General features: G+C 29.2%; 14 protein-coding genes and 1 long non-coding RNA gene across 21 annotated transcripts; 10 read left to right on the top strand and 5 right to left on the bottom strand.

The window, feature by feature from the left end:
* Window positions 1-2,166: 2,166 nt before the first annotated feature.
* Window positions 2,167-2,924, top strand: LOC119684461 (succinate dehydrogenase assembly factor 4, mitochondrial-like). Its single transcript, XM_038098506.1, has 2 exons — window positions 2,167-2,397; window positions 2,475-2,924. The coding sequence occupies exons 1-2, from the start codon at window positions 2,331-2,333 to the stop codon at window positions 2,759-2,761; spliced, it is 354 nt and encodes a 117-aa protein (XP_037954434.1). The 5' UTR covers window positions 2,167-2,330; the 3' UTR covers window positions 2,762-2,924.
* A 4,132-nt stretch (window positions 2,925-7,056) lies between these two features.
* LOC119684460 (mitochondrial 2-oxoglutarate/malate carrier protein-like) lies at window positions 7,057-8,241 on the bottom strand. The gene has a single exon (XM_038098505.1). The coding sequence runs from the start codon at window positions 8,127-8,129 to the stop codon at window positions 7,188-7,190; it is 942 nt and encodes a 313-aa protein (XP_037954433.1). The 5' UTR covers window positions 8,130-8,241; the 3' UTR covers window positions 7,057-7,187.
* A 65,510-nt stretch (window positions 8,242-73,751) lies between these two features.
* Window positions 73,752-84,052, bottom strand: LOC119679439. 2 transcript variants are annotated; one of them, XR_005252400.1, is made up of 4 exons: window positions 83,955-84,052; window positions 75,861-76,576; window positions 75,469-75,791; window positions 73,752-73,984 (listed from the first exon to the last, which is right to left on the bottom strand). It is a non-coding gene; the product is annotated as an uncharacterized LOC119679439 (long non-coding RNA). The 2 variants fall into 2 exon arrangements; XR_005252399.1 differs by lacking the exon at window positions 83,955-84,052 and having other exon boundaries at window positions 75,861-76,700.
* LOC119679438 (transportin-3-like) lies at window positions 79,363-82,449 on the top strand. Its single transcript, XM_038091790.1, has one exon. The coding sequence runs from the start codon at window positions 79,458-79,460 to the stop codon at window positions 82,245-82,247; it is 2,790 nt and encodes a 929-aa protein (XP_037947718.1). The 5' UTR covers window positions 79,363-79,457; the 3' UTR covers window positions 82,248-82,449.
* Window positions 84,053-84,152: 100 nt separating the features above from the next.
* On the bottom strand, window positions 84,153-85,090 carry LOC119679437 (calmodulin-like). 2 transcript variants are annotated; one of them, XM_038091788.1, is made up of 2 exons: window positions 84,732-85,090; window positions 84,153-84,683 (listed from the first exon to the last, which is right to left on the bottom strand). In XM_038091788.1, exons 1-2 carry the CDS (start codon window positions 84,880-84,882, stop codon window positions 84,460-84,462), a joined length of 375 nt encoding a protein of 124 aa, XP_037947716.1. In that variant the 5' UTR covers window positions 84,883-85,090; the 3' UTR covers window positions 84,153-84,459. The 2 variants fall into 2 exon arrangements, with proteins under 2 accessions (XP_037947716.1, XP_037947717.1); XM_038091789.1 differs by having other exon boundaries at window positions 84,153-84,672.
* Window positions 85,091-116,265: 31,175 nt separating this feature from the next.
* LOC119681396 lies at window positions 116,266-116,832 on the top strand. The gene is made up of 2 exons (XM_038094574.1): window positions 116,266-116,292; window positions 116,399-116,832. Exons 1-2 carry the CDS (start codon window positions 116,290-116,292, stop codon window positions 116,819-116,821), a joined length of 426 nt encoding a protein of 141 aa, XP_037950502.1. The 5' UTR covers window positions 116,266-116,289; the 3' UTR covers window positions 116,822-116,832.
* A 2,838-nt stretch (window positions 116,833-119,670) lies between these two features.
* LOC119675919 lies at window positions 119,671-120,461 on the top strand. The gene is made up of 2 exons (XM_038087134.1): window positions 119,671-119,736; window positions 119,910-120,461. Exons 1-2 carry the CDS (start codon window positions 119,671-119,673, stop codon window positions 120,459-120,461), a joined length of 618 nt encoding a protein of 205 aa, XP_037943062.1.
* Window positions 120,462-122,022: 1,561 nt separating this feature from the next.
* On the top strand, window positions 122,023-127,353 carry LOC119675918. The gene is made up of 2 exons (XM_038087133.1): window positions 122,023-122,037; window positions 125,311-127,353. Exons 1-2 carry the CDS (start codon window positions 122,023-122,025, stop codon window positions 127,345-127,347), a joined length of 2,052 nt encoding a protein of 683 aa, XP_037943061.1. The 3' UTR covers window positions 127,348-127,353.
* A 4,025-nt stretch (window positions 127,354-131,378) lies between these two features.
* On the top strand, window positions 131,379-145,503 carry LOC119677181 (glycogen [starch] synthase). 4 transcript variants are annotated; one of them, XM_038088451.1, is made up of 9 exons: window positions 131,379-131,513; window positions 131,872-131,950; window positions 138,836-139,262; window positions 139,337-139,410; window positions 139,471-139,943; window positions 140,010-140,412; window positions 140,472-140,936; window positions 144,696-144,831; window positions 144,902-144,993. In XM_038088451.1, exons 3-9 carry the CDS (start codon window positions 138,836-138,838, stop codon window positions 144,991-144,993), a joined length of 2,070 nt encoding a protein of 689 aa, XP_037944379.1. In that variant the 5' UTR covers window positions 131,379-131,513; window positions 131,872-131,950. The 4 variants fall into 4 exon arrangements, with proteins under 4 accessions (XP_037944379.1, XP_037944380.1, XP_037944381.1 ...); XM_038088452.1 differs by lacking the exon at window positions 131,379-131,513 and having other exon boundaries at window positions 131,712-131,950; XM_038088453.1 differs by lacking the exons at window positions 131,379-131,513; window positions 131,872-131,950 and adding an exon at window positions 138,393-138,475.
* LOC119677182 lies at window positions 145,229-147,929 on the bottom strand. The gene is made up of 2 exons (XM_038088454.1): window positions 147,821-147,929; window positions 145,229-146,985 (listed from the first exon to the last, which is right to left on the bottom strand). Exons 1-2 carry the CDS (start codon window positions 147,830-147,832, stop codon window positions 145,681-145,683), a joined length of 1,317 nt encoding a protein of 438 aa, XP_037944382.1. The 5' UTR covers window positions 147,833-147,929; the 3' UTR covers window positions 145,229-145,680.
* Window positions 147,930-151,648: 3,719 nt separating this feature from the next.
* Window positions 151,649-155,049, bottom strand: LOC119675917 (vegetative cell wall protein gp1). Its single transcript, XM_038087132.1, has 4 exons — window positions 155,023-155,049; window positions 153,836-153,947; window positions 151,973-153,772; window positions 151,649-151,908 (listed from the first exon to the last, which is right to left on the bottom strand). Exons 1-4 carry the CDS (start codon window positions 155,047-155,049, stop codon window positions 151,721-151,723), a joined length of 2,127 nt encoding a protein of 708 aa, XP_037943060.1. The 3' UTR covers window positions 151,649-151,720.
* Window positions 155,050-155,120: 71 nt separating this feature from the next.
* Window positions 155,121-156,378, top strand: LOC119684251. The gene is made up of 3 exons (XM_038098257.1): window positions 155,121-155,303; window positions 155,383-156,061; window positions 156,123-156,378. Exons 1-3 carry the CDS (start codon window positions 155,208-155,210, stop codon window positions 156,317-156,319), a joined length of 972 nt encoding a protein of 323 aa, XP_037954185.1. The 5' UTR covers window positions 155,121-155,207; the 3' UTR covers window positions 156,320-156,378.
* Window positions 156,379-159,076: 2,698 nt separating this feature from the next.
* On the top strand, window positions 159,077-210,064 carry LOC119686158. Its single transcript, XM_038100656.1, has 12 exons — window positions 159,077-159,283; window positions 197,138-197,584; window positions 202,384-202,500; window positions 202,557-202,737; window positions 202,800-203,051; window positions 204,254-204,370; window positions 204,481-204,612; window positions 204,684-204,943; window positions 205,021-205,165; window positions 205,221-205,370; window positions 205,634-205,811; window positions 205,866-210,064. The coding sequence occupies exons 2-12, from the start codon at window positions 197,151-197,153 to the stop codon at window positions 208,799-208,801; spliced, it is 4,902 nt and encodes a 1,633-aa protein (XP_037956584.1). The 5' UTR covers window positions 159,077-159,283; window positions 197,138-197,150; the 3' UTR covers window positions 208,802-210,064.
* A 5,477-nt stretch (window positions 210,065-215,541) lies between these two features.
* On the top strand, window positions 215,542-250,802 carry LOC119677849 (protein fem-1 homolog CG6966). The gene is made up of 6 exons (XM_038089405.1): window positions 215,542-215,729; window positions 246,919-247,279; window positions 247,341-247,941; window positions 248,818-249,071; window positions 249,140-249,591; window positions 249,651-250,802. The coding sequence occupies exons 1-6, from the start codon at window positions 215,670-215,672 to the stop codon at window positions 249,834-249,836; spliced, it is 1,914 nt and encodes a 637-aa protein (XP_037945333.1). The 5' UTR covers window positions 215,542-215,669; the 3' UTR covers window positions 249,837-250,802.
* A 9,293-nt stretch (window positions 250,803-260,095) lies between these two features.
* On the top strand, window positions 260,096-287,783 carry LOC119683465. 2 transcript variants are annotated; one of them, XM_038097150.1, is made up of 8 exons: window positions 260,096-260,207; window positions 260,524-260,642; window positions 273,751-274,430; window positions 276,258-276,808; window positions 282,680-282,902; window positions 283,011-283,138; window positions 285,407-285,575; window positions 287,189-287,435. In XM_038097150.1, exons 3-8 carry the CDS (start codon window positions 274,148-274,150, stop codon window positions 287,353-287,355), a joined length of 1,521 nt encoding a protein of 506 aa, XP_037953078.1. In that variant the 5' UTR covers window positions 260,096-260,207; window positions 260,524-260,642; window positions 273,751-274,147; the 3' UTR covers window positions 287,356-287,435. The 2 variants fall into 2 exon arrangements, with proteins under 2 accessions (XP_037953078.1, XP_037953077.1); XM_038097149.1 differs by lacking the exon at window positions 260,524-260,642 and having other exon boundaries at window positions 287,167-287,783.
* Window positions 287,784-288,358: the final 575 nt, after the last annotated feature.

The following is a 288,358-nucleotide window of genomic DNA, read 5'->3' as shown; positions in this document are numbered from 1 at the left end:
GGTATTGATATTACCAGGTATTACCTAAGTCAGTTAACTATATCATTGGCTATACTCTTTATTTCCAATGAGGTGGGTTGAAAAGGCAGCCTTGTGGTCATTGCCTACTTGAGCTCAAAAAATAGCCTATTGGAGTCACAATAATCAGTGTATGAACAACAGTATATGGCAATATATCTCAATAATGTGAGGTATATTCTCTTAGAGATATAAGTATAATCATGCCATTTGTATCGTAAGTCACTATGGCATTTAAATCTCTAAAAAAATAACTGTGTTTTATTTTGTGTGCTCTCTCACTAAAAAAAAATCACTCTATTAATTATTTTGCGATCATTACTACTATTTGTAAGAAAACATATATATTAAAACTAAACAGAGACAACAATTTAAGCTATGGAAGGAATTATAATACCAGTATCAGTTCAGAGTCAAAAACTTAAAATTTATCTGCAAAGTATTGGCGATGTATTCGAACAAAGCATACCAAATTTACACCCCACAATCGGCAAAGAATTTCAATTTCGAAAACTTGAAATTGCAAATAAATATTTCAATAATGTTACACCAATGAGTAGAGCGAACGTGTGGTAAGGAGGCCACTGTCAGCCAAATGAAAAAATAACGCCATACACTATGCCGAAAATTGTTGAAAATCCTTTAGCGGAAAAATTTATAATCGAACGGCAATAAATTGCTTTTCCCCAAAAACAAGAACGGAAAAAACTAGCAACTAACATAGCAGGCAGCGCATCCTGCGGCGGAGGAGCAATGGAGAATTTCGTGCTTAGTCGAAAACAAATGTGCAAAAGTTTTAATTACCCATAAAGATGCTGCAACAATAGTGCGGCATGAAGCAGTGCCATAAGAAAAAAGCCAACTAAACAGGAAACGGAAGCTAGCTTACAAAGCGCATTGCTATGTTAAATGGCAATAGAAATTACAAAGTTGTATAGACAATCATACTCGACGCTCCATATATCGTATAACCAACATACATGGAGCACAACACATTCATTACAGCCAATATCAACGTGCATTGTAGAGAAGCAACGCTAATACAAATAGCAATAATATCAACAAAAATGTAATCAGCAGAAAAACAATTTACAATATCGTTAGCTACCACATAAGCCAACAATATTGGAATGTGATTATATTGGTCATTTGCCACAAAAATATCTCGACAGCAAAACGCTGCTGAAAGCCACCAGCAGCACCAATAGCATCAACAGCACCAGTACCAGCACTAGCACCAGCAGCACATTGCCATCAGAAACCAGCAAATACTATCAGCAAAAATTTCCTGCTTATTTTTTAAATAAATTCTCTCATTTTGCTTTATTCGCCTTGTTTCACCATTGCTTTGAGGTATTTAAACGCCTAAGTGTATGCTACACAAAATGTATGTTTTCAAAAGCAGGTGATGTTTGAAAGTATTTTTAAAACAAAATTAAATAGAAAAATAAAACAAACAAAACATCAACATCGAAATGCCAAAGGGGATTTTTAGGAAAATAGTCACGCAAATTAAATAAACAGTTAAGCGAAAAGTGGAAATTTAAAAGAGAGTAAATTTAAAGGATAAAGGATAACAGAGATAAAAGGAGTACGAATTTCCCAATAGCATACTTTAAGCCCTCGAAACTTATTGCTAAAATTGTAAACAAAAAATAATAGCTTCCAGAGCGGCATTAAATACTTTTTTAATTTCATAAATTTTCTTCCAGACTGAAAGCCTTAGAATTTCGATTGATAATGGTTGCAGCTTCTAAATATTGCCTAAATAAATTTTTTTATATAAAGTAATCTTCTAAATTTAAACGACTAAGCTAGGTATTTGGCAAATGAAGTTTAGAGTAAATACTAATGAACGTCTTCTTTATTCATATTTTTAATACAAAACGTAGCGGATCAAAAGGATTCTCAATGCACTATGCTATTCAATATGAACAGCAGTATTCAATATCTATCATAGATATCTAAGATAGACTTTTGTTCATGACCAAAAAGACCGTTCATTACCGTGACCTTTCGTCTGTCAATGTAACATGGTCCTATATAATCTATTTTCAAATCATATCAAAATTTAAATGCAACTCTGTGACATTAAAAAAATATATCAACTTTTGACATTCAAACAAAAAAAATCTATATTGAAATTTTACTTTCATTATATATTTGTTACCATTCAACTCAAAATCAGAATAAAGACAAGACGTTGAAATTGTACAATTTATTTGGTGAAAAAAATTATTAACTTTTTTAATAATTACAATTGAAGCCAAATTCTGCGAATATCAATTGAAATATTCGAGTATTACTGCATAATGGATGCTTTAGTAAATCTCATTAAACAAAAGAAGATTCTTACTTTGGGAAAATCTGCTCACCAAGGTACAAATACCAGAAATTTGCACTTTCTATTGTATATTTATAAATAGTTTTAAATGCGCTCTACATTTTTATTTTAGTTAAGTGCTTTATGTGTACCTCAAACAATGCTAATCCTGATTCCGCTTCCAAAGGTGAGGGTAAAACACCTTCTAAACGTGTACTTGAATTCCAGAAGAAGTTACGTGCTGAAAACCCAGATGACGAAACTGATCAATTATCGCTTCAATCTTTTATGGAGCAAGATATCATCAAGCCGTGGCCAAATAATACTAATCCACATACCGGCGAAGTTGGCGGACCTTCTGGACCCGAACCTACACGTTATGGTGACTGGGAACGTAAAGGTCGTGTAACCGATTTCTAGTCAGAGCATTTTTCGTAGTGGTTATAGGTTTATAGGACCTAACACGTTTATGGATAGGCGCTAATTAAGATAATTTGTGATTTCTCAATATTCTGTATGTAAATTGATAGTTAATGTTATTTAAATGAAATAAACTCCATCAGGCTTCTAAAATTTAAATAAACTATAAGTTTTCATTATTTTTAACAAAGCATTGAAAAAGAGGGTTTATTTTTAAAATATGTTAAAACTTAGGCAGATAATAATTAGTCACCAAATATTTAAAATTAAGAGAAAAAATCATATTATTCAATTATTCAAACTTTCACATTGATTAAGAGAATTGTATTTTTAAATTTTCTAAACCACTTGTTCACACGGTTCCAATAATTTCAGACTTATTGTCTCTTTCCAAGACAATATATTTGTCTTATGCTGGTTGTATTATTACTTTAAGTTTCAAGCAAGATATCTTTGTATTGATATTTAAAATACTATAGTTAATTTTCTTTGACTGAAACCTATTATCCAAAAATTGTATTAAATCTTTTTCTTTAAGATGCCTCTGTGCTTTAAGAACAAATGTCTCTATAAACTCCAATATGTCTTATCCAATATCTCACTGGAACACTCATGCCAACAATTGTTAATTGTTAATTTATGGTTAAAAATGATACCAATTTTAATTTTAATTCATATTATTATATTCATATTATACATATGTATGGAATCAAGGCAATATTACTTTATAAAAAGGTCACAAGAAATTACTTAACCGAATTTATTTAATTTATTTATTGATTTAACATTTAGGATTTGTTTTTTTAAGCTATATTTTAATGACCATAGCTATAGAAACCATAAGTAAATTAGTTAGCTATAACTACGTTTAGTACTACAATATATTTTTAAACTTGCATATATGGAACAATATATGACTAACCTTCAAAGAAGTACTATATCTACATTAAATAAAAATTCTTTAAGAAATACTTATGCTATACATTCTATATTTAACTTATAAGAGTATAATTCCACTGACAATTACTAAAACCAAAGTAAATGAGAATTATAAATGTGTAAATAAATAGCCACATAATTTAGGAAGATACTTCTTTGACAGTTCATCAGACTGTTTATCGGTAAAGATAAAGGATCTATTTAATTATCTAAAGTCGACGGGATAGATTTAGACAACACTCTTCTATCTTAGGGGTTTTCGCGAATAATGTGGTGTCAAATAAGCGAAAAATCACTAATTGTAATTAAAATTACAGAAAAGTTATCTAATGGACTGCCACTGCAACCAACCAACCAACTCCATTAAATTTAAGACACTCTCGCTCTCGTACACTACTCGAATATGTTAATGAATTAATAATCCATTTATTACGATAAATGGGTTAGTGAGTGTTTATATAGTCTAATCTGGAAAAATTGTACAACTTGACCAAGTAATTTGAGTTAAAGACGTTTGTTTTGTATTGCATGCTTTTTTATAAGTTAAAAAAGAAAGAAAAAGAAAACGATTTTTACATTTAATTTTTCACATATATTAACAATTATAACTTACAACGTTTTACAGACATCACACTATCGTTATTTGTTCTGGAAAGCCAAATTGGGACCAATGGGCTTAGCTATCCACGTCTCTTAGTGGAAATTTTGAAACGATAACATTTACAACATGTCAAAAATATTGAAGTAATGACTATCAAGCACCAAAAATTCATATATGTGTCTCAAACTCGTTCAGTAAGCTGAACTAGTTTGATTTCCAACAACAATAACATGGTATAGAAGCGCATGTTAATAATTATTTCTATTTATTTCAAGTCTCTTACGACTGCAGAATAAAATCGAATCATTCTATTTAATTGAATTTAGTTGTTTATGATTATTTATTAAAAAACTCCTAACACTAAATAAAGTATCTCATGATACCCTTATTAAAATCACACATGAATTAAAAACTAGCTTCACAATTAACTTATCAACTAATTAAGTAAAAATAGAAAGAAAAATAGAATAGCAATAATTCTTACCGATTTGGTCTGACAAAATAGCTTAAGTCGGTGGAAATAAGTAATTTATTACGTTGACCAGCAAGACTAGAAACATTAGAAGGAAGAAAAGAAAGGCGCAATTCGAAATAGTGGAGTTTCTGTTGGAGAAATTATTTTTCACTTGAACTTGAAATGGACTTGAAATGGTGCTTTCATGTTGTATGCATAACCTTGTGCAAGTACATTGCCATCCATATTATTTCACGAATTGACTTCGATTGCCGGGATGAGTCAAAAGCTTGCTGTGTGCACTCTAGTACTTTTTCAAACTCAATTGACCAGAAAATCAAGATTATTATAGCATGAAAGATATAAAAGAGTAGTGTAAATATTTTATTTGGTAAATACCTAAAAAAAATTTTTTTTTTAACTTTCGAATCCATGTGTAGTGTAATATTTATAAAATGTTGTATAACAGAGTTGAAATTTTTTCAAGAAATTTATGCAAGCAACTTATACGTTAAATAAATCAAATAACTGTTTTTTTGTAAAGAGCAATATTGAGTCTGAAGAATTTCTTTCGTTAAAACACATTAAAAATGAAACTAGTTCCAATACGCACTTCAGTGCAATAACATTGCTTTTGAAACTCAAACTAGTTTACTAACCATGTTCTAAACACAGAGATGCATTTAGAAGTAACATAGAGTTTTTTCTGTTTGACAATCAGAACATCAGAACTGCGGTACACTAGTTTACGTACTCGTACTATATCCTTTTCGAGAAGAATTTCAGCGGTAGTATATGATCTAGCAAGTTTATCTGCCATGTATTTATTTTAAATACACAGTCTACTGGCACCCATACTAGGAGTTGTCCCACTACGTAAAAGAGCTCCTCGGGAATTTATGGCAATTTAGAACTTAGTGCTATTAAAAACAGAGCACTAATTCGGTCTTAGTTCCGTGCTTTTTATGTATATGCTTTCCCTTCGGAACACTTGACATATTTTAGTATACTGTCTTTTAATAGCAAGGCATTCCGCTTGGTATATCGTGCGTGGATCGGGCAGTCGGAAGGATTTCTCTATATTCAGACTATGAAAGTAGATTCCTCTCCGCACCTTGTTGTTTAGTCTGGATCTATTCTTAAATATAGGATAGTGACTTTCTTTATATAATTCTCTTTCAAGGGGGAAAATGTGTTAGGAATTTCTGTTTCATATTGAAACTTACAACACAATTATCTGAATGTGCTAAAATGGATGCAAAAATAAAATATGACTACAGAAAATAACATTTAAATTTTTTTATTTGGTGTAATTATACGAACAGAACAGGAATAAGAACTTGTTTTGTTTAGCCAACCACTCATAAAAATCCATTTGCTGTACATATAGCTTTTAGTGATCTTTACCAAATAATTAATTCACAATATCTTCAAATAGGTTGTTTGAATAATTAAAGAAATCTAAATTAATTTGATTTTGTATTTATTATTATTATAATTATGCGAGTTTTAACATTGGCTGTTGACACTGACACTGGGCCAATCGTTCTACAATAGTCTTTTACTGTATATATATCCACGAAGGGATTTCATTTACTTTAGCTGCAACCAAAAAAGTCTTAATCTATTCCCGATCGAGTTATTGATCAACTATATACGAAAAACTGTTCTATTATACTAGGGCTCTACCCGGTTACACCACTTGTGAATGGTTATGCTAGTTAAATCCAGTTTAACTAGGTTTCTAAAAATGTTCTATGTTATTTTCAGATTTGAAATAAAAATCGTTCCACATTCTAAATCACATATATAACGGCAGCTTTACGTTATAATAAAACGTTCTATCTATACATATATTGGATTCACCGAATGTTTGCAGTACTATCGTTAAAGAATCCAGATTAATACTAATCATATGGATAGAAATATCTCCACAATTTTAGTTGTGCCTTAAAAAGCTAAAGAAAAACGCTAGCAAATATATCTCAGAAAGCAATATTAAAGCACTAAAATTATTATACTTTAGAAATTATTTGAAAGATTTCTTGCTATTATCTACTTATCCATTCAAAACGGAATTTTTCTATTATAATTAAAACTTTTTAATCATTGCTATTATCCACAACAATGTTATCGATGGATTTTCTTCCATATTAGCAAGCACAAAATATATCTTAGTTTCAGTGGCAGCAGTGCTTTCTTGGCTGTCCAAATGGCATAGGTATAAGCACCACTCCGTTACCACAAACTCGGTTATGAAAATCTATGACAATGAAAACGAATGATATTTGTTTTTAATTTTTTTATATATATTTATAACACCTAAAAATTTGACTAAAATATATCCACAATTATTCACAAAAAATTTAATAACAATTTCTAAAACGTAGTATTCACAATAATTGCCGAAACATGCAAACCGAACAATTTTGTTATATACCAGATCCCTTACTATCGTTACCGAGTATATGAACTGAATAAAATTGAGTAAATTGTTCCAAAAACACGAACGTAAGCACGGTATGAGGACCGAGTCGAAAGAAGTATGGCAACATGCCCTTCCAAAGTGAAAGGACACCTTCCTGCTTCGCAACTTTCATCAGCACGTCAAGTGTACCGCTGTATTCGTTATTCTTCATATTTTGTATACGAGTTTTGGCCATATCAAGGGGCATGGAGGCTAATGTTGTAAGGAATCCGGACATCATACTTGCACTTATATGTAATGGAATACCTTCTTTCAAGCCTAATGAATTAAAAAGTAACTTAAATTGTGAATATGAAGCCAATTGCGTCATATTCACGACGGCACCTCGTGCAGTTGTCGGTATACATCCTCTATATAATGCCATTACATTTTCCTCCTTCACAATACGTATTAAAGCATTGAAGACATTTTTATAATTTCTGCGCTCAGCTGGGGGTAAGCGCCCATCTGCTTGCATTCTAATCAAAGCCACCTCTGCTGGTGTTCCTACAAATGCTCCAATCGAACCAGCGATTACGCCCATACCCATACTCGCCAATACTGTGGGCTTAGGTGCAACATGTGCGCTATAAAGGCCGTTCAAATAACTGTACATACCCAATCGGGCTGTGGAATAGGTAGCTTGGCGAAGTAAACCAGCACTAAGACCTTTATATAAGCCAGGTATGCCTTGGTCCTTGAAGATTGATGAAGCAACTTGCAAGGAACTATCTTTTTGACCACCAGAAGAACTGGATACCTGCATACGTGTTTTGATGACATCGAAAGGTTGTACAAAACATGTTGCACACATTCCTGCTAATCCACCTAACGTAAATTTCATTGCGTTCGGTATTGGTTTCTGTGGCCTCGGTGCCGATGCCTTGGGATCTTTGGTATCTGCCATTTTTCAAATTTTATTTTAATTTTAAACTTAGAATTTTGACAAAGACTTCGAAAGAAATGAATAATTTGGCCCTACGCTAACCGAAAAATTTACACATATTTAGTTTAAAAAATTTGTTTTGATTATTGTAATCAAATTGTTTGGTTTTGACAATTAATTTATTGTATGTTAGATGGAAAATTCTATTTCCTATAATTGGAACTAGAAAATGTTTTTTTTTCAATATTAATCCATGCATCGCAGCATGGATTTAAGACTCGATAAGTTTAAAATATATCTTCAGTATGCATTATCAGTAATAGGTATTGGCGTTTAAACAGATAATAACAGAAATAATAAAACGTGGTTAGTACTTCCTTAAATTGTTCACTGCAGTGGAGATATTACATACACTTTCCTTCCAACTGCCGTTTCAAATAACTAGAGCTTTGCTAGAGCTTTGTCAGCTCCTTTTGTCTACCGAAAATTTACAGTGGTATTCAATCTTTCAGTGATAGCGTCCATGTTTCTATGGAGGTAAAAAATTAGCAATACTTAACCCAGCTGACATTCTTGCTTTCTTGGGGGCAACGAAACTAGATTAGAATTTTTAGGTTTACTCTATAGAAATAGTTGGAATTTCCAGATCGCAATACCATTCTCCGCAATAATACTTTATATATTTTACTATTACTTTAATAATCGAAATTAAAGTTTATAACTAGTATTGATTCTACAGAGTATCTCGAATAGATACTTTCGCCATTTGTTTAGATGGTGGCTCCTGACTTACCTGCTACAAATTCCATTCCCAGCTTTTTTTAAAAAATATATCTTATAATTTTAAGTTTGGCATTTTTTAGATATGGTCCTTCTCAATCCGCTTAATCTGGAATATTCATAAGACATTTCTCGAAATATATCTCATTGTTTCAAGTTTAGTTCGTCTTAAATTTGTTTTTCTTAATAATGGGGAATATTCATAAGACCTTTTTGAAATTAAATCTTACAATTTCAAAAATTAAGTATCTTTTTGAATTGTCTTTCTCAACCTCAGTTCGTTGATCTCATAAAAACTTGCGTTTTGGCAATTTAATCGTAATTTTATTCCAGAATTTTCTTAATTTATTTTTTTTGTATTTAAAGTTTCTTATGCAATTACGAAATGTATTCATGCATTTTTTTGTTAAATTAATTGAAATTGCTTCTGCCATATATTAAAACTTTGAAAACTTCTTAACTTTTAAACGTGATTCGTTTCTTATGCCACATAATGGCCAAAATATCTCATTTGCCAAAATCATTTGTCTGTCTATGTAAAATATTAATAAAATTCTTGAACATAAGAGCTTCCAATACCAATACCAATCACCCTAGACAATTAACAATAAGGTCCCCAGCTGCTCTACGCTTCCTTCCTTCCTTCCTGCTAGCGCATGTACGAGAATATACATTGTATCTATTCCACTTGAAATTCGTCCCTAGCTGCATTACATTAGCTCGGCATTATTGTCTTTTGTAAGCAACCACTCCAAATGTGGCATGTGATACTGGGTATTGGAATAAATGAAAATTGATTGAATTCCATTAGGAAACATTTGGGTAAAGGCAGCACCGAACATGAGCACAATACCATAAGGATATGCCACTGGCCACAGTGGCAAGCAAAGTTATATGCCGCCGCAAAATTAGGGATTAATGAACTGCATGCCGCACATTAAGTTATTTTAACTACTTTTTAACTATCATAGAAACAAATTGGTTAATTTGAAATAAGAAAAGTTTACTGTCTAAACGAAGTTTGTGAAGAACTTTAAAAGACAATGGAAAGAGTTAGAGGAGTTGGAGGAGTTGAAGAAAAACGTAATGTACTTACTAAAATTAAAGTCATTTTTCAAGCTATAATAAGCTACAATATTTAAATTGAAAATAATATTTTTGACAAAAAATAGCATTTTGGAAATAAATTGCTTTAATAATCTTTTTGTTTATTTTCTGCAAAAATTTCAAAAAATGTTTACACATCAAAATTTATTACATGTTTTTCATCAGACAGGCAGAGAAAAATCACTGCAGTTGACATATGAGTTGAAAAATAAACAAATTTTTTATTTTCATTTACTTGCTTTCTGGATTTTTAAATTATGCTCATTTCTTTATTTACTCATACCACTTTGCACGGACCTCGCCCCTAACAGCTCTGCTAAATGTTAACAACTCTGAAGGAGACAAATTGTATTTCTGTTTACTGGCATAATCCCCACATTAAAAGCTTACGAACAAACAAATTTCGCACCTATTCTGTCATTTTTCATTTCAAAATTTTTAAAATTTTTTTAAATTTTTTCAAAATTTGTCCTTTCTGCTCATTGCCACACATAAACCACGTGTATTGCCTTCAAGACCCCCGAATTTCAATTTCATACACAACTCACTTCCACCTTCACTCCACTTTATCATGCACCGTAAAGTTGTTAGCATTGTAAAATTAAACTCTCGAATTGTTAGTGTACAAATCACCAGCAATCAATTGTATTCCTTCGGAAAGCTTTACGCTTCGGGGCTGCTGTGTGGCAGGGAAGTTCGTCCATTACGCCACTTGTGCATTTAACAGGTAGCAGGCGAAGTTTGTGTGGAAACGGTGGCAGGTAGAGTTCATTGTATACGATATGTTCTGGCAAGGCTGGAATTACTTACGTGCCTTGTCATCGTCGACGTCGACACCTATTTTACAACCTACAATTCGATCCACTCGGCAAAACAATGAATGTTTGCTTGTAATGGGAAAATGATTGAATTTGTCAATGACTACCACTACCACTGTCACCGCTACCACCACTGCCACCAATGCCATCAATGCCACTGTGAATACCGCAGCCACATCACTTTTGTTGCTACCAGCAAATCATTGAAATACACAAAAATAATCACTAAGTTGAAATAAAATACATCGAATAATAATGGCTACGGGCGAACTGCAGGCTTCAAGGAAATTCGCCTAGAGTTCCTTTCAAACTTGTTTGCAATATCGTCCTTGGTGCGTTCACATTCAGTTTCGCATCCTCTCCATCAACATCATCCTCATCACTGTTTTTGTCATTGTCGTTGGCTTTATTATTATTATACTTAATATTATTGTGATATTATTTGTAGGTGTGTTCACTGGTGGCGCCAGAGAAGCGTGCCTCGCTTTAGCTATTGTGAATGCCTTTGTTGGTGTTGCAAAAAGTAATTTATTTGCGAAATTAGTTAATTTTCTTCTCAAACAAATCATAGATTACAACACTGAGAAGATTTTAAATAGTTTCTGCATTGATTTTTAATAGCAAACAGACATCTTAGCTATAATAGAAGAACATTTTTTAATTGTATATAAACAAGAATGAGAGAAAATCCTTAACATTTATTGCAGTAATTAAACTAGACTTAACAAATTATATTTTTAGAAAGTTATCCCATTGCAATTATTATTATTTTCATATTTCAATGAAACACAACTACTTAAGTGCACTTAAACATAATGAGACCCTGTACTCCACTAGGAAAAGAGGAATGCAGTAAGTAAGTAAGTAAACATAATGAAACTAATTGAAAAATAAATATCCAACTTTCAAATGACAGTGAACAATATTTAAAATAAGAAAAGGAATTTCAGACTGTACATCCTCAACTAGCTCAATAAGTACATAGCTAATGTCCGATATTAATCGGATATCACAATGAATACAATGGACACACCAGGTTAAAAAAGGTTTAGATGACACTGTACTTAGTTACTTACTGTTATCCTTCTAGCATAGGAGCTCTTGCTAAATAATTTTTTGAGTCTGCAAGTACCAAGAGTTGAACTAGTACCATGCCAAATTAGAAGCTGAGAGTCAAATTAACAAAACTCCAAGTGTGAACATATAAATCAAGACAAATTCTGAGCTTCAAATTTGACAGGGTATTAGTTCAACACTTGGTCTTTACAGTCTCAAAAAATTATTTACGAAAAATGAAATTTAATAAAGAATTCCAAGACCACTAATGATGAGTATTTAGCAGTACTCGAAACAGCTGTTTGGTCAGCCAAAAATTCACTTAATAAAATAAAATATATATAGAATTTTTGTTGTTGTAATTCACTATTTGTTCTAAACCTCTCTGCCAGATAAACTAGATAAACTAAATTAAGTAAAATAGTCTTTTCCTTCATAAATGACTAAACAAAAACTTTATAAGAGTCGTAAAATGGTTCCATAAGCAAGACCATTTAAATCTCCAGTTAAACAGTCGTACCATAATAGACCAATGGGGCTTAGGTTACGTAACAACTAACTGCAACTAAATGAACAACTGCCGAAGTAACAATTAGCAAAACTTAAATATAAGAATAAGACTCTAAGAGCCACAAAATGTTACCATAAATAAGACCTAATAATAATAACAATAAAATATTAAGCAATGATATTATAATATACCCTTAGGGACTAAAAAAGTCCAACTAACTGCACTTAAGCTTAAGAAAACAAATTAAAAAATTAATAAGCAACCACTGAAAACACATATTGAAAATTTTTACAAGAACTTTAAAATGGAAACAGTTAAAGTCCCATCTTTGACAAAGCTGTCACAACAAACCTATAAGGCCTATGACAGTTGATCAACTAGACTGATTCTCACAATAACTTGCACAAAGAATAAGATATAAGAAAAAATAAAGTGCTACCAAAATGCACTAAAAACACAAAATAAAACAAATTCGGAAAAATAGTGTCGCCATTTACCACACGGAATAAAAATAGGACATATTTTCCAAAGAAACGTTTGATCATCAGTTTTAATGTTAATGAAAATTTGAAAGAATTAAGTACCTACATTATTACTTTACCGAGATCAAAAAAAGATTAAAAATAACGCATTCTATTAATTGGGTCAAAAACATCCCTTCCATTATGTTGCCATTTCATAAATACCTGCTTTGTTCTCTTTGGGAAATCAAAAAGGGACTTCGATAGTTTCCGAAGAACTTATTAGAACTCACAAATTTTAATATTGATTTTATTATCACTAACAGTGTTTCTTACATGATAGCAACGATTATTTGCACTTCATTCAGTGAATTTGACACAATAAAATTTTATAAAAATTAAGTAAATGTACGTATAACCCAGAGGTGCTTTAAAATTCTGCATGACATCGAATTTGTCATTTCCTAGTGTAACAAATTTCTTTAAGACGACTTTCCTCTTACGGATTTATTATTATTTATATTTTTCAGTTCATATTTGCCCTTCGTAAATAAGTATTTGGGGAAATTGTGAGGGGTGTGCATGAGTACATCAGTAGTACATCATCAATGTAAATCACGGAACGGCGCTATTTGCGACGTTAAGTCAGAAGTGATTTGTTGACAAAGAAATTTTAATAATTTATGAAACTGATGAAGCAATTTTCTGCTTTATGCCAAAAATAAATTGAAATTTCAGTTTGTTGCCTTCCGAGCTGGATGGGTACCGCACGCAGCTAAGATCCAAAAAATATGTTACACGCCAAAAGCGGCTGTTGCTCCTTGATGTATCACAAGCGTTTGACTCAACTTTATTAAATAGCATTTTTAAAATAATTTCATTTTGTTTTAGAAGAATTTAATATGCAACAGTTTAAGGATACGAGTACGTATCGTTGATATGCACTGAACCAATCCAATACAGCAATTGCTGCTGCCGCATACTCGCATACTCGTATACCCGCATACGCATATAATATAATTTAACGCAATTCTCTGCATCCTTTTGAGAGGTCCTTTCATTGCAAAATCGTTTTCGACTACACAAAAATTTAATTTGCCACAAAACTCATTTCATTTCATGCTATTTTTATTTTATATTTCCTTTTTGTTGAATTTATACTGTTTCGCTACTTTTTCTTCTGGCCAAAAACCAACCTGATGAGGAATTTTGCGAGGACTTCTCTAAACTGGAAAAGGAAAAAAGTTATTGAAAATACCTTCCTTTTATGATGAAATGTTCACATATGGAAGTACTGGAAATAGTTGTAAAGTCGATTTATTGTCGATATTTCTATATATTCACGCGCTACCTTTTTGAATGGTATACTTATTTTCATACCATTTGTAATTTTCGGAGAAAATAGACCGTGGAGAAGAACCATCGAAAGTGAACTAGCTTAAGCACGATATACATGAAACGACATCTACAGAGTAGCACCAAAAAAGGTCAGATTTAGACGAATTATTCCGGCCCTATATCACACTGGTTGAAGTGGATAATAGTAGTAGAATGCTTATTTTCATATAATAATTTTATATATTTAAACTGAAAGAATATCTCCAATAATTATTTATTCAATACACAATTTTTTTTTTGAGATAGGTGGAAAGCATCAACAAAGACAGTGTGAGACTTGAACCTACTAAAACTACCTATAAAAAACGAGTTGAGAAAACTTCGGCCATTAGACTGTGAAAGACAAAGGACTGAGGTAGCATTCCAATAATCAAGGCGTAAAAATATTAGAAGCGTAGTATTTGGGTATCAGTTAGAAGAAGAGAAATAATTGTTTATATTCTCAAATACTGATTCTGTGCCCATAATAAACCAAATTAATATGATGAAGGTGTGACACAAATCTTTAATTCGGATCGACACAATCCAAGATTTAAAACCTTTCTAAATCAAATCTAAAACGGTTCGAAAACAATCATCTGTCAAGTTATGGACGAGCTCCTTTTAGTAATGTAATAACAAGTTATTGAAAACTATCTTAAAAAGTTTCTGTACTATAAGATGTTCCGTGGAGGAAATTTGAATGATATTGTATTTAACACTTAGTCCAAATAATATGTATGTTGAAATAAAAATTTGGTCCAAATCAACTAATTATGTTTTATTCACATTTACTTCTAAACCCTTGAAATGTGTAACCGTTAATATTAACTAAAGACTTTGTAAATCGAAAGAATATAACATAGTTAACCATAAAATACAACTTTATGAACTCTTGATGCGCCAGACTATTTATATGTTATGGCGCAAAGGTGCGAACTGTAAAAGGAGCTGATAGGTGCTTTTAAACACAAAATAATATAACGTACTTTCTACCAAATAAGTGAAAGTGATTAGATTTAGATTACTTATGATTTAGATAAGTCATATTTTCAAGGAAAATTCTGTAAATAAAGTTGAAACCAGCATTAAACCAAAAATTGAGAGATCCCATAACAAATGATTTCAAAATTGCACAAGAGTCATGTGTCAGAGATTAAAGTATAGTATCAAGAGAAGACGATAAGAAAAATGTTATTAGGATATAAAAATTAGATTGAGGACTACTTTGTAAAGATACACTATTAACTACTATAAAAACAGTCCTGATGATAGATAGTACAACATCTGAGTCAGTTGAGAAATTTATTTAATTATCAACACTTTATATACAAATCGTTCACTCTTTACTCCAAAAAAAAGTAAACCAGAAAAAAAGTACAGAGTGAGGTTATTTTATTTGTTATATTCCTTTAAATTAATATTATCAAACTCAAATGGCTTTAAAAATTAGTCTTATGGCGTATTCGATTGATAAATCTGGATTCAATCTAGATCCGCGATCTGTCAACTTTTGTTGCTTAATCGAACGTTTTTAGAATAATCTAACATTTTTGTTGTTGTGTTAGTACACATTTATATTTTTTATAAAAGCATTTGTTGAATGAAATCACATTTTACCTGTCAAGTCATATAAAACAGCTGTTGATTTGAGAATAATCACATTACTCTGACAATCGAAATGCCAAAGGATGCTCTAGATATACCAATCGAAAATGGAAATTGCATTAGAAGTGAATCAATTTTAAAAAAGTTATATCAGATTTACGAATCGAAAACATTACTAGTTTCTGAATACAACAATATTTCTTTTATATTAAATAAATAAAAAAAATCAACATTTATGACTGAAGGAAATGTGGAACATTCGTCCATCTTATCTGCACTTCACCTACAATTGCCAGTTAATGGGTCCTGCACATAATTATGACTTTCATTGATCCGAATGAAGTTTGTGGTCTTAAAGTAAGAGGTATAATAAGATTTATCTATCGTTTAAATTTGTACAAATTAACTTTGGAAATTTTCATTCTCTGTTCTAATAATAATAATAGTCTAGAATAAAAATAGTCTAATAATAATGAAAATCTAAAAACCCCAATATGTGTATATTACTGATCGTAGAATCTTTCTGTATTGACTTCATTTTTAGTTTCCATTTCACATTATTTGATGGCATTTGCGTTGAAAATGCATGTAAAACCCTTTCAGTGAATGATGTACCAATGCATTTATTTAAGCTTTAAGTAGAATAAAAATAATACAAAATAAATAAATAAAAATCTACTCTCTTTCACTTTTCTTATATTTTCTATATTTTGTGGTGGAAAATACATTTCTTCAACTAAAGTCTAAAGTAGTGAAGTAAAAATACTTTGACAGTTTGGTTTTTGCATCAAATATACATTATCTTCGTACTATTGTTCATTGAAGCATTATGCATTACTTTGCTACTCCATGTATTTCACAATGGAAAACGTTGCATACATCGAGCCATGTTGTCTTCCTGAGTCCTAAACTGATGTTTCGAATAAATGCGCAACTCAACTTAAGAAGACAAAGCAAAGGTAAATACATTACATCAAATACGATAAGACTTATTTGATGTAAAAATTATTTCAGCAAATATTAAATTAACATGAATATTAAATTTAACCAAATATTTTCATATACCTACGTTCACGAAAAATTATTGTCTAGACTAAGAAAAAATATAAAGTAATTCCAATTCACTGAACAGAAATTTAACATAGTCTTCGTATGTCTCAATAAAATAATGCTGAAATAATAGTTTGAGAATATAAAATATATATTAAAATTAATATAATTTAAAAAGAAGCTTTTATAGATGAATATTTCATTCGAATATACATTCGAAATAATTATATGGCTACGATATCACCACAGACTAATAGTCAAGTTGGACATATAAATCGGGTTATCAAGAATATTTTTGAAAAGTCAACTGAGCCCGTATACAGGCTCGAATTCAACCTTTATAAAGAGAATAAAGGTTGAATTCGTTATTAATAATCTTGTTCTTAGCTGTGACAAAATAGTACATTGCTGTCCGAAGTGGAACAATTGATGAATTGACTAAGTACAGTACCAATATTAAAAATTGGCCAAATCTCAATAAACTTATAATTATTCGCAACAAAATAATACACATGATTATAAGGCTGAATACTTCTCAAGATTTAGCAAACCAGCTAAAGAGTTTTTCGAAAATGTTGAAAATGTTCGAAATGTTTTTCGTCTTAAGAAATGTTGGTATTACGATAAGGATAAATCAAAAATTTGAGTTAAGGGTCATATATACATAGTACACTATACAACACTTAACCAATGATAGAAACGTGTTTAGAGATATGAACTACTGATAGCTGACACAATTGCTATACGATGGCATAGTGAAAAACGATAGTATTCATAAATGGATCATGCCGAATGGGGAAGCTGTCATCTTTTGTATAACACTACATTTAAAAAAAACAAACTGAAGAAATAAAGAAAAAAAGTAAAAAGGTAAAAGGAATACCAGTTTAAAATTGACTACTACTAAACGTACAAACCGAATGAAAGGGTATTCATATATATTAAAGTTTATAACAAATATTTCAAATAAATACAGCAATATTACATAGAGGAATTGCAACTATATATACGTACTGCACGAATTTTATACAAATTAAAAAAGTGTTACAATAAAACAGAAAGATTATTTATTCAAGTACTTTTAATTAATTAAATAAATGTGCACAGATAAAAGTATGTGCAAAAAACAAAAACATAATTTGTAAGAAAAGTTTAATGTAAATTGCATTATTTTAATACATTTTGTTCCTAAAATTTTTAGTTAAGTATTATATTTCCGATAGTGCTGAAAATTAATTATTCTAATTACATTAGTTACTCTAATTATATTTTTTATGATCAAGTCTAATCTATTTTAATGTAATTAACATCATATTTTTTCCTTTTTACACTTTACATTATTTTATAAAACAAGAAGTACGGAAATATGAAATATGAATACGTTACTCATATACGCAGTTAATAATTGATTTAATAGTAATATATAGTATACCATCATCGCTTTTAATTTGACTGGCACGAGTTCCAAGCCTGGCACTTGCAGTCCAAACAAATATTATATGGACTATAAACTAATTAAAAAATTCGAATATTTCCTAATATCACTGATGATAAGTGCTTAGTAATACTCGAAACAGCGTTATATAGTCAGCGAAATTTTATAAAACTACCTAAAAATTTGGTTGTTCTCTTTACATACCTTTCAAGACCTCTTATACTACACTGTTCCTTCATATTCACAGTGGCTGTGGACACACGCTTTTACATTCTGAGTATTAACTTCGATAGATTGATTTTTACTTAAGGTCGCTCTAGACAAAAATTCGAAGACAAATTTTGTTGATTGTTCTTGAATACAAAAAAGTATATAAAAACAAACATATATATACAGATCGAAGTTATTAGAGTAATAACTTTTTCAATAACCTCAAAACACGATTGGAAATTTCAATACTAAAAACTGATTAACGTGTTTAAATAATGTTAGAACTAATTCCAATCATAAGAATTAAACTAGTTTGTTTAGGCAAAATAGTATGAACGGCATAAAAATGTGATTTAGTTCAATTCATAAAAACAATAAAAAAAATTTATATAAAATTATCGTAATATTTTTTGTTATTATGAATCATATGTTAAGTTCAGCAAATTTTTAAATGTTTCAAGTTGTGATAATTATAAATAAATAAAGAAAAAAATTATAATATGAAACAATTATTTTATAATTACATTATAAAACTGCAGCAATTATTCAAATTTAATAATACGAGTATTTTAATTTTATTTTATTATTTGTGTCATATAACTAGTGATCATCAAAACAAAAATATTATGTATATGTTATTGATATATACGAATATATCTATAGTAGATACACAAAATATTTATTTACTCATGACCTTAACATCTTAACAGTTGCTGAGGAAATTGAAAGACAGATGGAAATTCATTCTAAACGGCTCATTCGAAGATCCTAGCAGGCGTCTCATTACCAAAACCCTGTTCTCTGATGACTTCATAGAAATAAGTCACATTATTGAAATTATCATTTAACTGAAGGTGGGGGTTTTAATAATCTCTTAGTAAATATATATGATGGCATAAAAGGCAAACTCATTAGCTTTTTTTTTGTTTTGTTATTTTTTTAGCTATTTGTGATGTTAACAAACATTGTTATATACCTACATACTTTTTATAATATAGTTGTTTAGTATATTGATTGTTGCATTTAATCAATATACTCTACTAAGTACTATGTTTACATTTGCATTTACTAAACATTTACAATTTTAAAATAAAATCTATAAAATTGAAATAAAAAAAATTTTTTCGTGCTCTGCCATCACCATAACCTAACTTCACTTGACTTAATTAATGCAATATAAAGGAAAATACTAGCCGAAATATTTGCAGGAGAAAAGTAAAAAATAAAAACAAAAATATCATTCACATTAATTACTTGCACAAGTTCTGCTGACGTCGACTGAAGACTTTGATTTAATGCTGCAAATCAGTTGCCTAACTTACTCTGCTGGCGTAGATTGAAAGATTTCATTGTATACAACTACGGTCTTTTATCAAAGCTTGAGCATATTTGTTGTTTTGTTTTTAACAGTTATTTTTCCACAATAATTGAAATTTATTTAATTTTAAAATAAAACGCACTCGTTTTTTATATATTTTAAATATAATTTACAATAATTAATACATAGTATTTTGTACAAATTCTTAATAACACTAAATTTACTAATACTCAAATTAGTTTAACTACATACCTATATACACTTTAATAATTTACCATCAAAACAATTCACAATATTGTAATATTAGCATAACTAAATCAACTTTAAACTTTCGTTTTTTTTATTAAATACACTTTATTTATATTCATTTGAAACAATTATTTATTACAGAATTGATTTTTAATAAACATAACTTAAAATTTCATTAAATTTACATTTAATTATTTTATTTTAATAAATTTAAATAAACTTCCTAAAAAAGCACTCCATCAGTGTTGAGAAAACATCGCCACTTTTTATACTAACGTCAAGCAAAACTAATAAATAATATTCACCAAAAATACTCACTATTTTTGCTATGACAAAAAAAAACAGCTTAAAAGAGAGCAGCTTAAGGCAAAAACACATATTGGTGCTGATATTAAAGCTTTAAAGAGTATAAAAAAGTTTTTTAAAAAAACAGAAACAATTATATTTTCTTTGATCAAAGGTTGCTGTGGAGTAATTCCCTGTGAAGCATTAACTTTAGTATTTAAGTTGGTGCCAATAATTATGCACTTATTTATTCCATTGATTCTGCACTTTATTCTATTGTTTTTGTTTTAGCGAGTAAATAAAAAATAAACAACAAAAACAATTATTCATTAGTCTGATATATTAACAGTGTATGTGCATGTGCTATTAAGTATTTCATTAAGACTAACTTAACATTAAAACAACAACAAAATTCAATTCAATTGATTAGCTTTATTGGACGCAAAGTTAAAATATAGTGTACTAGTACTTTGCATATAAGTAAGTGATGCTTAAAATATTTTGTTTTTCCAAACATAATAAATGATTAAAATAATATTTTAATTTAATTATATTACGAATTTATATTATTTAAAGATTTTTTATGATCAACATTCTGTGAATATTTTTCAGGTTGCAACTCAGGTGAGCTTCATTTATCTTTCACTTTAAATTACATAGCAAGTATATAATGTAATTATAACAGTTGTAATTATTTAAATTTTATTTAAAATACTGCCAAAAATATAAATAACATTTGTAGTCAATATATTATATAGATATAACATATACAACATATATATATAATATTATATTACAATATAACATATTTATTTTGTCAAATAAACAATTCATTAAATAGCCAAATAATAAAGAGGAAAGCTTAATATTTGATTTAATAAAGTCCAAAATAATCCGCAACTATTTTGCCTTTATATGGCAACAAAGTCCACAAAGTATATTTATTTGCGATCGTATTTACTCTGAAAACATAGAGCATAGAATATTTTAAAACTTTCTGTTATAATATATTAGTAATGTTTTTTAATTTATTTCCATTAAGTTACTATTACAAATAGTTAGTAATAATAAATTAATATAATTAAGAAGACATAACTTTAGTTTAAAATTAACAATATGTTAACTCTCTACTCTAATTATTTTCAAGAATAAATAATAATATTTAAGTACACAAATATATTAAATATATTAAATAATATATATATTATATTATATATATAATACATGTTAAATAATATATTTAATTATACAAATTACAAATATAGACTGTAAAAATATGTAAGGGAAGAGAAAAAATGGATTTTAAGCAGTATTATTACCAAAAATTCTTTTAATTTTGCGGATAACGTGTTCGAAACATATATGTTATAAGATAATATAAATGGTCCGATTATGTATAAGTGGCAATTTCTATATAATACCTAATAAACCCAGTGGTATTCATTTAAAAGCGGACAACAATTAGATTCAACAACTGAATACGGTTAGTATATAAAAACACAATTCTGGGGCAGCCCCAGAGGCAGCCGTGGCTGTTGCTCTTTGGGCTTGCTCCTTGCGGTTGCATTTGGAGGTCGCTTGCTCTTTACGTTTGGTCTTTATGGTTATTTTCTGCAATTGTTCTTTGCAATTGTTCTTTACGATTGTTTGTTCTTTGCAATTACTTTTCTCGATAACTTCTTACGGGTGCACTTTGAGGTTGTTTTTTGCAGTTGTTGTCATTTAAGCGGAATACACAAACCTATAGTATTTTCTCTAGAATAAGAGATCTTATTAATTTATATTGTAATTTTTGTATGTCTTATTATGGAGCGATTCGCATCACTTAAACCAATTTATTTTCTTTGTGAATTAATTAGGTTTCTGGTAGCATAAAGGATCCTTGAATTTCAAATTAATAAGTAAAAAAATGTATAAAAAAATTCGGGATACCAAATTAATTAAATGTTGAATTTAAAAATATAAGTTTTCGTAAATTCAATTTATGTAAAGAATATACTTTTAAAGAGGTGATTCTAAAAATATACAGTCTTGAGATAAGCACACATACTATATCTTAAATCTAGTAGTCTCAGTATTTGGCTAGGTGATTGACTATTTGGTCTGTACATTTTTGTAATAGTTATATATTTTATTTTGCTGATAGTTGAATTAACATATATAAATAAAATATATGTAAATGAAATTTCTTATGTGAATAAAAGTAATAGTTAAGAGTAATTCAAATTTGATTAGCAACTATTTTCTGCATCTTCAATCACTTCGCTAAGTTTCATTTTACAATTTTTCTTGTTTGTTACTTAAGTATTATTAATTAAATACACACACAAATAAATAATTGTTTTAATTATTTACAACAATTTTTTAAATAAATATTTTTTTGAAGTAGAAAAATTATCTTGACCAATCGATTTCCATCTCTATATCAATTTCTAATAATATGCTATCCAATTTGTTTTATAATTTTTTAATATGCTTATTTTTTTTTATTTTAGGAATTTATTATTTCTTAATAGCCTATATCAAATATCACTGATATAGTCTATTTTTCTTTTACTGCATATTTTGATGGTACGTTATTGTCCTTCTCTCCTGAAATTCATTAAATCACTGTTTTTTTAACTTATGTATTTCGGTTTTATTTCTATGGGTACATATCTTATATTTGATATATTAAAATAGATAATTACTTCTGTTGAATTGAAACTAACCTATATATATACTATATATACTATATATACTATATATATACTATATATTATATATACTATACTATATACTATATATACTATACTATATATATATATATTGATACAATATATATATTATACATTTTCCATGTCCAATATTTATAAGAGTAAGATAACAATTTATTTAGGTTTTCGGGATGATAGGTTTTTGGGAATACTCGAAACAACTGTATGGCCAACCAAAAATACAATTAATTAAAAATAATAAAAAAATGTTTGTTGTTGCAATTCCACTACTGTTCGATAAAAAACCTCTCTTTTGAAAACAATTGTTGATATTATAAATTCAGTTTTCTTCTTCAAAATGGATGTTAAAAATCAATTTAACGCAACCTTTATGTATATTTAATAACAATAAATTAATCTAATAAAAGAAAATATATGTGTATATATATATATCTAAAATAACAAATAAATCTAACACTAATTGAATAGACAAAGTTATTACTAAGAGTGAATTTTTTATTCATTTGCACCTCAAAAATTGTATCAGTGAAGTAATCTATTACCTTGTTGTTGGATCTGCCTCAGAGTATTTCTCACTAACATACAAAGTGAAAGTATGCCTTAGGGACAAATTAAAATGTTTTAGATTTTCCACCAGTTTTCTAAATTATTTACTTCTAAATCGTTTTTTAAATAAACATTAGACACTGAAGTGGATCCTAACATTGCAGTTCCATTTGAAGTTCACTTCTCTCTTTGAAAAGTGAAGGGGCCAGAAAAAAAACGAACAGAATGCATTTCCGCTTCTGTTACTTTATAGACAAGAAAGTAAAATTCTCAGAGGAAAAAAGACATAAAAAATTGAACAAAACAAAAAGTAAATTTTTTAATGAAAAATTAAAAAAGAAAACCCATTTTGCTTATTTGTTGCCATTTTTATTAGCAAATTTTTTAGATTTTACGCTTAACAATTAACGCTCGTTGAAATGTTGCAAAAATAGAAGAGTAGTTGCAAGCACTATTTCCGGTTTACTACTTTCCACCACCAGCCTTTCGCCTTCCAACTCTTCCATTATTTATTCGGCACTTTGCAGTTGGTGGTCTCGCAACTGGCAACTAGCAACTCGCAACTCACAAAATGAAAAATTAACTTTTCGCAGAAAATATTTTGTTAAGTTTATTTTCGTTTATGGCATTTGTTGGAATCGTAGATGCGACCGCACCGAATACAATTGCGGCTGGAAGAAGTAATTTTTACGTAGCAATGAAACCAGAATGAAAAAAACAAAAACTGAAAATTATAAAATTTAATTACCCAACGTTAATGCATAGCGTAATTGCTCACAAAGGACTTAGACTTGTAGTTCCTTCCAAATGGTTCCACACTCTACGATGAGCGTGCGTTTATGAACCGACCTGGTCGGGCCGCTGTGTAAATGTTGCAAGATAGGTAACGCAGTTGCCACATAGTAACTTTTGCTGCTCTTGAACGGCTAACAAAATTGCATCGCGCACAAATTCATTTGGTCATGTTTATCATAAATTAAAAGGTCCTCTTTGTGAAGTAACTAAAATGCTTCTAAATTAATTTAAAAGTAAATTGTTGACTTCGCTAAGTTAATAAAGTTTTCATTTTTCCCTAAACTAAAATTGGTAATATGCATTTTTTCTGCAATATGGATAGGGAACCATAGAATAGAATAGAAGAATAATTGTAGATATTAAAATCGATTTTACTTAATACTGATTAGATTACTTAGATTACTTAATACTGCGATGAATGACAAACTAGTAATAAATATTTCGACAATTATTTTGTAAAACTATTTTGTTATTTTATTACTAGGTAAAATTGTAGAGCTTCCACGGTTTATTAAGAACTACGCAGAATTGAAAATTATTCCAAATGTCGGCTATACTAAAGTTTTTATTATTTAAGGCCACTACCGACCGAGGCATTAGTGCCATCTTTCGATAATTCAAAGATCGAAAAGTATAAAGATACTTTACATTTCAAAAAAAAAAAAAATTAAAACTACAAGATTCAAATATTGTATTTAGTTAAAAATTATCCACACTGTTTGTCTTAAATGTGTGGGAATAATGAAAACAATAATCTGTAAATAAGGACTATATGGCGAATGATCCAGTCTTTGACGTGTGGGAACAAGAAGAAATAATTAAGCTGCAAATCCGGACTATATGTTGGATGATCTATTCATTCACTTATTTAACTCGAATGGTTGGCATTGCCATGGTGGAAATTTATCCGTTTTAAAATAACCATAATCTCAAGTACTGTTATCATCACACAATCTTCTGAACTTTGCTGGAATAACAAAATTTTGCCACATTTCCTTACTATATATTATATATATAAATAATTTAATCATTCAAGCGTATTTCCATTTACGCTTGAGGTTTCATAATTTCTCAAATTTGCAATCGTTTTAATTATTTCATTCTCACTATAGCTTGGAATTCCTTTTCTAATACTCTCTAATATTTGGCCGTTATTATTGTCCTCGGCATCGCTAATAGCGTCATAGTTGTTTCTTAAAAAAACTACCTGCTTCCCATTGGATGTTAATGAATTAGTATATATGATTATTATCTATATGGCCTGCCAAATCATAAGCTGTTCCTTTATATCAGGTGATGTTGATAAGAATTCATACTTTTTAGTATATACTATATTGGCCATTATTATTTATGATCTATTGTCGTTTTTTGGATAACTTCATAATTCCATTGGTGATTTCCTTTTGTGATTTATCAGCGTAAACCAAGTGATTTTTGGTAGCACATTAGTTGGACCATTTTTTGCTATTAAGAGAGTTTTGCAGAGACTAAAAAATTTGGTAGTCAGATTGTGCAAAATCCATTCTATACGGTGGATACATTAAAAATTTCCAAGTCCGACACATCAAAGGTATGTGCGGTTTCTCATTGTCAGGATGAAAGAAAAATCCATTTCTGGTTGCTCATTCTATATGCGGTTTCTTGGTTGTTGTGTTCAAAACGTTCGAGTTGAGAATAGTAGAAGAACGAGATAACCGTTGCACCAAACTTAAGGTGTAAGTGCACTTTTGAAAACTTAAAACGAATATATATTTTAATAAACAGTATGATTGTAGTAAAGTAGTTTATATTAAGTAGTATCTTAAATTGATGTTTGTATCTAAGAGTAATCTACTCTTTGCTATGGGTTTTACCAAATACATCTTATAGCTCTGAAGATGACTGATATTATACATTTGACTTTGCAGCAGTTAAGCAACGCTCATGAAGCGCTTATGAAACGCTTATGACGTGCTTATACAACTTCCTTCAATCCTTATGTGCACATATACATCGCTTATAGAACATAATCTTAAGTTAAAATGTATAGATTACACAATATGTGCAACGTATTGATTTGAACTCATCATAATACTTCAGTTCTCAGTTAATTAGTGTTTTATGCAAGTTGATAATTGATAACTCTGTGTTTAACCAAAAACCATTTTCAATTTCGTTTATATATATTTGATTTTTTTTTAAGCATAAGTTCAGCAACTTTTCTTTGCACCTGAAACTCACTTACTTAAATTCTCAACTTTTACTATTGGCAAATGTTTTAGTTTGAGCAAAAACTTTTTAATGAAATGGTCTTAAAACTAAAATCTTATGAATTTCTAGTTGAAATGAAAAGAACTTGTAAGTCCTTTTTTGCTGGTAAACCGTTTTTGCCGGTCTTATGCGAGTGTATACCTTTTATTTAAGAATTTTATTATTCTCATTTCGTTTCTTACCTCACTTTCCTGCAATTTTTTTGTATTCGCACTTTTACCAGAGTTGTTTTTTTATGGCCAAAACACTTTTGGAGCATAAATGTACCATACCTGCTGCTGCTACAGCTTTGCCAAGTAAAATTGCTCTAATTGACTTGTTCAAGATGGGTTGTTGTTGTTGCTGTTGCCGTTGTTGCTCTTACTGCCAGTGCTGTTGTTATTACCAGTGTTGTTGATGTTGCTGATGTTGCTTGTGTTGTTGATGCTGTATTTGATGACTTCAAGAAGATGCTTAACAACAACTAAACGAGTTTTAACCACAAAAAGCAGTAAACAAGTGTTGTTTACATAAAAGCTACATACGTTAAAATCACCTCAAGCAGTACTGGCATCAGTAGCAACAAATTCCGTAATAGTAGTAGCAACCAACAATAACAACAGCAACTACAACTACAACTACAACAAAAATTGCCAACATGCCAAGCATGGTTATTCAAATTGTATCTTAACAATTTTGATAACTTAATCCGAAACGAGTAGCACATACTCAAAAAGAAAACCGCAACTTAAGTCAACGCAGAGCACAGCTCCGAGACAAAGCCAATTTTCGACTTACGACTCGTTGCATATGAGTGCGTGCAGCATCCATCGACAATATCAGCAGTTAGCAGGTGTTAAGATGAGCAGCACATAAAGTTCATTACAGTTTTGTATGGGCAGAATTTTATGAAATTAAAATTCATTTCAGTATGCACTCAATTATCTTTTATTGAAACCACAACAAACAAAATTGGGTGGTCAGCAAAATGGCAGGTCCACACAACTATAGGTTGGGATGAGGGGAGAGACCATTGAACATTGAACTGTTCAAAGTAAATGAAAGTAATTCAGAAGTGGAGAATTGCTTACTTGCGAATTTAGTAGGCGTTTTCCAGCGAACATCAAATGATGTGCAATGCAGCATGCAAAGTCCTGTAATAAATATTTATATATTACCGCATAGCAGTTACAGTGAGACCAGCAACAATTTTACCTTGAACTGCAACAGCAATTGCAACAGTACCAATAAACACAACAACAACTAAAACAGTCAATTGCGTTGGCAATAAAAATTTTTATTTAACTTAAACCTACGCGTCTGCAGGCAGGCGTACTTGCACAAGTGCATGCATGTATGGACGTGTAAGGACATGTATGCACGATTGTCTGTTTGCCAGAGAAAAATATTGTAGGACATAACTAGTAGCAGCAGTTGTTGTTGTTGTTGTTGTTGTTTTTATTGCTGTTGCAATTGTCCACGCAATGTCGCTAATGCGTGTTGATATTACCTCTTTGCCGTTTATAGCAGGTCTATATTGTGTGTGGGGTGTTGCCTGCATTCATGTTGCATTTGCATGAAAAGGCAATCATAGTTGCGGCAAGCAACACAAACTTTGACTTTGTTTTTGTACGAATGCGCTGCAGTTCGTACGTTCATTCCGCACATCATAGAACATTTATAGGTTCATGCATGTTTTATGCTTGTGCATGTGTATGCTTGCGGCATAAAACTCGCGCCTTTTGTTATCACACTGACCGTGACACTTTTACTGCAGTTCCACCTATTTTCTCCTCCCACTAAAACGACATAAACGAGTACCTGATACGCAGGCATTGCAACCAGTAACCAAGGTTGAAATTGCAATTTCAAGTTTAATTAAAAAATAATAAACAATTTTAATTTCAATTTATTTCCTTAAATCTAAATAAAACAAAATTTCATCCTCTCCTCTCGATGCCCACTCAAATTATTTACTTTACGTTGCACAAATCTGATTATAAAAATTTTTCACGCTTTAAATTTGTTGTCCAGGATTTGATTTTATCCGTTCTACGTTAGAAAAATAAAACAAAATTGACTGGTCGGCACTGAGTCGATGATATCCTACATAATAATGTCTCCAAGAAGTAAGTAAATAGAGAATAAAGGATATTATAATTATTAATTCAGACTAGTGGACTAATGGAAAATTGAATCCACTAATGGAATTAAAGGAGATATTATATATTCATATGTATAGATAATGTATATATATATAAATCGATTTTGCCACTGAAAATGTTTAACGTATCATTGTCTACTAAATTATATATTTTTCAAATGTTCGCTAGTAACTATTGTAATAATGTAATCTATGTATTTTTTTTTGTTTTCTTTTTGTGTGTGAAGAGGTGAAAAGCTTTATGCCGACCATCACCGGTTCGACTCCTACTGTGTAGTATACGAACTATAACACTTCTATTTTTTCTTCGAGACTTCTCCCCCTCGCACCGCTTTCGCATTACTTTGGGGAGGATCCCAAATAAGTTGCCTATCCATGTCATATGCCTTTTGTAGAACCTACGTTCAAGCACCCACTCCTGATCCGAATTGAAAAGTTTCCAGAATGCTTTTCCGGGTCTTTCTTTTTTTCCGGAGCACGTTGAAACTACGTCGCTTGAAAACTACATTAAAGACTGAACGCAAAAATTGTTTGTTCTCTCATAAAATAAATACTTCTTCAGGAAGAGATTCTAGACTTCAAACTATATACCATATCTAAAAAATCACCTGAATATTTTATTGTTATATTTTAGGGGAACACTAATTACATTGGATCACCCAAGTGAGCACAGACACTATTAAGTAAAAGTGCTGTAGAGACTAACTCGCATTCGATTAAGCAAACGGATTAAAGAATTTTAGTTAAGTCTGTTTATTTTCAAATATTTACTTAAAATATTAAATAGCATTGTAGTTTCATACTCTTCATATGAATAGTTTCACAACTTTATTTAGGTTAGGTTAGGTTATACCGGCGATCCTTGTTGGATCCATTTAGGCCTATTGGCCCATTGTGTTACCGTATATGTCGGAAAATCTCAGACAACTTTATTTACTAATCCATAAAAATTGTAGGGTGCAGAAAGTATATATCTTCTCAAGTGACTTGAATAAATTAAAATACAGAAGACAAGAAAGTGAAAAGAATTTATTTACGTAAAAAGTGTTAGCCTAGAAAAAGCAGGAGTAAAGGAAATTATCACAAGAATAATAAGCAAAGTTAGAAAGAAAAGGTTTTTTAAAAAGGAAAAAAAAATCAGACAAAAAGAAAAACAATTGGTACCTCAATTTCTTTTTTATATATCCGCATTTGTTCAAAAAACACATAAAGAGTGGAAATTTGTATATCGTAAAAAAAGATGATAAAAGTTTGAAGTGCAAATTTGATTTAAATTTGATAAAAACATCAAACAATGGCATTAACCAAAAGGATTTGTTTATTTAGTTACCACAATCAAATCAAAATTAAAATCCAAATTTTAATTGAATCCTTTTCGTTGCTGTAGCAAACTGAAATCTGCATAACAGAAATTCTGTTTCCTTTTCAACAAATTTCAATTTCCTTTCGAAGGCTCTGCTAATTTCCTAACTGCTTGAATGGACTTTCAAGGGAAAGTTTTATATATTTTTATATTTTATTTTGGCTTTTACACCATGGCCGAGCTTAGTACTTGCAAATTCTTAACAACTGCAAACTAATTGCCAATAAGCTTAGACACGTTCCAATACAAATGAGAATAGAAAGTAATAGAAGAATCGAAAGGAACTAACGGAAATAATGTTTACATTTCGTCCACACTGCTGCACATTTGAGCGCCAATCTGAGGCTCTTCACATAAATACCGGCTAAATACATAACTACATACTTCCCTACTATGCATAGTTTTCCGTGTGTGTTGAGAAACCCTGTCTAGAGCGCTGACAATTTACTTTCAACTTCTTTTGTTTCCATGTCCTGATATTCCACTTCATTTCACTTGTCAAACCTTTTTCTGCTACTTTGAAAATTATTATTGAAGAAGTATTTAGTATAAAAGTATAGAAGGGAATATGTGTGAATGTGAAAAGTTTATTTAACTTGCAGAAAACTTTCATTTAATGATGTCTCAAAAAATTGTTGCCACAATCATTTTCCTGTTTCAATAACACTTTTTTCTGTTCTTTTCAGTCGTATTTTTTTTTTTGTATTTATACCCTCCAAACTAGAGGTTAGGTATATTTAGCTTATGTGATTTTTGGATATATTCCTTGGAATCTATATATACGAATAATAAACGACACTTTCAAATCACACATGGCTACAAAATAGTATACAATAACTTCTTCTTATTCCAGTTAATATATTTTTTGTTCAAGTAGATTAAAAAAGCACTTCAAAATCTACTTTACACAATTAACGATTTGTACCGCATTTATCACTTAAGAGATTATTGGGGTCTTTGATTCACAAATCTGAATTCAGCCAAGTTTTACTCTCGATCTGTCAAATTTTATTGCCCCATCGAACATTTTTAAAGTAATCTTACATTTTTGTAGTTGTATTAGTAGACATTTATATTTTTCACAACTACCTACATATATCGAATCAACTCACTGTTCATCTGTTAAATCTTATAAAACAGCTGTTAATTTCATCGTAATTTTGCTACTCTTGTCTAGAGTGTTATAAACTAATCTAGAGTGTTGTACATTCTGTCCTAAATTCACCCATTAAGAACGAAAATTGCACTAAAACTGAATCTCGATTGAAAAAGTTACCCACATTTTCAAATCGAAAGTGACACGTCTTCATATATTAAATATGACTCACCATTGCACACCATTATCTAGTATAAATCAGATATAAATTAAAAGTTATTTATTGTATTGCGATTATAACACATTGTACTATAACTACTAAAGTAATACGAAGAAAAACTGATATTCAAGAATTTTTATTCTTAAATCATTCTTAATATCGTACTACTTACTACATAAGAATAGATTTATAAGCACTCTTAGATTATTGCACTGGAATAGAGAACCAGTTCAACCTGCAGTGAACTGATTAATTTACTGCCATAGTGCTGAACTACAGACCTATTTTATAACGTCAATCGCAAAACAACAAAATATTATGTATCACGTATATAATGTACATTTGTCTGATACAAGCATTATCAACTCTATTAACTGACACCTAAAGCACAAGTTCGATTGGAGTATTACTTAATAAATGTAATCCCCTCACCAGAAGATGAGAATCTTGATAATCTAATCTTGTAACCTAATTTGAAGAAATTAGATTACACACAGAACTATACCAGCTGTCACTATAAAAACTGTATCGTCGTCGTTCCCTAAGTGACTGTTTGTCGACGTGATTTTTTGATGTTTTGTAAACCATATTTTTGAACTTTACTTTAATCTTTGGAGTCTGGCGAGACGCAAATGACTTTTTTTGCCTTAGAAATACTTTTTCGATTTCAACACTTTTTTCGTCAAAAAGAAAAATTCTTTAAATATTTATGTTTTTTTAGTTCAACAGATTGATTTGAAGAAAAATCCCTCTCTGAGAAAAAAAAAAATTACGAAAAGAGGTCTTATATAAAAATTCTAATCTGTTTATTCATAGTGAAGTTACTGAATATGCTAACGAAATTTTTTAAACTTCAACCCCTTTTTGCTAGAAACCTAGATGTCTCGGAAAAAATGGGTGATAGATTTATGCTCACAAGAACCAAATTAATCTAAAAACCATAGAAAAATCAAAAAAGAGAATTTAATTACATATAGTGCTTTTAATCTTTTACTAAGTCATAGCTAGACATTGAAACATTGTGTGAAGCACAGTTTTCTTCTCCTTTGCAGAGACACAGGTACGTGAAAAGTCATTATAGTATAGATCAAATCCAATTCTAAGACATTTTAACATGCAATAACCTCTAGTTAAAGCAATTGGACTTAAAATTCGTATAACAATGCCAATATTTAGGTACATTATTTTTGAGATGTAAAGGTTCGTAAAATCTTCCTTACGGATAGTGTGTCTTTAACACCACAGTTTTGATAATGAAGTTTCTAATTAAACAATATTAAAATTGTAGCTAAACGACTACATAGTTGATTTATGTAATAGAATCACTAAACAGTATAATTTTGTCTGACGCAATTTCATTCTCTTGTTTATACTAACTCTATTAATTTTTAGAATATCTGTCACTTAACCAACTATCATTTTTCTTAATGGTTTTCAAAAATATCAACAAAATGAATAAAAACTGACATAAAGCAAAGTTTCATTAATTTACCTACGTGTCCATCTAAGACTTGACCAGTTCATTTTAGCAATTTACCATAAGATGAAGTCAAAAGGTTGAAACGGAATTTGTCTTAATTTAGGATTTTATTACTTTTGCCCTCTTAACAATTTCACATTGTTGGGAAAAACTTCAGAAATAGTTGACATGATATTCCTAGTCATTTTACTAACACAAGGACTGCAAATAAAAGCTTTACATATTCAGCAGTGGGGTTGGTATAAGTGTGACGTCTGAGATGTAAACGGAGTGGTATGAGCGAGAAAGTGTTACTTCTAGTTAAATTAAAGCTACTTTCATTTAAACAACTTCGTTCCTAAGAACCCCAATAAGTCGGTAAAGATCTTTTGAGGAAATATGGGTAAAATGACATGCAGGCAGACGGAAACAGTCTCAAGTATTGTTGGTTTTCCATTCCCAAGCATATCATATATATACTGTAAAATATGCTTAAGGAGTCCACAATGATAAAGCAAACCTTGACTAAAAAAAAATTAAACATTTTGCTGGCAGAAGAGTGAAAAGTGTAAGAAAAATAAAAATAAATTCTGTTAAACCAAAGTCGAATAGCAAAGGTTAAAATGCGAAAATGTTGTGGCAGTGCATTCTGTTCTGGCTGTCATTTAATCAAAGTTGCAAATTTTTTGACATAAACTTTTGTTTAATTTGTGTGACAAGGGTTTTACAGCTCATACAGCAGATAATTTAAATATTCTCACTAAAAACGCCCACACAAATTAAAATTTTACTAATGCGATATCCTTAAAACTGAAAGCTCAGAGCAACTCATTATACTTCATGTAAAAATATGCAGATTATGTCAACTAGGAGGGAGGTCAAGTTTTTTAAGAATCAGTTTGCTCCATTAAACGGAGTAGTTTTAACGAAACCATTTTAAGGTCATAAAGTCATAATGGAAAAAATAATGATTAAATTTGATTTTAAAATAACGTTACTGAATCATATTATGTTATATATTAAAATATATTTTTTTATTATTAATTATTCTGGAAATACTCAATAGCTGTATGGTCAGACAAAAATACAATTAATTAATGGAATAATAAAATTTTGTTGTTGTTATTTATTACTGTTCGAATCACTTCTCTATTGAAAACAATAGTTTATATTAAGAATTTAGTTTCTTTCGTCAAAACGGTCGATAAAAATCAATTTTAAAAGTATTTGTTAGTTTTATAAGTCCATAAATAATTTATTGGACTATAAATGTTGATTAAATCGTTTTCTGCAAAACTGATCACTAATCTACAAAATAATTGAATATCAATTCTTTTGCAGTTTCTAAACTTAAAACCGAAAAAATCTTTATTGAAAAAATCTGATGAATCTGATGAGTTATTAAAATAATATTCAAAAAGTTATCAAACGATAACTATGGTATTTTCTTTCCTTTTAAAGAAATTTTACGATGTTAAAAATATATCCGACCATATCTTGAATTCAAATAAATCGTGATCCTGAGATTCATTCAGAGTTTTGTATTCAGTATATATAGGTTAAAATCGAAAAGGGCCATACTGTATGAAGTAAAATTATCTATTCACATGACAACATGTGACCAGCTGTTGTGATGAAAAGTGTTGTACATGTTGAGCATTATATGTTAAGCATTATATATAATATACATTATATAAATTAGGGCAAGTTATAGCCATATGGTAAATGGACACGGCAATTTTATGCTATTTCCAGTCATGATCAAAAGCAACATTATGTATGTAGAAAGAGTCATACTACGATTGTCAATTTCTTGCTTTTACTACTATTTTTTACTTTTTTTTTGCCTTAAATTAATAGATATTTAATTTTGTATTAATATGTTTACATCTACACACAAAAATTCTTATATTTACTTCTAATTCGAGCATTTTCTAAAATTCAATACCGAGCAACACTACTTCAACCAATACAGATACAGTGTTGCAAAAGACATAAAAAGCCTCGTCACCTTCACCAATTTTAGATTGAAATATTTCTTCTTCTAACACTCTCAGTTTTTTAATTTACATTAAAAACAAAATCAATTTCATATTTAATGTGACATGGTTCAAATCGAACTTCAAAATAATAAATAGATCATTAAGATCTTAGGAACTCATGGAAGTGGGATAATCAGTATCAAAATTCTCTTATTAATTTATACATGCAATAATAATTTTAGAGTTAATCATTTTAAACGAGAGTCAAATTGATATATATTTTTGATAAAAATTAAGGAAATCATGAAATATATATAAATCTAAAATTTGAGAGCTTAGATACTCTGTCAATGCTCGTTTCACTTGCTAGTTCTGTCAGAATAGAAACGGTAATGAGGTAAAGGGTTCCATTATCAAACAATATATACTCAACAAATTTGATTACATCATTTTTCGATAATCAATACTTAGCGTATACCACTTACATTGCTAAAAAGCCTCGTTTTACAATAAACTTTTAATTGTTATTAACAGCATTTTTTAAACAGCCATACGTATTGCCATTACATCTTCAAGAATTTCTTCTTCAGTTAACATATTCATTACGTATGGACCAGTCAAAGTAATTTTATTTTTTCCTGCCTGTTTAGATTTAAAGTTCATGAACAAATTATTAGTCTCAATGCGCTCTTTGAAAAGTTCACGTTTTTGTCTTAATAGTTTGTTACGGATTTGATGATATAGAATTTTTTTTTTCTAACCTTGCAGTTATCAAAATTTATCGTTTACCATCAAGTAAAAATAGAAATCAAAGATTATACTTCAAAATCTTGTTCCGCTGCTTGTACCTCAGCCAGATACTTTTTTTAATACATTGTAGCTTGTATTGCTTGGTACTATTAGCAATCTTAAAGCGATTATCCCGTTCGTTTTTTAGCATGGAAATGCCAATAGGTTTCATAAGCTCAAGCGTGTAAGTCAGACTCTTGCTTATTAATTTATGTAATACGTATCCTATGCAATTTCTCATTTAAAATTGATAACTGCAATCTCAATACTCCTATGCAAATGTCAACAGAGGCAAATTGTTAAAAAATGTTTGTCATTTTTCAAAATAATATTATTATTTCAAAATAATATTGCGATTTTTTTTTTATAATTTTTTATATTTTTGAATGCATAATTTTGTAGTAGCTCAAGTGATTCATACCAATCTTGTTAATTTCGCTGGTATAACATGATTTTAAAGTGCATACATTATTATTTCTCTAATAAGAGCATCGATGTCCTTTTAAAATGGATCAACAGAATGGAACAGAATGAATCAGAGAACTGACTCTTGGGAGGCTCCAACCAAAACTTTGTATAGTTTATGTCGGAGTTCAATATCGCATATAAATAATTTTAACAATAACTGTAAATTCTGAATTTCACCAGGGAGTACAAAATACTACTCCATGTCGCTATATTAAAAACATTTTTAAACTTTTTTATAACAACTGTGCAATGTTATCAAATTTATGTAATTAACTTGATAAATGCATATATGGTTTTATAAATATCTGCAACTAAATAATTTATTGTAAATTTTTTGGTTATTAAGTCACTTTAAGAAACTAGATCAGTCATGGTTCTTCATGAAGTATTTTTCTGCCATTAAATAAAATCAATTATATGGAAGATAAATCCTTCAATGAACAAAGTGAATCATTATCTTAGTTCGATCATATTTAAGAACAAAGCCCTTAGTATTTAAGGGTTCTTGTAGTTTAAGAGATTTGGTCTTCTTGCTAATGAAGCTCAATGCTGGTAATGACATTTTTGATATTGAAGAATGTATTCTAAGTTGAGACGTACTCTCTTCCGTTAGAAAAAAATTTAATTATATTATATTTACGCTACTGAAATATTATTTGTACATTTCTTTATTTTATATCAAAAACGTAATTAATTAATGCAAAATAGATAAAATTTAAATAAAAGTTTAAAAATATTTTAATGGAATATCTAAATATTTGTTTATGGATGCATATCTCTATTATTTTTAATTTATTATTTTCGCTTCATACATTTCGTATTTCATAAATAATGAAGTTATCAGCAAACAAGCATGAGAAAGAATAAAAAAAATATGGACCACACCAAAAAATTAACCCAATTTATATTTTAACTAACCGCACCACGAATACAACCACGAGCACACGCACACACTTGTATATATAATCGTACCGGAAGTATAAAACTACTACAAATAAGTGTACATGAATTAAGGCAGACATGTTTATTAAGCTTTTTTGGCTTTCCAAATTTTTTTTTCTGTTATTCGTCGTACCATTTTTTATATATTTTTATTTGTTTTTATGTTGACCAAATGTTGATTACCCGCCAACAAACCAAAAATCAACCAAACCATTTTGATAAAACCCAAAAACGTAGTATCCAAGTAATAACAAAATTGAGCGTGACGTTAACAGTTCTATTAGCCCTCACTCAACCCACTAAATTAGTAAACGAAACGGCTGGAATTGTGTGACAATTTATTAAGTCATGTTTAGTTAAACATTTATTAGGTTTGTTGCACAACTGACCCCAGTAAGACCGACTCGATATGCCTGTCATTGGTTCATTTCCTGCTGCACGCTTTAAGAGGAAATTACATTAAAAGTGTAGGCCGTGTTAAATGTTGTTACTTCATTAAAAGTGACCGAAAAGTATGCCAACATTTCTTGCTTGCATGCTTGGTAGCTGAACTTCCTTTTGACCGACCCACCGACCAACCGACCGACCGAACGGCCACTTTTGACATAATTATAACGTAAATATGGTTAAATGTGTTAGGAAGCGCTGCATATTTTAAGACCAAAAGCCACACACAATTGACACTGTGACACTGTTTTTCGTGTTTGCGCCTAATTTACTTAAACAGGAGACAATTTTCTGCTACTTCATGTTTTACAAGCATATTTTCAGGCTAACACACAACTTGCTAACTAACTGAATATGAGTGCTTAAACGTTTGTAGCTATTAGTATATTTTAACACAATCTTTATCGGAAATGACCAACATGGTTATTGTCGCTGTGGTTGTTGTTGTTGCTGTTGTTGTTGTTGTTGTCGTATCTGGTATTGTCGTTTATGGAGTTTTTTGTGAGTTGCTGGCGTTCTTAACGAATTGCAGGCTTAACCAAGGAGCGACAGACACAAATTAGCGGCGGCAATATGATATCATTTACAGAATATGAGGGCAATTTATGCTTACACTGCAATTTTATCTTATATATCGAACTAAATATGTGTTTATGCTTCTGGTTTCTTCCTTAATTTTATTTATTTTTTTTTTCATTTTTTTCATTTTTGCTGTATTCACAAATATTTTATTATTTTGCTGCTCGAGTCAGTCAAAGGTGATATTCGAGGTGAGTTGTAAAATTTTCGGGCGTGTTTTTCGGAAATTAGCACAACATTAATTTACAAGATTGATGCAAAGATAACAATTGTTTACACAAAAATGTCACGTCATATGAATTATGTGTAGTCATAAAAAAAACACAAATAAAAAATATGTTTATGACTTTGCTTTATGCTCATATTTTAGGCTTATCTATGAAAATATGAAACATAAATACAACAACACAAAAAATTTATATAATAAAAGTGATTATTTATTTACAAAAAAAACGTGCCTTAATTTCAATGCAACAAATCATAAATTTCGCTATTTTAATATTTACAGCATAAATAATACAGCGAACCCATTTTTAAATCAACTACCAGAGCTCACCTGTCCTTTGCAGAAATACTTAGTCAAAAAAGAAAAAAGAAAAAAAAATTATCTCGTAAAAAATAGTAAAAAATCTTATGTGCCCAAAATCAATTTAAGCAATTTCCTCAAAGCCAAATGCGGGTACTGTCCATTCATACCTTCCCTCCAAAATTTTGTATATAAATTTATCTACTCGCAACGAATCTGTGCATGTATAGAGAAGGATATTTCGTCTGCATACGATTTTTGCCTTATGCCAAAGAAATCCTTTGAAAATGCGATTTGTTGTAGTGTTGAAAAAAAAACCGAGAAAAAATCGAAAAAAAATCGAGAAAAAATCAAAAAAAAATCGAGAAAAAATCGAGGAATAATCGGAAAAAAAATTGAGAAAAAATGTGTAAAAAATGTGAAAAAAAATTTAAAATGAATGAATGAAATCGCTTAAGTGATTTATGTTTTTGAAGATGTTTTTGCTATGCGCAGAGCTTGGACAGATTTCAGACGCATTGATCCGAAGTTGAAAGAAATTTTAAGGCATACAAATTGTTTGAATGAATTATTGTTGATGAATGCAATGAATCCTGTTACCGATTTGCAGAGATTTGATAAATTGTATTTACTCATTTCTACCCAATAGCAATTTGCAATTAAATTTTTAATAAAAACTGGAACTCTTGATTGAAACGATATGAAAAGAAAGAAAATATTAAAAATTTTCGGTAAAGATAGGGAACTAAAAATCTTCCACATAATGTGTAAAAGCATTTATGTTAATATATATGTGATGCTACGTTATATTATATATTTATATTTAATATATATATGTTTACTCACGTAGTTGGCCATTACAGACGTGAGTCATCCTTAACCGCGTCGAGTAGCTTCCGCCAGCCAGCCCGATTAGTTGATGCTGTCCGAGCACCACCACAAAAAAAAAAATACATAAAAATATATATAATAAATATGTGAAATATATAAATAAATATATTATATCCATATATATATAAATATACATTACATATGTCGCACTTAGCTTAAATTGACTTACGAAATGAAATACATATCAATTAAAAGACAGGAACTCTCAACTTTTTCAGACACGCAGCCAGTATTCCAAACTACCAGTTAATAGCAAAAATGTGAAAAAAATAAGAAATGCGTACTGATAGCACCAAATAAGTATTCACTAATTTTTTAATAATAGAGATGGAAGAATAATTGCAATGAACATTTATATTACCATTTTTAATATTAAACAATTTTTATAGTCATATCCTTGCTATGAATATAATGTCTTTTCAAATCCATCTGTATTACTCTACTGCTATAGACTATTCAACTTAGTTTAAAGAAATTTCTTCGAAAAAAGCTTTCAGTTGAGCTTATGGTAGCATAATTTTCTTATCACAATATTTCTCGAATATAATCGGAAATTTGACGTTTTGAAACTATAACAAAACAGCTCAATACTACACCACCAATTTAATTTTCGGGTCAACTATGGCTCAAAGTGAAATCTTAAGTCCAAGAATTACCATATTACAATAAAATCAACCAGTCTCGATTAAGTGAAGGAGTTCAGCCAAATCTCTTAATATAGCAATTCATAGAAAAAAAAAGAATGGACTTTATTTACCAAATAGATCGGGTAAATATTTTTACATTCAATGCAACGATTTGATTCAAGAAATCAAACACCACCGTCTTTTATGGTTAATGCAATTGTGATAGTTGATCATCACTCTACGGTGCTTCTGGTACGGTGAACTATGTTGTAAGCACAAAATAAATCGAGCATCACCGTTTATGTTGGCATAGGCGACCCTTAATGAATAATAATCACTCTCCATTGCTTTTTTCGATTATAACGTAAGTACATCAAATCATACACCACTATTAGTGATGATTTAGGTGTATAGTGCTGTTTTTAAGCTGTGACAACTATGGACCTAGCAAAGAAGAAACATATGTAACAATCCCCCATCTACGTCTTTCCAAAAGTGTACCCGAAGTGATTTTTTTGTAATATTTTGAAATGAAAAAGTAACAAATAAGCACAGACCAACAATAACTGAAAAACAACGTTTTATACTTCTTGAGAATGTTGTTATGGCTATCACAGTTATCAAACACAAGCCCAAAAACTTTACAGAACGAAATATTTTGTAGGCCAAGGTAGACGACTAAAATATCTGATAAAAAAAATGACTTTTTTGTGAATGGATGAAGTTCTGCAGATTGAGAACAATTTAATGAAATAGATCACGTTAAATGTAATATTTTGCAGGTCAAGATCAACACCTAAAAATACTAGCACCATAGTTCTGGACTGGTCTTAAAAGTTATACTTCATGAATAGATAAAAGTTTTATAGTACAACTGACAGTTCGTTTGCTGATTTTTGCTTGTAATTAAATTGTCGACCAACTCAGAGATATTGATCGCTCTAAATGTGACCATATATTAGATTTGAAATGAGTTCTATAAATGTAATTGTGTTTTAACTTTTTTTTTATGTTAATAAATTGCAATTTCATATAAAATTTACAGCGTTTTTAAAAGTTGAAGTTCAACTAACCCGTTTCCGTAGCTTTAAGTACAGATGCAACACATACTAAAGGCACAGATCTCAGTTCTTTTAAGAAAAACTTTTTGATTTATTAATGCTATTAAAATAAAAATTTGGTTGTTTGGTAACTAAGTCAAATATAACTTACAGCTCTCTTAAAATACTTTTTCGTTTGTCCCTGCAGCTTTAGTTGATGTAAGAAAATAGATTGTTTAGATGTTGAAATAAAAGTAAAAAAATTTCTTACTAATCCTTGAAATTTCTGGACAGAAATTCAATTGTTGCCACATAAATTTCCATTCACCAGCTGACTGCCATTCTAACTTAGAGAACTGAAAATAAATAATCAAATGCTATGACGTTGCCAAACGTGTAACTTCGCTAAATTGAAAATGGTGGCAAATCTAATCATAAATGTCTGCACTTATCCGTGCTGAGCCCGCCCGCTGGGAGCATCATATTCGCTTATTTAAACATATAATTTCCGCAGCATGTAATCTGAAACAATTGCGCCAATTTGTAGTATTTTTAAAATGAATTCAGCTAACGTGCCATATGACACAGTTCCGAAATCCTGCCAGTAACTAAAAGTTTTCAAAATTAAATTTACGTACTACAAATTATAATTGTTGCAAGAATGGCTCCTGCAACATTTGCAGCACCGAATAATTCATACGAAAATAACAAATTATGTGCGCAGACACACACTTTCATTATGGAATTACACAATCCCATCCACGCCAAGCCGTAGAGGCAGCGGATTTTTGGTTCAAGTTATGATTTCTAGAAATTTAGTTTGTCCTTTAGCCACAATTTTATTGCATATACGAACATGCCTTCCAATGAGAGTGTGTGTGTGTGCAGTTGTGCTGTGGTGTCTTCTAAGAATTACAAATTTCGTCTAATTAAAGTTAAGCTGCTCCAGTTTAGCACCAGCACAGCACTACTCTCGCCACATATGATTTTCTAGTTTATTTACTGCAAAATGCCTGGCAACTACAATTAACGGCAGGAAAATAAAAATTAATAATAGCAACAATAACAATAATAATAAGTATTGTAGTAAAAATTGTGGCACGTAGCACATGTGGAAAGAGTAGTGAAAATCCGCAAAGTTAATAAACAACACAAATGCCAAGTGTGTCAGAGTTGCGTATGTGCTGCACTGTTATCCTTACACTTTGCCTTACGCTGCGCCGCGCTGCGCTGCGGCTGCAATTAATGTTGATATTTTTAATTAAGTGGATCGTCCCTGTGCTTGGAGCCTTGCGCTTAAATAAACTCAAAAGTGGCACAAACACAAACTTTGCTTTCATATGCGAACTTATTTGTGAGCTGAGGAGGGAAATGTTAACTGCATTTAAAAGGAATAAAATTATTTTTGTCTGCTGGCTTCATAAAAAGGATGTCGCTAAAAATTAAGGTTAAAATCCAGAGAGTGATAGTTAGCAAAAGGACAATTTTATATAAGATTAAACAATAAGGAATACTTTTAACGAAATGCTTTCATGTAATGAAGATTAAAGAAGATAATGGGATTCATATACATACTTACTTATGTGTAATATTTTTTAAAATCTACGAAGAAATGAATTTAATGATACACTATTAACTTAATAATGTTGAACCTTTTCCGAGTTACTGCATCTGGGCACTTTTACTCTTTGATAGTTGGGGGTCTCATCTCACTGACTAATTTGTGTATTCCTCATAAGCTTCGTGATTATTCAATGATTGATCTAAAATCTGCGTACCGTCCCGTGCGGTTAGTGATTACTCTGAGATTAAATAGTGCTAAGTAGGGCAGCCTTTCGGTTTTCGCATGTAGCTTCAGGGCTCTGTCTCTTATGTATTTTTTGACCGAATCTATTCTAAGGTCTCTTAGCATATCGTGCGGATGTACCATGGCACTTTGAAGAGTCTTCGGAGAGCCTGACTTTGAGCAACTTGTACCTTCTGGATAGTAGAGTCGGTAGCTGTGCTATACGCGACACACCCATAAAGTAATGCTAGTCTAATTATCTGGATGTAGATCAGCTTTCTGTTCTTCGCACAAGGGTTGTTGTCTGAAAAGTGATTGTAACTATTGCATTAAATGACATAAAAACTATTTAACTTTTTTGGAGCATTTTTGAATAAATGTACCAAAAAGTTTTATAATTCTATTGGTATAGAACTTCAATGATTTATCGGAGAACAACGTGGCCAAGTAAATTTTTTCAGTTACACTTCGGTTGCCCAGTTTTTCATAATTATGAGAGACCGAAAGTGTTCATTTCCTCCCAATTATCAAAAAAGTACGTGGCCTGGCATTATCATAATGAAACACAAATGATGTGTACTTGATAAAAGTCGAAACAGCGTTGAATGGTCAGCCAACTTCAATGTATTAACTAATATTTTTGTTGTAGACTTTTTATTTCTATTCGAACCTCTCTTACTTTTAAATAAATCGTTTTCTTTTGAAATGTTCTTGTTGCTTTTCTTAATTGTCTAAGCAGTAGCAGTAGAAGTCTGTGAAGCAGTTAATGCAACTGCTTCACAGACTGGAAAAGAGCGTCATACACAATTCCACCAAACAATCCCATCAAACATCAATATAACCCTGATTATATCACTGACTTTGAAATTTCCGAAACGGAAACAATTTTCAGGCCAGTATCCTTAACGTAAACTGCACTAATTTTTCGACAGGCTTTTGCAGTATTTTCACATTTTTTTAGAGTAATAAAATATTACATTTTATTACGAATTTTTTCAAATATATCACTCATTTTAAAAGCGATATAGTTTTTAATGTTATTGCAGGCTGATTCTAGACATACTATCAAGTACGAACCCGTTCTTCAGAAATTCCGCTGGGATTCTGTCGTCAGGCCTTTTCTCATTGATTCTATATTGAAAAATGTAGTATAATTAATCCAATTTTTTTTTAATCAGATCAAAGATTTCTTTTTTTTAAAAGCCTGAAAATAGTAACCAATGGATGTATTAAAGCTCTAAATGGAAAATAAAATGCCCAATATTATTTGCACTTCTGATAAACATTTACTAAAATTGCACTGTTTTCTGAAAGTTATTGTACATATAGTTACTTGAATACTTGAAAGTGTTTTTCTTTTCCATCTATGACTTACAGGTGTTAACTCAAGGTGTTATCAATACTCACTCGTTGACTAATAAAGTTATATTTCACCACATCGCAAAATCTATATTTAATGGAATAAAATAGACTGCAGAATCGCATCTAAAAATCTGTTATAACCATGTATTTTATTTTATAAATAAATTTTATTTCATAGATAAATATGTTATACTAAGTATCAATTCTTGTCTATGGGCTGCTATAGTAATGTCTTGAAATTGCCTATACCTTATCGAAAGTTTTTTTAAAAACCATTATAACTTTATCAGTTATATCGCTCTATATTTCTTATTTCGATAGATTAATATATAAAAAGATATTATACTTTATTCACTCTTTCTTGTTCTGTGACACTAATTTGATATCTGTCTGCACTGCTTTTTTCAAGCTCATAGGCACGGTTGCCAGCAACATCTTAATCCGATTATTTTCGGTGTCATATTCCACACTTTTAGTAATTGTTTTTATACGGAAACAAAATAAAAGTATTAATAAACTAGCAAAGACTAAATACTTACTATGACTTAGTAAACCTTTGTCTGCCGATCACAGCGTTTGCATGGTATTGTGGATATAATTCTATCACTACTATATCTTTATATGAGAACATATATATAAAATTGAATTATACTAAAACCTGCTTATGTAGCGTCTTTGAAAGTAAACTGTTTCCCGTCAACTAATCACTTTATAGTAATTGTGTGATTTAATGAACAAAATTTTGCGTGTTATCCAAACTCTCCAAGTCCCAACTTAATTATTGAAGAGGTAAAAAGGCTTTTCTCATTTAATAAAAGAATATTTTTACTTTAATACTTTTTTAACACCTTTACACTCCATCAAATTCACACTTAAGTGGAAAAGAAAATTGTGATGAAAATAATAAACGGTTGAAGTTGACATAAGAGATACCTTACAATTGATTATAAATGCATTCTACCTATTTAATCCAATATTCTTGAAGTATGGGATAGATCTGAATCGTTATTAGATTTTCTAAAATAATAATGATAATATACAACATACATAAAATATAAAAGTAATTGTTATTGAAAGCTGTTTATTGCTGTTATTTCGTAATTATCAACTAAAGTTAGTACTTAATTATATTAATAATTAACTATTTATTCAATTTAATTAATTATTTAATAAACGAAATTAATAAATAATTATTTAATTCATTAAAATAATAATTAAGTATTTGATTAATTAAATTAACAATTATTTCTTTAATTATATAAAGAAATTAATAATTAATTATTTAACTAATTAAATTAATATTTTATTAATTAATTTTATTAATAATAAAATAATAATTATTTAATTATTATCTTAAAAGATTCTAAATACATATAGGTTTACTAAAATATGTATCGTGCTACATAAAGATAGTGTTTTTCTTCTTTATTGTCTTCGTCGGTGGATAGAATTGAAATTTATTTAAAACCTATCCAAATTTTGATTGTAAAAAGGACGAAAACGCAACACAAAATAAATACTATAATATAATGTTTGCTGAATAAATATTAGTCCAATGACAGTGAAGGATTTCAAGCGGTTACTGACGGGACTGACTGAATTAAATAACTATCTGGTAAAAAGAACATACTCAATATATTGTAAATTTTGTAAACTTTAGACTAAAAACATTGCATGGTTAAAAGTGATGCCAATTTAATAGAGTTTTCACTCCACTATAATAAATTAATAAATTTAAAAAATTAATTTAAAAAGTTATAAATTATAAATTTATATTTAAATACAAGAAATATTTCTAGAAGACCAGTGAAATATTCAAATAATAAAACATTGTTGTTGTGTAATTTACTACTATTTAAAATATTTCTCTATTAAATAGTTTTTATCAAGAAATATGGTTTCTTTTGTCATAATTGTCTTCAAAAATCAAATTTAATAGATATTTTTTTTTGCAGTCTACTATCTTATTTGATTTACACACTATAATTACACTATAATCCTTTGATAATTACTGTTTAATTAAACATTATGTTCACTGTTTTTACAATGCTTATGAAAATCATTTGGATGTTTTTGCCTTTAGAGATATACTATTAGTATATAGCAAACGGTAATAGTTATTAAAGGACGTTCCATATAAAGTGCGTAGTGAACTATAATTTAAAATCAAAAACGTTCCAAAAATACGCACAAATGCATAACAAAAAAGGCCAAAAATACAGACACAAAAATGACAGAACTATCAGGGGACTTCAATCTGAAAGTATAAAAACAAGTGGAAAATTCTTATGTAGTGCTGTCTGTGGCACAAATTATTTTTTTACTGTTCCTACAAAGAAAACAATTCTGTTGTCAGTTTTTAAATAAAACAGCTGCAAGAACTCAGTATTAAGATGGAAAAAACCTTTTACAACACACTTCACACTATGCAGTACACAAAATTCCAGTGAAGTGATTTTACACAAATCGTCGGTGGTGAGAATTCCCCAAACAAAGGCAAACAAAATCATCCATTCACATATAAAAGAAGCCAGCAAACGCATTACAAATGTTCAAAATTACTTAAGGTGCCTGCCTGTACCACAGCACGAGTATCTATCAAATGCAAAGATACAAAATAACTACGCTCAGGCACAACATTCCATTGCAAGTAATTCAAGCAAAACATGTTCTGTGCCATGTCGTATGAGTAACATTTGCTGTGTTAGTGAAATAAACAAAACTAAAAAGTAAACAAAAAACCATCTCATGAAACACAAAACTTAAATTCAAAAATTTACTTTTTGCAGCCACTGATGTGAAATCCATACGAAATATAAATGCTTGCTTCTTCCTAGAATTAGAACTGCAAGGAAAAAACTGCAACTACAGACACAATACGAAAAGGAACGTACGCATGCAATAGTGCAAATGCATTCATATTTTGAATATTTTAAGTCCTGAGTCTTCTCTTAGCCCACAAAATATTCCGAAAAAAGTGGTATTTACTTATTTTATTTGCTTGTTTTCTTTGCAATATTCAAAAAGGTTTTTAGAAGGAAGCAAGTTAAAATATTTAACAAAATTTTAACTTTTAATCCTTTAACAAAGTAAGCTTGAGGAATATGGGACACCTCCTCTATACGAATATTTAAAATGTATTAAAATTGCACTAACACAATTTATCTTGGATGTTCGAATGTGATGCATCTTATTTTATGCAAGTATTTTCTTAAAAAATATTTAATAAATTCTCGAAAAAGCGGTAAATTTTTAAAATGTAAACCCACTTAGTTTTAGCAGCAGAACATATTAGTATTTTTATGTTTATGTAAATTTAAATAAATTAATTTAATAGAAAACATAACACTCAATCATTCTTTAGCAATGAAAACGTATGTTTCCTCATTATACCCAAATGAATCTGTACTGACTGTTAGAGCCATCCATTCACATATAGCAATGATCACGACAATTGTACAGATTTTTTGGTCATGACCAAATGGCATGTTATACGGCAAATCATATCGCCATTGTCAATTTTCTACCTTCATTACTATTTTGGTACATTTTTTGGTGACTAAATACAAAAGGTGACTACTTTTACACATTTCTACACATATTTATTCATAACAGGCGCAAATTCTGGAAGTTATTACTTAGCAACAGTATTTTGACCAATGTGACGAGGGGCAAAAAACCTTGTCACCGTGACCACATTTGATTCCGAATTTCAATCTTTTTACATTAAAATACAACAACAATTTTACATTTGATGTGAATATGACTATATACATTATTATTATTGTTAGGTGATGTGGCACTGCGACCGTCTGGTTTATTGTGCAACCTTCTGGGTTTAGAATAGGTGTCTAAGCCCTGTTGCGTTAATTGAATATGTATATTTCATAATATCAATTAACTCTTTAATAATATTGGGTCATAAAAATTAGAAAAAGTATGAACTCTCCCTCAACCATTTAGGAAGAATTTTTTTTCTCTTGTTCATTCAGAAAGATGAGTGCCAACAGAGAATGCAATATCGAAGCAATCTATTGCAGTTATCACATTAAAAAGCATTTCATTTCAAACAAATTTTATTTAAAGTTTCTGTGTATCTAAGTAAAAACAACTTGAGAGTTTTTACCAAAATTTGTGAACATATATAAGTTACTCATGAGGACATTGAAAGCTTAATCTAGTAAAACTCGTCGAAGGTTTAAAAGACAATGATACCAAGAAACGTATGCTACAAGCTTGTCTTATATTGACGTAGACTTCTTATATCTTATGACAAAAAAAGACTTAGCAAAAGGAAATACATTTAGAGTCTATATTAAAGAAAATGGACTCAGAGAAAGAATCCATTAAAAGGATCAATACATTTCAACACATCTCTTAATCTATTATTCTTAAAGGCAAAAGTTAAATTTAAAGTTTATTATATGAATAAGCAAATACAATTTATTTTTAATTTGAAAGCTTTATATTATTTATTTATTATTATATTTAATTTATATATATATTTCTAATTGTATATATTTTTATATATGTATTTCCATATATTTTTATTTGGATATGTATATTTTTGTTTATAATATATATTTATTTATTGTCAATTTCAAAACGTTATATATATTTCTTTCGATAGTCATTTAATCAAAATATACAAAACGAAAAATTTTGATTTTTTCTCCTTGTTCTATTATTACATAAATCAATAGTTTAATTGCTTTCATAAAAACAATATTTTCTCCCTTATTACCTTTATTTTATTGGAAGCCATAGGATAACCCATAAATCAACAACTTTCTAACAGAATTCAACCTTATGCATGAACTTAGTCTCCTTTAAGAGTAATAGTCGTATAATCATTTCTGTGCTTCTCTAACATATTGATAACTCTCTTGTAGGATGATATATCTTTGGCTTTAAAATATACGTCAGTTCCGGTAATGGCTTTAGTAATTGCTGGAGCTAAATCTGCAGAATACGCCTAGTGCGGAAACAATTTAAATTGTAATAAATGTAATTTTGCAATGAGATGACCCACGACTTGAGATACGAAACATTGTCTTGGTGAAATAGTATATTTTTTTTCTTCCGTTGTCTCGCGATTCTCTCTTTCAAACTCACCAGTTAGGTCATGTAGTTATCGCTATTGATAGTTTGGCCATTTTCAAAGCAGTCGATGAACATAATTCCACTTCCACCTCAAAATACGGATGTCATAACATTGGCAGTTGTCTATGGCATTTTTGGCTAATTTAAACCGGTGGTTGCTGTCCACTCAACTGATTCAAGTTTGGTATGAAATGGTGTATCCAAGTTTCATCCATAGTTACATACCTACGCAAAATGCCCTTTTTATCTCTATTTAACAATTCTAAACAGCTCTTAAAATCATCGACTCGTTGTTGTTTTTGGTCAACTATTAGCAAACACGGCACTCAATTCGAAACAAATGAATGTAGCTTTCTCATAGACAAATTTTATGTAGAATGCAGCCGACACATTCTTTGAAATCTTTAAGGTATCGGATATATTCTGCAGATTCACTTTACGATTTGAAAAAACCATTTTACTTTGACTTTTCTGATGTTTTCCGGTGTCACCATATCTTTAAGGCGATGATTGGTATCATCGAATCAGCATCATCGGTGTTTGTAGGATCGTATTAAAAGTCAACAAACTACTTCTCTTCCATTTGTCTCGATGTAGCAGAGTTTGGATAGCACTTATCAACCCAACCCTTTGCTGTTACGTTGTTTCTTCCTATCGAAAAGCGATGATGAATTAAGACATAAAATTGTTTAGTGTATATTGTGGGACGTTTGACAGCGTACCGTCAAACAAGTGGCCCCATTGAAATTAAGGATTAGACGAAGTAGACCACGAAAGGACTTGGGTCATTTTTCGTCCTTTGATTCTCGTCTGTTGTTATTGAGTTAAAACTAGAGTAGCTTCCGTTCACATAACTACATCTCTTGTTACTGCAAGCAGCTCATTTAGATTGAGGTTGCCTGCCAAGTCATCACCAATCCAATAGTGTCCCAAGACAGTCATCCTGTTGCTTGCCAGTGCTGCACATTAGCACAATATATACACCGCTGTCTCCTTTTCTTCTAGACATAGTCTGCAAGTGTTCTTCCTCAACAAGAGTTATCTTTTTGAGCTGATACTTTAAGTTTCCATGACCAGCAATCAATGAGGTCAGCCATTGGTTTTTAAAAAAAATTATATAGATTTTTTTTAGTGTAGCTGTTAGTAAGTCGTCCTACGGACTTGTTAGCCGATGTGTTATATCTAAATGCACGAAACAGAGCACGAAAATATATAGATGAGAAGCTTTTAATTATAAAATGTATATTTTGTTTTAAGGATATTTGGTTTTTTTAATTTGCAATTACTTTATGGTGCATTACTTTTTTCAATACCTGGTCCACTTGCACATATTTTAATATGTATGATATTATATTTTTAGCAACTGAAGCTTGAATTAATATTTATTAACTTATTTAAATATTAAGTGTGTTTTTTTAATGTTTTAAATGTATTACAAGTGATATAATATGCAAAAAACGTGAATAACAATTCATAAATGGAAAATATTAACAAAATTCAGTGTTTTTCATGCGAGTTCCGCTGAAATAAAAGGAAAATGGTCAAGAAAAACAACGGCGGCCACAAAAACTGTTTGCCATTTTTTCCTACGTCATCAATTGAATTCGTTAGTGAACATAAAAATAAATTTCATTTTTATTATAGTTTTTATATTTTTAAAATGTTTTTTAAGCTTGTATTTTTCTTATTTTTATGATATACTTTTTAACTATGCAGTTTGGTACACTTTCGGCATAGATGAACACTGGCTGTCTGTCCCACATATTGCAGCCATATTTTTGTGCGTTCAGCTGTGTGTGAGAGTATGTGAGTGCATGAGTGTGCATTGTGCGACTGTGTGTAGCCGATATTGTAGTTTTTCAATTACCTTCACCAATTTCTATTTTTTCAAGCTACTGCGGTTTTTTTTTGTTTGTTTTGTGTGTTTGGCGTTTCGCTAAAACCAAAATTCATAACCGCAGAAAAAACAAAAAAGCGAAAAAAATAAATGAAGAAGAAAAAAAGTTGTAAAAATGAAAAAAAAAAATACACGCGGCATGCGAATGAGAAAAGTAACGCAAAAGTGTTAGTATTAGTCTGCATGAATGTGTTGGTGTGCGTGTGTGTGTGTGTTGGCGAAAATGAAAACAATTTCCGTTTTAATCCGTGCGGCGAAAAAATCAAACGTTACCACATTTGACGTGTGGCTTTTGAGTTTTACTTTCGAATTTTATTTTCGTTATATAGTTTTTTTACTCTCCCAATTTTCTATTCGCAACTTTTAAATCAAGAAAAATAAGGCAGAACGGATTTGTTTCTGAATAGCATAAAAAGTTAATCAACTCTCAGTTAGCGTGTAGCAAGCACCAATAAGGCAAGCAGGCAGGCAGGCAGGCAAGCAGGCAGGAAACCTGTTATTTTAGTCGCATGCAAATTTATACAAAATTTAAATTATTGCACATAAAAGTGGAACATAAAATGGAAACAGTGCTGCCAAAGCACAAATATTGCAAAGGTACACACGTAAAAATTTGATTACACTAATTCGTATTTATATTCCGCACCTATAAAATACACACATTTTATATGTGAGTATTTCAATATTTCTCCAGTTGCCTTTGCATTTATGCCTTTTATATGCGCGCTACTCAATCTCGGTGAATTTATCGCAAACGGACATGATAAACATAATTTAGGCCAAAGATGCTTAAAATGTTGTATAGAGCATGTAAATTCGAACGGGTAACACATGGGAATTATACATGCAAAGCAGTTAATGCGAATGAGCATGTATACGGATGCATATGTGTACACACATTACCATACATACATTTATATGCATAAGTGTTGGCTTTGTTTGAGTTACGATTTAAACATTTTTGAAGTCAATCAAAGTGAAATTCCCTTGAGTGCTTGGTTTGAACACGTACAAAGGCTACTTATAACCTCAGCACACACGAAAACGGAAACTGAAATACTAAAAGAGAAGACCAAATAGATTTTGGGTTAGTCAAGATTGAAACTCGAAACCCTTATACTCACACCACGAATACATATAAGTATTCGCATGATTTTAAAGGTATTACTTACGAAATAATATCAAACCAAGAAATAGTTACTTATCTTTTCATCTTCTCTTGTAACTTAACTGACCCAGTGTAGTAAACTAATACTGTTCCTATTAGAATATTTCGAATAAGATATGAATATTTGAATATGATCAAATAGTTCGAATAGTTTCAATAGTCCGAACTATACAAAAAGTATACATAATTATCAAGCTAAAATGCACAAAATAGTTTCCGATTTTTGCTTCTTTTTTATTTTCATTCACGATTTGATTATATAGTAATAATAATTATTATATAATAGGCTATAAGTGCTTCCCAACTTAAAAGATCTATGCTGGGGGCTTAATTTTACCTATTTGATTTGGGATCAAGATCTAGTGTCCAAGGTAATTAAGTCGCTGAGCAGAGCAGAACGTCTTGCCGCCGCTGAGCAGTTGTATAGAATTTGTTTTGATGTTTCCTTCTCCTTATAACAGAGTCGACAGGAGTCACTTTGTGTCGTACCTATGTTCTTCCTATGGCATAGAACTGTGGTGTTCAGCGTGTAACACAAACATAGAAAAAAAGCACAGAAGTTAAAATAAAACTCCCCGATAAGCGCTCCGTGGTATGTCAAAGACATAAACCTTCAAAAAGATCTAAATCTACCAACTGTTAAAGAAATTATTTACCAGACAGACTTAAGTCGCAAACAATTTGTCATGGTCGACATTAATCTTCTGCAATTGCACTAAATCGCCTTAAAAGAAAATCATTGATAAATATGAATACCCTAGATCAATAGCATACATGTTAGTTTTTTACGATTCGCAAAACTACTGTCATTTCTTTTTAGAAAGATTCAATAAATTTAACAATGGAAAAACAAAAACCAAACCTATATTCTTCAAATGATAATAGAATCTGCAATGTCCTATAAAAAGTTCAGTATAGAGTTTAATATCGTTTCTATTAAGTTTAAGATAGCGTCAACTTTGATGAATTCAGAATCAATTAATTTTCTTGACTACCACATGCTTGTTTGCGCTCTCCAATATTCAAGTAAATTTCGTTTCTACCGTTCACATATTAATTTAAGATGCAATTTATTATCCCGCAGAAGCGCTCTGGACCAATGAAAGCAATACATGTACCTTTCTTTGCTAGAGGGTCTGCTATTTCATTGTCCTTTATGTTCCATATAGCAATAGTTTTTGGTTATGTACAATATGTTAACCTCCCAATAATGGTTATCACTAATAAGCATCCTCTCTCATTAGTGATGCATATATCCCTCTATTACGCTAAATAACCAATAATTAGTTTTACAGCTCTCTGTTAATATTATAGAATGAACTTTTGGTAAAGATATGCAACTCAAATTAACAAATTAGTGAAATTGATTGACTAAATTATATACTGTTCATACAATATATGATACGATACTCATATCTTTATATAACGGATTTATTCAACTTAATTTCAAAATATCTAAACAGATTAAAAACAGTAACGTCGTAAGAAAATAATCAATAATTGTTTTTATAAGATCTGTCCATGTGAAAATCATTGAATCCTTAAATGTCAAACCAAAATTGTCTTCCCCGATTTCTTTTTTTTTTTGTTGTTACAATATTAAACAGATTATATTAGAACGCTTTAAAAACTTGTCCTTTATATTGATTAATAATATTTAATAGAAATGTCTACAATATAATTACACAAGGCCTTTATTCGAAAAACTTGTGTTAAACATAATTCATAATTAATATAATTCAAACTAACATAATTCAAACTATTATTCTCATAATGAAGGATATATCTGTTTATATTTTCTCTATTAACATATAATTAAATAAAGGAACTATACATAATGTATATAATGTACTAAATACTTGAGTGTATATAATTACTCGCATAATATGATACTTTTGATATTATTTTATAATATTTTCAATACAAAATTAATAGATATATATAAAAACTACTTAAGAGAATAATTTGGAAGCGGCTATATTTATATAAAAATCTCTACAGATTATTGCAAATTTTATTTATATAATTAATGTTACATAGTGCATCTTGAACTTAATATACCAAAATTTTTAATTGTATGGAATGTATAAAAGAAAAAATTATTTCCCTTCATGAGCTTCTTAAAATTAAACATAAAACCAAAAAGCATTTTATTGCACTGAAATATTAATTCCATTTAAACATAATCAGCTTCGAATTTTTTGGAGTTTTTTTCCATAAGTGGAAGTAACTTACTCGGAAATGGGTTAGTGTGCAATTTGTTAAATCTTCGCATGATTACATCAAATCAGCAAATAATCAAACAACATACTTCCAAAGTCTCTACGAAACATTGAACTTCAGATAGCAATTTTTACCCACAATCCTGCGAGCATAAACACTCGCAGGAGGTAGCTCCTCTTCAACTTGACCACACAATTATCGATAAATGGGTTTCAATTTCACTTCGTTTACTTTGTGCCAAGAACAAAAAAGGAAAGAATAAGAAACACAAAAAAAATGTCTAAGTGAAAAGGTAATATGGCAAAGATTCGTTTGGAGTAATATTCAAAGGCAAATAGAAGAGAAAAAACAGAAATCGCATTTTAACAGAAGTGGCTCACTAGACTGTTTACACTCCATTGATTTACTCTTGTGAGGATAGGTTCTTTTTCTGGGAATAAAGTAGTAGTACTAAGGGGTTCATATGTGGTTATAGTAATTTATGTATAATTGTATTAGTATATTTACAAAACTTAAAACATATGTACTTTTATTAATTTCTTGATATTCCTGATGATTACATCATCAGGAAAATGATACTTTAAATTTAATTATTTAATTTTAACTTTTTATTTGGCATTTACCCTCCATTGCTCTTCTATCCACTATTGTGAATCTGAGGAAATATTATATAAACTTCAACTTGAAAATATGCCACATAAGAGTATTGTATAATCTGTTCAAATAGATCTACTAATCTGTATGTATATATAATATATACCTAAGCTAAGTATTATTGCTGAAAATATTGGTTTCTATTGATCTAATACCATCATTTATAATTTATAATCTACACTCACTAAAATATAAAATGTATTTACACCTTTCTCTTCAATTTATTTCATTAAAAGGTTTTGTTTAAATTTTTATATTCATTTTCGAAAACATTTTTAATTTAGTGGTACTTTTAAGATTAAAAAGATCTAAAAAAATAGATCTAAAAGATCTTTTGTGCAAAAAAAATTTATATACATATATTATATTCTCTTCGAATTATTGCTTCAAAATTTTACTTATATTTAATTAAAATTAAAATTTATTTAAATTTTTAATTAGAACAGACTTTTTGAAAACATTTATCTGATATATGAACATGAAAGTCATGACAGACGCGAAGATAATGAAGGTCGAAACCGTACCAAAAGAAGTGAAGACAATCTATACAAATAACTGAATTCACGATTGCAAGCAAAATAACCAACAGGCAGAATTAAATGATAATCAATCTTAAACGACTTAATGAGAAAACTAAACATCAGCAGAAAATATGGTATATAAAAATCTGCATTAAAGACAGATCACTATAAATTTGAATATCATCAAAAATAAATAATCAGTTTCAATTATTAAATAATTTATTAAACAACTTCCTGTGCACTCAATCATAAAGATTAAGAAACAGTAGAGTACAAAGTAACATAAGTAAATGTTCTCATATGTGATTAGAGTTAGAGCGAATTATATAGGGTCTTCGATTTTCTATTCGAAAAACATAGATAGAATTATAACTACTGCAGTTGTTAGATCTCTTAACAGTCTTGGACAGGACAGATGTTAATAGAATATTGTACAAAAAATTTCCTTCATTTTGTTGGATTTTTTAATAGTCTAAAAGAAGACTGATTTAAACAGAATACTGTACAAAAAAGATCTATTTATACAGTACTGCACACATATGCAGTTGTATGTAGAATTTGTAAATCTGGGGTAATTTTTTAAACCGTTATTAATTCTTATGCAATTTTAGTTTTCGATTGGTAACTCACGAGCGATATGTATAACACTTGAGATTAATTTATAATACCAGAGTAACAAAATTAGCAAAATTAACAGCTTGACAGCTAAAGTGTGATTTGATTCAACATATTATATATAATATATAAATACCTACTAACACTTCCACAAATACGTTAGATTACTCTAAAAACGTTCGTTTGGGCAACAAAATTTGACAGATAAAGAGTAAATTAAAATTGAATCCGGATTTACCAATCGAAAGCGCCAATAGCCTAAATTATAACAAAATAAATACATAATTATAACAACAGAACACGTAGTCAGGTTTTCTGTAATTTTTGTTGAAAAACCTCAATTAATTTGCCAGTCATAGTTATCCAACTCCATAACATTTTTACTTTCTTTCATAAGCTGTTATGAAAATAATATATGTTTCCCTCCTCTAAACTACCGCACCTTGGCATCAAATGTTCATTTTAGCATGCTAGACATATAGACAAATAAAATGTTGAAACACATAATTTGTATTATTTTATCAATTTTTATAATTACTGCAAATTTCATTTTAATTAGTTTAACATAATAGGTAGCTATCGCTTTACTAACTTAATTTGTATTGGTTTTTTCATGACCCAACAATTTTCACACCAAAGTAAATACCATAACCATAATTCGTCGGACTACTTTAGTGTAATGCAATACTAATTTCTATTATTCGATTAGTGTCAAAATTAATTTATTTTAATGGCACATCCTTCATATAACAAAATATTGACCAACGGGCCCATTAAAATGCACCGTCAATATTGGATTTATGTTTGCAGTCGAAGTCGAAGCGTACAAATTAATGCATATTGCGTGCCATCGACAAGTTAATTAAAACTGCTAACAATAAGGCAAAGCCGTCATAAACAATAGCACCAACGAATAATGTAATTATTATTATTTTTATATTGGCAAAGTGTTTGATGTGTATGGCAACAGCCAATAAGATAGCCAGTAAAGTTGCAGCATAACGAACATGTTTCGGAAATAAAAAGAAATAAACAATAAAACTGAAAGGAATTTATGGTCATCATCAGCGCCTAGAAATATGTTACTTACTCTTTATGCGCTCGCCACTCAGAAACATGCAGTCAAATTTGATGAAAATGTAAAAAGTTAATCATAAAGTCACGTTTACTATAAATAATAAGGAAATGTCATAAAAATACAACAGCACTCACAATCACACTTGCCTCTGCAATCAGACTCACAATCACAATCGCACTCGGAAAATGTTAAGGGCGGTATTTTAACAGAACGTCTTTGCGGTACAATTTCAGACAGTCTTATGGATTTATTGAAGGGTAATAACTAGAAAATACAAACAAAAAAATGACACTGGACTTATCATACACTAAAAAGAATCTGAAAAGATAAGCTAAAAACTACATTAAAATGAAGTCCCTAAACATGAGGACAGCAAGAACTCTCAAAAAATGTACATTGTTCAAAATGAGCTACATAAGTACATCCTAAAGGCACAAAATCTTAATTACTATTAAAAACTGATCACATTGGAAAAGTCGCATTGAAGATCTTTGCTACATTAAAAAGTAACGAAAAATAAAATATGTGTTTGCTGGGTTTTTTAGTGGTAAAGTAAAGATATTACCGGAATTTTTACAAAAAATCTTCTCTCGTCAAATCTTTTACCAATTAATTTGAATTAAAATAATATACATATGTATAATGGACTCGTTCACAACTAGATATAATTAACTGCATTTTTAAAATGCGTTGGATAATAGAGAAAAGGTAATAGATAGATAGAAATAATAGATCATTGAAAAGGTTGATATGTGTCATTATATCAAGTTATATTATATTACAAGTACTAAGAATATTTATCTATACCTAAGCAAAGTAGAATTTTATAATTGCAAAGAAAGAAAATGACAAATTTTTTTGTTATATAAAAATTTGAAAAGAGATAACACTACTGCTAATTTATATAGAATGTATAACATCATAAAAAAAACTCCTGTAATATCTTCTTACTAATTTGAGTAATCAATTAAATATCATTTCATTTTACTAATTTTCAATTTGTAAGACCACATCAATCAACATCTAGAATAGCCACAATTTCACAATAGTTATGAAATAGTTAAACCATTAGAAATAGACAAATAGATACATATCAACAAAATTGTTAAATCTAACAATATACTAGAAAAATTTATAACGACAATCTTCACTGCTCTAAATCACAGTGTACCATCCTTCCTTATAATAATCTTCACTGTAGCGAAGTGTGAAAACTATAAAAGCGGACAAAATAGAGCAGCAGGTCTCCATAATACCCAGATTCAAACTAACTATTCCAACGCGAATGGGAAAAGTTTAATAGGTAAAAAAATATTCTCTTCAAAGCTATGCTATAGAATGCCGCAATTTATATAAGGAGGTTCAGTATGCAAGTTTTATTATAGTATATTATAAAAAAAATATTTCTAATCTTAGAGAACTAAATCATAGTTCATCAGAAGCTTTTAAATCTTATATACGTGTTGCATACTACGAATCTTAAGTTCATCTCGTGACCAGGTATACTCGTCTGTATATCTGGTCACAAGAGATGTGAAATTAGTAATACGGCTGACAATTTTATTAAGAAGATTGCTTCAGTTCCTTCATCAAGACTGGATAAATAAATAAATCTGTGACAAGTAGCATAAACATTGTAATGATTAAGGAAATATTATTAACACAGCTGAAAGTAACTAAAAAGAAAAGTGGTATTTGCCTAATCATTTATTTTGATTTCTACAACTATGTACCTATTTGTTGACTATATCTCTTATACTTGCCAGTACTTATTCAAATAAGTCCATCAATACTTTCAATAATCAAATAAATAGATTGTTTTTCATTAAAAAAATAACATTTAAGAACACTAATATTTAAAGTAGTAAAAAAAAGTTATTGTAATTTCCCCCCCATTTAATAGCTATCAAACAAAAGGAAGGTTCTACCAAGAATTTATAAACTATTAAGTACAGTTTTTAAGTAAGCCCACATAAAGATTACTTTATGGCTCCACCCATCTACTAAGACCTTAACTAATATTTTTTTTAAGTGTTTAATGTTAGCTGGCAGATATTGAATTTAAGTGTTATGTGAATGGCACTAAAACTGATTGCAATGTGCTGCCTTACAGATTTTATTGCAGAGCCTATCCTTTACGTGCATGACTGATTGCAGGACTTGAACGAATTGTCCATAAACTTACAAGAAGGGTGTGGTGTATTTGACACGTGATTGATTCTAATATCTTTTTTGAGTCTACAGTCAATAAGTGTCTTATGTTTCAAAAATAGACAAAACTCTTTTTTAGGTGTTTAAAGGGAAAAGGTTAAACGTTTAGTTTTCTTTTAAATCTAAAAAGCAAGTAACTGACATTAGAAATCAATATGTTAGTTAAAAATTTATTATTTACGATATTAAAATAAAATTTAAGGAGTGAAAAGGCATTTGAGTATTTATTGTTAAAAAAAGTCTGCAAACACAGTGTATATAATTATGAATCATAATTAACTAGAATTTTAAACATTGTTCCTCCTTCTACGTGTGGCTTTAATCGGGATAATACAAGTGCAGATAGTGAACGGAAGTTTTTTAAATTATTATTATTTTCCTTCAGTTTTTATAAAAAATATTGATCAAAATCTAAATTAGGTTTCTTTACAAAATTATTGAGGAATATAAATGCCAAAATTAAGGTGTCGAATAGATTTATAGACGGTATATGCCAAATATTGAGACGATTCTAAAACAATGACATCGTGCAAGACTTATTTCTTTTGTTTGATTATGATTAATTGACAAAATTATTATTTAAACATATATTTTTAAGCTTTAATTATACTTGTTAACAACTTGGTAATAACTTTTTCAGGAAACAAGAAATCAGTAACCGTGGGCTGCCTTTTAAGTCTGTTACATAACAATGAAAACACACCGGTTAATCAGTGAAAATGGTTTTAGTGTTTTTCGAAGTATTCTCCATTGTGATCAACACATTTTTCGATTTGATTAAACCAATTTTCGAAACTGTTTTGCAACTCTGAAGTTAATATCTCCGAAACCAGGGTTTTGAATGTCTCAACAGCCCGTTCGGTAGTAGAAAAACGCTCCCCACAAATTTCTTTTCTTGATGTTTGTGGAACAAAAAGAAGGAATGACCTAACAATTCAACGGTTTGAGTGATCGAAAACTCTTGTTTGAACTGATTTATGGGAGCTGGCATTGCCGTAGTGGAGGTTAATCTTCCACGATCAATTTCTTTTACTCAATTCTCAGAGGATTACCGGCAAACAAATTGTTGTGTATTACTCATAATTGTACGTTCTACCTTATTTAAGTTGTACAGTGTCGACATAAAATAATTCTTCTTTTAAAGGATTGTCAAATTATGAGCAATCCAACGGAAGTAAATCTTTCTGACAGCTAAATGTATATGTAAAATTGAAAGTATACTGGTCACACTAACGCACAGAGCCGACTCTATCTCCCGGTATGTATCTTAGCCATCTCAAACAGTTCTCGCAATGCATTGATGTTTTCTGGTACAACAACTGCTCTTGGACGATCGTCACGAATTTCGCCGTACTACTATGTTTGAACTCATTGAACTACCGATTTACAGTCGCTAGATGTGCAGTTTCATCAACAAATCTTGAAATAAGTTGATCGATGCATCTTTTTTGGTTAATCTGAGACGAAAATCGTAAAAATGATTTTATTCAATTTTTTGTGGAGACACAATTTCGAATTAATGTAAGCAATACAATAAACCTTTTTGAACTAAAACGTGAAACAACATATCAAACTATCGAATAGAAATTCAACTGATTATACTTAATGTTGCCTTTTCGTAAGACGTAAGAGCAGCCTACGTATAACCATTTTAAGAACAATTATTTTTTGAAATTGTGTATTTTTTCAAAATATATTTTTCAAAATCTATTTGAACTAACTCTAAATTTAAATATTTTTCTTATGAAATCTTTAACAACGTCTAATTCCAGACCTGACATCTGTCTGTGAACACTCTATATAATCACTTAATTTATTTTAAAAAAATTAATAAAATTAAAAGAACTTAATAATTCTTAAATAATTCAGTAAGCTATATATTTTATTAATTATAACTCAGGAATTAAAATCTGAAAATAAAATCATATACTATTTTCACTCCAATGCACTACCTACGACGACTCCCTTTAAAATTTTAATTTTTTTTTTTCTATTGAATTAATTAAACTGCACTCGATAAATCGAATTAAAAAAATGTATCTCTTGGAGAAAACTGATTGGCATGAAGTCCTTTAAGTTAAAATAAGTTAAATTGACCATTTTCCATGCAAGAGTAAACAAAAGTGTGGTCGGAGTATCAATAAAAAATCAAGTTGAGTCAATGGTGCAGACATAGTGAACTACGATATCAACCGAAACGGTGGTGTGCAGCGTATAACCGAGAAACAAGGAAAAAAGTCAGAAATCATGCAATTCTTTGCTTCTTTGCGGTGTGCTGATGCACGTATATTGGTGAAGTAGCTCGGCAACTGTTTTAAGACTAAAACGATATAACGGTTTATTTGTGAAGCTGTTGCTGTGTGAACATGACATGCACTGATAAACGCATACACATACAACACTCGAGCCCGTAAGCCAACAAGCCAGGATATTAGTGGAAAACCATAGAAAGGATTTAGTCAGTCAGCTATAAAAGTTGGTTGCTAGTAGCTGGTTGCTGGTTGCCGGTTGCTGGGTATTGGCTGCTGCTTTTGTGGCCGGATATGGACGCTTTCAATTTTCAGCTTCAATTCATTGCAACATGACAGACCAATAAATGCACAGCATCGCCCTTCTCATATCGAACACAATTGATCGTGCTGCTTAGGCTAACAGCTAAAGGCAACAAATTCCAAATTTCCAAAAACTCATACGGAATACCGAGCAGAGACTGCCGAGGCATCGAAAGTTGGAAAATCTTGTGGCATATTGTGACAAAACGGAATATAATGCAATGCAAACTTCGATACTTATTTATGTGGGATAGTATTGCCAATTACGAATTGTTAAAACTGCAGCCATTGTTGTTTTTAACGTTATTATTGTTGTACATTTTTCTATTGCAATTGTTGTTGCTAAGTTCCATGGACGAGAGGAAAAATTTACCCACAAAATGAAAACAGTTTGGTATTGGCACTTAACAAACTTTTTGAGTTAAAACTTTATGCACAGATACTTCAGCTGTATTCGCTGCTCCATAAGGAGTATTTTGCAGTACGTGTAGCTTCTTTTAGATCTCATACTGGAAGGCATATACTTTGGAAGACCATTGATACTTTACCAATACTTTTGTACTTCACTTCAATTTTGTTTCGTTTACTTTGGCTAAATATGATTTCATGTTTGGTTTCAATTTGGTTTGGTTTAGTTTAAATTCATAACCAAATCAATTGTTGTTAGATGCCATAAGCCTTTTCATATTGATAGAAAGAGGATGTTTTAGTTGTCATTATTGATATTTTTAATTATTTAATGCAGCGCCAACAAATATATAAATATTCAGAAAAATTATTACTTTTGCAAAGCTATCAAAAATGCCTAGGATTGTAATAGAATAGCCTTCATATCTGCAATTGAGGAAAAACGCATTGAATTTACTAAATTAGAAATGACAACTGAATTGATATTAATCATTATATGTATTCCATATGAAACCCTTGTTCTAAGAGGCTTGATATAATCCGATAACGCTGGGTCATTGGAAAACCTTACTTCACAAACAAAGTTTTTCAAAGGAACCTTGATTAGTTATTTATTTCTCTAAAATATTGGCATTTAAAAGTTCATAAAATTAATTAGCAAACAGTAGTCTATCAATAACTCTAACAGCAATATTGTTCGTGATCTTGAAAATATAAAAGATACTAATTCAAATGAAAATAGTATGATTTTAGATTTATTTTCGAGACATTGATTTAAAAACTGTTAACATAATGACAATATTTTCATAAAAGAAAATTATGTATAATTTTAATAATTACAATAAACACAATATTTTGTAATTTGAAATATATGCGGTCTAAAAATTGATTGGGGTATGACCTTGAAATACCTGCAATGTAGACACTCCGACTTAATTAAGATAATATCGGTCTTAACGAAGCACTGGACTATAGGTCAGCATGGAACTAAAGCTAGGTTGAGTCTGGATTGAGCCCTGCTATAATGTTTGTAGTACATGTCTACCGGCGTTTAAGCAGGAAATACCATAACTCCTGCTGTGTCTACATCCAAGTTTATCCCGAACCGAGCTTTTGGGCGACCGAAACTTTAATTCACCCAACGATATTTCCTACTTGATTAGTTAGATGCATGCATTAATCAATACGTCCGGTTGGCTCTAATATGCCAAACAATGTTTTCTGCTATTTCTTTTTTTAATTGTTTTCCCTTTTTAAAGAAATCTTCAATCGATCACTTTTAATACATTTTTAGAATTATATAGATAATCTATAATAAATTATATACCTAAGCTTACGAAAAAAAAACATTTGTGCTCACCATACTTACGTTTTTAAATGCTTGGATTTACGAATATCTTGAAATAAAACAATTATACGAAATAAATATAGCAAATAAACCATACTTGAAAAGGAAAATCAATTAAAATCAATAAAAGCATAATTCATGTATATTTAATATTTATTTGATTTCTATAAAAAAATAATTAGGACTTATTACCCGCTAATATTCAAACGTACAGTCTAAAGAAGTTAATTACACAACTTAATAGTCACCAAAATTTAACTGTATGAATTTTGAAAGAAATGTATCTTGTTTAATAGATATACTAATAATAACTACGTGTATTAGTTTATTAGTTTAATTTCCTTTCCAGAGTCCTACTGGATAAGGATTGAGAAAAGCAACTCTGGCTTCTGCTAACCAAACCAAAAATAAAAACAATTATGAGATACAATTCAACATTACCCTAATCTAAGTTCCTGTGCATAGGAACATTTTTGGCACTTGCAAAGCAGACGAGCTAGCCAGATGAGATGTTTCAGGAAATCTCTTGGAATATCTAAACAATCTGGGCATTAACAATATATAAACTATTATTGAGTTATTTTTGCACTGCACTTCTTAAAAAAAGATAGGAAGACTCAGTGATATATAGGCATCTGTATGCAAGTTGGTCATGTTTCATTAAAAGAATAGCTAATACTCTCATTGAGATGCCTCAATGAGGTTGAGATGCCTCGCACGTTATTGCAGATTTGGAAAAAATGGTAGAAGATTAAATCTTCCTTTCAATTATATCTGTCGCAGTTGTGGAATGGGCGATGAAAGTGCATCTTATCTGCTTTGTTCATGTCCAGAACACGCGTAGTGCCGTCTTACTACTCTAGGGGTCTCCGTTTTTGGGGATCTTGGTCAACTTTAAGACTTTTGTTAAATAACATTTTAAGGTCGGTTTTGTTAATTTTTAAGCTTTACCAAAGGTTTATGAAGTACTTCTTTTTATAATATATATTCTTTTAAATTTTTAAATCTCTAAGCATTTGTGATAACATCATAATTATAAAGCGTTTATAAGATTCCAACAATTTTTGATATAATATAATCATTACCAGGAGCTGCTAAGTCTTGCAAGTTCTTAAAATTACAATATATGTACGAGTATGAGAAATTGGTATTATTGCCATTTGTATTATTGCGCACGAAAACTAAGAAAAGAAGAATACACTTGTCTAAAACATGTATCCATCCAACTTTAACAATTATGCTCTAAAACATATTCCCAAATCAGACGCTGTTGTTGTGTCCATATATAGTATGATGCTTTCAATAAGATGCTTAGTGCGTCAATGCACTAAATAAATAATTAATCACCCTAGCACCGTGAACTGCAAGGTCACTTCCTATACTCGAGCCTTTACAATGACACAAACATCTAGTACCAATGAGCAGCAGAGTTAAATAAGGTATTTTATTAATTATGAAGCGACTTTCGCTACGCACTGACATCTTAACTCAGTATAAGTTTAGTAAATCTAAAGCTTATAGCATATCTTTGCGAGAGAAAAGTTTTTCGTAAGATCCTTGGTCCGCTACGTGTTGGCAATAACCACCGCATCCGCATGAACCACGAGCTATACGAGTCTTATCACGACACTGATTTAATTCAGCGAATTTATATCCAACGGCTTCGCTGGCTTGGTCATGTCGTAAGAATGGTTGTGGATGTACAAGCGAAAAAGGTATTTGATGCAGTAGTTGGAAAAAGAAGGTGTAGAAGCAGTCCGTGTCTACGGTATAGTGATCAAGTAGAGTCAACACTAACCGGACTTTCTGTACGAGATAAAGTGCGCGCCCGCGGCTGAGGCATCTGGATAGACATGCTGCGTCTGGCCAAAATCTAGTAAAGGGTGGTTGTGACCAAATAAGTAAGTCAGTAGCATATCTAAGCTCTCAGTTATAGAAACATACGCTTATTTCATATCAACCTACATACATTATTCATATCAAACATACTCGCACATTTATTTGTAATTTGTTATATCAAGAACAGTTGTCCTAAGTAAAAATCATATATTACTGAAAAGTGAAAACTAATACAATGCTACTGAATCAAGTATTATATATGAGTACATTCTTAAAAAAGATTTATATATTCTAATAGCAATATTTCAGTCTTTCCAAAAATGTCTAAATTACAAAATATACTTTTATAAATCTGTCTAAGAATGCTAATAGAATTTTTCAAATCTGCTAATAACTAAAGCATTTTCAAACATGAAAAATTTTTAAATATCTTTAAATTAAATCATTTGACTTAAACTTCTTTTACCTTAAGCACTAAAATAAACATTCCTTTTACTCACAAACCACATGCAAATATTTCAATATCACTGGTCAACAGAAGTAATAGAAATTCATTCCTACCTACACAATTTGAAATCTAAAGAAGCAGCAACAGTAGGAATGGAGATGCATAACCTGAGGTCATAAAAAGCAGTCGAAATGCATTTTACTACAAAAATGATTTATGCGTAGTTGTTGGTGCGTAAGGTTTTGCATTCCAAATGTGACATCAATCGGTTCAAGTACGTAGTACACCAGTACACCAGAGCCTTACATCATACGCCCATCTTGCCAACATGCATGTTTATGTGAACGAGTGAGTACCTTTATGCATGCATATATCCTTTTAATGCCTTCAAGCACATTTGGCTTTTATGTTTCGTACAAGTGATGAATTTCATTTGGACATGATTTTACGAGTAGTTCCACACAAACTGTATCAGTGTATTTACCTCACATATCCTGACAATATTGAATTTTATTTTTGAGTATTTTATGGCTTGCAATTATGTTGCATATGGTGTGGATATAAAAAAGTAGTAGATACCCGTACTTCTTTTACATGCCCGTATGTTATATTTTAGTAAATACGTACATATTTTTTTTACTTAACAATTTTCATGTTTATTTTACATTATTTTTTATAAAATATTAGAAAAAGAAGACATCATCAATTAGGTATGTTACTAGACACATTTTTGAAGAAGAAAAATTCGAAATTTAGCAATATTGTCAACAATATCACCCTTTATTAGTATGGAATATGTTAATATATTATGAGATTTTATTTCTCTATCTTAACTTAAAAGCATACTTAAACAAGTCTCTCTACTCTTTTATCTTTTTTCTAGTATTTATTGATAGCATATTGAGATACGAGTAGCTACAATATATTAATATAATGAGCCTAATTGACTGCAACATTCAAGTAAATGACGCTCCACTTTAGCGCAACTTGAGTGAAGATTCACTCCTGAAATTCTTCAGTTAATTTGTATGCAAAAGACAATTTTCCTGTGAGGATTACGATTACTCAAAAATCCTTTCCCTTATAATCACGGTTTACTGCACTGCTTCTTGCTTTGTAATGGAATCACTCAACTTGCATTTTATAATTGAATAATGTTTCCATTATGCATTATCTTTAAGTGTTCATTTAAAATTTTCCATCTCAGCCTTTACTTGCTAACATTTTGTCATATATATATTTTTTTTCAATTCACTTCAACCTTGATTAATTAGTCTATACTCTTCGAGAGATGGTATACTTAACAGTGACGTATACAGAGAAAGCTCCTTTTCAAAACTAATTCAAAGTTCATAATATATCATTTATATAAAAAAAAAATCATTATATCTAGTCTAAAATGGTTTGATATATAAAAGGAGCAATTTAAATCTCAAAACTGCTGTTTAACTAATATTGAATTGCAGATATTGTATTTCTGCACTTATTCAGCAAATAATTTTTATATGCCACCAAGTAAAGACAATACTGAAGCCTACGTTATAATTTTATAAAGTAAAGAAAGTGTTTTTTTCTATGGATTACAGTAGATTTCTTCTGCTTCTTCAAAATTTTATTGTATTTCCGCCTTATTAAAAGCACAAGTTTTGTTAGTTTTGCACAGTATTAGCACCTCTTAAAGCTCTTTTAAAAAAACAAAATTGACTACCAGATATAATTTGTATAAGAAACAAAATTAATTAGAATCTTACTAGAATCCTGCTAGTAAACTGTAGTGGCAGTAAAATTATACAAGCAACACCTCCGCTGCTACGAGTCACAAACAAAAGCAACAAAAGACAGTTTTATGTATTCACATAATTTTGCACTCAGAGATACTACATGCTGGATACTGGATGCCGCAAAACATGACTGAAGGAATGCACTTCATCTTAACTTCTTTAACATAATAACTTCTTTGCATTGGTATATACATACACACATATACATTTTCATTTTTGGAAAACTTCGTCATCCATGCTGAGAGTACGACAGCCTGGTATGGCAGAGTTCACTGCATGCTTCTCTGTATTCAATGAAGCTCAGCATGAATTTCGCCTTGGAAATGCCGCTGCAATGAAATTGAATTGTTCTTACAGAATTGCGTTTCCCTTAACTTCCCTCAAACTCAACTTATAGAGATGCGCTAGCGGGCAGACAACGTGAGAAATCTTATTTGAATTGTTCCTGACAGTGATATTTCAGAAAAGTGTGCCTGACAACACAAAACTTAAACTTTAAGTTGTGTACTTATAATTACAATTTTAATTCATTTTAATATTTGCTGGAGAAAGTTTTCAGACACGATTTTGGCATCAATCTCAACAAGAAACTACTTTTTTGAAGATGGAATTAGTTGCAGGCGCCTGCCTATATGCAATGAAAATTGTGTTGAATGTATTATTTCTAAATGCAATCAATTTCGTATAAATACACTTTTAAGGCAAGTTGTAGCAATGATGAAACATAAAGTATCCGCCGTTTAGTGGTACATTTCTGAACAAAAATGTTTTTTATTAAATATTAATTTTAATAAAGTTTATATTGACACTTAATATTTATGATCATTTGCCATTTGCCATTCGAATAGATTTATAATTCCATCGGTGTAGAATTTCTGTGGTTTATAGGCGAACAACTTAGCCATCTGATTTTTAGCGTCTCTTCCGTCGATCAATTTTTAATCATCATTTGTATTTAATAAAGAAATAATCATTTTCTTTAAGATATGCATACTTTTATTTGCAATAGGTCTATATTACTATATTATAAAAATAATATTAAATCAGTATACTTGAGCGCTATATTAGTTGAAGAAATGTTGTTACGATTCTTATTTGCAAAACGAATGTTCAAAGTCGTAAAGATATATAATTACATTTATATTTCATGCTTTCTAAATATTTTTTGCGAATCTTGAAAAGTTCTTATTTCTGTTAAAAATCAAATTTAGATCTAAAAAGTAGGTCACATAAGCTCAAAAACGGTGAATATTTTCTTACGATACATATTCCTTTTTATATTCAGGAATAACACGTGATATAATCGACTTGTAAGAAAAAAATGCTAAGATAATATAACTGTTTCAATAATTATATCAATGGAATAATAATATCAAGAGTTCCTAAAACCATTTTTCAAGAAGAAGAAAGCGCTTATTATCTTTACTTCTCAAAATCATTACTATTACACACATATGTTTTGATTTAAATTATATTACCCCTCTTTACTCATAAAATGCCCTAAAATTGCATCATTTTCCATAGTGAAATCTAAGCTAGTACATCAGAAGGTCACCCTTTGTTACAAAGAGTCGGTCTAGAAAAACAACCTACTAATCTTTATATTGTTATTATTATTGACATGTTCAGAAACAAAATTTATGAACTTAGACTAATCACAAGAGATTTCCAATTAATATGATCGCGCGCTGTTGCTCTTAGCTCACTAAATGATTTGCTCATTTCTTTACTGATGGTTCTTGTCCTTGTTGTTCTCGATCGACCGCAATTTCTTCTTCCCTGCGGATTTCATTCGAATGCAGCGTGAACAATTTCTGTGTTTGGCTGGCGAAGGGTATACCCCAAACCATCCGTATTTCCTCTGAATTTTTTCTTTATAAATTGGCTGTTGGTTATTTCGTGTCATGAGACGTTCAATTGTAATAGTTCGTGGTCACCATATTCTTAAAATCTGAAACAGACATTTATTTACAAACGTTTGCAACTTATTAGCGATAGTTGTAGTCACATACCAAGTCTCAGATCCATACAGTAAAACATATTTGACGCAGGTTTTGATTTTCGTTTTAAGATGAACACTAGATGATTTCCAAAGATTTTTAAGATTGGCGAAGGGGGGTTTGCTTTACGAATCCGTGTAGAAACCTCAATTAAAGCTCCACCATCCATTGTGACCATTTATATTAAATCGAGCGTTACAATCTTTACAAGACTTTTATTCCGACAACGGGGCCAGCGTGAGTTCCATGCTTCTTACTATAATGATGTATAAATATTACGTCACAATCTCTTTACACCTTCTTTACGTTTAGGTTATTAAAAGTTGTGAATTTTATTTTTAGAATCTAATATGTAAATTATTTGTTGTGTTGAAAATATTAATTATTTTAAATGCTAACGACTTTTGCATGTTCTGAATTATGCAAATAATAAACAAATCTCTTTTAATGACTTTTAATTAGAATCAAATTCATTAAAATCACTCATACGACGTGTTGAAAGCGTTTGTTTTCAATTTCTCACGTCTGCTTTGCTTATTGAAATGCAAACATTAACACAGACAAACGTACACATGCAGCAACGTAAATAAAAATATACATGTATGCAGTCCCAGGGCAATGGAAAAAACTTGTTTTTTTCTACTTATATTAATTAAATAAAAGCAACACAATAAAAGCGCACAATTACAACAATAAGAACAACATCAACAATACGCTAACAGCAAGAGAAGCAACAACAAAGTTCACATGTCCGCTCGTTTTAAATTGCTGTTCCATATGTTGCCAGATATGGAAACAGACACAAAACGTACGCACACACACTTACGCAAATGATCTTCTGTCAGAAACGTTAAGCGTTGCTCAATGTTTTAAATGAGAGCATGTGATTTGAATAAATTTAATTGTATTGCTTTTATTGTAGTTGTATTTGTATGTTGATGTTGTTGTTGGTGTTGGTGTGGGGTAGAGATAAGAGTTGCTGTTAGTTATGTTGAATTTATCCACGCATATGTGCACACATTCGTATTGATATGCAGCAGCTTAGTTGTATCCTTAATCGATGGCCGTGCAAGGTGCGTGAATTTAATGAGATTTCTCATCAACAGTTGCACGAGAACGACGCTGATTTATGCACAAGCACAAGCAAATAAGCGTTTTTCGTGTTTACTTTTATAGTTGCGTAGATTTTGGAGTCTGCAAACTGCGGGGAAATGTGTGTTAACCATAATGAGCTGTAATTAAATTCAGCTCATCAGCATTAAAAAGGTGTTGAAAAACCTATTATGTTGATTCCGTGTTTAACATATTTTGAAAATTCATTTTAACTGCAACAATGTAAAGTAATAAAAAATATTTTTTTAAAGAAATTTATTAAATTATACAGTAATCCCCCCTATAACGCAATACCCTTATTTCAATCCCTCGTATAATACGAGCATTCCCCCATATAACTCTGGGATTTGTACAGTTCATAATTAGCTTCGCATACCTTCGCACGTATACGGTATACACTGACTACTGTACATTAATTTTTTTGTTTTATCGACCACAATTTTTATTAATAATTTAGTTTTTGAAATGGGCTAATTAATCAATTGTTAAATAAACTATTTAAAAAGTGGTGCTGTACCCTGAAGATGACTATAGACGAAATATAGAGTCGAAATCTTGATGCAAATAGGTAATGTTTTAAAAACTAAATTAAAAAAAAAAAGTATATTATTTAAATATTGATTAATTAATCAGTTTAAAAAAAATTTATTTATAAAATAAATTATAGTAATTAATTGTTATTACGACTAATCAACAATAATTTTTTTTTTAATTTTTGACGTTTAGGTCCCTTCTTTAACACATAAAATTATAAAAAAAATACACTTATTGATTTGTGTTAAATATTTTAATTATATTATAATTTTTATAAAAATAACTAAATATAATTTAAATATGACATAAATATTTTTTATAAAAATTAAAATTAAAAAAATTATAATTTTTTATATTAAATTAAAAAAAAATAAAAAAAATTTTATTAAAATTTAGAAATGTAATAATTGTTTATTTAATGTTTCACAGATCGCCAGAGAATCCTTGCAAGTTAAGTACCTTAAATATACAGTACATTATATACATTTATCTAAAAATCCCGTTACAATTGATAGATAGCTGACACAGCATATTCTTTGTTTACACACCTGCACCCGGAGTTCACGGCTCAAGATAAGTTCATATATAAATTGCTTAGCTCCATAAATTATATATTATATTATAAACAATAACATGTAGATTTGGTAAGCTACAAACCATATTGTAGCTAAACATTTCAAATTAGTATACCATATACAATTGGCTTACGATAAGAAAATTTAAAACTATGTCTTTAGTTATAAAGAAACGATGCAATAATAAAGTCGATTTTTTTTTATAAACTCAGAAGAAATAAAAATAAAAAGAATTTGCAGTCAAGGTATAATATTTCTTAGATTAACAACCACATTTCCAAAAAATCCTTGCGAAAAAGGTTTAATATTTCTAGGAAGTAAATACACATTTTATGTATACCAGCGACACCTCTATTCTGACAACAAAGCAATACTTTCTTTATTGACTTAAGTCTCAATAATTTGAATATTCTCAATGCATATTGTTAGGGTACAATGCTCCGAAGACATCGCCAGCTCTAGTTGCTGAATAAAATTGCAGGAAGAGCGTTGTATATCCTTCATGGATAAATTAATCTATAGATACTTGTAAATATCTTATTGAAAATAGTACATTTGTTGAAAATTTAGCCTATACTGTACAAATAGAACGATCTATGACATAGCACAATAGCATGTACGTCCTCACTTTCAATCTTAATAGAAATAGTGCTCTTTAATATAGTTGTGAGCACATTGGGAACACTATTGTTACCACTAGCTTTACACCACCATCACTCGATGAGGGAATTTATTGTTTCTTAACATATTTTATTAAGTTGCATTATTATATATTGAAATATATAGGTATACAACACAAGCAACACATACACTCAAAGTTATCTTCCTTGCGTCACGTTTTTTGGTAATCACGATTTTTATTTTTCTTTTTTTTTTGGAAAAGTAACTAATATATAATATTAATAAGTTCTAACTAAACTAATATAATTTCTTATATTAATATAAGTAATACTTAAATAAATACATAAAGTATGTTAAACTCCAATTTCAAGCAAATTAAACAATCAATAATTTATCCTAAAGAATAGTCTGGTTGAATCTATCAAAATTCGTTAGATAAAAATGGTTCTCTTAATAGAACAACGTAAATGTAATATAGGCAAAAATCGTTCACACCATCTAATAAAACTTTCAAGAAAGTCTTTTACTATTAAGCTATGTGAGATATCATAATATATATGGTAGATATATATATGTATAATATACTTTATATTGATCTAATATTGTAACCTTTGCTTGTATTAATTTATCTTTCAAAAATCTATAAATATAAATATCTGTATTTTACATTCCTTTTACATTAAAAATTTTGTTAATGAACATAAAAAATTTAGAAGAAAAAGAAAAAATTTCATAATGTGTAATACCCAACCGATTGGAGATCTTCCATTATGACTTTAGTATCCCTATGTTAAGTTCTTATTTTACATCGGACTACGTGCCAGTTACTCTTAACTGTTGCCGCAGAATATCTTTCAGATATCTTCGCCTATTAGTTGTTTTGAATATATTAGGTCTATAAAGAAATTAAAAGTAAAATTAATGAATATTATATAATTATATAATGTTATTAATACAAATATTTATTGCTATTATTTTATAACAATAACTTTTCAATGAATTTTTGAACAAACCATAAATGAGATAAAAATATTAAATACTCCAAACTTCAAACTCCTTTCACACATGAATTCCCAGATATTCTCAGTGAGCATAAGTTAATAAATCTGTGTTCTAAAAAAAAACTTAATGCAGAAAAGGCTTTGACTTTTATATTTGAAAACTTACTAATTGGTCGCTTACTAATATGGACACGATGTTGAATAAACTCATATATTTACCATATATTTAGACAAAATTTAAAGTCAATAAAAGATCATGTTAAGTACTTTATTTATTACTTTTTCATAACCGGTATATATTTAATATATGAAGGTCTTTTAATTAGTCGGAGTCGAAAAAGATCGCAGATGAATAGCTTATGAACTATAATTATAAAATACAGCCACAAATCTAAAATATTTAACTTAATCCGCAAAAAACGGTAAAAGTATTCAACATAACATCGGATCTTACCAAAAACTGGACTATAAGACGATATAGATCTGAGCTAAGCCTGCCCTATCGAAAATCATGCTACATAAATACTGAGGGTCGTGAAGGGGACACCAAAATATCTGTTATGTCACTATCGAAGCTTTTACAGGTGCAGGCATAAGCTTATGAGTGCCCTATTCTTTCATTCACTTAACGATATATTCAACATTAGAATTGGTTAAATGTTTTCATTCATGTGTTCAACTGATTTTGAAACGCCTAGTGGTGTTAAAGGGTAGAACCAAATTTTCGAAGAATGTGAAATTATAACGGCTCTTTTATCTGATTGAAGAAGATTTTTTCTTTCTCTTCATATTTTTCCATAATCGTAAAATTCTTATATATGATTGTTACAGCTAACTTTAATGAAATTAATAAAATTAGTAGTACTGGTACAAATTGTTATGAATTCTTTGATTTGTCATACAAGGTTCCAAGAACGTCTGGAATCTTGTCAACCACGATAAAGCGCTTCTCACCATCTCCCAAAGGGATTTTAAAAACATATTTCAGCGAGTCACAACAACAAAAACTAGAGTACGTACTAAAATTCGTCTAAGAAAAACTTTTATTTTTTTTTTTATTCTATTACCGGTTGAGCAAAAATTAGTTGCCAAAACTTAAATTGTTGTCTTCTCTAAGGGAAAAAATTAATAGTCTATTAAATTTAAAATATTTTAAATAAAGAATTTCGAAGAATTATTCATCTATTAGTAAATGCTTAAGATAAGTGATATAACATCAAGCAAGTTCATTGTTTATTGTGTATTTTTCTTTAGCAGTACCAACTACTCGTTTATCTAGCTAATTTTATAACTGGCTAATTTGAAAGTGAAAGTTTCATTAGTACGAACTTCAAAATACTACTAGCAAAATATATAAAATAATAACTAAAGTACTTACGAGAGTCTATCTATTCATTTAAATTTGAGTTTCTTAATGGACCAAAATATGTTATCGTTGATTTAATTCCGCTTCTTATGTGATAGACACGTTTCTCTCGAAAGGATTTAACAGCTTCCTTCTGCCGTTACTTTTGAAACCTGTAGTAAGTTTGCTTGAAAATTCAATGAGCGCTACTCTGAACCATGACATACGGTTTGGTACGATATGTGCTGGAATCTCCAGACATTTACTTAGTAATAGTAGTCGATGTTACTGTTACTTAAATAAAAAAAGAACTGATTTAAGTGTGTTACTGTTTTGGTCATGATTCCAATACTTCACTAAATGAAAGTAAAGTTAAAAAATAATCACTAGTATTTATTACATTATTCCAATAAATTTAAACTTACTTATTACGGCTTCGTGCTAAGTTGTGATATTTGCAAGCACACTTCCTTCCAGCTAACACATTATTGAGAATTTTTACGTGCTCCTGTGATGTTAGTGTGGTGTTTTTTGCTTGTCAATAAATTGCATTTACATCGTCACTGTCATCCGGCAGAGTGGGTGCTGTAACTTCTTCACGTATATATGCAATAGTTCCTGAATATCTCAAAGTGAACCCAAGGAATTTCATTATAGTAAATAATTGAGCAAGCGGCGCTACGTAATTCGTCAACAGACGCGCTATTGTTGGTGCATAATTATCAAGTGCAGACCGTTTCTGTAGTACATTTCCAACATAAGTGCATATAAATAAAATGACCTTGCAATAATACCACCAAAGTAATGTGGTAAGAAAGCATGCAATGAAAATGCAAACTACAAGTTCCACTAAAAAAATAAATACTTTCATCGCATTTGAGAAACCATTCCACCAAGTCATGCGGAATCTAACCAGCAAGCACAAAATGCAAAGTAGAAAAACTGATGACGAAAAACTCGGTAAATCCTTTGCTTCTTCTGAATTGAGTCCCACTCCAGATAAATGTAAAATAAGCCCAACTAACATAATCATAACAGCTCCGAAAAATCCACTTCGCTTATCATGCAGTATTTTCATACCGAATGATGCGAACTTTAACACTCCAATCGTTTGGGGCTCAATTTTGACAAATTTCTTAGACTGCGTGATAGAAATTTAAATTTTTTTTATTTGCAAATTAAAATTTGCAAAATCGACTTTTAAAATTGAAGTTTTTCCAAACGTATTTTTGTAATTGACTTTATAAAATAAATTTTAAACACAAATTGAATTTCTATCATTTTTTTATAAATTAAATAGGTTTTTAAAAAAACAAGGCATACTTAATTGTAGTTTCTTAAATATCTTTTCTAATATAAGTTTTAAGTAAAATACAGTGTTGCATTTTAAGTTTCATTAACTTTTATAATTTAATAAGAACCCGTAATAACTGCACAAAAGTTTTTGACATCAGCTTATTTAACGTGATAAACTTCTGAGATACCAGATGAATATATTTTGAATTATAATTATAATATAATATAAAATATTATGTATTTTATATAATATAAAAACACAAACAACTTAAGTTTAATCCGCCCATCAATTATCTCGAACATGGAGAAATGCTCAATGTTTCTATCAGCTGATATTAGGTTTTCCCACGCTTTCGTCAAAAACCAAAACTTACGTTTCTTAAGTGTGGGTTCTAATAATCGATTGAATTGTTTCTTATTACTCAAGCCACGTTTAGGTAAAATTAAAAATTAAAATTAATTTTTATAACACTTTTCGCAAAGTTTACTGCATTTAGTAAATCGAAATTTTTCTAATGCTTCTTTGTTATTGTTAAAAAGGTGATAAAACCAGTATATGCACATAATAGGTCTGTTCCATGAGCTACTTATTGTAACTCTGAATAATACTGTTTATACACAAGTGAGTTCCACCAGCAAAATTTTCGAGTAAATGCGAGCATCTGAGAGAGTGTAACATCCCTGTTAAAATTTGAAAATGCTACACAGAATTTACTCGTACATTATTTCAGGTAAAATTTGTATCAAAGAAAAGTAAATCTTGATTTAAAAAGTCACCTAAAATTTGACAATCAAAATGGTATAAAGTAGAATGCACCAGCTGATTGCTTACGGCACAACTAATTCGTTTTTAAATAATGAAAAATAAAATTTAGTTAACCTCTGATCTATCATGAAAAAAAATATGTGAAAACTTGACACGATACATTTACAAACCTTTGTAAATATGTTATAGAAATAAATGCGGAATTAGTTAAAAATTTCAGCTCTGACAATATATTGTATAGTATGTTGTAAAATTGTTTTATAAATATATAAAAATTTTATATTTTATAAAATTATATTTATTTTATAAATTATAAATATAAAAGTTATAGATTCATTATTAAACATTCAATAAAAATATAATAAAATCAAAATATTACTTATGGTTCTACACCGCCAAAAAAAATTGAAATTTACAGTATATGCTGGCACCAAGCCAGTGGTGAGTGACACAGTTAATGGAATGATCTCAAGTTTTTACTTTCGTATTTAGTGACATTTGTAATCTGAATTTCATACTAAATCCTTCAGAAATATGCGAGACAACAAAGTATTGGTTTTTTTTATATGGCTCAAAACTGTTGTGTACCTGTTGTGTACCAGTCATGGATGTGAATTTTTATTAAACCAAAGAGATTATAAAGCCAGAAATCAAAACAGTACCTAATTGTGAACAACGATTGTAAATTATAATTCCTCATTATAAATCAATTTTATTTAATAACTAAGCAGTTTATAGTGGCATCGATGCCAAAAGAATCACAATGGCATCGATGTTTTATTGATGCTTTATATGGCATTTACACTGGTCGTTTGAAAGTGTTTACATTCGTTTTAATCAGCTGTTTGAAATGCAACCACCAAACACTTGTTTACCTTTTTTGGTAAATATGTCAAAAACAGCTTTCTCAAACTGTCAAAATGCCATTAAAAGCTTTTATTTAGAGTGTGTTCAATGTTTGGAACTCATTTAAACCTCGTTGTAACGCTTTATGCTTTATTTCACCTCAATATTTTGTAAAAATTTTGTGTGTTAATATTAGTTTATCATTTTAACGTAAATACAGAAATAATATAGATATATATATATATACATATACAAATACAAATGATTTTTATTTGATTTTTTTGATTTTTTTGATTTTCTGTTGATACTTTTGAATGCTTTGTGGCAGTGATAAAGATTTCCCTACAAAATTATATGATTCCACCCCACAATTATATTGATTCCACCACACAATTATACTGATTGCACCACACAATTGTATTGATTCCCCACACTTTCTTTTACATCAAAAAACCGCCACCGCAATGATGCTTTTTAGTATGACTAGTTATCAATAAAGATCTCAAGATTCAAACAAAAACAAATTGCGATAGATATGAGATATGGCTTCACTTAATATTTAAATATGCAAGGAGAGCATTCAACTTGGGCAAAGCGAACCATTCGAATATATACAAACAACACACGGTACTCAAGTATTTGCATAACAAAAAATCTAATATGAAGTGGTATGTAAAACAGAACTCTATATCACTATGTTTGAGAGTATTTACTCTTTCTTGTAAATATTTCCATAAATCATAATGAAAATGTAATAAAATACAAACTAGATTTGTTCTACAAGTAGTTCTGGTATTTTCTGGTATTTGAAGTGTTCGATCTAGATGATCCGATATGAGTATATTCCAACTACTTCAGCAATTCGATATTCGAACACTTAACATCACTAAAATGAAGTGTAAACATAGTGTAACTTTTATAAAAGCAAGCGTATACTTCATTTGCTTTTAAGGTTAAAATAATCAATCTGGCAACGTCACTATTTTTAGCTGTCACAAACGGCGTAAGATACATAAAGTATTTTGTTAGTGCGTGTTTAACAATAACTAATTATATCCCATAAGTGAAAGCGAAGTCGTAAAATATTAAATAAGATCAAATATTCTTATATAAAATGGATTCACCGCCTACAGTGGACGAAGTTTTTAAACAAATTTGTATGTTGTATTATTACTCGGATTCTGCAGAAAGAGAAAAAGCCGACAAATGGCTTATTAAATATAAAAATTCCATATATTCTTGGAGTATTTCGGAAGAGCTATTGCAACAGAAACGTGACGAAAATTCATGCTTCTTTGCAGCGCAAACAATTCGAAATAAGGTTCAAAGTTCCCTTATGCAACTACCATCAAACTCGCATAAAACCTTGAGAGATTCGTTAATAATGCATATAACACGTGAAGAGAATCAACTGGTACTGACACAACTTACTGTAGCAGTTGCAGATTTAGTATTAGTGATGAATGAGTGGGAAAATCCTGTAACCGATTTATTACAAATGCTGGCAGAACGTTCTACATTGTCGTTGTTGGGAATACTTGCGCGCATACCGGAAGAAATCCAGTCGAAAAATCTACGATTAGGTAAGAATAGGAAGCAAGAGGTACACAAACAGTTTATGGCAAGCACTCCAAAACTACTAGAATTCTTATTTGGTTGTTTTTCAACGGTAGACGAATCAAACGAGAAGCTTTACAACGGTGTTATGGCCTGCTATAACTCATGGCTTGACATAGATGTTATACCACCACATATCTTTATTGAAAATCCAATAACAGAACATATTTTCCATATTTTGTTAGAGCCAGACTCAAAACTATTTCATCACGACACATCAACAGATTGTTTATGCAGTTTCCTAAGTTGCTTAGAAGCAGCGTCTATAGCCAATAAACTTGATTCTACGTTATCTGCAAAAATATACAATAAAATTTATTCATTGAAAACATCTTACCGTACAACTATTACTAAAAACCAACGTTACAAAATGATGAACTATTGTCGTATATTTACGGTAATGGCTGAAGCATACCTAAGTCGAATGGTATCATGTGCTGAAATTCCTCATTATACAATTGGGGCACTGGACTTACTATTGATGTGCGATGACTACTCTGATTATGAAGTCTGCGAGATAACTTTAAATTTTTGGTATAGTTTAGGTGAAGAATTATTGCGCCAAAACAACAATAAACTCACCATGCAATTTAAACCATACGTTGACCGCCTAATGGTAGTCTTGTACAAGCACGCGCAAATAGATTATTGCACTGATGGTTTGATTAATAGAAATGACGATTTTGGATATTTTCGCAGTAAAGTTGCTGATCTAATAAGAGATATGATGTTTATTGTTGGATCAAATAGGTGTTTTAATAAAATGTATGAAATTCTAACCGATACAGATTCTATTTGGATTGAAACAGAATCCGCTTTATTTGTTATGCAAATTGCAGCAAAGAATCTTGTATATGATGAAAACGACACAGTGCAAAAAGTGATTGAAGCTATTTTGAATATGCCAGAGCACTGTCATATTGCATTACGCCACACCTCAATTACGCTATTGGGAGAATTATCCTCCTGGATAGACAATCATTCCGATATATTGGAAACAATATTAAACTTTCTCAATTACTTCATACAACAAAATACAGATTTGGTTCCTGCAGCGATAACGGCATTAACATTGATTTGTGCAACCTCCAAACAAAAAATGATCAAATACTTGAATGAACTAATGGTCATAGCTAAATATTTGGATATATTAAATGTGAGCACAGAATTAGCAATTGATTTATTAAAAAGTTTCGCACTTGTTGTTTCATGCCTACCACGGCAGCATCTAGAAATTGCTTTACGAGAAATAGTATCATTTCAGCTACAACCCCTTGCGCTATTAGTAGAGGATCCTAACGCAACACCAGAGAGCATACCACAAAATAAGCGTAGCGATCCCATTTATTGGATTGATTGTGTTTGTGTTATCATACAGTATACCGTATCAAATATATTCCCTATTGAAGTACATCCTAGTAAACAACTCTTAATAGAATTATGGCCACTGTTATCAAGTATATTAAACAAGTATCAATCAAATGTGCGCATAATGGAACGTACGTGTCGTCTATTGAAGTACAGTATACGCATATTGCACAAGCAAGTAGCTCCATTAGTTGAACCATTGGTGAAGCATATGGTCAACTTGTATAGCATCCAACATCATAGTTGTTTTCTATATCTAGCTTCAGTTCTTGTTAGTGAATTTGCAAATATCAAGGAATACACTTCGGGATTATTGGAAATGGTGCAAGCGTTTATTGATCCTACAGTCTTCATGCTTCGAGAAGAAAATGGTTTAGAGAACAATTCGGATATAGTCGATGACTTTTTCCGCCTATGCTCCCGTTTTATAGACAGCAGTCCAGTATCATTCCTTCAAAGCAAATTTGTAACGTACGTTTTTCAATGTGCAATACATTCCTGTATTATTGATCACCGAGAAGCGAATTTTTCAGTTATGAATTTTCTTGGTAATCTGCTAAAATATGGTCGCACTACGAAATTCGAATTAACTGAGTGCCGACCAATAGTTAAAGATATTGCAGAACAAAATGGTGAATCTTTAGTTGTAAATCTACTAAATGCTTCCGTATTTCATCTTGATAAGTACATGCTACCAGATGTCGCTGAAGTGTTTTACGAATTAAAAATTGTATTAACCGAAAAGGTATTGAAAGAATTTCTTATTAAAGCACTTAATATGTTGCCAAAAGTAAGTTGCTATGGCTTAATAACCGCCAGACAAGAACAGTTGGATGATTTCGTCAACACAGTATTAACTGGAAATTCAGCTAAAGCAATTTCTGATGCGTTGAGGGAATTTGCACTTTTATATCGTTAATGATCAATCCAAGATTGAAATGGAAACTGCTGTATTGAAGTGTTTGTTTGATTATACGCAGTTTTATTTATGGATTGAAGTTTATCCAGTTAACTTTTAATGGAGACTTATTCATATTTCTTTTACAAGGAATAAATTAAAAACTAAGTTGTGCAGCTCTTTGCGGTTCTATTGTCTATACTAAACAAGACTAATATCTGAAATAAAGTATCTCTGTTAAAAAATTGTGCGTTAATTTTTTTTTAACATTATTAATATAATATTTATATAGAAATTTAAGGCAGTGACGAGGGCTATCTTAGCTGCCAATGCGAGTAGAGACCATCATGTTGCTATAACGCCTAAAAACATCATTCTGTTTTAGGAGGTATTATGATGATTCCCTTTAAGAATTTCCATTATTTTTAATAATATAAGAGTTTACTCTGTAAAAATTTCACAACAGCTAAATCAATTTGTATTATTTCACATGTAGTATACAAATATATGTGCATTTACTTTTACGAGGCGAGAAGAGGTTTAAAGTGATTTAAGCGATTTTTCATTTCATGGCATACATTTTGATTTCGACAGAGGACGAAGTTACAGGTGTATGCATAAGTTTTTTCCGGTTTTATCATGTCGAATTTTGTACCCAAAAAAGAGCAATTGGTAGACCACAAAAGTGAGAAGACGAGTAATTGCAGCAGCTATTGACTGATGACCCAACTTAAACTCAACAGCAATTGACAAAAACATTAAATGTGTCTCAAAAAGCTATTAATAGATGCTTATGAGCAACGAATAATAGAGAAGAGACTTTCATACCCTCTGAAGGAACTTCAAATGGAAAATCGCAAAGTCACTTGTGAATGGGATATCCTGCCATACCCGCGAAAACTTGACACCATCTGATCTGTTGTGCACCCCTTTCTATTTATACATTTAGCATCTCGAGGAAATGAAGTAGCTTCTTCGGAGTGAGTTTTTGAAAGAATACTTTATTACACTGTATAAGGATGTTTGATATGAATGTGTGGCTGTTTAGAGTTTTGGGTACTGACTGACTGTCTGAGAGTATATAGATTTTAACGGTCTTATGTCCTCTTGGATAAGATCTTCATGGTTGTATTATAGCATAGAACTCTGCATGGAAAATTATGGAGTCTGTGCATATTGTGATTGATTTGTGTGCTCTGGGTCCCACTATTCCTGCTTCTACACGTTGAAGCGTTTTGGGTCCAACTTTATACCATTTTTGCGAGTCGCCATGTAACCATGTTGGATTGACACTCCACTCATCCTTTGATGGGAAATCCAATCTGGAATTTCATAGAGAAAATGCTTAATTGTTCATTTTTCACAACTTCTATTAAAAGGAATGCGTAGTTTGTCTGTGCGGGTTCATACGAGTATACACCAGTGACTAGAAAGAACTACAGTAAACTTTTCGGTATTCACGCGGAAATGTCCAAAATCTGGTATTGATTTTGTCATCTATTTAATATTGGCAACCTGAAAAAACTCGAGATAAACTTTTCCCTTAATTACTTTCAGGGCAACATAAACCGGTACCTCTACAAGCAGTGTTGAAGTCAAGACTTGAGTCAAAAAATAAAACTAAGATAAGCTAAAGATATCATTATAAATGTATACAGTTGATACTAAGAGTTAATCATATCGCTAATACAGATTATTTATAAACATATTTTAAAGAAAACTACTTACTGTTATTCTATGGTTTCCAGATTTAGTTAAGATGAATGGAAGTGATTACCCAAAAATAAATCAAAATTCATAACTGGGAATGTGGTTCTAATAAAATTGTGCTTAAAAATTTGAAATTTTAAATAAAATTTTAGTTGTAAATAAAATTATTTTTATTGGAGATGTATTTTGATTTATATTTTTTTAATGACTTTGCCATTTATTTCAAAATTATAAAACACAATTAATATATGCCGGCAGTTATACTGTACATTGTTTTAAATTAAAGGATTGATAAAAGAATTTGATCTTCAAACAAAAATTCTTCAATATTAATTTAGCCTATTTTCACATTTTTTTTGAACATTTAATCACAAACAAAAAACAGTTAGCAGAAAAAAAGATATTATTGGAGTGCATTTAGAATCTTAGTGGGTGTCACAATCCCCTATTTTACTCAATACTACAAAAAATTTTACATTTCGCCTTAGTACATCTAATATTCGTGAGTTATGAGTAACTCACATTACTGGTCTTCACTCGATGTTGTAGAATTATCTTTGTCACATTCATTTATATCAGTTGACATCACAACAACAAAGGTTTCGTAATTTATTTTACCATCACTACTAGTAGCTATCCCTTCCACTAAAAAATCAATCTGTTCTTCTGTGAAGCCATCGCCTGTGTAGCTTAAAACAGTTTTTAGTTCGTCAATTGTTAAAAATCCATCACCATCCTTATCGAAAACTTTAAATACATTACGATATTCATCTTGTGAGAAATCAATATTATTACCGTCATCGTTATTCACTTTATTTAACATGTCATGAAAATCTGCTTCAGTTGTATTGTCTCCAATCGAACGGATCAAGTTATTTACTTTATCAACTGTTTTGAAAACATTTTTAAAAAATTCTATTTGTTTTTTATTGAGGTTTTCTACCATTTTGAGATAAATTTATTACACAAGCAGTAGAAGCTATAATTTAACTTTTTTAAACTGAAAAACATACTTCCAAATTTTAGGATCATCTATCGACGGACACAAAACATTAAACTACTTTCCATACATGGACGACGACACAGTTGTTCGGTCGTAAGGTTTGAGTTATTGTTACATTTTGCACATTTATAATTTTATTGCTATTATTGTAAAAAATATAAACAATTTTAAAAAATACATATTTTAAGAAAATATTTAGCATTTTGACAGTTAATATATTAATTGCTATAAAAAATTTTTTTTGTATTGCGTCTTCATATCTGAAGGTTGATCAAATTGTTGTTATATATAATATTTTAAACTTTATTTGATGACAAAATACTATAAGAAGCCAATATATTTTTTTTTAGATTTTGGTTTAAATTACTTTTATTTGAAAATTTAATTTTGAAACACCTGTCTATAGCAGCTTTTACATTAATCTACTTATAATTCATCAACAACAGATTAGTTTTAGTTTTATGGTCCTTTAATGTTAGTGATTTAGTCGAATAAACAAATAAGCAAAGAAGCATCTCCAATGAAATTATATAGCATGATCTTGGTGATCAGTTCACAAAATTTTTGGAAATTACTATGTCAGTATATATATTTCTCAATGACCTCATTAATTTTGCAGTATGACAGTTCGGTGAGGTCGGTAAAAAAAGACGCGTCAAAAATTTTAAATCTTCTATTAGCTAAAGATGGGTAGTGACTCATGAAGTGAAGCACAGTTTCCTCCTCCACAGTTTCCGTAGATCCAGTTTCATAGCATGTCTTCCTATTATGCAGTGACCCGTCAGCACCGATACCGCAGTGCTAAGCAGATTATATCTTAGCTGAAGTGGCTAACTGCAACCTTTATTTGTCGATTTGAATGCCAGGAAGCAAAGTGTCTCCTTTAGCAAGCTCGCCCGCTCTACAATTACCCGAAATATCCCTGCATCCAGGAGCCCATATGAGTTAAACGCTGACATGCCTAGCTTAATCAATAAGGGAAGCCCGGCATTATCGAATTGTTAAAAATGTGGCTGTAGTGTTTACCAAGGATTAATTAGCAGTTTGGCTCTCGGAAAAGACTGAGAATTTTGCATCAAAAATCTGGTTACCTAGGATCCATTTTACTGCATAATGAATTGCCATTGCCTTTGTCTGAAATGCACTGCAGTTGTTAAGCAGTCAAAGCGAAAAACTAAGATCCAATTTTTTAAAGAATATACCACAAAGTGCACGTTCATCTATCTTGGAGCCGTCTGTGTAGATGTCTAGTCTTTCCCACTAGATATAAAAAAATCGACCCCAAATTAAAATCTGGGTTAGAGCAAATATACTCAATTGAGACAAGAACTGACAAAGCTTGCTTTAGGATGACTCCGCGCCGTATGTCAATTCTGGATCAACGGAAAAGTGCGTTGAGAGCAACTGTTCGAATTTTTATATAATATATTATATATTTGTTATTATATATTATATTATATATATATTGGCATACAAATTCTGTATAAAAGGTATTCATATGTCAGCAAAGCCAAAGCTAACGATTTTTATAGTCATCAATCTATTCTGTCTGTTGACATATCCGCCGAGTGAAGTATTAGCCTAATAACTGAAGATACTTCAATATACCAGGTGTACCGGTATGAAGTGAGCGTAAAGATACAAATGTTCCGACAGGGAACATTTGTTGTGAACGAGCCTTTATTTTTTTTTGTTCGTTTGCTATGACATGTGTGAAATATATTTAGTATACATCAAGTCATTGAACAAACAACATCATATTTTTTCATCGTGTCAAAAATGTCGAATTTTGTACCAGAAAGTGATGATTTGCGGAAAGTATTAATTTTTTGTTTTCATTTGAAGAAAAGTGGTGCAGAGTCGCATCGAATGCTTGTCGAGGCATATGGTGATCATGCTCTATCAGAAGCAACATGCAAAAGATGGTTTCAACGGTTCAGAAATAATGATTTTGATGTGAGAAATGAAGAACGTGGAAGACCGCCAAAAAAGTTTGAAGACGCCGAATTGCAAACGATATTGGATGGAGATGACACTTTGGGTCAAAAGCAAATGGCAGAAATGTTAAATGTTGCACAACAAACAATTTCTGACCGTTTAAAAGCTATGGGAAAGATCCAAAAGTGTGGAAAATGGGTGCCACATGAATTGAATGAAAGACAGATGGAAAACCGAAAAAACACTTGTGAAATTTTGCTTCAAAGACACGAAAGAAAATAGGTTTTGCATCGGATTGTTACTGGCGATGAAAAATGGATTTATTTTAAGAATCCTAAACGGAAAAAATCATGGGTTAATCCAGGATAACCATCAACATCGACTGCAAAAAAACCAGATAGATTCGGCAAGAAGACAATGCTGTGTGTTTGGTGGGACCAGAAAGGTGTGGTGTACCACTAGCTCCTAAAACCTGGTGAAACCGTCAATGCTGGTCGCTATGAACAACAAATGATAAATTTGAACCATGCATTGATCGAGAAACGATCAGAATGGGCCAGAAGACACGGCATGGTAATTCTGCTGCATGACAATGCACCTGCACACAAAGCAGAACGGGTTCATGATGCAATCAAACCACTTAGCTGGGAGCTGCTACCCCACCTGCCTTATTTACCAGACTTGGCTCCTTCCGACTACCATTTGTTTTCATCGATGGGACACGCATTGGCTGAGCAGCACTTTGATTCCTACGAGGAGGTCGAAAATTGGGTGTCTGGTTGGTTTAAAAGACGAACAATTTTTTTGGCGTGGTATCCACAAATTGCCAGAAAGGTGGTCAAAATGTGTAGAAAGCAATGGCCAATCCTTTGAATAAAATGTTTTTTACTTTCCTATTAATAATTAGTGTTTTATTTTCACCAAAAAACGCTCATTTCATACTGGTACACCTAATAAAAAATTGAAGATGTTTATTATTGAGGTTTATATTTTTGTAATAATCAAGTCTGTTTACATACTTTTCTCGTTTGATATCGCGCTCCTCATAAAAACTATTTTCTCTATAATTTTCATTAAAAATTCGTGTACAATAGCAATTACAACAAAACTTTATAATCTTTATAGCTATTTTTTATATAAGAATTTTATGAATAAGTTGTAATTTAACGTCAAATTTTTTAGACGGAAGTGACTATTATATTTTTAATAGAAACTTGTTATATTTACATAAAGAGGTTTTCGAACAGAAGTGAAACAACAACAAAAATTTATTTTTTAAATAATTTTAATTAATTAATTTTTAATTAAAAATAAAAAATATAATTAATTATTTAATTCAATTATTCTACAGCTGATTTATGATTTCGTTCTAATATATAAATACAGCAAGTAAAATTGTTATTAAAAACTTTCATAGCAAAAGTAGCAAAACTCCAGCAAAAATATGCGAACATAAAAAAAAAAGTCAAGTACGGCTTTGGATCAGTTGGTTAAGGTGCGCTGATTCTGAGCTTCATATTTGGCAGGACCCGAGTTCGATTCGTGGTACTTACAGTCTCAAAAATAATTATTTACGAATAATTAAATATAAGAATTATTTCCAAGACCACTGATGAAGGGTATTTGGCAATACTCGAAACAGCTGTATGGTCAACCAAAAATTCAATTAATTAAAATTATTTAACAAATAAATTTTTGTTGTTGTTTCACTTCTGTTCGAAAACCTCTTTATAAGAATTTTATAAAATAGTAAAACAGTTAAATTTAATTTCAATTAAAATTTTTGATAAAATTAAAATAGAATTTTTTAATGATTTTATATTATTCATATTTATAATTTGCAATAATCTTAGATTCAAAACTTACTCGTATAACTACTAATTTACTTTATTATTTTGAAATATACACAAGATGATAGTTGTCTATTTTAATATTATATTAATGTGTGTATATATATACTATATATTTAAAAATATTTTATTATATATAAAATGTTTATATGCTTAATAGTATTTTCAGTAAACACATCCTAAGTAAATGTTGTGTGCGCCGCTTTGAGCCATTTTCCATTGAGCGCCTTAACGTCCATTTTAGTTGCGAAATCCTATTATGTTAATTTATATTTTTATAATCTGCTTTGCGAATCCCTTTTCGCCTGTTGTTATTGTAATATAATATGTATCCTGTCATGTATGACCGAAGGCAATGAGTAACTCATATGTAAATAACGTAGCTATCCTTTTTATTCAAGCATAAGAAAATAATCCCACAAGAATGCAAAGTGGGTTTAAAGGCAAAAATATGCTTAGCCAATTTTAGAATTATGAAAAATTGCTTAAAAACCACAAAATGAATAATAAATATTTTATATTAACTTTTAATAATAATAAATTTTTAAGAAGTTATTTTTACCTTAAAAAAAGTGTTTAATGTTTTATTATGCAGTCAGTTTTAAATTTTAATAAATTTTAAACTAATTTGTTTTACGATTTCTTGAAAATATCTGAATGTAATTCAAATCCTTTAAAACTAAAAACGAATAATACCTACTCTGTATTTCCAAAAAAAAAACTCAATTAAAAAATCGTAGACAAAAGACTAATAAAAAATTGAAATAATTTTGTTCTTATTCATTTTAAAATTTTTTCTTTTATTTCTATTTTCTAGTCTTAATCTTTTTTTAACTGTTTTTTTTTGTAACTTCATTTTTCATTAAATGGACTTTCTTTTCTCTTGATATAATACTTCTTTTCCTTAGCCTTTTCATTTCCATAAAACAAATCTATTAAGCATTATTCTTCTTCTTACCCGCCTTAATCTATACGTTAATTGTTTGTTTATTCCTGTTCTTTCTCCATGTAACTTCTTTCCATAGACCACGTTTTCTAGCACTAAAACCTAACAAAATGTATAAAAATAACATATTTAGAACAATAAAAATTCAATAAAGAGAAAGTTACTATTAGAAGACAAATAAGGTGATGAAGGTGATATTCTATCTTTCAAAAATAACCTCTCTGTGAAATTATATTTTAAAATCAAATTTCGTTGTGAATTCATTTTTATAAGATCTGTATTAGTAGTGACCTCTAGACTCATTACCTTCTAGCTATGATTTTTTTTTATATACTTTTTCTTCTCTGAAATATGTTATTTTTTTCTCTTATTACTTTCATTTTTTTAATTAAACCTTTAAAATATTATTTTAATTTTGAATTAAATATTCTTTAATATTGTAATATAATTTAATATTCTAATGTCATATCCTTTAGATATTAGATTTTGAATAATAATTATTTTGTTAATTGTTTTCTTCTTTCTTTTCTAGTTTCAATCTTTTCAATTTTTCAATTTCAATTTTTCAAAGTTTCAATATTTTTTTCCAAATTCTCTCTTATCCCTTTATTTCTCTTTACCTCTTTGGTAATTATTGTTTTCTTGCTTATCTGATTTCCTAAAGTATTACTCTCGTCTCTTTTCATATATAAATTATATCGTTAATTATTTTATTCATTTTTTTCTAAATTTTTTCTGTATCGACTTCTTTATCTTTTAGACATATTACGCTTTTGTGATACCTCAAACTAATTTTGTTAATGGTCTCAGTCTTGATTTTTCTTTACATCAACTATTTTATTTTCAAGATATAGGTACACGGTTGCCACTTGAAAATTTTTTCCGGTACCAAAATTGGTTTAAAAAGGTACCATTTCTGTAAAAAAAGGTCCAAAATTTTTTTGTACCTTTTTATTTTTTTCGCTCTTTTTTTTTTATAGTGTTATAAATGAACAAAATATAAAATAGTGTAAAGTTGAATTTATAAAAAAAATTAATTGGAAATATCCACAATAAAGTTGGGTCGTCAAAAATGTACAATTTTTTGAACATGAGTAACAAACGAAAAAAAAAGTACCAATTTTGGTACTAAAGTACCATAAGTGGCAACCGTGTATAGGTATTATGTTTTCTCACTACCACGGTTGCCACTTATGGTACTTTAGTACCAAAATTGGTACTTTTTTTTTCGTTTGTTACTCATGTTCAAAAAATTGTACATTTTTGACGACCCAACTTTATTGTGGATATTTCCAATTAATTTTTTTTATAAATTCAACTTTACACTATTTTATATTTTGTTCATTTATAACACTATAAAAAACACAGAGCGAAAAAAATAAAAAGGTACAAAAAAATTTTGGACCGTTTTTTACAGAAATGGTACCTTTTTAAACCAATTTTGGTACCGGAAAAAATTTTCAAGTGGCAACCGTGCTCACTACTCTTCTCTTTCTCTTAATGGAAATCTCTTTATTTCTTTTTTGATGCAAATTTTCTCTTTCTTTTACTGCTCTAAATATTGGAATCTTAATAGTAGAATATTTTTTTGACATGGCTTTTATAGGAATTTTATATTAAGAATATTTACACAAACACTTTCTTCAGTATTGTTTCAACTTTTTTGATTATTTTTTTAGTGCAGTTAACTGGCAGTATGACTGTTTTCTTTATTTCTTCATTTTGTTGATTTATTTCATTTCTTAATATTGACAATGTCAATATAAGATTTGAGGGTTATAAATATATGCCTACCTTACTTTTTAATGTATTTCAATACTGTTAAAATATGAAATGAAATATATTTAATAAATCACAAATAATCATAACTGGAAGACATTTATTTCTTTATATATACATAAATTTATAAATATAAACCGACCGGTTTAGCAGTATTAAAATCATATGATTAACTAAATATCCTATTAATTAACCTAATCATAGATTTCGTGCTTAATGGATGCAATATTGAGTTAACCGTTTTTCGGTGTTATAACTTTGTCCCGGTTGAAAAGACCGGCGCTTAATAAAATATATTTTAAACCTCTATATCATGGGAATTAAGCTATGCAGTGTACAGAAAAAAATTATTCAAAATAGCTGATCTTACTAATATCTGTCGGTTCCAAGAACGGCCGGGTCTACGTCCCAGAGCCACTCGCCGAAGACGTCTAAGCGCCGTTCAACATTCAACATCACGCAAGCAGATTCCGGCGGGCTACAACAACAACAATATCTGTTAAATTGCATTTCCCGTGAAATCTGAATGTAAAATAAAATAAAAGATGTATACATTTAATAGAATTGTTAGTAAACTCTGCTGAAAAACTTTAACTTCAAAATAACCTTCAGTATATCTGTCTCATATATTATTTTATTGAATTCTTGAAGTAATTAAGCCACATTAAGAAACAAAACTTAGAACAAAATTTGAGCAGTTATAAATGAGTTTCTTGTAATTTTCAATTTTGAAAATACCAATTAAATGAAATTAAGCTTACAATGACACACACACATACCCATATACCCACTTATACACCAATACTGGCTCTACGATGGTAAGTACTCGTATTTGGCCAAAATGGAGAATTTAAAGCTTCTAGCATGCAGTAGTTGAAGAGTTAAAACGAACATTTAACATTTTTGGTAGCAATTAAAGGCACGTGCTTGTCCAGGACATTGTTTATGGTCTTAAGGAAATAATATTCTTATATTGCGGAAAATGTGCTATTATACGGTTTTGCCATTAATGACTTTCTGGCATGCTGGCCCATTCTTCAAAGCGTTGTCTTATCAAAACGACTAAATACACTAACAACAACAACGACAATGAAACAACAAAGCATCAACAACAACAACAAAAGGGGGCAGACCACTTAAATAATTCCAAATGAAATGAAATGGGAGTTTAATCAACAACAACAAATACCAGTAAAAAAATAAATTTAACAAAATACTATGACTTTAAATGAGAACACAAAGAAAAAAGACTTTGATTAATGCACAATTACAGTGAAATATTTTAATGACCATTGATAATAATGTGAATTCTCCACTGCATTATTAAAGAGGAAAAAAATGGAAAACATATGATAAAAAACCAATAAAATCGCTGAGAGGCGAGTCGAGACAAGTCGAGCCAAACGAAATAAATTGCAGAAAACAAAAACGAATTGAATTGCGATTAAAAATAAAATGCGTATAAAATAAATGTTGAATATTAAATATTGTAATTTATTGCAATTGTTTTTTAATAATGTTTATTTAATTAATTCAACAGTTTCTTTTTGCGCTGCAAACTCGCGTCCGCCTGAACCCGCCCGAGCCCGCCTGCCCGCTTATTCGCTTGTGTGTTCGCATGCAAAAAGGTAAACAATAATGAAAACTCATAAAGGCTGGCACAAAAAATTGTTAAAAAATTGTTAAAAAAATATATTAAAATGCATACAAACACATATGTAAATTTTAATTTATTTGTTAAATAAACAATCACTTTTAAATTATTTTATGCAAATCGAATTTAATTAAGTGACGCACACATACATTCAACGAAATTTGCATTTCGGTGTGTGAGAGCTCGTTAAGCCAACAACGTTAATTAAATTTCAGGAGAATATAAATTTTTGAACTGCGCAAAACAGAGAAAAAATTACACAAAATACACACAAAATACACACGGAAATACCACAACAAACATTTCAACAATTAATTTTAATGCAAAATTTATGCGATTAACCAGGAAATCACTTTCAATCAAATTCACCTTGCGAGGCGATTGCCACGAAGTTGAAAAGCAGTTTTCAATTAAAAAGTATGCCAAAAAGTATGCAACAGTAATATTTACTTTAGTTTGATATGGAAGCCAATTAAATTTTTAATAAACAAAGAAATTTGTGAAGCGATAATGTGGTGTAAAAACAACAAATTAAAATAGTATAAACAATTACTAAAAACAATAAAAGAAAATAAAAAAAAAACATATAAAAGAAAGAAAGACGGTAAGAAAAATAAAGACAACATAAAAATTATGAATTAAAAATTAAAGAGGTTTTTCGAGCTGTAGTGAACTACAACAACAAAAATTCATTTTATATTATTTTAATTAATTGAATTTTTGGCTGACCTTACAACTATTTCGAGTATTGTCAAATAACTATAATCAATTATCTTGGAAATAATTCTTGTATTAAATTGTTCGTAAATATTTTTTTAAGACTGCAAGCACCAGGAATTGAACTCGAGTCCTGCCAAATATAAAGCTCAGAGTCAGCGCAGAGTCAACCAACTGACTCAAAGCCGTACTTAAGTGTTATGTTCGCACATTTTTCTGGAATTTTGATACTTTAAAAAATAAAGTTTAATTAAGTTTCACTTTTATTTTTATTTAAAAACAATTGTGGGGACTTTAACTATTTTTAAAATAGAAAAAAAAAATGATTTAATTTATAATAAAAAACAATCAACAATTTCATATTAAATTTGATCCTTTAAATTCAATTATGACGAAAGCAACTATTTTTTAATAGAACGATTTTTTGAACAGTAGTGAATTGCAACAACAAAATGTTTATATTCCATTAATTCAATTTTTGGCTAACTGTAGAGCTGTTTCGAGTAATGCACAAGTACTCATCATCAGTTGTCTTTTTGAAAATATTTCTTATATATATTTATTATTTTTATTTTTATTTATGACCTTCAAATTTTGGCAGGGCACTAGTGCGATTCCTGGAACTTGCAGTCTCAAAAATTATTTACGAATAATTAAATACAAGAATTATTTTCAAGACCACTGATGTTGGGTATTTGGCAATACTCGAAATAGCTGTATGATCAGCCATAAATTCAATTAATTAAATTAATATAAAAGAAAGAGTTTTTGTTGTTGTAGTTCACTATTTTCCAAAAACCTCATAATTTTTTTTAATATTTTTAATATAATTTATTCATAAATAATCTCTTAGACTGCAAATACCAAGTTTTAAACTTATACCCTGTTAAATTTTAGGCTAAAACTCAATCTTAATTACTCAACTAACCCAAAACAGTACATGACTTCTATTTGACTCTATTTTTTAAATAAAAAGATGTGAAAATTATATTAATTAATGGAATTGTTTCGCTGACCATATCGTTAATTTGAGTACTGCCAAAATTTATTATCTGAGATCTATAGAAATGTTTGTTGGTTTTGTTGATTCGTAAATAATTTTTTTGAACTGCAAGTGCTAGCCTCAGGACTATAATTTATAGATAAATTACTGTTGTAATTTTACACTTTAATCGATCCTGACCAAAACACTTGTTATGTAGTGAGTCATATTACAATGGTTAGTACGTTTACTACAATTTTGATACTTTTTGGTTGTAACAAAATTACCTAAATACCTAAATTAAAATGGTAATATCTTTTGTGTGAATACATATAACATTTTTGCTCCTAAAAGGTTCTAATTTGGCGATCCACAGAAAAATATATCACTTGGATCAATTTTTGATTGAAATTTCTTCCTTTTCTTCCTTTATTCTCTTTTTTACGTTGAAGACAATGACAATTTCACATTTGATATGATCATGATTATTTGTATAACATTGCCCCATAAACTATATAACTACAGCTGCACAAAATTTACACTGTTCTAATTGAAGTTAAAATAATGCTTGTTTTCTCAAACAACAACAATGCTTTTGCTTTATTACAACGAACGCATAAGCCGCAGCTATATATAAATGCAATTAACTTCAAAATTGTTGTTTTCATATTATTAATATTATTTAATAATAGACCAAATAGTAAAAAAATAAAAATAAATAGAAATAGTTTTTGTACAAAATAAAGTCGAACTTTTCTTATTCTTGATACTATAACCCAACTATAGCTATTAGGCGTACAAATAAATAAATTGCTACAGTAGTCGTCGAATAACGAAAGGGTTTTGGACGGCTAATTCGTTATATCGAAAAACTTGTTAAATTGAATTACTACGTTTAATAATAAAACATAAGTCTTCGAAAACTATTTTTAAATACGTTAAATTCGTTTGGTTCGTGATGCTCTCTATTGATTTTTTATATGACTTTTTTTTATGATTTAAATCACGACTTTGTTTTATTGAGTCCATTGATGGAAACCTAGTGTTCCAGAACATTTTAGTTGCTGTTTCATTGACAGTTTCACTTTATATTCTTTATTTTCAAAAGTATTCGTTATAGCTTTGACTATTCTATATAACGAATCATGGATTCGATTGGAAATTATGAATTTATTATGCAGAATAGTATTATATTATTGACTATTCTATTATTTTTCGTAGTGAGCTGATTTTAGCAAGTCACTGAATTGCAAAGAAAAATTAAATAAAAATTTAAATAAGCCAACGCATTAGAATATAATTAATATAAGCTTGGTTCCAATACTATATTATTTATTTAATATATGTACGTAGGCATACAAGTTTGTAGTTTAATTTAGAATCTATATTGTCTTATAGATGTAAATCGTTTTACATAATTAATGAAGATACCGTCATCCATTCAAAAATAATATTTGGTCATGAGTTAAGTTACTATTCATTCATTTCTGTTAATTAATTTGGTATACTTACTAATATAACCACTCAAATAAATTTTGAAAGTTTTAAAGCAAAGATCACCATGTGCTTTACACTAAACATTCATTATTAATATAGCAGTGATTATTAATCAAAAACAAAAGATTAGTTCCTAGTTTTAATATGGATTTTAAATTTAAAAAAATAAAGAATATGGGACCTGTATGATTAGGAGTTATGGGATTAACCGTATTCTAATATGGATTTCAAATAAATAATATATAGAATGTATAAGTACAATATAATGTTAAAATTCTTTTTTTTTTTGAGTTTAACCACAAGAAAAAATGGGAGTACTACCTCTATGCAACAAGTCTATCGAAAAAATTCTAAATTCAATAACCAGCATAACAATAGAAAGTTAAGAGTAGAAGTAAAAACCTATTAACAATTTATTATTACCTAAATAACGTTATATGGTGACAGGTTTGTAATAATATTTAAGACATCTTTATGCCTAATCCACAGAATAACAGTAAAAACTTTTTGTTGACTTTTGTGCTTCACAACTTCACAACTCACAACTCAAAAGTAAGTTCAATAATATAATCTTAACCATATATGGTCTCAATCATCTAAAGAAATACGCTTCGCTTTAACACTGCCTAGTACACTAAATTTAGAAAGAAGTGTACACACAACATACAAAATAGACCAGATAAAGTGTAAGAGAACGGGAAAATTATATTCGATATTATAGAACTCACATAGGAACTTAAATAAGCATGAAAGAAATACTGAATCCAGCCAAATCACTTGTCAGATTCACTTGGGCCGCAACAACTTCTTCTTTGTAACAAATTTTTTCTCAGAAAAAAATATAATTATCTGACTATGTACGTGACTATATGACTTTAGTTGACTTCTTCTTTCGATTTTGAATATTGGTGATTATATCACATAAAACTAAATTATTTAAATTAACTTTGAATAAACATAGTCACAAATTTTTTACTTTTTTTGCATATTATTCTCTGTATCTAGCTATATTTATAAGGGTGCCTATCTCTCGTATTCCGGTCCATTGACGGATCTTTCACAACCATGAAAATATGATAATATTCATGTCAGTAAAAATATGAAAAAATTATATGAGTATATTCGACTATGAGGTGACTATTATATGACAATATGTGTCTATTATGTGGCTTTATATAATTATATAATACAATTATGTGATTATATGTGACAATTATATGAAAATTATGTGACTATTAGGTGATTATTATGTGACTATATATTATATTATATATATTATATGATATGATACTATATGATTACATATGACTATTATATGACTAAATGTAAATTTTGTGATTATATATTATTTTTATATGACTATATGTGACTATTATATGACAATTATGTAAATATTATATGACTATACATGATTATATGTGATTATATATGACTATAAATAACAACACAACTACAAATGACTTCTATGTACCTATATGTCACTATTTGTGACTATATGTGACTACTATAAGACTTTTATTTGACTATTATGTGACTATTATTTGACTATTATGTGATCATTATCTGACTCTAATGTGACTATATGTGAATATTATGTGGCTATATAGAACTATATAAGACTATATATGACTATATATGGACTATATATGACTATTATGTGACTATTATGTAACTCTGTAAAAATTTATAAAACAAATACTTGCGTAATTCAATTAAAACGCTTCACATAACAAATCAAAAAACTGAGTTTGTTTAAATACAAAAACAAAGAAAAAACGATTCTTTAATTACTAAAATTAAAAAAATTTAAATAAACATAAGAAAAAAAATTATAAAAAATTTAACTGTCAACAAGTTAACATTAAAAAATATACATAAGCTTTTGGCTGTAGATACTAGCAAATCGAGCAGATCACAAACTGTCTGCCAGAACTTGATTGTGGCGTATGGGTACACCAGCTCATCGATTCGAGGCAGGCGGCTTTCTAAAAAGGTTCGAGCGATAATGAAATGCGAGCTGAAGAAATGAAATCGGCAATTAATGTCAAAGAATATTATAAAATTAGTGTTTTAAAAATAGGCTAGTAGCCGCGGCGGCGTTCTTGGTAGCATATAAATTTTTAATTAATTTTTTTCAACATTTTTTTGCTACATAAAATTATTTTACCAAACTCTTAACGATGAGTTATGGCTTTTACTATTTCTAGTCTTTGATTGTTTTTTTAGTAGAATTTTTTAATCAATTTTTTTTTCGACAAACGTTTTTCGAATAAAAAATGTTAACATTAAATTAAAAATTTAAATTTTTTCTGTTTCACTTAATAAAAAATTCGCACACGCTCGCTAAGGTCAATATTTGTGAATTTAACATTAAATTTAGGTGAAAGGTACATTCTTATTTATTCTATTCATTATTTCATTAACAGCTCGGTTAAGAGATGCTATAATCAGCATTGTTGGTTCATATATATATTAATAATATAAAAATTACAATAATAATAACATTAAATCGGATGAGACAAATTTTCAACAACATTTTTCTCTTCAAGAGAACATTGGTTTTAAAAACATTTATATTACATATAGTTATACCTTTACCTGTTGTTATTATACCTATTTATGTATGCAGAAAATAATATGATTTGAATTATGTTTTAACGATTATATTTTTGAAATGTTCAATGATTATAAGTGAAACATAATAGGATTTATAAGATGTTCAACGAATAGAAAACATTCAGCATATATCTCTTAACATGTACGAGTATAGCACTCCAACGACCAACCAACGCGATACTCTCTTCTTTAGGCCATCGACTATCCCACGTCTCATCCGACCCGGATAATAATTCTTTATCTGCATATTACCGGAATTCCATATAGTCGCTGCTTGTTGAAGTTGGTACATATTTATAGGAAATTCAATAGTACGATGAAATTTCAAACTGATTGAAATCCAATACATCTTCGTCGTATAACACAAATTCATATGTTATTGTCGTCTAGAATATATCGGTCTTTGGCGGACAGTTTTCCTTATTCCTCCGAATACTTGTACCAAATAAATGGTATAATATCATGCGTAACGTTGTCTAAATCTTACAATATGTCACATAACTATTTGGAATTAGCAATTATTATAATAGTTATTAGTTTTTGTTATTCAATAAACAATATAAGTAATGATCATCAATAATGACCAAAATATTATTACTTTAATTTTTACATACGAATATTTAGTTCAAAAAATTTTTTATCTTGAAAAGCAATTAACTCAGTACCCATTTTTTGACTTTTTCAAAATTACCATTACTCGTTTAATGCATTACTCTCCTCTACCAAAGCAATAAGTAAACTGATAATAAATATGATCGATTTTAGTAAATTTGTCATTCTAAATAGTTTTTATCAATTTACATACATTGTGTGGTATTAAAGGAAAGGATGTCATGTCAAGGGATTATAGATACAATAAAGTGTCTATTTTTCCTGAGATTTCCTTGCAAAGCAAAATCCCTCTTCTCCGAAACGAGTTATCGTTTTGCATGATCCAAAAATTAAATTGCGTGAGATAGCAGAAGTGACAAACATATCATATGAGCGTGTATCGAATATTTTACATAAATATTTGGGTAAGAAAAAGCTATAGGCGAGATGATTGCAGCGTTTGCTACATTGTTTGGAAATGATTATGCACAATCTAATTGATGAAGCATGAATCTATTACTTCACACCTGAAGGAAAAAGCCAGAGAATGGGAACAACCCACGATGATGCACCCAAACGACCACTAACTCAACAAACGGCTGGAGAAGTTTTGGTTTACGTATATTGGGATTCAAGTAGAATAATTTTCGTGGACTATTTGGGAAAAGAAAAAACAATAACATCAGACTATTATTGCGTATTATTGGATCGATTGATAAGGAAATCAAGAAAAATCGACCACACTCGCTCACACGTTTATGAAAACCAACTAAAATTAAATGAGTTACAGTACAAATTTCTTCCCCACTCACCGTATTCTCCAGATTCGGGTCTCAATGATTATTACCTGTTACCAAATTTGAAAGCACATGTTCCAGGAAAAGAGATTTGCATCAAATGATGCAAAGTGGAATGGGAGACTGAGGTATATTTTGGATGTGGTATTATTTAAAAGGTATACAAATGTTGAAAGATCATTGGACTCGGTGTGCCGAGCTAAAAGCGGACTTTATTGATGTATAAAACATAATTTTTCAAAAAAAAAACGCGTTTTTATAACTTAGGCCGAATATTTATCAATCCGCCTCGTAAAGTATGACTGTTCAATAAGACAAAAATTTATTTATAGTTCCTAAAATCAACTATTTTTCTAGTTAGTTTGTTTTCCCATCGGTGCATATTTCAAATGTATAACTTACATTTAATAACGTCAATATCCCCATTCATCAATGGGTTAATTGTACATTATTCACAACACTTTTCTGATTTCAGCAAATTAAACAATAAAGGTTAATTAATACCATATTGAGATAATAAGATATTGATTAATACCTTATTAAGTGTTAAAAAGTATGACTAGAAACATCTCACGTACTGTCAAGTAAGGTTTGGGTCAATGTAATAGATACAATTTCCGTGACCAGGAACTATCCCAAAATATTTTTTGTTTATTTCTTATTTACACAATCGGTTTTCGGTATTTAACAATTAGACTGCCATATTGATTCTTGATCACGAATAGATTTTGTGTTCTAGAATTAATCAATATACTTTTATAATAAGAATAGTTTTCAATCACTCTGTATAAGTATATATACATAAAATATATAGGGTGTATTGACTGTCATCAGTCAACTTTTTAGTTTATTTTTAAGTAATTTTTTGCATATTTAAAGAACTTTATTTAATTATGCAGATGTTAAAGTAAATTTTATTACTGAGATTCAAATGAGGCAAACGCGTGGCTATTAGCGATGCTATCATTTCGCCTTTTGTTTTATTTGAGTTCTAAATGTTTTTTTTATTAGAAGTTTTTATCATGAATTTCATTAATATTTGCTTTTAATTAAGCTGTGGTGGTGGTCTTTGTAAATTTATTAGAAGTAATCTTTTGATTTCATCATGAACGAAATGCTTTTATTTGCAATTTATCGTAAAATAAAAAGAAAATAATTGAAAGAAAAGTTTTAATCCAATAAATGAGCTATAGATAAACAAGGAGACACTAAAGGTCAACAACTGAGTAAGTGCACATGAACCTTAAATTATTGGGTTCAAGTTCAATATCAACAATATATCTTATTTAAAAACTTCAGAATTCATAAATTATTTATTTCAAATTATTTATGCTTGAGTTAAGGACACATTTTGAGAGCTTGTAATTTACTTATTATATATAGAATGCTTCTCATTATATTAATACTGTTACTATTTAATAACATTTAATAATTTGCAAGATGAAAACATTATTTAATTATAAGTTTTCATTATTCTTATAAGTTGTAGTTCTTATTCAATAATTATTTGCTAAAATTAATTTTTTTTTCAATAGAAAGTATGATTTTTTTTCACTTAAAATGTTGGAAATGTATGGATCATGAAAATTTATTGCTTGCTTTTAATTAAAAATATCTGAATCTTATAATTCATACCCTTTTATTCTGTATAAATAGTCTAATAACGGAAAGTAGTGACACTATAACTTTCACTAAATATACAGCACTGTTTTCTATTGGCTCGAGTGAGAAGAAATTAATTACTACTGCATAACTTGCTATTAAAAATGTTTATAACTGGGGGAACCCAGACATGCTTAATAGTTATAGACCGTTAACTTTGATATGCTATATATAAATATATTTGATTAGGTATGACTCCAGACGCCACGATAAGCTAAGACTACGATAAGTCAGACCATAAATTAAAACTAAATTTAAAAAAAACGAAATTATAAAAAAACGATAAATTTATAATTAAGATATGGGAACATGGGAATATGGGGGACCTAGTAATACCAATGTAATAATGTTCCAACGTTCTCAAAACAATGTATTAAAATACATAATAATTGCGTTGTGATACATTCGTAGTGCAGACCTATATTACCTGATAATAAAAACCATTAAGAAAGTCATAAAATTGTGAACTATAACTCATACAAACAGTGGCGTATACAGAGGACATGTTTTCTCTCCCATTACAAAATAATCTACAGATTATACACTGCTGAGGATTTTTAGTAGGCATGAGCGTAGATATGGAATGTCGCACGGCTTCCTCTCAAAAGTGAATAACCGAAGCAATATCGTATATTATACGATGTTGTACGATGATAAGAACGATAAATTAACACTTATTTCATCCAAATTACATTTCTCTCCTTTGGTTTTCAGTTTTTATAAAAACCGTTTTGACTTTCTCAGTTACTCATGATAGAAGGTATACTAAGCAATATTAAATTGGAATGTTTTAAAGCTAAAGAATGGTGTTTTAGATTTGAATAAAACTGTACTATTGAATAAAACTATGAGTAGTTACGAATACTCTTTAAGAAAGTATATCTAAAGCAGTTTGTTCTTTTTAAATTCTTGTTTATACTCTCATGATAATGTTAAAAATGCTAATAGTAATAATTTCAATGAATGGACGATTAGGAAGACAATAAATAAAAATCATATTAGTGAGTTTATGAAATCACTGACATCTCTTACAGTCTCTCTATCTATATTTACACTATTACGGCCATCTTAATGAGTAAGTCAATAAATATCATGTAATAAAAATATTGCAAAAAAATGGAATAAATAGAAATAGTGCAAATATTTGCATTCGTTCCGTTATTCTCCCAGAGTGGATAATAAGTCCACTGCTTATTTATTGAAAAACGATTATGTTATCGGTGAAACGAAATTACTCACTCCCAACCCACAGAATCGTTCCGCGCCTAAAACCCACGAAGCTGCTTATTTTCTGGCAAGGAAATTAAATAGACAGCATCCATATCTGATTGTTTTAGAAAGAATATCCAGTTTTTAGAGTTGCCATCGATCTTGAATATTCGTTTATAAGTTCAATTAATGTGATATCCTCTCTGAATACGTATATATTTACTTATTGTATATAACTACGTCTCTTAATATATTGATGTCCTATAAATTAGTTTATACTATTCTTCTTCATTATTTGTAGACTTAACATCGTATTATCTGACACACAGATTTTTCATAATATATATTGCTGAAAGTTGATTTTTTAGAGTTTTTTACTTAAAGCCAATATAATAAAGAAAAAAGAAGTTTAAATAATAATTTCATTTTATTTCGATAGAAATTCTATTCGATTTTTCAATAATTTCGTTAATATATGAAGACATAAGAAACGCACTTTAAACAATTACCAGTACTTTATTTGGAAAAAATCCAAAACTTTTACGAAAAATCGAATAAGAGAAACCAATTTTGTATATTCCTTTTTCTGAAAAAAAATATATTTTAAATTTACTGTTTTATTGTGATTATATGACAATAATACGATTACCCATTAACAAAGAAGTCGAAGACACGTTTAAGTGTTTATTGTCCATTTGATACACTTTTATGAATGACAAAGTTTTACTATATTTTGCCTCAGAAAATAAATAACATAAAATAGGTATTAATTCCAAGTCTATTAATAGAGCTCTGTTCTATAAAAAAATCCCATTGTTTACTGGCCTACAATAATAATCGAAAAAAAAACTGATTTATTATTATGCAAATTACAATTTTTATTTTCAATGTCAATAACAATACATCAGCGGATAAATTATTTTATCAAAATTTATATAAATTATTTTAATAATAAATAATTTGCAAAAAGCGAAAAAAACAAAAAGAACTTGCTATATACAAAAGTTTCATTCAAAGCATCGAAGCTGACGAATTATGGAAGAGTTATTGCTCATTAATTTATAAAGAATCTCATATAGATTTCAAGGCATATACAACTTAATAAGCGAATATCAACAAATCTTGTAGATAAACATAAATAAAAGTATTTATAAGTATAACAATCAATGCTCTTAAGTTTATGTTTTTAGTTGTATTCAGATGCAAATTATATTTAAACACGGATATATCTTATAACATTTTATAAATCATTATTTTGCGTAGACTATCAAGTAACGAAATAAAAATTTTATGAAAAATAAATAATATATAAATAATATAAAAAACTTACACAAACTGGAAATTTATTTAAATTCCTTAATTAATATTAATATTAAATTATTATGTATGTTTTGATTTAATTATTGTAAGCCACAGTTATTATTCAATTAATTAAGACTTGTTAGGTTAACTATAATTAATTTAGTTAATTATTGATAATATAAATAACATCAGAATATTCTAAATCTCTTAACTTGAGTTTCTAGCAGTAGTGCTTATTTTCCATATTAATCAAGAGATTTAATAACATCACCGCTTATCAAATATCTAACTTCAAGTTCTTATCAAAAGTAATTATTTTGAAGCTGGAGAGATATTTCTCTGGTGTATTAGCTGATACTTTCGACTATATATGAACTTTAATTATTAAATAAAGACAAAGCAGAAAAGCTTATGACAGACTAGACCTATAATTTTACGAGAATATAAATTTAAACAATGTTTTAAACTCTGACGAATCCATCATAGATGAAACCGATAACACAGTTTCAATTTTGAATCTAATATTAAATTCAGCAACCTTTAAATTTTGTACAAAATGAAATGGTTAAATATCGTAGACAGAGTATAATTTAATTAATTATTAAGAATTTATTCTGAATATTCTCCAACTAGGCATGGTTTAGAAAACCTGGAAAAAAACAGCTATGGCTATGATTTCAATACGGGGAAAAAATTTAACCTTTACCAGCTTCATGTAAAATAATTGTAGGTAACCTTCTCAAAGCTCTATTAATATAGATCTTAAAAAGTCTACTCCAATGAAGCAAGCGGAGATCAACAGTTTTTGACAACACAAAAGCAATCGACATTATCTGGCATGTGGGACTCATAGTCAAAATTAAAGACTTTCTTAATCTATTTCATCTAAAATTCAGTCAACTTCGGCACTATCTGGCATGTGAGACTAACAGTCAAAATGAAAGTCACTTCGAAAATCCAAACTTCGACATTATCTGGCATACGGGGCTTAAGTAAAAACAAGATTTAGATTCACTCCTTGAAATACAGAAAATACTATTTTAGAATTACAATTGGAATGTTAATGTGGATAATACTTCATGGTACATAATGATGGTACGTAATTATTGTTTCATGTATTTCTACATATCTTTTTGCCTTCTAGTGAAATTTGTAATGAAGGCACTACCCATTTGTTAACTTCTTAATTCTAAACAAGACTAGAGAATTAGAGAGCTTTTTCTCAATTTTTTGCTTCAGTACAGATCTTATCTAAACTCTGTATTACGCAAATATCCGTTCCGGATTGATTTGGTCACATGCCTTCTTTATATTTATTTATTTTTTTTTTGCACTTGTAATTTAAACAAATTGACTTTCCCACGATATTTCTAATTTTAGCAGATCCGTTTGAGATACATTAAATTGTGTTTTGACTTATGACGTCTTAATTGATTTTTGAACAACATTAATTAATTACAATAAAAACAACAGACAATGTATATCTCCGGTTTGGATGAATACATGTGTTAAACGCTCTAAAAGTAGAAAATTAATTTTGTATAAAAACTGGATACATTTTTTATTATTAAAATATCTTGAATGAATTTCATCCAAAATAATAAATACACAAGAATGATTATCACAAAACATATAACTTCGGTTGAGTAATAAAAAAATGAAACAAGAATTTTAAATTATTAGTTTAAATACCAGAAGATGAGCTATTCCGTGCCAACACTCGAGAATAAAAACAGTGGTGTACAGGAAACGAGATATGGAGGCAATTCTTTTTTATATGATATCTAAAAAATTTTTAAATTAATTAATAACTAACCAAATCTTCTTCTCTGACTTAAATATATATATATAATATATTAACAGAAATTGTTTGGTGCTTTAAAAAAAATTATCAGGCAATCTTAATTTTGATATTATATACTTTTACTACAATTAAATACAATAGATTGCCTAATAGATTTATGTGAATATGTGTAAGAAAAAAGAAAAGGCTCAGATATAGATATAACCGAAACCAACATCTCAATACAAACCCTGATTTGTAAACTGTTTAGGAATGTGCTTGAATATCATTGCAATGACAAATAACTTCAGGACTAATCGCATGAGGTGTGAAGTTACTGGAGTTCAAACATAGCACTGTGCTATTGAATTAATTTTTCAACACTTTCACGTTCAAACAAGCGAACTCTGCAACAGTTGGCGTGATGAAGAAAAGAGCAATCTATCAATCACTACCTATATATCTGCACTGGACTATAGACTAAGCGGATTCATTATCTAAGACACTGTTTCCTAACTGACGCAGCAAAGTTAACTATAGGAGACTTATTAGATCTTTTTAACTTTATCTGCAAAACCCAATGATTTAATAAGATTAATACATTGACAGTAATGTAAGTATAAGGTAAGTGTAACTCACCATCTCCTGGCAACGGAAATAGCATCATTATGGACAGTTGCCTCTGAATATAAGTATTAATGTATTGATTAATCAAGAAACACATTATCAACTCTGCACATTAGTCTTAGAAGTTTTTCTTAAATATTATCATTGAGTATCTGAGCAGAGAGCTAATTAATTATTAATTAATTTTGAATTGTTTACTTACGCTCAGAGACAATGATAACACATAGTGATGTGTTTGAAATTGCCAAGAGCCATAATAGAGAAGTATTGCACTACAACTTACTTACTTACTTACTGTTGTCCTCTTCTCCTCGTGGAGCATAGGGCCTCTATCATAGACCTAAACCTAACTCTATTGGAAGCTTCGCGGCATATATCATTCCAGTTATAATTTGCATTATTAAGTTCTCTATCTATAGTTCTGCGCCATGCTTGTGCTGGTACGCCAGGTCTTCTAGAGCCTTGGGGGTTCCATTGAAGTGCTGTTCTTGCAATCTGGTTCGCAGGTCTTTGCAGTGTGTGGCCAATCCATCGCCATTTGCGTCGACCAATCTGAACTGGAACGGTTTCTTGCTGTGTACGGCTCCACAAGTCTTCATTTCTTATTCTTTCAGACCATCTTATACCAAGTATTCTGCGCAAGCACTTGTTTATAAAGGTCTGTATTTTTGACTCAATGCGATTGAAAGCTTTCCATGTTTCACAGCCATAGAAGAGAATAGATTTTATGTTTGATTCGAAGATGCGGAGTTTTGTTTTACGAGATATTTGGCTCGATTTCCATATATTTCGCAGCATACCGAAAGTAGAGTTTGTATTTTTTCACTACAACAATACAATATAATACAACAATTAAATTTTTGGCTGACCATATAGCTGTTTCGAGTATTGTCAAATATCCATCATTAGTGGTCTTGGAATTATTTCTTATATTTAATTATTCGTAAATAATTTTTTGAGACTACAAGTACTACGGGTTTAACTCATGCCCTGCCAAATTTGAAACTCAAAGCCGTACTTGACTTGTATGTCCAAATTTGTTGTTTTGTTAATTTGCTGTGAAAGTTTATTTACAAATTTATTTTTTTTTAATAAATATTATGGTTTATTTGAGCCATAATGTTATACTATTTAATTTCCAAATAAAGTTAAGAGGATCCGATGATTAGTTTTGTAAAATTTGTTGAACCAGTAAGGAATATGATGAAAAGTGACGTATCAAAAATGTGTTATATTAACATTTAATTTTTGGAACCAATTAATGAATAAGATTGTTTGATAAATTGATGTCAATCAAAAATTCTCATATATGAGAAACAAAAATTCAGATTATTAAAGAGTAATTATTTCGAAAGCAATTATTGGTGAACAATTTGTACCCCTCGATATTCAGACTTTTTGTTACTCCACTATTGGTCTGAGCTATTATTTTTTAAATATTTTAATTTAAAAATAAAACATAAATTACCTATCTCAACCCAATATTCTCTGCGGACAACTCTGATTTTTTTTCATTTAATTTACACTCGTGCGAAACGCACGTTTGTTGTTTTTAATATAAAAAAAATGATTCAAATTTTGTTAGCAACGCTCTTAAGAATGAAGTGGTTCAACTGCCAAATAGCTTATTTTGTTTAATTAAAAAAAATATTTTTGTGTTTATATTTACTTATGAAATGAGATAAATTTAACAACTTCTTACAAAAAACAAAAATCATTACTCGTAAGAATCAAAAAAAAGGCAGCACATTAAACTGCAATTTGCCGTGATGAAACCGAATATCCAAAAACATTTTAAAGTGGGAGGTGAGCCGAAAAATTTAATGTAAAGCAATGGGCAATAAAATGTGTAATTAAAATTTTTGAGGAAACAATTAACAACTTTGTAAACGTAATTAAAAACAATAGCAGTACTGCCTACACGCAAAAAAGATACATTTAAATTTCAGTCTTCATATGAGACCCATGATGAGTACGATGCGTATGATGCGTACGATGCGTATGATGCGTATGTGAGTCTGAAATCAGATCAAAGAGTTGATTTCAATTGAGGATTTCTTGTTTCTAATCTAATATGGAAATATTGTAGTTGCTTTAGTATTTGTTTGGGTAATGTTTAAAGGTTTTGGAAATGAAATAAAGTCAGGAAATAAAAGTCAATTGTACTTAGAACAAATTCAACTACCAAAAAAATATATTAAAATTTTATTTCCTTTTGTTTAGAACTTTTACGATTTCAATAAAATGAAATTAAACAAGACTGGTTTATTTCTAATAATAAAGGTGCAAATGAATGTTAAGTTAAATTTTTATCACCTTTAAACTTTATCGTCTTAATATATGAACTATTTTTACTACTATTCCAAGGATCGTTAAATAACTTGATATTATAACTACTTTCACTGCTAAACACATACATACTATATGTTATAAAAGTTCCAAATTAACATTTGGTATTATCCATTTAATAAAGCTGAATGTTGTGTATTATGTACTTATTTATTACTCTCAGACTTTATTATTACAATTATTAATAACAATATACCTTCCTAAACTTATTTTTATTCACATACGGATATTTCCAAATAAGAAAACATATTCCAATGTTAATATTTTTTTAAAGTGACACGTCTTATGACTAAAAGAAACTATCTAAAAATTCGAAAAGTTCGAATATAAATGAAAAGACAACAACAAAAATTGTAGTTAATTTATTTGGCTGACCACACAACGCTATTTCAAGTATTGTACAAAGTACTCATCATCCGTGGCCCACATATGGAATTGATAAATGGAAAACATATTGCATTTAGTAAAAACTATAAGTATATATCTATACTTTAGACAAGAGTATCTCATATCAATGCAGAGCGATGAGGAAAAAGAGAAGGGATGCATTATAACTTTGTTCTGCTCTTCAAATTATTATGGTGATTGTTTATCAACTTTAATATATTTTTAATTTATTATTTTTAATAATATATTAAAATTTATTATCTTTCAGACAACTATATAAATTAACATGTGATATTTCTCGACTATATACCTTCTGCTCAAAAAGTATCCGAATTTTGTTGTTTGTTAACTACTCCTTAAGTAATAGACCTTTATCAAAAAATTTTTGTTGTGTTGGTACACCCTTTCTTGACATATGGTACAAATTTGAGCGCCATCTGTCAATTAGTTTGTTTACAGCAGCTGTTAATATGAGACTACCTCAAGTGCATTTAGCGATTTTTTACTATGGAAAATTCTTGTTGTACCAATTTTTTGACCAAACACGGCACCACTGTCATCGCTCAGGCACCATAATCGTTCCCGAAACTCAAATTGCCCCCTCCTGGTAAGCGTTTTGATTCGATTCAATCGGTAAAAGAGAATTCGCTGAAGGAACTAAAAGCCATACCTGCACGGGCCTACGAAAAGTGTATGGAAGATTGGGTAAAGCGATGGCATATGTGTATCGCTTCAGAAGGAGCATATTTTGAAGGAGATAAAATAAATTTGGAATAAAATTTAAATTTGTGTGTTTTATTTACAAAATCCGAGTACTTTTTGAACAGAAGGTATTCTTTTAGAGATTTAAACAGATATTTGTTCTTTGTTTGAAAATTTTATTAGCGCATTCTCCTTTAAAAAACATTAACGAAGTTCTGAAATAAAGAAGTAAATTGATGCGTTTTGAAAAATTGTTTTCCCTTATAACTTCAACATTATATAATATAAAAATTGCGACTATAGGGAGTTTATCAACCCACAATTGAAAACTGGAAAAACTCATTAAATAATCTATTTGAATGGTTTTTAAAATAAAAAGTATTGTATAGCGGCTATATCTGTACAATCAAATTAGGCATTAAACTACACAAAAGTTATAATAAGCTATTTAAGAAGCTTAAAAATTAATATTGGATTGCATTACAATTGTTCAAATTGCAAAATACATTTTATTTTATGATTTTCATCACAATAGTACTCGTATGTGCTGATAAACAGCACTAAACTTTTCTCATTATGCGCACTTCGTTGCCAGCTACGAAATATTCTTACCCGGCAGTTAATCGAATTTGCGTAATTTCCAAACGTTAAATACATTGTTCATCAATTTCTCAATTTTATTTTCGTTGATATTTTTATCTATATGTCTTATTACTGACTTTTTTCTAATATTTCTTTTTACAATATTTTTTTTATTTAAAAAAAAAAATATTCTTAATAATAAGTAAAAATTGAATTTATTTTGAGTAACTTTTAGAAATAACTGGATTTTTCCAATATAAACAAGCATTTTTGCCTTTTCTTGTCGCTTGTCACCTATGGAACTTAAATCTTTTTTTTTGTGCTCTATTCCATTAACTTCGAATGCGGCACAGGGCCTTTACTAATCCTTTGAATTCAAATCTTATACTAGCGAATTAATATATCTAATTAATTTTCATTCTCAACCACAATTAATTTAAAATTAGACTTCATTTAAACATCTGCGTGGAATATTATTTGTCAAATTGGCCGTCGTGTCCAATATTTTCCTTGCTTGTTTTACTGCTGACCTCATCTCACTTTCGAAATCTTACACAACTCTCAGTCGAATATACTAAATCGTAACAGTCCAAAATTATGATACTCTTGCATATCAGTGCGTTGGTACACTTCTTTTTATACAACGACAAAAAAAAAATGATTGTCTTGCAATTCTTTTCCATCCAGACTAGACAGACTAAGTGCACCATTGCGATGGTAAATTAGTAGCATAAATCTTGTCAACATAGATTTAACTTAAATATATGACATACCAACACAAAACTGCACATAATAACTAAGGAGTGCACTCCGATCTTCAGAACATCGGACGAACTAGTTGGAAGTTGAAGAGGATCTAATGCAACCAATTAGATCCTCTCCGAAATATGCCCACTAAACATAATAATGAGAAAACAAACTAATGACATGGCAAAATGAAAATAAATGAAAAATACTTTAATAATATTATTATTAAAATTAAGTAATTCTTTATTAATTCTATATGTGAATGAACTTTAGTGGAGAAGTATAAATTGTCATTTACACGCTATTCTTTTTCTCTCCACTCCTATAAAACAATATTTTTAAAGTAATTTCGAGAAGATGACTGGCCAATTAACCAACACTTCAATAGTTCAAAATTTGCCAAAAAAAAAAAAAAAACGCTCAGAAATAAAAGATTCGCAAAACTGCAAATTGCTCCGTACGCGATCCGTCATCACTTCGTAATGCAACAAAGTCCATAAATCAAAAACTGACTTAAGGAAACACTATTTTTATCGAAACCAATTAATCACTTCAAAACTTAAATCAAAATTATTGTCTATTTAATATATGATAGATATAAATATGCATGACGTCAGCAAATTAACATATGAAAAGATTTTTTTAAAATCTACATTTTCAACTAAAAAAATGATATATTTAGGCATAACAGCACTTGAGGCTGTAACAATTAAAATCTTCGAAAATATTTAAATATTCTTTTATTTTCTGTTTACTTTTTATCTTTTGCACCTCAAGTTTTTAAGATGTTCAGATTCTTTAATTTTTGTTCCGTACTCTTCAAAACCATAAAAGCAAATTCTTCTGCGGTTTCTATGGCAATATTAGCTTCCATTTCGACCACCAACGTAGCTGTCAAAAATGGTTAAAAATATTTAATATGTTTTTAGTTTTAAAATTTATTTCGTAAAAAATTTATTGATTCTTTTAGAAAATCCTAGTGATCACCTTAATACTCTGCGCTTTAATACTGGTGCCTGCAAAATGTTTTTCATTCGGCACCAGCAGCAGTAGTCAGTTTCAAGGACCTGCACCAGATGAAATTGCTCTATCCACATATGAGCCCGAAGATGAATTCGAACCATTACCTGTGAGTAAACATACCAGCAGGAATGTCAGATCGCATGGCCAGGACAATTCACAGTCATATGCCTACAAATTTGTCAGGAAGTATCGCAGGCATTGAATTGATTGATTAGCAAAAAATTTGTTAAACTTAATTTATTGAATAAAGTTTTGTTTTAAATATAAAAATTTTAAGATTTATTTTAAACTGCAAGTATGAAAACTAATTTTAAGAAAAAATTCAAAATTGCATTTCTCAAAAAATTATGGTAAAAAAATCATTGCATCTCTACAATAATTGGATTAAAACTGTGTGTTGTCACAGGTTATCGGATGTAACATCTTGAGGCACCTAACGTGCCATTTTATCAAATGCGATCTGTCTGAAGTGATAGAGTAATACCATTTAGAAAAAAATGAAAATTAAGTCAAATTCTTTGTAATTGATCGACTTTGCTCTAAGCTAAGAAGAGGGGGACCTAATATCCCTGCACTCATCATAAAGGAATCTATTTTAAGTTTCATTTGAAAAGCTCTTGTTAACTTCAGGTCAGTTGTAACACAAAATATCTGCTATGATTGTACTCTTGGAAGTGCTTTAAGGTTTGGAGACGCAAATGACTTTAATCTTAAGTCACTAATAGCATATTGTAGCTATATGTTACTTATGCGATTTGGTCATGCAAATATTTTCTGAAAGAAATTTGTAGTTGCACTTTACGGATTTAATATTGGCATATCAGGTCCACTACATATCATCATATTTATTTCCCGAAATCACAACATAGCTTATAATGTTCTGAATGCATCTATTGTATCTATTGTAGAAGCTAATCATTTAAATTATGTATTTCATAATAAAAAGATAAATATTTTTTAGAAATTCAATTATAAAACAATTGTTACAAGAAAATGGATCATTATCAAATGGATTCGCTTCTACACATCCGAAAGATTTAAGGTTTCATATAACAAATTCTCTCATTAGAAGAAAATTTGTCCATTTAGCGTACAAAAGATAAAAATTAATTGATTGCTTCAGAGTATTGTCTTTTGATTTAAATATCATCTATTTATACTATGTTTCTATTAATCTAGTTAATGAATCATTATTTATATATATAATTTAAAACATTTTAATTAATATTTTTTTATTAAAATTTGTTTAAAACAAATTTATATATCTTTAATTTTTAAAATTTTTTTAGTCATAATTTACTATTTGATTTTATGACATTTTCTTGTTAAAATCTATATAATTTTTTTTTTATTTTTATATAAACAGAAATAATATTTAATATTTTTAATTTCTATTTCATTTGAAGTCATTATTTCTGCATAAAATAACATGTTTACCCTTCCGGCTATTTAATATTTTTTATCTAACCGAGTTCACATTAAACAATAAATTAAACTAGTTTAAAAATTTAAATACAACACAATTTATAAAATTTATTTGTTCAATTTTTTATTATATTTGCATATTAATTTTAGTTTTAAAATTTATTTAAATTGTATATAAATACTATTTTTAATATAGGGTAAAAATATAATTCTCTGAAAATTCGAACTAGTTTCATTGTGTATATTTAAATATGGCATATTCAAAAAAATATAACGATTTAGTTGTGGAAAATTTTGTTATAAACAAACAACTTTTGTTTTAATTTATACACAGTATAAACTATTGTATTCAGTTTTTTAATATCTTTGTAATCCAATGGAAGCCCGAGAACACACTATTAAATATATATATTCTCTTGGAATAGTTTTCAGTTATAATTAATGATTGTTTCTTCTCATTCTTATCTTTTGAGCTATAAGGAATATTTAATAGCAATCATAACAAAGAGTAAAAATTACTGCTAAATCACTCTTAGATATACTGATTAATATTAAGATTCTACCTAACATTACAAAAATCAAATTGTCTAGTCTATAAAGATACATCTTCGCTTTGAGCAATCAAACAATGCAGTTATAGCTGTAAGAAATCAAATTTTCTTAACTCTTATCTTATACACGTCGATCTTGTAAAAATTTATATTGCTATAGTTGTACACTATTTAATTACTACAAAAAAAAAGTGAAATTGCCGCAAAGCATACCAAAAAAATTGTGCGGGTTGTGAGGACGCTGGGAGTGAAGTCCGGACCCGGGTGTGATATGCTTGTCTCCGTTCCCAAAATATCAATGTCAAAGATGCACCTCACCCTGATCCGCCAGTCACTAAAAAACCAATGCAATTTGGTGAACTGTAGGAGTAAAATCAATAGCTAACAGAAGCAATAAACATCAACCACGTGCTAGTTTGAAATCAATAAAAAGATCAAGCTATGCAAAGACGCTCTATGTTTGGGTACTACACGAATTAACGCAAAGAACTTTGATTGACCAATGTATCATCAGTGAAACATTACTGAAGCGTAACGAAATTGCACTATTTTTAAGGCGAATCATGACAGATGGTTGAAAATAGACTAAATACGAGAATATCCAATACCAGCGATTATTAACAGAACCTCCCATAAACGACTTTTAAGCCAGAATTATTGGCAAATAGGAATATTTTGAGTATTTGATAAGACTGTAAAGGAAATGTCTACTAGAAGCTGCTTCAGCCTAATGCAGCGCTTAAGTCCATCCTCTACTGCTCACCGCTTGAACGAAGCAATCAAGGAAAAGCGATCAGAATTGAACAAATACCTTTGATGACTCGGAACAAGTTGAGAGGTTTTGATGCATACACCGTATGCAAAACTCTCTCGATGGTTAAAAATTGACTAACCGAAGAAGTGGGGAAAATCACACGAGTAAGTTTTTAGCCGTTAAATGACAGAAATTCAGCATCAATAGAATCAGAAAACTACTTGAAAAATGATAAAAGGTTATATATAATACTGGTCAATATATTTGTATACTTTCTAAAAATTTAAAGTTTATAAAGAAAATGTTTATTTAAAAATGTATCACCCAATATATCACCCAATAATATATTACTTAAGCCAAATATTTAGACACGTGATTTTGACAATAATTATATATTAAAATATCGAATAGTTATTTATGTTACCTACATTAGAGCTATTTTTTACGCTATGAAATTAAGCATTAATAAAAATTTTAAAATAATCAATTTTTCAAAACAGTACAAATACAGACACAATATATAGATTTTTAGTTACTAATAAATGATCAAATTTGTTAGTGAAGAAGTCTGTTTTGATGTCAATACATAAAGTCGCTACTGCATTTATTCAAAGTAGCTAGATTTTTTGTCTTTAGACATTTTAAAAGTCAACTTAAAACTAGAGTCAGTTCTGTATTTTTTGCACTATTTCTAATGAAAGCATTTTTGGAAACCAGATTAACCAGCATTCTATTGTGCATACCAGTATTTGTTATTATGAAATAAAATAATTAATTTTTTGTCATCAAAATACCCCCAATTTTGCTCATATAAATGCAGATTCCGTTTGCAAAAGTTTTGTCATTTGCTTGGAACGTTCACTTGAAAATATTGACGAAAATGGTAAGCACGGAGTTAAGTTCACTTCATTTGGATAAATTTTTAATTACTTTAAGTAAAAATATTCAATTAATAATTTCAAATAATTTGAAATAATAAAAAATTGCAGAAATTTTTAATAATTACTTTGGCTTGCATCTGTGCGGCATATGCCGTATCGATACCTACGGACTATTTACCACCTGTCAATGAAAATGCAGGCGCTGCCTCAAATGTGGTGGAATCAAATTTTCTTGAAAGTGAACCAGCACATACTTTAGCCGAGGATGGCTATCGTTACAAAACCGTGAAGCGTTTCCGTCTGCGTCATCGTCGAGATGTTAGCGAAATCACAAACAACTACCTGCCACCACTAAGTGATGATGCTTCTTCTTCAGTGCCAGTCTATTCGGCACCTGCATCTGCACCTGCTGAGAGTTACGCAGCTGAAACCATTGATGTACCCTCCTATTCTAACCCATCACATACTTTATCGGATGATGGTTATCGTTACAAGACTGTGAAGCGTTATCGTTATCGTCATCGCTTCTAAATCAAATTATAACTGCTAATTTCAATAAAAGAAACTAATTCAATAAAAATAAATTTCTAACAAATCTTATAGAAAAATCTTATAATTTTGTGTTGTGTGAAAAGTTGTTATCCAAGTCATTTTAAATATCGAACTAGTGACTCTAATCTTATAAATACGACACATTTTTAATACTTTTTAAAATATAAAAATGAAGTGTAATAACATATCCATATGCGAGTGTGTATAAAAATATATGTATATGTGCAGATAAACTTATACTAAAATCATATGTGAATACATAAAACAAATCGTGTCTTTGAATTATAAAGAAATATTAGAAGACTTAGAAGGTCCAAATTCAAAAATCATTACATAGGTAAACCAATAATGGGTATTAAGTCCGTGAAAGCATCGAAAAAATAAACCTCGAGTAAAAAACGACGCCCATCACCAAAATAAATTTCTGATATGATGACATACTTAGCTATTTTATTTATTATTAGTATCTGTCTTAACTAGTATGTAAAATACATTTACTTACAACTCATCTACTTCGTTTTTAGCTATTTTATCGTCCAGCATTTAGGCACACTTAGATTTTCCTAAACTTATATTGAAACTTCTTTTTTAGCACATAACTTACCCTATCATGACTTTTGTTGGGGTTGTGACTCTGCGAATGAGTAGGAAACTGAACTCCACCTCATGTGCTAGTGTCTATCATTAGTTAGAAGAAAATTCAAAATCTTCGGGCTCCGTTTCCTTTCGACCTAATTATTTACTTATTACTGCTATCCTTCTCTCCTAAGTGGAGCATAGAGACTCTTTTAACCTGATAGAGTTGTATAATTAGAAAGTTTACCAAATTATAGACCTATCAAGTTGGTTCATTTTCACTTGAATGGAAGAGTCGTGACTTTTAGTGTTATGTATACAATGACCACTGCAGTGAAGAACTTCTTTTAGGGGTTCTTCTGGTATGCGTATAAATACCACCAATCCCTAGCATCACAACCTATTATTATTTGAACTCAAGCTTGGGGCTTCGAAGCACAAGGCCGTAACTTTAACCTAACCTAACTTAACCCTAGGCCAAAATTTTCCTTGCAATTTCTATTCATATCAAACCAATCACTGCTTTGGGTTTAAATATTTGAACGCTTAAATTCTCAAAGGACTCATATTTATCATCCTTTAGTTAGAAGGGAATAAATAAGTAATTTGTTATATGTACCGTTTTAAGCCATATAGAGCATTTTCACCTTTCATTGGTAGAATAGGTTAAAACCATGAAACTTCTATTCCAGCACGTTGAACGTAATATTACGTTTATCTTCATTGAGGCATGCGCCTAAAAATACATAAGCGGTGAATATCGCTACTTTACATATAGTCAAGTATAACCTATATGAGTGTAAAGTACTTCAAGTGGACATGATAATTGCTCTGAATAATTCTAACAAGCTGGAAAATTGCAGTACTCTATTTTATATTAAGTTCCTAGAGCACAATAATAAAGTTAAATGGGTCAGCAGAAAAAAACATAAAACACTATAAAACAATATATCTTATAAAAATTAAGGCTATCTAAACTGGACAAGTTCTTTGCCATTGAACCGCAATGGATTAAAAAGCTCTGTTAAAAAATATTGGCGCCATACATGAGAAAAGCCATATACAGAGAAGTTGCAGGGATCTGCTCAAAAACTTATCTTGTAATAGATGAACGGAATGGAACAAAATAGGAAAATAATTTCCGGCAGATAATAGTAGATGACAGTTTAAAAGACTTTATCTATTCTATTCTATTCTACATCGTAATTTAGAAGTGTGCAACTGGACACCTTTGTTCTTTGGAAGAAACAAAAACCCCATTCCGGCTGCTCTTAAACATATACGATTATATATATGTCTATTATAAACAAAATGGAAATTCTCATGCTCATTTTACTTGACTTAATTCGTAATATGAAATATCCTCCTGTGATCGCCGCTCTGTCTACGTTTATTATCACGTTACATTTATTATTATAAGTTAAGAGCGATTGAGAGCGATTAAGATATACACAAATTTATTCTATGGATTATAGAATTTTTTATGTGCTCAGAGAGCAAATCACAAAAGAAAAACTTTTTAAATAAATTATAAATCTTTGTGTGACCATGCTAAAAACATTATTTTATCGCCTTTGAAAATTTTAACTGGGCTTGTTGTTGGTGTTGCGCATCTATATAGAAGTTGTCGGTGCTAGTATATAGCAATAATTATAACAATTTGATCATTACATATAATCTTTTTACCTCTTTTTTTGCGGCTATTCCTAAATTTAAGTCTATTGCTCTAAAATTTGGCCGACTTCCAATAAAACCGTCTTCAATGCGTTGGATTAAAGTCTGTAGTAGAATTTTCAAGATCATTAATTGCAAAACATAATACGCTGTTTTTTTTTGTATGGATTATGTATGAAAACTTCATTTATGGCTACACATTTATGCAGTTAATTATGATATTATAAACGGACTAATAATGTATAAAATAAAATTTTGCAAATATTTAATTGTAAAAAAATCCAGTTTGCCTAGGTTTCATAGGCTCGACGAATTATTGAGAAATATTAAATTCTAAAATTAATTCTAAAGTTTAATTTTTAATTGTAATGTTAAGTTAATCTTTTGGCAAAAATTAATATGATTCATTAATATCAATATTATTAATTATTTAATTAAATTAATCGAATAATTTTAAACTTCCGTCTTCGAGCATCAAACGTATCAAAATACTTAACAGATAATTTTGCAATATAACAAATGATGTATTTTGAAGATTGGAGAAGAAGAAGTTTTGATTACAGACAATCTTAGAAGCAATGATAACCAATATTGCTTGTGGCCATGATAGATCGGCTAAAATTTGCCAAATTCAACAAAAATTAGTATAAATACTAATGCGAATGTACAAATCAGTATCAGTCAAGCAAACGTCTATAGTTTGTATTAACTAAAGAATCGAAATAAAAAATAAATACATAATTAAAATGGTAAAAATATTTAATTAACTGCAAAAATTGAAATTATTTTTGAAATCTTTAAATTTCGTTTTCTACAGAAATTCTTTATATTGGCATGCGTTTTTGTGGTAGCCACTTGCAGTGAACAATCACCAAACTCGGAATATTTACCACCGAACCAGGATTTTGGTGCCATCGCTGCACCATCAAATGAATATCTTGCACCAGCTGTGGAGGAGCAAACAGCCTTCGGTAGCGATGGTTACCGTTATAGAGCCGTACATCGTCTTAGACATCGTCACCGCCGTGATGTAAGTGAATTACCCAGTGCCGAATATTTGCCACCAAATGAGGATTTCGGCGATCAAAGCTTTGCCGCACCATCCAACGAATATTTGGCACCTGCTGCTGATGAACAATTTGGTACTGAATTAGCTGATGATGGTTATCACTACAAAGTAGTACGTCGTTTCCGTCATCGCAGTCGTCGTGATGTCAGCGAATTACCCAGTGCCGAATATTTGCCACCAAATCAAGGCGTCGCTGCCCCTTCCAATGAATACCTAGCACCAGCTGAAGAACAAACTGTTCTGGCTAATGATGGCTATCGTTACAAGACTGTGCGAAAATTCAGAACTCATCGTAAATAATTCCATATTTATTTTTTAATTTGCGGCTTCCAAATGATTGTGTGATAAATTGTTACGATAATTTAAATAAAAAAAATATTTAAAATAATAATAAAAAAACGAAAATATTTATTTTTAACTCTTTAGAATGTGCACGTTTGAGAAATAAAATTTATGGAACCACGTGTGCCGCACTAGCCAATCTATAAGAAACGTAAACAGATTATCTGCTGTAGGTTTGTGCAAACCCATTAAATCTTCTGTTTCTTAATTAATATTTATAAATTCGGTTTTATTTAAATTTTTTTTAAAAGCATTTCACACATAATTTGCAACTTGAAACAGCGATGAACATATTTACGCGTGGCTGAGTTTAAATGATTATTTAAATCGACTCTTCTTAATGCTTCAATAAAATTTTGAAGCCCAATGAAATTAATGATCTATGCAGAAATTAAGAAGTCTTAATTCTTCTAAGACAACAGAAGAATGTACATCCTTTTCCTATGTAAGAAGATAATATACAAAATATATAAAGTTTTTGAATTAGAATTATTATTTATAAAGAAGTTCTTCAATCACAGTATAAGCTCAGAGTAGCTATTTTCAACTGATGATATAAAAAAAATACGTTGTTGCATATACACATGCTAAAGAGTTTAATGGTTCCACACTCAGCTGATGATGAAGAAAAGAGATTAGAACACATTATTGAATATATCTGAAAAAGAGGTTGAAGTAAATACTCTCAAGTGATCACATTGAAACAAAAGATTAGAATGCATCTTCGGGTACATCTGCTAAAGAGCTGGATGTAGCTGGAAATAGCTACTCCGAAATTATGGGATAGGAGCAAAAGATTGCAGTGTGTCTTTGGGCACATCTACTAAAGAGCTAAAAGTAATTACTCTCAACTGATACAATATAAAAAATAGATTGAAATGTGTTGTTGAATACATTTGGGAACTATTCTTAGAAATTCTATATTAGGAACTCTCCTGATAAAAGCAAAAATGAATTTGCCGAAATACGTATAGAAATATACAAAAACTTAACGCTTAAAATAAAAGTTAATAAAAAACTATAATATTAACTTTAAAACTATTCTTAACTAAAGAAATACAATGTGAAGAGATACAATGTGAATGATGAGATGTGTCTTTTATTTGTGGTATTAGTGCTTAGCACTGGTAGCTTTCCAGCAATGATGAAGATTGCAAAAGTTGTATAAGCACAGATAACACACAACACACTACATCTGTTTTTAAATAACATATGCTACTAGTCGGTTTATCTGCTATAAAGCTTGAAATAACTATTCTCAATTGATATGATGGAAAATAGCTTGGAACTTGTAATTGAACACGTTTTCATCTAAAGTCGCTAATGAATTATTAAAGAGTTTGTATTATATATTTACCACCTAGAATAAATGTGATGATTTAAATAAAAATAATAATGTTATAGAAAAGTATTAAATCTGATGATTCAAATAAAAATAATAATGCTAAAAAATAAATATCATATGTCAAGAAAGTTATGCACTTTTTTTATTAATTTTTGTGACTCCACTTTACCCGCAATGACAAATTTTAAAGTATATTATATCTTCTATAATTTCAATTTCTCTACTTTTACAGTGTTCTTTACGTTTTCCTTACAATGTTTTTTACAATATTCTTTATGTGTTCCTTACAGTGTTCTTTAAGGTGTTCTTTTCAATGTTCTTTAGAGTGTTCTTTAAGGTGTGCTTTTCAATGTTCTTTAAGGTGTTCTTTTCAATGTTCTTAACAGTGTTCTTTAGAGTGTTCTTTAGTTTCTTGACCATATAGAACAAACGAAAGTTTTCTTAATATTTTTCTGTGCTAAATTTAGAATTAATGTCACGATTTTGACACAAGGGAGAGATTATATTTATTTTAAATAAAGTTATTGAAAAAATGTACACTAAAAGGAAAAAGCAATAGTATATAGAAAATCCCAGCGGCTATCGTGTTCACATAACATAAATCTTTTTTTCCGTAAATGGAAGTAATTGAATATTCCATATTTATTTATGATATTCAATATTTATATATTAAATTCCACTAAAATCATGAAATGATTTAAATGATTGATACATATTTTACAAATACTTTTGGCTCCTTTCAAGAAAGTGGGAACAATTTAAAATAAGTAGAAAGCTGATAATTAACCTGCTTACAAGGAAAGCGGGACAATATCATAGAAACTGGTCCATGAAGTTTTCATCTCCAAAACAGATTGAACAAAACAAGCACTCTTAAAGAACGCACAAGTCATATATACTTTATATGAAGAAGTTGGTTAAATAAATATTTCAAAGTAATAAAAAAAATAAAAAAAAGTTCGTGCGAGGCAGCAACAAAAATGGCGAAATTCGCTATTTAAATTAATCAGTACTTGGATTAAATATTAGATTCATATCGATATGCTGTTGACTATCACTTTTGAAGGATGAGAGTAAAGATCACCGACATTCGTAATTTCTGCGAGATGTAGAGTGAAACTGTCGTCTATCTTATCTGCTCGTGGCCTGCGATTGCCAGAAAACGAGTAGAGTATTTTCTTTTTACTATCATTAAATCGAATGGTGTCTAGGATCCAGAACAAAAAGAGATATACTGGTTTCTAAGTAGCCTTAATTTTTCTAAGTTCACTTACGAGGCCCTTTAGGTATAACATAATGAACTTATAGGTGGCACTGTACTATTGTCTTTGCAATAAATATTATTGTAATAATAATAATTTTTACAATAATAAATTTATTTATAATTATTATAGTCTTATTAGAATTATTATTACATAGTGTATATAGTGTCTATATTTTTATTTAATTTTTCTATCGTGGTAGTCATATGTCGTGGTCAAAATGATAAATTTCACTGAATGTCTTGAACTATAGATTACCAAAATATGTGAGACGTCTGAAATAATCATAAATTTTGCTTATACTTCTTAAAAAGCTCTTTCTTGTACAATATAGCTTTCTCTAACATAGTTTAATTGGAAACATTAGTGAAAATTTGATTAAAAAATTTTATTTTTCTAATGTTTTAAAATTTAGACGAATAATAAAAAGAAACTATTTTATGTTTAGGACATAAAACAACAGCAAATCAGATATATTAGAACGTCCTTTTTCGAGAGCTGTTTAGCGATCAAACGCTTTTTGTCCAAATGTCTTATACTCATTTGGACTCATTTATATAATTTAGTTATTTATTTAGATATTTAGTATGGTCTGGGCTCCACTAAAAGTTCAGACCCCTGTGACTTTCTATTTTGTATGATTTACCTATTTATTCTAAAGTAATAGCATATTTTATTAGTTTCCCAGATATAGGTATGCTTTGAGTTGTACTATAACACAAGCAGATATGAATACTAGTAACCTTAGGAAGTTACTTTAGGAATTTTGCAGAATTATAATTTAAATCAAAAATATCCTAAAATTTTATTTAGAATTTAATTGTATTCCTAATTTTTTTATAACAAATCGTAGACTCTCTTCATCAATTATAATACTTAGAATTTCTTAGGCTCTTGAGATATTTGATGTGTTTCTAATATCATTCAAAAATTTTAATTACAATACTTAAGATTTTGAATTTAAATCTATTTAAGGAAGATTTAATGTTCATTTCTAATTTTAGATTTCCAAAAATAAAACCGATATAAAAAGTAATTAAATAATTGCTGCCACTCAGTTGCTATCCAAGATTTAATAATGAAGTGCTTTCAATCCAAATTATTGCCACAGATAAGATCGTCTCGTTACAATGCAGAGAAGAGAATAACAGAACTTTAAAAATCAAAAAAAAAAATTACTTTTTATATACATAATATAAAAAATATATATTTTTAGTCCAATTTTTTTTTTAATTTTGCCAATAAAAACTCAAGAATCAATTTCAACACTTTTTTGCCCTTCATGATCACTCAATGATCGCACAAATACAATATTTAAACCATAAAAGATGATCGATCAATTGCAAAAGATTTAAACGGATATAATAAATACTGATGATGATCAGATTAAGAAAAAAATATACGGGTATATAAAAAGCGTAAAGCAAAATAGTAACAAAATATTTTATAATAAAAAAATATTTTATTTTATTTTTTGTTTTATTTTTTTTTGTATATTTCGTTAATTTAAATTGTTATTACTTAACTTTTGTTCTATAAGAGAGAGGTAAGGGCACTTACCTGTATTTAAATTATTTAAATTTTATTGAAGTGGTTGAGTTGATGTACCTCGCAATCGTCAATATGTACATAAATAACAAAACAAAAAAAAAACAACGATATAATATTAATAGATTTATAGCCAAATACATACTAACAAAAAAAAAATAGCAAAAATAATAGATTGGGAGTCAGAAGTGTTAACAGCAACGGCAACATGATCACCAGCAGCAACAGCGAAATTAACATGTTCACGATCAACAGCATGATCGTCATAATGATCTTCCCTCATAAGCCAGTGCTTTATATGCGTAAATTAACTATTTCATGAGCTGAGATTTGAAAATTTGGCAAAAGCAAATTTAGAATTCTAACTTCTTGTTTCCCAGCTTGGCAGCTCAATGGTGTTTTGGTATAAATACGCTCTGCTTACTGTCTCTAATCATCAATCGTTTTTCATTTGAGGAAGGTGAACAACCAAAGAAATGGTACGAAACTTGAGGTTTTGAACTCTTACAAAATTCTATAAAATTTTATAAGAAAGACTAAAAGTTACTTTGAAAGACTAAAAAAAATATACTAAATAAATAATTTAAAAAAATTAAAAAACTACATTTTGCGTTATCAAAAATACTTATTTAGTGTTTTTATTTACATTTAGAAATTGTTAATCGTCGCTTTGGCACTTTTTGCCACCGCTTATGCTGCCTTACCATCGAATGAATATTTACCACCATTAGAGGATGCTGCTCCAGCAAGCAATGTGGATTTACAATCATTATCCGAAAGCAGCCCTTTGGCTGATGATGGCTACCGTTACAAGACAGTGAAACGTTATCGTTTCCGTCACCGTCGCGATGTCAGCGAATTGCCATCTAATGAGTATTTACCACCAGTAGCAGCTGCACAACCTGTTGCATCCGCACAACCCGTTGTGGACATTCCAGTTGCTGTTGAGGAATCTGCACAAGACTCTGCTGTCCTCGCCGATGATGGTTATCGTTACAAGACCGTCAAACGCATACGTTACCGTCATCGTCGTGATGTCAATGAACTTCCCTCAAATGAATACTTGCCACCTGTAGCCGCTGTTGAAGAAGCACCAGTTGCCGTTGAAGTTCCAGTTGCCGTTGCACAAGAATCAGCTGTTCTCGCCGATGATGGTTATCGTTACAAGACCGTCAAACGCATCCGTTATCGTCATCGTCGTGATGTCAATGAACTTCCATCAAATGAATACTTGCCACCTGTAGCCGCTGTTGAAGAAGCACCAGTTGCCGTTGAAGCTCCAGTTGCCGTTGCACAAGAATCAGCTGTTCTCGCCAATGATGGCTATCGTTACAAGACCGTCAAACGCATACGTTACCGTCATCGTCGTGATGTCAATGAACTTCCCTCAAACGAATATCTACCACCAGTAGCTGCCGTCGAAGAAGCACCAGTCGCCGTTGAAGCTCCAGTTGCCGTTGCACAAGAATCAGCTGTTCTCGCCGATGATGGTTATCGTTATAAGACCGTCAAACGCATACGTTACCGTCATCGTCGTGATGTCAATGAACTTCCCTCAAACGAATACTTGCCACCTGTGGCCGCTGTTGAAGAAGCACCAATTGCCGTTGAAGCTCCAGTAGCCGTTGCACAAGAATCTGCTGTTCTCGCCGATGATGGTTATCGTTACAAGACCGTCAAACGCATCCGTTATCGTCATCGTCGTGATGTCAACGAACTTCCCTCAAACGAATACCTACCACCAGTAGCTGCAGTCGAAGAAGCACCAGTTGCCGTTGAAGCTCCAGTTGCCGTTGCACAAGAATCTGCTGTTCTTGCTGATGATGGTTATCGTTACAAAACTGTGAAACGTTATCGTTTCCGTCATCGTCGTGATGTCAATGAACTTCCCTCAAACGAATACTTGCCACCTGTAGCCGCTGTTGAAGAAGCACCAGTTGCCGTTGAAGCTCCAGTAGCCGTTGCACAAGAATCTGCTGTTCTCGCCGATGATGGTTATCGTTACAAGACCGTCAAACGCATCCGTTATCGTCATCGTCGTGATGTCAACGAACTTCCCTCAAACGAATACCTACCACCAGTAGCTGCAGTCGAAGAAGCACCAGTCGTCGTTGAAGCTCCAGTTGCCGTTGCACAAGAATCTGCTGTCCTTGCTGATGATGGTTATCGTTATAAGACCGTCAAACGCATACGTTACCGTCATCGTCGTGATGTCAATGAACTTCCCTCAAATGAATACTTGCCACCTGTAGCCGCTGTTGAAGAAGCACCAGTTGCCGTTGAAGCTCCAGTAGCCGTTGCACAAGAATCTGCTGTTCTTGCCGATGATGGTTATCGTTACAAGACCGTCAAACGCATCCGTTACCGTCATCGTCGTGATGTCAATGAACTTCCCTCAAATGAATACTTGCCCCCTGTAGCCGCTGTTGAAGAAGCACCAGTTGCCGTAGAAGCTCCAGTTGCCGTTGCACAAGAATCTGCTGTCCTTGCTGATGATGGTTATCGTTACAAGACTGTGAAACGTTATCGTTTCCGTCATCGTCGTGATGTTAACGAACTTCCCTCAAACGAATACTTGCCACCTGTTGAAGAAGCGCCTGCTGCTGTTGCTGAAGAAACAGCTCCACTTGCTGATGATGGTTACCGTTACAAGACTGTGAAACGCGTAGTATACAGACGTCGCGTCTAAACAACAATTTCAATGCCTAGGACTTAGCTTTAAGATAATTTTTAACACACGATTAAAGATTTAATTAGTTCAAAAAATAAAGTATTAAAAAATTTTAAAAAAAATTAATTATAATTTATTTTCAACGCTTGTCGCAGAAGTTTGCAATTTTGTAGTAGAAAGAATATAGTAATAATTTTTTTTAATTTCACACACATATGATTTGATACCAGTGACTAATCATATGGTTTGTGACCAATTTGATATGATATCCATTATCAGTCAGTCTTTGGTTTGGATAATGGGTAAATGTAGTAACGAAATCAATTAAATGTTAAGCGTGAGATTCTATTAAATATTAAATTTTATCTTTTAAATCTCATTATTTAAAAAACATGAATTTTTTGCACCCGAATTTTCATCAAATAATAATTTAATTAGAAAATTAAATTAAAAAAAAAAGAGTTCACCACCAGAAAAATAAAAAGAATTCACCACAGATGTAAACTACAAAGTTCATTGGGACTTATGTTATGTTACTATAAAAGATATTTCAAAAGAAAACTTATAGTAAAATTTGCGAATTTATTGTTAATATATTGTTGCTTAAAAACAAAATTATGTTAATAATTTTTTAAATTATTATCAGTGTATAGAAGTTGTTGGAAGTCGTAAAAGCTCTCAATAACTGCAATGACTCTAAAACTGCTCTGTCAGAGCTTTAACATTAAAAGCTTCAAGTTTTCTACTTTTAACGTTTAGATTTCAGGGCTGCCAAGCACCCTAATTTTATGACAAACGAAGTTTTTTATGTCCACACAATTTAACATATTTTTATAAATACAAGTATTTATAAAAATTCTACAGTAGACATTTAACATGTTTAAAATGTTAAAAAATATGTATTTGAACTATTAAAATCTTGAATTGATTTTAAAATTGTAATGCAAATATCAGATTATTATTAAGTACTATGTTCTAGGCGTGAACTCGTGGTGAGTTTTCATCCAAATGTTTACTCTTGCCTACTTTCGGTATGAAGTTAAATAACGTGTAACGCTCAATTAATAGAAAAAGTTGTACCCTGCTTTGTTTTACCTAAAAAAAAGCCAAAGAAAGACGGGCGCATATTAAAAACTGAAATTTGCATCAAATTTTGAAATGTTTTTTATAGAAAGACTAGCAATGTTTATTGAATCCGCAACCAATGATTTTGAAATGTCAATAAATCCCGATATTGTAACGCCACTTTCAACTCTCACACTCAGTCACTTTCTGCAGTCTTCCAACAACGATTTTATCATATATTTATCGCCAAGATAAACCAGCTGCGCAAGAATTTTTATAGGACATATATGCTTACTTAATATATCATTAAAATAGATATAATATAAAAACTATCGAAAAGCACTTGGCTCGACATCAACTATTGTAATTTCACAATTCTTCTCTTTCTACATAATTTCCTTCAAACATTGTTTTGAAAACTTCCGACGATTTTGCAAAATATTTTTTATGACCAGATATGCATTGTATTTCATTTCTCTTTTTGCCCACAATGAAACTGCAGTCGGTGGGTTCTTTGATCAAGTAATTAAGTTCTAGATTTTCTAGCTACTAGGAAATGATTGCAAAATGTATTAAAAGATTTGCAAATATTGATTTTTATCTTATATTTTATGATTTGCTTCACTTCCGATTTATTTTTATTTCTTCTGACAGCAATAGCCGACATTGCAGATTTTCCGGTTTGTGGTTTATGTACGAAATTATGGAATCAAGTTGGAAGCACCAAACTCAGTTTATATAGTTTATGTCACGTCAAAATTTTTGAACTACAAAAAATTTCCCATTTTGTCTAGTGTTGTAAGTGTATTATTTATTAATAAAGTTTATATATATATTCCCTTACATAACTCATATCAGTAAAATTATGGGATATATCATTGAAAAATACTTTACATACTACGGCCGTGTGCGAGTTTGAGTAAATTATAGTAAAGTAAATTGAAATTTCCTAGAGATTTTTTGCACTCCACTTATTTATTTATTTATTTATTGCACTTATTTATTATTTTTGGTTAAAAGTTTTCAAGTTTATTTATTTATTAATTATAAAATGTTTAAATTTTCACAATGGTAACACCCAATTTACCTAATTCTTATCTAATTTACCTTACTCGAAATACTGGTAAATACCAACATTCGCTGCAATACTGACATAATTAACTACTTTTCTCAATTTACCATCAATTTACTCGAATTCGTACACCGCCTACATACAAACACATACAACTTATTTTTAATAGATAAAATTTTTAAGTAATTTCGATTTTGATTTCGAACACAAAAAAGGACCCATAGGCTAGCGAATGTTGACGTTTAATGACTATTTTTTTATTTTTTTTTTGTTACTTGGTATCACAGGAAATTATTTATGCTTGTTAGGCGCTATTGTGCTATGTCGCCACTTAAATATTATGTTCCCACTGGCTTCATTTACGCAGTTTTATTAATTGCTCTTCGTTTATGAGAATAATTTACATGTAAAGAAAATTTTTTATATTACAAAATTAGTTTCTTTTGTCAAAATGGACGCTAAAAGAGAATTTAGTAAATTAAACATGCAATATATATATTGTGAAAAGTAATGCTATTTATTGTTTTTTAATAATTATTGATTTTTTCCTATGCATTACACGATATTATCTGTATGCACCTATTGTTTTATTCATATTGTAAACAATTTCACATTTTCTACGTTTTCCAAGCTGAATAAATGTATTTCCATGAACAGCACAAAAATAAATATCATCTGCTTACAATTGAATTATAAACAACAAAAAGTTCTCCTAAAACTTTTACATTACTTTCTGACACATAAAAGCTGTTTCACATGCATAAATCCGCTTATGCCTATGGAAACGCTCATATATTAATTAGATTAACATAAATAGTTTAAGCTGTAGTAGAAATATTAGAATCTATCATGTATTAGTGTGGATGTCCTATAATATTAGTAAAGCTTATGATATGCAGATCCTCTAACAATCATCAATAACATTTGCTGCTCCGTTCAATGTTGGTTAAAACTTTTAAAACAAAAACAATGTACATAAAATAATATGGACCTAAGAGTTAGTATAACCGCTGAATGACGTATCGTTACATTTGTTATTATTTTCAACACAATTTAAAATATTAAAGCCGTTGAAAGCAACAACAGATATATATATGAATTTTTGATCGTCTGCATAATATAACCCTGAAAATATATCTGCCCAAAGAGACACAAAAAAGAAATTGAAATTTATAGTGGATTTACATAAGAATTATGTTTGTGTTATAAATTTTTATTTTGCTTTTAAACCACCAACAATTGATAGCTAAAATTATAAACAAAACTCTTGTGTATATATAACATTATTTAACAAATTTTAATACACATAAATATGCAACTTTTAAAATTTATTTTATACGGATTTTAAAATCGATTTTATAGTAGAATCAAACTAGAGTTTTTTTTGTAATTTTAGCTGTCATGTTTGCAATTTTAGCTGTCAATTGTTGTTGCTTTCATTTTGCATTAAAAGTAACAACAATTGATAGCTAAATTTACAAACAATACTCTAGTGTCAATCCAATATTAGAGAGTTTACATACAAAAAATAAAAAATTCTTTTCGTAGTATTTTTAGACTTTAGATTTCACTTTTTATATAATACTGGATTCACATGAGAGTTTAGATTGTAATTTTATATTCAGTATAATGAGAGTTTTGTTCGTAATTTTATCTCTCAATTGTTGTTGCTTTAAAGACAAAATGAACATTTTTGACAGCTAAAATTACAAACAAAACTCTCGTGTGTATCCAGTATCAGTTTCTTTTTTTTTTTTTATCTTTGTCTAGTATTATCATACAATTTTATGTAGTTACACAAAATTTTGTGTAATTTGTGTAATTGTACTTGTTGGTTTTGTATGATTTTTGTTTACAAAATAACAACTCTGTTTGTGTGTTTATCGTGTGCACTGCGTTGTCTTATCTTGTGCAGTGCGGCGAGAATATTTTGTTTATTGTGGAGCGTTGAATGAAAGTTCTGATATTATTTGTGTCGGCGAGTGCGGTATTAATTTAATGTTTCTGGGTACCTTGAAATTGCCATTCATTTCCTTATAGTAATTGTGTGAGTGAAATAATATGCATTATATATAATTTATATACAAATACTATCTAAGTGCCACTAAAAATATTTCAAATAAAATTGTTTACTGCATTTAAAATTTTTTCTTGAACTGCACGAGTATTTTATTGTTGATTTTATTAAAAAAATTGAATTATAATTGATAAAACGTTAAACTATTTAATTGTTAGAAAATTTAATAATTTTTTTTTTGTTGTAATAAATAATTGAAACATACGAAAGAAGGCCAAAAAAAGCCGCTTTATTGCGTGCCTCCAAAGTGTAAACACGCTGATACCATTGACCTTTATTTGACTTTTATCAGAAATTTTGTTCTTGTCTTTTACTTGTTCGGTTATAGCACAGAAGTTTGAATTGCTTGACTTGTAGTGGCAGCAACAGCAGTAGGAGCTGAAGAGGAATAGCAAGTGGTGTACAAGGTAAGTTCAAAAAATGTAAAAATACTTTAAAATTTCCATATAATAAAAACTAGTTTTAATTTTCTTTTTATCATGAAAAGTGGATTGAAAATAATTTGTATTAAACCAAGTGCATTTCCCAATAAGAAACTAAGTGCGTAAAAAGGTGTGAAAGGAATTAAAATTTTTCAACATTGACCTTTATTGAAAGACGAAAATAATTTATGTTAATTTATGCAAAAATGTTTATGCATTTTGTTTTTTAATTGATTAGTGTTTCATTTAATTATTAATTCTGTTAATTTAACATTGACTTGTGGATTCGGTGTGATTTTGCGTAGTTTTATCAGAAAAGTGGCCGTGTGTCTTTTGAACAGCTGAGCAAACGAGCGACAACAACAAGCACAAGGGTGGGTTGGTTGTTGTTATTGTAGTTATAAATAGGGAAATGTTAAAATTACACTGAAAAAAATTTTGTCTTACAACGAATTAAATGTGATAAGTTAACTAAAAATAAATTTACATTTACTCAATGAAAATAAAAACATACTGTTGTGTCTATAGTTTTTTTTTTTGTTTTTGAGAAAGAAGTGTTTTTATTTTTTATGCACAGTGTGTCATTGACTTTTACCATTTTTTCTTTAAGTTGCCGGAAAACCTATGACGTTTTTTCTTGTCTTTATTTTAGAGGTCGTGTATTTATAAAAATATCAGAAACCTCCTTGTGGTAAATACCTTTTCAAGAGGTTTTTTCAATTGGGACAGAGTTCAATTCTTTAGTGCAAAAAAAAAGTCTGATAAGGGTTAATTAAATAAAGATAATTAATAGATGTTCCCAAATAGTATTCTTTGCCGCCCAAAAAATCTTAAATTGTCTTTGGGAACATTTAATATATTAATTTAATTATCTTTTTCTTTATTATTTATTATTATTTATATTATTATTTATTTTATTTTTATTATTATTTATTTTATTTATTATTATTATTTATTTTATTTATTAATATTATTTATTTTATTTTTATTATTATTTATTTTATCTTTATTATTATTTATTTTATCTTTATTATTATTCATTTATTTTATTAACTAATATATATTCCCAAAGTCAATTCTTTGGTGCCCAAAAAACTAAAAATGTCTTTGGGAATAAATATTAATTTAATTACATTTTGTTAAAAAAATTTTAACCTAAACATGCTGATGAAGGATATATTGACAATTAAACTAAAAGATGTTTCTATAGAGTACTGATGATAAATATTTGGACAATTTGGATAAAAGATTTTTTTTTTGAAATTAGAAAACGTTAAAAGTATTTTTTTTGATATTTTATTTTTTTATATTAAACTAAAAGATGTTTTCAAAGACCTATGATGATAGATATTTACACAATTATTCCAAAAAATTTTTAATAAAAACAGCAAATAGTACTTAATATTTTTTATATATTTTTTTTAAATTAATATTTGACTTTCTGTTTTGTTTTTGTATTTTTTTAAAATTAATAGTTTGACTTTTTTTTGTGTATTTTTTTTTTAATTAAAGAGCAAAATATACGACATTTAAGAATAAAAATTATATTTGACACTACGTTTCGTAACTTCACATTACAAATTAGTGATTACAGTTATTTATTCATTCGATTGAAAAAAAAAATATATTCAACAAATTTATTAATTAAAAAACAAACTTCTCCATTTATAAATAATGTTTTTAAGTATTAAATTTTTTAAAGTTTTAACAACTGAAGTTTAATAAGAAATACTACGCAAGTGACAGCTGTGCGATGAACTGAAATAAAACAATATATTTTTTCGATTCCGATTTTTTGCTGGTAAAAATATGGGTTTTTTTGTTTCCGATTCAGTTCCAATTCGTAGCCTTAATATAAACATATACAATACTTTCTATCAAAATACTTTGTGTTGCTGGGAATTGTTAAAAATTGTAGATATTTTTGTGAATTCGAGAATATTTATTTGTTGACTGCAAAATAAATGCATATAGTCTTTAATTCCTTTGCTATATGATTTTACTAAATTTAGATAAAGTCAATATGGTCACTAAATGACATTTAAAGCCATTAACTCTTAAGTAAACCTGTATAAACCTTGATGGATTTTATACAAATCTTTGTTACAAATAAATAATAATACTAATCTTATAAATATATAGATATAAGGAAATAATATATTTTTTTACTACAATAAAAGAATAAAAAACTATTAAATTTGTCTAGAAGTCTTTGTTTCCTATGTAGTCAATGTCTTGGAGATAATTAAAGGTATATTCGAGATCAGTTCCAAAACAAATCTAGTCGTTGTCAAGTTCTCATTACTGTTGTGTTGTAAGTTTGTTGTAAGTTTCTTAGGTCATGAGAAGACTTAATAAACAAATATTGAATAAAGAATACAATAACAATAGATCTAGAGGGAGTATAAGAAAATAATAAAACTTTGGACGGATTTTTATGCTGCAAAAAAAATCAATAAAGTATATCCTATTCTACTTTTTATCGACACAACAGGGGCTAGATACTAACTTTAAACCGGTCGCAGTGCCATATCCCATATCAATAATAACAATAATGTATGTGAACTATAGATCTAATAGGTTTTTGTATTAGTAACATTGTATAAAAACAATTCATTTTAATATGTTTTTGTTCTAATAATTAAAAAAAAAAACAAAAATTTAAAGCGCAATAGAAAAATTGCAAATTCCTAACGTGAATAATTTTGAAGTGGTGCACAAATGTTATATATGTATACACAAATATATTACATTTATTATATTGAACATTCAAGAAATTTTGGTTTTGACATTGGACGGAAATCGTAGAGTTGGACAGCTAAAAATAAAAATAAATTTATGTGTGATGACGTTTCACACATTTTCTCAATAATAAATTATAGAATTTTGGTCTTTGAAAATCTGGCGTGCGGAAGATTTTAATATTATTATTCTGACTATAATACATATTTTTAAATTTAGACTATATTTTAACAATAATAAGTAATGTAATAAAATTATTAATTAAAATATTACGAAAAAAACGTAGATATATGTATAATTATTTGTGAATTTTTTAACTCATATGAATGAAAATTATAATTAGAGATCCCTGTACCATGAAGTCATTTTATCTGATATTGGATAGAGTGAATTTCAATTTATTAATCTCAAGTAAGATACGATATAATATGCACTATCCTATTCAATATTACATACTTTATTAGTAAAGCTACTACTCGTAAATAGGGAAAGTTCTAAAATATCTCAATCTATAGACCAAAACACAAAGTGGAAGTAATTTACGTCATAGTTCGTGCTCATTTCGTGCTTAATTTTCTTGAATTTTTTATGTATTTAACAAGTTTCATTTCAAGATATGATAGAATTTTGTTTTTTCAGGCCATATCAGTTTTCCGTATTTGCTGAAGAACAAAAGCTAATCACTACTCGTTAAACATTATAGTTGTATTTTTATTCATCAGAAAAACGTCTATGATAAAAAGATGTCTGAAGTCCCTATCGACCTTCAATGCAAATGTAATAAGCAGTAGTGGTACTATTTCAATAATATCCTTTTTAGGAACAAAAACTGAAGAATTAACACCACAACTCATAAATATATAAATCTTATCAGAGGAACATCTATAATGAGATGATAATTTGTCTACCTCTTAAGCTTCACATAAAATGTAATGAATTTCTATAAAGTTTTTGAATATTGATTCAATATTGATATTGATAAATGTTCGTGTGTATTTTTTGATGACACAAATTGTGGTAATCGAAAACTAAAAATTATGTCGAAATGAATATATTTTCTTTTTTAAATAATTACGCAATAAATGGACATCCGTTAGATCTTTTTTCTTTTAGTCTTTCATTATATAAATAGTTTGTGGTCTTGTATCGTCCATTCTTAGAGTATGTTTATACTGTTTAAGTTTGTTTTGGAACTGTTCACTTTTTTCCTTATTTTCTAGTCATATGTCATCTTAATAGATTAAGATCTGCTGAAGCTCCGTGTAGATTAGGTTTTAGTGCCATGCAACAAATTTAATTCTTATACCGAGTAGTACAGTAGTATTTTCGTCATACTACGTCATATGTCATCTTAATAGATTAAGTTCTGCTGAAGCTCCGTGTAGATTAGGATTTAGTGCCGTGCAACAAATTTGGTTCTTACCGAGTAGTACAGTAGTATTTTCGTCATACTACGTCATATGTCATCTTAATAGATTAAGTTCTGTTGAAGCTCCGTGTAGATTAGGTTTTAGTGCCGTGCAACAAATTTGGTTCTTACCGAGTAGTACAGTAGTATTTTCGTTTAAATATATTTTTCACGTTTGTCGAAGATCACCCCATTAAGATTGAGCTAAAGATACTACTTCTCGTAGCCGGTGGAAAACTTATAGTTATATTTTACTGCAGAGTTGAAATATTGGGCCAATATAATTATTTGGTTTTATTTGTTATTGTCTGCTATTGTCAGAATAAGTTGAATTATTGTTGATATTAAATAATTTTATTTAAAGTTTAAAAAGCCCTGTTTTTAACCGTGTTATTCTATCCTGAAGGACAGACAGTCTCCTTGACTTGATTTTAGTTACCGATTTTGTTAAAGCACAATAATAAACATTTTTTTTATTTTTATTATTGCAATTAGTCTCTTGAATTAGATTATCTAGCAGTTATTTAGGAGATGTTCACAAATTAGAACCACTTTATTTACGGATAGTTTAATATTACAAATTTTTTTATTTCTGATTATTTATTTCTCATTAAAATTAAAAAAAGTGCAAAATTCATTAAAAATATATATTTGTGTTTAATTTTTTTTTATATATTTTCAATAAATATCTATTTTGAACTTGATAAACCCTGATGTTTATTGTTTTTAATTAATTTTTTAAATAATAATGTCAGATTTAGAAAGCTACTAATGTTGAACAGATATTGGCATCCGACAGGGTTTCTCACTGGATATTACGGAGTTAAAAAACATCTTTCGAATCTAGGTTTTACTAGGAACGATAGCTGCAGACTTTGTCATGAAGAATAGAAAATAGTAGAAAACATTTTGTGTCACTGTGATAGTCTCGACAGACTCAGACTTCGGTACTTATCAACTGACTTATCCGCTTATAATGGAATTAGGCAATATTTCTCCAAATAACATAATGGCATTTTGAACTGCAACGCGTATATGGAACTAAAGTGGATTTGAACTAATGATTCTCAAAGGATGCAGTGACGTGGTGACATAGTTCCCAAATCTTTCAAAATCTAATCTAGTCTAATACATGACAAACTCAGGCTGTAAATTCTGGTTGTTATTATTTCTAAAAGTTCTTATTTGTGAGTGTCTACTGTATTACATATGCAGAATATACTTTTCATTGAATTGATAATATATGATATGATAATATTTACTAAATAAAATTTAACTGTCCTCCTTCAATTCACTCCTTAGCAAGTTTTCGGATTCAACAAGCACGAAATCTAAGTACCTGTCGAAATGAAATAAATCATTTGAGCTTAAAATTTAATTACATGCATACTAGCTCATATATACATACTTTACTACAGCATCAACAATAACAAAAAGATTAATACTGGAGTCACACTAGAAATTTGTTTGTAATTTTAAGTGTCAATTGTTGTTGCTTTTAATGCAAAATGAAAATTTTTGACAGTTAAAATTACAAACAAAAGTCTCGTGTGAATCCAGAATAAAACGAAAAGTTGCAGGTGGTGGTATAAAAAAAAGCATAGCGAAAATAAAAGTGTGAAAAATAAAGTGATATTTTCTATAAATTCCTTCTAATACATATTTTCAATAAAATAAACTTTATTACATTTTAATAAAGTGCCACCAAAGAATAGTTAATAGCTGCGTAAATCTTTTAACTAATCAGTTTTAAACATACGTAGAACGTTTTACTTTTAAATACGAAGCACCCAAACTTAGCTTGACCCCTGTATGTCTTTAGCTCCCTTTCAGTTGTGTATATGTTCTCTCTTTCTAATTTCACATTACAGCATCATCAATAAAAAATGTGTTTTTCATCTGCTGTGCACGTCAAAATCAAAGTGTAGAATTTTTCTGATAACGCATAAGAATTCCCTCCCATTCAAAGATTATTATTCTCTCACCAAAGTATTTACGATCAGTGCTTAAGTTCTGAGAGCCAAGCTGATAATTGCAAAAATATAATAATTTATAAACAAAATCGAGTAACAAATTTATAAACATTTTTACATGCAAAAATTATACAACAAATATAAATAAACAGAAAAATTCAAAATATTAAATGTTGTTCTCAAATATATACACGTATATATATCACCTTATCGGAATATTGTCAACTGGATGACGCCAGCCCAGCCATCAGATTCTCAGTGCAATAGAATATCAGTGATTAGTGAATTCTAGTGGTGCAGACAACATAATGTGTTGTCAATTGCAGTATTGAACGCGTGACATGTTCAACAGTATTGAATAATCTCTTCATCATCATTAAAACATTTGTAAGTTTGGGTCAATAGTGCTACATTAACTCTTTACGAACTTAGTAGCTTAGTAGCTTAGTAGCTCAGAATGTATGCAACTTAAGCTGATAAGAGTCTTTCAAGAGCAAGCTGATTAGATTTTTTCAGGCTTTGATTTAGTTGTGATTAAAACTTGAACTGGTTGGGAACTATATTTTATATTTACCTCTTGACGAGTAAATACAAAAACATGTTACGTCGACAATTATCATATAGATTTGAGGATCAGGATCATTTTCACGATTCTAGGGTCAGTCAGCAACGCGCCTATTTAAATAAATTTAAATTTGAATAAAAAAATGATAATTTAATTAAATAATATTTGAATTTATTTTACAGATGATGCGACGGTTTTCTCGTGTGGAGTCTGGTGGAGACTTGAAGGATTATTTTGATCGTGGCGACATTGCATCGCGTGAAAATCGCTGGAACTTTGAAATAGCATGGGAAGTAGCAAACAAAGTTGGAGGTATATACACAGTCATACGCTCCAAAGCATATGTTTCCACAGAGGAAATGGGTGAACAATTATGCATGATGGGGCCGTATAAAGAACACTGTGCACGCACAGAAATGGAAGAGTTGGAATTTCCGCGTGGCAATCCTTTACTTGAAGCTGTCAATACCATGCGGTCACGTGGCTATAAAGTGCATACTGGTCGCTGGTTGGTAGATGGTAATCCACAATTAATTTTATTTGATATTGGTTCAGGTGCTTGGAAGTTGGATCAGTTTAAATCTGAGCTTTGGGAGAAGAGTCACATAGGTTAGTATAAAAATAAATATATTTAAAATAAACTAAATATATTAATATATTTATAAAATATTTATCCTTAATAGGTATTCCGCATTTAGATATTGAAACAAATGATGCTATTATACTTGGCTTTATGATTGCCGAGTTTTTAGAAGAAGTACTATTTGATTTAATATAAGAAATAGATTATGCAATAATATTATTTTCTACATTTTAGTTCCGAAATCGTGCTGTGGAATACTCTAATATAAATGAATTGCAAAGTCCACGCGTGGTAGCGCATTTTCATGAATGGCAGGCTGGCGTCGGTCTTATAGCATTGCGTACACGTCATGTAGAAGTGGCTACAGTTTTTACCACTCATGCTACACTACTGGGACGATATTTGTGTGCAGGTAATACTGATTTTTACAATAATTTGGATAAGTTTGCTGTTGATGAAGAAGCCGGTAAACGACAAATATATCATCGCTACTGTTTGGAACGCGCTGCCACGCATATGAGTCATGTTTTTACGACCGTATCAGAGATTACCGGTTTTGAGGCAGAACATTTGCTCAAACGCAAACCTGATATTATAACACCAAATGGCTTGAATGTCAAAAAGTTTTCAGCCATCCATGAGTTTCAAAATTTGCATGCCATGGCTAAGGAAAAAATTAATGAATTCGTACGTGGCCATTTCTATGGGTACGAAATAAAAATTTCCATTTTAACACAATATTCAATATTATATATACTTTTATATTGTTTTAGGCATATGGATTTTGATTTGGATAAAACTCTTTACTTTTTCATTGCTGGACGTTATGAGTTTGGTAATAAAGGTGCTGATATATTTATAGAATCATTAGCTCGTCTCAATGCTATGCTAAAGCATGAGAAACCCGATACCACTGTTGTGGCTTTCCTTATATTTCCCACAAAAACTAATAATTTTAATGTTGATTCATTAAGAGGACATGCTGTTGTCAAACAATTGCGAGATACCATAAATAATGTTCAAAACTCTATTGGAAAACGTATGTTCGATACTTGTTTGAAAGGTCATATACCCGGCTCAGATGAATTGCTTACAAAAGATGATTTAGTAAAAATAAAACGTTGTATGTATGCAATGCAAAGAGATTCCATGCCACCAGTCACTACACATAATATTGTAAGTAACAAATTATACACAAGGAATAATATCACATACTTCAATTTATTAAAATATAGGTAGAAGATTGGAATGATCCTGTTTTAAGCTCAATACGTCGTTGCCATTTATTTAATTCAGTTCATGATCGTGTTAAAATGGTGTTCCATCCAGAGTTCCTAACTTCAACTAATCCATTGTTCGGTATTGACTATGAAGAATTTGTACGTGGTTGTCATTTAGGTGTTTTCCCCTCTTACTACGAACCTTGGGGCTATACACCAGCTGAGTGTACCGTCATGGGTATACCTAGTATTACCACAAATTTATCAGGTTTCGGTTGCTTCATGCAGGAACATGTTGCCGATCCTAAATCTTATGGTATTTATATTGTTGATCGACGCTACATTGGCTTGGAGAATAGTGTACAGCAATTATCTAATTTCATGATGGAATTTTCACGTTTAAATCGACGTCAACGCATTATACAACGTAATCGTACGGAACGTTTAAGCGATCTGCTCGATTGGAGAACATTAGGCATTGTAAGTATGAACTGATAAAGAAACGAAGGAAAATTTATATTAATTGTATAATGCAAATAATATAAATTGTATAAATTGCGGAAATTATTATTGTGTATGTACTTGTGTTGTTTTTAAGTGTTTAGTTTGTTAAGCATAATAGTTAACACATATAAATTCATAAAAAGTTCATTGCAAAGTTATCATAATTTTTAGTTACTGAACACTGCACTATTTCAATGCAATATGAGTATGAATTGATAACATTATTGCAAACTTATGCATTGCATTGCTAGTGCTCTCTAATCCTTAATTGTTTAAAATATTAACACTCATGAATCAACATTTTGTAATTAATACTGTCATTATCTCTTAGAGTGTGAAAAAAGATAAAATGCATTTATCACGTGAGTTCTCTTTGCCGGTCGACAAGAGTACATGAATAATATCATTTTGATAGGTTGTATTTATTGTATATATTCCATTAAAGAATATCACTACTTATTTTTAAGCATTCGGTTCTTAGACTTAACTAAAAATTCAGTGCGTTTCACAGCAATTGTAATAGTTAAGTGCAATTTATATAAACCACAATTAAATGATATTTAATAACCAAATCAATTTCATCTTTCTTATCAATTTCGTTTAAATACATACATTATAAACTTGGTAAGGCACAAAGCTTTTTATGATTTTATGAGTATCATAAAGTGAAATATTCTATTAAAATGTATTTTGCTTGCATAAACTGGCGTCAAAGTTTTGTTATTTAAGACTTAAGGTCAACCAATTGCCACTTATTTGTGATGTTAATTATCACGGAAATGATTTCAATAACACATTCTGATTTTATATAAATATAAGCTGTAATCCATATATAGTATATTTCTATACCTCTCTCCTCCAAAGTGCATAAAGTTTTAAATAATTTGAATATAGTGAGATTTAAATTGAATTGTACTGAATGTATATATTCTGAATCAGTTGGATTAGATCAATCATTATACAAATGTCAATATATCAGATAGTTTGTATGTTGTTGTTGTTGTAACTCAGAGTGATCTGAGAAAGAACATATAAAGATAACAACACTATATGATAGGAATCGGAAAACGGAAAGCTTATAAGATAGAAGTAAGGAGAAGAATGTTTGAAAATTTTGAACTTAACCTAGATCCAGATAAAGCAATCTTGTCATCTCAATGGGCAAGGTCCGTAATTCAATAGCTCTTAAGTTTGTGTGTGTGTGTTTTCACATGAAAATAGATAGATTACGTACTTATACATAATAAGTAACTGTTTAGTATGTAGTTATATCCATGTGCAAAAGGAAACTGCATAGTTCCTTTTGCACTTAAGAGACGTCATTAATTTCCAGAGAGATTTCAAGGAAGAGTAAAAAGTATTTGATGATATTCAAACTCACTAATATTAACTCCTCTGCGATAGATGTCTGTATGTATTTTTATTTGTAATACAGAAAATGATAAATGAGTGACGTTAACTTATGTTCTGCAATATAGAACAAAGATGTTCTAAAAATTTGCATTTTTTATGTCACAATATTTAATTATGTTAGATAAATGCTTATGTTTTCTAAATAAATTGACAAAAAAAAAAAACAAACAACTGGGTTATTTTGCAATGGGTGCTGAGTCACGATGGATATGTCATGTAGTGAATGAGCTGACAGTCGCGTCAAGCGAAGACCCTCATTTAAATTATATAGACCTCAACTACTCTGTACTCTAAGGAGAGCACACATAGTTCATGAATTTCTTATACTAGAAAAACTTCAAATTAAGAAATTACTGGATGAAGTGTGAAATCTCAAAAGCAGGCCTAAAAATATATCATCTCTTCTAAGTCTCAATTAATTTTCTTATACTTAACACAAGGGATATCAAAATATGAGCTAGCTTATCCATCTGGACGACATACTTGCTGGCCCTTACAACATATAGAACTTAGCTAAAATAATATAAACTAATAGTTTTTGTTCTAATCGGTTTATACTTGGAAGAAATAATAAAAATGTGATACCTGTTTTAATTATTTAATTGATTTACTTGTTGTCAAGTATATGTACCTGTTACATAGAATTCAAGAATTCTATATATTCTGAAATGTGTTTTATTGCTATTTAATTAGCCTAAGTTAGTTAACTTTTTAGTGACATCATCTCTGATATTAGTGAATTGCTCATTTGTAGTTCCTTTTAAAAATTATTATATACTATATTATTTACTTTAGTTATCAGTGCTGTAATAAACAAAGAAATATAAAATTTATTAAGCTTGCATCAGATAATATCATCAGATAATATAAATTTCTTTAGTAACTTATCTATATTATTATTTTTTTGTTTAAAAGTAAGAAAGGCAGATTAATTTCATCCGTTTCAAAAATGTCTGATATTATGTGTGTATGGCTTATATTTGATTTATTTTATTTCCATAATCAAATTTTATATAGTGATATTTGCTAATAAGTATTTATAAATTATATTTAATATATAATTATAAAATTATATAATTAGATATATAATTAATTTGAAATTAATTTTAATTAAATAATTAATATAATAATATCCACAATAATATTAGAAAAAAATTTTAAAATAGCAAATTTGAAATATTGTTATAAATTTCAATATTTTTTATAGATCATTATTACTCCATACTCTACCACTTAATAATATTAATAAATTAATAGTCTCAAAATATTTTAATAAGATCATCGTGGTAATAGATGCCTTGATGATATTTATTTTAATCCATTAGATATTCTATTAGAGAATGGAATAGACTCCATACAGGTTTTTGACCTGTGTCAAAAATTTAATATAGGTAGACAAGCGTTATTTAAGAATTGCTAAACAATTTTTATATTCATGTTTTTTAAAATATTAATGAAAAATTTATCCATAAAACTCATAAGATTTTTTAAATAACAATTCAAATGGATTTGTCATAAAAAGCAATACATTCAATAAATATATTAATTTATCTAAATTAAATTTAAGCTAAATTCCTTACAGACATCACTAGGTTTCTCGTTAGTAATCCAAATACCTTAAAACTGTTATGACTGGTTAAGATACTACCAAAAATTTATCAGTAGTTGAGTTAATGTATTTAACTGTGAAATAGCTGCCAGTATTTCAATTTATTGGATTTTAGTCCCTGAAATGCAGGCAATCTTAATATATACATAGGTACATGCAATTATGTTAAACAATGTCAGTATTCATTTACGGTGATGCTGTATCTTTATGGCATTATGGTATATGTCACACTGTCATTTTGCTACTCGATTATCCTACTATTAGACTGATTCCAATTGATCTTTAACTTTATATCATGCTGTTATAGATCTGTTTAATTATTCTGTTATATATTCAAAACTAATACTAATTGGTCTGTATGTTTGCATCACTGAGATAGCAAGGTCTTTGCACCCCGGTTTGGAATATATATATAATTCGGTTTACTATGGGCTAGAAAATCTATATCTATATATTCTATATAATATATGTACATAGATATGTATTGTATATATAGATATTTGTAGATATATTAAGTTATGTTAAGTTTAAAAGATTATGAATATCTTAATATCAGAATATCTTAATATCAACGATGAATAAACATTTATAATTGTCGTTTTTAACGATTTCTTAGTAATTGAACCATTAAATTCACTTCTTACTTTTTAACACACTATTCGACGATACGTCTTCTGTATATTTTACGTTTAATATTCTCTTTTTAATCACAGTATTACAGACAAGCAAGAGTGAAAGCGCTACAATCAGTTTATCCTGATTATATTGATGAGAGTACTCTATATGGTTCTAAAAGTAATTTGAACTTTTCACGACCATTTAGTGAGCCACCAAGTCCGACATCTTCCAGTAAGCACTTTAACTATTTAAATTTTACTCGTATTTTATTATAACAATATTATTTTCTTATTAACTTCAGGGCATACAACTCCAGCACCGTCGGTGCATGGTTCTGATGATGAAGATTCCGTTGATGATGAAACCGAACTTAAAGAATTGGGCATAAAATAATGTTCAGGAATATTGTCCTTATAATCGTTATTACCACAAGTAATATAATTGTTTATATATATATAAAAATTGAACAAAAAAAATTGAAATTCGTTAAATTAGTGCAAAGTAGTTCAAAATTAGAAAAAAGATAATTATTAAATGTTAAACATTGCAGTTAAATTTTAAAATGTTTTATAAATATTATTATCTAGAGCAAGAGAAACACTTTTTCAATATAATTCCTAAATTGAAATTGTTAAATTTTTAGTTCTTAATTAGGCACTTTCAATACTTGAAAACAACAACAAAAATTGTTAATAACTATTGAACATGTAATATTTAAATGAAGTACAATTACAAAAACAAAATCAAATTGCCAATTAAAATAAAAATCATCTGTATTGACTAAATTTAACAATGTATACTTTAAAGTAAGGCTGTGAACCGGTAATCAATTGAAGTCTTTTGAACCGGAATCTTATCCATTTTGAACCGATTCGACCAATTAACCAAACTATTGTTGTTTTATATATATTGTGGTCTTATATAATTAATGTTTCAGGGTATCACCGAACTACTGAATGGATTCATTACAAAAATTTTTGTGGTTTACAGCTTTGTTTTAAAGTATATTAAATAATTAAAAATTGTTGTGTAAACAGAAAGGAGCAGCATTACTTAATAACAAAATTTATGAAAATAAAACTAATATTTGCGATGGCTATAAGCAGAACGTTTGAAACCCGCACGGCGACGATGTCTCATGGCTTCCACTTCACCTAAAGAATTATCATTATTGTTATGAGTTAACTCTATTTCATCTTCTGCCTCTGGTAGTTGTGGAAATTCATCGTCTTTTGGTGCACGTGTAGTTTTGTTAGTGTCAATATTGTATTTATCATCTTCATTTTCAATATTATTACAATTATCAGTAATTGTACCATCTTCACTGCGACATTTTAACGCTTCACTTTTCCATTGGTCTTCTTCATCCATATCATCATCTTCCCATTCATTGCCATAGCCTGGATCTGGAGAAATAACTATAGGATAGTATGGCATTGGCTGCCAGGGTCTAGGATACATATTTGGCGTATAGTAAACCATTTCATTTACATAATCCGCTCCATTATGGCCAGCATAGCAGTTGCTGCAATGTTTTGGCACACCATATTTCAATATATGACCATATGGTATTTGTAGACACTCGCGACAATGGTTGGGCTGTCTCCTATTCCTACTTGGACAACTGACAAACGGCCAATTTGGTACATATCGACATTTGTTTGTTGTGTGTGGCGTCTTCGTTGGTTGTATTTCATACTTAATTATTGTGCGACACTCTGAAACGCCAGTTTCATCATAATTACAGCGTTTTACACGTTTTGCATACATAATCCGAGCTTTGCATTTTTCACTACAAAATTTCCTACGTTTATGATGACATTTTGAAGCTGTGGAAAATTGATCATCATCGCAATCCTTAGTCTCTTGTATGACAAAGCAACATGACCCGTTTTGATTATAGCCTAAACCAAATAGACCACCAATATCGGATATATTCTGATGTATGTGTATATTGTTTTCGTTACGTGCAGTAATGTTGCCCAAATTATTTTCAATAATATTTTGTATTTCGTTTGTAAGGCGTATGATATTCGTATGATTCGCTGTAATATCGGTCGGTGCTCTGTAATTAGTGTCGTTAATACCTTGTACCAGTACATTGTGTTCTAGAAGTATTGGACAGGTGGGGCACTCTTTTTCACAGGCTGTGGTATTGTTTGCAGTTTCACATACTTGGAGACATGTATCTAGATTCCGTTGACATTCTTCATATTCACTTAATGTCGGTTGATCATAAATTTGTGCTTGTGTATGTATGACGATGGGTTGGGATTTTGCTACATTTGGAGCAGTTGTGAACTCTTGTATGTCAGCTAGTGCACATGTGAATATTACTGAGAAGAAAACTATGGCATATTGGAGACTATAATTTTTACAACGCATCTAAAAATAAATTACAGAAAGTGTGTTATTAGTAGATAGTGTATATAGATAATGTATATGTGTATTTTATACATATTTAACATTTTGGATATTTGAGGTATATGCGGTGAGTTAGAGACACGTTAAAAATTCTTTGGATGTGCGATCCATTTTTAATTTTAAATGAAATACTAGACACATCAAACTTTTCGAATAAATTCCATCATAATAATTACAATTTTTTAAAAACAGATTATATAGACACTTTTTATAGATTATACAACACTTTATGACTGAAGAGTATCGAGCACAGATCCTATCTTTGGAAGATTGTTCACATTTCTTGCATTAAATAGTCGCCTCAGGAATATAAACCATTCTTTAAACATTCTATAAATGCCATAACATATTATTATTTATATATTAAATATATTATAACATAAAAATTATTTAAAGTTATTTTATATGCTATATCTTTCAACTATTTTGTCCGCTTATATACTTTATTTTCTGAATTCCAGAATTATCGATTTAAGCAAATTTTTGTTGTAGTTTTGTCCATTTAATAGTTCGATAAAAATAGGCATTTTAAGACGATTACCAATTTTTTTTTAAATTTTTACTTTATTGTTTTTGGTTTCTTTGTAATTAAATTTATAATTGGAGATTTGGTTATCACGATAATTAAATTTAGAAGTTTTGATGTTTTCCACACCATGATATTATAACACTTTCTATTTAGATATTATAACACTTTCTATGTAAATATTATAACACTTTCTGTAAACAGTCCTTGAACTGTGATCATAATAATTGAATAGGAATTACATGAGGTAACATTTGTAATTTATTTTACCTTGAACTGCATTACGTTAGAGTTAAAATATTTAATGGTCAAACACTCTATTAAAGCTTAAATAGGCATATACTTTGCGCAACGGTTAAGAGAAAACTGAAATATATTGGTCTCTTCAAACATTTATATTAATGCGATAACAACCTTATCGAAATTAGATTAAATTTTACTCATTTATACCAAAGGGAAATATCTATTATTGAAAATATTTCTGACTAAGCCAATTGCATTTTTGTTAAGTGCCTTGAATAACTGAATCAATAAAATTTTGGTTTATTCTAGGAGACTATACCGATTCTATTCATACAGAGATCATGGGGTGAATTAAGATTGCATAATAAATAATAGATCTTATATATAATGTAATATATTCTTATCAGAATAGTGTAAAGGATATAAAAATGAAAATAGTTTATCTGAATTTAAAGTAAAAGTTTTGAAAATAGAAACCACTGCTATAGGCATTCGTTTAAGTGCCTCTGCTTAATTTAATTTATTTTTTAAAAAATTAACAAAAAAATTTTATTAAATATTATTATTATTAAATTATTTTCATACCTTTATTATAATATAATTCAACTCCGATTGCGTTAAATACTTTTAAAGTATAGATACTTTAATGTTGTCTCCATTCGAGTCTTCTGTGTGCTAAAAAAACAATATAAAACAGAGGATATAGCAGCATAAGAAATCTAGTATTTTTTAATGGAGACTTAAAAATAGCTTTTATCATAAATTGACCAGTTGCTCATTTACTCAGTCACAAACTGGATCACTGTCTGTATCTTTTAATATGGTAATTATTAAAGCATAATATATAGATTTATCTACGTAAGGATGAAACAGTGCAATGCTAAGTCGATATCTTCTCAATGAAGTAATAATTAATAAGATTGAGTAAGTAAGAAGGTGGTAAGTAACAGTAACAGCTGAGTTTAATTTTAGTTTAACTATCGGATTCAGCTACAAGATATTATAACTATATTATATAGGATAGTTCTTCACACCTTCTTAGTTTTTATTTCAACTGCTCCTGAAATCTTACCTATATATTAATCTATATATTAACTGATTCTAGTACTATGAAATACAGTACAACACCAGTTAAATTAAGTTAAACCTACCTAGTTAGGTATCATGATATGATATTACCGATATTATCACGAAAATGACTTAATTAGAATTTACAGAAGCCATTACAATTGAATACAATGCTAATATTGAATATTAACAGAGCCCAAAAAAAGATTTAAGTACTTGTCAACATTAATGAACTCTTTTGAAAAGTATATGAATTAACGTTTTCACCTCCAAAAGTTCCTTAGTTTAATGATTGATTCCCAATTCACACAGCATAAGTTACAATCATCTTATTGATGTTGGTCTTATTGATCCTTATAATGTCACAATAATCGATTTTTAAGGAGTTTTATAATAACTTCAAGGGGTCAATTTCGTAATTTTCAAGGATCTTCAATACTGTTTGATATAATTAAAGAAATGTGACATCCATAAGAAAGCGATTGCCGTTCGAAAATTGCTCATTTTAGGTTAAGATGTTTATATTACCATAGAATAGAATATTAATAAACAGGGTACCGGCTCCTAAAGGAGCGGAGCACTGCGATCATAATTAATCTTTTATACTGTATTCATATTGACCTTCATATACTAGATGAGTAGGACGTGCACTATGAAGCCATGCAGCTGTACATCAATCAAATATGTAATCGTTGCAGAATATTCTCAATTGTAGGTAATAGCTTGTCAGTGAATCTTAACACTTGATTTCATTCCATTATGACGTCACCGTTAAACGATTAGATTATTAAACAATTTCAATTTAAAAGATAATTAAAGAAACGGTAAGTAATATACATTATAAATACTATTTTTTGTAAAAATATTTAAAAAATTAATTAGTAATACATAATTTAGAAATAAATTATAATTATATAAGCACATTATTAAATTAATGTAATTTAGTTTTCTATTATTCCTCAAATAGGTATTTATTGTTATAAAGGACAATAAATTTCGAGCGACCTTTACTAGATTCGTCCTCCAAAGAAAAATATCTGGTTTGAAAAATCCTACTTCGAAGCGAATATAAAGATGCTGCATTCTCTTCATATTACAGAGAAACTTCAAATGAAATATAGCAATGTTATGACAAATCATCTGGCATTTTTTAATTTGGCAGAAATTTATTAATTAAGCGGGCTTTTGTTATTCACTTCACATGATTAAGAAACCTACCTAACCTATTACGAATGTTTGAGCCGTCTTCTAATGAAGGACTTCTCAGCAGCTAACCATCCGTATATGGAAAATCAATAGTAAATTTTGTTGGAACTAAAGGTGAAGGATATAGAACAAATATTACCTGGAGTAAAGCTCAAAGAATTTAGAATAGCCCTGTTGTTATAATCATTAGCTTTTCGCTGTATAGTAGGTGTAATTTTTATATAGATTTTTTTTTTTATTTTTAGATAATGCCTATAAATGCTTACTAATGAGATCAATTGCCATTAGGAGGTATAAGATCATTAAGATTATAAGATCAAAAGCAATGGTTTCAGAAATACTTAGTATATAGAATAATACAAATTTCTGTCCTATGCAATACGATAAAGAGGATCAAAATTATACAATTTTTCTAAATGCATTCATTTCTGAGAGTTTAAAAAAATTTTGATTTTCACTGAAGAACTAAGTTTGTATTTTTATTTGATTTTCCTGATTTAATCAAAAAATTAACGAAATATGCATAGCTCGAAATATTTGACGAATAGCAATAAATCCGATAACTAATTAATACTAAAGGTGAAAGACTTATTCATAAGGGGAGGTAGTTCTACTTATCGGAGGTAGCATACACATTTTTAGATAAACTGAAGTAAGAAGTTCACCACAACCGCCACACCCACAAAATTTATCATAGATTGTGCTTTCTAAATAAAACTTGTTCCAATTAATATCGTTACAGGTGACGAGAGATTTAATTAATTCAACGATATTAAAGAATGGGTTGTACTGGATTCACACAAAAATTATGTTTGTAATTTCAGTTGTCAAAAATTTTCATTTTATATTGAAAGCAACAACGATTGACAGTTAAAATTATAAACAAAACTCTCGTGTGAATCCAGTACATATTACGGAGTAGATTTTTATAACAGATTTTTTATTCTGTAATAAATTTAGACATAGATTGACAAAATGCCAATCAAACTTTTTAAAAAAATATGTAGTAAATAATTAGCAGAAAAAATGTTTGTGTGGTTTTGAACTCTATAATTTGTTCATACTAAATTTTTGAAATTAAATTAAAACCTTTGTCAATATAAGTTATCTTAAATGCTTTTCTTAGATACCGATGTATTTATTGTATAATTGTATACCTTTTTATTTCGATAGTTAACTTTAAATTGAGTTATAGAAGATGCAGATTTATAATAAAATTTTTTTTCAAAAATAACATATCAATTATCATCAATCCTTCATAGCCACCATCAATCATAATTAATCCACTAAAATGCTTTTTTACATTGCTGTACATTATCTTTAAAAATTTATATATAAAATAAATTGGTAACAACTAGGTAACTATATATTGTTATTAAATTGAATATTACGAACAAAATGAGATTGATAATTGTTCAATTTTTAATTTAAAAAATTACAAGGACAACAGCAAAAATGAAAATTTAGAGCGGTTTTTATACATCCCACATTTTGTGTAGTGTATAAGTATTATTAAGTTTTTATAAAAATAATATATGTAATGATTTTTAATATATATATTTCCAAGTTATCCATATTTTACATAAATTTATTTCCATTTATTCTTTTCGAATATAAATTATTCTTAATTTACTTTTTAAGCTTAAGTGCAACTCATCGCCGCGAACAATAGCTTTCAAAACAGCCGTCGTCCTCATTACATCCGTAAGCATTGGGATCCAAGCCACAGTATAGACGTTGATCATAAAAACTGCAAGTACGTGTGTTGCACATATATTGATAGCAATACGAAGAGCAGCTGTCTGGATTACCGTAGGCACAACCAGAACAGTCATAATAGTCTACAATAGATTATTATAAATAAAATTCGAAATAAATTAATTTTATGTAATTCAGAATACTTACCCTGGCTTTCAGGACATGTACCAAATCTGCGACAGTAGTTGAACTCAGTATTAGGTGGTACAACCATATAATTATCTACATAATATATTCGTTCCGTTTTTAAATAAATAATGGGAGTAACGCAAAAACTACCACAACGTTTAAAACGTTTGCTATAGCATTTCCAAGGTTTTTCACCAGCTGTGCTCTTTTTACATATTCGAGGCGTCAATATAGTGCAACATGGAGTTTCTGGCTTTGGTGTTGACACCTCCGTATTTGTATCACATTCCGGATTATTCTCAACGCAATTAGTATCAATCGCTGTTGGTTGCAATGGTATACTTATGGATGCATTGACGATTAAATTGTTGACATTATTGACAACTATGTCAGGTTCAATGCGATTAAACGTTGTTGTAATAGTATTATTTATTTTAATGTTGTGTATAATTGGTTCTGGATGTACACATCTATTGTTTTTCCAAATGGTACCATTAGGGCAAACTGTTTGTATGCAACGACCGGATTTAAAAATTCCACTGCCGCAAAAAATAACACGACAAATGCCATGTATGAGTTCAGTACCATCAGGACAGCGTGTTATACTCGCGGGTGGTGGCGTTTCAGGTGATGATGTTGTTGTAATGGTTGATTCGGTGGTAGTAGGTAAAGGATCGGGGGTAGTAGGACATGGTGTAGGTACAGGATTGGGACATGGAGTTGGGGTAGAATTGGGATCTGGAATAGGTAGTGGATTAGGAGTAATATTTGGACATGGAGTAGGTGTTGAGTTTGGAGTAACATTAGGACATGGACTTGGTGTAGTATTAGTACATGGAGTGGGTGTGGTATTGGGATATGATGATGGTGGAACATTAGGACAAGGAGCAGGTGTTACACTTGGAACGATATTAGGACATGGAGCGGGTGTTACATTTGGGTATGGTGTGGGTGGAATATTTGGACAAGGTGCAGGTGTTATACTTGGAACAGTATTAGGACATGGAGCGGGCGTTACATTTGGGTATGGTGTGGGTTGAATATTTGGACAAGGAGCAGGTGTTATACTTGGAACAGTATTAGGACATGGAGCGGGCGTTACATTTGGGTATGGTGTGGGTTGAATATTTGGACAAGGAGCAGGTGTTATACTTGGAACAGTATTAGGACATGGAGCGGGCGTTACATTTGGGTATGGTGTGGGTTGAATATTTGGACAAGGAGCAGGTGTTATACTTGGAACAGTATTAGGACATGGAGCGGGCGTTACATTTGGGTATGGTGTGGGTTGAATATTTGGACAAGGAGCAGGTGTTATACTTGGAACAGTATTAGGACATGGAGCGGGCGTTACATTTGGGTATGGTGTGGGTGGAATATTTGGACAAGGAGCAGGTGTTACACTTGGAACGGTGTTATGACATGGAGCGGGGGTTATATTTGGGTATGGTGAAGGTGAAATATTAGGGCAAGGTACAGGTGTTACACTTGGTATAATATTAGGACATGGTGCAGGTATAGTATTGGGATATAATGTAGGTGGATTATTAGGACAAGGAGCAGGTGTTAAACTGGGTATAACATTAGAACTTGGACTACTAGTGCAGGGCGACGTTGAATATATTGCTTGATTTGTACACGGTGTATTTGCTGCTAATACAGTACTGGTGCATGTTGTGATTGTGGTATATAATACGGTCCCCGGCAATGCTGGATTATTAGTTGTCACTTGATTAGTGCATGGAACAGTATTTTGAGGTGATACAGCAGTTGGTATAGGTGGATTATTAGTTATGGTTTGAGTATTTTGATTTGGAACTTGTATAGTGTAAAAAAATATAAAATAAATAATTAAGAAAAAACATGTTTAAAATAGCATACCATAAGTGGTTGATGGGTGGCATACACCGTTGATTAGTATATAATTTTGAGGACAACTAAAGGCCTGCTGCACGCAAAATCCATTTAAATCAACAAATCCAATTGGACAGTTCTATGAAGGTAAGGTCTTTGACTTATTACAAATGTTTTCCAAGTTTAATATTTAATAATTGTTGTATTGTTTATCTGATTATTTAAAATTACTTTGAGTTCAAATAAATAAACTCCTAAATAATATTTAACAAGAAAAAACATATATTATGTACATTTTTTTGTTATTTGATTGAGTTTAATTTTTTGCTGACTAACTTACACTAGAAAGTTCAATGCAATCATAAAACTAAAGATTGATGCTAACAAAAGTTCTATTATGTTTGCTTTTTTAGTGAATTAGCTAAATTGTCTACTTATAAAATAATTTTTAATTAAAAATGATACTAAGAATCAGTTTAAAATGTTCTTTAAGATCGCAGAGAGAATTTCTTGTGCTGGACGAACAGAAAAAGTGAATAAACTTCTCGCTGGATATATTGATGGTTAATTTTATCAAATTTCTTGATGAATCATATGAAATTATACTTTCAGTAATAAACTTTCATTTTGGAAAAATATCTTTTGGTTTTCTATTTTGAAACTAAATTAAAAATAATCGAAATCAGAATAAATTAGGCTAAAATTAAATGGATCGATGTTATTCTTCCACAGTTGATAATCCCTATTGACTATTTAAAACGTTCTTGTGAATGTAGAATAAGTCATGTTTTTAAAGAAAAGTTACTATAATCTGTTGAAACTTATATCCGGTTTTATTAGGTTTTATTTTAGTATTTCTATCATTTTAAACAAAATTATTTGGGCGAAGGATTTCTCGTTTGCTATGTTTTCGTCTCCAACTCCTTTCAAATTGAGACTACAACTTACACCGTTTGTAAATACCGCGTAATGAGTAAAACAGATAATAACCGCAACTACTATCCGGAATCGCACTTCATAAATATACATTATTATTTATTATAACAATATATAATATTTGATATAAAAATAATTAATTTTAATTTCCGAACACTTTAATATATCAGAGAACGTGTAGCTCATTCAATACCCGCTTTTAACAAACTAAAATATGAAGACAGGAAAGCACATCTTCAAAAAATGTTTCTATAAAATTATCTCCGATTCTGTTATACCTTGACCTTTCTTAAATACTTAATCATGATTTTTACAAACCGAAACTAAATAATGATGATAACTAATATGAACTAAATCGATTATTATTTTTAGAAAAATAGACGCTTTTATAGGTCTCACATGCTTAGCGCTCTGAGTTGCGGCTCATTATGTTGCGGACGCGTGTTAATAACAGAATTAAAATATGATGCAAAATTATAGATTTTTACTTAGAAATTTATTTTTGCTTATCTCAATTATTTTAATGAATGAAGTACCAAATAGTGTGGGCCAATCGTTGGTGAGTTTATTTGTAATTTTTTACAAATTGAAAAAACTTCAAAGAATTCATTTTCTTTCCCCAATATATTGTCAAAAAGGAATATCCATTAAACACAGGAACATCGGCACCTCAATACACAACATCAGCTGAAAGCAAACTAAGTTGTCCCGAAGGAACGGTTTTAACAGACGGCAAATGTAGAAAAATTATTTGTCCGTTTGGTGAGTATTACAATGGACGTTGTTTGGAACCAGCATGTCCGGAAGGGCTTGTTTGGCGTGGCCGCAGATGTCAATCACCTGCCTATATAACAACGATTCTAGAAATTGATAATGTTTTTACCAGTAAAGTTAGACAAAGTCAACCAAAAATCATACCAGAAAATGTTAATAATATTTATTATCATACACCCAAACCGGAAATAGAAATAACAAAGAAAATGTCAACAACAGCTGCATATGATATAGAAACCATAACAACAGAAAAACCCAGAACAACTATGCGTACCACAAGGAAATCTATCAATCCAGGACTGGTGAACGAAACTGATTGCTGTACAGTAATTACACCACGTATCTGTAAACAATATACCAGCACATGGTTATGTTTTCATCATCGTCGTAGTAAAATTTGTGATCCAAAAGTATGTAAATATCCTGTGATGTATCTCAAAGCACCAAAGACTACACTTACTCATACAAATAATACACACATACTTATTATGCCCCCAAATCCACCATTGGAGGCGTGTAGGACACCAAACTGTGACAGCTCAAGTAAGTACTAGACACTACTAATCTCTATTTTAAAAACATAACTCTTTTTTACTTCCTGCAGATGTTGTGGATTGTTCGGGATGTGCGGAAAATCGTCGGGAGACCTGTTCTCCATTCTGTTATCAATATACTTGCCTAAAAGGTTTTTGTGGCTTTATGGATATGCACGATTATTGTGAACTTTATCCGGGTGAGTTCGGTTGTATTGCAGAACATGGATGCATTTGGGATTGGTGCGGTGAAAAGTGTAATACTTGATGTTACATCTGTTTAAATTGGAAGTGTTAATATATATACGTAAAAATACGAACTATAAGAAACGTTTTAAAATTAAAATTTTAATTTTTAAATCATTTAAAAACACCAAAAATTTGAGTGATATTTGAACATGTGTAGATACATTGCATTTAAAATAAATATCCTACTATCGAAATCCTGCCTCCGTTACTGATTTTTTTGTATAGATTTATAGATGGTTAATAAAAATTTTTTAAAAAATATATTTTGAATGTGTTTTTTGATTTGTAGGTCTGATGTTACATGGATATTCAATTAATCATGAATCAAGTGCATATTTAGAAAGAAGTTAGGGAGAAATGGAGATTTGAAAACTAATTTAAAGTTCATATCAAAATATTCCATTGAAAAAATCCATTGTATCTTGCATAAAATGGTTTAAAATATTTTAATATGCATGATGTTTTCCACTGTTATTAATAACTATGATATGATATTTGCATAATATAATGTAATAATATGTAAATCTAATAACAAATATAAGCCATTATTTTGTAAGTCTCTAAAAAAATTATTATAAAATAGGCTCACTTAGTGTGATCCATGTAAACCTAAGAAAATAAAGACTTCTGAACATCATTGAAATATTTCAAAATAAAACCCTCAAGGATTTCGCACAACTCACAGCATTTAGATTCAATCTATTCGCGCAGAATATTCACCATTTGATTCGTTAAGAGAAATGCGACGCAAAGTGCTAAGTAGATCAATATGTTAATAAGTAATGAGTATGGTTAAATTTCGTTTCCGTCCTACGTAAATACGTATTAAGACCAAAACCAGGAATATCAATGAAATGGATCCTATTCTCATGAAGGAAATATAGTAAAACCCACCCAGAATTTAACTGATAATTTTGTTTGTTAAGTTTTTCTTTTGAATCCGCTACTTCCCTCTTATATTCTTTACACAGGTCAATTTCCCATCGACCTGTTTAATAATATGAGGTACAAGACTCCCCAATTCCAAGCGTTTTATCTTGACGATATTTGTTTTCTTTCAAGACGCAACTATGTTGTGCAAAACATATCAAGTATCATTTGAGAGAAAAAACAAAATGTAGGTTAAAATCTGGTCACGGTGACGAAGCTTTCTGTGCTTCGTCATGTTGATCAAGTCAGTATTGCTCAGTAATAAATGTCAGAATTCATACCTTTTAGGAGCAAATTGGTACAAATTTAATACATTTTGGAGAAAATATGCCAGTAATCAACACAGCCAAGTTTATATACCTCTAATTTTTTTTGTTTTTTTTTTTTAACTTTTTAAAGCTTTCATAAGTTTTTTGTTGCTATTTATTTTTGGTGGCAAATTGTAAGTGAGCATATCTATGCGTTCTTTTAAAATGCGAAATTAATAATACTAATATGACTCTCTTTATAACATGCATTTCAGTCATGACCAAAAATAGTCAATTTTGACGTTCCTCATGACTTTCTGTATAACATGAGCTTTGCGCAGTTATGCCTAAGAGCAATGTTATATAGAGCGTAATGGCCTCATCATGAGCAAAATTGTTATTGTTTTCAATGCTAATAATAAAATTGAGAGTGAGAAAAAAACTAAATGTCGGTAAAATTTGTTTATGACAGATAGAGCTATCAGTGCCACGTCACTTATGCGTGGTGCAGACTTGCAGTTTTGAGTGTCATTCAAGTTACGCTCTTTCTTGCTTAAATTTATTCTAGCAACCAAGCTAAAATATGCTCACAGTCAAGATGTGTCATTCAAACAAAATTTTTGAAGAGTAAGGGTGTTTGCGCACGCTGTAAATGTGTTTGTGCAAGTTTTTAAGTGACAGACTATTCACTACATATTGGCAAGAAGCTAATTTTGGTGAGCACGCCAATATGTTGGTTGTGTGTCATTTAAAGGTGCAGACTTGAAGTTTTGACAGTCAGTTATCGATTTTCTCTCTTAAATGACACTCAAAATTGCAAGTCTGCACCACGGTTTAGTCAAAGCAGTATTGTTCAATGATAAATGTCAATATTTGTGTCTTTTAGTACCAATTATTACAATTTCTGCAACATTCTGTAAAGCATGCATTTTAGTAATGACCAAAAATTTCCAATTTTGACGTGCCCATGACTTTCTGCATAATATGGCCTTAATAATTGTGGAGTGTAAAAATGATATTATATAGTTCTTAAATGGAACTAGACTTGGCCTACCCTTTGGTATCCCTTTGGTACCAGCTCTCGAAGAAAGGACATCAGAACACCTCATGTATCTATGTCTAGGTTTGGCCACAATTAGGGTTAAGTTTCTAGGGGCCGCCTTCTTTAACACATTCGGCAATATCTCTAACTTTAGTATTGGTCAGATTCTTGTCTTTATAAATGCCTCTGGCTGGTTTTAGATTGACCTTTTCTCTATTACCCACTATTACGAAGTTTTGTGGATTCAAAACGGCTTTTTTAGCGAATTGAGAAGCACTCGTTCCACCCTTAACCACAACTAACAATAGTTATTAAATGTACGAATCTAATTCGAACAATTTCTTAATTTCTGATTTTCAAATAAGAATTTTTATTATGCCAATGTCGGTCCAATTCGCCGCAATGTACACAAATGCAATTTGCTTAAATATTTTTCTGTAGTCATTTGTTTGTTTCGAACTGGCAGTGCTGAGAGAAAACAGTGAGAGCAAATGCATTTGTTGGTTTGTTTTTCGCTGTTAAAAAATTTGAGTTCAGTTATAACGTGAGAGTCGAGCAGTTCGGTCGTTGATATGTGGGTGCGCGTTGGTCTAAGTGATTGAAGTAGTGAAAAACAAGAAGCAAATTTAGATACAAGATACTTTGTGTCTGACAAATACGATAAAACAGTTTTCTGTCCAGTGCATGGATATAGAGTGCATTACTAGCGAACCGCACAATCTGATAGATAATTCGAGTTGTAGCTGCACGTTGCCGAGCACAGGTATAAGATATGCAAATGAATTGTAGGGCGCAATACACAATAGTAATGATAATCAAATTTAACAAACGACAAAAACAAATTACCGAGCGTTTATGTACTTTTATAGTTGTAGGCAAATTAAAATCGTATCTACATATACTCGTATGTGCTTAGTTACATACATGAGATGCGATTCAAATATGATGTTATTTACTTAGCAGATACAAAGGTGTAAATACGTTACGTGTGCGGCATTTGCTAGCACAAAGTATCTGAAGTAATTTTTTGAATAAATAACTAAAATTCTTCGCGGTATTAAAATTAATTTATTTTAGTACATAACTCGTTTTTTTTTATTTACTTTTCAATGAACTGAAGTTAATTTTTGTTGGATTTTTTTGAATTTTGTGCAACTGTTTTAAGTGTTTGGTAATATATTTTTATAAAAATTATTTTTGGTGCTAACAAAAAAGTGTGTCTGTATGTGTTGTTGTTGATATTCAAGATACTTAATAATTTTATGTACATAAATTTTTTTTATTTTAATTTATACAAATTTATTTTGTATATTTAAAATCGTTTATGGTCTCTGAAAAGTGCCAATAAGTTAAATTCACAAATTCAAGAATTGCGTATCCGTACGGGAAGTTGAGAATAAAAACAAACAAAAATAATTGCAAAAGTAATAAAAACTAATGAACATGAACAAAACTATCTGACTGACTGACATATGTTTGTATCTTATTTAAAGCTTAATTTATTTATTTTTTACTATGTTTTTGCGCGGTTCATGAATTTGTATCTGTACATGTTGATATTATACAAATGTATCTTTAAGTGTTCAGAGTTCGCGTTGTGTATGTGATTAAGCGTTGAAAAAAAAAGCACAAGCTACAGACAGCAACAAAATCTGTTTTGACTTTTGTTGACCAAGCCCTTACTTCGTATCTTCATCTTAATCATCGTCATCGTCATCATCATCATCATCATCATCATCATCACTACCAGCACCATCGACAATCGCCATGTAGCCAAATCCACAACCACATCAATCGCATTCTAACATTAGGAAATTTTATACTCTTGGCATCGCGATCCGCCCGCAAGTCAATATTTGCCACAAAACGAAGCGGTACTCAACTTATGTATTAAATCATTAAAAATAAATAAACGTGCGAGTAAACAAACAGTCCAACAACAAACACAACAGCAAAAATAACAACCAAATAAACGGCGAAATGAGGAAAAAAATAATTGAATAAAATTTTTATTGCTCCGTGTTTATTTTATGGGATTTTAACCCTCCTTGAGTATTATTTGTTTGTCAACCAGTTGCGTATGAATGTGTTAACTCTCCACAGCACAGCACAGCACAGCACACCACTCCACTTCACTCCACTTTACAACACAACAGAGCATTAAGCACACCACTTCACCACTTCACCACTTTACGAAAAAGTGTATGCGAATTTTACTCATTCAAAAGAATTGCCATTCATGCTCTAAGGTGGAGCACTAAACCTAGCACCAGCGCCGAGAGAGCGAACAATTTTCACTTCACAAAATTAATGCCGTTAATACGGGCAACTTTTCAGAATCATATGGCCCTGACCCTACGTACGCCTTTTCGGAGGGTCACAGCACCACTTTTCTGCTGAATTCGTTTTGCGGTGGCTTTAATTATAACCCAAAACAAAGGCAGCTATAATTTTTGAATATAAATGGATTTGTTGGTGTGTAAAATTTTTCGGTGCAATTTTTGCAAAGACTCAGTTTTTAATAAGCATAGCTAAAGTTTTATTTTTTTATATATATTAAGCCCTGGCCATTCGAGTTTAGGTTTTAATTATTGACACCTCTAAAATATTTTAAAAATTCGAAAAGGGATATTTTTTTTTAGTATTTGTTTTTTGCCTAACATTAATTAGGCCAATTAATGTAAATATTATACCTTTGAGTTGTTATGGTTACTATGAAATCCGGTATTCTCTAACAAAACAAAACAAAACAAAAAAAAAGAACAAACAAAAATCTATTTTTTTAAAAGTCGATTTTTCTATTTCTGAGTAAGGATAAAATCCAAAATTTATGGCCATAATAATACTCATAATATTTAACAATTACAATTACATTCTTCTTTTGGCAGGTTACGAGTTCAGCCTTTAGTACTTGTACCTAGTACCTAGTTTCTAGTACTCAGAAAATTATTTACGAATAATTAAATATAAAAAATAATTCCAAGACCACTGATGATGGGTATTTACTATAGTTCTCTTTTTCTCGTGGAGCATAGAGATTCTATAATAGCTATTCGGCAGTACTTGAAACAGCTGTATGTTCAGCTTAAAATTTAATTCAATTTACCTTTAATTAAAAACAAATAAAAATTTTGTTGTTGCAATTCACTACTGTTTGAAACCTTTCTATTAAATTTTTTTGTTAAGTGACTATATATTTCAATGCATAAATATTGATTTAATTTTTAAACTCGGAGACCCATCATAATCAAGTTCGATAACCTGTCTCTGATTTACACTATAGTCACTGACTAGTCTTTTCAAGATATTTTGTATATAATTACTATTATAAAAACATACTTTCTTTAAATTCCGATTATCTTCACCTCTGATAGATCTCTGATAGGCTTTTTCGTTTCTCTGCATATTCTTATATCAAAAGATCCAGATTAGAGAAATATGTTGATTGAGTATTGTAGTTATGTTTATTATGCTTTGCTTTATTAAATAAAAGATTACGATGACTGAATTTAGAACCTTTATGTCAGCTTTGCTTTTCGATAGAATAACTATGTTGTTCTTGAATGCTATCAGTAAATTGAAGTAGACCATTTCTTAATACATCAAATGTATGTTAAAGAATATCTGCCTATAATATTCTTCTTTAACTTTATATACAACAAAAATTCTATTAATAAAAATTAAAAAATATGTTTTTAAAACTTAATATAGTTATTATCATTAAGTGTACATATTTTAATATATTCCAATCTAATATGTCGGTTATCCGATAATTTTTTTCATAGCTTTGCTATGAAAGGTGCCCTTTATTATTGTTGCTCACCATAACCTTTATTTTTAAACCGTTGCGATATACTTTTACACGATGTGCTATATTAATGTTTACACTTATAGCTATTTGAGATACATTTAATATAATAAACGAGATATATATTTTTTAATTCATATTTCGTTCATATACATATATATTAAAATATTAAAAACTTGTTGCAATTCTACTATATTCATATACTATATACTATATATACTATATACATAATAATCGACCAACACTTGTCTTATTCCACAGATATAGAACATAATTTAAAAGAATAGACATTTTCATAAAAATATTCGGCTTATAAACAAAATAGACTAATGGTTAAAAAAAAAACAAATTTATGTAATAACTTTTTATGGCAATAGTAATTCTTGACAAAAAATTGTACAGGTCGATTTTTTAACATGTTTTTTTAAATAGTTTAATTATCTTTAACTCTATTGAATGTTAACAAAAAAAATTATTCCTACTTCCTACCAAATTTGTTATGTTTACGCCCATGTTTCACATTACGCGTTTTAGGAATACACATCTTGTATATTATATTTTGGTAACAAAATTATTATACTCGTATAATATGGTTCTTAACCGCCCCTTTCCATTAAGTCTGTTTTTTACAATTTGGCAATAATTTGCCAAGATTGGCACGTAGAGAAAAAATACACAAATTCTACCAAAAAAAAAAAATAATGAATAAATAAAATTGTACTGTATAACAATATCAGTTACTAAAATAATTAAATCCGATATTAATATTGTTTTCATTACAAAATGAGAAGTTATAGACTTTTTTTCTATAAAATAAAATAAAATTAAATTAAAACAACAGCCAAAGTGGTGGTAAACGGCACTCAAATAGAAGAATAAAAAATTATAAAAACTGTAGTGAAGCAATTAAAATACTTAATCGCTAGATGGCACTAAAAATTGACATAGAATATATATAGGAAAGATATAGGAAAATTTTTTTATTTACATATCACATGTCACTAAGTTTTTAATTCCTGAAACTGTTTGTACAGAATATTTAATTATTTATTTTTCTTTAATTGGAGGATGGAGCAGTAAGAATATTTATTTAACCAGATTCAATTCTTCTGTACGCAGATCAATGTCAATTATTTTATCTATAATTACTATAAAATATATAATCCAAGTATTATAAATTTATTTTGTTTTGATCTTGCTAATTTTTGTTTTTCTTTGATATAAAATAAAATATTTCTAAATTCCTGTAAGTGAAAAACAATCTGTGAAATATGTACATTTCATATTATAACTATATGTTATATATATAACTACTACATACCTATGTAGTTAAATGTAACATTTACCATACAACAAATATCTTCAAATAGCGAATTGTAGAAGAAAAAATTTTTAGAACATAGTAAGCTAGTAGAACTTGCTAGTAGAACTTATTGGTATTTAGTAGGCGTAAAAGAGATCTCTCTAGATTACCGGCAGTAATAACTGACCTATTGGTACGCAGGCGGTCAGAATCTGAATCCCTCATAACATTTACTGTAATAGCTACAATTAGACAGAATTAAGAGAAACTATTCCCTATTTTGTCTGTTTATGCACCGCTCTCTGGAAGCAGCGAACAGCTACACTAGATAATTTGCTATTTTTTTCTAAAAATAAAGAACATGGGCTCTTTAATAATCTGTGGGAGTTGCCGGTTATCAGAGAACTGCAGACGCTGTTAAATGGCACAGAAAAGATCTAACTATGCTTCCTTGACAAACAATTGGACAATCAGTTAGTAAGAAGGATATGGCCATAAAATGGTACAAAAACACTGATTTCTGGAGATGCCTGGAGATCTAAAATTAAGAAACGAAAATACTTTTATACAGAATAAAATTTTAGGTAGTTTTATCTATGAAAAAAATTTAACTTAATTTAAAGAATGAAATGAATTTTTTCTATCTGTTTTCTAGTACTTAGACTTAGTTTTTGATATAAAACCTAAAACCACTGTAAGTCATTTTAAATATTTTACACAGTCACTTGACCTACGGCAACAGCCCTATAAAATCATGTTGAGTGTCAGACATTTTGCATATACAATTCTGCTATTTACAATATAAAAAAAATGTATAATTTTTCGATACTATGTACGTGCAAATACGTTATACATGCTATATAAGCAACACTAATATATAGACGTAGAAATGCAGTTTATTGCACCACGCCCACAAACCACATATTATTGAATTGAAAACTATTGACATTGTTTTGTGTTTTACCAATCACTCAAACTTGGTTTTAAGCGTTTTGCTGGTTTGTGGTTTTATCGTGAAAGTGAACAACTGTATTTTTTAGGGTTTCGTTGCTAATCCTAATCTAACCCTATTATATAATAACTGCATAAGTATCTGATTATGAAAGTCAAGAAACTACAAACACGAGCGTGAGTAAATTTGCAGACACGTCCCGGCCAATCATGAAAATTTAACAAACGTTTAAATCGCGCTCACTCATGTGGGAAAATATATAGAAGAAAAGTATCTCTCACGCACGATTCACGCACGTACTGCACATTAATATGCAAATATGATAATACGTAGGTATTTGTTATATAAAGTTTATATTTTGAATAGTAATTTTCAAATGAGTTTTTAATTAAAAATAATTGTAAACAAGTAGAAAATTTAGTTTTGCCTTGACTGAATGGTAAATCAAAGCCTCCGTTTTTATTAGAAAAACATGGGTTCAACTAAGGGCCATGTTATGCAGAGTGTCTCGGGCACGGCATGAGTACAATTGTTGTTGTTTTCAATGCAAATTTCAAATTTGAGAATGAGAGAAAAAACAATATGGCCGTTCAAACTCCGGCATGAGAGCCGGCGTATTTGTGCCCCGGCACTAAGGCAAAACAGTGTTGTTTAGTAATAAATTTCAAAATTTGCGCCTTTTAGGAGCAAACTACTACAATTCTAGTACGTTTTGGAGAAAAGATGGCAGTAAGCAACACAGCATTTTTTTTATAAATCGCTAATAATATAATTATTACAATTTCCGATTTCAATGAAAGGCGTAAGTACTGTACACAATTGTTATAAGATAATATAATAATAAATTAACAGTATTACATCCTCTAGGAGGTTTTTCTTGCTAGTTATTTTTGGTGGTAAATTGAAAGTGAGCCTATCTAAATTTCCTTTTAAATTTAGGCACAACCAAGAAGTAGTAAAAATACAAAATTGGCAATACTGATGTGACACTCTGCATAACATGCATTTTCGGCATAGCCCGAAAGAGCGTAATTTGCCGTGCCCGAGACACTCTGCATAACATGGCCCTAAGTTTCCAATTTTCTTTAAATCAAATATAAAAATAAAATATAAAAAAATGTTGTTACAATGTTAGAATTGTTAGAATGTTAGAATTTTACAAAATATCTTTTACCAAAGTTTGTTTCGAGGAATTGTGTAAGTTAAAATAAAATAGAATAGAAAATAAATGGGTACTGATTTTTAGAGTAACGAAACACTGCGACCATAGGTGAACTTTTCTGTTGCTTAATAGCCCTAACTGAACGAAAGACACTAGGCGTTTTGATTGAAAACCAAAATATCAGCTATTCAGGATGTCCTAACTTCGAAGGAAGATAGGAACTGCTGACAGCAGTCTACTTTTGACCGAGATCAAACCTGGACAGTCACAGAGAATGTTACTATCTTCAGTAAGTTAGTAAGTTAGCAAAGAACCGAGTACAAACAGATGTCTGAACTATACATATATTTGGTTTAGACGTTCTCGGATATCGCATTCATCACATTTAAAAAATATTCCACCTAATTTATCTTTTATTAAAAATATGCAATTGTTATTACGTCTTTGTTACGCACATTTAACATGATAAATAAAAGAGAGTTTTTAGTTAATCGCTGGTGTTTTTACTACAGAAATCGTGTTATATAAAGTAATAACTGATTTGTTTACTTTGTCGGCGTAATAGAGATAAGCAATTTACATATGGTACATACATGTAATCTATGCGTAATGAATATATGGTATGGATGAGATTTTGATTTGACCGGTTTGCTTAAGAAAGCCACATATAGACCAACTAAGCTCTCAGTTTTTCCACAATTATTCAGGAAAAACTCGGTGTTGCACTTTCAAAGAAAATTGACACTTTTTTTAATGAATTGCAGCAGTTGGGTAACTCTTTTTTTTATGACGCAATCTAATCCCGTAAGCCATGGATCACTCAACTGTTTTTGAGTTATACAAAAGTATTAAATGTAATGTAAACATTTTATAGAAAAAGGAAAAAAGAAATTATTATGTTAATTTTAGTTTGTCGAATGTGATCCGTCTTATGACGAAAAGAAATTATTTTTAAGTTAGAAGGGTTCACACAATGATGAAGACAACAACAAAAATTTTAATTAATTTATTGAAATTTGTCTGACCATACAACGCTGTTTCAAGTATTGTCAAGTATTCATCATCAGTGATCTTAGGAAATATTCGAATTTTTATTTAATTAATTTATAGTATATAATTTGTTGGAATGCAAGAGCCAGGCTTAGCCAGGCTGCAAAATTTTTCTCTATATTATATATATAGTTTAAACAATTCTCAAAAGAAACCTCTATAGAATTCTCATACATCACTGAATGGTACTCAAAAGTTATAGACTCAAACCAACAGCATATTTTGAAGGTTTCTTAACAAAATATTTAATATACAATATATAATATGTATACTATAATATATTTCCTATGATAGTTGAATTTTTCATAAATAAATTTGTTTTAGTATATGCCAATAAATTCTTATATTAATATTTATTAGAATATTAAAGTATTGCATTATATTTAAATCAAAATAAATCTACTTATTTTCGCCCTCTTAATACTAATTGCATCTGAACACTGCAGATTCGTTTCGACATTTAAATGTCGTAGTATAAAATTAAAACAAATGCTAATCTATGCACACCTTTAGGTTTCACCATTTTCCAGAGATCTTATCTCAAATGTCTGATTTTTTATACTACTTACTGATAATCAAAGTTCAAGATCATTGTATATATATTGTGCACTCTTTCTTTTTTTTTTGGTATGAATTCAAATTGATTGTAATTGCGGTGAGGTGGTGTGTGGTTGCTTAAGAAAAAGGTTAATAAGGTTACTTAATTTTAAAACGATTTTCTAATTAATAAAGCAGAAATATTTTTATAATATTAATCTATTTACAAAACTTAACTAACTTGATATTTTAATGTTTATTAATACTTTTAAACAAAAAATATATTTTTTACACTAATTGTAAATGTGATATCATAATTTCATTAAGTAAATTAGTAAATTTATAATACACTGAAGTAAGGCATCCATTTTTTAGTATGAAAGACGGGAAAGTCAGGAAATCCAGTTTGACTACAGCAAAAATATTTATCCATTTATTCGTATTTATCCGAAGTTTACTGAAGACATGAACTTTATATCTCTTAAAATAAAAATTTTTTATTAATTCTTTAAAATCTTAGTTCTTAAATCGATTATTGCAAGAGACCCAAATATCTAAGAGTAAGCAGGCAAACAAGCCCAAAATAACCTAGCACCATTAAAAAATTAAAAAATAGAATTTAGTGTCGCAAGTGTATTTATACTCCAGTTTGTCAATTGTATTGCTGCTTGATATAGTCGATTATAAATTTAATAAAGTAGATTATGTTTTATAAAATATAATAGAAATAAAAAACTGCTAAATTCAACAGCTAAATTCAAATCAGGTCAATGGTACGGTGTTAAGATTTAACCTCTAGAAATCACTACTTATTTCTCAATGTAGGTGAAGTTTTTATTTTTTTTATTTGTATTTATATTTTTAATTTAATTTTTTTATATTTCATTTTGGTTGAATTAATACAATTAAATATAAAATATATATATCTAAAATTCTTAATTAAATTTAATCTTAATTCGTATTATTTATATTGTTCAAATTAACATTACAACAATAGCGTCTACATATACCTATTCATATTGACAATAATATGTTTATATTTCATTCTTAAAATAGTAAACGTATAGTATAGTAAACAATTTGCAATTCATTCAGCGTGTCCAGCCGAACAGTCAATGCTGATCTTATTATAATATTCCTATTAAAGACTAGAAAGCACTGCGACCTGAATAGTTCTATTCTGTATATTTTATAAATTTAAGGTTTGCTGTTTTTAATTGTTTTATGGAAGCATAACAACATCACCTGAGGCTTGGTACACACTTGCGGCAAAAAAGTGCGTGTATGCAGCGTTTTAGTGCTGACTAGTATGCACTACTAATGTATCTTATGACCACTTCGTATGCAAGCACGTTTTTTTGCCGCATAAGAATTGGATCTTTGTCTGCTAAAAGTTGGATACTCACAGATACATTTCATCCGCCATAAATGCAATAACAACGTCAGCAGTAAAAACTGCGGATAGTTGAAAAATGTGTAAGAAAAAATGTAATCATTGTTACAGCGAAGGAAACAATAATAAAAGTCCTATTAGAATTGTAAGATTCTGACGAGGATTTCAAATAAAACAATTTCAATATTAAAAAATTATTATTTTAATGACCAAATATTTTAAATAATAATTTTGATTTTTAACGGGCTAATTGGTTAATAATTAAGTAATACACTTTTTAAATTTTTTTTCTTTTTTAAAAAATTGTATATGAACCGATGACTATAGCAAATTTACTATATTTGTTATATAAATGTACTATATGGTACAGGGTACTACGACTATAAAATATATTCAAAATATTAGGTTAAATAAAGTCTTATAGAAAACAAAAAATTTTTTAAAAACAGTATTATTAAACTACTGATCAATTAGTCTGTTTAAAAACAATATTATTAATACTAATAATTGAATTACATTTTTAAAAACTATCTTATTTCTTAGCTTTCTATCTTTATCTGAGTTAAGTATTTTTTAAAGACAAATAAATAGTACATTTCATCAACCAGATATTTTTGTTTTGAGTAATGATGCTTCAGAAAAAAAATTTTTTTTTTATTTCAAGTAATGAAATATATGATGACATGTATATTAAACCTTGATCTTTCTTTCTTGAATGGAAAGAAGAAAAATACAATGCATTATTTCTAACAAAAAAAAAATTATTCTGTTTATTCTGTTCTGTTTACTTTAAGATATCAACGACTTTAATTTAAAACTAATTATTTATTCCCGAATATCTACTTTTCTAAATCTTAATACACTCTAGTTTTCCAGTGTTTAGGTAAAAGTTAATATGAAATACCGAAAAAGAACTACCAAAAGTTTAATTTTGTTATACCACACAGTGAGGATTGTAAATAGAGTAGGTCTAGTCGGACAATTATTTCGAATAATAAAAAGACCAATATTTAAGCATGACTTCATTGGAATGTCAATGAGTTAAATGATACATATGCTAACTTTTTCATCAGTCATTTATCTGCAATAATTTTCTTTACTTTTGCAATGTTGTCATTGCATTGTCGCATTGTCCATGAGAGCTGTTGGCATTATTTAAGGTTTTTATGAGAGTCTTGTGAAAGCGTTTATAACATTCGGCAATGTTTATTTTGTGCACTGAAAATTTTCCAAAAAAAAACATCAGTTTAATTTAAAGTATTTTCTTTTCTTAACTAAATTTTATTGAAGTTAGTTTTCCGAATAGTTAAATAATTATTTAATTTTATATGCAATTTGTTTGTTGTTTAAATTACAAGTAAGTAAGTAAGTTGAAGTCAGAATAATAGTGTAGCATAATTTTATGTAGTACTTTAGCTTAATTGGATTAAGTATCAGATATATTCCGGTTTTACGATCTATTTACTTGTAATTTGTTATATGTTTTCCGAGCATTTTTATTTTAAAACAAAACTCAAAGGATATGTTGTAATAAAAATGTATGAGATATATACAGATTACCTTTTAAGTAGTTACCTTTAAGACACTGATTCACAAAATCAGTACAAAAATATTTAATATATATTACACTTTGGGTTTTCACAGAGAAAACCCATTTACAACCCATTTCTCTGCGAATGCCCTGCTTTGGCGTCCAGAAGATAAAGGCACTTAGGAAGATACTACTTTGATATTTTATCAGACTGTTCATCGGTGAAGACGAAATTAAATTATTTAAACTCGGCGGGATAGATTTAGTCTCTATTCTTCTATACTATGGTTCTTACGAAGGATGTGGTAGCAAAACGGCGAAAAATTGCTAATTGAGGTACATGGAAGTTATCTAATGGCCTGTCACTTTTAAAGAAACTTGAAATTTTGGGTATTTTAAAATAAAAGGTTTTTTCAATGGGACTTTTAAACATCAATTTTCTGAGTCTTGTTACTTTTGTCACTTCCGCAGAACTTTTTCCATTAGTTTCTTCGTTTTCTTGCATATTTTTTTGGGTAGTCTGGATTCCACAGTCCTTTTATAACTGCACAACTAGCAGAGTAAAGAATGGTTTACAAGCTTTAAGATATCTGAAAATTGTAGTTGTTGTTGATCTATGTCTCTGTTAAATCAACGGTCGTTAAGGTCTGTGTTTTATTTCTATTATAAGGTAGAAAATATGATACACATTTTTTAAATTAATAATTAGAATGGTTTTCTTTAGCTCTTCATGAGATTTAATTGGAGAGATTATTCCTGACCATTTAGTTTTGTTCTCTGAAAATAGTATATTTGGAATTTGCTACATCTTAATACGTTTAGTTGGTTAGATATTAAAGTGTGAGTAGCTGTGATTAGATAACGATGAAAAGTCTTTTGTCAGGAAACATTCTTTTTATATATTTTATTTATACAGTTAAATACAAACTAATATTTTTGTTTAGATTGGCTTAGCTGTAACGGAATTTTAAGACTCTTGACGAAGATTAAAATATCTGCTGATTTGGTATTTAAAATGTTTAGTAGATTATTATTTGTATCAATGTTACCTTTTTTACTGAGTTCAGCAGACCCGCAAAGAATTAGAAATATGTGTATAATATAATTATGCTGGAGTCAAAGAAATCTGTTTTTAATAGAAGTATTAACATCTATAAGTTGTTGTATCTTTTAGAGTGAGTATAAAAGCACCCGTGTATATAAAATTTTTCAAATAACCAGTATAATTTTAAGTCAAGAATACGTAGAAAGTTAATTCCATTTCAGCTCAGCAGCTACAATAAGTTAAATAGTACAAATTAATGGAAAATGTATGATATGGCGGTATCCGTTTGTCGGGAGAAATTCTATTATTTCCGAAAACATTCTAAAAGATTCTAATTGTAATAAATTAGTGAATAAATAAATAATAATGATTTGGTTCTAATATAAACACAGCAAGTGAATGTGTTAATAAAACTTTCACAGCAAATTAATAAAACTCCAGAAGAAGGTGCGAACATAAAAGTTAAGTACGGCATTTTAACCAACTGACCAGTTGGTTAAAATGTGTTGACTCTAAGCTGCAAATTTGGCAGGGCACCAGTGCGATTCCTGGTACTTGCAGTATCAAAAAATTATTTACGTATATATAAATACAAGAATTATTTCCAAGACCACTGATGATGGGTATTTGGCAATACTTGAAACAGCTGTATGATCAGTCAAAAATTGAATTAATTAAAAATAAATTTAGAAAAAAATTTGTCGTTGTAGTTTACTACTTTTCAAAAAATAATAAATTAATATTAATAATTAATAAAATATTTCGCTAAATATATTAGAAAACGCAAATGAGAATTATAAAATCATAGGGTACACTCAAAACTTTTAATTGTTAATATTGTTAATAGTAGTATTATCTATAAGATAATAATTTGATTCTTATAAATTTTTATTATAGAGAAAGAAAATTTGATGTTTTTTAATTTATTTGTCCTTAAGTTTATATGTATTTATTTTTATTAAATTAAAACAGATTCCCTATAAGAGTACACGACTTAGTAGCTTTTAATTAATAAAAAATTAATTTTATTAACCATTAATTTTATTGATAACTTTATAAAATCATTAAAAAATCTTAAGGTTCGAATAGTTACAATATACATCATATTTTAAAATAATTTTTTAAATAAAAAAAATAAACTTTTCATTTCAATGAAGATATTTGCATGAAAACTATGCACAACTCTCTTAAGAAAACTCAACTTTAAACGCGAAGCACATTAGTTATATATCTGATTATTACTTTTTTACAAAATGTCATATGTAATTTTAGATAAAATTATAATTTAATTTGAACGACAATCAATTAAAATGCAATTTTACTATGTAATGCTCGAAGTGAAAGTAAAAAATATTGCCATGCACACACATAAGATTTCATATTAAACACAGATAATGTATAATTGCTTAGATAATGTAGCGTAATGTAAGATACGAGTAAAAAGATACTCATATCTTATATACTATGGCAAATGGCAAATAAAACTATGTATTATTTCTAAATGCCTTATTCTATTATTATTAATATTTTTAAATACCTTTTTTTTTTGCAATTTATGCACTTTGAAGGCGTTTTTAATTTTGAAATATACAAAATATGTTTTTATGCGCTAAATAAAAATGATAATCATAAAAAAAGATGAAATGATAAACCCTTAAGCACAAAGTAATTACTTCCTGTGCCAAATGAAAAAAGGAAGAAACTATATAGAATGAACACACTACAGAGAAATTGCAAACAAAGTCACGTTCTATATTTCTTTGATTTAAAAAAGTAAATACACGGGGGAAGTGCTGAATGTTTTTGAATTGAAAATGAAATCTTAAGCTTGGATATGTGAAAAATCAATTTTTAATTTGATGTTGTCATGGATATACTTTTTAAGTTAATTTAAAAGGAAAGGAAAATAAAATATTATTTTCTTTGCTGTTATTAATAATACGAATTATTCATTAAACGTAACACAAAAGTTGGAAAAACAAATTCATAACATAATTTATTAAAACAATTAATTCTTTTTTTTCATATTGAATTCCTCTTGAATTGCATTTATATAACTACGAAGCAAGTAGTCATTGCCTAACTTAGTTCATAACAAATAAACGACATTCAAAGTGCTAGCTTATAACACTAAAAATGCGAGAAAATAAAAGTAAAGAAAGTAAAAGTAAAATTATATTTATAAATTTATTTATTATATGTTTATAAATTTTATTAATTAAACTAAATTAAATTAAAGCATACAATTTATACTTAAAAATCTTTTGCGAATACAAAACACTTAATTAAATATCGAATACTATTTTTTTTTTTGTTTTTTTTTTGCGGCAAGGAGGAGTGGAATGCCTACCCACTGACCACCTTCCGGCACCCCGGAAGGTGAGTGCCCGACTCGCACGGGATAAACCAATCCCCCTCATTCCTAGAGACCTTGTTCTACCCCGAGATTACGTTAGTATTACTTCGAGGTAGGGTCCCTATTAGTCATTTAAGACTTCCATCGGTGTGCCCTGCGTCCAGGCTCCGCTACTGTTGCAGATAATTAATCTTGCCCTACAGTCTACTTTTTCCAATCTCAGAGTATGTGTTCTGGCTCTCATTCGTGCTCTTCGTTTAAGATTAGATTGCGTCCAGATCTTTCTTCTTTTCCCTTAGAACATTTCCGATGAATTGCGTGATTTTGTTCCAATTTTCTGCTCGTTCTATCATTTTTTCTACAATATTATCGACTGTAAAGTGACCTATATATCCTGCAAGTAGTGTTCTTTCTCCACGCCATCTTTCGCAGTTGAAGAAAGTATGCTCAGCATTGTCCTCGACTGATCCGCAATATATACAGTTGGGCTGCTCTGCTTTTTGCATTCTGTATAGATATTTTCGAAAATATCCATGACCAGATAGGAACTGTGTGACATAGTAGTCAATCTCGCAAAATTTCTTACCGTCCACGACTTTACGTTCTGAATCAGCTTTGCCGTCCATCTTCCTCTTAAATCGGAGTTCCACCGTTGTTGCCAGATCTGAAAAGTTTGTTCTCTTAGAATAGAATACTATGACTCAAACGATCTATGATAATAATAACTTGTGCTTACTCGAACCCTTATTTCAAGCCACTTCATTTAACTTCTGCAACAAGATTTAATATTAAGTATTGTATTATTTTTTGGTACAAAATTTTATGTTCTATGCCTTATTATGCCATATTTGATACGTATCAAATAATGGGTGTGGTGATAATAGCGAGGAAATTTTTAAATTCATTTAAATTAAAATAAATTCTTGGGTTAACCATATAGCTGTTTTGAATATTGCCCAATATAGATTATTTTGTAGAGTTTTTCATAAAATGTGTTGATTTAATTGTCCATGAATAACTTTTGGACTGCACGAGTTAGGTTATTGGAAACCTGTCAATTTAGCACCGATAATGAAAATAAAAGTTTTTGATAATATTAAATAAAAAAAAATCCTGAATATGTAATAGAATTTCTATATGTAAAACATACTACTTTAGAAATAAAACCTAATAACCAATTTAAAAATGGCCTTTAAAAATTCTGTCTTTACTTCAGAAAAATTACTTCAAAGAAGTAACAATATTTCTTCAGTTCGCACGATTTTTCGCAAATATTATAAATTATAAATTAGTTTTCCCTACATTACGCCAGCAGAATCAAGGACGTCCCACCATACTTTTATTAGTATAAATAAAATTAGCTATCCTAAAAAAAAGCTAAGTGATTTCTGAAGAAATAGAACGGCATTTTAGGTTTGCTTCCAATTTGACCGCTTTTTAGAAATTGAAAGCTCCATTATTAAAATAATGATTTCGTTTTTCGTACGACATGGCGAAATATATTATTTCAGCTCTTGCTGTATTTACCTTAACAAATTAGCACTTTGTTTACAGTAGGCATTAAATTTGTTTCTTAGTATTTTCTATTAAATTTACTATCTTTCTATGTCTACAGTACTACAGCTCACAACATTCACATTGTGCCAGTTAAAATCGGTGAGGAATACAAAATATCAATCATGCTAAAAGTATTCCGCTTTCTTAAACCCAGAACTCCGTTTATTTGCTATATTATTCTTCCTGACTTACTCTGAGTATACGTCTTTTGTGGGCTTATATATTAAGTGTGATTAGTGCTCCCTTAACTTGTTCACTCCACCAAAAACGTGGTCTTGGCTTCTTCCTCCGATTGCCACCTTAAACACTGCATTCCATGGTTCGTAACAACGCCTGCGGAGCCGCTAGATGTTAGTTTATTTAACAATATCAATGACCAGATAAGGTTCGTATAGCTTTGTGGATTCATATAGCTTTGTGGTGATCGTTGATAATTTGTTAAGGATTAAAGATTTTACAAAGAACTTTTGTAAAAGTCAAAGAACTTTGTACAAAGAACTACAAACTAGTACTATCTTTCAGATATTGATCAGATACTTATAAGACAATATTAGACCACCTTATACTCAAGGTCGAATTTACAGCCGTGACTTAAGTCATGCTTAAGTCATCAACTTCGCTCATTTAATTCCCATTGAAATTTGTTTCGAAACTTAAGTTACAACTGTGAAATCAATCCTTAGTATATAGATAAATAGTTTATACCGTAAGTATTTTATGACATTTAAATAAAACTTATTAGAAAATATTTTCAATTGAATATAAATTAGTCCCTATAACCATTTTTATACTTTCCTTTCATATATAAAAAGCTTAATTTACAGAGAAATCTCCATATGTTTTAAAAATGTTGAGAACATCCCTCGTACCAATGCTTGTTTAGATTTGTATCTTTGCTTATTCATACGAATATCTATGTTGAAAGGCAAAAATACCTTAGTGCAAATCAGCATGCAGTTGGGATCTGGCAGGCAAATGTGCAACGTTGGCTCAACAAACTTATTTTATGTTTACACCAAAATAAACAAAACAGATAGAATAGAATGAGAACAGACCGAAGTAGAATATATCGTGATGAAGTAACTCAACTTTATGAGCATCAATAAAGCCTATGCTTATGGTATCTATCACGGACTAAACAGACAGACAACAATAGATTTCACTAATGCGCTGCAGACTGCTGGCGATATTACGAAAGCAGATATCTGTATCTGTATCTGTTTTCAATATACGACTCCGAGTATGAGTATCTTACATATATACGAAATCATTTTAAAGTTAATATAGAATTTTCACAATTTGTTTATTTTCTGGAAAATTTGTTAATAAGTAAAAATTAGTGCATATTTCAAAATCAAAGAGAACAACAGCGTGCAATAAAAAATTGTTAAAAACAAAAGAAAAATTTATAAAAACAAAAAATTTGAAAAGAAAAGAGTTTTAGAGTTTTTGAAAAACAAAACACATCTCAAATGAGTTCAACCGCAAAATATCGATTTAAGTCAATATAAACGGATTTTATTACCAACAAAGTACAAAACATTTGCATCTATGAGATGCGAGATACGAGATGCGTCGGAGTAGTGGGAAGCGGCTTGTCGGAATTTATTTGTTGCTGCTGTTGAGAGTCAATCAGTTGCCAGTTAGCAGTTAGCAGTTTGAGTTTATTTTATTTTCCACATTATTTTTTTCTTAATGAAATTTTATTTACTTTTTCCTATTGCTTAGCTATTGGTGATGGTGCTGGTGCTGGTGCTGGTATTGGCGCTGGTGATATTGTTGGTATTAGCATGGAGTAAGGGCATTTCACTTACTTATATACTTACAAAATCTAAACGAACCAAACTAAACCATATCGCACCAATTCAACCAAACCAAAGCCAAACCAAAGTAAAGCAATCCATGCCGAGCCAAAGTAAACTTAATTCAACCGAAAGCAGCGCAAAAGTATCGAGGCGTTGCCTTCCATGCGATATTACCCCAACATTCGAATTGTTGATAGAACATTAAATTATATTTTTAGATATCGACTCTGCTAAAAATATTTATTTTATATATATTTTTGTTAAAGCACATAATTTAAGATACGAACTCATCAAAAAAATTTTTTTTTTCTGTTTTTGTTTTAGTTTAAAATTTTTTATTATCATCATCAATGTTTTTTTTTAATATAATTTTTTTTTCTCGTTATTTTTATAGACGCAAAACGCTGAGACCACAGTTCTTTTTCTTTTTTTTAACTCAATTCTTACTGTAATACATTTTTCATCCCGACCATCTGTTGGGTACGTCACGTGCCAATCATAACAAAATAAAATCGAAACGCTACGAAGAAAATGAAAATGAAAACAGTTTAAAGTTGATATTTACTATTCATTTGCTTTGTTTTTTAATGTATCTTAACTAATGTAAAGTAACTTGGCATACCACTTCATGTTATTGACAAAGAACTTGTTCGAAATACACACGCCATCGGAGTATCTCAGTATTTGAGTATCTCAGTATCTCAGTATATCAATAATGAAGTACGCCTATCCGTACGTCGAGTGTGTTGGTGTCTTATGATATTTATTTAGGCAGAAAATTATGTATATGTTTGTTTGTTTGTTTGTTTGATGGTTTGGTGTTAGATGAATACGTACGTATATATATGTGTATTAGATATTGTTAAATTCTTCTGAAATCGTTTTGATCTTGATCTTATAAATACTAGTTTTTTTGGTTGTTATTGTTTGGTGTGACTTTAATTTTATTTTGAATTTTTAATTTTCATTTATTGTATAAATTTTTTAGTGACTTTTATATTTATTTATATTTTTTTTAGTAGTTTAACTTTGTTTGTTGGGCTAATGGTGCACAAGAACTACGTAGAAGCCACTTTAGATAAACTGTGTTTGTTTAGTATGAAGTCGTAAATGTGTTAAATTACAATCAATGTTGGAAAACAGTCACAGTGATAAATATGAAAAACAGAATAGTGTGAATAACCACAAAATTATGGTTCTCGTTTTTATGTATTGACATTTTTTTTATTATCACAAATAGTTATGGTATGTATTGTTTATATTGTTAACAAATTTTCCTATCTTGTTAGTATGAGGTCTACTTCAATTTTAATGGTTATATACTAAAGAAAGTATAAGAAAAGTATAACCAATATTATTGTTTCTGATATATTTTTCATGAAATATTTAGTACATTTTATTAATCTATCTAATCTTAATGACTCTTACAAGTACCTGTCACTAACACCCAAATGTTTAGTTCTAAAATTGTTTTGTTAAATTCTAAAATTTTAAATTTCGATATTATTATTGCTAAAAACCTATGAAATAAATTATATTTGTTTTTATTAAATCATTCTCAAATTATTCAACAAATAATGCCTCCACAATAGTATTGAAATTTAACAACTAAAAATAAAAATATATTTAATAATTCATTTATTCTACAGCTGGTTTATGATTTCGTTCTAATATAAATACAACAAGTGAATATGTTAATAAAACTTTCACAGCATAAAAACAAAAACTTCAGAAAAAGGTGCAAACATAAAAGTCAAGTATGGAGCGCTGACTCTGAGCTTCAAATTTGGCAGGGCACGAGTCTCAAAAAATTATTTACGAATAATTAAATATGAAAAATAATTTCAAGACCACTGATGTTGGGTATTTGGCAATACTCGAAACAGCTGTCTGTATGGTCAGACAAAAATTCAATTAATTAAAAATAATATAAAAAAAAATTTTTGTTGTTGTAGTTCACTACTTTTTGAAAACCTTTTTATTAATCATTCTTGTAATTTCAAATAATATTCTATATGAATTCTATATGAAAAATTATTTTCTAAATCTTCTGTAGCTTTTAATGAACCTAACACATATTTCAATTTATTATAGGAGTAATAAATTTCGTTTTTACCTATAAATGTTTTTATTCACTATAAATGTTTTTATTATCTTATAAAATTATAACGGAAAATAGAAATAAATTGTAAGTGATTGATTGTAAATTCAATCACTGAATTGTTTCCTAAATTTTCCTTAAGTTGTCTTAATTGAACTTAAATCATAATTCGATCCATTATAGTACTAATAAATATCATTCTTACATAAAAATAAACTTATACATTTATTACATTATTTAAAGAAACTAAAATAAATTTTATCTTTAAATATTAAATCTGTTGCTTTGAATAAGCTTATACCATATTTTGTTTTACTTTCTTACCCACAAATCCTTTTATTATTACCTATGTGTTAATTTATGTTATTTTCTTCCATGTAATTCACATGGTCAAAATAATCGATTATCCTGATTGTCTGTAATAAACTGAAAAGCATTAATTCAATTTTCCTCTTTCCACTTACTTTATTAATTACTTAACACTTGGGCCGATTTCGTGGTCATAACTTTACCCTTAACATTAACTTAAGTCATACTTAAGACTTCAACTTTACTAGGTTAATTCATACCTAGTCAGTTTAAATACTTAAGTAATGATTATAAAATTGGCTCTTACTGAAACAACTATCAGCTTATTTAAATCGTATCTATAGATTACGTCTATAATAAACTAAATCTGTATTTTGATCCACATAATACAAATGAAGTTTTCTTTTAGGTACTTTCTTACTTTAGTTATTAGCAAGCACCTCTGTTTTTTATTTTAATTTAAATTAATTCATAAAAAAAACTGGATGATAGCTATTAACTTTTAAATCGTCTATCAGGAGTTTCTTTATTAAACTAACGAATTATTATACATTTTTCCTTTTATTTATTATAAACAAATTTTGTTTTCACTCGCTCTAACAAATATAAAATTTTTTGATCTATATTTTGATCTATACGAATATGGATTTATATGAATTTGGGTGGATAGGGCATACATTACATAAACCCTATGATGACATTACGCACACTGCGCTAACCTGGAACCCTCAAGAAATACCACAGAGGGGCAGATCTAAAATGATCTGGATAAAAACAATACTTTATGAAACTAGCAAATCGTTTAACAAATTAAGAGATATAGCATGAAATAGAAATTGTTGGAAAACTTTTGTTGAGTCCTTAAGCTCCTAATGAGTATGGAATAATAATAATAATAATAATACTGTACATAACATTAATGAACTTCTTTTTGTTTCTTATTTTATTAAACATAGATTATTTGATTCTATTTTTTAATAAGAGAACTGTAGAGGATTCTTCCAAGAAACAAATCCTTTTAAAATTGTCCATCACGATTGCTTTCTTCTTCTTTCTTTATTATTTTTTTATGTTCTAACTGCTTCAAGTTTTTTTTTTATTAACTATTACTAAAAAATCATTATTTTTGTATTTTTTTTATCGAGAATAATAAAGTTATATAATATATTACTATGCTATCCATATATACATTCAACTTTTTACATTATTTGTTTCACCAGATTTTCTTTGTGTATATCTGCATAGAGCTACAGTCTGCTACAAATGTAATTTGATGTATATAGCACACATCAACTATATACATAATATTGTTAATCTAAGGTCCTTTCTGTTCAATGGTTTGTTTATGTGCTTTACAATTCTGTAAGAATAGTGTTATAAGTTATAAATTTAGCAACATTCTGTAAACATAGCATCTATAAGCATCGCAATTCCTTTGCTATAATCAATCTCATTTTTTTAAATTTTTATTAAACCCATATAATTTGGAATCGACCCTATCTTCAGTTTCTTGGGAACTACACTATCTTGTAATATATATATCACATATATATTACAAGTTATGTATCGTTTAAGATTTTGTTCGCGTTTGATAATTCTATAATTATGGTTATAGATCGTGATTCATAAAGAGTATCTATATCTATATCTATATCTATATCTATATCTATATCTATATCTATATCTATATCTATATCTATATCTATATCTATATATATATCTATATCCATATCTATATTTATATCTATATTTATATCTATATCTATATCAATATCTAGATCTCTATCTATATCTTCTATATATATATATATAAATATATATATATATATATATATATAAATATATCATATCTATATAATTTTAATATATAGATATTCAACACATTTTTTTCATGAATGGAGGCAGGTCTGAGTTTTTAATGAGCACTACCACTTAATGCCTGCTCTTTTTTTATTATATTTTTTAATTCTAATAATTATTTTTTAAACACAATTTAGTTTTTAGTTTTTAGTAGAAGTTTTAGTTGTCTTTTGTTGCTAGTACTTACTAATTGCCTTCCCTCGCAGGTATAATAAATAATTAAATGTAAAAGTAACTTTCTCTCTTTTTTATGGTATAAGTTGAGCATCATAGATTTAAGTCGTTTTAAGAACATCTCCTTCACTGTTTAAGTATTTAATGGTTATGAGTAATTGAAGTTTAAAGTTTATTGTTAATTTCAAATGCATTTTTCAATATTAAGAGAAATGTTAAGAAAACTGCTAAAGCTGATAGTATATATGTGCTCACATTGCGAATAAATTATCATTTTTTTTATATTATATATAAGTCCATTAAATATTGAATTTACTGAGATTTCAATTTAAATTATTTTTTTAAATTTAATTTTTCAAATTTTAAAAATATTAATTAATACGTAATGAGATTTTTAAGATGTAAATGTTGAAATCAACAAAATCACAACAGATATTGAAGGTATAACAAAGTTATAGTAGATCACCTTTAGTTATAATTCCTAATCATAGTGTCTATAATTAATCAAAGTTTTCAAAACAAAAAGAATTAACGCAATTGAGCAGATATACAAGTCAAAAGAAATAGTTTCGCAAAAACACTGCACTGCTTACAACCACTTTTGAAACACATTAACCTTAGCCTGAAGAATAAAAAGCTGATCTACAGCCAGATAATCAGGCCAATTCTACTTTATAGTTATGTCGCATATAGCAAAGCTGCCAACTCTAGTATCCAGAAACTGCAAGTTGCTCAAAGTCAGGCTCTCCAAAGCTTCTTCAAAGTGCCTTGGTACATTCGCACATATAACATGCTAAGAAACCTTAGAATAGACCCGGTCAAAAAATACATAAGGGACAGAGCCCTGAAGAAAACCGACATGCTGTTGTACTTAGCACTATCTAATCTCAGAATAATCTCTAACTGCACGGGGCGGTACGCAAATGTTAGATCAGTCATCGAATAATCACATTGAGGAATACATAAATTAGTCAGTGAGAAGGGTGCTATCAAATAGTAAAAGTGTCCTGATGCACCAACTCGAAAAAGAGTCAACATGCATTAAGTAGATAAAGAGTGGTACACTTTAACTTTTACGTAATAGTCTTTTTTCACTTCCTTTACCCATTGTTGATTGGTTGGTTGTAGTTATGGCAGACCTTCTGCTCCTGTTCAAGTAATGTATAGAAGTCGTTTTGTTTCCAGAAACCTGGATATCAGGTTGGGGGGCTTATCACTACCCCACAATAGGCTTTAACTAGGCTAAGAAATCATATCATTTATTTGTCTTTTAGTTGATGACTGACCTTAAATCAGCATATCTTCCTGAGAGTCCAGAAGTGAACTTGAGGATTGTTAGGGCGGGGTTAAGTAGCGTATCAGCTTTAGTGAATAATTTCAGAGCTCTGTCTTTGATATATTTTTTCACTGAGTCAATCCTAAGATCTCTGTGTATGTCTGTTGATCTAATATCATCATTATTATTATTATATCATTTTATGAAAATATTATATAGCGAAATGTCTTAATCTGTATATTTGCAAAGAAAGTATTTAGTTGTCCATTTTTACTTTTCTTCATTGCATCTTCTGCATTTCTAGTTAAAAGGGATATCGAACTTACTGCCATAGGTGCCCACTGCCATGATTTTGTCATTTCTTTATTAACGCTACTTAATAAAATATTCCATCTTACTCACTGTACTTCTAATAGATTTGTCTTCTATTTAAATGTATATTTAACTATTTCGTGTTATTTGTCTCCAGGTGTGTTTCAATTATCTGCTTTTGATCTTTTAAGTTATGTTTACTTGTATCGGAAATACATATTTTTAACTCTTTCAATAACTTCCCACTATGCGAAGATACATAAAAGCTAAACATAGCGCATAACATGTGTCTGTGACGTAGGCAATAGTCGCCATGTGTGGGGAGTATCTTATAATATCTTTACATGGTCACATATTCTATTGATGATGCAAAGGCACCGCAACTTAGTTCTATCTAATATTGTTGTTATTGTTATTATTATTTCATTCGAGTACACTGCCAGTTTATGAAATACAACTCAGCCCAGAATAGATGTAGAAAATTTTGCTTACCTGTACGTTACGCACTCACAAGAGGAAACCTATTCAAATTTAAATTTTTCAAGAGAAGCAACTACTTATTTATGCTTCAAGTTGGCGTGACTGTGGGTGTTTAGATTGTTTTTTAAATTTTTTTTTTTTGCTTTTATTTTAAAAATATTAATTTACTTTTTGTTGTAGCTTTAACTAAATAAAACGACTAATTTTTTTTTCTGCTATTCAAAGTAAAAAAGGCAATAACATCAATGAAAGAAAGCCTTCAACTCTTTCGTCAAATCTCATTCACCTGCATAATGTATCTTTGTTATGCGTAGATACATTTTCGTTTTTATTGTATTTATGAGTACGTGTAAAAATGTGTTTTGTTTTGTTTTCCTCACATTTATTAAAAATTTTTATGCTGTCACTGAAAGTTGACACCGGAAGTTGTGCGTTCTTTTATGCTATTTTCTCAACAATTTATTTGCATTAAATTTTCTCACAAAAAAAAATATAAAAAAATCCAAAAAAAAGTTTAAGAAAGAAAAAAAATGTATCTACTCAACATGAATTTGTTATTCAAATTCATTAAGCAGATTTAGTAGTGCTGGAGGCTGCTGCAAATTTATGTTGCCTGTAGACGCCACTACCACCGACACCGCCACCGCCACCGCCACTGCCACCGCCACCGCTACCGCTACTTCTGCCGCCGATATTGTGTTAGTTTGTTACCCTCGCCGTTCACATTTTTCGCTTCAGTTAATTTAGTGTAGAAGTTGCAGTTTTTTGTTTTTCGTATCTTTTTTTATTGCCTTTTATTTTGTCATGGGTAAGCCCACTCCATTGTGTATCTTTCTTGCTGTCTTAAATGTAGGGTATCAAGTCAAAGTAACGCTGAAGTTGCATAAGTTAAGTTTTAGTGGCGTCATCAGCTTGACTTACTTTTGTTTGAACATGCCTGCATACCCGCGCGCATTGCCGCGCATTCCGCGCTCCGTACGTGCAGATACATAAAAACGAGTGTAGCGAAGTTTTTGCATTTAATTCAGTAATGAAAAGTGTAGATACAATTAATTTACATACATTTGTACGTACAAGCGCGGCGTGCTGCTGTTCAAGCTGTTCAAAATGACATAAGTGCTTCGCATGCAAACGTACTGATTCACTTTTCCTTTTACTGTCTTGTAACAAACTTTTGCCATTTTTATGCTAAATTTTGCTCAAATAAATTCCGATGGCAAAATTGTTTCAAACAAATTCTTTTTTTTTGTTTTTTTTTGCGCTGTCTAAATTAAAAGGGATATTTACATAGATATGAAGTCAGTTCCTTCCTCATAACACCCCTTCAAAATATCTTGTTTTGATTTATTACAAGAAATGTATTTCACTTTTTTTTTTGCCTTGTGCCAGTTTAGAAGTATCACCACGCGTCGCCTTTACCTTGAACACATAAATAAATTCTAGTCTTTAGTATATTTACGTATATATAATACATTATGTATTTCTAGAAAAGTTTTACGTGAAATTTATACATGTACATATATTGATTTATAGTCACATGTTTATTATTATAATTATATTTCTGATTATTGTAAGAAATACTAAGAGACAATACACCGTCTCTTTAGCATATTGAACCACTATATGTACGATGGAGTCTTATTATAAAAACCGTATTAATTTCAAGAACATAGCAATATCGATCACTTTGTGATTTGTTTTCATCTATTTGTCAGAAGTTTTCTTGAAATAAATACAATATATAAACATTTTCACATTATTAATTTTTTCATCCTATGAATCTTAATTATAATCTGTAGGGTATACAGAAGCTTTAGGGACAAAGAAGCTTTATTAAAATTTAGAGGGGTTTTAAATAGCAAAGAAAGAAATAAAGGACAAACACAAAAATTTATTTTAATTTTATTGAAGTTTGGCTGACAATACAACGCTGTTTCGAGTATTGCCAAGTACTCTTCATCAGTGGTCTTTGGAATAATCGAATATTTATTTAATTAGCCTGGCACTTGCAGTCCAAACAAATTATATACGGACTATAAACTAATTGAATGAAAATTCGATTATTCCAAAGACCACTGATGAAGAGTACTTGGCAATACTCGAAACAGCATTGTAACATATGGTCAGCCAAACTTCAATAAAATTAAAATAAATTTTTGTGTTTGTCCTTTATTTCTTTCTTTGCTATTCAAAACCCCTCTAAATTTTAATAAAGCTTCTTTGTCACCATACAAAGAAAGTCTAGCTTTACAGCAACACGAATACTTTATTCATAAAAAAATAATTATTAATTATGTCCTATTAGACTATTCAGACTATTATGTTAGTTGTGGGCTTCAAGAAAAGAAGCATTTTAACGAAATGTTTCCGTAAAAACTAGTTATTTAGGTTGTTGCACAGTTTATCGGTAATGATGAAAGATATTTTAAATTACTTCAATTTAATAGGATAGATGTAGTTTTATCTCTTTAGATTTCATGTGGTAGTGAAATCGCAAATAGTCGTTGATTGTGGAAACTGAAAGGTTATCTGCTGATCTGTCACCGCAATTAACCAATGAGCACAAATGAAATGATGGTCAAATCATCTGTCGATAACTAGCACATAAACCTTTTACTTTACCGAAACAACGGTTTATGTTTCGGTTATTGTGAAAGTTTGCAATTTTAAAGCCCAATTAACCGGGAATGAAGCTATATCGTCACATAGAGAAATTAAGAAAATTTACTGCTTCTACCAAAATCCGTCACTAAAATGTGGCATAGAATAGTGCTTTATTAAAGCACTATTATATTAAATAAAGAATAAAAAATATGTTTCTTTATTATTTTAGTGCTTTATTTAAGCACTAAATATAGAAGAAAAATGTTTGATTAAAATTTATTTTAGAATTTTTACACTAAATATCGTAAATCTGAAATGTTTTATCGTCATCAATTGTGATAACCAGTCTACTTTGGTACCATTTAGGTTTCTCTATCCGTCACTTTGTGCTTTTGCACAAAATACCCTCGTAAGTTAGTGTTCCGCTACTGTGTATATATATTTTAATTTGAATTTTTGAGATTTTTCTAAAATTCTTATTAACATTTTTTAGTATTTTCTGTTTCCGTTTCTGCAGTTGTTGTGCTTTTGTTTTAACAGATACAATTTATTTACTCCTTGAAATATTTTTTCACATATTGGTTGGCAATAATTCATTGTGCTCAAAAGAAAGTTAATTTATTTTGCTATCCTCAATGAAATTTAAAAAAGAAATGAAACAAAAGAACAGCAACGCCACAAACATTAAAGCATTTAGGTGAAATGAACTCTAAGCCTAAAAAGTATTTCATATTTTATTTGGTGTGGTTGAACGTGATATTTAAAATGTCACGCACATGGACAACGTGTTTCGACTCGACAAATTTTGAATAGAAAACAATTTATACACACCATTCACACAATATACCGATATACCGATATACTGATACACCCGTCCGTCCGCATATATGCAATAAATATATAGATTTCTATATATCAAAGTCTGTGCACAACAATGGCACTGCTCCATACGATTTTACTTCAACTTGAACTGTGGCCAAAATCAAATTATAAATTTATAGTAAAATTTTATAAATATAGACTCAATCGATAAAAAAAAACTCAAAAATAAAGAAAATCAAAGCTACGACAGAAAGGCGCGGGTGTTATAGACAGCGTTATGCTGGTACAAGAAAAAATCACTGTTAGCCAAAAACAAAAAGAAACATGTAAAATTATATTAAATAGTACGTCTTTAGGAAGGAGAAAACTTTTGCTTTACTTAGCATTACCATATCCGTTCGGAGTTCGGGCCAAGTTCCAGGCTAATAAAATTATTTTCAATGCAGTTAGCAAAGAATTGGCATGAGCCGTAACGAGTAGCAAGAAGCATGCGTCGTCGAGTTCGTTAATAAAATTGTTTGGCCAAATGAATTACTTGCTAATAAAATCGATTGATCGACTGGCTGTTGCTGTGGAAATGGCAATGAAAACAGTTAACTGCATACCGATACTGAAATACACTCGCACTTGAATCACACTCGCACTCTCAGATACAGATACAGATACACCGCCATTCATACATACACTTGCCTTATTTTGGCTATGCAGTAGCTTTGTATTTACGTAAACAGAAGGTGTGAAATTTTTAAATCATAATCAACAATAATTTTTTTGTTTTTGGCTTCCCGCCATTTTAATTAGTTCATTTATTTTAATTGGCATATTTTTTGGTAATGAAACGTTTCAATTTTCCATCTTCGAGATAAAATACTAAAATATGTAAATATTTATACTTTTTAATTTGGTAAAAATATGTAAATATAGAAATATTTGGCGCCCACATCCTAGCAAAACCAATATGTGAGCAATAGGTTTTTGGAATTCCATATGGATTTTCTATTGAAAACGAAATATAGAGTTGGCATCAATTAATAAAAAAAAAATAGTCCAAGGCAATATTTCTTCCAGCAAATTTGGCAACACAAATTGCTTTTAATTTTTTGCCACAATAGTTAAAATTCCACTCAGTAAAATGGATGGTATAGTTTGGTTTTATATACCTATGCTACTTCAATTACTTCGATGGTGTCTTCGATATGTGAATCCAGACTCTATCTAGAATTACTCCTGATCTGTCAAATTTTGTTGCCAATCGAATGTTTTTAGAGTAATCTAACATTTTTGTAATTGTGTTAGTAGACAGTCAGTAGACACCAACTGTACGACGTAGCTTGTTCAAAATTAAAAAGTTGCCAACTGGCAGATTACAGCTGACGGCAGCACTGTTGCATTTGGAGTAACTGCGCGTAAAATTCAAAAAGTCACTGACTTATCAAACCACCCTCGTATAACATTGTTTGATAAAAAACTGACTGCAAGTTTTTAAAGTAAATCACCATACATTTAATACAGTTTAAACAAACTCTAATCTAATCTAGCTATACATCAAACCTGTGTCTTCTCAATATTAATTTTTAGAAGCTGTAAAAGTAACGCATCGCATTCCTCATAATGCTCACTCCAGAAGTTATGGAGACCTGCAGGAAAAATAAACCATTTAACACTTTCTCTGTGAATGTCTAGCTTTGGCGTTCAAAAGAAAAAAGTTTTTAGTGAGGTGTTTCAGCTTATCAACACTTATTATTAAAGACTTAATAAATCATCTAAATTCGATGGAATGGATTTAGTCTGTATTCTGTTATCTTAGGATTTCTTACAAAGACTGTGGTAACAAAAGTGCAAAAAATCGTTGATTGAGATACATATAAAGTTCTCTGATGGCCTCTCACTGCAACCAAGCAATGTACTCTAAACTAAAACTACCGTTGTTAAACCCAAATGTTTTCAATCATATTTTAATCAATACTAATGATAAATCACAAAATATATCTAGGAAGTTAGTCTGTGAACTTTTTGGTCTGATGTATTGAACACCATTTTTGAAATGAAAATGATATGCAAAATGTAAACATCAATGGGAAAATAAAAAAAAACCAAAAACGAATATGTTGATGTGATTTTGGTGTATGTAAATTTATTTTTCACAAATATACAATTAAATAATGCCAAATAAAACACTCCAAATAACACACAAAAGAAAAAGTTTGTTTGTCCCATCCAAAAGAATACACTGGTACAATGCCTGTTTAATTAATGTTCTCAGATAAGAAGGCTATAGCGACGATCTCAAGGAATCCACTTAGGCTAATCGGCCCATTGTGTTATCGCATATAGAAAACTCAGAAGTTTAGCACCCCTTTAAACCTTTGGCAAAGCTTATAATACTATTCAACGTGAGGTCTTACAGTTGACAATGATCTTCAGAAAAGAAAGCTCATAAAGTGGTGTGGCGGCACCCCGCTTGTGCCGAACAGAAACAAAGCAGATGTAGGCACTTTAATCGTCCTCTCCACAACTGCGGCACGTACAATTGAAAGGGAGATTCAATGTTCTAGCATGGTTACTTAAAATGCACTGATCTGTGAGCAAACCTATCACAAGACTGATATCTCTACGGGGCATCTCAATGAGAGAATTGTATTTCCTTTAAGTGGAACATAGTCAAATTGCATACAGATTCCTGCAAATCATTCAGTACTGGAAAAACTCAGTGATCAACGTTCTTAACAAATCATGGAATATACAATTTCTTATTATCTGGTAATTATCAAAAAACAAATTCAAAATTTTGGTTTGATATGTTACTCAACTCAACTCGAAATTTGTGCCTGGAAATAATTTATTGTTCAGTTAAATCTTTAAAGAACTTTCTTTGAACTGGATTAGATTACGAAGTTTTGCATCAATTTCGTAATCACATTGTTTGAGAGCTTAATTGTAAACAATATCCATATTACTAAATTCTGTAATGTTTGTAATGTAATATGAACACAACTTCATTTACAGCTTTACTAACTTCTGTTGAGTTTAAGTCGCACTGGCTTCGAAGCAGTCATTAGCAACTGAAACTTGAACATTCAAATGTAATTTCCGAATGGAAATATACTACCTTTTCAAAGTAATATATTATAAAAAGTTTTTGGGAGGGGACTGTGGCTCAACATTGTTGTAGTTGTATTTTTGTTTTTATGTTGTTGTTGTTGTAAATAATCGTATTTTATGTTTGCCTTACTTTTGATGTAACAAAGTTGTGTTTCTACATTTCCAGATTGATTTGTGTCAACAATAAATTTAAAGCACCTTTGATGTTTGTGAAGAATGTAAGTACGCCAAAGAAAAGCTTTCAGAGTACTTCACAAAGCGAAAAGAAAAATAAATGACAAAAAATTAAATAGATTTACAAACCTACAGAGTGTCCTAAATTTTGGACAATGGGCATTAAAGTCAGTCAATATAATGAAATGTCGAAACAGAAACATCAACAAGAATTTGCAGAAAAGAAAAGAAAATCTTTAATATAATATAATAAAATTAAACTCTATTCATGTTCTTCCACTATTAATTGAACTACTTTTTTGGCGAATTGAATGAGAAACTCTTTATAGGGATTACATTCGGTATTTCATAGTGCTTAAAATCATAGTGTTTTTTAAATTAAACTTAATAAAAATAAATGTCATCATAATGACAAGTCACAATTTAATCATCTTCCAAAGAACACAATTATATGAATTTCATTCTACGCTTTTTTGCTTTCAGTTTAGAAATAGCAAATTTCAATGAAAAAGAAAACATTTACTTAAGTAAAGTTAAGATAATTGATGCATAATACAGGAACAGAAATATAAATACGTGCAATTCGTACATACGGTTTTTGATAACATAATCAATCTAAACTATTTATTCTCTTAAAATCTGATATTATAATATATATATATATACATATATATATATATATATATATGGCAACTTGTCTCTTGTGCTTTCGACATAACTGTATTAACACTATTCATATTATATTAATATCTTTACTACAGATTGGTCTTTAGAAATATTATTGCATGTATTTAATACAAGAATCCGCACTCCTAGTCCTTACTTAGTATATGGTATAAATTATTTTTATGTAGAACAGAGCTATCCAGATCAGATAGGATCTCGGACCAATACAATCCTGCCGTGCATGGCTTTTTGGAAAAAAATAAAAATATGATGATAATATTAAATTTAGTTGTATGAATTTATTTATTTAAATCCTTTTTTTTTGGGATACAATGAAAATAAAATAATGTTATTTTACCAAAATATATTAAGGGAAAATTTGTGGTAGATTGGAAACATGTCGTGACCCGCACATATATTAGCCGCGAACCATATCTGGCCCGTGGACCGGTTTTCGGACAGCCCTGATGTAGAATATAAATTATGTCTTCAGTACAAACAGAACAATTTCTTTAATCAAATCAAGACTAATGGTATGCTACGATATAGGATGACGCAGGTTATTACTATACTAATACCTTTATTATATTGCAAAGGTCACTACTAAAATAGAAAATCAGTAATTTGTTATTAAAAATATCTTTATTAATGTTTAAAATATACTCCTTTATCACTTATGCAGTTTTGTCTGCGTTCAAATCATTTGTCAAAAATTGTTTAACTATCAGAACCCCAATCAATTAATTTATTGCTATGTTTAAAGTATGTTTAGAACTAATCAAAAGAAATAGAACCAAACTTTAAATCTAGTCAGATCAACCCATTAAGAGTATAAGCTAATTTAGTATACGTAGAATTTACATACGAAATCACTTCCGCAAATCTTATCGTATTGATAAATGTGGATATATATCGAAATTTGTTGGATTAAATCTACATGTCATTTCAATTTTAAGTCATTTTTCACGTCTGATTTAAATACTGTATTAATAGAAATTTTTAAATTTAATCTTTTTAAAGAAAAATTTATTTTAACCAAGCAACCTGTTTTTCTAAATGCAAAATAATAAAAAAATCGAAAACTTTTCAGATGAGGAAGATAATATACTTCTATAAGTATTTTCGATATATATTGATATTGAATTTATAATTCAACTGATGTGTTAAACGAAACTAATGATAGCATTTTATAAAACCAATGAATTTTTATGAAATACGTAACACCCCAACTACCTTGATATAAGTATTTTTAACATTAACATTTTAAACAATTTCGTAACAGAAAACCCTAGTACTATATATAAACAAACGTATTTAAACCTTCTGAGAATTATAAATTTAAAGATTTTGGCTTGTGAACAAAGTAGTCTCATAGTTTGTGATGCAATCAAATAAAGTGTCTGAAACAGAGACTTTTCGTACAATCAGTCAAGTCAATTCGTCACACGGAAAAATAAATGAATCTAAATTTACGTTGCGAGAATTATCAAATAAATCTTAATCGCTATCCAGAATTATGATACTAGACTCCTAAAATAAATTTTCATATTTTTATTTAAATACGCGTGGCTAAAATCTCCATTGATAGAAAGTTAAGAAATATTAATGGATTTAGATAAAGATACAAAAAGTAATCACCCAAAATAATTAGGATTAATTAGGTTATACTCAGTTATCTGTTTGTTTCATAGTTGAATCATTTATATAGAGATTAGAGCAATATAGTGCAAATCTTCCGATATTTCTTTATAAAAATATTTCTGTCAATCCATTTGATAAGTTAACGAATGAGTGATCTATTAGATGGATAGTCCTAGATGCTGTAGGGCAAATAAAAAAATCCAATGAATGGAGTACCACAAAAAATACATAAACTGTTTCATAATGTTTGAGTTTATGTACCAGTGAAATTTTACTGAAACGAATTATCAAAAAATATCTTAAATGTACAGCATATATGTCTTCTATATGTAAACATAGATTCATCAATTTGCTGGAATCAGAAACGGAACTATAAACTGCACATCATTACTTAAAATTATCTTGACCGGAAAAATTAATTCAAGAATAAACTTTTCTGCTTATATATGTCTACTGCTAATTGATCTGCTAATTTTTGTAATAACTAATTTTCATTTCCACAACTTCTTTGAATTGAATGTTAGAAATTTGTGTTGGTATAGGTTCAATTCAATATTTTTATATAATAATGACCAAGAAGTTGATATATAAGCAGCTTTCTGAACCGATTAGAGCAATATGATAGGTGATGCTCTTATTCTTTCTTCACAACTCTTAATTAAAATTTAGAATATATTTTGTTGAAAAAATATTTGCTAAGAAAGATACTTCAACAGTTAGTGTTAATAAAATAAAGCACTCTTGATTTGAATGTAGAAATCATAGAGAATAGAACCGAATACAATATAACAGAAATCTGTGTTAATAAGTGAATTGAATCAATGCGACTATTGTAAATAATTTGTTCTAACAAATGATCGTAAACGATGCAAAAACTCACAGACTTCATATCTCCAATTGCGGACTTAGCAATATTAAATAAGACTAAACGATCTTAATTAAACAGAAGAGTCTCAGACTAGATTTGGGGTGAGTCTCGTTCCCAATATTAAAGGAAGTCAGAAGCTCCCGCTATAGTATTTTCTTTTAGGTCACGTAAGTCAGTAATTTTGTAGAGGTTTAAGTTTTTACACTTCAACATTCAGAGCTTAGTGCATAAGAAGGAAAAAATATAATATAGTTTAATATAGTTTGTCACTATGTTTTCTGATTGTTTAGCACTCAATTTCTTAGTATAAATAAAAAGAATTTATAGAATTTTTGTTTATTTTTCTCTCTTTCTTTGTTTTAAAAATATTAAATAAAATTGATTTAAAATGAGAAATTAAAAATTTATTGAGTATTTCTTTTTTGTTTATAGTTTTGTTATAAACTATACTTTTATGGTTAAGTTTGTTTGGTTTATGTTGAGTTTGTTTTCCCTTCGTTTTTGTTAAAACTTGCACCTATAATTGCCATATAGAATTTTTTTTAATAAGCAACATTTACTAAGTCAAAAATTACATAAATTTGCATAGATTTTGTGCGGATTTTGTACACGTTAACGAAAATAAATTCGAAAATAACTTAAGTACGATAGTGTAAACATGCTTCCAGACAATTGTACTTAACTCGACTTAATTGTGGCAATATGTGCCATTTCTAAATCAAACTATAAACATATAAAAATATGCTGAGGTTAGATAACTCCAAGCGTAAATATAAAATAAATATAAAACAATTTCATTACTTATTAGACCTTCTCTTATATATTAAAATAGGTACTATTTAGCAACAATAGTCTGTTGTTAATGATCTATTTATTAATGAATTTCTGATAACCATACCAATATATTTTGTATATTTTATATAAGATAAAATATATGATATAAGATAAAATAGAAGTTTTATAACTTACAACTTATAACTCGATAACGTTACATTCTTATTTACAACAAAATGTATTGTGACATACTATACAAGTATGAGAACCAATATGAAGATTAAAAGATTAAATATGTGTTTTATGAAATAATTTTTATAAAATAATTGTAATTTATTAAGAGTACATTTTAAACCCAATTTTTTTTTAAAACCCACATTTTTATAATAAAATAAAGCAAACATACTGAAAATAAACTTAAATATCGCAGTGTTCTATATGGAGAGTGCTTAGTGTAAAATTTTATTTTAAAAGCATGTAAATGTGAGTACCATGTGGAAAGCTCTAATGGAATGGAGCAAACTACTCTTTAAAACATTGAAATGTTTTAAATTGTCTTGTACTTCGCAGCACAAAAAGTTATCGTTTATAGTAGGTCAACATCAACTTTTAGTAATACTACATTCTGGCTTTAGGAATTAATTTTTTTTATATGTATTTAAAAAGTTTTAAGTAATATTATAATTGTTTTTCATATAAATATATTTATACGTATATGTTTGTCTAGGCATTATTTTTGAAATTCATTTTCTTATAATATTATGTTTTTCTTTAAACTTAACTTAAAATTCATTTCACTTGACTTTACTCGTTAACAATATAATTCAATCAAGATTATATATTTATTGTAAATTAACAAATATATATAAACAAATCAATTATATATGGTATATATTTTTTTTTATATATAATACTAAATGCTTTCACCACACGGATAGTTTCAAAAAAATTGTCATCTCTGACATTAGTTTTTGGTAACCCAATATTGTTCTTTCTAATAGAAATTAATACTGTGTGGTCTTTTATAACACAAAACTTCTAAGAATATTTGATTTTTTTTTATATTAACTTCATTTGATATAACAATGTGTTGAAAATTTCTTGGGTTAGTATTATTTTTGGCAATATATATTCAAATATATATTATATATAGGATATTATAGGATCAAGATGATACAATATGCAGTACCAATATATTTCTCTTCACCTCTAATATATAGCCTTTCCTTATTCGGTCTGGACTCTATCTGCCCCGAACAAATTTGCCGTTTGGTAAATAGTAGATCAGTACTATTTATTAATTGCAAAAAATATATAATTCATTCAAAACTGAGGACTTAGGTCCCCTTTTATGAATTGAAGGTGTTTCTCTAAGTGCAATTACCTTAAACAATGCTTGTATTTCTAATACTAGATTAGATTAGATTTTGAACAGGTAGAGAACTATATCACTGCATCCTTTGAGGATTATTGTGATAAACCGACTTTAATTAAGTACACAATTTCCTAATATTGCACATCAATAATAATAGTACGAATTCGAACTTAAATATGCAATTTTCTAAAGCAGCAAATCTCTGCTTTCTAGCTCTATTTCAGCGTCGTTTCAAAAGTAATAAGTTTTCTAGTATTTCATTTCTTATAATACCGTTAGCTAATTTTTAGTATCCTATAACTTTTTTAAGATATTCATCATATTTTTAAATGTACTAAACTTTCTAATACTTTTTCTGTCATAAAATCCTCAAATAACTCCTAATTTCCTATAACTTTTTGAAGTTCTTTTAAATTTTTTTTTAATTTGCCAATATTTATTTTTAAATGTCTTTAGTCTTCTAATACTCTTTCTGTCATAAAATCTTCAAATAATTCCTAATTTCCTAATTTTTTTTAACTACCAATATTCATCATATTTTTAAATGTACTATACCTTCTAATATTTTTTCTGCTATAAAATCTTAAAATAACCTAATTTAACATAACTTCTTTAAGCTTTAATTTACCAATATTTATAAGTCTTATAAAAGTTTTTCTGTTATAAAATCCTTAACTAAATCTCAATTTCCTATAATTCAGAAAAAATTTTTTTTCTTTAGTCAATATTCAGCGTAGTTTCAAAGGTCTTACATCTTCTAATACTTCTTCTGTTGTGTCTGTGAAATCCTTAACTAACTCCTAATTTCCTTTACTTAATGAACCAAATTCTACCGTCTGTAGTGCACAGAAACTGACCATGGAATCTCAGTTATTATTGACGTTGCACAAGTTTTGCTTGCATGTGTCTATAATTCATTTTTGAAGATGTAGCTTACATATTCCCAAACAGGAACACTAGAAACGAGGACACGCTATATACTATAAGCTATACTCCATACACAAAAGGAAATTATTTCATGCTGTGTATCTGCGCTATCACACAAACATATCGAAGCTGCATAAACATAACTGCAACTACAACTTCTGCAATAGTTCAGTGCAGCAACAACAACAGCAGCAGCAGTAGCAACATCGACGACAGCAGCAAAAAACACTAGCAGTAGCAGCGGCAGCAGCGCTGGCAAAAACGGAATTGGGCGTTTAGCTAGTTTTGTTGGTGCCGGTTTTTGGCATATGGTAACGTTACTTAATACGGAGTTAGTTGCCTTGAATGCGGAATGTCACTGACATGATTATATACTCGTTTCATATTTTAAAAGAATAGCTGAAAAATAATTTACAGAAATTGGTTTTACGATAATAGATTATATCATGCAATCTAAAGCGTTTGCTATTGAAATGGTTGAAATGGCTTTCAAATGTGCTTTATAGTTTAAATTATTTCACTTAAATGGCAAAAATTTTTGAATAAGTATTTCCGTTAAATTTCGTTTTTTTTTATTTCATTTTTTTTTAATATTATATTAAATTTATTTATATTGCTTTATTAAATTTAATTTCTGTTTTCTTATTTTATAGCGAATGCTGCTCAATGATGCTATTGCCTTCGGGGCGTTCGAATAGTGATGTTCACCCACTGCAAAACACACCGAAGCCACAATTTTTGACAAGAACATCATCGCCTCAATTAACTTTAAATGCAATAAATAAAACGGAAAATGGTGGGTACACGCTATCAGCAACGCCAGTTAAAACAGCATCAGCCATAAACGCACCGGCAGCACAAACAACGGCAGCGTTGTCCACATCGCCCGGAAGTTACAACGAAACCGGAACTGCTGTTGACCATATTTTAACGTTTCCAAACTTCGTTGGCAATTCGGTGGCCAATAAAGCAGCAGTAGCAGTTTTGGGTAACGTAGGAAATTGGAAAGAAATCGATCGACACTTGGAAGCGATACAAAATAAACTTAAAGAAGGTTGGACCGTACATGTCGGAAAGGATGGACGTTTATATTATTGCAAGTAAGTTTCAAAATTTTCAAAATTCGACAAACAAAAGCGCATTGTTGTTGCTTATTGAGTGTTACATTTAATGACACATCTCAAATGAACAACTGTGATGTGATAGAGCATCTCCTTAATCACAGTCAATGCTATCAATGCTATCAGCACATAAAATTTAAAACTTCATGTAACACAAAATTTGTCAATACTCGTATATCGTATATCTGTCGTCGAGATTTTCCTCTAACAACTATGCAACTTTGTATATCGCACAGAAAATCAATTTTCAGCAGTTCTCAGTTTTGAGTTTCCTACAAGTGGCTTCACTTGCAGTTGCTTGATGCTTGAAGTGCATTGGCAGCACATAGTAGCAGCGTCTCTATTCTCCACCGGCCCACATAAACCAATTATGTAAAAGGGAAAATGTATAAAAAAGAAAAAAATGAAAATTATAATATAATTTTTCACTTTGCTGCACATAAAGTGAAAACGGCTTGAATTGAATTAATTACCACAATGACAGATTGTGTATTCAGCCTTAAAAGAATATTGCTCAACTCATTGAATACATCCAACCGACCATTATCATCTTAATTAATTGTTGCCAATTACAATTAGGCACAGATTACTGTTGCATAAGAAGCGGAAAGGCTGATTCGGTGTGACGTACGAAATTTTTAAATCCATTTTTAAAATTACATAGTCTTCTGGTGAGGTTTAGTGCTGTAAATTTAATAGGACTTGCACAAAAATTAGCTTGACAAATATTTTTTGCGGTTCACGATTTTTAGATAAACGTAGTACAATTAAAAAAATTAACAATTTAATTATTATTAAACACAACATTAAGATTGGTATAAATAGTTTAATCTAGAAAGCTAAATTCAAACATTTTATACATTATTTTACTAGTATTACTTTGAGACGTATGTCTGAATTAATTTAGCTCTGTAGAGAATTATGCATACGGATTATAAGAAAAAATCTATCAAATCAAAAGCAAATATTGTTATTTTTGAAAATATCACCTTGTCTTATGATTTTATTATACATTAAATGAGAAACTGTGCTCTGTAATTAATTGAAAATTATAAGAAAAAATCTATAACTCAGATTTAATCAAGAGCAAATTTTTTCATTTTAAAAATAATGTCTTATGACTTTATTATAAATATAATTTGAAACTGGGTACGGTAATCAATTAAGATTTATAGGAAAAAAACCTATGACTCAGGTTGAATTAAGAGCAAATTTTTTTATTTTTGAAAGTAATATCTCAATATTTAAATTAAAATACAAAAAAATATTAGTTTTGAAACTGCAATAAACTTTATCTCCTTTCAGGCATCTTCATGTTTATCTCTTGCACGATCATTTTATCTCTCTATTTTACTATGCCTCTTTTTCAATTTTTCTGTTTTCCTCTGTTTTCATCTCTCTTTATCTCTATCTCAGTCTTTCTATCTTACCTCCTGTCTTCTCTTTTTTTTTAATCTCTCTTCTTTTTTTCTCTCCCTTTTTTCTTTTATTGTCATTTTCTCTCCCTTTCTCTCTTTTTCACTGTTTTTCTTTGTTTCTGTTTTACTCTTCATCTATCTCTTTCCTTTTTCCTCTCTCTCTCTTTCTCTCTTCCTCTTTCGCTCTTCCTCTCTTCTTCTTTATCTCTTCTTCTTTCACTCTTCCTCTTTCTTTCTTCCTCTTTTTTTCTTCCTCTTTCTCTTTTCCTGTTTCTCTCTTCCTCTTTCTCTCTTCCTCTTTATTCCTTCCTCTTTCTCTCTTCCTGTTTCTATCACTCTATTTTCTCTTTCTCTCTGTTTCTCCTTCTCTTTTTCTCTCTCTCTCTCTGATTTTTCTTATTTTTCCTTCTCGTCCTCCCTATATTTTGTTATTTCCGTCATGTGCCTTGCATATCGGTCCTTCTGTGTTGCTCTATTAGCTGCTAATCATTGTTTCTTCCAGTCTTCCAAACTCTTTTCATTGAGGTTGCTGCCAGTTGTTTTTATTTTTTATGCTCTTTTATGAGCATAACTTATCTCAGAATGTAATTCGCGTATCATCTAATAATATGATCATACTACCTTAGTTTGATTGCTTATAGCTTTTCAGTGATTGCTTTAACTATTAAAAAATCTTTTAAGAAATGCTTAAATAAATGCATTTCCATTTTCGTCCATTCATATGTTGCCTGATGGTTAGCGTAGTATTTGCATATCGGTTACATACATATATATCCATTACATACACACCAGACGTTGTAACAGATCTCATGTTTTTTTTACTGTAGATATGTAGACATTTTTCCAATTGTTAGTTATTTTGGCTTTCAAATTTATTTTTAAAATCATAGTATTCATAATAATTGATCATTTGTGGCACTTATTTCCTATTCAGCTTCTAATCTCATCTAAATTTATGTATAAGAACATTTATATTGTGTTTCAGATTTTATCAGTTCAAAAAAAGAACATCAAGCTACCATTAAACCGTGCTACTATAACCATAAAAATTATAATAAACCCTTAATAAAAGTGTGTAAAAATACAATACATAAAGAATATAATAATCTCTTTATCGAGATAATTTCGAGATTATACAAATTCAACCGTAACTATTGTTTAATTAGTACACGAGTTCCAGATTAATAGGAGTAAATCATATCATTATCTTCCTTCCAAAAATGATGGACATATCCTTTCTGACGATTACACAGTCTTTGCCTCCTTCTTTGTTCGTTGGTTTGATTTTTCTTTTGTGTAAGGTATGTGATATAGGGTCGGTTTTTCACCATCATAATGTGTTAGTGTAGAAATTGAAAGACAACGATTTAGCAATTTATAGCTTACCTAAAAAATTGTGATCATAACCGTATCCAACACAGTGTAGGCAGATGTCAATTGTTTTAGACAACGATTAATGTAGAACTGAAGAATCGATATAGAAATCACACACACAATCACAATTATCAGCCTCAGTGAGATAATGCGGCCCCCATTCTGTTGAATGTGTGTAACTTCATAATACACATTTGTTTGTGCAAAATTGAAATATCTTTCGGTTTGCATCATTCTCCAAAAAGTATAAACATTTGACGGTTAATAAATGAAAGATGTTACCTGTCAGAAACTTCTGTGACATTATAATATCAAACCAAAAATAAATAATTGGCATAATTATTCCTTATGTTTAAAAAGAACGGGTAATAACGCATATAAAATTAATGTTGTTAATTAATGTTAAAACACATTTTTAAAAAATTATTCTAACTAAAATATTTCCAATAGATCTATGGTTTTGATATAACTAAAAAGAAAATGAAATTTTGATGTACTCCTAATTAACGAATCTCATATCAGATTGCGTAAAGGTGATGTAACTGTGTTATCGATATACCAAAAAATAATTTTTAAATCCCAAACCTTTAATTGTATAGTTATGCAGATTAATTCCCGCGATACCCGCGTTACCATATATAATTGGATATAACCTATATAAATTTAGGTATATTCTGACAGAAATATCATCATTCGATCAATTTTGCGATGCTGAAGGTCTACTAGTTGCACTATTGATTCTTTCTCAATTCCACTTTTCAATAAACTTGGATAATTATCAAATAAAAAGTTATTTGAGAAAAAAAAATTACGGAAAATAATAATAAAATATATTTCATAAATATATATAATATACACATATATAAGATTATGAGTTAAAAAACTTTAAATATCTAACTACGTGATTCATAAGAAATAATTCATTTTAATGTTTAACACGATTTCTTTTTATTTTTTTCAAAACAGATTTAAGATTAATATTTATGACAAAGTGGTTCTACAAATCAGATGAAATTTTATTTAACTTCGTCATTAGATTCATTAAATTCTTTAAAGATGGTCACAATATTTAACATGCACATGTTTCTTCACAGCTTCTTGTTGAGAGATGGATTATATATTTCAATGGATCTCCAAAGGAAAAATTTCTGATATGGGATGTGTATTTAAGATATGTTGAATTCAGACTGTAGGGTCATAGTTCCTCTTTAGGATACACATCCTCTCAAAGATACTTCCCTAGCATTTATCTGATTTTAAATGAATAGTTGGTTTCAGTTTCAGTTGGGGCAAAAATTCCTCTTCTGTCCAAGTAACGCATAAGCACCCTTTTTAATACCACACACATGATTATGAAAATAAAAGTTTTGAAATCAATATGCGGGGTTGACAAAGGAAATTATTTTCTGAAAATCGATGTTTGAGATGTTCCTCAGGCTCATTAGTTCGTAGACTTCTATAATGGAATGGGTTAATCTTGATTGGCCAAAATATGTAAAAAAAATGTTCAGTTGTTGCTTTTTCTTCTTCCACCTTATAATTTCTGTATTTTTGGTTGAAATAGATACCCAATGAAAGGCCTATCAGCATTGCCACGAATTTTCACAATTCGATCTTGGCTCTGCCAAATAGAATTTTCTTTCTCGTCACTCTTTTAATAAGATCCGATTTTTTTTCTGGATTACTGGATTATACTAATATTTGTCTAGCTAGTGGAACCGCAATTTTATTTTCTTATATTCGTTAGTGCACTGACATTCGTTGTTAAATTTTTCTTCTCATTCACCTCTCGATAAAGTGATTATATGAAAGGATTATTGAAATTAATTTTTGACACATAGACCATGCTTATCACATAAGCACTGCCGATGTTTATTTCAATTATACTATTTAGTCATATTGTACCATAGGGTGAAATATTTACACCTGAAACAGTTTATCAAAAATGTCCTAAAACATTAAATATTAAATTTTCTCTAATTACAGCCATCTCACACAAACCGCTGGCTGGTTGCCGTCATGTGAAGATTGGAGCAAACACGAAGAATTGCCTTATGGCTGGGAGAGAGCAATTGATGCTAAAGGACGTTCTTATTTCATAAAGTATGTACTTTTATAATAACTGTATTTTTGTAAACCCATTCATATTCTAATTATAGCCACTTAAATAAAACCTCAACATATGAAGCGCCAGAAAGCGTACGATGGGATGAAAATCCCCCAGAACCACGGGAAGTAGTGCTGCAACGTAGCACTACGTTAGGTTTTGGTTTTGTGGCAGGCAGTGAGAGACCAGTTATAGTAAGATTTGTAACAGAAGGTGGACCAAGTATAGATAAAGTAAGTTCCTTGCTTTATAAAATTGGTAAAAATCAATTTAAATACTTTATATCTAATTACAGTTGCAACCCGGTGATCAAATTCTTGCCGTAAATGGTGAAGATGTCAAGGAAGCACCACGTGATCGTGTTATACAGTTAGTGCGTGCCTGTGAGTCACAAGTGAGTTTGCTAGTATGTCAACCAATGCATAAGGTAGCACCAGGACGTAAGTCAACCTTACTTTCTGCTGTGAAGCGCGCCAAATTACGAACAAGACCAAGTCGTGTGCGATTTGCTGAAAGTGTTTGCGTTAATGGAGCACCGCTATTTCCGGTAAGTAACGTGAGAAATTCAAATATGTGTGTAAATGACAAATAGTTAAATTCTGTCAAAAATATTGATAATTTAAAAATGAAAGCAATTTTATTGAAATATAAATAAAAACAATAGATTAAAATGAAAAAGTGACTAGTAGGTGTAAAACTTTTTTGACTATACTATATGTATATATATATATATATAACACATCACTCAAAAAGTCGTGTGACTAACTAAAAAAAACAAATTTTTTCTGCTAAAAATCGATTTTACTCATCAATATAATCTCCTTCTCGATGCCGTGCTTGTAAAAGGATTCGTCTTTTATCTTAAAATAGGCTTCAGTTTCGGCAATTACTTCTTCATTTGAGATGAATTTCTTACCGGCGAGCATTTTTTTGAGATCAGCGAATAGCCAGTAATCGCTGGGGGCCAGATCTGGACTATACGGTGGGTGAGGAAGCAATTCGAAGTTTAATTCTTGCAATTTTACCATCGATTTTTTTGACATGCGACATGGTGCATTGTCTTGGGGAAACAAAATTTTCGGTCGTTTTTTCACAATTTCTGCTTTCAAACTATCCAGTAATGCCGTGTAGTAGTTACTATTGATGGTTTTTCCCTTTTCGAGATAGTGAATGAAGATTATAGCATGTGCATCCCAAATTAATGAAACCATAACCTTCCCAGCTTACTGTTGTGCCTTTGGACTCTTCGGACGTGATTCACCGGCTGCAGTCCACTCAGATGATGATCGTTTTGATTCCGGAGTGAAGTGATGGATTCATGTTTCATCCATTGTCACATATCGATGGAAAAAATCTAATTTATTACGTGTAAACATGGCCAAACACTGCTCTGAATCATCAACACGTTGTTGTTTTTGATCGACTGTGAGTGATGATAAATTACGTGTGATAAATTAACACACGAAATTGTTTTGAATCCATTGTTTTAAATGGCTGTCATTTTTTTTCTGACTAATCGAAATGTCATGAAATTTTACACATAGTCTCTTGAAGGTTGGTACTTCATAAACGTCATATGGATTTAACAATGGCAGCGCCATCTGTGTTTCAGTCACATGACTTATTGAGTGATGTAAGATATACTTTTCAAATTACGCTCAATATTTTTTATCTAACCCAACATATAAATTTATTTAAATGCTTTGTTAAATTTTTCATAAACTATAAACTAAACAATATTTTTTGTAGCCTTCAGCATTTTCATTAGGTGATATTTGTGTACCACCAATGGCAAATGTGCTCAAAGTATTTCTTGAAAATGGTCAAACAAAATCGTTTAAGTATGACGCTACGACAACAGTTCAGGTAAACAATTTATTTATTTATTTAAATGATTCGTTTTTAATATAGAAAAGTAAAAATATAATTCACGTAGTTATATTTGTAAGACAACTTAACTTTTCTTTTCTTTGTAGGATGTAGTTTCTTCTTTGCTAGATAAACTGTGTTTATCTACCGGTGAGATATGTAGTCTTGTCTTAGAACACGTGAAAAGTCTGAAGAGAAACAAATTAACCTTACTTGATCCTGAAGAAACGTTGGCTCGGGTAAGCTCTATATTTTTTAACTTTATTAGTAAAGATATTCTCTAATATATCATTTTTTTTTTGTTCTACAGATAGCAGCACGTCCTGGCGCCCATAAACTGCGTTGCCTTTTCCGTGTTACTTTTGTGCCAATTTCAGCCGCCGATTTAGCTCAAAGAGATTTGAACGCATTGGATTATCTTTATATGCAGTGTTGTAATGATGTCACACAGGAGCGTTTTGCCCCAGAGCTACAACCGGAAGTAGCTCTGCGCTTAGCAGCGCTGCACATACATCAGCATGCTTTGGCCAATAATGTAGCACCGGCAAAGTTAACAGTCAAAGTTGTTGAGTAAGTTTGTTTATCTTTCTAACTAGAAAATGACAATTTGTATATTATGCGAATATTATAAATTTTTTCATTTTTAGGCGCGAATTTGGTTTAGAACGTTTTGTTCCAATATCACTTTTTGAGGGTATGAAACGTAAAGAATTGAGACGCTTAATATCACATTTTCTTAAATTAAATGCCGAAATGACGGGTTCATCTACCAAAGTTTTAACGCAACTACAAGTAAGAGAAAAAACATTTTGACCTATTATGATCTAAATTTTATTTATTTCTTTAGGCCAAATTACATTATTTGGATATTATTTCAAGTTTACCGAGTTACGGTGCCAAATGTTTTAGCACTAACCAAAGAGAAGGAGTGGAACGTGTACTGCTTGTAAGTCCACGTTTTGGACTAAGTCAAATTTCCAATGTGAGGAACTCTGTGGTAAGAGAAACGAATGTGGTCATATATAAATACAAAATTTTACTGATAGTTCCGATCAGGCCATGTAATTTATTTCATGCCTTGTATCATGAGAAGTAATAGATACAATTATTAATAATACTTTAAAGAATAAAAAAAACAAATCTTTTATATTTTAACACTAACAGACTAATAAGACTTAATTTTTGCTCTTAAATTAAAGGCTCTCTACTTAAATTATTTTAAAATTAATTATAAATTGTATGAATCAAACCTATTTATAGCCTCAACCCATATCAGCTATCGAAGATTTTAGTCATGTTATAGTCAATCGTGAAGACGATGTTACTTGCACCGTAGGCATATTTATGCAAGGCGATCGTGTAGTTAAGTATTCCATGGAAGATCGTGACGCTTGTGAGTTTTCCCTGGTGTTAGCAGGTTATTATCGGCTGCTGACGGGTATTAAAATAAATATTTCATATTCGACATTTCATTAATTATTTTAATTTTCAGGTAAAGACTTACTTGTAGATCGAGAACGAGAACCCTACGATGAAGATAATGCTCCCTCTTATTTAGCACAGCATACGGTTTTACCAGCGAATTGGAGTTACCTACAACCTTTTCATAATCGTGCACATAGCATCAATTTCCTTATGCCTCCACCTTATCATCATATAAAACTGAAACCAACAGCAGCTATTAACGAACAACATGATTTATCTTCTGCATTATGTGATCGAAATATGAATTCGGCGAATGTTATTAACAGCAACCATATGCACAACAAAGTGCCATTTATCAACAATACAGCGATGGATCTTGATATACATAGCGTTATGGCAACGGAATTGTTAGAAGAGGCTAAAGATTCCGGTCTGAGCGATAGCAGTGGTGGTGGTAGCAATTACTGTGAGCGTCAAACAAGTAGCAATAGCAGTGCATTTATTGAGGCTAGAAATGAGGAAGTTCTCCGTAGAGTACATGAAATGCAAAAAATGGTAGAGAACTCGGAACAGTATTTAACTGAACAAGGTGAATTTGTACAAGAGTATCAAGCAGGTCGTAAAGCTGCAGATACCAATTCATGGAAAAATGATACATCAATTGCAAATACTGCGGTTACTACAACAACAACTGGTGTATTTGAGTTCGATAGTGACTGTGACAGTCTCAATAGCAGTAAAGTATCATCAACTGAAGATACTCCACAACCAGGCGCACTTAAACACAGTGATTCTCTAGTGTTGCTAGCAGAAGCTATTAATCAGGATTTAAGTGGCATTACTAAAGGATTAAATTCAATTGGTGGTAGCCATCAAGAATTGCAAATATATCGACCAAGCATAAGTGCAGCATCCAGTCCACGTCCAGAACGCAAACTAAATGGATTTGGTCAGCTGCTCAGCAATTTACAGTCACTGAGCACTGATTTTTCGCAAAGTGAAAGTGATTCAGAGTCAGTGAATTCACCTACTAGTTCACCTATTTCACGCAGACCATCACTACTAAATACCAGTGAAACATCTAGTCGTAAACGTAATTTAGCCTACCGTACCAGTTTTGGCTTACATAGTCCTGATGGCAGCAATTTTGGACCAGAAACCAAAGACTATAATTTAAAAGAGTATTTAAAACAATTGAAAGAAATCAGTAATGTTGATCATATGAATCAAGATACTGATGAGGCAGCGAAGAAGCTTTCAGAAATTTATGGCTTTGAAATAAGAGGAGATACATTCATTGACATGGATTCAGATTTAATTGATTTACGTGCCATACCGCCACCGCAAACACCGGATGAACTTGATGCTTTATCCTTGTTGAATGCTGCACCACAAGGATTCGATGATAGTTCTTTGAAAAGAATAAATGATAATGACGTAGATGGGGACTTGGATAAGTTTCTTGCGAAAGTGGTAGTAGCTCCACCTACGCAAAAGGCAACACCTGCTAAAGAACTAACGCCTGAAGAAATAATGTCGTTTATAATACCACCGCCACCAAGCTTAGAAGATGTTGAAAAAACTAAAACAACTAAACCACAGGAAAACAATATTAACAGAAAACCTACATATCCAGAACCAACAGAAAGTTTGTATAGTAATTCAGTTAGTGAAAAAGCAGCATTCTTCAATCGGAAACTACAAGCAATAGAGTCAGCTACTGATGCGCACACTAATTCCAAACAGCACGCTGCAGTGGGACATGTCATCGAATACGCTACAGTGGAGCGAAAAAGTAAGTTTTCTTGTTGCCCTAAATTTAAAAAAGAGGATAACTCCGAAATAACGATAAATACAACTGACGAAATATCAGATCTGAAATTACCACCACGTTCTCAAGCAATAGATAGTTCACCTCCAGCGAGACCACCAAAGAGTGCAGAATTAATTCAGCGATTTTCACCTAAAAAGCAATTACCTGTTGCTGCTGTTACACAAACTGTTGAGAACAATAAGCAACGCGCAGGTCATCCATTCCAAGACGAACGACAACCACCCATGCTACCGCCACGTATAAGCCAAACAAACCGCAACGATGAACGCTGTATATCACCCACGGTGAGTGCCCCCAAAAAACCACCATTGCCACCAATTGCTAGCCGACCCCTTTTACGTGGTACTCCTGTATCAATACCCTATCCAACAAATGGCACGACACCACCGACAGTGCAACCTCGTTCATTCCTCGTCTCTAGTCCCAATGCAGCACAACAACATCAACAACAACAACCACTACCAATACCAAATTCTCCTCATTCCAATGGCCATAGTCGTACCAACAGTGATTGCTTTCAAAATTCACCCATAGACAAGCGACCACAAATGTTGCTTCTATGTTCACCACAAATGCAGCGCCGGATTCCAACAACTGTCAATACCACTAGTCCCACAATACAAGCAAACAACAGAACCTATCATTATGGTGATAAGCTTATAATTAAAAATGGGCACGTAATTGATGGTGAAGCATTGCTGGCCAAGACAGACGTTGCAATGGCAGGGCTACTAGTTAAACTGGATCAAGTTGCAGCACAGTGTACTGCAGCACAATCGGCCGGTGGTGGGGCTAGCATTGATGAGGATAAGTTTCAACGCGCACGCAACGAGCTTACGGAACAAACACTTGTGCTTGTTACCGCTTCTAAATTTCTCGTAGTCGCTATGTCTGATATGACACTTTCCACATTACCCGAACATCTGACATCGTGTTTGACAGCCATCAAAAGAATTACCGAGCTTGCACAAGACATGGCACGACACACCTCATCACCACTACAAACGCGCAATATTGTATTAAAAGTACATGATGTCGCTTCCAGTTTTCGCGAATTGGTAGGCGTGCAAATAGGACCATTAGGGGCAGGACAATTGGCGCTTCAAGCTGAATGCCTAGCCAATGTTTTGGCTACGCTGCTACGCAGTTTACGCGTATTCTCCCCATAATAACGCATCCAAATCATATCGAACCAAACAAACCATATCATAAGCCATTTTTGAACAAGTTGTGAAATTACTCGAAACTTAAGAAATTTAACTTTTTATCACATTTAGAATTTACTATCCAAACGTATATACTTATCTCTTATCCTAAACATATCGAATACATATATTTCTTATATTTAACCAACACACAGGTATATTAGTAATGAACTATTGGACTTTGTTTACAACTTTCTCTTTACAGGTAAAACAATTCTCTCATTAGGACTTAACTCATAAAATTAGTAAACAAATTTCTACCAAACAAACTACTAAAATCTCTAAAAAACACACTATAACTTTCGATTTATATTATATACATACATATATGTACACTATATACATAAGTGATTTTTTATTTACTAAGCTCAATATTTTTATTTTCCAAAGAGGAAATGTTTTATCAGATGTACCGAGTTTACATCACATGCCTAATGGTTAACATTTAAAATTACGTTCTTGAGTAGAATAATTAAGTTAATTTAAATTTAAGATATTTTCATGTGTAAATAATATTGACCAAACAATAATCAAAATTTTAACTTGTGATAATATTATAAGGGTATTCCGCAGAGGTGTAGAATTTTAAATGGTGCAAACAAAAAAGTAGGATGGTCAGATCAGTGTACCATAAGAGTAGATAGGAATTGTAATAGACTTTTTTTTAAAAAAACATAAATATGAAAATGTAAATTTATATGAAGGGATTTTAAAAACAAGAGAACGACTTAAAAACAAAGAGAAGAGATATTAACAACACGTAAACACATATAAAGAAAAAGATGAGATATTGCAAAAGGTAATAAGGTGAAAAAAGAAAAGAAAAAGAGGCTATGAGGAGGAAACTGCTATAAGGAAAAGCCATAAGGCCCATGTTATGTAGAGTATTACAGGGATGTCAAAATTGATTATTTCGGGCTATGACGAAAGTGCATGTTATACAGAATGTCAGAAATTGTAATTCACTTAAAATCTTGACATTTGTTACTAAACTGAATATTAGCTTGACTTAGTGACGAATCAGAGATAGCCTGAGCTCTCATGAAGAAATCTGAATCGACACTCAATTTTATAATTTGCATTAAAAACTACAACAATTTTGATTTTGACGAGCCCATAACATGGTCATAAGGTTCAATGTATCATTAAAACATCATCAAAAGAAATTGAAGCAAATTTACACATTTTAATTCAGACAAGTTAAATAGTTTGTTCTCTCTTTGTAAGCAAAAAAAAAAATTAAAAGCATAAACATAAAAAGGATAATAAAATATTAAAACTTCTATTAAAATCTACACATTTGAATGAAAAAACAAGATGAGGACGATAAGGGAGCAGAGATATAGATCAAAACTGAGAGTAATAAAAAAATGACAACTAGTAGTACTGAGAGAAACATCATTAAGAAAACGCTTTGAGTACACTGAGATCGACATCAAAAATAAATTCAATCACATCCATGATTGTTTTTGTGAGAGTACCGATTTGTGGTGATGAGAGTAATCTCATCAATTTATTGAATTCTTCCACCATTTAAATGAGTACACTACTGTTTGGGTAACCTTATTGTTTTTTATGTAATGTTATTATTGTAATTGGTAAAAAAAATTAATTTAACAACAATAGAAATTAATATAATAAAAACAATGTAAAATCTTTAATAATTTGTTATATATTTTATAATAAATTATTTCTTCTACGGGTACCAACAAGCCATACTGACTAGAAAAATCAAAAAATAAAAAATAAAAATAATATTATTATTTGTATTTAAAATAATAAAATTTTATTTTAATATATTAATAACTTTATATTTCATTTAATATAAATAAATATTTTTGTTTTTGTTAATAATTTAGTTTAAATTTTTTTAAGTTAAAATATGCTCAAAACTTAAGAGTTTTTAAAGAATATAATTGAGCTATGGCAGGGCTTGAATACAGACCCAGTGTAATATTATTTAATATATAAATATATACATATATATGTATTTGTAATGTATAGATATCTATATGTATATAAATTCATTTACATATATATGTATGTAATTTATGTATATCTACATTTATTTATACACATGTGAAAAATTATATAAATTAAAATATTTAAACATATATGTATTTATATACATATGTACGTATATTTATATTCAATTGTATTTGTATACATATACATATTTATTAATAAATAATTGTATTTTTAATTTTATTTAGACTAATCATATTTAATATATATAAAATATATAGTTATTTTTGTTTGTAAGCAATATATTTGTTATATCTATTGTAGAATTGAATTTAGTTATGTATATTATTAATTTTTAAAATTTAATATATACACTAAAAAAATATATATACATATTTATAAATCTACTTACATATATTAACGTTTAAAACTCGTATAATATTTAGAGTTACATATACGAGTATACGTAAATTATTAAATTTAAATATTAACTTGTATAATGTATTCAAATTTATGCATTAAAAGCGATAATAAAAAACTTAATTTAAACCCAATAAAAACATTATTTTTACTTACCTATATATTATATAGGTTAGCAATAATATGGTATATATGTTACGTTTAATATTTATACATATCATATGTATAAATAATTATTCCACAGCTCAATTAAAATATATATTACATACATCAGTGAATATACTATATAAAAAATACAGCGAAATTACTGATTAAAATAGAAATTGAAAAATATTATTACTTTTATGGACCTTTGGAATTCCGGTAAGCGAAGGTATAGTTGCGACCTATCTGAGGAACTCTCTGAAACATAATATTTTCGCATTCATAAAAAAAAACAACAACATCTTCTGTTTGCGTAGATTTTAATTGTTATTATAATTTAAAAAAGTTATATAAAACATAAATGAACAAAAAAATAAAACACGGACTTCTTAGAACAGCAAAAAAGACATGTAATACTCGTATATATTTTTCTGGCTACACAGACTTAGGCGGTATGGGCAAGGTAGTTAGAATTTTATATTTTGATGTATTTATTCAGGTGAGAACATGTGTCGATGTTATAAATATTTAAAGAGAGTATTCACTCTATCTTATCAGTCTTTTAATATTTCTTTGAGTTCAAACGTAGAATACTGTAGAATACTGGAAAAATTAATCATATGTTAAAGTAGATTGATATCTTTGCTATCTACAGTAGTCAAAGCCATTATTCTCATAAATTATCTCATCTTAAATGGTTTCAGAAAATGTCACACTGCTTTAGAATTAAACTGAGAATGCCCATGCTTTAAACTGTTTGGCACCCATTTCTCTTTCTTCCAAAGAGGAAAAAGTCAAGTCTTCCAAGATGCATTTATTTGTATACCAGATACTAAAAACGATTTCAGATTGATATCGCTTACACAATCGACGTCATGGGTCAATTCCTCAATATGTTATTGTGTACAATATATGTATAATATAATTTATTAATATCTTATACCTTATAAACATTATACTATTTTAAGTATAATGTTTTGAACAAATTGAATTTGTAGCCATATGTAACAATACTAATTGGTTGTAACAAATACTAGTCAGTTTTTAATTTAGTTTATTGTAATATTTATATATATCCGGACCTCACCTTAAGGTAATGATTATGACCCTAACTAAAAATTGTTAGTTAAACATTTTGTAAACTTATGTTATATATTTTGACTCAATGCAGATACATTCCAACTGCAATTTTTTTTTTCAACAATATTAAATTTTCAAAAAATATAGATATACTTTTTACAGAATTAATACATTCAGGAACGGTTTTGTTTACCTCTAGTAAATTGAGCACTTAACCGAATATTGCTGTGACTCATTTAATTTTTAATCGGAGAATACGTCAGAAAGTTGATTATCTATAGGTTTTGCTAAATAAAGTTCTTAATTATAAAATTTTAAATAATATAATATAATAATATTATAATTTTTGTATATATAAATTCATTATTCACAATAACTAAAATTTATTAAATAATAAAACACTTAATGGATATAAATTAAAGTACTTTTGGTGAATTATTTTTTTGTGCTTGGATAACGCACTAAATTTAATTCTTAATTCAAATGTTTAAATATAATTTTATAAATTTTATAAAATATTTGAGTCGAACTAATAAAACAAAACAAAATGATGTTAATAAAAGAACCGATAATCGTCGGTTAACTATCAAAAGTGAAAAATAAATGAATAACAATTAGAAAATAATACGTTTACACGAACGTTTAAATGGATTTTGTATGAAAGTTGACACATGTAGTTTCATATTTAGCGAATTATATACAATATTTTAAACATAGCATAGCATCATGTTTATATTGCAAACTTTTGCTATCGAACTTTGTTAAAGTTAGTTTGCAAAACGTTTACATTATCATTTCGGGTTTTCATTTTGTCAGTTGTTGTTTTTGTTATAGTTTTATTGGTTTACGTTTTTAATCTGTCTACTATATTGACCAAAATGTCATTTCAACGTTTTTATATCAAAAACCTTACGACAAGCTTTTAACTTCAGCGCTGTTTTCAAGGAAAGGTATTAAATGAAGCGAACTTTCAGTTAAACAGCAAATTTTGTTGTATGTATTTTTTTATGACAAAGTGAGTTTTGGTAACTGGTGTAGAGCCCAAAGTCGACTTTTACCAGCAAGGTTCATAATGTAAACCCCGTACAACTCAAAAGTCAAAATTGACTTTAACCACCAAAGCTTGTATTACGAATCTACAGTAGATACTAGACACTGCACTTTGAAAGTATTGTAAGTTGAAGTCTTTTATAAAATGCCTTATACTACATATACATTGTGAGATTAAGAGAACGAGATTATGTTAATCTGCATTTTTAACCTACACCGTTTACATTATACTTTGGGGATTAATTTTACAGTTTCTTTTGTTATGTTTAGTTTCGTGTGTTTGATAAAATTCTGTAAATAATGCATTTAATTACAATTTGCACCAAAAAATTGTAATATAAATTTAATAAATAGTTTTATAACAATAATTTAACAAATTTTGATTAAAGTTATATACAAAACTATTGTTAAAAATATTTATTAAAAATTTACTCACTTCAGATTTTTCAAATTTTCAATGTTTGTTTTTAATAGATTTTAAGATTTTTTTCTCCAATTCTTCTAAGATCGTAAAAACATGTACGATGTTAAGCCATTTATAGAGTTGTACAGTAAAATAATTACCATTTCTGAGGAGATAAAAAATTATTCTCCACCAAAAGATTTGTATAGAAAAACTGACATTAAAGAAGGAAATTAGTATTTTAATCTCAATTATTGCTTTTAATCTACTTTTAATGTCACAATGTAAATTTATTTCAAAAATCATATAAGAAAACTGAACCTAAGTGATTCCTATACGTTTTGTACACGAATTCTTAAAATATTTCGTTTAAAATTGATACTCTTTTTATTATTTTCTTAATTAATTTTAATTATTTTATTAAATAAGGCGGTGTGCGAATTCGAGTAAATTAATGGTAAATTGTGGGAAATAGTAAATTATATCGGTATGGAGGCGATTGTTGGTATTTACCAGAACTTCGAGTAGGGAAAATTAAGTGTTAAAAAAATTTAAAAAATTTATTAAAAAAATTAAATTATTAAAAATTTAAAAAACTTTTAACAGAAAAATAATAAGTACAATAAATAAATATAAATAAATCTTTCCAGAAGTTCAAAAAATCCCAAGAAAATTTCAATTTTACCTCAATTTACACGATCTTAATTCGAATTATTAATAATGACATGAATACGACTGAAAAAAAATTTTAAAACAAATAACTACTCAATGAATAGAATTTAATTTATATGTATACTATCCTATTATGTATAATATGTTATTCGTGTGAAGGTGACTAAAGTAATCGAATTATTTGCGACTCATCACTCGTTACTTTTTTTTTTGTAGTAGTCTGGCATTACTATCCCATAAGAAGACAAGCTGTTTGGAATTTATTTTAAAAATTTAGTATTTTTTAAGCAGTGCAGCAGAGTCGTTCGTAGCGCGAAAGTGAATGCAAGAAAAAAAGTAAAAACGGTTGTTGTATTAAATTTTTTTAATAATTTAACATATTTAAAAGAATATTATTTTAATTGTTTAACTTATAAAAAATTTTAAAGAAATAAAAACCCGTACAAATTGTCTTGCTTTTACCTAAAATTCTGTGCTTGAGATATTCTTGTGGTATTTTTGTTCATTTTGGAAATAGTGTTCATTTCACAATTCATTCTGTGTTCTACAAAAGCAACATTTTTTTGTTGTGTTTTCTATCAGAGAAGAACAAAGAAGTATAAATTTAACGCCGCCAAAAATAAAAAAGGTAATAAAAATAAAAGGCAAAAATCATAAACAGCAATAAGAAGCAAAGAAAAGTATTTAAAAATTGTCTTCCTGTTGTGCTGTTGCAGTATTGTTGCTGAGAAATAAAAATAAATTAAAAAAAAATACGAAAAAAAAATCCACAACAAAAATAAATTCAAGAATTCTGCATGAATTTTTTTGCAAGCAGAAAATTTTACAATAATAATAACAACAACAAGAAGAAGAGCATCAAGTAATCTCAAAAAAAGAAATAAAGGAAAATTGTGCAATTGTGATATCTAAGAAAATTTAAAAGAAAAAATAAGTCTAAATTGAAATTATTTTGTTGTTGTAAAGAAATACAATAAACAAAACAAATTTTTTTGCTTTGCTTTACAAAACGCCACATTGACAAATAAATAAATTTATTATCGAATTTGCTGAAGTCTTCCTTTGGATTGGTGATTTCCGTTTGGTTTATGTTGGGCAATGGATTTCAAATCTATTGTTTTTAATGCGGCTAGAGACAATGATTTGGCACAACTTAAGGTAAGAACAACAACAAAAGTAGCATGCAAAACAATAACAAAATTTTTTTGTACTTTTTGTGCAAATATGAAGGGTTAAGGGATTGTTGATTGTTTGCATGAAGCAGCTTAAGACGCTGCGCAGCTGTCATGTAAATGTGACGGCAGCAGAGCTGCAGCAGAAGTAGTTGTTGCGGCATTGTGGTGCAGCTATGGCGCAGTTACGGCTTTGAGCGCAACATACATATATTTAAGCATTTGGCATTTAATCAGCAGTGAACCTTGTGACCAAATCAATAAGAACAACAATAAAAAGCATCACTTTTGTTTTTGTTGTTTTTATTTTTCTTCTTATTGGAATAAAATCAGACAGTCGAGAATTGATTATTTCTTTGAATGCAGTGTCAGGTTTAGTTGGTTTACTTGTTTTGTTTATGTCTGGCACTGCTTCGCACGAAAGCTTCGTTCAAAAACATTAAATTGTTGAAATGATTTTTCTGACTCATAAGTGATTAAAATTTTAATGTTTAGTCTCAAATATTTTAAATAAGAATAATAAAAATTCAAGACAGAGAATGGCTTAAATAACTTATAACTTTTAAAAATATGAATAATTTTTTGTTCTAGTTATGTTGTTTCCTATTGTTGTTGTTCTTGTAATTCTCAAAAGAGTTGCCATCCGAATAATAATTTGTAAGAAAAAGTTGTATTGATCTTTGCAGCTCCCAGAATAAACACAATTTTAATATAAGTTCCTCCAGTATTTGTTTCGCTTCTATTGTGATGAATTAGATTCTTAAGGGTTGTTTATTTTATTTATATATCATTTATATAATGATTTATATCATTATATGAATTCTATACTTTTCTCTAAAGGTTACAAATGGCTTTTAAACTGATGAAACCAAAAAACCAGCATTGACCGTGGTTGTAACTTTTACATAGAATTAAAAACTTTATTATTTTATCAGCTATAAAATATAAACATGATTTATATGATGAGATCTAGAACATATGAAGGTTCGATATAAATATCTCTTTTTTCACTTATTTTCATTAAGGCCCATGTTATACCGACAGTCGCCATATGACGAATGGTCACGGCAATTTTACGCAGTTTTTGGTCATGACCAAAAGGCATGTAATACAGAGTGTCATATCATAACTGCCAATTTTCTTTCTTTATTGCTATTTTAGTAGGTTTTTTGTGACTAATTCAAAAGATATTTGCTCTTATAAGAATATACTTACATTTCCATACAGAAATAAACATAATTACTTCTAGTAGGCTCAATTAGTGATATTCATTACTAGCCAACATTGTTTTAACTAACGTGACGAGAAACAGAAAGTCAACGTCACCATATTTAAATCGGCTCTATTTTTTTTTGATTTGCTTTGGTGAAAAAACATTTTTGATTTGACGTGATTATGACTCTGTATAATATGGCCCTTAGCAAAATGGTAACTTAAGTTCTAAAGTGTTCTATATATAATATCAATATATTCTATATAGCACTGGCTTATTTAAGGAGGATTTGTATATCACTGTGTAAAAATTGAACATACGGGAAATATATCACATACTATATATGTCAATTGTACGTATATTACCTTTATTTTTGGAATAAAATTTACGTAGTTGAATACAACTATTTAATTCCAAACCAAACACCAAATGTCAAAAAGAAAATTATACAAGTTATATGATGATAAAAACAAAATTCTCTTCAACAACATACCATTAAGATATTTAGTGTTGTTAATATGTAAATCTTCTATTAACATTTCTACCTCATTTCGTATTATGGGTTAATTTTATATCTTTTCATTCCTCTAACTACTTTTTATGCCTACAAGGCATAGTTAAACAGTGATGACAAATTTTTCATAAACTGGGTTACATTAGTATTAATTAAACAAAAATCAATTCTAATTTTCTGTTCTCTTCATTTTTCTATAACTTTTATTTTAAATTAATTATAATTAATTATTCTAAAATATTGTAAAATGTCGTTCTACATCTTGGAAAGCAATTCAAGAAAGGTTTTCACGCGAACAGTTCAATTGTAGATAATATAATATATAATACTATTGATATGTAATACTATTGATAAAGCCACTCTTTCATATTGTTTATAGTGCTGATTCGAGTTACTAAACATAGTAACTCAAATGTTATCTTCAAAAATTTTTTGTATATGCTAAAGATTCTGAATGCAGAATGGAAAACCAAAGGGTAGAACATAATATATTCCATGGATCAAATTTTTCGTAAACATTGTTATTATTATAATTATGTAGTAAGTATATTATTATTCAAGCATTTAGAAAAATATAGAACATACGTCGTAAACATCGTTATTATTATAATTATATATAGGACAGGATTCAATAGTTCATCAATAGACGCAGTTTTACGAACTAGTAATGTTGAAGATCACCAATGCAACATCGTTATATAATGCTACGTAGTCGTGAGAAGAATCTACAACATTTTTAATATAAATTCGTTATTTTTAAAAAAAAATATTGATTTTATAGTTCTCGAAAGGATAAACGCAAACTGAGCCGATAACTTAACACCAAATTGAATTCCATTGCAAGAGCGACAGAAGAGTGCTTATTGTATAAATATTGTATAAATATTTATTTTCTTTTTAACGCAATCTCTGGAACATGTTTTTACAACACATATTTATTGGAAATATATAGCTTGTACTTCTATATGCTATAGAAATGCAATGTTTGAGGAACATAGAACAGCATCATATTATTAATTTTATAGTGAAAAACAACAAAACTAAGTTGTTGATTTAACATATGAAATGTTTTGTTACTATATGATAATCTGTATATACATTATATTCATATATATAATATATTACACTCATTTGACTTTGATTTTTTAATTACGAAAAATCTTAAATTAAATAACATTATAGGCATTACAGTACTAAGACTATTAGTTTGCAATAATTGTTGGATAGTTCTTATGAAGATCAGAACTCTATTTATAGAGGATTGTGGCTCAAATAAGTTGATCATTGTACAATATTAACAACTGCAATGGTTGATAGTAATATAATATTTTATTTATATTATTGGGTTATTTAATTCCTACAAGAATTTTGATCATCACTTAGAAGAAATGCTAACACTATACTGAAATAGGTTATAAGATAAGGTGAAATAAAATATCTGGAAATATAAATTTACATACATCCCTTAACATGATTTTATTTTTATTTCGTTTTATTATGTTATTAAATATTTTATTATAATGAATTATTGTATTGTAGCACTGAATTTAAATAGTATATTTCGAGCATACAAAAGCTGATGTCTTTTTTCTCCTAGAAAAAAACTGAAATATCTTGGATAAGATCCTCAGAAAACATCTTTAAATATTTGCAGCCAACGCGTTAGTGTTTAAGAATTAAATATATTCTCCGTCTTAACATTTTGTATGCAATAAAAATTTGTATAAATAAATAAAAGATTCACTTTTGTTTAGATAGAAATACTTTTGCGAGATAATATGTTTCACACTCTGTTTTTATCATCTTACTTTTTATTATTTAAAATGTTTTTTTTTCTGAATTTTGAAAACGAATTGCACCTGGCTAGGGGCGTAATTATAAATAATTCTAATAAGTCGTACAATAAATGACAACCCATTGACGTCAATTTTAGAGATAGATATTTATTATTGTACATCATTGTTTATATATACTTTTTTCAAATCATTTACTGAATGTATATGTTCATATAATTTAATAATAATTACAAATTATGTAGAAAATTAGTTTGAATTGTCAGTTAAAGATTTTAGTCTCATATAGTCATTATAATGAAAAATTGTTATAAAAGTATTGCTTAAGGATTTAAAACAGTATAAAACAGTTCTTGTATAATAAATGTTGTATAGGGTATTCTTTTAGCTGCATGATAAAATGATAACTAAGTGTCCTCATTTCGAAAGAAATAAGGATCGAAGATACTGCCAGCGTATAAACGGCACCAAACAGTCCATTTTAATGGATATAATGGTGATTCGTTAACGGCTTGAGAATTATCATTGCTCTACTCCATGAAATTTGCGAACTAAATTATTTTTTCAAAGTTAATTTCCACAATTTGGAACCGTTTTTCTAGCGTTAAACGATACATGGTGAATTGGTATCGTTTTTCTAGCGTTACATGGTGAATTGCCAAACCTTACTGTACCAAAATATCATCACAGTTTGACCATCGTATAACCATCGTTATCGATATCGATAGTTCTCATGCATCTAAAAAAACACCCTATGTAAAAGTGTATGAAGTTTAAGGATTTGAAACAGTTATTTTATAATTAATGTTTTATATATAAAACGAGTTATTTACATATATCATATATATATCAAAAAAAAAAAAAATCTGAACATAAACTGCACTTTTAACTAGTGTCTAGTCATGTTCTGCATAGTATGTAATTTACTAGAGTAAAAATTTGATTGTAATATGAAAATATGAATTATAGCACTTCTACAATATATTAGGTTACGTTACTACGGCAGTCAGTGTAATTGACCAGCTAATGTACACTCTATCATTCTAATGTGATAATACTTCTAAACTAAATAATAAATAAATAATATTAATAAGTAGTTATTCATATACAACTTTTATTTATGTTTAAAACAAACTTTGGAAATTTTCTTTTAACAAATCTTCATTCTAAGCGTAACTACATAATATTATATACTTAGCATCAACGAAGATAAATATTTATTTAATTGTTTTTGAGTTTATTTTATTCTTTCATGCTCCAGCGTACTCTCCTACGCTATATAAAAAATGATAATATTTTTACTACATATTTCACTATTCCATCAGTTTTATAAAAATTTCTTATCTTATCTGCGCATTTCCTTACATTAAAATAGTTATAAATATTGAAGATACTTCTTATCAATTTTCAATATAAACGTGCGTTCGAAATTCATATTTCACTTGAAGTTCTATAAATGAACGTTAATATCTACATTTATTAATAACAGTGATTGTCTATTATAGAAAATACAGTTTAAAATTAAACTTAAAGGTATAAATGACATCTGTGTCACCAATTTATCTATATATGATTTAATAAATGTCTTCACTCTTCTATAGATAATTTAAGACATTTACTGGTGATATCATATAAAATCGTTCATATATTTTTGTCAGTGCTGCCATTAAAGTTAAAGTGCATTTCAGCATGTACTATAGATACTCATAGTATAGACAAGTGAAGTTAATATTATCACATTTGTTATCAATCAAGAAAACAAATACCAAAATAATAACAATGACGAGATATCAATATATAAAAAATTATATAAATATTAAAATACTTTTATGATTAGATGAGTTTTGTTTGTTCAAATTCACTAGTTTAGCATTCAAGTACTGTGCCTATTTTTAAATATACTCCTATAATATATATTTAAATAACAGTAAATAAATACATTACAATAATTTAAATACAATAAATGTTTGTTAAGTATATAACAATAAAATATAACAATATATATGTATGTCATATGTTTGAATTTGCAGAGCAATTTAAGTCAGTAAAATAGATTAAATACGTATGTATGTGCTCTATTCTATATCTGTTCTGATCGTAATCTTTGGAAATGTTAACTAATTTTTTTATGTATTTGGGGTAAAATTAAATAATTTAATTGTTTAATATAACAGTTTATTAAATGCATTTTGACCTATCAGTTTCTTTCCCAAAGTATTGATGTGTAATTTATATCCATTGCTTTGACAAGCTATTTTTCTTAAGTACATACTAGGTAGATGGATAATTACCTGAATTCACAACAGGTGACAACGCCAGAACAAATCAATTATATTTTGTATATCTGACAAGTTTTGAACGACAACTCTAAAAGTTTCGACCTCAGGTGTTTAGTTAGCTTTTTGCAAATTATAAATTATGGTACAAATTGCTTCTTCATCTCACCAACCGAATTCTCCAGATGTGGCTAACAGTGATTATTACCTGTTTCCAAACTTGAAAAGATGGTTTCAGGAAAAGAGATTTACTTCAAAAGATGAAGTGGAATGGAAACTGAAGTATAATTTGGAGGATTGATAAATTGTATTATTTGAAAGGTATCCAAATGTTGAAAGATCGTTGGATTCGGCGTGTCGAACTAAAAGAGAACTATATTTTATATATGTATTTTATTTTCTTTTTTCTTCAAAAAAAAAAAACGTTTTTATTACTTAGGTTGGGTAGTTATCAACCCATCTAGTACATGTTTTATTACTACTTTTAAATCTAGAAATTAATAGTTGAAAAAGTTTTCTTCGTATGTATTTAAAACTTGTAATTTTAACAGAAAATTTGATTTTTGAGTTTTAATTTAATTTGGAGAGGTGTGAGCGACACTTTATTGTTTAAAAAATCGAGTGGTTCCACACATAGAATTGACTGTTCCTGATATTTCAATGTTTTCAAGTACTATACTGCCGTAATGATCAAAAAAGAAATATAGTTTGGATACAGATATAACGGCACGCATGTGTATTTAAAATGCTACGAACTATCCCGTTCTCCCAGTAAAGATCTCTACTACCTAAATGTCAAGGTTGCGCTTTTATGGATGTGAAACAAGGAACGAGCGTAGCTACAAACCTAAATAGTTGTGCTTAATAATTTGTATGTACTGGCTAAATCCTATAATAAATGGGTATATAGCAACTGAACGCGAAGAAGAAAGAAGAAAAAGAAATATGCTGGGGTACCCTGGGAGATAATAATCCTGGTGTGTCATTACATAAGATACAGAACAGAATTTGAGATTTATGTTAGTTTCGATGGAGTTCACTTTGAGCGAAGTATGACTGATGGAGACAATTTTTTCAAATACAATTTGAAATTCTGAGTCTCGAGATAATATTAAAAATTGTCCAAAGTTTTCTTAAAAAGTTAATGTGTTCACTCATCTATTGAAATCGTAGTGTTTACCACAACCTTGAAAGTTACGGTTTTATTATTTATCATCAAGCTCTGTATACACATTTTCATAGCTAATCATTTTTTGAATTATATTAAACAATAAAATTAAGAAAAAATTGCAACTGGTTCGTTCATACGTTATTTGACAGCTGCCAGATGTTTGTAAAATCATTAAATTTAACAGCACGAGTTGAATAACCCATTATATTGTAAGAGACATAAGAACTCATATTATATATAAATGTTCTATAGAAAAAATAAAATGACACTTAATTTTAAATATTTATATAATATTTTTTTAATGTTATTTTATTTAATTGAATACATTCGCTCATGTTTATTTAACAATTTTTATTCTTTTTCTTTTTTTTAATTTGAAGCTTTTATAAATTATTTACGTTTTGAATGACTGCAGTCAGAAAAGTACGTTATTTCTTCCGGTGCAATGTATTGCTATTGCCTTTTGTTCTTTGTTTAAATTGGTAATTCGATTTACTGTTTTACTAACAAATTCAAAAAAAAAAAAAACACTCATAACTGAACAATTCCAAGTGATATGTTTCGAACGTTGATGTGATGATATGTTGACTCGCGTTTATAGTCAATATTTACATTTTAATTTCAATTGTTCGAATCCTTGAGCGAGTTCAGCAACCTGAACAGAGAAATCATCAATGCTTGAAGCACAGTTGTTTCGTCTTAACGATTTGCTGAAGTGTACTCATGGGCAGGTATACATGTGTACATCGCTATCATACACAGAGTGTTGTATGTTTTTTATTAAATATGTATTTTTTCCATTAAAAATTTACAATAAATTCTTTATTGTTTTACTAAGCATGTTTTACAATGTCGGGCCATAGTTTCACGGTACACCAAGTTAATTTCGTTATACAATCACGTCTATCTGAGTGTAGAGAATATGTTTGTCGCTTGCTAATTATGTTATTGGTTCTAATGAAACTAAATTTTCAAATTAGTTGAATTAAAAAAAATAAAATATTATTATTATAAAAAAATACTTTTGTGACATATTATATTCAATGCACAATTTTTATTTGTACTTGATGTATTCATATAAAGCACATGGATCAATCAGTCATTAGTCGTTGTTAGCGTTCAAATAACATCATCGACAGCTATCATAATTATAAGTCATATACACATTCACATATCATGGCAAACAATTGATGATTATGACAGGTGAAACATTAATATCTGTAGCTCAGCCACTGCAACCACACTTCTCATTGTGATCACAGAAATGCTTTACTAAATGAGAAATGTGAAAATGAAAAAGTGCCCGATGGTATAGTCTCTTTTGTGAATACATATATCATTGATTGCCTATTAATGTCGCCAAATCCTCATCACGAGTTAACCGAAAGTGCTGGTTGACAGTTTTTAACAGTATGTTGACAGCATGTGTATTCTGCCCATGACACGACGATGTGCGGTCGACTGGATTCTCGCAATAATATGCAGTGCTAAAAAAAACCATGCTGGACATATACAATATTCTGTAAGGACATATTGTCGAAACATGGATTTGGAGATTGCGACGAGATGTCTTCGTATGTCATATTGACCACTATCATTCAGAATTCACAATTTTTCTTACAAAAGAGCAGGATCAACTACTGTCTAAGCAGTATCTACTTGTGTGCCATTCCAACGGCAACATAATCAGTTAAACTCTCCCTATACGATGCATGCGTTTATCCGTTTTTTCGTATTATGAATATATCGACACATATTGCAATACAAACATAGACTAACAGTCCTCCATACAGATGCTTTTTCTTTTTCTAGACCCGAAACGAAAACGAAAACAATTTCTTTACATGACAATAAAAACTTTTTCTTTATATATATTTATTAAGCGCTACCAAAATCACACAAAAAATATCTTATCATAGTAGATAGTATCTTTTTAGAAACACATTCACTTTCTCTTATCTAAAGCTTTTAAATTAACATATTTTTGTGATATATTGAATAATAAATATATAAAAGGTGTGTTCTTAAGTAAATTGGTCTATTTAAAAAAAGATTTTTGTAAGATAAGATTGATACTTCACAAATTTCCCACCGCCTACTTTTGTTTTTCTTTCCTTTTAATTTCTATTTTTCAACTTCACCTACTATTATTCCTCCTTATTATTTTTTCTTTCCAATCCTATTCCTTATTTTCTTTTTTTCTCCTTTTCTTCCTTCTTTTCCTTCTCTGCTTCTTCTTTTCTTCCTCATTCTTCTTTTTCTTCCTTTTCTTTTTTCCTCCTTTTTTTCCTCCTTCTCTTTTCTCCTCTTTATCTTTTTTCTACTTTTTATTTTTCCTCCTCCTCATTTGTGGTGTTAAGAAAAAAAATGCACGCACTCAAATTTGTTGTGCGATTTTAAATTTCACATCGCACAAAGCGATGATTGTGCACACAGATTCGTGCACACACATTTGTGCTGTGTGACTGATTTTTAAAAATGTGCACAATCAGATGTGCGAGAAAATTTTATGCTCGCACCGCACTGTGCGACAAAAAATTCTCTTTGCACACGAGTGTGCTGCTCATATTACGTTTGCACAAATGTGCACAAATGTGCGACTGCACAAACGTGCACAAATGTGCGATGCACAAACGTGCACAAATGTGCGATGCACAAACGTGCACAAATGTGCGATTTTGCGCTTGCACCCAAGGGTGGAAAAAATTACAGGAACTTCACAATTTTGTTTGAAATAGAAAATATTATTTTGTTGCAAATTTTGAAAAAAATTGATATTTGCGTTCGTTGGGATCGTAATTTATGTTAAAAATTGCATAAATTAACAAATATTTAAAATAATTATTTTTGTTAATTAATGTAAACTAAAAATTATAACTGTCTTAACCTTATTTGTATTTTAACTTAAAATATTAGTTTTTTGTATATTACTTTGTGCATTTTTAAATGCAAATATAATAAGTGAACTTAAAGTATTTGTTTGGAAAGTTTTGCACCAGTTTAAAAAAAATAAAAACATATTTTAGGAAGATTTTTTTATGCCCAAAAAATATGAAAGATTAGGAAAATATTTTTTTTGAACAGGTAGCAGGTATTGGTATTGGTGTATTTGTTTAATAAATTTTGCAACAGTTTAAAAAAGATAATACGGGAGGGCCACAAATAGATATTTTTCTTCTCCAGAAATATGTATTCACTTAGGTAGAGTATCTAACATTCATTAAAAAACGCGAAAGATTAAGAAAATATTTTCTTGAACAGGTAGCAGGATTTTAGCGCCCTTTCTATTGTGCTAAGTAAGCAGAGATATAATTTAAGTGAAAAAAATATTTCAGCAATGTTATTAATAAGATTAAATGAACATTTATTTCAAAAAATATGTAATAAAAATTATATATTTTATAATACGAAATTAAGATATTAAATTATAAAATTATTTCAATAACTTTGTTAAATTTAAGCTGTAATTAAAGATAAAAAATTAATTGAAATCTAATAACAAAATTAATTTATGTTGTTGTAAAAAATATTTAATTTGCTTTTTATAACCTTACTAACGAATCTTAGTGTACAACTTACTATTAAATAAAATTTTATGAAGTAGTCCAAAATTGATATATTTAATTTTTTCAAAGTACGATCCGTAGAACCGATCCTCTTTACTTATAATATTTCGAAAGAAATACTCTTTCTCTATTAAATTCATGTACCTATTTAATATAACAAAGTTTTCAAGTACATTGTGAAATTAACTTTATTCCCATGTTTTAAATTAATAAACCTTAAAATAATAAGTAATATAAGCAATAAATGTAAATCTAATAATAAATTCAAAATTAAAATATAAATACAAAATTATTTCTTCAATAAAATATTTCGCATTAAGACCAAAATTAATACAAATCAGTTTTCCGTACTATTTTGCTGCGATATTTGTCATAATATTGTGCGCTTTTAAATCATCATTTCACACAAACGTGCAGTAGACATTTCGTCTCCGCACATTTGGGTGCATTTTTATTTTCGAGCCTGCACACAAAATGTGCTTCTCGTATTCTTTTCTGCACACGTTGTGTGCGAGGGCAAGTTGGCTGCCGCACACACAATGTGCTGTGCGAAATAACTTCGGCACAAACACCGAATGCGTGTGCGAGTTTTATTTCACTCCACCACACTCGTGTGAAATGTGCGTTTCGTTTGTGCACACAAGATGTGGCACTTAAGATGTGCACAAAAATTTTCGCACACCACATTTGTGGTGTGAAATTTTATTTAGAATCGCACAACATTTGTGCGTGGTGTTTTGCATTTTTGTGCACAGCACAGTGTTTTTCTGAACCCTGGATTTCTACAATATTCCAATAGAACTTACATCTAACTTTTAAAAAAAATTTGTTTTTTTATCTATAAATAATATTTTATGTTGTTTATATAAATTAGAGACGAGTAAACAAAGCAATAGTTAAAGAATAGTTAATAGTTAATCCCTGCACCAAATTTTTCAGAAAGGCATTGACTTCTTCACAAAAACAATAGTTAATCAATAAATTATAACAGAATCTTTAGCACAATTTTCATTAGAAATACCAATTATTCTAGATACGGTTCTTATAGGCTACAAATTCTGCAATTGAAACACGTAAGGTCCTATGTTATCCGCATATATAAATATTATTTTTAAAATTAAAAACAAGATCATCTGATTAACTTAAAGCATATGCATTACTAATTAAAAAAGGCTTTGCAACATATTTCCGATGAAAAATATTAAAAGTGATATCATAATCATAATAACATTTGTATATATTATAAACTAATTAGAAAACCTGGTTTAAGTCTAATTTTGAGTTTATGAAATAATATTACATATATCATTAAATTATTTCAATAAAAAGATTACTTGTTTGACAAGCTAAACTTGCTGTATTGAGTCAATTAAAACAAAGAGTACACAGCAAGTTACATATACATTATGATTGCGTACGGTTCTCGTATGTTCAAAAGGATAAATATGCATAAAAGTATTTTTAGTAGCACTCGATGTTTTTTGTATGGATGCTTATATGGGTGTTTGGTTTGACTTCCTGAAACTCACCACACTCGTAAGTTATTTCGAGCATAACAATAACAGCAGTCGATTTGCTAGAACCGAAACCGAAACCGGTTATCGGCTTTAAACCGCTGACTAGTTTTTGCGAATTTTTTCCATAAACTTTGGGTTTTAAGAACACAAATTCAGATACACCGACAAGTTTCCATAAATTAAATTAATAAATAATTTGACTCACACGTTTCTCCATAAAATTTATTTCTCTTTCTAAATTTTCTGTTTGTTGTTTGCGTTGGCTTTGTTTAATAAAAGAAAGTGACTAATAAGAAAATTTTGAAATGTGTGATTTTTTTTATCTAAACTTGTAGAACGGAAATGAAATATATTTTATCAAACATTGATATAAATTTAATATTTGTCTTAGTAATAAAGTAATTAACATGTTTCATATTAAATATTACACGTATTGTTTAAGTGTTTATCGAGTGTCATTTAAATGCAGATCTATTTAAAAGTAACAAAAATAATAATTTTTTTTTTTCAAAAGTGAGACGATATTTTTTTATTATTTTATTGAATTATGTATGGTCCATGATTAGATTGGAGTAGCACATCAGCTCAAATAAAGAACCATTGTGGTTTTACCTATTAGGGTTCTTGTTCATAGGCACATCAGAAGGGCTACAGTGGTCAACATTTAAGTAACGTTGAAAGATACAATACCCCGATTCAAATAAAAGTGAATCAACCTGAAAAATCTTTTAAATTGTCCAAGTGCATAATTTTAAAGAATGACAGCTCTGTCAGTTCGTAAGAAAAGAGGTTTCAAGGATTTTTAATTTTGAGTGGGTTAAAGGTGAGCATTGACTAAAAATTCCTTATTCACTTAATAGGCATAACTAAGAGGGCTTGCCGGTAAAAGTCATTACAGAGTAGACCAAATCATATCTATAGCATGTGGGGAGCTGTCACCACCGGTACCATAGTGCTGAGTAGGTTCCGCTTTAGTTAAAGTAGCAGATTGATTGGTGTATTTCTTGCTCAGTTTAGATAAAGTTAATTTTGAACATAAATCTTTTCCATTCTGGTACAATAGCTTTTGCTATCGAGAGAAGCAGTTGCAAAATTTCACACTCATAGCTGATTCTTGATGAGATTAATGGTCGATTTTATCTTCTTACGAGTAGTTATTTGCCGCTTTGTTTCAATTAGTGACTTTTCTTGTGTCTTTATCGGGTTCAACTGGTCTTTCAGAACGTGATGAATGTTCAACATCAACATTGCTGGATCGAAGTTTTGCAAATCAGTATTGGCATTGGCTGACGTTCTGTTAAATATATCTTTTCGATGCGCATCGGATAATTTTTTTTTGTTTTAACGAAATATTTTACCTTTTGAATAGTAAAGTAAAATAAATACCAAAAGTCTTGTTTTATTAGCATACAAGATATTTGTGTTATCGTTCTTCTTTATACTTCATTGTTAGAATTAAATATTACCTGATTGATATATATGGTGTCCACTTCATTACTGCTACTCTAAACATACGACTTCATAATTCTACATCTAAACTACAACTCCTACTACTGGTAATACCATATTGTTTCGCTATGATATTTTATACTATAACAACTTGTATAACCATTATGAGGTTTTATTGGAAAGTTGGCTGTAAAAAAATACAATTAAGCGCTTTATTAAGAAAAACAGAACTACTTTCCGAACAACAATATAACTAATCAATACAATATAAATAATCTGATATTTTTCATCATTGTAAATCTTAAATAATAGGTTCTATTACCCCGCCATGTGCAGCCTTTAGAAATAGGTCACATTGTATAGTTAAAAGCCATATTTAATCAGCCAGAGTAATATAAACTATTAAAGAAATTAACTAGTAAATAATTAATTGAACCTTCGAGCGGTAAATAAAAATAAAATTAATTATCGAGTATCGATAATAAAGCAATTATAAGATGCAAAAACGCACTTAAATCGATAAACCAAAAATGAAAATTATGAATAATTATTTTAAGTGCAAGAATTTGTTTAAAATTTTAAGGTTGAGGTTAATGAAATTAATGAACTTAATTATTCATTATGTATTTCTGAATTCATGTTATCAAAATAAATTTCGGTCTAAATCTGACTAGAGCAGTCAATAACCAACTAATATATTTTTAGTTTTTTTTTTTGTCAAATCTCTTGGGCTTAGATAGCTTACAACAATAATTTTCTGTTTCTGTTTCTTGTGAACTGCAGCTTCAGTTCTTCGCGCTTAATTTAATTTTCATATAATTAACATTTTTTTTTTTGATATGTTGGCTTTTGTTTGAATAGTTTGTAAGGTCAGTATCTCGTATCTAGTTTGCTTTGACTTCAATTCTCCAAGTGTTCATAAGTACGCTTGTATGAGGAAGGGCAATTAACAACAAACTTAACAACAACAACAATAATAGAAAACAGCAACAAATTCAACACATTAAATACTGAATACGCCGTACATAACTTTTTTTTTTATTGTTATTACTGCTGGTGTGAATGCTTGATGTTTGTTGTTGGAGGGTTTCGGGTTATTAAGACTTGTCTGTTATAGCAGCTATTGTCATGGTAAAGCTTTGTGCTTCTGCTGCTGGTGCTGCTGCTGTTGTTGTTGTTATTGTTGTGGATAATAATTTTGTTATGATTAAATGTGTATACATATTTGTTGTTCCGCAGTTAAACGTCATCGATTGTAAACAGCTTCGAAGGCAAGTCATCGTACGATTAACAAAAGCTTTGGCAAACACAATCAGTTTGTTACTCATTGGCCAAGAAACTGCTCACTTAGTGTTGTTAATATACTTTATGCCTAAACATAGCACACTTAAGCAAATGAAAGAGTCACAACAACAACAACAACAACAACAACAACAAAGGCAAACAAATCATTGATTTAATCATAACTACAAAAATAAAAACAACAAACTTAAAATAAGTAAAAAAAAAATATCTTTTTAGCAAAAAAAAAACTAATTTTAGCACCATACCGTAGACTGGCATGCAGTGCTGCTGTAGGGAACTCACTGTATATTAAAGTGCAAAACGTGATGGTGCCCACAACAGAAAGCTTTTTTTTTGTTTTTAATTTAAACTTCAGCATTAGCTGCAGCGCAGTGTAAACGATTTGTTGTTGTTGGGTTTTACACGTCTTTAAAGCTTGTCTTCTACGGAACTTTACAACGATACAACCTTAAAATAGTTTACTAACATTTTTTGTTGTTACTTTTGTGAACCATTTCTGTGCTGTTTTTTTTTCTTTTAATTTGTTAATCTAATTTGTTGTTGTCTATATACTTTTTTTTATTTATGTTTTCTTATTTTTTTTATATTTTTGTTTTGTATTTTTTTTTGTTTTTTCCTATTCACTTTAATGTGGGCGTTTGCTTTTAAATGCGTTTAAGGAAGTCAAAATGTATTAAGACAATTTACACAGTTTTTTTGTCACTCCAAATAATCATAAAAAATTGAATTAGACGGAGTGCATGAAGCAGTTAAGCATATAATTTGTTGTGTTTTTTTCGTCTTATTTTATTTGCTTTGTTGATTTTGTTGAGTGTGTAGGTTCAACAATTGAACCATTTTAAGGTTAACAACTTTTCTAATTTTCTAAAAAATAATATTTTTTGTTCATAATTATTAATCGTAAAATAAAAAAAAAAAAATTATTTAAGATAATTTCTTACTACCGGATTTTGTTTTTGTTGAAGCTAAGAATAGGTTCATTTTCGATACTCTCGATAAAGAATCTTTTGTGACAAACACAAAAAATTTGTTTTATTTTATTATTAGAATAATGGAATAATGGAACAATATTAATCATATTAGGTGTAATCGGCTGCTCGGAAATGTGGCAAAAAACAAGAAGTCTCTTGCTAAAGTCTCTTGCTGACATATTGGCATCACTATTGCAATTTGTCAAATATTTGTTTTCATAATTAACACGTTTTACTACGTATCTGCGCAAAATTCAAGGCAAATAAAATTTACACCATATTTATTAAAAAAATAATAAAAAATTGAGTAAAAATAACGTCTGTTTAAGCAAGAAAATAGTGTTGTTGTTTTGTGTACAAATTAAGGACTTCAGCATGAAATTTATTGTTTTTTGACGCACTTCAAACAGGCTAAATACGACATTGTAGCTTAGCTGCTGACGTTCAAGACAGTATGTGGTCCTGTATTTATTGTTGTAATGTTTGCATTTATATATGTATATGTTATATATATGAATATGTTTATCTCTTATATGTTGTTTTCGATTCCAAAATAAATATTACAACAACAAAGTTACTTGCGCTTTTTGTTAGTTTTCCAAGTTAGATTGAATTAGTTGTACTGTAAGAAATCAGCAGATACGTTCTATACTTTAGGCAAAACAATGCATTTGATTATTCATACCAAAAGTGAAAATAAGTGAAAATGTAAGAACCATGAGAATTTTGGTTTTTTGATATAAACATAATGTAAATCTTAATGTAAATCATAATGTAAATCAGCTGATACAAATATTGAGCAATTATATTGCATTTCTTTGTGTGCGAAGTATTTGGTGATCGGATTGAACTTGTGCTGTTTGTGGTTTTTTGCTTTTTGCATTGTTCGCATGCTGTTAAAAATGAATGGATATAATGAATAAAAATACTTTGGGATAAAAATTATCTATAACGTTTTCTACAACAAATATATGACCACTAAGCTTTCATTACGTTAACTTCACTTGAATAAAGTTCTTTTCTAATGGGAATTTTCGAATAGCAAAGAAAGAAAGGACAAACACAAAAATTTTTTTTTTTTTATTTATTTCTTTCTTTGCTATTCGAAAATTCTCTAAAAAATTTATATATCGCTTTTTTGTCACTATAAAGAAAGCGTAGCTTTACCAGCAATAATAATACATCCTTTTCTAATCTTAAAATTACTTTTACAAACAAACTAATTTTTTACACAGCATCACGTTTAATCCTACTCACCGGAACCTAAGTTTGGGGTTACAAACATCAAGAACAGTTTTCCTCTATATTACACAAAGCTTCCTCGAATACCAACTGAACATACAATTGACAAAGGTATCGTAGGGCTATAGAGTGGAGAAAAAAGCATTTGGAACTGGGTTTTTAAGGAACAGTTTTCGATGTAAATTATTTAACTTATCTAATATTGCAAAATTGCTATTACTAAATTGAATTTGGTCAATTTTATTTGAATAAAGTTTTTTTAAGTTTGCAAATCACTTGTTCAAGGTTTAGCTATATCTGCTATTGGTAGGGATAAATAGATCTATGCGTGGCTTCGAGCCAGCCAGATTAACATTTAATTAGTTTCCTGAACTCAGTACTTTACATTCTGAAGCGATTTCTGTATATTATTAACTATTTATTATTTAGTTTCATTACTGAACAAGATACACACTTGTTGTATTAAAAATTCAGTTTTTAAATATTATTACATTACCTAATGATTACAAACTTTTTATTTCAATATGTTGAGACTTGTATTATCAGTAAAATATGTGTTAACGTGACGTACGTGTTGACGATTAGTTAAATCAAATAACAAATTTTAAAAAAATTATAAAAAGTTAATAACAACTGATAAATTGAATTGTCGTATGAAATAATAAACAAATAATAATAATTTAATTAATTTTATTGATGTAATTCCCAAGAATAATTTTTTCAAATGAATTTTTTTCTATCAATATAAAAAAACTCCCATGTGTCTATCAAATAACAGCTATAGTATAATCACTTAATTAAATTAAGAGAATTGTTATTACTAAGAAAATATGTATGTTTGAATTATGATAGTAAGGTAATAAAGTCATAATTTATAAAAAACATTCTTCTTGAAAATTAAAAAAAAAACTGATTTAAAGGCTTAAGAGGTTAAGAAGTTATTTTAGAATAAACAACTAAAATAATTAAATTTTTGCAATCAACTACTGATTTCTTCGCAAAATATATATTTTTTATTATATATTTGTTTGAAATAATAGCGTTTAACTTACTAATATTGTAATTATTTTGTTATTTTGAATCGTTCAAGGAATCGACGTATATATAATAGTTTTGCAATATTGTCATTATAAACAAAAAGATGTATTCACAAAAAGATATACTTGAAATCATACTCTTAATCAATATTTAGCAATGTCTGGTTTATATATCAATATTTTTTGTACGGATTGCAATATCAAAATAGGAGTTCCCTTAGAACTGGTGGGCTGAATACTGGGTAGTTAACGATACAATTTAAAGTTGTGATACATATAGTTGTTGTCTTGTTGACTACTGTATGCCTAACTTACCACTGAAACACCTACAAAAATGTTTTCTTCGATGTGGTTTATAAGCTGGTGATATAATCGAATCATATTTATTAAAATAATAAGTTGAAGTATAATAAATAATTTTAATGGTTTATTGATAGAGATTATTAGTTTCCTTCTTTCATAATATTGATAAAGATTATTATTAGTGTTTATTAAGTGGAGAGATACAATAGTTTCAATTTAGTAAAATAGTCACTACTCTCATAACTAATGTTAAAATCAAATTTAATGGTTTATCGATGAAAAATAATTTGAAGCATATCCCTATTATGGAAACGCCACATTTTTGAGGTCAAATTTTTCCCAATTTTTCATCACTTTTCAATAATTTATGGCCGAATCTTGTAAATAATTTTTTCGATGTTAACTTCCAGTCGACGCCAGACGATGTGTTAAATTCTGGAGATCAGGGTTTGGTATAGAAGTATAGTGTGTAGCACCATCTCGTTGAAACACCACGATTTTTTACGATGATAGTAAGCAACGATATTAATCATAATTTTCGTTTGCATTATTTTTTATACTTTGGAAAATATCGCCAGCCAGATAATATCGCCAGCCAGATAATATCGCTAGGTGATAGCCACCTATCATTTTATGTTTTATTGAGCATCAATTTCCTAAATTTGTAAAGTATGCACTCGCTGGGTCTTTACAGTCTTTACTTTGATTTGTCAAATAATTTTTAACTTTTAAGCAGAATTCATCTGCTAATAAAATAGCCTTTATACGTGTGCAGAATAATTGAAAAAAGAATGAAATATAATTAGTTATTTTACTCCATCTAAGCAAAAATAAGATGTAAAACGAAAGTACTTTATAGTCCAAAGTATTTAAAGATAAAGATATCGTTACATATGATATTTACAATATTCATTCTATATTGTTTACCATCAAACCATTTTATTGCCACTAGAGTTAGAGCTAGTTTTAAATATTTACAATAGCCGTAATAATTATTATATCTATTCATAGTCATAACGATTGTATAAAAAAAATTATTTAACTCAATATTGTTATTCTCCAATTAAGCTTCTTACTTGCTTCGAAAGTATTTGTTTTCCATTATCTCATGTAAAATTTCAATGATTAATTTTTGTTACATGATTTTCTATACTCGTTTGTGGTTCGTAGTTCTGAGATACGCAATAATTTGTAGTTTTTTCCGCATTTTAAAATTCATTTAATTGCGTAAAAATATATTTTGTGATTTTTAAAAATAAAAATAAGAAATTCTTGTGTATATACGTACTTTATTAGCAAGCAAACACATGGCTTAATGGTGTTAATATAATATATTTTATTTCATTATATATTTCATGTTCTTTCCTCTCAAAGTGATGAAATATTCTAGATTTGTGTGCGTTGTTTTCAATTATTTCTCTAACGAATATTTTGTCATTCCCAAAGAATTTCATTTTTAACATTTCTTCACCAAATATTTTAAACATTTTAGTAAAAGCAACAGTTTCTCTAAATCTTTGTTTCGAAACCTATGAGATATTTGTGCTTTGTCTTAAAACTAATTTATTATTTAAATATTTTTTTTATTTATGCATTTATTTATGTGAGTAAAGTCAATTTAAAATAACTAAAAATATGAGCATTTTATAAGAGATAAATATGACTTTATGTTGCAAGATTCCTCAAATCATCGAAACTTTCAAGCTATTAACCGCAATAATTACAATAATTTCTTCTATCTAATAGGTAAGTAATGCTAGTAAAACTTAAACTAACAATTAGAAAATAATATGTATTTTGCTTTAATGAAATAGTAAAAAAGTTAGATACAAAAATGTATACTCGAAATACTGACACAAATTTCCACCTTGTGGTAAGCTTTCAGCGTATGCTGTCGTAATACATTTGTCAAAATTTTCGTAATCTTTTATTAAATAATTACTCGGTATTGTTAAAGTAAAGAAACACCTTTTTTTCGGTCTCAAGAATGAAGCTTCAGGTAGTTTTAGATTTGCAAAAAAGTGTTGTTCACCTACATAATGTCTGCAGGGATGTTTAGATCCACTTGGATCTAAATGAATGAAGTATGCCTTTTCTTTACAATTCTCTTATAGATCCACAAAAATAAAGAGGGCCTCTTTTATGATGCATAAAGGAAGTTTCTGTTACTACAACCAATACATATATTGTAGCTTATAGGTAGCCAAGTTAATTTAATCTAAATTTGTAAAACGGACATAATATATGTAGAATAAATTATCTTTAAAAAATAAATTATTTTTTGCAGAACACTCAGTTCTCAAAATTTTCCAACTATCACTTGTGTGCTGTGTTTACTTATTTTGGTTAAACAAAACAAGTACAACTTCATTAACGTATATTAAATGATATTGCTTGCGGTTCCATGCCTCACTAAGAGAAATGAACACTAAGAAAAAAGAAGAAGAAATGATACTGCTACAAATTCTGTGGTCTATGCCTTACTATTCACTAGTCAGTTTAGAACTATCATATTTACTTTATCACTCCGTACTTAACGGGAAATTAAATCTATATATATGACTTCAAACCGCGGTGTTGAACCTATACAACCAATAATCACATTAAGTGATTAAGAGTTTGTGTCAAGGCATGACATAAACTATGATATACTTCAAAAATTTATCAGTGCACATCCATAGGTATTGGTGTTATTGTCCTACACTTTAAGTATCCAAAATTTAACAGGATTTTCTAGTACCTATAATTCGACTAGGTGAAGTAATCGATTATCAGTGCATTAGTTCATGAGTGTATCAAAATTGCTGTTGTGTTGAATCTACAAGGCAAGTAACCACATTTAATATTATTGGACTTTTATATGATGTGTATATTCTTATGTACAGTTCCTATTTGATTTATTCGGTATAAATGAAGGAAGTGATTCTTTATTCAAAGACTTGGAAAAATTAGTATGCAATTGGCATATTAATTTTATATGAATTGAGATACATGGTATTAAATACTCACTTAGGCCATATGGCTTATTGTGAGAAGGGTGGTATCGTCCATGCAATTTAAATCGTTAAGTCTCAAAACTCGTTTAGGGCGTAACCTAATAAGTGTGCTAATATCGTTTATAACGGGCAGATAACCCTCGACCAATTTATTACAATATATTAATTTAACTGTGTTTATTGCCAGTTGGTCACCTGGCTATTCAAATATGTATTTACCGTTATAGTGATTACGGATCCACAATAGATTACGATGGTCGCAGTGTATAAAGGTCTTAGCCTAACCCATTAACCATTATTCAGATTATAATGTGATTTGATAGAAGTAGACAATTATTTCTGTGATTGCTAAAACCTCTGTTTGATTAGCCCTACGACCTAAGTTTTAGTCCTAAGTCCCTGGAGAATACCTCAAAGCTGACATTTTTTTATTAAGCTTTGAGCCGGTTGTGAAGAGAAACGCTAATAAATTCACATGGTTTAAAATTTTAAAATTTTTAAAGATAATTTAGAAATTTATACCTAGAGAGTAATAGTTTAAAGTTACACTGAATGTTACTCAATTCATTTAGTATCTATTTAATCGATTAAATTCATTTGATCTTTTCAACATTTATTTGTTCATCTGAAAGGGACGAACATAGTGGACATAAAAATTTGTTCTTAGGAAAAACGTCATAATTTAGAGTAAGATGACAGTGAAGTTAAGCGTCAACCCGTGTTTTTATATAATTTATTTAATTATAAAAGTGATAGATTATCATAAATTTTGTAAATGCTTTTGCAGTTATTTCTATGTGTAAACAATCATTCACCTATCTTACCGATTATATTGTATTTCTTACTTTATTATTTATATAGGTTTATGATATACAAAAGTTAAATGTTTGTATGGTAAATGTTAATTATCTTTAATAAAAATCGAATTGGAAAAATATATTTATAATTCAAAAAATTTTTTTTTTAAATTTCTTCAAACAGTTTTGAATTAATAATTTAAGAATTTGTTAAATTATTTTTTGCTAAAATGTTTTTAAATTTTCCATAGATTCTGAAATAAATTTATTTGTATTGTTTAATCTCTTCTAACATAACTGGTTACGTTTCTACATGTTTTACTGAGGTCAGGTGTACTTAATCTTAAGATACTCTTATCTGGTTTAATATTTAAAATATGTTCTCAGGGTATTAGGTATGCTCAAAAGATAACGTAGTAATTAAAATTGTTAAAAAAGATGCCCCTCAATATATTATTGATATGTAAGAAGGAATTTACGCGATTCAAATAGTTTATAAATGTTATATACAATAAAGCCGTAAAAGAGATTTAAGAATAAAACTCGTTTTAAGAAATTAATATGTTATGATATATTATGATTGTAATAAAATATGGTTATTTTAAAGGTCATAAGCATGTAATAATCTTTCCGATATTTTGTTTATTATTTCTCTATTATTACTTATAATTATTCGTATGATTTTATGCATATTTAATTATACAATATAAAATATTTTTTAATTAAATAAAAATTTTCATATAAGTTTTTATATTTTTAAATGCTCATATGCTTTAAGTGCGTCTCTAGCTCTGACCTTGAGTGTAGTTTATACTTTTTGATTAAAACCAGTTCGCATATGCCGGACTCGTTACTCGTTACTCGTTACCCGTTTACTTTCTAGATTTGTAGATTCGTTCTAACGCGTGCCTTTAAAAGCTGGTGTCGCCATCGAGTCTTCCTGTTTGCAACGCACAACCAGCAAAATTACGTATTCTATTATAATTACTTTATTATAATTAAAATATTGACTTATTCGACAAAATCATAATGTTGAATATTCAACTAAATAAAATACCTGTATTTTATGCTAACACGTGAAAATGAAACAAACGAAACAGGTAACAAATTCACAGTTGCTTTCAATTGACAAAAGATTATTTTTTAGAACCGGATACTTGTCAGAATTGACTTTCGCCAATAATGATGCAAATTAGAAACTTTATGCATTAATATAATGTAAAGATCATTAAAATGAATTGAGGATGCACATATATCAATTCTACATATTATTTTCTTAATAAAGCTTCTTATAATGGGTATTTGCTTCTATATACTATATATTAGTGGTTCCCAACCAAAAATGCACCGTGAATCAAATTTAACAGGTATGGATACATAGTCTGTAGTTCGTTCACTGAGATCTCATTTATTTTAAAATAAGTACAAAAAATTTCCAAGTAATTATATCTATGTACTTATACAATTCATAATACATTATACGAGAGATACGTAAAGTATATTAAAATAATCATACAGTTTATTATTCTTAAACTTTATGGGTCATCCTAAAAACAAAAACATCATAGTGGTTCTTGGTCAAATAAACATTGCGAACCACTGATATAAACTAGATAATGTGCCTCTTTTATATTCACAAATTTTTGTTTGAAAGCAGGATATCAGATAAAATTTAGTAATATGTAGTTGTTCAATGCTATTGACATTTCCGTTGTTCCTAGAGAAACTTCCTGTGTTTACATTTTTTGCAAACGGTAAAATTTCGACGGAAGTTATGGGATTTAGTAATTAATTGTTAGGTGATGGTCTTCAGTGTTATATATGTTAGGCGATGGACTTCAGTGTTATTCTGTCACAAAAAAGATGACGATTAGTTTAGTCTTTGGGTGGTAACCCTTAAAGATATCGTAAAAGAAGTTTATTAATTAATATAGAAAATTAATTATTAATAATTAATCTGGTTTCGGAAAAAATGTTTTATTTTTATATAGCGTTGAATATCTATTACTTGCAAAAGATATATGCTAAAGATATTTTAAAAAAAGATTCGTAAATACTATGATTTGGTTCGAACACTGAACAGAAACAGACGAGTAAATTTGTATTTTTACCTTCTTACTATATTGAATAGCTTTAACAAATTAAATGTAAAATATATTGTCTAGTAAGTAAATCGATTGTATTGGAAAGCTAGATTTTTTAGATTATTTTAATTATAGCGATATCATTCATACATTTCAACATATACTTTTGTGTGGTACATGCCATCTGGTATACAGTATTGAAAATAACTCAAGTATGGCCAACTTAAATATCCGTAAAAGAATAAAAATTTCAATAAAAATAGATATTAAAAAAAACTGGGTCTATTTATTGACCCATCAATTGTCTGGGATATTTCAATAATTCGACAATCATTTCATGTTAAGTGTCCCGGTAAAGCATGCAATTCTACAGTGAAGATTATAATTAGCCAAGAAATAATAAAAGGTAGTCGAAAGAAGTAAGCAATGTTCGGGTTTTAAAATGAAAAAAATGGTATTTGATTTTGACTAGAAATAATACATTTAATTTGAATTTTATATCCTGTACAAACTCAGAATCACTGATGTTAATTTGTATAAATTACATTAGGAAAATTAAATAACTTAATTATTTTTTTGTTAATTAATTAATTTTTAATTAAATTAATTAATTGTTACTTAATTCAATTAATTTAATGAATTAATTATTTAGTTAACTAATTAATGAATTGAAAATTAAATTAACCTTACTCTTAGAGAACTAAAAATATGCTCACGCAAAACCCATGCATGCGGTGATACATTATAACGAACGATATAATGTTTGGGTTATTCGTTATTTCGAGTTTAATTCAAAAGTTCGTTAAACCGAATACATTTAATTAATTTTATTTATATTTATAAATATGAATATAATAGATTAAGTGCATTTATTATAAGTTTTTTAATTAGCGGATTATCATGTCTTTTTCTGTGGTCTTCAACTGATAAACGATCGGTGTAGTTTGGAGTCTTTAAATCTTGTAAACTGAAGTATGCCTAATTACAGAAATGGTGTTATAAACTTTTTTTCTGGCAGATTGCCAATATTCCTTGAAAAAATTAAATTTTATAAGATCTGCAATATACTTCGTAGTAGCCATATCATTTCCAGGTTCGTAAAACTGGAGATGTACATCACACAAAATTTTGAAGGTTTAGCAGTTAAACGGTATAACAAGTGTCTACTTTGCAAACTTTCGTTATACTCGTATAAAATCATTAATAGAGTAATAAAAAGGTATATCGGGATGTATTATACTGAACCACAACTTTATTTGTTAACTAAAGAATGTATTTACCTCCATTATTAGGAAATTGGGGAGGGTAAAAATATTTGCAAATATATAATGAGAACAATACCATTAAGGGAAATAATTATAGAAGTGTAACTGCTAACACCAAAATAGCGTGACTAATAATTTTTTATTTATAATTATATTGTTTTGTAAAATTAGTTGAATTTCTCTGTAAAAAAAAAATCAATGAAAAGCATGTATTCTATATTAGTGATAGTGATAGTATTAATACTCTATAAATTAGACTGTCTGCCAAAACTACTCTTCCTGCATTAAATATAATGAGTTAGCAATTATTTTTATAATGTATCAAGGCTACTAGAGTATTTCTCGTTAATAAAAACAAATTGCGTAAATACTTTAATACACTCAGAATATTATTTCGCTTGCCGCAAATGAAAGGAATGAACAATGATGCAATCAAATTGGAAATGGATTTTGTTCACGGCAAGCTTACACCATCGTTAAGAACAATAAAATATTGGAAACCTGAATTTAAACGTGGTTGTACTAGTGTTTTAGATGAAGAGCATCTGGGTCTTGAAAAAATCCATGATATTGTCTTGGATGATCCCAAAATTGATTTGCGTGAGATAGCAGAGATGACAAAATATCATATAAACGTGTATCGAATATATTACATAATTATTTGTGTATGAAAAAACTTTCAACAAAGTCGGTGTTGCGTTTGCTCACAACTGACCAAAAACGACAACGACTTCGTCATTCAAAACATTGTTTGAAAATATTTGTGGACAATCTAGCTCACATGTAGGTCCAGAATTTTATGTGGATACCTGCCATAAAGGCTTAACATCGTGGTATATTGCGATAAAAGCTTCATTGGAATTTCGAGGAATTCCGCCGGTACCAGTTGAAGTTATGTGTTTGAGCATAACTCTCTTCTTGGTGAGGTGCAAGCCCTATCTAACATCTCTACTGATATTTAGGTTACGTTATCTAATTGAAAAATGCAATTCCACATCGAATGACTGATGTCGAATGGTGATAATTGATGAAATGATCCACATTACTTCACACCTGAGGGAAAACAACAAGCCAGAGAATGGATAGAACCCGGGGATTGTGCTTCCAAATAATTACGAACTCAACAATCGGCAGGAAACGTTTTGATTTTCGTATTTTGGGATTAAAGTGGAATAATTATTATAGCCTATTTGGAAGAACGAAAAAGGAAAAACAATAACATCAGACTACTATTGCAAATTATTGGATCAATTGAATGAGGAAATTAAGAAAAATGACCACATTTGTCGAAAATCAAATTTTTGTTTTTGCAGGATAACGCATCCGCTTACACGTTAATGAAAACCATGGCAAAACTAAATGAATTACTCCAGATTTAGCTCCAAGTGACTATTACTTTTTTCCAAACTTGAAAAGATGGCTCCAGGAAAAGACATTTGCATCAAATGATGAAGTGGAATGGGAAACTGAGGTATAATTTAGAGCACTTGAAAAATCATATTATTTAAAAGGTATCCAAATGTTGAAAGATCGTAGACTCGGTGTGTCCAGCTAAAAGGGAACTATATGAAAGTATAAAATATTATTTTCCAAAAAAAAAATACGTTTGCATTACTTAGGCTGGGTATTTATTAATTCATCTAGTACTTCTATAAGTAATATATATATGTATATTTCTATATAACTATATATATATTTTATTTAAGTGTTCCTGTTTTATTCACAATAAAATATTTTTATATATTTTCGTTACTAACCAATAATAATTGCATGTTATTCATGAATATGATTAATTCGAATTAGTATCGAAAGACTTTTAAATACTCAGAACTAAATAATTTAAATATTTAATTAGAAAAATACGTAAAACATTCAAAATTGCTATTGAACCCTACCTAATTAAATTTTATTCACCTTATTTTATTTATATAAAAAACCAAAAAAAAAATAAATAAATAAATAAAATAAAAAAATTTAATACGAAAATCGTACATTTAAGAGTGCACGTTTTGTTATTTCAGGGTCCTACAAAGTCTATTATTATTATCGGTTTTTTCAGTGTTGTTAGATACTATTTATTTTTTGTAAATTTTTTTTCAAATTTTTCTTATATCTTTTCAATTTGTATCTAATGCATTGTTTTTCGTACGGCAAAGATACATATTTTTTCGTGTATAAAATCGAAGATCTCTATTTTTAGTGTCTGTTTTATGTATGTTTTATTATCTAATATACATTGACTTTTACTGAGTTGGCATTGTAAGAGTTCAATGTCAATATTTTTATTTGTGAACCAGTTTGTGTGCAGATACATTCACATTATGTTAGATTTAAATTGAATTGTGTAGTGTTGTAAGTGAAAGAAAGTTAAAAAGCTAAGTTGCGGAAATTAAAATAATAAACATAAATAAATACATACCGCCTCATACAATAATTATAATTTATTTTCTGTTGTGAAAGTAATGCAATTCAAAATCATTGTTATATATAATAAGTAAAAATAAGTTTTGTCAATTTTCCAAATGCGTAGCAAATTAATTATAGTCTTCTGTGGTGGTGTCCACTCAAGTCCTCATTTTCTTTTGTGAAACTCTAGGAAAATTAAATTTTATGTCTCAAAATTGCGTCTCATCGTAGAACAAAAACGAAACATAAAAATATTTCTTAATGAGGTCAAGTGAAAAATATTAAATTTTTGCTTTGTATTGATTTTCATTGTTATATATGAGTATTAGCCAGCAATGCCGTGAAATTAAATAAAAATATAATAAGGGAGATTTAACTTGAGTATATCAAGTTAAATAAATTTAATTTTGACACCTTCTGAACAAAAATAATCTATTGTTTAATGCATAGAAAACCCTGAACATTTTAAAAAAAATTCTATTATATATATTTTTTATATATTATTTGTATATAGTTTTTTGCTTGCTTTCTTTAAGTTGTGTATTATATACTTTTCTAAGTATATATACTAAGTCCTACCAACAAAGAAATTGTCCACAGTTTAGTTGCCTTTGCCTTAATCTTTAAAAATAAATATTGAATTTATATTTATGTTAATATTTATTTTTTTATTTAAAATGGTTTCAATTGTTATTTAAATATATAATGAGTTTAAACAATAAAAAAATTGTTTTTATATTGTTTGTTAATCATTTTGTTTCTTGATTTAAAACTGTTTATTATTGTTATTATTAAATTTATTATTATTATTAAATTTATTATTATTATTATTAAATTTTTTATTATTATTATTAAATTTATTATTATAATAAAATTTATTATTAAATTTATTAATTTATTTATTTTTATTTTACTTAAGTTTCTATGAAAATTCAATTTTTTTATTTGGTTAAAAATTATTTGATTTTATTTAAATGTCTTTTCTTTTAGTTAATTATTTAGATAAATTATATTAGATATTATTTCGATTAATCTATTTAATTTAAATAGTTTTAAAATAATTTTACTAAATAAGTCATGTTCATTTATTTAACAAATATATTTAACACATATATTTTCACATATTTTTATATATTTTCATATATTTTTTTTACATTACTTTATTAGTAATTTATTTAATATTTTTTATATTTAATATTTCTTATATTATAATATATTATAATAAAGTCATGTACTTTATTCGTAATTTTGTTTTATAATTCGTTCTTATGAGTTTTTATTTTAATTATTTTCTTATAATTCGTTATTATGAGTTTTTATTTTATTTATTTTCTTATAATTCGTTCTTATGAGTTTTTATTTTATTTATTTTCTTATAATTCGTTCTTATGAGTTTTTATTTCATTTATTTTCTTATAATTCGTTCTTATGAGTTTTTATTTTATTTATTTTCTTATAATTCGTTCTTATGAGTTTTTATTTTATTTATTTTCTTATAATTCGTTCTTATGAGTTTTTATTTTATTTATTTTCTTATAATTCGTTCTTATGAGTTTTTATTTTATTTTTTTTCTTATAATTCGTTCTTATGTTTTTAATTAATTTATTTTTTTAATTTTTTTTAATTTTTGTCATATTTTTATTATTTTTATCATGGTTTTTTTATTTTTTGTTTTCGTTATAATTTTTTTTTATCGTAATTATTATTAATTTTTTTAATATTGCTATTATTTTTATTTTTATTGTTATTATTATTTTGTTTATTATTATTATTTTGTTTATTATTATTATTTTTTATATTATTTATTTTTGTTTTATTTTTATTTTTTGTTAATAGCTATCAACATTGTTTTTAATTTATATATTATATTTAAATTTATGTTTATAGTTATAGTAACATTTACATTTACATATATATTTTTAAAAATAAAAATATTTTACTTTATTTAATTTAAATTTATTTTATTTTTTTTATACATACTACTTTACACCCAAAATTTATATTATTGTTTTTTATTAGGCTAATAGGTCAAATAAGTACGTTCACATATTCTAACAAATAAAAATTAAACAAAAACAACTTAAATTATTTTACATTAACTTTTCAATAATCAATATTTCGACTTTCATCTAAATTCGTCCTCATGAATATGACAAATATATATCAGAAACTATATTAATACATATTAAAATATATAAGTATAAAAATTTTACATTTTTGCAGCTTCCTAAATTAATTTTTCCTAAAATTATTTTTAAATATTTTTTTTATAAACACACATATTTTGTTTACTTCTTAGGATTGTTTTATGTTGTTCAAATTATTTTCATTGAAAAATTTATATTTATTGATTTTAGTTTTATTAAAGTTTTTGTTTATATATTTATATAAATTTTTGTTTTTTACATAAATGATTATATTAAATTTTTTAAACTCTCTTAGTTAGCCTGCTTAAGTTTTCTTTTTGATGAAAAAATATATTATTTATATCACAAACTGTTAAATAGTTATTAATTCCATTAACTTGCTTGAACTGATGTTCTAATTATCCAGCTTAATATTATTTATCCTGGATTAAAGAGACAATGAAGGCTATTCGAAAATGTCATATATAAAGTTTTGTGCATTTTAATAAATAGTTAATGTTTATAAAATGAATATAATTTTAACCAAAATATATACGAGAGCCGGTTTAAAATTGTGTGAAGGACAGAAGATTCTTTAAGATCAGGGTTAACAAACTTCTTAAAGCAACAAAATTAAATATTTTAAATCCAATAAAATTGTTTAAATATGCATGTAGCCATAAATGTTGTATTAAAAAATAAATAAATATCTTGTATACATATTTTATACTAATCAGTAATTAAAATTAAAATGTTTTAAGACATTAAAATCCATATATAGGGTCATTATGTTAAATTTATGTAAATTAAAAAGTTACGATGTAAATGTTTCAAGATTTGATTTTTATCGTTTTTAAATATGGTATAAATGTTCTGTACTGTTGTTCATACCAACAATTAATAATTGATATATAATATGTCTGCACATGTTGTGTTCTTGAAATATTCTAAAACTTTAAATGTTCTATTTTCTCTTATCAGTACAATTCAATCAGAACCGTAAATGTAAGCTTGAAACATATTATTTATCAACTGATAAGTTGCTATATATATATATCTCATTATCTGAACCATTACTTCTTTTCATGAAGTTATGTTGCAATATAACGAATATAATTGATGTTCTATTTAATTTATTTTCAGTGTGTACTTAGCGGTAGACCGACGTTTGAAATATATGCACTTGTATCATCCAGAGTTCATGGAGCTACACCATTAGTGATTGCATGCCGAAATGGACATTTCGATGTCGTGCAATATTTGTTAACAAATTGTAATGTCGATATCGAAGAAGTGGGATCAGTTAGATTTGATGGCGAACCAATTGAGGATGCACCAGCGTTATGGTGCGCCGCCGCAGCAGGTCACTTAGGTATAGTGAAGCTGCTTGTGAGACGTGGTGCCAATGTGAATAGTACATCTCGCACAAATTCAACGCCACTACGTGCTGCCTGCTATGATGGACATTTTGAAATTGTAAAATATTTAGTTCAACACGGTGCAGGTAAGTCAAGTAAATTCTTTTTATTTCTGACAAAATAATCAAATAAAATTATATATTACAGATTTTGAAGTAGCAAATCGTCATGGTCACACGTGTCTAATGATTGCATGTTACCGAGGACACTTTAAAATAGCACAATTTTTGCTCTCACTGAATGCAAACGTAAACCGTTGTAGCATAAAGGGCAATACAGCTTTACATGACTGCGCAGAATCTGGTTCCTTAGAAATATTACAATTATTGCTTAAACATGGCGCTACCATGGATGAGGATTACTATGGCATGACACCTTTGTTAGCGGCAAGTGTTACAGGTCACATAAGTATTGTGGAACATCTCATTACTTTACCATGTGTTAGTCGTAAAAACCGTATTGATGCATTGGAGTTATTGGGTGCCACATATGTAGATAAAAAACGTGATATGATTAGTGCATTATCTTTATGGCGTCGTGCTATGGAAGATCGAAACCAGGAGCCATTAATACCGAAAGTTATAAACGAACCAATTGCTGCTTATGAATATGTTTCAGAAGTAAATACGGTGGAAGATTTAGAAGAATTAGTATTGGATCCAGACGAAATGCGAATGCAAGCATTAGTTATACGACAAAGGATATTAGGTCCTACGCATCCAGATACTAGTTATTATATAAGATTTAGGTTTGTGATAATATTTATTTATTGAATTATTGTGGTTTAAATATATGGTATAGTTCCTTTTGGGAGTAGTGAACGGTATTTGGTTGTCAAAATTGAGGACTGATTCTAGGACATAAACCCAGTCTCTCCTGTAACCAATGCTATTTATTGGTTTTGGTTGCTTTGAACATTTAGAGTTTTTAATATACGAATAAGCACAAAGCAAAAGAGCACAGCTAAAGCAAATATTTCTTATTTTGATTAAGAAAAATGTATAACGGTTGACCTTACTTATTTAGCGGGCCATATCAGACGTGGGTCGTCCATAGCCGCGTCAAGTAGCCTCAGCCAGCCAGACTGATCAATTGCTTACTGTCCCAAGTTGGTAGTATCGAGTGGCCTAATATCATATTTTAAATAATTTAAGGTAAAACGTTAAGACCAAATGCCGTTTAGAGCATCGTTGGTTATGCTTTCATAACAACTGGAAGTCAAATTTTCTGCACTTTTTAATATGTACATATAATAATTTTTCTTCCACTTTCTGCAAAGCTACTGAAAAAAAGCTTCGTACTGTAAACAAATTTTACTAAACTGATGTTCTGTATATAAATATCAAAAGAATAAAACAATTCAGATATGGATTTAAGATTTTATATAATGATTTGCAATACTTTACTCAGTTAAAAGTTGGTGTTACCTGACAGATTAATCATCAATTACAAAGACTCAAGATTTCTTTATAACTGTCCTCAGGGTCCATACGTGACATTTAAACTAAACCTTCCTATACGTAGTATAATTTAACAAGTTGAATTATAAAAACTTTTATCTTAAAATAATACTTGAAAAGTTTTGTTTTTAGTATCATAATAAATTTGTTTACTGAATTTTTAGAGGAGCAAATTATGCTGATGCTGGACGTTTCGATCGCTGCATTGAACTGTGGACATATGCATTAACCATGCAACAGAAAATACTACAACCATTAAGTCCAATGACACAATCGTCCCTGCTGTCATTTGCTGAATTGTTTAGTTTTATGTTAGTTGAAGCTGGACGTTTGCTGCCACGTGGACGTGTTGTGCCTCCTATTGAGGTTACCGATATGCTTATGATATTTAATAAGGCTGTTATAGAAGTTGAAAGAGGTTTGTTTATATATATTTAATTTACTTTAAAACTGAAAGTGTATATTTATATATTTTTATTATTTAAGGTCAACTTTGGACATTGGAGCAACATAAAAATTCTGTAGTTCCGCAACACACACATGACTGTAATCATGATCCAAATGCACTGAGTCGAGCTTTAGTTAGTTCTTTGCACATTGGCTGTTTGTTGGTTATATTATTAGAGAATGATAATTTTCCTGTAAATGTGAAACAGGAAATAATGCAATCGCTTTATAAATTAAATCGCTTGAAAGTAGCTGTACGATTAGGACGCACTCCGCTGCATTATGCATGTTATCGCGAAGGTACATTAGTTGGACATTACCCCGCTTGTCAATTTCCTTCACCGTCATTAGCTAAGGCATTACTAGAAGTGGGGGCAGATCCGAATGCTAAAGATGATGGTGGCAATACGCCTTTACATTTATCAGCTGTATCTCATATCTATTCTTCACCTTCGTTAGTTAAAATTTTACTTGATAATGGTGCACATTTGGTAATGTCCTAATTAATTAATATAAGAAAAATAATTAATAAAAATTTTATTTTTTAAAGGATACAAAAAATAAGGATGGCGAAACTTTTGAATCGTTAATTAAACCTACGAAAATACATGAAATTTGTAATCCACTGAAATATACAACGCTCAGATGTCTGGCATCGCGTGTGATACAACAGCATAAATTGCCATATCAAGATTGCGTACCAGTATCGCTTCATAGTTTCATAGAGCAGCATTAATCTGAAATTTTTAGCGGCTTTTGCAATGTGCGGAGGAGCATAAACTGTCGTAATTAAAGTGATCACTACGTGATTTTTATTTTTATACACATAGTTTTTTTAAAAAATGTTTGTAAATTTTTTCGAAAATTATAGTAATTCGTCAAATTTGCTCTTAACATACATTTATTGTTTTTCTTTAAATACTCTAATTGTAATCTTTACTTTACTTTTGTTATTATTAAGTTTTTTGTTCTTTTTTTGTATCTATTCCTATTTAAATTTACAATATATGTTATTTATTTATTATTTTACATATTTTACATATAAATATTTTTGAACTGTAAAGTTTAATAATTTTTATGGCAATTACTTATACAGAAAAATATTTTATTAAAGTTTTTATATGAAAAAATTTCGAAGTACTCGTATTTATTAAGATTAAGTTGTTTAGTCCATTTTAAAATTTTCTCTATTCAAGAGCTTGAATGCAAGTTTTTCCACTTCCAATGGGAAGTATAAGAAAAATGATAGTTTTTTTATATACAATATTAGTTTGCAACTTCATGAAATTTGCTCTATGAATAGCGTCAAAAATCGAGAGATGCTTAAACGTTTGTGAAAATTATTGATGTAAATTATATACAACATAGCCGTTGTGGAATGAAACTTATAGTATATAACAACAACAAACAAATCTGAACTTTTTCAAATTCGAAGCACTGATAATAGATACTTTATTTGGTAGTAACGGAAAGAACTGTATGGCCAGTCAAAACGTGCGTTTTTCGAAATAAATAACCATTTTTACTAGTGCTCCTATTTAAAAATTGCTTAATAAAATTCCTTATATTTGTGGCTTTACTATTTAAATAAAATTGTTTAAAACGATAAACAAATATTTATAAACTTATGTTGCGAAATAAGCAACATTTTATTTATGATTCATTATAATGGAAAAAAATGAAAAAAATAAACATATTTTTACACATACCTAAATTGATAAAGCTAAAAAGTAAAAACTATTTTTATAAAATTATATATATAATAAATCACCGATGTGTTTAATATATCAATTTTAGTTTGTAAGATGATAAGACATGACCTACCCAGTAAAGAGTTCATGCTAGCGATAACGATTTATATGTAATTAGAAATAATATATTAAACTATATATTATATAAAAGCATATATGTTTTGCATATAATTAATTATAATATACAAATAAATGTTTAAACGTAAGTTTTTAATGCAAAGTCGATTTTGGCTCCCTTTTTAGTATAAAGGGAGAGCAGGCTTATGTAAAACGTGTGAAATTTTAAAAGAATGTTAATAATTTTAATTAAATTTAATTTAGCATAAATCGATGTAAATAAAAGCGACTCTTATGAATTAATTAAATACTATTTGTTTGAATTATGAATTATTATTTGGAAATAATTAGAGACATGATTTAATAGAATATGAAATAATATACACATATACGTATGTTATTAAAATAATTCGTCTATTTTTAATTGAATTTGTTTTAAGCAATTATATCATGTGTTGTTTCATTCTCTGTATTAACTTTTAAAAACAAAACAAAAACATGAACTGCATGTTTACACAAAAAACATAAAAAAAATTATATACATAATACATATTATATATTATAAAATATAACAGAAAGAGTAGCACTAAAATGAAACAAGAGGATTTTAGTTTAAGCAAAGTTTGAAACATTTTTTTGCAAATTAAAATAAGGTTTCATTTTGGGCACCCGGTATGTTGGACGATGTACTGTAACAGTTGGTGTAGAATTGCAGAAGATATGAAATAAATCATGCTGTTGTCTATCATAAGAACAGGTTCGTGCTTTTATTGCCAATGTTGAAATAATGTTATGAAAACCCGCCTATAATAATTATCCTTTTCAGTTTTGATTATTTACCTATTAACCAAAATAATTTACATAAGGATCTTTGGCTTTTTATGAAAACAAGAAACAAGAATAGGTAAAATTTACAGAAACCAAAATAATCGTAGCTTATGGCTGAGAGTTAAAATTTAATTTGAACTTATTAAATGAAACTAATTCTTAGTTAAAACTTTAATAAAACACCAAAGATTCTTATCTAAATGATTTTGCTTAATTAGTAACCAAATTATAGTAATATATATATTGTATATCTTATTCTCTTTATTTTTGATTCTGGAAAAACCGACATGCTATTTAATAATTTAAAGCAATAATAGGTGCTTAACATTTTTGTTTAAAAGATCAGTTTTACATATTTAATACAAATATTCGAGAAAATTATTTACTATTACATAAACCGAAATGGACAACATCATTTACTATTCATGAAATCCATTTAACCATAGCGTTTCAGGTGAAAATTTATTTCAAAATTCTTACTTTTCCAAATTTTCTATTTTCTTTCTATTTAATTGAATCCATCATTTTCTTGTTTTATATTATAATGAAATAAGGGATTTAATGTTCAAACGATATTATTTTTCGGTAGCCACAGATGTATACATTTTAAGTATCGTGCTTAGCTAAAGTTTTCTTTTTATTACTACAAAGAATGTCGTCTTTGCAACTTTAGCAAACAGTCATTAACTGCAATTAAGGAAATTTCATTCCAGTAATCAGCGGAGAGAGGACTGTCAATTGTTTGCCTCAACAATTTATATGGATATACTGTGGTATTCTGGTATCTTAACAGTTTTCATAATATCACAAAAAACGTCTAGCAATTTTTTAACGAAAGTGCAATATTGAGTTAAGTTTTACTTGTGAAACGGTTGCAATTTCGTTACGTTTACAGTACAGTATGGACAATTTGACTGGGTTTCAAGGAATATTAATAATGATTGCTTGGATTTGTGTGGTCTATTGTCTTCGTCAACCGCTGATAGCATTTTGGATAAGCGCTTCTTGCTGCGCACTTATATTTAGGTTGGCGTCTAAAACTGATAAAATACATAAACCACTTCTGATAGACAATTTAACCAAAGTCTTTTGATTTCTTCATCAATTATAGTTCGAACAGTACGCATATCAAGTGCAGCATTTTACTCCTTTTATAGACCTTGAAATTTGGGATTAATAGCTACTTAACGGTTTTATACGTGTTATTAACGCATCGTATAACATCTGTAATGTCCCCCAGTGTTACAATATCGAGATTGCCCACCCCTAAATCGTATTTTGCTAAGCCAGTTGTAATGCTGACATTCTTAAATAGAGGTTTTATTTGAACGAAGTATAGAACCGAATAGCCACAAAATGTTGGAACTGTTATTTCAATTTGAATTGCATTGGTTAGATGATAAGCGCCAAATGGGCGACTGTTTTCAGACTCAGCATGTCTCCATTTTGTATAATTCTTACTTACTGTTGGTTGGGATATATTTGTGGTTTAAAGCATTGCTTTTTATATTAATCGTATAGAAGAATTATGTTAACAATTCTTTATTATTGATATGTTACCATTCAGTCACTTTATTTGCTCATATGACACTGAATGTCTGTCAAAAGCTGTTATTTGAATAACCAGGGATGTAACTTGAACAGGGTTGTTTTGAGTGGTATAACAACGAAACTAAATGTTTATATGCATACACCCAGGACAGAAATACTTGTTGAAAATTCAATATGATATATTTTTACGGAACATAGTTTAATACATTTCTGAAAGTAACATATATAAGATAAATAGGTATATTTATTTACATTTCTGAAAGTAACATATATAAGATAAATAGGTATATTTATTTAATATGGCGTTTACACTGGCCGAAAATTGTCAAATTGCAAAAATGTTGGTGATCTCCATTGTAGCTAAAATTACTTAAGTTAAAGTAATTAACGTTTGGTCGTTTCCATTTGCATGAACTAATTTATAAATGTCAAACAACTTTTATGTGTCAAAAAGTTCTGTAAAAATTATAGAGAAGTTTTCTTTGCTTATATATTTCAATTGAAAGCATATGATATTTAATTTTGTATTCTTAGCAGAAATTAATTAATTTAGCATGAAAAAAGCTGAAAATATAAACAATTTAAAACATACAGCGTTTGTGAAGTTATTCATAACATGAATGAGGCAATAGATGCATACAGAAAACAACGTGCAAGGCATGGAAAAAATTAATAATTAATGAAACACAACAAATAGCATTACTTTTCTTTAAATATCTATTGCATGTTTAATTTATGAAAACACAAAACTTTATTTAATCACATACTAGCATCTATTCCTTTTTGCCATTGAGTTTTTGTATTTGAAAATTTAAATATATAATTATTTTATTTAATCATTTATCACATTTTCTATATTTATTACATATTTAAATAATAAAAACAATTTCATTAAGTATTTGCTTTCTAGTACGTTATTTAGTTCATTTGTATGAAATGTCTTTGTATATATTCTCATTCGCGACCTTAATGAGCAAAACTGCTTAAATGAGATCAGTAGAAACATGGTATTATACTATGTTCAGACAGCCAAATTTCCTTAATTTCTAAAATGAAATTAAGTTAATTTCGAAAGTGTTCATACTGCCTCAAATCAAGAAAATCATATATTTTTTGTTTACAAATTGAATGTTAAAAATTACATACTCCTAACACAATTTTTTTTTTTTTCATATCTTTCGAGGCTGGGGACCAAAAAATGTCCACACACACCCGCAGAAACGTCTTTCTGTGGGTAATGCGCGGTTCGCACTTTTATCCCTGACACGCTAAAAAACTTCACTTTCCGGGATGAAGTACATGACCCGGAACCACCACTAGGTATTGCTTTATGCCATGCATATCCTGATTGTAGGATTTAATCTCACGACGCTGCTGTTGTGCCTGTTTCCGGGCGCCTCTTTTTTGCACGTAGTACTGCCTCCACGCGCCTCGCCACCACGAACCAGCTGTTTTCACTTGCCAGTAGAATGCCACCTATCTGTGCTTGCAAGCTGGCTCTGTCGAGTCTTGCAGTCCATCTGCCACTAGTTCCGTTGCATCACCGGTTCTGCCACTCTAGCATTGTGTGTTTCCGGTAATTTAGCTCACGCTGTTGTTGTCGTTGCTTTGGCGGCTTAACCATGCCTGCTTCCGTTTCATGGTCATGAGGCTGATGAGTATTGAGTTGTTTATAACAAGGATCGCCGCACCGTAGAACGTACAATAAGCAGGCGCTACCCTGATTGCCACCGCAGAGTAGAACGGCGTTCACAACTGTCATTAGTAGTTTTCGCTTGCCTTCTGTTCGGCCGCCATCGTTTGCCATCATCTTACTTAAGGACGCTGAGGCCTTTACAGCTTTTTCGACAGCATGGTTTATCTGAGCCCAATACTACATCTTGGACCTCATATATATCATTACCTTGGACATTTTAATGGTTGAGTTGTAGAATCGGACTTCAATTTTCAAGGGTGTTTGCTGCTTCTTTAGGATAATCAGTTCCATCTTCTCATTTGCTAGCTTTAGACCACGGTCATCCATCCATGCCATCGTGCGTAGCATCACCTGGTTCAGTCTGACCTGTTCTACGGGTACATTTCGTGCTGTGATGACTGCGGCTACATCGTCGGCAAAACCGACTAGGTGAACGTTGTTTGGCATTTCAATGCAGAATATTTCATCGTAGCTTGAATTCCATAAATCGGGGAGAAGGATAGAGCCCTGTGCTGCTCCAGAAGAAATTTTAATTTTTGTGCCACTGATTGTGTGATAGAGAAGCTCTCTATCGCTAAGGTAGTTGCGGATCATTCGCATCAAATACATCGGTGTATTAAAGCGTGTTTTTAGGGTGTTGATCACATCAGTCCATTGTAGGCTGTTGAACGCGTTTCAAGAGAAATCAACGATTAAATACATTGTCTGTGTAGTTACTCTATCTTAAGAGAGCACAGAAGTTTATATTTTGGGACAAAAGAAATGGGTTATCGGTTTCGTATCGTACAAGTTCAATTGATATAAAACATGGTTCAATTATTTATTTTTAAACAAATATAACTGATAATACAATATATAAACATAATACTTTATAAAAACTATTAATAATAATAAAATATATGTAATGGCAATGTCTAAACAATATATTCAAATAAAATTTTATATCAAATCAATTGATTTTTTGAAAACATGGTTTCATATGTAAATATTGCATTTAATATATGAATTAATAGATATATATATAAAAGAAAATCCGTAAGGAATCTGGTATTTATTGATATCAAATCTTTAGGAAACCAAATCTATATTAATTTTCATTGTTCTGTTGATTTTTGTAAATAATATTTAAAAGTGATATTCAAAAACCGATAAGAAAGAATTTCTTCATTTTAAAATAGAACTGGTATTGATGAGAAACATTAAAAATATTTGTCCATGTACTCATATGTCAACACTTCTGTCTGACAGGCACTTAATAGTGCTACATATCGAAGAAGTTGTCTATCTTGTGCCCACCCAAGTAGAATAAAAATGTGTTCTTTGAAATAAAGAGAGTCTGTTTTCAACTGTTAGCATTTTTGTTTAATTTTGTTTTAATTTTAAAAATATTTTAATATTCTTTTATTATTTTATTGTTTTGAAAACTTTATTTTAAATTAAACCAATGAAAAGTAAAATAAAATTTCGCAATAAAAAATTATCTGTCTGCTGTTTTTATTTCTAGAAGTTCCATTTGCAACATTATTCTATCTAATACCAATATTTCTAGAAATCTACAGTAGTTTCATTTTATTAAGGGAACTAAATAACAAATAATAGATTTTATTCTTCAATAATATATAAGAGAAGAGATGTACTTCTTAGAGCTATGCATACAGCAGCCTGGTAGATTGATCAAACCTCTTTGGAGAAAATAGAATAAATATGATAAAGTCATTACGGTTTTGACAGCAAATAATATGTTGAGAGTTTGATATAATCCCCGAAAATCCTGTCTTATAGTCAAGTTGGAACTAAATTTCTAAGAAAAGCTATGCAGAGTTACTCAAAGCGATTTTTCTTTTATACTTTAAAGCCCATTTTAATTGAATTTTTACAAAATTAAAGAAATCCAAGAAAAATTAACAACTTTATAAATCATAGATATCGCAATTAGAAGATAGCTTGAGTCATGTTCACTGATTGGTTCCTTGTTTTTTACCGACCTGACTGCGCTGTCATGATACAATATTAGGTCTATGTACGAACCAACGCTATTCCTGTGGTACCACAATTGGGTATTATTTGACATTAAATGGGTATTTTTAGATACAAAGCCGCCACTCCAACATTATTACTTACTTACTGATAGCATGCTACCTACAATAACCTGCAGTCAATGAGTAGATATGCCATTTGCTGAAGATGAAAGGAAAGTTTCTAAGGCAGTGGTGTAGACGAAATCAGTGTAGTATACAAACTAAATGCATCAAAAAGATTGTTGTTAAAATTTGTATTGAAATGGCTATAATCCGAATAAGTTTGCCAAATCTTTTATATTAGCACAGATACGCTTTCTGTTATTATAACTATAAAATTTCGAGCAATATGACGTGAACAGCGTAATCATAGGGAATCTGCAACATTACTTTAAAGGAAGTTGAGATGATCATTCAAAAATACATGGGTAAAAGTAAAAGACATACAGGGTAAATCCTTAGATTTGGCTTTTAATTGCTTATGTAAAGGTAAATATTCCTGTCTGTCCTGTCCTGTAATTCTTGTCCATACAGGCAGAATTATATTTTAAATTAGATAAAAAATGATGCCTAAAAATGATCAAGAATCATTAAATATAATAATTGTGATATTAAATGTAAATTTAAAAATTATGTCTTCTCACTTCAGGGAAGTTAAGACGGGACGGTCAGAATATATGAAAAGCTTTTAAATAAATAACAAATGGATAATTCGATGACCCACTACAAAACGAAAACATTTCAAATTTGTTTTTAGCATTGGACTAGAATGACTACAATAAACATATTTATTTCTAAACTAATGACAATCAAACAACCATGCATTTTGCGATGTGATTCCCGTTAAATTCATAAAACTTATTTTGTCATATATATATCACAACTCCATGCTCTTTTTGAAAGATATACGAAACCATATTGGCTGAGTCGATTTGTGGTCACCTCGGCTTTATTTATCTGCTGTCTTCTTCACAATCTGGATTTCGGAATGTTTATAGTTGAATGACAGCTACGCTGGAAGTTCTTGAGGATGTTAGCTAGTGTAATGAGGATTCTTAATTTTTTAATGTATTATGAGGATTATGAGCTTTTAAGGATTCTACGAGAAATTTCTCATTAAATTCTTCTGACCTGGAACAGCAATTAAGTGTATTTTTAATTGCTTAACAAGAGCACCTCAGGTAGGTAAATTTAAATACTTCAGTTAGATAAATTTTTAAATTATAAACACCTACACTCTAGAAAGTATTTCTACTTTCAAGGGAGTAATGGAAACTTCATAAATAGAAGTTAGTTTAAAGGGATGGTTTTTGTCACTAGGTTCGGGATATAAGGCTTGCGGTAAGTCGTCTTTATCAATGTATAAGTAGTACAGTGCATTTCAAAACGTTTGAGATGTGGCGAAAAATTTGCCTCGCTCTTCTCGATCATTAACGTCTTTAACCAAACTTAATAACGTTAAATTTAAGGCAATATTGCTTAAAAATCCTCACTTAAGTCAGAGATAGGTGACTACTAAAATTTTTGCGATTGTTTTCATGTGAAACATGCTATCGCTCGACTAGTCCCGAGAAAGCGGAGTTTCCTGCAAAACCTCAATCACGTAAAAGTTGCTAAAGACATGATATATTCAGTTCATTTCGACGTAAAAGAAATGAACTGAGCTAAAGACATGATATATTCAGTTCATTTCGACGTAATGTTCATAAAACGTATTACAACTGGTTATGAGACAAGAGTTTATGATTTTAATATGTGAACCAGTTAATTAGTTGCAGGATAGCGTTTTCCAACTGAACCGAAACTGAAAAAAAACGTATCAAAGTTGATTAAAACTAAAAATAAGCATTAAAAACATTAGAACATTATCTGAGTGTTAAGCAACCAGATTTGCGGAAAGAAAACTCATGGACTTTAGATCGCTATACCACACCATCTCACAAGACTCTCATTGTGAACGAATTTCTTGCAAAAAATTTAACAAATCTTATCAAATAGTCACAGTATTCCCCTTAATATGACTCCGACGGATTCATTTCTTTTTCCAAAATGCAAATCACCACTTCAAGATACAGGCTTTTATTCGATAGATGAGATAAAAGTCAATTCGTGGCAAGTATTGAAGTTGATTTCAAATAAATAGTTTAAAAAATATTTTGATGATTGGCTTATTCGGTGAAGTTAATAAGTAACCTACTTTACGGGCCATCCATACATTTTGCTAAATAATTCATATTGTATTTTTCATTGTCAGATTCTGGTACTTTCTTTACATAGTAGTCTATTATATTAATGTATATATTGTTATTCTCAAACAAGCTTTTTAATGAAACAAATATCTTTAAATTTTATCAAATATAAAAGTTTGGAGTTTATAGTTTTTCAAGTGCTTTATGGTACTAGATTAAGTTAGGTTGGAGTGGAGGGCATGTGTCCAAAGCTCACTTGAGCTCAAGTAATGATTTGTTGTAATACTACGGGAATCACAGTGCTAGTTCTAAGTAATAAAATATGTTTGCTTCTTCAAACAAAATGTTCACTCTAAGTATCTGATATCCTCATAAGCATCTCTTTATTTTTTATACTCTTAAGTTTATTTTTGTGACAATCGCAAATGGGTATTTCCTATAAAAATATTTTCTACAGAGCCTTAAAAGGGACACACTCTACACAACAACTGTTAATCTGACAATGAGGAGACAGGATTGTAGAGTATGAGGTCTTTCCAACTCTACGCGAAATCTCTACACTCTTAGTTCTACATTCAAAGTTTATTGTTACGTGAGTTGTGTGCTCGCGTGCTCCATCTCCATGCGAGAGATGTCCACACTCAGTGAGAAATTAGAAAGCACATTGGAATTTAGTCACACGGAATGCGTGCTTCAGAGTGGCAAGTGTGTGAATTCGTGCAATTCCATAGAAGGCGGCACATTTTCATCCCTTTCAGCAGTGTTCTCAGTACAATCGTAGTGTTTGGACGTTTCTGAAAGGTTGTTCGCTTGACGATTACAAATAAAAAGCATTTAAAAATTTAAAAAGAAAAAAATTAATTAAAAACAAAACTTAACAGAAAAAGTACATTGAATTAAAAGGAAAAAATATCGTTTCGGCATGTCACCATTAAAAATTTAAGAAATTTACATGAAATGGCAACGCAAGTTACAAGTTAAAAGTTTCAAGTGCTCAGTTCAACAGCTTAAAAAAAAGTAAGAAAATTTATTAAAAATTTAAGTAAAAGTCAGAAAACGTTTGTAAAAAACCGTTCACGACACTGGCGTATTTACGCCTGAAAAGTTTTGCATAAATAATGACAAAAAGTGAAATGGAAATTCATGTTCGTCGATTGTTTTGTGCTGTTTTATTGCTTTTATTTTCATTTTTATTTATGTTTTTCATTTCACTTTAAATTTTTTTCGATTTTCATTGTTGAGTTCCTAACTGATTTAGTTAAAGTTTGGAAGTCATAATAGTCAAGGACGATGCTGATATTTATGGATTTGAATTGTTTTACATAAATTTCAGGATCTCCGAGCAGAAAAAAAGTGTTGCCAGTGCCGCTTGGGCGTTCTTAGTCGAGGAGAACACATTTTGAAAGGAAATTTATTTTATGAAATGCAAATGCGAACAAATTGTTAATGCGTGTGAGTAACTAAAACATAAATATAAAATTTAAATAACTAAAGAACATATTTTTATAACATTTTTGAACATATATAACATAGTATATATGTCGTACACTGAAAAAAATATTTAATTTAAATTTAAATTTCTTGCTATTTTCCATAGCCGATTTTTAGGCGTGCTTTACAACATTTAATTTCACCCCGGAAAGTAGGCTTGATATAAACCCATAGAATACATTAGCTTATCGCATAATTTTTGTGGATACTTTTATACACACTTTCTAGCTTTACTTTTTTTTAAATTTTTGAACTTTTATTGTATTTTTTTTTAATTTTTTTAATTCACATTAAACACAGAAAACCAAAAAAAAACACGCAAAAAAATGTGCTCCTTAAAATATGCAAGCAAAATGTGTGCTTGCATAAAATTTTTGCCCGCACAGTCTACCAGGCAAGCATCGTCAACTTCAACATTTAAATTTTAGGAATAAAAACAAAAAGACGGAAAGGCAAAGAAAGGATAACCTTATTTCTTGGAGGTGCTCTATTTTTTTTGACGTATGAAAAGTAAACAAGTTTATTTGACAGTAGGAAAACCTCTTAAATAGAATGAAATAATTTAAGTTTTCACTCTTTTACTTGCATAGGATTAAGTTCAGTTTTAGGAAAAAAAAAGAATATATGTACATTTTTTATTTTTATGTATGCATAGTGTTACTTTTGTCAAGCAGAGGTTTTTCTAAACATTGATGTATCTTATATCCGAAATATTCATAATAATTACTTTGCATAAACTTTGCATATGTAATCTGTTTGATTGGATATATATATATGACAATCTATATGACTTTGTTGAAATCTCTTACAATCTATCTAATTATAATCCTTCTGCTGGCAAGCATAATTGCTTATATGTTTTGACGTTTTCTTTATTAACGAAAGCGTTAGAATATCCAGACCTTGCATCCTTTTCAATATCTTCTAGACCATCCTAAAATCGTTTATGTCATTCTCATGCTCATCGTTGTGAAATGGTATGGTCGCTTACGATCATCTTTAACATGTTGAAAGCTTTGCTCTTCATTTTTTATGGATATGCATGTACAACAACTTCTCACCCGATCGTTGCTAAAGCTCTCTGAATAAATTAAAAATTAATTTAATTACTTAATGCAAATTACTGCATAAAGTTCATCTTAAATGTGTCGTTATCACCTTGGGTATTCTTATATCCAACTCATGTATACATACTCCACACAAAATTCAAAAAAAAAATACGAAAAACAATCATGATACTATCAACAGGTTTAATAAACTCGAAAGCTGAGGCTATCAATATATTGAAATAAACACTATTTTCTAGGTGGATTGATGATTACTCGGCCTTAGTAATAAAAGCGGTTTTTTTTTTGGAAAATTATATTTTATGCAATATATAGTATTCTTTCAGTTCTACACATCGAGTGCAAGAATCCTTCAACACATGCGAAACCTTTCAAATAATACGATTTATCAAGTTTTCCAAAATATACCTCAGTTTCCCATTCTTATTGCCATTCCCATTCCCATGCATATTATACTATGTATACACTTGGTGAGACAAACTAATTATAAAGATACCATAGCAACTATATATATCTACTGATGTGAAAATAGATTGTTATCTGGAAGGCATTATATATTTACAATACAATGGCGTGAGTTTTTCTTCTTTATATATGCATATTCATCTTCAAAGAAATATTGCCCACTGGTACATTTTAAATATCATGACAAATTGTAAATCTCTTGAAATGTCACAATCCATCTGCCATAATCTTCCATAACCGACAATTCAATTTAATAATGAATTCAAATTATATATATCATGTTCATCTTCAAAGCAATACTGCCGACTGGTATATTTTAGTCAAACATCATGACAAATAGTAAACCTCTTTAAATGTCACAGTCTCTCTCCCATATTCTCCCATAATCGATAATTCAATTTAATAATGAATTCAAGTCTGTATAAGCATTTTATGATTTGTTGTAACATTAAATCCAATTCATGACATATATATATTATGATACTTTAAATAATTACGTATATTCAGATCTCGTATATTCAGACCATTAAGATTAAGATTCTATATATTTTTTTTAAGAAATCGCGACTATATATCGTTTGTTAGAAATCTTATTTAGGTTAGGTTATGTTATGCTGGCAAGCCAAAAAGGCCACGCGTAGACCATTGACGTCCATTATGATACCAGATTAGAGTTTTATTTCTAGCGAAAGTATGCTTCCCTCAGACAGCAACCTCAGACATGTGCCCCAGTCCTGTAAAACTGGGCTGTCAGTTTTACAGGACAGTTAGACAAAATGTGTTTTTTTAAATTTGTTCAAATCTGCAATGAGTTCAATAATTCTTCTTCTTCATTGTATTTATTTATTTATTTATTGGTGATTTATTATATTTGATATATGAAAGCGTGTTAGTACAGCGAATATTGGTAGAGCCCCCAAACTTAAAGTATGCTATGCTATAATTTAGGAATATCTATTGATATGATTTAACCCCAAGTTAAAAACATTGAAAATCTTTAAATCTACACAAATTTTTTCGTGTGATGAGTACAAAATAAAGATTTCAAATTTAATTCATGGCAATGGTTGTTCTTAAAATCAATAAGGGTTATACTGGATTCACACGACAGTTTTGTTTGTAATTTTAACTATCAAGTTTGTAATCTTAGCTGTCAATTGTTGCTGCTTTCAACGCAAAATAAAATTATTGAAAATTTTTACAAATAAAATTCTCGTGTGAGTCTAGTATAAACATTCTGTAGTTCTAATTTTGATAGGTAGTAATTATATTAAAAATTAAGGAACTAATTCTCCATTACAACTTTATATAAAAGTTCATAACTTTTAAGTTTTGTATTTGAATTCATATCGATTTAAAATACGCAAGTTGTTAGCACTAAATAAGGTTTTTGGACTAGCTTAACACTCAGCAACCTAAAAATTCAGCGAAATCTGATAAATACAGGCAGATACAAAGACATCAGATCCATCATATTATAAAGCCTCGTATTCAGTTATACTTAGTGTGACTTAAAACTGTCCACAGATAAAATAGAGTTAAGGTGTTGTATCACCAACTCAGACATCTGCATATCAAAATACTAGCTTAAGTATTCAATAGGGCCCCACAAATAGTTTATATTTCATATCCATAAACACTAAAACAAAAATTTATTATTGAATCTTATTTAAAGATTTTATGTAGTTTTGATAATTGTTTTATTATAGGTAACTTTTATGATTTTTTTGGAATATATAAATATATTAAAAAATAATTCATATATAATAGTATTTATATAATTTTTTTAAATCATGTAGAAGAAAAACCATAGAAAATTTAAAATATAATTAGGGCGCCCATCAAATATTTGTATTCAATATAAAATAAAACCCATTGTCAGTAATTAATGCACTAAATCACATAAATTATTAATTAGTATTTTCGTTGTAATTATTAAAAAACTATAAACAATAAATATTCATAATGTATCTTAAATGGAAGTGATTAAATGTGAGATAAGATTTCCATCTTTGAAATATATTACATTGTATTTAATAGAAATACCAAAATATTCGAAAAGTTAAATAATATTCAATTTATGTAAAATTATATTAATGCATAAATTAAATTTATCTCACATAATTTATTTATTACAAATACAAATATGTAATGTATTTAACGTATGTAGAAAATGTGTTAAGGAATGAACGAATGAATGAATGTTGAGCACACAAAATAGCAGCTGCCATTACAGATACTAAATTTAATATCTCTTGCATTGCTGAAATTGCTGAAAGAAATTTTAATGGCTTTCTGTTCTGAAAATTAATGCATACGCTCAAATGCATTAAAATAATCACACTTAAGCTCGGCACAGAGACGAAAATGTTAAGTGATGAAATATGTAACAATTTAAATGAATTCTATCTGGTCTTCTACACTCACCCACTCATATGTAACCACAGATATTGAATTAGATATCAACTGAGCCGTACAGACAAACCTGCACATCTGTGCGTCATTGTAAGTTGAAAACCGTCTGTCGGCGTTGAATGAAATGAACTGACTATAATGTGGTATTCACTGATATGTAGGGCAAGACTCAGTTTGGGTCTGTTTAAATGCTTGTGGCAGTAAGTCATTAGTGATAAATTGTGTCTAAGTAAACATCTATAACTGTTATGAAAAATTATGTTTCCAAAACAGATAGATATAAGCACCATACTTCACTTCATATTCAGTATTCGATTTTATTAAATAACTCATTTAAATATTGAAGTTAACTTTAAATTTCTGTTAAAGAATTTTTATTCAAAGAAGTCTCGATTTTTTGCAGTTTTTCTATATATTTAAATAATATAATCAGTAGCGAGGCGTCAGCTTTTTGGCAAGGTGTTCACAATTTGATCAAAACAGAATTCCAACTATAACGTATTTTCCCTACTCCTGAGTTTGTCCATTCCACAAGCAAATTGCGTACAAGACCAACAAAACCATTTATTTAAATGTTCGCAGCCTGTGATCTACTGGTTTTTATGGTAAATAGCTGTAGGAAAACGGCGACATACCACAGATTTCCACATTTTTACATCAGGTACCAAATTCTTTATATCTGGAGTTGGTCTATTCATTTTAAGAATTAACACCTTATTTTCAGAAGATCGTTTAAAAAAAGATATTTGAATCAAATCTTTAATCACACATTAATTCATTTCTAAATATTATTTTTCACTTCAAATTTCTTTAATTTTTTTCTTTAATTTTACCATTTGCTAGTATAAAATTGCAATAATGACTTTGTTTTTGGTTTATTTCCAACCTCTACATAAGAGTAAGAAACTCTCATGCATTCATTTACTCTTTTACTTTGTATTTACTATGAGCGGTTCAGTTTTTTTATTGAACCATTTGCCCATATAAAACGGCAACCGTGACTTTGATTGTATTTGCACGCTTTGTATGAACTTGCGGTTCAATTTGGTTGGGTGAACCTCTCGTCAAATGTAAAGCGATTTTCGCTCAGTCATTTCTTTTCTCTTTTCTATTTACTTTGCAGAACATTGGAGGTTCACTTTTTTTATTGAACCGCTTCACGCATTAATTTAAGAGTTATGATTATTTTACATACATATTTTGCGGGGCTTGTTTTCTCTTTTATTTTTGTATTTGTTTGTATGTTTTGTGTTTATTTAATATTGAACATAGTCCCAATGTGAATGTTATTTAATTTGCATGCTTTGTAAGCAGCGCGGTGCAGTTTTTATTCTGAACCTTAGTATATTTTAAGAGGAATGTGTTTTCTCTTTTATAAATTATAAGTAATGTTGGGTGTAACTAACATATGTGAAATTTTGTTTGTATTGTACGTTTAGTGTTTATGTTTGTCTGTTTGGAAAAGCTATTATAAAAAATGTTAAGTAGCAACATAGCGAGATTATTTACCTAATAAAAAAAAAGATCTAAAAAGGAAGCTTTGTTAAGGTGTTCAGTGAACACTCTGAACCATTCGCCGTCTCGCCTCTGAATATAATTAAGTAAATTTTTTAAAGATTAAATATTTAAATAATATAATCTTTAAATAGAGAGATTAAAACAAAATCTGGTAGAGCTAAATGGACATGCAACTTGTTAAGAGATAGCGAAGGCACTAAATATCAACCACACACCAGTTTTCAGTTTTTTGAAAAGAGCAGACTACTCAAAGATCTTGAACGTTTGGGGACCACATAAGTCAATGCAAAAAAATTTATATTACTGAATTAACAACAATGAAACACTGCTTAAATGCAATGAAATCGCATAATTTCTGAAGCGAATCGTTCGAGCGCTCAAAATTAAATTAAATACGAAGATATTCAATCATGATGAAATACCGGTGACCCTCCACAGACGACATTAAAGCCTGAATTGACGGCAAACAAAGCTATGTTGAATGTTTACTGGAAATGGAAGAGAATTGTCTCTACTATTTACAAATCTTAAAATCTTGAACGGAACAATGACAACCGACCAAAGAGTCGCTGAAAATCACTTGACCAAGTTTTCGCTGATGAAACAACAGCAGTTACACTTCGATTGAATTATGAAGCTACCCAAAAAATGAGGTTATATATAATAAAGAAAATTTTTGTTCTAAAAACCGGTAATACTTTTTGTAATATAATTGAAAATAGTTAAATTAGCAAATAATGTAGAGAACGTGTACTGTGTGTAATTTCAAAGAAATCATGCCATATAGATATAATAGCATAGCATTCTTAGTTAACTTAGTTCGTAGCGCGGAATGAATGTTTAAGGAATCAAAAAATTCGATCTGTTTTGGTTTAGTATCGTTCAGTTAAAATGGAAACAGGAAACTTCAAACCTAATACGTGTCCCACTGGCATCGCAGTAACATATTCTTTTTGCCATTCTTCACTGATTATATTGTCATCTTAAGCCTGTCGAAGCAATTAATGGGTATCAAAAACCATATAGAGGGAATGCACATTCGGTTATGACCTTGCCAAGTGGTTTTAGAGATCCCAGACCTGACAATTTTCTGTAAATAATGAATTTCGCGAAGGTGGTTCGCTATGAAAAATTGATGAAGATCTAACTAACGGCTAGTGAACGGCCGTGAATAATCGGGGTACGTTGACTTAATCGTGTATGTTAGTTTATTATCTCAATGATGTTAATAGATCGTAGTGACTTTTCACGTAAATATACAACTGTCGATACGGAGATCTCTATATAAGTCGTACGAAATGAATTATCAAGAAGTAACGATTCTTTTGAGTGCTTAAGATTGACATGTCTAAAACTATTTGAGAATATTTTTGAAAGTTTTGTCTTTTATAACTCTGTCGTAGAGCAAGGTTGGGATCCTTACTATTTGTTTATGAATGGTCATGGTTGAAATCAAGCTTTATTAATGAAGATAAAGCAAATACTTTTTGAAACAATTTAAAACTACACTTTAAATTTTGATCCCATTTTTCACGATATATGTTATATATATGCCAGATATTTGGTATTTGATAATATAATAAATACAATTTTTTTTCATAATAATTGTTATTAGTAGCTAACTAATTTAAACCCGTTTATGTCAATTAGAATCACTAAATTCATTGGTTATAAAACAATATAAGTAGATAGGTAGATATGATTACTGAGATGATATATATAATCTGATTACTAGTGATGTATGGCTGATAAAACTTATGTTGTTGCGAGTCGGATAGTTTTTCAAATATTGAGTTAGTATTCTATGACAATTTCGACTGGTTCCTATATGTACATAACAGAAATCTATATTTATTGTATGCCATTAAATCTGAAAGGTATGTAGCATCTGTAGCTTATAAAAATATATAGTTTGTCTTAAAGTAGTAAATTTCCCTCTATTGTTAAAACTTCTTTATTAAGTTTTGATGGAATTGGAAGTTGTTTAAAAAAATACTGCAAATTATGATGTATTGTCTTGAATAAATTTCCAATTAATGTTGATATCAGTTATCATCATTGTTATTTAATAATCATCTTTAACTACACTATCACTTTATAAAAAAATAATTCCGCGCTTACTTGATATGCATATAAAATATACTTAGCAATAGGTATTTTATGAAAATTGGTATCATCACCTTGATAAGATTCTTCCCCTAAGAATTGTTTCTCTTAAATATTTCTTAACATTTTAGCTTGATGTCATCAAATACTTCAGTTGATGACATTTTTCAATACGAAGGTATCTAGTCAAGGAATACGAATTGAGTAAATAGTTTAGAAGTTCAACTGATTATAACTTCAAGTATTTTGCCTGAAACTCGAACTGCAAAAAGTCCTTTATGTCTTTAATTTTCATAACCTTTAAACATATACAAACGTACAAAACCAAAGTTTATAAATTTCAGTACCGAACTTATGAAATAATTTCATGAGATGTCATTGTCATTCACGTGAACAATGGAAACCAACGGCAAGTAACAAAGGATTTTGAATGGTGTGAGGCACAGCAAAAATTGAAGTACAAACAGCAAAACTTTGTCTAGTTTTGTTGTTTGAGAAACAAAGGACTTAGGGCTTATCCTTAAAGCACAAACAAAGTGCTGAATTACACGCCATTGACGGTGGCAAATGCGAAAAGAGTTACACTTTGCTGAGCTGCGTTGCTTAAAGTATCAACTTCACCTAAGATAACACAACAATGCAAGGATAAAAGTGAAGGAAAAACACCCATCCGAAAGAGTGGAAAATGAAAAAATCTGTTGTCCTTAATGGGTATAAAGAAAAGTGGAAAGTGGATAAGTACTCAAAAGAAAGCTGCGAAAAATGTGAATGCAAATTAGTGTCAAGGTTGAGAAGATTAGCACGAAATCAGATTAAAAAGTAGTGGCGTGTTTTATTTATGCTAAATAAGGAGAACTTATGCACATTGATAAAATGAATATCTTTCCTCTATTTCGCTTCTTCTTCTTTATTATTATATATTTCGGTTTATTCCTTTTTGTTTTTGTAATTATACACTTCGAAGCTGCTAAGCTTGCAATACTCATACAGCATCCTTTCAGCAACCTTGCAGTTGAGTTGTTTTAAGAATATGAGAAAATTTTTCTTTTAGTAAAGAAAACAAATTTCTTATTAAAAAAAAATTAAAAAAAAAAAAATCAAATTAAATAAGAAATAATTCCATTTCTAAAGAAAACATAGTCTTTTTAACTTGCTTTATTTATTTAAAAATGTAGAAGTGTATTTTTAAAGTTCACGAGATATTTTCGTTTCAAGCAATTCAATCTCATTTCCAGTTTTTTTTTTAAGATTTTAATAAAATTTCTTAGTAAAAGCTTGAGTGAAAATAAATACAAGAGTTTGCTAAAAATAAAACAGTTTTTTTTGTAAAAGTCTAATTAAGCTGAAGTAGAGCCGACATTCCTTTTATAAATAATACTTAATCATATCCTTTATTAATCTATTGTATCAGCTTTGGGCCTTCCTACTTTTATATCATAATCCGACAAAATGCGTTAATCGGATATCTTTTTAGATTGAAATTGACTTTAGAGACATTCACTGCATATCTATAGCAAAGGAAAACCAATAGAAGCAGCTTTTATTGCATTGTTTGGATTAGTTTGAAAGTGTTAATTATTGAAATACACTCAAAAAGCAGGTTTTCAAGTGATAGATAACACTTTCAATTACAAAGCTTTGAAGTACTCCTATTCACACATAGCTGTGAAATAACAAGTTAGCCGCAGTATTCAAGTCAAGGTTGGCTTATATTATAGTTGAAAGTGTTGTTCAAGAGAAGATTTATTTTTGTGAATGCTCAACATGATAATATTTTAGATTTTTTTTACAACTTATCACGCAAACTATTTCTGAGTTCTTTTTGTGCTGAACTTTTTAATAAAATATGGGAAGACTCAACGATAGGTATGAATCTGTATGCAATTTGGCCTGATTCCATTAAAAGGAAATCCAATACTCTCATTGAGATAATCCCTAGAAAAACCCCAGTTTCGTGGTCGGCTTACTCACAAGTCTTTGCAGATTGTTTACTCACCTATCGCAGTTGTGGAAAGGACGATGAAAGTGCATTCCCATCTACTTTGTTCTTGTCCAGCATACCTATGTGCGACTTTCTTTCTTGAGGATCTTGGTCAACTGCTCAAATTGTTTGCTCAAGTTGGTAATGTATTGTACAAATTTTTTTAAAGCAAAGTCTGAAAACAGTATATCATTTGGTTATGATTACTATATGATGTCCTAACATATTTACATCTTATAAAATGTAAAAGCAGCAAATCTTCTTATTAGCTCTTTTTTATTCTCAAATAATAATTATTGATTTAGTTACATGCAACTGTGTCTTAGTACCTCAAAGGTAGTTTTTATCTCTAGTAATATTAAAAAGTTATTACTTTCTTCGTAATGCTTATTTAGTAAGTCAAGTCGTTACCTTCAATCATTTATTCTAATTTTAATAATCAATAAAACTTGTTTAATTTATTTTATTATTATTAGTTTGAATTATAATTAATACTAACTACTGACAATAAAATTCTAACATAAATAACACTCATTCCGATAAATGTAATAAATTATTGCTGCAATTAAACTGTTGAACTTCTATAGTACGTGTGAAATAGGAGTGGGCATCCCTGTACTTGCGCAATTTCTTGCTCAAATAAATAAATAATAACCTAATAGTCACAACAAATGCACATATGTATACATAATCCATACAAGTATCACATGTTAAACAGTATATATGTATTTGTGTATCACATGGAATTGTTATTATTTTTATTTGAAGTCATATTGACAGCACATCGAAGTGAAAAACATCAACACATTCCAATCAGGGAAATTAGGTCGAAAATGTGGTAACCCATGCCGTGTCATGCATTTGCTTAACAACTCCTTAACCACACATTTTTCACCAGCAATTCACCACATCTTCTCTACCACCAAATGTAGGTCGAAATAGTGTTCTCGTTGGTAATGCTCCTTTCCTGCTGTCACTCACCGAACAGCGGTCCCAGAGTGTCACAAGAGCCTTTTTTGTTAAAATGTCTGTTAAAGACAAATTAAAATAAATCACATACGTGATGTGACAGTTGCAGTATGAAAATTAATGATCGCTATGAAAATTTAATGCTTTATTACATTACTCATATAGTATATTCTCATATATCCGCATGATATATGCTCGTACATGTAGAGTTGTGTTCTCTTCAATATTTTCATGACATTTTTTTTATATTTATGCACGTTTTTAATTTAATAATTAATTTATATTTATATTTTTAATATCATTTTGAAGTGTTTGTGTTTTTCTTTTAAGCCCTCAGATTATATTTTTAATGTTTTTAATTTTTTGTGTCAATTGGGTTCATAAAGTTTAATGTCACATAGTTTCATAATGTAATGAATGACATATTTTTAATTTATTAGTTTATGAGATATATACCTTTATTTACAATATAAGGCTTTTTTTTGTTTTGTGCGGAGAGGAGGTTCAAAAATGTCTAACATATTGTCACTTTGACGTCACAATAGTGTTATGCCCAATTTGTCCGAACTAAAAACAATTTTTTTTGTGCGCCAGACCATTTTTAACCCGGAACTTTATTTGGAATACTTCAAGGTATTATTTGCTTTGTCTATACAGAAAATATATTTTTGGAAATATCCATGACCAGAAATGAATTGGGTTAGAAAAAAGTTTACTTCCCCAGTTAGTTTGGAAAGTGTCTTTAGACTAATAGAAATATGTATTAGTTTTTCAAGTATGTATTTATGAAAAATATAAATATCTAATATCACTACTACAAAAATATTCGATTGGGCAAGTTTGACAAGTCGAGAGTAAATCTAGATTGAATCCAGATTTATCAATCGTAAACGATATTAGATTTAGTTTGTAACTTTTAAAAATATTTAAACTGAAAAAATAAGTTCCATAAACCAAATATTTACAAATAATAAACTAAAATTTATTTGACAACTGATAGAAAATTTTACAGGATCACGCCTAATATATACAGAGATTCTATTTATACAAGTTGTTTTGTCAGCCTTGAAGGTGTTGATGTGGTTTTGGCTGCATATTATGGCACAATGGCAGTCCCGGTATGCTTATTAGTTCTGGGGTGGGGTTCTTAACACCCCATTAGCTATTACTATCACGCTATTTGCAATCTACAAAAAAATTTATATCCTGTCAGACGGTTTGATTCTACCCTTCCTATGATAACCTATGAATCGTGATGTGATTCAAAACCACCTATTTTTTTTATCACAACTCTCTAGGTAGTCATATGAAGGGAAGACTCAAACCGACTTACAAGACAGATGTCTTACAGCATTCGAATTATGAAATTTTATTTCACTGTCAGTCATTTTTTTTTGATAAAAATTATATTTCTATATTTGGGATAGGAAGATGAATTTGTGCATCTTATAGTTGTAAAGTCGAAATAATTAATCGTCACTCTAAACAGTACAGAACAAAGGAAAGGATATGTTATATACATATAATGTGTTAAGAACTCTTTAGTCATATGAAACTTTAGGACTTCGAAATGGCCGAATAAACCTAATATTTGGAAAATTTGATGTTTTAAAGTAACTATAATTATTTGCCGATAAATTTCGTAGAAACATTTTTCATATTAAAATTTTCATGAAATTTTTTAGTAACACCACATATTTGAGAGAGGTGTTTATATGTATCATGTACTGGTTATTCTATATTTTTTCTATATTTCCATTTTTTCTATATTCTATTCTATATTTATTGCATAAGTATATGCATCGGCACGAATGTAAGCAAATATTAAATTCATTGAGAAATAATGAACGTAAGTAAATATCAATTTCGCACTGTAGTAAATTGATTTCACTTAATTAATTAATTAAAAAATTAAAAAAAGCAAAAGCTTTTAAAAATTGGTTTTTCAATAATTAATCAATTATCTTTGATTAAGTTTAGCTATTAAAATAATTAATTAACTTTATTTGCAATTTGCAAGCCCTTCTAAAAGTTTGACTAACAACTTAATAAATATTGTTAAGCACTTTTAGTATTCATTAAAATATATCTGTCTATTTTGAAAAGTTTGTAAATTAAATTATAAAATAATTTATTCTTAAACTACAACAAAAATAGATGCGTTGTGTTTCATGGAATAGATTTTTGTACTACTTGGGTGGGCACAGAAAAAACAATTTTTTCGATATTCAGAATTATTAAGTGCCTGTCAAGTAAAATAGCTGGCACATGGGGGCGGGGAAAATAATTTAAAACAATATTTCTTTACTTTTGATTAGTAAATTTGTTTAAAATCTCTACAAAAAAAATTATATTCAAAATTGTTTCTTTAGATTTCTAAAAGGAAATCTTTATTATCATTATATTTATAAAGGTCTATATAAAATAAATTACATACTAATATTTGAAGCCCATGTTTATTAAATATGACAAATAATTTGATTCACTGAATAAATCAATAATTAATTATATTGTACTTCAAGAAATAAAACAAATTTTTCCTTTTCAGATTTTAAGGACAATCAAGTGACTGAAAGGAAAGTTTAATTCAGCCATATGTAGTATGGAGTAACAACTTTATTTTGAAATTCGAATTTATACTACTGAACGATACATAAAACGCACAAAAACTAATAAAACTAATAACTTATAAATTAAAAAATAAAAAACAAAACTGATATGCAAATAACTTATAAGCTCCTAAGAAGAATACTGCCAGTTAAAGTACTATAAATCGATTTAAAATGAAACACAATCACTTATCCATTCCGATGTATTTAGATGTTAACGAAACAAATCATCAACTACATACAAACAAAATAAATAATATTGAATAAATAGAATTTATTAGGCTACTCAGAAGAGTAGCCGAAACTAGTAAGTCCGATAGTACTATCAAAAATAGTATGGCTACTCTGAAAGGCGAACCACAGTTCGGTATATTTTTGTGCAAGACTAAGAAGGCTACTATCCACCAAAGAATATTAAATAAAATAGCTTGTGAGAGTGAGAGGAATGCTTTGAGTTATAAGCGCATTGGGCAATGTGAGCGAGACAGATATATTTATTCGATATGCGAAAGGATTTTTGGGAATGTAATATTAAAGAGAAGAATTGAGTCGTATGGAGTTGCATTAAAAATGCTTTTTATGATAATTGTTGTGATAGCTGTGATAACTGAGAATACCGGTAAGTATTATTTTTTTCCAGGGTATGAACAAAGCTTGTTAATATATTTTTATAAAGAATCAATGGTAATTCGGTTACATATGTGCAGATAAAATAGACAAATTGGTTTAGCTCCTTAGATGTTAATAACAAAAAATTGAGAAAATAATCAATTCAAGTAAATTTTAAAGTTTTTTTATTATACAAAATGAGAATTATTGTACAATTTAAATCAATTTATTATTTTTTAACTATTATTTATTAATCTGTTGAGAAGTTATTCATCCATTTTGTTCTTCAGAAAGCAAATGTATAAAAACGCACACACTTATAGAAATTCCTATTAAATTTTATTTCTATATATTTTTCATGTTATATAAAGTTGTGTTTCTATTAGATATAAAATGCAGCATCATTTCCATGTCTTCTATGGGGCATCTTGTAGTACTGGATTCTTCTAAGGCAATTTTTGACAATTGATCAATACATAGCTAGCAAATGCGCAGCTATAACTTGACGTATGTTCCTTCTTAAAGCATTGAGAGTTTAAGAATTGTCAGCAGAAACAATATTATTCATAACCTACATCACTGAAACGTGAAATTACATATCCGGGGACTTTCTCACGATAATAGAGCCAAATCAGGACTAGTTGTGTAGCTTGTAGTATCTGTTATTTATATACATATATTTAATTTCATGGTAAAAAATTGGTATTTATTAGTTAAAGCGCTCAAAATTAACTTTTTATGTCGTATAGTCGTATGTTGTATTTCATTAGGAAAGTCCATAGAACAGTAGCAAATTACAAATTAAAAAAGTATCAAAACCGATTTCATAATGCAACTTCTTGTTGAAAATCACTGAACCTTCTTTATTATTAAAGAAGTACGAGCCTATTAAACTCTCAGACCAGATGTTATTTTATATAGTGATTTTTTGCAGATGCAGTAACCTGTCGACTATTTCTTGTTGACTTTCGCTATCTTAATTGCAATAAATTTGTTCTTTAACGTAACAACCGCCGAAAAATAAACCTTATCACCAAAGAAAATTCGATAAGGAAAATCATTAACATTCTTCAATTTGAGTTTTCAAATTCAGCGGTTGTTGAACGATCCACAGTATAGAACTGCATACCTTAAACTAAATGTACGAGGATTTAGTAAAAGTTTTTGTTTGACATATGTTACTGAAATAGCATCCCTTAAACAGGACCATCGATCCCATTATGTATAGCCTTAATTAATAGTCTTAATTATAATCTTAAATAATAATCTTGATTAAATAGTGTTATATATTCATTTTCATATATAATATATTACGGTTTTTTAATAAGGTTGATGCGATATTTTATGATAATAGTATATTAATTATTGTAATTATTGTTAATTACAGTGCTCTATATTAAATAGAACACATGATCTTACTTAACTGTTAGTTCTGACTGCTCTCAATATTTTTATTTTTTATACAAAGTATGTTTTTTTAATGAAATGTTATCTTAACCAAACAGAATCGGAAGCCGTTTATGAGGGTTTTCAATGTAGTTATACTTTTCTATGGGTTATTTATTTATAAACGTTCAGTGTTTTTATAAAGAATAATTATAATAAGGACCAATTTTACTCAATAACGTCTCAAAACTTATTTAATTTAGAGTCAAAACTAAATTAAATTGAATTGAATTCAGTAGAATCCATGACTTAAGTCTCAATAGTCACTTAAATTAAACTTAAGTCATGGATTCTACTGAATTCAATTCAATTTAATGTGAAATTGACCCTTAAATTCAGTTATTTTTCTATTTTTAAAATAGTTTCTTCTTTCATTTTTATTTCAAATTAGTTTCTGCTGCCCAGAGAGATTCATTCAAATTAAAGGATCCTAATAGCATAAGTAATAATGGGCACAACACACCAAAAAGTAATGGAAATATTGTCACCAATATTAATGATATCAACAGCGGAAACACCAACAATGGCAATGCATTCAGCGATTACAACATGAAGCATAGCAACAGCAATGCTGAGATGAGTACGACAAGCAATGTAGGTATTTTTAGTTCATCAAATCGCACAAACAATGGAAAATGGTCAACGACAACAACAACAAAAACAACAACAACATTACATGCAACAACAATCACATCAACATCAGCATCAGCAGCAAAAAGTGCTAGCAGCAGTAGCATCTCCATCGCCAGCGGTAGCTTGCAAAAAGGTAGCAGTAGCAACATTCTAACAGGAAATTCCGGCATAAATCGCAATTCCATCGATTTAACGGACGATGCACGTAATGGGCCGTACTTCGATAAGGCAGCTTCTAAAAATGTAACGGCGCTGCTGGGCAAGACGGCCTATTTAAATTGTCGCGTAAAAAATCTCGGCAATAAAACTGTAAGTTTTGCACAATAATTAATTTGTAATTAAAAGTTGAAAAAAACTCATTTTTCTGCCCCTCAATGACTTAAATCACAACAACAGTAACGAAGTGAATTTCCACTTAATTACAGAACTTTGTCCCTTCATTTCTCTTTTGATTATGATAATTAAATTCTGTGTTGGGTCCTGTAAGGCGAACATATTTTTTTACGCCGACATGATTAATTATATAAAACAAGGCAACTAGAAAAAAATAAATAATTGAAAAAAAAAACAAATTTGGAAATAAAAACAAAATTCAAAATAAAAGAAAATAAAATAAACTTTAAACATGCAAAAGGTGAATTGTTAAAAAGTTTCATAAAAAACAATAACAAAAAGTTAATCAAATAACCTCAGCCTGTAATTTTCATATAGGTATAGTGGATCTGATCCGTTCAAATTTGTAGCCTTTCGTAATTTCCATTTCATAGGTGAAGGAATTTATTTTATTTTGCTTTTGACCGGAAATGTGGGGAGCACATTACAATACATTAATAAGCGATAGGAAAGCGAAATTCTGCTCTGGATTACATTAAGTCCGACATTTGCTATCAGATTTAACTTTCTTTATGTGTACACAAACAGGAAATGCCCGTTTTTGTGGGCATTATTAATGGATTTCTAGTAATGCGGTAGGAAAGCAAAAGCATACCTCGTGAGCATGGGTATAGACATTAGGTGGGTGTAAAAAGGTAAATTTGTAAATGAAAATATGTTTAATATTACTCCGATAAGTTGTGTACTGCTTAAGTATGCTTAGTCTTTGTTAGGGAGAAAGATGAAGTTTTAGTGCGCTAGAATCTTTTAGATGATATTGTATTAATGGCTTTTATGAAATATCACAAAATAAAGTTTTGCTACTTGAATTTTTAAATACAAACAATTTTTTAAAATGCTTTTAATTAAAAACTTAAAAAATGAAACAAGAAAATGTTGACTTTGCATTGCGGGAAAATTAGAGTAAGGCTAGATTTTTGCATAAACCTTTGTTTTATGGTTTTAAACATAATATCAAAATTTCCCAGTATTATCCGTGCCGTTAAAATTTTAATCATGAATTTTTGCTGAAATATTGTTCTCTACAAAAACATGACAATACATTTTTGTGACATATTAACGATTTTTGAAAAAATTTGATATTAACAGCTGCAACAATTATGTTTTTTATGAAACGTGTACGTCACTCAAGATCCAATTGTGTAAGGCGGTGTCCCTAATAATTAAAATCCAAGTCTATTTGTGGTACAAAACTGTTTATTTTCTTAGAGAAATGAATAAATTCTAATCAGATATTAGTCATTATGTTGGATCTTCTTCAGACATTATTAACATTTTTATACTTTAAATACATTATTGCTTGTGTTTTCCCAATACAAATAATCTATAATACAATAATAATATAATACAAATAATCCACATCATCATAATCTAGATCATCTACGGTTGCTTTAAGAAAAACTAGCTTGAAATAACTAGTGTATCGTAGGTGGAAGTATATTTTTACTTACAAAAACAATCACATATTGTATGGCCAGAAGTGAACGATAAAAAAATATAAAATATCTAAGTTGGCTTTGTAGGTATGATTTTGCAGTATTGAAGGGTCTGATAACAGGTCACAGTCTGATAGATAAACACGCAGCTATACTTAGAATCTTTTCAAGTGTATATTGACGAAGAGCACAAACTTGACTATCTACTCAGTAACTGTGCAGCTTTTTGCAAAATTCGCCCAATAGGAATTGGGAACCAGTCATATCAATAGACTTAAATGTCTTGCAATTAACGACATCGACCTATCTACCTACCTACTTACCCATATATGACTCATTAATAAATGCATTAAACATATCTGATAATACATCTAAACAATTATGACAGTCGAAATAGAAACTAGTAAACGGTATAACCCTCCTTATCTGCAGTCGAAGTTCAATTTACAAAACTTATTGCTTAATTGACAAAGAAGAAAAATAGTTACAAGTTGCTCCAAAATTGTATCGAACAACGCCAATGGCAAGACTCCCTCATTAAGTATAGATGAATCAACCAACAAACATATTGATATGTCAGTAAAACCTATTATATTTAACAGAGTTTTCTTATTTAACTTTAACAAAAAAATATATAATAATAATGAAATAATTATTATTATAGTTATTAATATAAAATATAAAAATTGTTTTTTGGTAAATACTTTTATTATTGTGTTTTTTTTTAGAGTTTAATTTTTTATTACTTATGATAATATTGATATATTCCGTCTTTGTTTATAACACCCATAATTTTTTTTTTATTTTGTACTCTCATTAAAAGAAATGGAAAAATTTGGAGAAACTTTGACAAAGTTTTGTAAAACTGGTTTAGCTTTGAAAATCCTACAAAATCCATTGGTTTCCTATGCTATTGTTTCCATGATAAGTAACATGCACACACTCTCAACGAGCTTAACTCCTTCCGTTTTGGAGCTGTTATATACTTAATTATTACCTTATGTTCCAAAGAAACCAACTTGCTTTGGTTAAACTTCGAATTAGTTGTTGTAAGGAAAACTTTTTTAAAAACATGCAACCCGCATATTTTTCAGACTTTCTTGCCTTACAACTCTGGCAGGTGATAATTATTCCTTTGGAAAAGTTTGCGATTCCCTTCCTTATGGGACTGTGTGTACTTTTCTTTGGAGTGTACACGTGTATGTACCACAACAAATTATAAAGTAACTGTCAGTTAAATTGTTGTAATAATTTTTTTTTATTTATTTTACTTTTGTTCTGTTGCAATGAAACGATTTGTGGCAACATATTTTGTGTTGTTGGCAACTTTCGCAAAAAGTGAACAAAATGGCCACAGCTGTGAAATGTTAGTAATACAAAAATATAAAAATACAAAAAGAATAAAATAACGAATTATTTAGACGTGTGTATATAGAAATATTGTTGCAGTTGTTGTTGTCAAGTTGTCAGGCATTGTTACCTGACAACATAGCGATGTTTCAAATCAAATTGTTGCAACATAAGGCGGAGCAACAATTTCGCCACAATATTCATAGTCTTAGGACGGCGTAATTTGTCTTGAGCCTGCAATGGAAATTCGCAATTTCTTTATGATTGAAGACTTCTGTGTTTATTCAGAATGAATTGCTTAAAGCATCTTTTTTTAAGATTTGCTTTAATGAAAACATATACTTAACCATTCATGTGGGGATCTAGATTAACGTGTATATATGTTTATATTCATGTATTTGCATTTGACATGCAATGACGTAGCTGTCGGCAAATGCGGTTGACAGCGACATAACGATATGTCAATACCGCGTGTAGTCAATGTTGTTGATTTAATACAAAATTGTGAACAATTGTTTTGAATTTTAATACAATTGACAGTGCCACACAATAGATTTAGGTATGTAAATAAACGTAAGCGCATAAATTTAATAAAGTACGTAGGTACAAGTGTAGCTACTGAACTTAAAGGGTGTTTCAAGTTATATTAGATATACGTTCTTCATACCTTTTCAGGCTACAATTAATATTAGAAAATATTTCTTGTAGGATTTTTTTTCTTCTTCGTGGCTTAAAAACCTTTATTTAATTTTAAATTCAATAACTGTGAGATGCAAATAAAAAATTACTAACCTCTCTGACTTCACTCACACCTTCTCCAGATGATAAAAAATAAAAATAGCACTAACAGTAATATGCATATGTTAAAGATATATTTCATTTACCAAAATAAACAAGTAAATATGGTATATTAGATTTAGCTTTTAAAACGCTTAGATATCCTCAACACAGCATTTTGAATCATTAAGGTCTCATTTATTGTACATTAGCCGTAATTTTTTCTTTCAGAGTAGCAAAAAAAAAGCTGCAACGAAAGAACATATGTGTATTGCAACAATAATACTCTTAAAATCTTCAGAGCAAGGTTTTACTCGCAAAAAATCTTAAGTCTTAAGTTTCAGTGCTGCCAAATTCAAAAATCAGTCTATTGTGAATGATCACTGAAAATATGTTCCGAAAATTTAGGCATTTGTTAAAATCATATAAGCAAAAATAATAACAAATTGCAATATATGAGTATCAGAACAATTAGATAAAAAATACTTACCACTGCCCATATATTATAGTTTTCATTTATTTAAATTAAGTAATTTATATTGTTTCAAATAATTATATTTTATATTGTACATAAAAAAGACATACGTCAAAAGAAATGTTTAAAAGTGATGCCAATTTGTTTCAACTAGACTTAATGCTGTTTTTTACAACTCTGAAAAAAAATTACGGCCATTATAACATACTATATTTATATATAAATATAATAAATATGTGAAAATGTATATGTTATGTAATTTATAATAAAATATATATAATATAATATATAATAACACTAATAGGAGCTGCTTTAAAAATTTTTGCACGCTTAAATTTCGATGAGCGTTGGTGTAGATGGGAGTTGTATTATAGAAAATTAGATGAATTCGATGAATTTGATAATTTGTAGAGCAGCTATATTCAAATCTGAATCTATCGATATAATATTTATCATGAATTTTCTCTTCTGTAGCAAGTAACTAAATTCTGAATTAGTAGTTAATATATGGGTAAATAAAAAAAATTTTCTAAGGAATACATGTTCTTCAATTGCTGGTTTGTGTGCTAGTTAGATATATCGAAATCTAAACCGATCAACCGATCTTAAACAATTTTTACAACATTGCTTGTATTTAATAAGTTATGCTGAAGTTCCAAATGTAAAGTACAAAAATATGTGTCTAAATATAAAATCTCAATCGATATGAATAAAATTATATTCATTATTTTATATGAACATAATTACATTCCGCATTAAATTTAATTGGAATATTTTTATTAAAAACATATTAAACTTATAATCGATTGTTTAACAAATGGTTAAGGTCCACTCTCAAAAAGTATTAATGCAAAGTTTCATTAGAATATCTTAAAAACTAAGGGACTGCTTTGCGTTGCAACAGACAAAGTGACAGTGTTAAAAGAACTCAACTCGTTGAGCTGTTTAAGAATATATAGGTATGTGCTTTGAGGTCCTTTTATATATTTTCGAATAAACATTTTCTTTATTTAAAATCAATTACCCATTAATTACCCATTATAATTTATGAGCTGTGGAGTTTTTCGAATAGCTTTCTAATTCCATTAGTATAGAACATCTGTAGTTATCGACGAAAAATCAGTCTAGTTATATGTTGGATGCACCAAATTTTTCAAAGCAAGTTCCGTCAATTTATTTCGAGGTATCATCGACTTTTTTAGTGCCTGGGCGACTAGAAGGAGGTGCAACTTTGATAACGAGGTTTTCGGAAGAAAATCGTGTAAATAAATAATGGATCTGGCGTTCATTCAAAACTCACCATCGTAAACCCTATAATTTTTTTTTTAATGTTCGTTTAAAGTAAAAAACAATCATATAGCGTATTATTTTTAAATCTATATAACTTTTTACACAAGTGATGTCATCGCAGAACTGCTATTAGAAAAGATATGTAATTTAAGATGTCTCCTTTCAAGTCCACACTTGTTTTGACAGGTTTCTGTGGTTATTAATTGTATTAGCTTATTAATTATAATGTAAGCATAAAAATACTAATAAAATCACCCAGTATACTTTACCTAAAAACGTCAATTTTTAACAATACATTTTGTCATGAAAGTCACTATACGTACATATATTAAATGTAATTACATTGAAATTTAATTTATATAAAGAAAGCATAAATCCAAGTATATGTAAATAATATTATTTATAAGTTAGTGAATGTTTGTTGAATAAATATTAAATTGTATGTTACATGTCATGCAGATGTTATTACAAGTATCCTGGGTGCGCCATCGGGACATTCATTTGCTCACAGTGGGACGTTACACCTACACATCCGATCAACGTTTCCGTGCTATACATCAACCACAAACTGAAGACTGGCTTTTGCAAATTAAATATCCACAACACCGCGATTCCGGCATTTATGAATGCCAGGTATCGACAACGCCGCACATGAGCCATTATATACATTTGAATGTCGTTGGTAAGTTAATTGCCTAATTAACAATGTTAATGAGGTGTGCAATTATTTATAATTAATCACATATAAATAAATGAATAAATAAATAAATATTAAAACAATTATTTGCAGAGCCGTCAACGGAAATTGTTGGTGCACCAGATTTATACATAGAAAGCGGTTCAACGATTAATCTGACATGTGTCATTTTGAATTCACCGGAACCGCCAGCTTACATATATTGGAATCACAATAGCGCAGTGAGTGGAATATATATAAATTCGATATATTAAATATTAAACAATGATTCAAATTACAGAAATGGAATATGTATTTTAAATAAAAAGATTAAAGGAAAAATAAGAATTTAAATTCATCTACTTAAAAGCTTAGAAATTAAATAAAATAAATTAGTTAAAGGAGAAATAATTTCTTATTGTAGAAAACTTTAAGAATTAGAGGGTTGCGTTATAATCCACATATACAAATCCTTAAATACTTTGCTTAAGTTTGTTTTAAAGTTTATTTTATAAGAAAATTGCAAGAAGAGGTAAAAGAATTTTATTTAATTGTTAGAATGATTTTTTAGGATCTTTTCTGATATTATTTTGTCCGGTTTTCAAGGCTTTGTTTGGTACAAAGAAATAATTTGCCATACAAAATAAAAACCATTAGTTCTGAAAATCCTTAAATAGATTAAATTTTATTGTTTTACCTTTTTATATGGAAATTTAGTTTTTTTCGTACTGCTTTGCTTTCCATTATAAGGAACAAATAACATTTTAAAGGACCTTTTGTGTATTGCACTTGTATGTTTTTAGCTGGATTTGGGAACATTGTTGTAGTTTATTTGTGCTGCTTACATTCCTTTCTAAGTCTTATGAACTGAACTAATAAGGCTTTATTAGGGCTTAAGTGGTATATGCTAAGAGCAATTCAAATAAAGTTCCTGTGCAGAAATGAATATATCGAGAAATAAAACACAATGAAATAATAAAGGAAAAATTTAATGAATAGCATTTAAAAGAAATTTAGAAATTTTATTAAAAGCTTAAAGCAACAATATAAAATATTTAATCCAATAAAAATTTAATGCACTTATATTAGAGAAAGAGTATAAGTACATAAAAGTAAAAGTACGGAAAACAAAAAAATATCAATATTGAAAAGATTTTAATGGTTTTCATAAAAGAAAAAATAAACATAAATTATATATATAAATATGGGTCTTCAGAAATTATTTATCTTATAGTAGGTTTCTTCAACTGTGGTTACATAAACGTAACAAAAACTAATTGTTATCGCAACTCTAAGAAAGACGACAGAACTGCTTCACATTCACTCTGTGATTCTCATGCAGAACATAGATTAAATATAGAACTTATTTTCTAGTGGGTTTCAGATTACAAGATCCCTACTCAAATAGTTTTAAGTCATTCAAATTTTGTACGATAATACATTGCGCAAATAGAGAGCTATGTTTTATATGTCTACGATTACTGTCACAAGCTGATTTAACCTGATATATTATAAGGTCCAACATATTTATTGTAACTGATTTTTATAATTCCTAAATATGCAACATATTAATTTACGAATATAAATTAAATTTTTATTGTTAAATTAAATTGAAAAATTTCCATATCTTATAAATCAAACTACATTATAAGATACAAATTGTATCTTATTGTCATCATTTCTCATAATAATTGTTATTTATAATCCCTCAAAGGCAAAATCCTACTAGCATATCTGAAGCCAAAGTACTAATAATAGGTTCTTTTGAAAATTTAGAATTAAAGACAAATTCAATAAAAATATACACAATAAGAAGTAATTGAATACATTGCAATCTAAATTTCACTAAAAGACTTCATTACGTGGCAAGTAAGACAGATACATTTATAAATATACATCAAAAATCTGTTTTTTTAAATATATATAGTATTAAATTTCGGGATAGTATTAAATCGGGATAATGTTATGTTATTATACATAACATAAATTTAAGTCAATCTCAGTATAAGGACAAGTATTATTACAAAAATTATCACAAAAATAAATTGAACTTCACTTCTAAGAATTTCTTCCTAACTTCTTTGGAACACTTGTAATGAGAAATCTTAATCACCACGTACCTTTAAATTTGTTTATAACTACCGTTTAAAAAATATTAGTGTCAGGACAAGTAACCATTCAATTAGATATAAGTTTCATCAATATAGTATATTTAATACATATGGGTAGTATAACCATATATAGTATAAATATCGCAAATATATTAGTGTAGTATATGATAATATATTAGTATAGTATATAGTATAATAAATCAACAATATGTTTAAAAAATATAAACCTATATTATTTCAGGTATAATACTATATGAAAGTAATTCATAAAATATCTTATATTCGTATTACATATAAGCTAGACCCTATTATAAAAATATATCTAAATAATATTTTTAATTTCAATAGTATTTCCAATATTCAATGTATAAAAATTTTATGTCGGTTTCTATATTCCAGATTATCAACTATGATTCTCCCCGTGGAGGCGTGTCTGTAGTCACTAATAAAGGTGATATAACCACCTCATTTCTACTGATCAAATCAGCCCGCACTTCAGATTCTGGTCTTTATCAGTGTAATCCATCGAATGCTAAACCAAGGAGTGTTACAGTGCATGTATTAAATGGTAAGTATAAAATAGCTGTGGAAATATTATATTCCTTCTTATAATATGTATAAGAAGAGATATTATAATATTTATAATAAAGGATATTTGCCTAACAAATATAAGATAGAAGAAAATATAAGATTTAAAACGAGCATACAATAAACAAAGGTGGCCCGAGAAAAATTAAGAAAGACACGCTATCGATCATCTTAATTAGTGTCAAAATTATGCAAATTTTTTAGACGTTAATTAACTGTTAATTAAGTTGTATATTTGAAAAGGCTCCCGTGATTTCTTTTTTTTTACATTGTAGGTATGAAATTTTGTATCGTGACGGTACCAATACATCCAAGAAATAGTTTACTACAAATTTTATTCACTATTTACTGTTGAAAAAATTAAAAAATATTATTAAATAACAAAAACAAAAAAAAATTGAATAGAAATTTAATTGAGCGATTTTATTTTTGAATATTACATTAAAAAATTATTTAATATATATAATACAATTATTAATATAATAATAAAACTCACTTAAATTTGATTTTAACATTAGTTATGACGGCAGTGACTATCTTACTTAAAAGAAACTATTATATATAATAGTGAGTTCTAATACAAAACATCAAATTTGAACATACGAGTCAAGTATGGCTTTGGGTCGGTTGACTAATGAATACTGACTCTGAGCTTCAAATTTGGCAGAGCCCTTGGTACTTGCAGTCTCAAATATTATTAACGAATAATTTAATATAAGAAAAGATTCTAAGACTACTGATGATGAGTATTTAGCAATACTCGAAATAGCTGTATGGTCAGCCAAAAATTCAATTAATTAAAAATAAATAAAAGTTTTTGTATTGCAATTTAGTACTGTTCGAAATGTCTCTAAAACCTACTTTTGAATAAATACTTATAATTTATTTTTATATTTTATTTCAAACAATTCTTTAAACAAGTGTCTTCCTGCATGATTACAGACCAATCACTTTGAATAATATTTAGTCTTCGTTATCACGGTTTCTACATAATGGGTGTACTATTATGATAGCAGGTTATTACTATTAAAAGAGACAATAGTAAATTACAACCTACAAAATCTGATCACTGAAGAGAATCTCGTAAGCTATACTGGAAAAGCATAAGGCTATTGACATACCTCTTAATTCCAGATCACAGGCATAGTTCGGTTTATAGCAAACCTTAACAGTTTGATTCAACTTTAACATTTGTTTTTGAACTCATATAGAATAATATTTAATTCAATTCAGTCTTACGAATTATTCTGAATACGTTCACCAAAATTTATAAGTATAGCTCTATTAAAGATTTCAATCTGTTTCCTCTTGAAGAAAATAAAATATTTTACTAAAGTTTGACTTTTAAAATAATAACGTTTTGTTTGTTTTTTTTTTATTTTAGTTAATTTAAAAAATAAGAATAAAGACTTTTAAATACACAAAAATGCACTACTTATCATTTGTGATATCTTTACTATAATGCATTAACAAATTTGAATATCATTTACTTTTGTATCTTTTGTATAAATTTTGGTTTTTACATCCAATCTCATAGTTATGGAACAGCATAAAAGATGTAAATTAAATAGGTGTTTCTCATTCTGTTTCTAGGGGAGTTCCCAGCAGCAATGCAGCGCGCGGGCCCAACGTATCATCGAATGTCTCAAAGTCACTATATTGCGGTGTACCTGTTAATTTACTTATTTACTTCAGTATATGCCAGACAATACATGCAACTATCCAGAGCAGTTGGAGCAGAGAGAGAAGATGCCTGTTAAGAGTGCTAAGCCTGTTGTTAAGTTTCGTTATAGCACTAAAAAATTTATATAGAAAAAGATATTCTGCAGAATACTTAATTGAGAAGAAAACAATTTTTGCACAGCAAATTTGTAATATTTTCACATGTAAAAATAATACAATTATACAAAAAATTAATAAGTTATTAATTGAAAATTATTGTCTTAGTATTAAGAAGTTAAAAATACTACAGGTATACTATGAAGTTAGATATTCATCTCACGGTGTTGAGCTGGAGAGTCTACAAGATAAAATAATGCAAATAAATGTATTGGATGTAAGATGATTTCAAAGTAGCAAAAATGTACTAGAATAATATACTTTCTATATAATATACGTATATATAAGTTTGGTTAAATTTCTTTTAAATATAATTTCATTTACTCATTAGGTAAGTGGTACTGATAAACTCGTTATAATGTTCTGAAGTATTTTAATGCAAGTGTGAATGTTTGTAATGCAATTAAGTTAACTTTTCTACATGAAACTAGTTAATAATTTTTATAAAACTATTTAGTAAAACTATATGAGTTGTATATATATATATAAATGTATTTAAGAAAATCAAATTATTGTAAATAATTAAACAAAAATCCTTACAGCGAAATGCTTGCTTCAAAGTAGTGTGAGAATAAAAGGTGTATACTAAATACAATAAAATATTGTATAAATATAGAATATATATATACATGACAGGTTAAAAAGGAAAAAATTATTTGAATTTAAAAATTATTTTGCTTCAATATAGTATAGATTAAAAAACTGGATATTAAAAATTGGTGATATCAAAACTTTTAGTTACGGGTGACATTCAATTTGTATTTGTTAAAATTTAATATATTAACTTTTATTTATAATGACTTTATAACTTACCCCATATATACACATAATATATAATTACAAAAATTATTTACGGACTATTAATATACATTTTCACAATACTACTGATGATAGGTATTTAGCAATATTCGAAACAGTTGTATG

This window comes from Teleopsis dalmanni, chromosome 2 (genome assembly GCF_002237135.1).
Source record: "Teleopsis dalmanni isolate 2A chromosome 2, ASM223713v2, whole genome shotgun sequence".
In the NCBI taxonomy this organism is placed as follows: Eukaryota; Metazoa; Arthropoda; class Insecta; order Diptera; family Diopsidae; genus Teleopsis; species Teleopsis dalmanni.
This window is presented reverse-complemented; position numbering and strand designations above follow the sequence as displayed.

Coding starts and splice junctions, on each gene's coding strand:
- LOC119675917 (XM_038087132.1), bottom strand. CDS start 155,049: ATGATTAAGTATTTAAGAAAGGTCAAG. Junction 153,773..153,835: donor CCACCCATCAACCACTTATG/GTATGCTATTTT, acceptor ACACTATACAAG/TTCCAAATCAAAATACTCAA. Junction 151,909..151,972: donor TACATGTCCTGAAAGCCAGG/GTAAGTATTCTG, acceptor AATCTATTGTAG/ACTATTATGACTGTTCTGGT.
- LOC119684461 (XM_038098506.1), top strand. CDS start 2,331: ATGGATGCTTTAGTAAATCTCATTAAACAAAAGAAGATTCTTACTTTG. Junction 2,398..2,474: donor GGGAAAATCTGCTCACCAAG/GTACAAATACCA, acceptor TTTTTATTTTAG/TTAAGTGCTTTATGTGTACC.
- LOC119686158 (XM_038100656.1), top strand. CDS start 197,151: ATGATGCTATTGCCTTCGGGGCGTTCGAATAGTGATGTTCACCCACTG. Junction 204,944..205,020: donor TTAACAGTCAAAGTTGTTGA/GTAAGTTTGTTT, acceptor TTTCATTTTTAG/GCGCGAATTTGGTTTAGAAC. Junction 205,371..205,633: donor CCAATGTGAGGAACTCTGTG/GTAAGAGAAACG, acceptor ACCTATTTATAG/CCTCAACCCATATCAGCTAT.
- LOC119677849 (XM_038089405.1), top strand. CDS start 215,670: ATGGATTTCAAATCTATTGTTTTTAATGCGGCTAGAGACAATGATTTG. Junction 215,730..246,918: donor ATGATTTGGCACAACTTAAG/GTAAGAACAACA, acceptor ATTTATTTTCAG/TGTGTACTTAGCGGTAGACC. Junction 249,592..249,650: donor TTGATAATGGTGCACATTTG/GTAATGTCCTAA, acceptor TATTTTTTAAAG/GATACAAAAAATAAGGATGG.
- LOC119679437 (XM_038091788.1), bottom strand. CDS start 84,882: ATGGTAGAAAACCTCAATAAAAAACAAATAGAATTTTTTAAAAATGTT. Junction 84,684..84,731: donor TAAAGTGAATAACGATGACG/GTAATAATATTG, acceptor ATGTATTTAAAG/TTTTCGATAAGGATGGTGAT.
- LOC119683465 (XM_038097149.1), top strand. CDS start 274,148: ATGGCTACTCTGAAAGGCGAACCACAGTTCGGTATATTTTTGTGCAAG. Junction 282,903..283,010: donor TATACATTTGAATGTCGTTG/GTAAGTTAATTG, acceptor AATTATTTGCAG/AGCCGTCAACGGAAATTGTT. Junction 283,139..285,406: donor ATTGGAATCACAATAGCGCA/GTGAGTGGAATA, acceptor TCTATATTCCAG/ATTATCAACTATGATTCTCC.
- LOC119679438 (XM_038091790.1), top strand. CDS start 79,458: ATGGATTCACCGCCTACAGTGGACGAAGTTTTTAAACAAATTTGTATG.
- LOC119677181 (XM_038088450.1), top strand. CDS start 138,687: ATGTTACGTCGACAATTATCATATAGATTTGAGGATCAGGATCATTTT. Junction 139,411..139,470: donor TTGCCGAGTTTTTAGAAGAA/GTACTATTTGAT, acceptor TCTACATTTTAG/TTCCGAAATCGTGCTGTGGA. Junction 144,832..144,901: donor ACCAAGTCCGACATCTTCCA/GTAAGCACTTTA, acceptor TATTAACTTCAG/GGCATACAACTCCAGCACCG.
- LOC119684251 (XM_038098257.1), top strand. CDS start 155,208: ATGATGCAAAATTATAGATTTTTACTTAGAAATTTATTTTTGCTTATC. Junction 155,304..155,382: donor ATAGTGTGGGCCAATCGTTG/GTGAGTTTATTT, acceptor ATTGTCAAAAAG/GAATATCCATTAAACACAGG. Junction 156,062..156,122: donor ACCAAACTGTGACAGCTCAA/GTAAGTACTAGA, acceptor TACTTCCTGCAG/ATGTTGTGGATTGTTCGGGA.
- LOC119684460 (XM_038098505.1), bottom strand. CDS start 8,129: ATGGCAGATACCAAAGATCCCAAGGCATCGGCACCGAGGCCACAGAAA.
- LOC119675919 (XM_038087134.1), top strand. CDS start 119,671: ATGATAACCAATATTGCTTGTGGCCATGATAGATCGGCTAAAATTTGC. Junction 119,737..119,909: donor GCCAAATTCAACAAAAATTA/GTATAAATACTA, acceptor CGTTTTCTACAG/AAATTCTTTATATTGGCATG.